This window comes from Mercenaria mercenaria, chromosome 9, assembly GCF_021730395.1.
Source record: "Mercenaria mercenaria strain notata chromosome 9, MADL_Memer_1, whole genome shotgun sequence".
Taxonomy (NCBI): Eukaryota; Metazoa; Mollusca; class Bivalvia; order Venerida; family Veneridae; genus Mercenaria; species Mercenaria mercenaria.
Genome location: NC_069369.1, coordinates 9,472,096 through 9,760,453, shown reverse-complemented (window position 1 = coordinate 9,760,453; position 288,358 = coordinate 9,472,096). Strand labels below are relative to the sequence as shown.

The following is a 288,358-nucleotide window of genomic DNA, read 5'->3' as shown; positions in this document are numbered from 1 at the left end:
TTATTTTCGTCTTTAACGATTTTATGTAGTGTTTTACTACTTTACATATCTTTTTCACAGCTGCTTCTACGATTTCACGCATACTTACGCAAAACAACAACAAAACCACTTTAATAATTATTTAAGTCAGGTCACTTGATAAGTAGTTCTTAAATCCCACCAGGACTGAGCTATTTTGATATCCGTCTTCGGACCCTTAAGGGTGTTTTCCTTGTTGCTGTCTTCTGCAAAGGCATTGAATACATGCGTTTTTGCAATTATACATATACAAGTGCATTTTTTGTGTTTTACATTACATACCTTCCGTTGCCTTTGCGTATGTTAGGGTTTCACCTGGCGGGGATAACTTTTATTTACACTGTCCTGTGTCTTTGGAAAATGGTGGAGGTAAGAGTAAGGTTAGGTGCACCATAAACCGTTTGCGTGCTGTGGGTTTCGTTTTGAGGAGGCTGCGTTTTTGGTGCGTGGCATTCCCTGTTTGATATTTGTCTTTGTTTTTTAAGCTCCTCTGTGGTGGTTTTGCCAGTGACCGTTCCAAGGCGGTGCCGCACTGTGTTCCTTTATTTGTTTGTTTTGTCCTTGTGTTTGTTTTGTAAGTGTGTGGTGTAGTGTGTGTGTTGATCGTGTTCGCGCCCGCGTGCTGAGTTTGCGTTTGGGGAGGCTGCGTTTGTAGAACGTGGCTTTCCCTGTTGGATATTGTTCCTTGTTTTTATGTATGAATAAAGTAAATACAGTACTCGTATAGGCATTTCCGTATCGATATTAGCATCATCCTGAATGTCTTTTACACGGGACTGTTCTGTTTTCATCTAAAACACATATTTATAATCTGTACAAATAACAGAAATAATACTTCTGCACTTAATTTTTGAAAATTCCTTTAAAGGTACAGATCCGTAGTAAAGTAAAAAACAAAGACAAATATCAAACAGGGAATGCCACGCACCAAAAACGCAGCCTCCTCAAAACGAAACCCACAGCACGCAGACGCGTGCACCACACACACACACACACAGAGCCAACACATCAGGACAAAACGAACAAACAAAGGAACACACACACACACACACACACACACACAAAGCCAACACATCAGGACAAAACGAACAAACAAAGGAACACACAAACACACACACACACACAAAGCCAACACATCAGGACAAAACGAACAAACAAAGGAACACAGTGGGGCACCGCCTTGGAACGGTCAATGGCAAAAACAACCGAGCCTGCAATATTTTCGTTTTTGTCATGTTGAGCGACCGTGGAGTTTCCACTTATTCTATTTTACTACATCTCGGTAAGTATTCTTTTCTCGCTAAATGATTCTAGCATTCTAATACATATACACAATCATGTATATTTAAGAGCACTCACACAGAATTTTATTAACAGAAGATAGCGTCTGTTATAGAATAAATCTACTAAGACTGTTTTTTTGCACGCATATCCCGCTTATGCCGAAGATTACAAATGACAAATATGTCAAAGTTTTCTGCGTGTATGTCACTCAAGACATAAGAGTAAAGCAAAAGTGGAATGTTATATGGAAGTATATTGTAAAAAGTGCTTATTCTTTGAAGACAGTACTATTAATTTGGATTACATGTAGAAATTCAGGAGAGTTGAAAACATGCGTTTCATTTTATCTTATTCCACCCTTTAAAGCGGTGCAAACTATCACGCACAAAAGCTTTATGTCCGTTCATGTATTTTTTTTTCGTTTTCCTAGCCGACGGCTGCGCCTTATGAGCTCTCGCAAATGTTTAAAACATGTTCAAAGGGTCATAGTATTGTCTTAATCACGCAATCTGACTCAACCTTGCAGGGTGGCATTTTCCTACAACAGTTAACATTTATACTGTGTTTTAAATAAATAGTCCATGTGGTTTCAGACGGACGGACGGACTAACAGATAACGCCAAACCTATACCCCTCCGCCTTCGTCGGGGAAAAATCTACATGCTACCCTATGAGTCTACAAAACCCCTGTAGCCTGTACCAGCAAGTATGGAAAAATGTTAATTTAGTTTGATTAGGGAACTAGAGTAAAGCATTATAACAATTGAGAGATTGCTTTCATAATTTCATTTAACAGATGCAGTTTAAGATGTTTTAAGTTGGCTTAAGATTTTGTATTTTGTTTTGTTTGGCTTTAACGCCATTTTTCAACAGCGGGCAGTTAACCTAACCAGTGTTCCTGGATTCTGTACCAGTACAAACCTATTCTCCGCAAGTAACTCCCAACTTCCCGACATGATTCAGAGGTGGGGGACGAATAATTTCAGACACAATGTCTATTATCAGATCGTCACGGAGAACATACGGCCGCCAGGAGATCGAACTCGCGACCCCGGGATCCGTAGATCTGAGCTCTCCCCATTGAGCTAAGCGGGCGGGTTTATTGTTGGCTTAAGAATTTCTTGATTTCTGATTTCGTAAGGGAGTTCATTCCACAACTTGAGCCCACAAACCGAGAATGACCTGTCATATAATTCTGATTTATCCAGGAATTTTGAGACGTTTATTTGTGAACAACTTGAGGCATCTATTGCTAGAATAATAAACGTTTGTTATCAATTATTCATGCTTTGCGGTGTCATATTATTATTAGTAATTTATAACTATTAAGTCACTCGTTTAGAGGTTGACAGCTACCCAAGTCCTTGAACATGTCCGCCGAGGGTGTCATTATATCAGCTTTAATGATTATCCTAACAGCATTATGTTTGAAGTTTAGACAATCCACCTGTTGTTTTTTCTTTTTTTTTTTTTTTTTGGCAGATGTACCCTCCAAAACAACAAAGCCATAACCAAATAGAGGAAGAATGTTTGAATTATAATATACAGGATTATTTTGGAAATATGATGAGTGAGTGAGTGAGTTAGGATTTACGGCGAATCGACATAAAATGGTCATATATAGCCGAGAAGAAGTCATATTGCAAATGCCAAATGTAAAGCATAAACATTGATGTAAAAATGTAAAGCATACCTAAATACATCCATGTAAAAATGTAAAGAACACTATGAATAATGTAAAACATGTCTAAAAACATCCTTGTAAAAATTTAAAGTATATCTAAAATCAGTTATGTAAAGATGTATATACGTATGTGTTAAAATATCAGCTGCAAACATAATAATATTGCAAGATGTAAATAAAAATATGAAATGTTAGATTTTTTTATATATTCCTATCTGCTTTAAAAACGATAAAATATTTCCGACTGAAACGTTTTCAAATAACTCTTTCAAAGATTGAACAATATGAGTAGTGTTATTTTATGTGAAAAACTGATACCCAGTTTATACATCTGTTTATTCGAAGAGTTTAGTGGTTATCAATATAGATTCCTAACGTTTGTTGAGTTTCTACTTGTAGTAGTGTTTTACCATCATATTAAATATCAATTTGTAGTGTTATTGCGTGTTTTTTTTTTTTTTTTTTTTTTTTTTTTTTTGGTACAGTACCTGAACTCATGACTTCTACATTAATCACCATACTGTTTTTACCACATTTTGTGAACTCATATGCACTTTTTTCGTGGGCGTATTTCGTTGTTATAAACACACCACTTTCTTAAATAAAAAATATAGCACCAGCTGTCTCTAAATTATATATATTTGTATGCCAATTATATTTAACTTGTAACCATTAAAACAGATTGTCTTGTTGTCTATACTTTCGTATAGAAATGTTTCACAGAGCCTTAAAACTGATGTTGAATTGTTAAGAATGGTATTTAACTAATTAACTTTTGAATTTCAGCGCATAATATTCAAGTTAGCTATACAGACCACGATGCTGATAATCTAATTTATATGATAATATAAAACCTCACGAACATACTCAAGATTGATTTAAAATTCGCTACATTCTGACCTAGCGAAAATACCGCTTATCTGCCACGAGGAATATATTTAATAATAGATAGGATTTATTTCACATGCTACTTACATTTTAAGAAATATCTTATGTTGAACATGTTCACATGAATGTACGTTTAAATGGGTTTTGTAGCGCTGTTAGTACAACTTTATTATGATTCAAACAACACATGGAAAATAGTTTAATGTAAAGCCGTTTTGCTTACAGAAATTTAGACAACTAAAAGTGTATAACAGGAACAGTAATTGAAACCACTTAAGGTTAATATTTTGATGGAAAGAAGATGCCTTTGGTTCTTTCAATCTGAGCTTTTGTGGCTTCAGACTTATTTTACAATGTATTAGAACTCTACGTTGTAGAGCTTGATTTACTTCGGCAAAGGAAAACTAGAAAACATGGCCTGTTTTCTATGCAAGGTACAACAGAGAGAAAGCTCTTATTTCTATTTTAGGCACTGAAGAGCGCAGTGACACAAGCATTTACAACATGCAAAAAAAAAAAAAATTGAGTTAGGTTAGTTACCCGTAAAATCGATTAGAAAAAGAAAATATTTCAAATTTTCGAGGATTGTGTTTTTTACTAATTACTTATCTGGTATTGTTTATTGTTTTGTATTGTTTTTATAGTAATGTGCCCGTAACCATCTACGTACAGTATTGGCGCTTGTCTGCCTTCCTGGCAGAGTAGCGGCAGTGACGCTGGCACATTGGAAACTGTTTTGAGGATCGTCACTCTAATGTAACAACTGTCGACGACTGTTATAACACGTGGGTGGTCCGAACGTGGTCAGTCTGACGTATTCCCAGTCTACTGTAAAGTTAACGTTGTTGCAATTTAGTGTTTGTTCTTCTCGTACAACTATAATTATGTCCGCACTACACGTGTAACGTTTTGTTTTTTTTTCATTGAAGCAATGCTACAGTTCGCACGCGCTAAATTTGACTCAGTCTCATTGTTTTGCCATTTAGATTTCACTACATTTGGCTTTATTCTATTTGTTTCCAATAACACTGTCACCAGAGGGCACGATTTGTTACAAATGTACGCGCAATTCACGTAGAACGGACAGTATAAGCGCTCTGGCTTAATAAACAGTTGAATGTCTTTGTGCTTTACAAACTTCGTAAGATCTTGGGTCATGGTAATTTTCCAACTGTATTTGGTAAAATTATAAAACGTTTTATAAAAAGAGGTTACGACCCAACTGTTTTGAGACAAACCGCATGTTTAGTGTTTAACCCGTTTACAGTTGGACACTACGCTTCCCTCTTTGATTGTGTCTGACGGAAGAGGCGGAGGACTCTATGATAAGCAGTTCTTAAATCCTACCAGGACTGAACTGTTTTGATATCTGTCGTAGGGTAAAATAACGGTACATGTGAATCTCTTTAAAGTTTTGGTTATTTTATTTCATTTTCCTGTTTTTGTCCCGTCTGGTGTTCCATACTTTTGCCAAAATGAATGGTCCAGGGGAAATAAATCATAACCTCCTATATTAATCTTCCCAATATTTTGGCATGTGATTTATTTTAACCAAGCACGATCTGGTCACTTCAAAGGTCAATCTTTTGAAACATAGATATTTTCATACTCTGCAAAATAAACCAAGTATCTTTGAATATATTACATATATATTCAGGTAAATACCATTTCTGTACTTTGCAAGTATATATCTTGTTGTGTCTAATATATTGTATTGATATGTAATGTATTTAATACATTATTACGAGTTTAAATGTACTGTGTCGAAAGCGGTCAGTTACGCGCCACCACACCTTTTGAAACACTCGTTTGTTTACATTTTTGACAGCTGTCATCTGTCAAATGACGTTTTACTATTTCTCGCTTATATTTACTATTTGTTGTTTTATATTTTCAGATTACAGTTAATTCTTGGTAATAAAACAACATCGTGTAATTATCACCAATAAACCCATTATTGAACTTATTAAATTGTTTTGTCATCCGACCCACCCTCAATGAAACTGCCACATCATGTAGCCGAGTCAACTATATAAGTGTATAGAAAGAAACTGAGCTGGTTGAGGCGAAGGGGTGACAAATGGCGCCCAACGTGTTATACTTATGGGTTGCCTTGGAATATAGCAAAACGAAGTTAATGTGAAAGCTATAGGAGATTTACCTCCTTAGTATTAATGACCTACTTATATAATGGATAGCACAGGCACTTTGGATTAACCGGAACATTATTCAACAGGGCCCTGCCTGTTACTTTATATGGAATTATCGGTGCACCGCGGATACATTACAACAGGATACCAGAACTTCAACAGGATGCGAGAACTTCAACAGGATACCAGAACTGAACTTCAGCAGGATACAAGAACTTCAACAGGATTCCGAGCACAGGATAGGATGGAATTCGTTTCGTGTTTGTGCACATAACATTAACTTAAACAAATTTGTGATATATACTGTGTGTATTGTTATTAGTGATATTGTGATAGACCTATAAGGATTTATATTGTGAAAGATGTACAAGGTGTGGTGAGTGACTTTATTATTTACCCATGTCTTTATTATGTTTATGTATTTTTCCAACAAGTTTATGGTGTAAAATTTCATAGACGTTGTCGTGCGACTTTCTGATACATTAGTTTTCATTGATATAGATTTTTTTCATCTGAGCACATTCACATTGTTTAAAGCCTTGTTGATTAATATCAAATTAATCAGTCCTATATCTATTGTACGATTTATATAATCAGTCCTATATCTAATATATGAATTATACCCTATAATATTGAAAAACTAGTTAGAAGCCAGACAAGTAAAGACCATAGTTGAACTTCTCTGTACAGCGCTGTATATTCATTTTTATATCAGTGTACAAACGGATTTTGTCTGTTTCTACAAAGATATAAATTTTTCCCCATATTAAAGTGTCCATTCTGTTGTGTATTCAGTAGTTAAAAACTGTTTGTTAATTACCGGTAATACATCGGTTTTGATCAGACAGTGACTTAGCCGTTCTGCGTTAAATTTTTGATCAGCCGTAAAATCAATATTCGCTGTTCCGATACACGGCTTAATTTTAATCCGGTCGATATTTGACACAGTATTAAATAACTGCCTCGGTTGCACAGTGCGTTAGGCAGCGGCCTTCCAATCTCGCGATCCCGAATCGATTCTTGACAGCGGAACATTTTTTTGCTCTTTTTTTTCTTTTATTTTTTTTTTCTCACCGAATACTATATTATATATACATACAATCAAATACATGCAGATATTTTACCACACACATAAAATAATACCAAAATGAAATAAACTATACATAAAAAAATATTACATACACATACAAAAGTGAAAGGCAGCTGAAGTACTTAGAGTTATAAAGAGATAGAATTTTTTTCTGAAATATACAATATTGAATTTCAAGAGCTTGAATCATTGAAATTTGAAATGATAAAATAGAAGTGTGGTTGAAACGTAAAAAATTTTGAGGAGAACTGAAAATAAGATAGTTGATACGTGTTGAGAACTGAAAATACGATAATTGATACGTATTGATAACTGAATATATTTGAAAGGGAAATAAATTGTAAAGGTTAACGTTTTGGAAGAAAAATGGAACTAAATTGAAGAATAACAGAAGTGAACAAGAATTGAAATAGAACTATAGTGAAGCAGGAGTGAAGTGAAATATACATATATTGTAGTAGAATTGAAGTGAAATAGAGGTGAAATGAAATAGAACTAAAAGTGAAGCATAATAGAAAACTGAAGTAAAAGATAAGTGAATAGAAGTAAATGTGAAGCACAAGAGAAAAGTGCAGCAGAGGTGAAATGAAATAGAACTAAAAGTCAAGCATAATATAGAAAAGTGAAGTAAAAGTGAAGTGAATAGAAGTAAATGCGAAGCACAAGAGAAAAGTGCAGCAGAGGTGAAATGAAATAGAACTAAAAGTGAAGCATAATAGAAAAGTGAAGTAAAGTTGAAGTAAAAGTGAAGCACAAGAGAAAAGTGCAGTAAAAGATAAGTGAAATAAAACTAGAAGTAAAGCACGATTGAAAAGTGAAGTAGAACTTAAGGTGAAGCAGAACTGATACGTGAAGTAAAGGCAAAGTGAAATAGAACTGAAGTGAAATAAAGGTGAAGTGAAGTATAACAGAAGTACTGAAAAACTGAAGTGAAGTACAGCAGATATGAAAGGAAGCTTAATGTGAAGTATTACTGAATATATGGTGTACATAAAGACACATAGTTCTTTGTGAATAAAGAATAAAGTATTTGTCTGTGGAAAATAGAAATTTAGGAAGTTATAGTTAGTGAAATGACACTGAAAATTAAAGGAGCAAATAAAAAAATTGAATACTATGGTGAATAATAGGAGCCATCTGTAGAGTTTATACATACTTGATATAAATCGTGATTACTGCATCGACTGAATAATAGAAATAAAGTGTTGCAACATTGTGATATTGTTTCAACTTCAAGTGCTGTATAGAATTATTTGAATTCGAAATGGCTGAATATTTATCAGAACGGGAAAGGAGAAAGATAGAAAGACAAAGAAGGAAAGAGGAGGAAGAAGAAAGAAAGTTGTTAGAAGAACTAGATAGAGAGTTGAAAGAAAATCAGGAGAAAGCAACAAGAGATTTAAAATTACAACAAGAGATGATAAGGAGAGAAAAACGTGAAAAGTTAGAATGGAGGAGAGAAATTTTACAAAAACAAAGTCAGTTGAAAGAATTGGAAGAAAAGAAAACACTGATTGAAGAGAGACTCACATTAATGGATGAACATCCAGTTATCAATGAGGATGTCGAAGGAAGCCATATTGATAATATATTACCACAAAGTATGGTGCATGATTATTCCCATAGGGATGAAGATTCAAGTGATGAAAGGAGTGAAGAAAGTAATCAAAGTGACTCTTCATATACTACCCTAGATGAATTAGATAATGAACAATTAGTTAACCTAGGTATTCCAAAAGACACCAGTTCCTTCATTGATAGTCACGAGACTAAATTAAGGACAATAGAAAGAGAAATACAGTGGTTAGAAAGCAAAGAAAAAGAATGTGAACAACAAAACATAGAACAAGTTCAACATACAGATAAAATCGCATCGGGTTACAGACAAAAAGATGAGAGTTTAGAAATGAGTCATAGAAACATAACACTCAGAAAACAGATTGAGGTCAGAGATAAACCGATAGAGAACAGCAAGCACCATATATATGATAAAGACTTAAAAAGAGAAGATGTTACATATAAAGAAGATATGGAGTTCAAGGAGAACCTAATTATGGTGAAAGACCCGAAGAACATAAACTGAAAGAACAGATTGAACAGCTACAAACACAGAAGATAAAGGTTGAAAATGAGATAAAGCAGAACAAATTATTAAAAGACAAACAAAGAAAGGAAATGGAAAGGAAAAGGTAAGAAGAGTTAAAGATAAAACAGGAGATGGAAAGGAAAAAGGAAGAAAGGTTAAGAAAACTGAAAGCTGAAAAGGATAGGTTAGCAAAGGAATTGAATCAACAAGAGAATACTCTACGTAGTCTGAAGGAAGAAACCGAGTATGAACGAAAGAGAAAAGCAGAAAGGCAAAGCAAAGATAAGACAGAAATTCGACAGGTTTTGAAAGAAAAAGATCATTGGAAAGGAAAATTACTGAAACCTACGATACCCAACCTTACAGAAGATACATTTGACGAGTGGAAAATTGAAGTAGAAGTGATCATGAATTCAGGCCTATATGAAGAAAGTATGTTACGACAAGCAGTAAGGAACTCCCTTTGTTGCCAAACAAGAAAGATTTTACTCACAATACCACCGTCAACTACTACAAAGGAAATCATGAACAAGTTGGAAAATGTTTATGGCAATGTAAGATCAGGTGAATCAGTGTTAGCAGAGTTTTATATGTCTAGACAAGGAAGAGATGAAGGAATAGCAGAATGGGGAATCAGGTTAGAAGGCATTATCCAAAAAGCAACAGAGAAAGGACACATAAAAGAAAGCCAAAAGGAAGAAATGCTAAAAACAAGATTTTGGAGACAGCTTTACAGTGAAGAACTTAAGAACGCAACAAGAACGTATTTTGAAACTGCACAAACATTTGAAGAATTGAGAAAGAAGGTGAGGGTAGAAGAGAATGAAATGAAAATTGCCCGAGATGAACCTATGATAAATCATACACCATTAAAGAACAAGCACAGACTAAGGAGCAGAGGGATATACTAGGGGACTTAGTTGATAGAATGAAACATCTGGAAACAGAAATAAGTAAGGCGAAAGTAACAGATAACGAGAATAGAAGTAGATACAGAGACTACCATAGAACAGACAAAGGATATAACAGAAAAGACGACACGTATGATAGAGAGAGGAGATATTATAGAAGGGATAGATATGACGACAGATATAATAAAGAATATGCAAGAGAAAGAAGAAGTGACGACACATACTACAGAGATAATAGAAGAAGAGACGACGATAGATATAACACAGGCAACGGAATAGATAGAAGACATGGCGACAGATAAAGTGATTATAAAGAAAGGAGAAGATACAGCCCACGAGATAGGAGAAATGATAGAACTGATTATTTGGACCAAGACAAAGAAAGAAGATACTACAGAGATTACAGGCAAACAAGTGAGAAAGAAAATAGAGATAGAAGACGACTTGACAATGAAAGAGAACACAAATATTATGAGGATAACAGATCACCAAGTCATCGAGATAGTGGATACAGGAGAGAACCAGGAGAAGAAGGAGGCTATAGATATAACAGAGAAGAAAGAAGACAAACTACAAACAATGAAGACAAAAGTAATAGTAATGTAAATGCTGAAAGGAAAGACAGGGATAATAGAGAAGAAAAACACAGGAATTATGAGAACCAGGATAAGAAGAGTTCTTTAAACTCTGTCGGGGAGCAGATAGGAAACAGTGCAAAGAATGAATGCTCCAGGAAAACATTATTATATGAAAGGATTGTTGGTAGCAACAACGCTGGAGAAATTGAAATAGAAGTAACATACACTAAAGGAATTGTAAATACAGGTTCCATGATAACGACAATGTCTATAGATTTTTACCATTCTTTAGAAGAAAAACCACCACTTCTTCCATTAGATCAGTTCAATCTCCAAATAAATGCTGCAAATGGTGAAACAGTGCCTTATTTAGGTTATGTAGAGGCTAGAATGACTGTGCCATTTTTAAAAGATAAACGGTTTGATGTACCAGTGCTAGTTGTTCCAATGACAGATAACAATAGAGATATACCGATAATTATTGGAACAAATTTTATTCGCCTATGTGGAAAAGAACTAGACAGTACAAACACAAATGCAGATCTTCCTGAGGCATGGAATATGGCAATACACAGTTTGACAGATGATTCAGCAGGCATTGTGAAATCCACTCAAAGATATACTCTACATCCGTATCAAACCAGAACCATTACTGGCATTATTCGGAAAACAAAAATAGTAGAGTCCGCTGTTACTGAACCATGTTCAGATGATCATTGCTCTAGCAGAGTCAGTGTTTGTCCTCGAGTAGTAACGTTAGCTAAGCCTGGTAAAACAGCGAGAATACCAGTGCGAGTATTTAACCTCTCTGCAAAACCAATATCCATAGCAGCGAAATCCAACATATGCCAGCTACATGAAGTAACAGGATTACGTGAAGCACCAATATTTAACAAGTCAGACGCTATAAATCCGGATAATGTTACTGCTTATCAGCAAAATGTCAATGAGAAAGACAAAGAAGAGCCATATGGAGTGAAACTGAGTAATACCAACCTATCTTCAGAAGAGAAAAACAGAGTATATGATATGTTTTCAAAATGGCAACACATCTTCTCAAAAGGTCCAACAGATTTAGGACATACTGATTTGATAGAACATGAACTCCATCTATCTGATGAAAAACCATTTAAACAACCACATAGAAACATCCCACCTGGTTTACTTGAAGAAGTTCGTGAACACCTAAAAGAAATGATAGAATGTGGGGCAATACGTCAATCCAGCAGTCCATTTTCATCCAATGTGGTTATTGTAAGGAAGAAGGACGGCAGCATTCGCTTTTGTATCGACTTTAGAAAATTAAATGAACGTACAATTAAAGATGCTTATTCCATTCCTAGGATCGAAAATACACTTCATCTTCTCTCTGGATCAAAATACTTCTCAAAACGTGATCTAAAGACAGGATATTGGCAAGTGTCCGTCAAAGAAGAAGACAAACCCAAGACTGCTTTCACGGTAGGACCGTTAGGTTTCTATGAGTGTAATAGAATGCCTTTCGGACTTACAAACGCACCAGCAACATTTCAGAGACTGATGGAAAGATGTATGGGTGATCTCATCTTACGTGATTGTTTGATTTATCTTGATGACGTCATTATCTTTTCTTCAACCATTGAACAACATCTTGAACGGATTGAAGCTGTTTTCTCTAGACTTGCTGAAAATAATCTGATGTTAAAACCAAGCAAATGTGAATTCTTCCAATCTTCCGTAACTAACCTCGGACATGTTGTCTCTAACCAAGGAATACATGCAGATCCTGAAAAGATTGAAGCAGTCAAATCATGGCCAAAACCAAAAACAACCAAAGATGTTAGAAAATTTCTTAGCTTCACGGGATACTACAGGCGATTCATTAAAGGATATGCCTCCATTGTTAGACCACTAAACGACCTTCTCATCGGACATTCTACCAAAAAGAAGGAAAAATCAGCAAAGAAAAGAGTACCTTTCCAATTGAATCAAGAACAAGAGGAAGCATTTCATACTATCATTCATAGACTTACTCACCCTCCCATACTTGCTTATGCCAATTACCAGTTACCGTTGATGGTACACACAGATGCTTCGTCTACAGGACTAGAAGCAGTATTATATCAGCGTCAAGGAGGAGTTGACAGAGTTGTTGCTTACGCGAGTAGAAGTCTGAAGCCATCAGAAAAACATTATCCGGCACACAAAATGGAATTTCTTGCTCTGAAATGGGCAGTGACGGAAAAGTTTAATGATTACCTCTACGGTAACGAATTCATTGTGCTGACGGATAACAATCCCCTCACATACGTCCAGACAACGGCCAAACTAGACGCCACAGGACATCGCTGGATGGCTGCTGTCGCAGGTTACAATTTCACAATAAAGTACAGATGTGGAACACAGAACGCAGATGCAGATGGTCTCTCTCGAAAGTATGAACATGAGCTTGATAGTTATAATACTACAATTGAAAAAGATGTTATAAATGCACTTACCTTTTCTGCAACCGTCAGTAGACAACAAGCTCCTCTTGCCTACAGTATTCTAACACCTGAAAAATTACATGAAGTAGAATCGACAACATCTGTTGAAATCCCTGAAGATTTGGTTTCGTCAGAATCTCTATCTTCTAAAGACTGGAGAAAAGCACAACATGACGACAAAATAATATCACAAGTATATACTCACCTGAAGGAAGGAACTAGGCCATTCGCTAAGCGAACCTAGTCAACAGATCCTGGTGTCATCAAATACTTACGTGATTGGGACAAAATAGTACTTCGAGACAATGTTCTTTATCGTCGTGGAATCCTCAACGGTCAGGAATACATGCAGCTCGTCTTACCTGCAAATCTTAAGGAAGAAATTTTCAAGGCACTCCATGATGACTTAGGTCATCAAGGTCGAGATCGGACGACTTCTTTATTTCGTCAACGGTTCTACTGGCCAGGAATGGAGACTTGGATTCAAGATAAAGTTAGCCAGTGCCCTAGATGCATAAGAAGAAAAACATTACCCAGTACAGCATCTCTTGTCAACATCAGGTCTTCTGCACCAATGGAAATACTCTGTGCCGACTTCCTTAGTTTGGAAAGGTCCAAAGGTGGGTTTGAGAATATCTTGGTCGTCACTGATCACTTCACCAGGTATGCTCAAGCCTACCCTACAAATAATCAGACAGCAAAAACAACGGCCAGAATCCTATTCGACCAGTTTGTTGTACACTACAGCTTTCCACTACGAATCCACAGCGACCAAGGAGCCAACTTCGAATCTTCTCTCATCAAAGATTTATGTGACCTAGCAGGAATAGCAAAGAGCCATACAACCCCGTACCACCCAGTCGGTAACGGAAAGGTTGAAAGATTTAATTCTACATTGCTAAAAATGCTAGGGACACTAGAAAACCACGGGAAAGCAGATTGGAAATCTCATGAAGCTCCACTTGTCCACGCCTACAACGTGACTATCCATGACAGCACTGGATACTCGCCATATTTTCTCATGTTTGGACGTCACCCAAAACTAGCTCTTAATGCCTTTCATGGATTATCTTCAGATGACGACAACAGAAAAACACAGAACGAGTACGTCAGGAAGCTTAAGGAACGTCTATCCAACGCATACAGAAAAGCAGAGGAAACTGCAAGGCATGCAGCAGAGAACAACAAACGACGGTATGATATGAGAGCCAGATCAAGTACCATAGTTCCAGGAGACCTCGTATTGGTACGAAATGTTAAACTTCGTGGCAAGAACAAACTCGCCGATAAATGGGAAGACCCACCATATATAGTGGTAGAACAGCCAAACCCATATATTCCGGTTTTTGTAGTTCGTAAAGATTGTCCACGAGCCAGGAAGACCAGGACACTTAATCGAACTCTGCTGCTACCTTTAACTAAGAAAGTAAATCATACTTACCTGCAACATGAAAATAACAAGAATCAACCTGAAAATATTACAAACGATACTTACCTGAGCAATACAACAGAAAATACTTACCTCAATGACAGCGGCAACGATACTCGTCCAGCTCAACTTCCAGTGAAGGACATAACTTCTCCAACTGCCATCAAAGGAGTTGAAAAATATATTATACCTGCTAGAAGGCACTCTCCGAAGGCTAATGAACATTCTGAAAGTCGTCATTCATCCGGTGACAAAACATACAGACGACCAATACGAGCGAGACAAATTCCAATATGGCAACGCTCGAACGACTGGGTTTTTAATTAAGTGAATCTAAGTGTGATATAGACAGTTGTTAATATGATAAACAGACATATAAGTTAGAAATATGAGTGTTTGACTAGATAAGCCTTGATAGAAGTAGAAGAGTTGTGTTTAAGAACATAATAAAGGACTTGATATTTTTATCAAGTATAAGCATGGGTGATTGAAATTGAATGTTGACTGAGCTGTGAACATGTACTTATAACTTGTGAAATATCTTACAAATATGGGATTACATTTGATGCGAGGATTGTATTAAAAAGTATCACGTTGGATTAAGTCCACTTGAAACACACATACTTACCTCAAACACACACTATGCCTCACACATGTAATTCATAATGATATATACATTTTCATTTATACACCATATAATATTATGTATTCTACATTTTTATCTTTTGTTATGTTATTTGATATTCCATATGATGTTATCCGTGAATTAATTTATTTAATTCATTTGGTTCATTTATTTAAATGCTTATACAAAATGGTACTTTTCATTTTGTATGTTAAATGTCGGGACGCCATTTTCGAAGCGGGGGGAGTATGTCGTAGGGTAAAATAACGGTTCATGTGAATCTCTTTAAAGTTTTTGTTATTTCATTTCATTTTCCTGTTTTTGTCCCGTCTGGTGTTCCATACTTTTGCCAAAATACTCCAATACTTATGAATGGTCCAGGGGAAATAAATCATAATCTCCTATATTAATCTTCCCAATATTTTGGCATGTGGCTTATTTTAACCAATCACGATCTGGTCACTTCAAAGGTCAATCTTTTGAAACATAGATATTTTCATACTCTGCAAAATAAACCAAGTATCTTTGGATATATTACATATATATTCAGGTAAATACCATTTTTGTACTGTGCAAGTATATTTCTTGTGTCTAATATATTGTATTGATATGTAATGTATTTAATACATTATTACGAGTTTAAATTTACTGTGTCGAAAGCGGTCAGTTACGCGCCACCACACCTTTTGAAACACTCGTTTGTTTACATTTTTGACAGCTGTCATCTGTCAAATGACGTTTTACTATTTCTCGCTTATGTTAACTATTTGTTGTTTTATATTTACAGATTACAGTTAATTCTTGGTAATAAAACAACATCATGTAATTATCACCAATAAACCCATTATTGAACTTATTTATTTTTTTGTCACCCGACCCACCCTCACTGAAACTGCAACATCATGTAGCCGAGTCAACTACATAAGTGTATAGAAAGAAACTGAGCTGGTTGAGGCGAAGGGGTGACATATCTGTCCTCTGGCCTGTTTCGTCGGGCCCTTAAGGGCGTTTCTCTTGTTGCTCTGTCTTCTGAAAAGACATTGAGTACAAACGTTTTTGGTTCCTAACGTTTGCTTTTTATTTATATATATATACACGAGCATTTTTGTGTTTTACATGTCATGCCTTTTTGTTTCCATTACATGTGTTAGAGATTCACCTGGCGGGGATTACTTTTATTTACACAGTCTCGTATCTTTGGAACATGGTGGGGGTAAGAGTGAGGGAGGGTGCGCACCATAAACCAGTTTAAGCTCCCCAGTGGTGCTTTTGCCACTGACTGTTCCAAGGCGGTGCCTCACTGTGTTCCTTTGTTTGTTCGTTTTGTCCTGTGTGCGAGTGTGTGTGTGTTTATGAGTGTTGTGCGCGTCTGCGTGCTGTGGGTTTCGTTTTGTTGAGGCTGCGTTTTTAATACGTGGTATTCCCTGGTTGATATTTGTCTTTGTTCTTTAAAATTTAACAGGTGGATTTTTTGTCATATTACATATTATGGGTGTATAACGAACCTGTCAAATAAAAATATACATTTACTTTATTTGAAAATATTGCCTTTTTTACATGTGTTTACTTTCGTTTGCTGTTCAGTGTGTTTTCTGTATTTCTTGGAACTTTTTATTATCCTCGGGAAATTATAGGACATGGCCAATAATTCAATAATCCATGAATGTGACAATATTCATAAAAATGCAGATTACCTAGTAACCAGGATAGATTCATATTTATTGAAACGCAACAATTCCGTCTATTTCGTGTAATTCAAATGTTACAGCTGTAAAAAATATCATACCTGTTTGTCTCTGTCTTCCAGGCTTGTAGAACATTAACCTCTTTTAAGTTATTTTAAGAAGAAAAATATGGACAGATACTAGTACTCAGATTGTTTTCTCGCTTATCCGTTAAAGTCTATGAAAAAGTACCTGAAAAAGAATAATCTCATACGTATATGTGTTAACTTTCTAATATAGGCTGAAAAGAAATATATCATTGAATTTCCGTTTCCATGGTGACTACTTTTCTCTGATCGTTAAGCAACTAAAGAACTGATAACGAGTTTTTCGATGTCTGTGGTGATATTCTCCGATTGACTTAAATGTACTATCAGGCCGATTTTGTCACTTAACTTGCTGTCATTTCATATCTTTAAGTTATAACGAAGAGTGTGCAACAGAGATGATTAAATGTTTGGATATCTTGCTTTTGTAATTTCTTGAAAAAAAATATTAAAAGGCCTATATATCTGTTTCAATACATTTATTTATGAAGTAAGTATTTAATATGGAAAAGTCATGTATGCTTGCAATTATTATTTCCAAGTACGAGTTTGAAATTAAGAAAAGCGTTGAAACTATGTTACTCTAAATGACCCATGCGAAAGCCACTGAAATATAAAGTTGGATGTATCGGTCGCATGGTTCGTTTCACCAGAAATATTAATTTAGTTTACAATATCACTATTTTCTACAGAAATCCGGACACCTTCAAAATTGTGATTTGTGTATAAACACTAAATTATCGATGGAAATTGAAATACTAGGTATTATTGTGCAATTTATTTGACCTGTCAAAACTTGTTCCCGGCTTTCATTATATTATGTCCACGCTTATATAAGATTAACACGAAAGCCAGAAACATGTTTTGACAGGTCAACAAAATAGTACAATACAATTTAAACTGCCCGGTTTATTTGAAAACAATTGTGATAACCTATCTTCCCAGTGAAACCAAGCATCAACAAACATTTTCTTACATTATGAAAAAAAGGCATTTCAATAAATATTGAACCCTATTCAAACGGACGATTTATAAAATTTCTTGGGTAAATAATAACTCATACAGAAATGCTCAAATATACCGTATTTTCAAGATTTTTTTTTTCAATTTTACACGATTACTGACAAGTAAAACGACGTCATTTAAACGCGAATCTGTGATAATGTATTCATTTTTTCGGCAGCATGAAACCATTCTAGCATCAAATAGGGATCAGGTTGATACAATTGTGTAGAGGACACTTAGTTTAAATTTGTCGTATTGTAGTCGTTAACTTGGTTATTTACCATTTGCCTTCGGTTAGACATGTGCAGATTCATTTTTTTTTTTGCATATTACTTCCTTCATTTTGCCGCCAGCACAACAGGAGAGGTAACTTTAATCTGATACATGTTCTATCATGACCCTTATTACTGCTGCTTACTGCCCCACATTAAACATCTAGGTTCATATATGTTGAACATTTAAGAAATTGTGCATCCAGGGTTGCCCTATTTATTGGTAGCTGCGATTGAATAACGGTAATAAGGAACCAGTTTTGATGTTGTTTCATGTACGTATAGCAAGAACAGCAAGAAATTGAGAATTCTACTTTTTGGTATCTCTTCTCACTTCCTTGTTTTAATATGAAAATATATTTTTGAGTGTAACATTCTATTGTAGTTACGGTTTTTTGACACATTACAGTTATTGATACGTTGTTTTATTGTTAAGCTGCTATAAATTCTCTTTTAATCATGAAGTATCAGGAAGTTGTCTGCAAATTTATGTATATTAAATGCTTTCACGTTAGTACCGTTTGTATGGCGATATTCATGCAAAGTAAAAGGTTTCTCAAACATAACTATCAGAAAAACGCCCACCAGCTTGCTTCGACGTCCTTGTAATAGTCTGAAAGAATTGCAGTGTAAAATCATCCGGCAAAAAGAAGTATTACAATCACGTTTTCCTGTCTGTATTTTATATACACATGTTATAATTATGTCTCTACCGGTTCTAAAGAATGAATAATAGTTCAATGACGTAAGTTCATATTTTGAAAATAAAATACATTAAGCTTGTATAAAATTCATTTTTTCTTAAATTCATAGTCGACTTAACATTTAATCGATACTGGTTTCCGGTATAAATTAAGACATCTTGCTATTATTGTTGACTATTCGAGAAACAATTGAGCAGAAAGTTTAATGATGACTATTTATACCTCAAACGTTTAAAAGCCTCTATCTTAAATGAACTTAACCAATACAAAACAATTTTCATTTTGTAGAAATGACATACGGTCATGTGCATTATTTGAACAATAGGACTTGAATGCTTATGATTCCAATCTGGTAGGCCTGCTGTATGTCCCAGCAATACTAGTAGCTCTGAACCACAGTGTAAATAAGGATGATACAATGTCTGTTGTAATAATGTAATCACATTCCGATAGTACAAACGTCCTCAGTTATTACATCCATGAATGCTGAAAAAAGGCTCTGCCGAGTTCTATTTTTTCACGTAATACTTGTGAATAATACTTTTACATAACAATTTGACAAACCAATAGTAAGATATATAATAACAGATATCTTTCAATACTTTGGGGAAAATAGAAGTAAGGTTTCTCAATGTCATATTTTATTATCAATATTAAAGGTTTTTCACAGCCGTTAGATTGTGTCATCAATTGTTCCTGACAGTATTATTATTTCCTGCTGTTGTAATGTTTTATATTTTATGCCTTTATAAAACTTTATACAACACTTTCACTGCGTGACCTGAAAGTAGATAGGTTTTAAGTAAATCATTCTATTAATCAATGTCATTACTTCAACAGATACGGTAATCAACGACGAGTAACGGGAACCCACCATACAGAGCAACCATAAACTGTTTAATATATGATTCAAACAAATAAAGTTGAAACATGTCTATTGTCTGCAGAAATACCGGGAAGAAAGCATAAGTTTGTCATTTAAAATCTAAATTCACTTGAAGAATGGTTTTTTATTTCAAATATTAAAGGAAGATAAAACCTGACAAAAAGGTGAACTTTCAAGAGCAACCCAGGTGTTTTATTTCTGTTGTCGTAATATGTTATGACACTGAAGTTCATAAAAATATAACTGGCGGACAGAAACAAGCTCACACAAATTTGAAATCAACAAGTTAATTGAACAATTTCTGTGTAGAAGGGTAGCCATTTTTACCGGTTTCATTACGTTTCCAAAATTCATATCTTTTTAAAGAAAAATTATATAATTTTCTACTAGCGTCATGGCAAGTTTTTTTTTTATTATTTTTGTTCAGTATGTTAAACATTGGAAACAGCCCTTTTTAATAGAATATCGTGTCCATTAACATAAAGTAGAATTGCTTTTCTTAGTACACAATGTATGTTCTAATTTAAAAAAGAGCATAATTCTTAACATTTTGTAACACTTGCAACACAATAACAAAATAATGTATTTCTCCATTCTAGCATAAAACTTCTGTTTTTGTCACATTTCGGGGGTGTTTTAACAGGAGAGAAAACGTGTGTTAACAGAGAGATTCTCGCGCTCACGTGCTGTTATAACACCTTTTCATATGTGCGAGTCCCGTGGCAAAGCGTAAACGTCATTCGGCCCCAAAACGGATAATTCAAAACGAAATGACGTCAACGTAAAAATCAGCTCAGACATTCCCGCGCATTTCATGGAAATTTAATGACGTTGAGGTAGGATGTATTCATTTATAAGTATTTTTCCGCGTTTTATGCTAGAAAAGCGTTAGCGCATGTTCATTATGTGTTATAACATCTGCAGAATCCCTCGGGATTCGTGTTATAACATCTGCAGAATCCCTACATAAAAATTGCTTATTGGTTTTAATAGGTGTAAGCGTGTTATATAACATGGCACTTGATATAATTAAAATGTAATTTTGCACACTTACAAAAAAAGTTCAATGCACGTTCAAATATATTGTTTGTTTTGGGTTTAACGCCGTTTTTCAACAGTATTTTAGTCATGTAACGGCGGGCAGTTAACCTAACTAGTATTCCTGGGTTCTGTACCAGTACAAACCTGTTCTCCGCAGGTAACTGCCAACTTACCTACATGAAACAGAGGTGGAGGACGAATGATTGCAGACACAATGTTTTGAACAAAATACTGGATAATTCATGTTGTATTGCTTTAAACTTGATATACGTTATATTTGATCAAAATAAGCCAAATATAACTGTGATATGGCTGTAAAGTTAGTTAACACGAATGCAAGATGTTACACTTGCAACGATTTATTTTCACTGTAATTGCAGTAATTTATAACTTGGTCCAGTGCAGCATTATTTAGACTTTAACTGATGATAATGAACAACAAAGAAGTCTCATGAACAAGATATGAACCGTAAAAAGACATGAACTATAAAACTGCAAACATACAGGAATGTTACTCAAATACTAACATGATCCGTTTAGTACAAAAGAGCAAACATGGCAAGCTGAATTAATCTGTAGAAAATAAACAATCAAGCACATTTGTGTAGCACATAATTTTATAATCTTTGTTTTATATACTGTAATTTATCTTACTGACTGAATTGAATTTCACTGTTTATAAATTTCATTTTAAGTCCCCTGCCAAGCAGAATTTCTGGTCGAGTTAGTTTTTTAAGAACATCCAGCAGTGGTTGCCAGGCGATGTTATCAGTTTCAGGCCATGTGTAGACACCAGCAGTTCTGGATGCTTGTAGAAATCGTAACATCACATCTTCGTCATCTATTTGAAGAACCTGTGTAAAAATTTTAATTTACTGTAGTTTTAAGTCTTTAAGGATAAAAAGGAATTAATATCAAAGATAGGGAGAACTTGCATAATTGATATTTATAGGCACCTCTAATTTTTTACAAAGTCATAAGCCTACGTTTCGATATAAATGCTTTATTACCACACAAAACAACAGCTACAACGTTTTCTGGTTCAAATCTGAAAAGAATCAACAGTTTGAAAAGTTTATAAGCTTGTGAAAGTCTTGTTAACGGATTTAAGAACAGTGATCCTCCATATCACAAAAACGACAAAAATGGATTGTGTTATGGTTACTTTTAGTAAATTTTGGTGCATATATAAACTGTAGTCGGCAAGTCACATTTTGTAACACTGATAATCTACCTGTGTAGTGGTTCTAGACTGACATAGTGCTGTAATTCTGGTATATATCCAAGGACTAGGGTGCTAGTACAGGTTCCTGTAGTGGGTTGATGTCCTCAGTCTCTGCATGGACAATCAACAATTCCAGACAACATTTTGCTTACATACTAGAGGCAAACATGGTCAGCATATATGCCAGAACATCTCATTCCTTGCAGATATGAATCAAGACTCTGATCCAAAAACTGGGACAGATTTTTGTCACTCTGAAATGAACAAATTAAACAATAATAAATATCCATGCTTTATCTAGATTTAGGTTTTGAAATATATGCATTCTAATGAATATTTTGAACCTTTTGGAGTTATTACATGATTGTGTAGTTTTGTGTAAGTGAATATAACCTAATGTTATATTACTAAATTGCCATACCTCAGTTACATCTTCAATGAATTTGACAACATTGAGCTGTGTATGTGTGTATGGATGACCAGTTCGTAATAATTGATCGCCGATTGCCCAAAAGGCACACTTACCATCTTGTGGGGGTCTCGTCCCGAATCTGCCATCCTTTAATCGCAATACCGTTTGAAAACATATGCATCTGGTTTACATTTGAACTGACATGCTCATAATGGTTGCTCCAAAACAGGATCATCACATTATCTAACAGAGCTACAAGAAACTAGTCCATCTATACTACCATTGGTTACATCTAAATATAAGCTATGGAACATGCAGGATACTGTTGTTAGTATAAAGCAAGCAAGCAAAGTACATTTGTTAGTATAAAGCAAGGAAACATGGAGGTTACAAATGTATTAGTGTAAAGAAAATCAGTGTGCAGTTTATGAAGCAGACAGGCATAAAGATGGATGAGGTTAACCTAAATGTGTTAGTATAACACAAACAAGGAAAGCTTGTAAAACTATCCTTGATGTACAGGTAAATTGCTAAGCTGTAATAGAAACTTTGGAAGATATTTGATATCAGTTGTATAAAGGATACCGCCACCATTGAACCTTGAGTTAAATGTTTTCAATGGTGAGCATTTGTTAATCTTCAATGATTTAGAAATTTAATGTTCCTTATACACCAGCCTTTTTAAATATACACTGAGTAGCAACATATATGCATTTTCTCTAAATTTGTAAACATTTTATTTGAGTACAATAAAAAAAGGATAATAGGTTAGTTCTTTGTAATAAAAATAATAGTGTTATAAAATGTTAATTGCTATGTAAAGTTGGTAATTTACTTAACTTTAGTGTTTACAGATTAATATGTAAATAGCAACATTTCTTACTATTATAAAGTTATAAAGACATACCTTCATTTTGAAAAGCAAGTCTTTTTACAAAATGTCCGAAAAACGTGTTACACTTGCAACAGTTTTAAGCACACTTTTGTTAATACCTTTTGAACAGAAAATGACAAGTTTATGATAATTGGCATTTATATATTGGCACTAAACCACATACAACAAAGTAAACTTTGTGCTTAAAATCTGTTGTTGTTTTTTTTTTTTTGTCAGAGCCAAAATTTAAGATTTGCCTCATTCTTTTGAAATCATCATATCATTTAGCATGAAAGCTATATTATTTACAGTACTCCATTTCTTGCATGATATTATATAAATATTGCATTCCTGAGAGGGTGATATGAAAAATATATGAATATTGACCGAGGCGCCAGCCGAGGTCTATATTCATATTTCGAGGGGTGGACATTTTTCATATCACCCTCTCAGGAATGCAATATTTATTTTATTATACCGAAAACGTATAAGGATCAAAGCATTTACTGGAAAATCAACATAATAATGTATTTAACATTAAAAAGTAATTACTAACCAAATAATGAAGACAGAATTAAAGAGTCTTTACTTTGCTGTGTAATAAGACTTATTTATTCTAATATTTCAACAGTGCGTCAATCAGTAGCATTCGAAATACGGCGATAACTTTCTGTTTTCTAAATAAAACATATAAGTGTGAGCACTCATTTTCTTAGTTAGATCATTTCCAAACTTATTGTGGTAGTTTCGATTCAATATTTGATGAAAAATTGTTTTCGAAATATTTTGTACGTAGCATAAAAAAAGAAAATTCGGCCGTGTTCGCATATGCAAGAGCACCAGAAAAGGGTAATTTAATCCTAACGTATAATTATATTAGCGCCTCGTCTGAAAATTTATCGATTCAGTCTTTTAATCAAAGCGAAAGTATTAATCACTCAACGGGTGATATAAAAATAATATCACATGCGCAGAAAAACAAAATAACGCTGTTGCGCATGTGATAAAAAATTATGAAAAAATGGATCATATCACCTGCGCAGAAATTAAAAATAACGATTTTGCGAATGTGATATAAAATCACTGGGGAATATGATATATTATTCAAGTTAAACTAATGGGAAATTTGTATTGGACATTTATGTGAGGTATAATAAAATAAAATGACGTCGCTTTAAATGATGCTTAATGTTACATTTGAAAGGTTTATATTGAATGTTTACGGGTTAATACATTGCTGAGTAGTGTGAGTTCTGAGTGGCGCAGCTTACATATTCCGGTTTGATTTCTGTTTTAAATTAAATTAACTACAATTCATATATGTTTATTAGAGCAATAATTACAGCATTTCATTTAATAGTTTATACTATGTTCTTAGTTTTAGCTTGTAGTTCCAGTCTGTCAAGTTTTAACTTCCAGCTTCTTTCGGTCAGTTGACAGTGGCATCATAAACTCAGTCAATTACACGGAGACGTTGTATTTCATAACATTTCAGCAAGTGAAAAATCTATATTTACTTATTTCAGCTCGATAAGAGGCATGTTTGTGGTCCCGTCATGCAGCTATGTGTTAAAAACATACTTTACTTTTAAAGAGGGAGTGCTATGTCTTGTTTCTGGTGCTATTTTAATGACCAGGCTGATAGTAAAGAAAATACAAATTATTGTGCCAATTCGTCAAACTGAAAACAGTATAATTGTGTTTGTTGTTTACGAGCATTACGCTTTACAGCTTATCGTTTTTGCTGTTTTATCAATAATAATGAATCATGAATGGATTGTTTGTTATTCGGCGAACGCCGTCTAAGAACGAATTCGTTACCTATGCCACGTGACTTCAGTTTGCAAATCAAACTACTTGATAACGCATTATAGATAATTTATCAAAAAGGAAAATTTATGCAACACTCTGCCTGATTGGACGAGAGTGTCAATTTCTTTCACTCTGTTGATTGTGCTACGCTGAGTGAAATGTAGACAAAGCGTTTATCCTAAACGACGCTGTTTACAGTTTTAAAGCTAACTTTGGCTCAGTATATTTAGCAAGAATATTGATATATCTCAAAATGATAAGTAAGTTTAATAAATATGATAAAAACATGTTCAAATACCAACATATATCAAATTAAAGAAAGAGCTGAATACGGTCTGCGTATCACATGAATAAGGGTGTGATAAGAGTGTTTTATGTAGAGAAGTGCTTTTTAAAAGATTTTCCTTGTTACAATTGTCGTCTGTATATGAAAAGGTTTCTTGCTTTTGTGACTTATTCAGATTGCATATTAAAATGAGTACTTGTTTGCTTTGGTATATTTGTTATGAATTATTTAACTGATTTATTATATATGAATATTTTTCTTTAGTATGGTATGCAAATATTGAACTCAGTTGAAATCTGTTTTATTATGTATATGCTATATATATATATATGTTTTGCTTGACCTTCACTTTTTTATAGGTGTGACGTCATTGTCCAAAGATTCATGAATAGCGAATATGCATTTGTTAAAGCGGGATCAGTTGGCCTATTTTAGAAATAAATAAAAATAATAAATAAAAAAATCATTTAACTGATTTTTTCTCATGTATTCTAATCAAACTTGATTTGTAGCATCTTTATTAGGCCTGCAGCCAACTTTGTTCAGCTGGGACATTTGACCCCTTTTAGGGGCTGCTAGAGCTAAAACTAGAAATGACTTTATACAGCGTCTCATGAACAGGTTGGTGGATCTTTGTCATAATTGGTCTGGAGCATCATTATAAGGTCCTCTTCCAAATTTGTTTATATAGGAACTTGGGCCCTATTAGGGACCACTATAGCTAAAAGTAGATGTGCCTTTCTTCGCATTAACCACTAAAATGTAATGGATTTTTATCAAACTCGATGTGTAACAATATCGTAAGGTCTCCTGCTATTTTGTTACAAATGGGAATAGGGACCAATTTAGCTAAAAATATAAACACGTTTAATGACCTCTTCTCATGAACCGCTTCATGAATCTTCATCAAACTACTGCTGTAATTATTCGTATAAGGATAAACGAAACAAAATTGCAACCCTACGAAACCTTTGCGAAAAATTAAAAGAGAACCATTTAAATTGTTAAAGTGCGGTGTTTAGTTTTGCAATTTGAAAAATGTTACATGAAAGATGAATGTTAAATGAAAAATTCATAAACTCCTTTCCTTATTACAATTCGCCGACCATCATTTTTAAAGATATTTCTTGTTTTTTGTTAATTTAGTTTTAACATATTTGTATTCAGAAAATCATGAAACATTTATAATGTTATTTTACGAGACAATGATATAATCAAAAGATAATACGTACGGGTAGATTTCTCGGATGCGCAGAGCACCATAAACACAGCCACGCTTGCAAAGTAGGCCCACAACAAAAAGAAGCTGTATCGAAAAAATATTACAGACGGGTTGCTTTAAAAATCCAGCTAGTACATTCTAATTTTATGCAAACCACAGAAAAGGGATGGGAAGGGGTAGAAAGGGGAAGGGGTTGAAGGGGAAAGTGAAACAAGGATGAATATTCAAAAGGGAATGCTACGTTGCTTAATCACAGTTACCCTACAACGTAAACCACAGCATCTCACTTATAAAACACACGCGCACACACACTCACGTACATAACTAACTACAGACAAGTAAGACATAAAAAGATAAAGCAACACTGTAGGGCACCGCCCAAGATACACAGACGCTCAAGCACAGACAAGCACACACATAAGCAGGAAAAAAAACAGGCACCGCCTAAGAATTCCGGCAGCCAAAATCAAAAATTATAAATATTTTGTCATGCATCACATAAAATAGTAACTAGGAAAATATCGAAATAAAAAAATCCTGTAAAAACATATTAGATTGTTTTTGTCGTCGTTTTCATATCTCCAAATATATTGTATACCGTTGGTTTGGTATTAGACGAAACACGATTGGTACGATCAAGGTCGTTGAACATTACATACAGTACAAATTAATAAATAGTGTGATAAACAGCCAATGGAATATTCTCCATTTCTAGCTAATAAGAAAATACATCACGAGAAGTATTGTGGTCTTTCAACGGATACAGTATCTTTAAATTGTTAGTTAGAAGTCATATTTTCGTACACGAATATACAAATGGGCCATATGTGTACGACTGACGAAGTTTAAATGAATACATAAACGATTTTCAGCCTTGATTTATCATACCTTGCACGTCCAAAAGTATTAACTCTCCAGTATATATTCATCTGTACAGTTATATATATATATATATATATAGGAGCTTGCGTTTGTCGACTTGATATGAAAACACCGCCATTACTATTTGTCGTACTGAGAAAATGCATGACTTACATTGTATAATGATACCATTTTATAGAGTATACATAATTCCATATGAAGTCTTTAGGATCTTGGGAGTCCATTCAATATCTGTGTAAAAGAACCCTACTTAAGCCGGTGCTAGGGGGAGTGTGGATTTTGCACTTTCCATTACCTATCATGAACAATCTCTATCAAACCGAGTCTGCTATAATTCACTTTTGTTGTGTTCTATTCTTCCAAAGGATCTTCTGCAAAGCTCATGCCTTACTTTTTGTCTGTCCCTGGACTTGTGTACATGTACAAGCATCGTTTGTTACTATTTCAAGTAGAAATAAGTTGACTTTAAACTGTATATGTACTTATTCACAATGATGAACAAGTAAAGTGTATACTCTTTTATGTCTATTCGCGCGTCTGTAGACAGACGTGAAAACGGGCGTGTGTGTGTTTGTGTGTTCGGGTTTAACGTCTTTTTCAACAATTTTTCAGTCATATAAACGACGGAAAAAAACTTTAACGCATCTATTAACCTGGTATTTATCTACGTTCTAGCTTCTTGTCCGTGCTTTTACAAAGACATCAATATACCTTATGCAGACAGGCTTTCGCAAAAGTAAAAACGATTTTATAATGAAGAGAATTCTTAAGTTTTTGTTATTCAATAACCGATCTACTTGCCAGAGTGTATACTCATGATTCTTTTTATATTAAACTTATTCCTGCATATCTCAGCATATCGCTAGGAACAAAATCGTCATACATGGACTACAAGCGTTAATGCTTCCACCCAATACCATCAACACTTTCACTATCCATAACAGCGGCGGGGGATATAGCTGTCTTTCAAACAGCCTGGTTTCTTATGTGGTAGCCACGAGAGATTATGAATAAGGCACAAGTAACACACTGCGATATGGGTTTCGGACGATTTTTGATCCATTTTCAATTAATAAGGCGAAATGCAACCTGACAACAATGTTTTGTGTAATTCATATCTATCTACGGATATGTGTGAAGGCTCAAAGCGGTATAAGTTTTACATATGAGCCGTGCCATGAGAAAACCAACATAGTGGGTATGCGACCAGCATGGATCCAGACCAGCCTGCGCATCCGCGCAGTCTGGTCAGGCTCCATGCTGTTCGCTTTTAAAGCCTATTGGAATTAGAGAAACTATTAGCGAACAGCATGGATCCTGACCAGACTGCGCGGATGCGCAGGCTGGTCTGGATCAATGCTGGTCGCATACCCACTATGTTGGTTTTCCCATGGCACGGCTCATATTAACACTATTTCTCTGCTGTCGGATGGCACCGTTAAATTACTGGTAATTGCCTGACGGAAAAGGTTCGGTGATAATAAATCTACGTGCTATGGAATACATTCCAGCTCATTCCTGAATATGAACGATATTTCAAAGGTTATTGAATCTTTACTTTGTAGAACATGGTTAAGTTTACAAGTGAAGTGCTAAGGAATGATCTGTCTTTGAACAGAGCGATTATACAATATTTCCTTGAGTCTTTCCATTGCAGGATTTGATTAACTTTATAAAGTCTTAACTTATCTAAGCATTTATCTATTTATCAGACGAGTATGATTTGTTTTTAATAACATCTTGGCTAATGCAACCACTGCATGTTGAAAATAATACAAATTAAATTTTGTATCTAATATTGAGTTCGCTTATTGCAAATACACAGTTTTATCTCCTCACACTATGCCATTATGAAAATAATCTAGACCAGGCTTCCTTTAGCTCTCGTGATTGCAACATTTTTCGTGCTTATCAATAACATTTCATATGATTTTTTTACCTTAGGTAATCATAAACTAATTTGTAACTAGGATGATTTATCAACAACAGCGGATTTCCTCTCTTTTACACATACGTTAATCTTTTCAGATATTCATATTGATACACTAATTTCAAGATGAGGAATTTTATCAGTTCTCATCAGTTTACTAAAATCTTTACGAATACTTAATTCCCACAGAGAAACCGAGCTTACAATATTCTGAGTTTCAGATTAGAATTACCTACTTCATGCTGTTTTGCGTCATGATATACATCCCATTTACCGGTGCTACTGGAGTAGAGGTCGTCGGCAATATCATTCAGGTGATGCGTAACTATTATTTCAGCTTACAGCTATCCATAATTGTATGACGTCTTTTTCAAACCATCGTTTTGTTTTCAAATGATATCCTTACTTGTTGTAAAGTTCTGATTCTTAGGTCTGAAAGGATAAACTTTTCGACACATCCGTTATTATCTGACTGTTACTTCTAAGTTACTTCGAGTTGCAATATCACTATGACGTTAAAACATTTAAAGGCACTGACCTCCAGATCTGGCTAAAAATAATTTTTCTTTCATATTGAAGTTTGGTCATATTATAAACATTATGTATTTTAAAAATTCCAAATCAAGAAAAAAAGATGACCGCGTTGGGAATCGAACCCCGGACCGCCGCGGCAATAAAGGCATTTTCCCGCCGTCGTAACCAGTAGCGCTAAAGTTGAAGTAGTGAATAATGACTTCAAAATATACATATTTATAATCGAGACGGTTTACCTGGAGCAAAAGGGTGACAAACGCTTTTCGATTTTCATCGTAAAAAGTAGTAAAAAACAGCACATTCTCGTGTTTCCATAACACAAAGTTTGTCAGTAATTAAGTTTTAAAGCCTTCTTAAGAAATATAGCATTTATTTTGTCGAACGATCTGGAGGCATGCCGCTTTAAGCGCACCTTAATAAGTATACGTATACAACAGGTGATTTTCCTGAACTTTTAGCTTAAACACCAGAAAATAATTATGTTGCAATTTTATCCTACCTCTTTGATTGCTCAGACGTTGTAAAATTTAATTTACGACCAATATGCTCGTATAAACAACGTGAAAAACCCAAGAAGTGTAAGTTATTGGCCTAGAAACATTTGTGAGTCTTAGTGTAACAGTTAAGTGGAATATATGATCTTTTGAAAATACCATGCCTTAATTTTATCCATCATGATATACAATCATTGCACTTAAAATGACCAAATAAGGATAAAACATTGTATGTTGTTATATACTAATTTTGTAAGTTTCAACAGAACCTTGAACGTCCATGTTGTCAATATTACCTTTTAAAGTTTATATATTATAATACTTAACGCTTGCCGTCGTATCTACAGATTTTTCATCTCCACTTAGGCTTAAAAAGAATTGAATATTTATCAGATATGTGAAACTATTTGATATTTATTATTAAAAGCTAGCTTTGAATCGAATCAAATACACATTTGTCCCTTCGCAGAGTGCCATTGCGCTGTTAAACTCGCTCAATAGTTCTGTTGCATATATTGTAAATATGTCCCTTTATCATATCTTTGATGTTTCTGCATGAAAAGCTAACTTCTAATAAAAAGAGTATTACCTTTGCGCCCTTCCACATTGAATTGTTTTAACTCGATGAATATAATTAATAAAATGCGCGATAAGGTCTCGTATTTTTTAATTCATTCAACCTGTTTAAATTTATAAATTCAATACTTAATCTCCTCTAATTGCAAGATATATGTCAGATAGTCCGACTTCATATTTAGCTATCTAAATAAATGTAACAACAAGAGCTGTCTCCATAGGATGACACATGCTCCCGATGGCACTTTGAATGAATAGTTATGGCCGATGTTAGAGTTTAGGACCTTTGACCTACGGACCTGGGTCTTGCGCGCGACACGTCGTCTTACTGTGGTACACATTCATGCCCAATAATTTTAAAATCCATGCACGAATGACAAAGATATGGACCGGCCACGCCCATCAATGCACTATCATGAAATATGACCTTTAACGTCTAAGTGTGACCTTGATCTTTGAGCTACGGACCTGGGTCTTGCGCGCGACACGCCGTCTTACTGTGGTACACATTCATGCCAAGTTATTTGAAAATCTATCCACGGATGACAAAGATATGGATAGGACAAGAATGCACTATCATGAAAAATGACCTTTAACGTCTAAGTGTGACCTTGACCTTCGAGCTACGGACCTGGGTCTTACGCGCGACATGTCGTCTTACTGTGGTACACATTCATGCCAAGTTATTTGAAAATCCATCCATGGATGACAAAGATATGGACCGGACACGAATGCACTATCATGAAAAATGACCTTTAACGTCTAAGTGTGACCTTGACCTTTGAGCTACGGACCTGGTTCTTGCGCGGGACACGTCGTCTTACTGTGGTACACATTCATGCCAAGTTATTTGAAAATCCATCCATGGATGACAAAGATATGGACCGGACACGAAAATTGCGGACAGACCGACAGACGGTTCAAAAACTACATGCCTCCCTTCGGGGGCATAAAAAGCTTAAAAGACGGTATAAAATATAACGAGCTCCTGGTTACACTGCTACTTCGAACTTACTATTTGTTGCAGGCGCAATTTTATGCTTTCAAGGTACGTATTTTAAATCCAAATTTCCTATTCAAAATATGACAATTACTTCATATGGTTTGTGAAAATATAAAATTAACAAGTTTACGTGTATTAACAGTACTACGCATTAGATTTAAAACATTACATACTGTATACATGTATAGATCAACACAGTATAAATTTGTACTACCACTAAAATACTGGCAGTTTTTAAGACTAAAATCTTACTACATGACATTTAATTATGAATGTAGCACTACATACACAATCAATTTATATATTTAGTAAAGTTAAATACACCCGTGAGGAAATCATGCTCAGAGGGGCACCACTGGTCGTCATCCACTATTACAAGCTGGAAAATTTGTTATATGACCTACATTATGTCGGTGTGATGTAAAACCCAATAAAACAAAACAAAATACGTTATAATGATAATGATAATAACTGAATGAAATGTATTAGTCAACCAACTGATTATTCTAACCCTTATCATGACATACTATTTCAATGTCAAGGACTACAAATATCCTGATTGCACGATTTATTGTACTATCAAACTACTTTCGGCTGTGTGTGCTTCTTTTTTTTTAGGCAATCGCTATCTGATTTGTAACTTGGAACATTTATCAAAAATAGGTTATTTCTTCTCTTAGTTTACAGTTAAACGTTATTGTTTAGAAATTCATATTTTATATCTAATCTAGATTACGGTTGTGTTGTTTATGGTTCAGCAAGAAAATCTTATTTACAAATGTTAGATACCATCCATAATCAAGATCTTCGTATTGCTCTCGGTGCATTCGGAACATCGCCAGTTGAAAAAGCTTGTATGCTGAAGCAAACGAACCCTCTCTTTAACACGCCGAGAAAAACTTTCATTGCAATATGCTTTGAGAGTGGCTGCAAACAAATCTTATCCTGCTCATAAAATCATTTTTAAACCCGAGTACTTTGATTCATATGAGAAAAAACCAAAACAAATCAAACCGTTTGGATTTCGCATAAAATCTTCTATGAATGAAACTGACTGAATTCGTTGGTATTAAAGAAAATTCAATTCCAGGTACACCTTGTCTAGTGTGCTGTTAGCAAAAAAAATAAAAGTTGACATTTAATAGATATACATTTTGAAATTAGAGACATTTCATATTTTACGGCAAATGAAATGCATAAATAAAACAATTTTCTTGAAAGGTGAGATTGAACACATTCAATTTTGATTAAAAGAAAGGAACAAGTACGTTAGCACCAATTCTGTTCCGGATTAACTTTGTAATCAGATTGTACGTAATTGTCTTTGTTCAAAATTATATTAACCTTTGGATGAGTATGTCCTGTGTCAAATAAGCAAATCGTGTCAATATTAGAAAGGGCAACGTTTCTTACGAATGCGTTTAATGTTAATATTACCAAGTCAAGCAAAGATCTGTGCTCGGGTGCGTGAAGGGTGTTTCATTAAACTCTTGTGAACACTGGATGTAAACCAGTTTTGCAATTATTTTGCTTGGTTGTTTTCGGTGCTTCAAAAAGAATCTTACTAACTTATACTAACAAACTGCTTAAATTAATTTTGTTCTTGCGGATTTTGAATAAAACAGCTCGATTCTGTCTCTTATTTTAGTCGCATATGATCAAAATTTTGATTTGTTTAATAGAACAGAACACCGTTATACGATAAAAGGATGGCCTATTGGTTAAAGTCTCTCACTTAAATTACTTGTACCTTATCTATTGCACTTGGGTTGTAGAATTCTTTACGTTGTACGTGCTTCTTTTTTTAGGCAATTGCTATCTGATTTGTAACTTGGAACATTTATCAAAAATAGGTTATTTTTTCTCTTAGTTTACAGTTAAACGTTATTGTTTAGAATGAATGAATGAATGAATGGGTTGGGTTTTACGGCGAATCGACACAAAATGGTCATATATCGCCGAGAAGAAGTCATATTGCAAACGCCAACTGTAAAGCATAAACATTGATGTAAAAATGTAAAGCATACCTAAAAACATCCATGTAAAAATGTAAAGAACACTATGAATAATGTAAAACATATCTAAAAACATCCATGTAAAAATGTAAAGCATATCTAAAATCAGTTATGTAAAAATGTATATACGTGTGTGTCAACATATCAGCTGCAAAGATAGTAATATTGCAAGATGTAAATAAAAATATGAAATGTTAGATTTTTTTATATATTCCTATCTGCTTTAAAAACGATAAAATATTTTCGACTGAAACGTTTTCAAATAACTCTTTCAAAGATTGAACGTCATAACATGTACTGCGTTGTGTAGCAAAGTCCACACAGTCGATTAAAATTTGTTTAATAGTTAGCGGTGTTTGACATGGTACACATTCGGGTTATTGTTTAGAAATTATTTTGTATCATTATTTTAACGTACATGGCACATCACCTTCTACTTGCAATAATGTACAAATACCTCTGCGAATACTAGACTGTTATCCCACAGAGGACATCTTGCAATTTCAATATTCGAAGTGAAACAAGTGAATGAAGTATTGCCATACAATACAAAGTCCCCTACTGGAAGGCACCTAATTTTCTCTACTGCAGTATAACATCATGAACTGATATCTGTCAATGATGTAGAAACAATATTGTACTATTATATACAATATGTTATAACACACCTGGATTAAAATGTGCATATATAAAAACCCATAGTTGTTTTCATATTGAAATGTTTTTGCCGATTATAAAAAAGTTATCATATAAGTTATTTATAGTACCAACAAAGGGAAATTAATTAAATTAAAAAAAAATCTATATAATATAAGTCCACAAGAAACTCTTGACCAGGTAGAGATTGGTCAAAATACACCTAAAAAATGGATGTAACATGCATGTTGTACCACAGAAAAGTGGTCTCGATTTTTCTCTACGGCCAATAATAAAAAGTTACAATAAAATCTATTTATAGTAACAACAAAGGGACGTAATTCTAAAAACAAGGGTGCCTCATGGTGGTGAACATTTGGTCCAAGTAACATCAAAATCCCTCAATGCATAAAGAAAAAATGCTCCGGACAAAGTCATTCTTGAATTTGACCTTTGACCTCTAAATATGACCTTGACCTAGGGACCTGGTTTTTGCGCATGGCAATCCGCCTTATGTTGGTGAACATTTGTGCCAAGTTACATCAAAATCCCTCCATGCATGAAGAAGAAATGCTCCAGACAAAGTCATTCTTTTGTCTGACCTTTTGTCTCTTAGTGTGACCTTGACATTAGACCCTGGGCTTGGGTTTTGCGCATAACATGTTGTCTCATCCAGGGGAATATTTGTGCCAACTGATATCTAAATCCTGTTTTGTATGACAAAGTTTTAGACTGGACAGGAAAAAAATCCTACTGACCTTTGATCTCAAAGTGTGACCTTGGCCTTTAAGCTAGGGTATGGGTGTTGCGCATGACATGTCATCTCATCATGGGGAACAATTATGCCAAGTGATATTGTAATCCCTTGACGGATGACAAAGTTCTGGATCGGACAGGAAAAAAAAAATTATTGACCTTTGACCTCCAATTGTGACATTGACCTTTGAGCTAAGGGTCCGGGATTTGCGCACGACACGTCGTCTCATCATGGGGAACATTTGTGCCAAGTAATATTAAAATCCCTTAATGAATGTTAGAGTTATGGACCGGACACGAAACAGACCCTGTTCATGCTATGTTAACATTTGACTGCTAAGTGTGACCTTGACCTTTGAGCTAGGGGTCTGAAAGTTGTGCATGACACATCGTCTTATTATGAGATACATTTGTGCCAAGTAATACTAAAATCCCTTCATGGACGGCAGAGTTATGGACCGGACAGGAAAAAAGCCCTGTTGACCTTTGACCTCAAATTGTGACCTTGACCTTTAAGCTAGGGGTCCGGGTTTTGCGCATGACACGTCGTCCCATCATGGGGAACATTTGTGCCAAGTAATATTAAAATCCCTTCATGGATGGGAGAGTTATGGACCGGACAGGAAAAAAGCCCTGTTGACCTTTGACCTCCAACTGTGACCTTGACCTTTGAGCTAGGGGTCCGGGTTTTGCATTCGACACGTCGTCTCATCATGGGGAACATTTGTGCCAAGTAATATTAAAATCCCTTCATGGATGGGAGAGTTATAGACCGGACAGGAAAAAAACCCTGTTGACCTTTGACCTCAAATTGTGACCTTGACCTTTGAGCTAGGGGTCCGGGTTTTGCGCATGACACGTCGTCTCATCATGGGGAACATTTGTGCCAAGTAATATTAAAATCCCTTCATGGATGACAGAGTTATGGACCGGACACGAAATTGCGGACGGACGGACGGACGGAATGACGGAAAAGCGCATTCCTATAGTCCCCGAAACTGGTTTTCAACCAGTAGGGGCCTTATAACTGTGTGAACATGTCAGCGTTTTACGTTATGAAAAGTGCCACTTTAGACGGCTCAAGATGTGAATATTTCCTCACATGAATATATATTACTATAAATAGGTACGTAATAAATTTCAATCCGAACCAATGGTTTTCAATGTATTTAATTTTGTATTTATAATATTATTTTGAAAGTCGTGAAACTACAGTGTAAAGCTGCAGGAGAAACGCATCCATATTTCCCCCTTAAAGGAAATACTTATTATATTAATAACAAATGAAATATTTGTTTCGGAGTTCATGCGAAACCTCATTTGCCGATCCTGTTCGGTCGTCATTTCGCATGAACTCCCAAAAAAATCATTTCTTATGTTGACCATTTTGTGTCGATTCGCCGTAAAACCCAACTCACTCACTATGTTTACATTATATTTCCTTTTTTGTTAACTTTATTATGTTATAAATTGCACACATTTTGTTGCATTTAACATTAAAATCAGCTTTCCGGCCATTCTGTACACCTGACGGAACAACTGCGACGTTATCTAAGGCACGTTCTCCATGAATATACGCGGACGTCATCAAAACAGCGACCTAATATCACTAAGCAGGCTTGTCGTAACTTTGCTGTTCATACAAAATGAACGTCATAAATTGCAATGTAAAAAATAGGGCGAATGTAAATACTACGAGATAAACGTATGCATATGTTCGCTTACAATGTAAACAGTAAGAGTAATGGGTAGTAATACCTATATTTCAAACAAAACTGTCTTTAAATGAAAAAAAATTACACAGTCATATAAATTAAAAAGGAAAAATTCGCATTAAAATGTCATTTATCCTGTTGTATTTTAGAGCTAACATCAGAATGAAATAAAATCTATTTTACAAATGCTTAATATGTGCATGTTTGTTCTTAATAAATATTGCTAACTAAATATGCACACACAAAACATAAGAATTGCAAAACATAATCATTATATATATAAATAAACCCAGTTGTTAAGTAAACACAGAATTGATGGTGATGCACGACACCATAGTTAAATTGGCGGTATGATAATTAAATATACTAAACATTCGTTCTTTTTGATTTATTCCATATATGCAAAATGACCAAGCACCGGTAAAATAGTACTTGCTTATTCAATTTCATTTGAATTCTGAATGAAAAGGAACATTCATCATCAACGTATTCAATTTGATGTCTAAAATTCACATATGACGTAATTTTAATGGTGTAAACGTCGCTGACTGCGGATCACTATTGTGCCGCTAGAATAGTTAAGACCTCGCTTGGGATGAAAATTCTTTTCACGAAATGAAAAAAATCCAGCTTCTTTGACATAATTTTCTATCTAGGTGCCAGCTCGTGCTTGAAAAAAAAACGTTAGACCCGACAAAGAAAGTTACATCATTTTCATATGTGTCGTCTCATTTTGTCGATGTTTCCATTGATATTCACGGACAACCTATGACAATGGATGATACTCGGGCCTGGCCAATAAGACGCTCGCAAATACGAGAAGTATTATGTAAAATAAACGGAAACAGATATTATAAAACAGTTATTCGATGACACCGTTTGTTACGTGATGCATAAATACATTAGCAAAAATGGCCTATTATCCATTGTTCTCCTCACACCAACTAATGGTTATATCAAGCTTTGTCGAACAAAGTGATATTACTGCTTTGAAATGACAAATATTCCATCAAACAATAAAAACAACACCACGAACGATTCCCGTGATGTTAACGAATTATTTCAAGCCAGAGGTACGTCAAAAACTCCATTAGCCTGCTTCGAATCACTGTGGTCGACTTACAGTTTGAGCAATTATTAGCTTCTTATAAGTCTATCAGAAATAAACTACTGTGGATATGATATAATTCCAAAAATAATTGTGCTATATACCTTATGAGCTTTTCACTACATGCAGCATCTAAGTAAAACTTACACTGAAAATATATCAGCGTTCCAAAGATACCAATTGTCATGAGAACAAGGTGCGGCAATTGCTTGACTTGCTGGTCCTGTAAAGATGCATTATAATGGCTGCCCCCTTAACCCTTACCCTGCTAAATTTCTAAAATGGACTGGTCCATTATTCAATTTGGGCAAAACCATTTATTATTTGAAAGGGTGTTCACTGAAAATTTACTGACTGAACAGCAAACAATGCAGACCATGATCAGCCTGCGTGTGTACGTGCTATCTGTACGTTTGTCATTGACAAAGTTTGGGTCATGTGGCAAGTTTTCAGCTTTACTGGCGTGTGTCCAGCTTGAAATTATTTCAGACAGACAAAAACTAAGGAAGAAATATTCCAACTGCATCAATCTAGTAGGAGAAAGTCCATAATTCTAAATCGAAAGCAGGCGTTCGAACCCGCAGTGGTGGTGGACGAGTTATTCTAAACACAGAGGACAAAAAAAAGGTTGTGACAAAGAATACAGTCGGTAATTAAATTGGTTGATGAAAATAGGTGACATTTGCATGTCGTCATTTACAGAATTAATAACAGATATTAAAGCTATCTATAACACTTTATTCCGTGACTGTTTTTTTTTTCTATCTCAGAAAGACGATACACGAAGGGGAAGGTTGATGCTATAAACTACAAAATAGCGTTTAATAAGATTTGTATTAAAGTTATTTAACATATGGATTTCTGACTAGTTTTGCTTTAAAGGCACTGGCCTTCAGATTTTGGCTAAAAATTACAATTATTTAAAAACAGTGGTTTGGCCATATTATGAATATCAGATTTTGTTTATTAACTATCTTAAAACGGCCAAATGAAAAGTCGGAAACCGAACCCGGCGCCGCGGCAATAAAAACTTTCCAGCAGTCTACCAATACACCACGAAGAAATATGTATTTCACGATCGTTAGATATAGAAATATATCATTTATGCACTAAAACTATAGTAAAGCGTTACACACGCTTTTCAATTTTCAGTTTAAAAATTAGTAAAACAAAAAAAACCCAACAAATTCTCATGTATATCCATAACTTTCAGTTTCAAAGCTTTCATAAGTAATATAGTATTAATTTCCTTTTATTTGTACGATTTCGAGGCCAGTGCCTTTACCACATTTGTTTTACTTTTATAGTTTCAGTTAGCTTTATATTTATATTAATTGTTTAGTATTTATAAGCCACCAGAATTACAAATGTGTAATATTTACGCATGTAGTGAACATATAAGGTTTACAACATCAAAACATGTTGAGTAGACACACAAATGAAATCGAATATCCGAATAATAAAGGCAAAAACGGTAAATTATATAGTAAAGCTTAAAGATTGAAATAAAACCAATACTTTCTGACAACATTCTAATGTAACATTACGCATCAGCTAAATAACCATGGACTTTGAAATGTTGAATATTGGCGATTTAGTTGCCTGATTTCAACACGTCATTGTTTTAGAGAGAAATAATATCGTTGCAATATATTCTATACATATACATGTATACGATTCACGGCTTATATATATCGACCATCGTAAAACAATTGAGGAATATCCGAAATATTTTATAAATCGAACTGTATGATTTATATGTGTCATATACATTGATTTAATAGAAAAAATGAGGAAAAACAGATCTCTTGAGCTGTATAGCAAAGTCTAAAGGGAATCACATTAATTCGCAAAAATGGGATAAAACAAAGGAAGCAAATTCATTAAATTGAGAAACTACTTCAAATGAAAAAAAAAACAAAAAAACAAGAGGGTCATGATTACCCTATATTGCCCATCTGTTAAATGTGCCTTTGATCATCAAAATGAACTCTGACCAAGTTTCAAGAAGATAAGTTCATAGATTTGGCGCTCACAGTGGACAAGCTTTTTCTGACAAGTTTTTTGACCCCAATGACCCGTTCGAACTTGGCATAGGGAATCATCAAGAAAAACATTCTTACAAGTTTCAATGAAGATAGGGTCAAAATATTTGCCCACAAGTGTTATGTAGGGATAATACACCTTTTGTGTATTAACGTCTGACAGAAGCCCGGGATTGTTTGTGACCAAGACCGAATTTTCGAGGTTACAAACATATCCCAAGGACTTTGCAGACGTTAATACACAAAACAAACGTGTATTGTCGCTATTCTTGCATAAAAAACATTACACGACGACTTTATATATTGTTTTCATATGTATGACTTGACGATTCTGGTACATTTTATTTACCATTCCTGTTGTTCTTGGAAACGATAACATGTTTTAAATATCCGACTGGGCCCAGAAATAAACAACACTATCAAAGCACATCCTGAATTTTAAGCGATTTTTTTTATCTCTGTTATTACAAACATAAAATTACCAATAATTGTTTCATATCATTTCACAATTTGGTGGACTCGATCACAATTCAAGAATAAAACTTTACATTCGAGTTATATTGATACGGACACAGTTGGAGTATGGATGAGTAAACGTGTGTCAAGCTTCCAACTGTTTATAAATTCTTCGAGAAATTAGATCAAACATACCGACTGAATACTTACCAAATCATAATATGAATCATAAATAGATTCTAAAAACAAAGAATCGCACAGGTAAACACGCGATTCTTTACATTCACGTTGTCATACAAAATCTGAATTGACGCCGAGTTCTAAAAGGGGAGTAAACAAGGGAAGAAACGAGTACAAACATTGTTGGGGGCAGCGCATTTGTCGTTAGTTACTGATACAGTAAAACATTCTATGGTTTAGATTGCATCTTTAATGCTTCAAGAAGAGGTTTTTATGAAAGAAACAAGACGCAGATACCAGATGTCAATCTGCGCAGCACGTGAATTGCCTTGTTTGCACACAATTTTTCTCCCTTTAATACATGGGCGGATCCAGTGAAAAAAGTAGTTTTTAAGCAAGAACAAGCTTTTCCTTGATTTGAGCGGTGACCTAGTTTTTGACCCCACATAACCAAGTTTCAGACTTGGCCAATCATTACGATAAACATTCTGTCCAAGTTTCATGAAGATAGAGTCATAGATGTGGCCTCTAGGTTGTTAACAAGCTTTTCCTTTGATCTGACCTGATGACCTAGTTTCTGACCCGACAAGACCCAGGCCTGGAGATCATCAAGATAAACATTCTGTGCAAGTTTGTGTCAAATCAAAGCATAAATGAAACCTCCATATGGCTGAAAGGGCCAAAATAGAAAATGTTGCCCCTTTCAGTGACAGTAACTCTAGAACTTATGATGGAATCTACCCTGTTTTCGAATGGAACCGAGATCTTATTGTGACTAAAGTTGTGTGCAAGTCTGGTTAAAATCAAACACAAAATGTCACATCTATCGTATTCACAAGGTAAAAATTAATAATTTTTGGCTCTTTCAGGGGCCGTAACTCAAGAACCTATGAATGGACCTGACAGATTTATCATGGAATCCAAAACTTACTGTTGTTCAAGATATTTTGCAAGTTTGTATCAAATCAAACTCATAAATGATCTCTATATGGCTGAAAAGCCAAAGTAGCAAATTTTGGCCCTTTAAGAGGCCGTAACTCTGAAACCCATCATGGGATCTGGTCAGTTTTCGAAAGGAATCGAGATATTGTGCTAATACAAGTTGTGTGCAAGTTTAATTTATATCAATTGCAAAATGTTGTCTCTATCGTGTTCACAAGCCAAAAATAGCAAATTTTGGCCCTTAAAGGGGCCATAACTCTAGAACCCATGAAGGGATCTGGCCAGTTTTCGAAAGGAACCGATATATTATGCCAATACAAGTTTGATTAAAATCCATTGCAGAATGTGGTCTCAATGCGATGCTCACAAACGCTCACCCTGTCACTACGTGACAGGTGAGCTAAAAACACGACAAAAATGCTAACATATAACATAATTGTAAGATGTTGTTTGGTGAATATGAACTAACATGCAAGTTCAATAATTCAACATCTCTAGAGTATAACAATTATATAGATTTCAAACTCGGGTATTGCTAGCCTGTCCTACACAAGACACAGGACTGACTGCTTGTACAAGTCTCGCGTATGGCTTTAATTCTAGAGTAGCCGTATGTTACCATAATACCTGGCCTCTGCTTTTCTGAATCATTACCGTCTTCATCGTATATAAATACATTCAGTTTATAATTACTTCATGTGAGTTCTGTTACAATAAGTGTCATCCACTGCCAAAGTGTATAAACAGTCAAAAGTTTTCTGAATAAATTAATCAAAGAACAATCTAAAAGGAGAGATTTTTCTCTGCAAAAAAATAAAAAAAAAGAAATCCTGGCACAGTGAATAAGATATCTCAAAGATATTTTCCAGAGTTACACCATATTGCTTAATATATGTTAAAAGTTTAAACTATATACCATGTTGACATTGTAACAAATGGTTTAATTTCATGGTTTTCATAGTGTATTGTTTTAAATCCTTTCGAATGAAAATCATAAACTTTCAAAGACATGAAATAATAGTTGGCAACCAGTTGAATAAACCATTGTCCGTGCTTTTACAAAAACGTTTTAATCTCTGATACTTTATTTTGAACTACAGCGTTTACAGACCTTAAGCGATATTGATGTAATAGGATCTAAATTATATATATGGATTTCCTTCACCCATAAAATTAAACCAATTAGGACTTTATGCTGAATGCCTCCGAAGTGGACTATTTGATAAGAAAACTGTTTCATCTAACAGGGGATGCACAGTGACACCCACCACTTCCTAACACTGTTATGTTGACTGTTGATCCATAAATGCCATTCTGTCTAACTGGTCGCACAAATGTTTTATACATTTTGTTTCCGTTTTTGGAAAACACGGTGATAAAATAAAGCACCACTATAATTAGGCAACAGATATAATGTGACGATTATCGATTTATAAAGTCCAATCTGTCAGTGGTAGGAAATAAAAGGGGGTAGGCATAGTTTCATTTGACTTAATATCCATCTCTTACAGTTAAACAGTTTACAACACAGAAAAACATCTAAATCAAATTAATTTTATTGTCTTACCTGTTCTCCAGTTAGTAATGGAATCTACATTGCACTAAACTGAAACGGCGAAATGAAAATATTTTAACGTTTGAAATCAAAATGTCGTTCCAACATAGGGAATCATTCGCGACTCGCAACCTCTGCCGACCAAAGACATAGGAGAGTGAATCAATGCATAGTACATCTAAGATATACAACCAATACTATTGCATCAGAAGGCAAAATGTGTTGCCACATTAGGAACATTCGGTATCAAATTGGATAGAAAATCATGCAAGGACACATTTTGACCAAGTATTGTGAGGATCCATCTTGTGGATCATGAAAAGAAGTTATTTAAAGTAAAACGCTAACCCCTAACTGTCACATAGTTCATTCTGTGGATCAATAATTAAAACCTGCAATTTTTAATATCTTTTATTATTTCTGCATTCTCCACCTGTTATGAAAACCGAAATATAAAAACAGTACTTAGTCTAGTATACAATGTACGAGAAATTGAAACCGCGCCGAAATTGTCATTATGAGTCCTATTAATTAAACCGGGCAAGCTCTGGACATTGTATTTTACCTGAATGATGCACTAACGAATGATGCTAATTGTAATGAAGGCCTTAATTAATTCAACTGAACAACATCGCAATATCTTAGTAGCATGCAAACTCAATCATACACTGTCATTTGGTTTTGCTGATATTATTCTTTGATCACATGGTTACAATTTTCAGTTTAGCCCACTAGTGATACATAAAAGTTTATAGTTCTTTTCTCCTGTCTCTGGTGTCTTCATGAAACCTGGTCCGAATGTTTATCTTGGTGATTTTAGGCAAAGTTTGAATCTGAGTCATATGGGGTCAAAAACTAGGTCACTAGGCCAGATCAAAGGAAATATTAACATTCTAGAGACCACATTTTAAGTTAGAAACTCGGGAATTGCTTTTGTCAGAAAGTTTGTCTAGATGACCTCTAGCTCAAGTTTGAAACCGGGTCATCTGGGGTCAAAAACGAGGTTACCCGATCAATTTAAAGGAAAAGCTCGTTAACACTCTGGAGGCTACATTTATGACCCTATCTTCCTAAAACTTGGTCAGGATGTTTATCTTGATGACCTTTAGGCCAAGTTTGAATCTGGTTCATGTGGGGTCAAAAACTAGTTCACTTGGCTAGATAAAAGGAAAATCTTGTTAACACTCTAGAGACCACATTTTAAGTTTGAAACTCAGGGGAATAGGTCAGAATGTTTGTCTTGATGAAATCTAGAAAAAATTTGATTATCGGTCATCTGGGGTCAAAAACTAGGTCACATGGTCAAATCAAAGATAATTCCTGTGTATGCAAGAGGGACTGCATTTCTCACCGTATGTGCATGAAACTTCGTCAGAATGTTTGTTTCCATGAAATCTTGGATAAGTTTTCATCTGGATTACGTGGGGTCAAAAATAAGGTCACCAGGCAAATCAAAGAAAAAGCTTATTTACACTCTATTGGCCACATTTTTTATTCAATCTTCATAAAACTTGTTCAGAATGTTTGGTATCATGAAGTATTTTATGATTTCGAATCTGGGTTATATAGGTTCAAAAACTAGGTCACGTGGTAAAATCAAAGGAAAAGCGTGTTTACATTCTAGAGGTCACTTGTTTGCTCCAATTTTCAAAAAACTTTGTCAGAATGTTAGTTTTTATGATATCATGAACGGGTTCTAATCAGGATCATGTTGGGTCAAAACTAGGTCACTAGGTCAAATCAAAGAAAATGCTTGTTTACACTCGGGCCACATTTTTGGCCCAATCTTAATGAAAATTGATCAGAATAGTTGTCTCCATGAAATTTTGGACGGGTTAAAAATTGGGTCCGGTTGGGTAAAAAACCAGGTCACTAGGCCAAATTGAAGAAAAATCTTGTTTACAATCTAAAGGCTACATTTTTATCGAAATCTTCATGAAACTTGGCCAGAATGTTTATCTCTTTGAAAACTCGGACGAATTTGAAACTGGGTCATGTTGTGTCAAAAACTGGGTCACTAGGACAAACATGTTTACACTGTTATGGTATGTTACTCTGGTGAGCGGGATCTTGGCCCTCTTGTTTTATAAATGTCCAAACAAGCTATGTTATACTCGAGAACACCAGATGTTACATTTTCACTTGTGGCGTAAATATTACAGATGGCGTTCACTCAATGAAAGAAAGTTCAGTCTTCCATTGCGATTATTAGAGATTCACCTGGCGGAATTACTTCTATTTACACTGTCCCGTGACTTTTTAACTTGGTGGGGGTAAAAATGAGGTTGGGTGCACAGTTGGGTCCCCAGTGGCGTTTTTGCCACTGACCGTTTCATGGTGATGCCCCTGTGTTCCTTTATTTGTTCGTTTTGTCCTAGTGCGCTGTGTTCCTTTTGTCCTCTGTATTTGCTTTGTGTGGGAGTGTGTGTGCTGCGGGTTTCGTTTTGAGGAGGCTGCGTTTTTGTTAAGTGGCATTCCCTGTGTGATACTTATCTTTGTTTGTTTGTTTACACAGAAACAATCAAATATCCTCTATAAGGTAAGGGGCAAAGACTATCTGATTACAAGTAACATTTTGTAAATATGAAAATATTACTCTTGCCTTGATTTATCACAGCGCTCTGTTTACTTTGCCTTGTGTCCGGAATGCTGGGACATAACACTTACTTAAATGATTTTAATTAAATCATATAATATTGAACAATTTAAGATTCTGTCTCGATCGAGAATACTTTACACGGTTGGTTATTTCATATCAAAGTTACGTGTTTCTCATGCATTTAGGATATTGTCTAAGCGTTTGAATCTAGTATTAGGGTTTATCGTTCATTTTAACCTTCTCCTATAAGCAAACGTTTGTTCACTATATCTGACTGTGGTCCCAGTGAGCTCATTAACCCGGCTTTGATATATTAAGTATGAAACTATGCATGGAACAGATACATAACAGCAGATTCAAAGTAAAGACAGTCCGTAGTGGCACACGTATGATTTATGGTATGACTTTACCAAGTCACATCAAATTACGCTTACACATTTAAAATGCAATAAAAAATTTAATGTGAAGAAATACTGTTTAAGAGAGAACGTGTGATAAAACTTTTTTGCAAATGTAATGTCACATACCTCTGTCTCTAATACAAAGTCACCAAGGTTATATGGAAGTGCACATTTTGATCTTTAACTATTAGAATGAAAAAAAAAATGTGGGTGCTATGGCGTTAACATTGTGAAAACATGTGTTGATAAAACTCAGTAATATGAAAGTAGTGAAAAGAAAAACAGTGATACATGATATTTGTGATAAATCCATGATACACAACTCTTAAGTTAACACCCTAAGCTGCAATCGAACATCCGACATGTATATGCTGCGTAAATATAAGTAACAAGTTGCTTGACTTCACTCTCCCTGCTATTTTGCTGTTTCTTCTGACAAATGTTGACGTATTAAAGAAAATGAAACAAATTATTAAATTATCATTTGAATACAAATGAACAAAGGTGAAAATCGGAAGTAAATTCACCGTGTCATACGAGTTACAATAAGGAAATCTTTGAATTAAATGTCACATAATTAGTGCCACAGGGCGCTGGCCTTGATGTGGAAAGTAGTGCCATCAGCTTCGTTAACTAATTCCGTGACCAGCCAAGAGCAAGGCTGAGCTGTCAGGATTTGAGGATGGTCGGTGCGATGCGTTACCAACGGTTATGGAGGTAGTGTGCACCATCTGACTATGGCTAGTCTTTACTTTGAAAACTAGTACTCTGTTTCTTATTTATCTTGTGTGTATATTTGTAGTTTTTTTTTTTTATTTTCACTGTATATACAATATATACTTAAGCATGGTCACGTACTATTTACACCTAGATCAAACACACACCACAAACATTCTTTCCTCAAACGTAACTAAATATGCGCCGCTTTTCGTCAAGCTTTATAACATATATACGCAGGTATATGCGATATACAAAATATCGCAAGTATTTCAATACTTATGCTCGGCCAGCACACCAGCACAAGTTTTCACCAAGAAACATTCAAAACCAAACAATTAATCTTTAAAACTAAGTGCAAAATATATATTCAAAACAGCACAGCCAAACTGAGGAAAATCAGTCTATACACCGCTAAAATAGAAAAAGTGGAAACTCCATAGGTCGCTCAACACGACAAAAATGAAAATGTTGCAGGCTCGGTTTGATTGAGCTTGTTCATGGACAGTAGTGGAAATGGATGCTACCGTCCACGCCCTCTAGCCCAGGGTTGAGCAGAACTCAACATTTACTCATGCTAAAAGTACACAATTTTTTTAGAGACATCTGAAACTCAAAAGATCCCATCAACACACAAATTCAAACAACCAACCAAATTATAGTCTTCAAATTCATAAAAGAACCAACAGTTCCTACCGCCAGCAAACAAAGTATCAACTTGAAATAAACCACAATTAAACAACCAAACAGCCAAAATATTCGTCGATTAAATTAACAATTATGCACAATAAAATGTACGCCAACAATCTCCAACAACCAAATAGAGAAAAGTGGAAACTTCACAGGTCGCCCAAGTCAAGAAACAAATCTTTCCTTCAAAAATCGAGTCACCAATTGACTAAATAAACAACATTAAACTGCATGTATAACATGCGACTTTCTCTCGCTAAAGCGCGACCAAAACTTATAAGCTCTCAAAATTGTGTAAAATTCCATTGTATCTGTCAACATCTCTCTTACTTGGCCCACTCTCTCTCTCTCTCTATACTGCAGTGATTACTTAACAAAAAATATATATAATCTGAAAGGTAGATCCCTCGGAAGCACCGAGAACAAGGCAAACAGTGAAAATTTCAGACTCGGTTTGCTTTAGTCTGTTCATGAGCAGTAATGGAAAATGCAACACTTTCCATGCCCCCTAGCACCGGCTTCAGCAGTATTCAATCTTCAAATCTAAATGAGTTGAAATCAATGATCCCAAAGGACCAGAACATATAACACTAAGACGAAGTCGGGGCGACTTTTTACGGCCGCCACAATATAGCGTAAAGATAAACTTGTTTTTTACTGCCGTTGCTAGCATACAGAATATATTTTATATGGTTTAATGCCGTTTTGCAACAAGCAACAAAGAATTATTCTGACAAAAATAAACAAAGACAAATATCAAACAGGGAATGCCACGTACCAAAAACGCAGCTTCCCCAAAACGAAACCCACAGCACGCAGACGTGCACACCACAAACACACACACGCGTACAAAGCCAACACATGAGGACAAAACGAACAAACAAAGGAACACAGTGGGGCACCGCCTTGGAACGGTCAGTGGCAAAAACACCACCGGGGAGCTTAAACCGGTTTATAGTGCGCACCCAACCTCACCCTTACCCCCACCATGTTCCAATAATACGGGACAGTGTAAATAAAAGTAATCCCCTCCAGGTGAATCTCTAACACACGTAATGGAAACAAAAAGGCATGGCATGGAAAACACAAAAATGCTCGTGTGTGAATATATAAAAAGCAAACCTTTTGAACCAAAAACGTATGTACTCAATGCCTTTTCAGAAGACAGAGCAACAAGAGAAAAACCCTTGAGGCCCGACGAAACAAGTCAGAAGACAGATATCAAAACAGGTTAGTCCTGGTAGGATTTAAAAACTGCTTATCATAGAGTCCTCCCCCTCTTCCGTCAGACGCAAGCAAAGAGGGAAGCTTAGTGTCCAACTGTAAACGGGTTGAACACTAAACATGCGGTATGTCTCAGAACAGTTGGGTCGTAACCTCTTTTAATAAAACGTTTTATAAAGACAAAGCGAATGTAAAATAAAATATGAAAAGTAGATTCCTCGGAAGCACCGAAAACAAGGCAAACAGTGAAAATTGCATACTCGGTTTGATTGAGTCTGTTCATGGGCAGTAATGGAAAATGCAACACTGCAGACGCCCCCTAGCATCGGCTTAAGCAGTATTCAATCTTCAAATAAATGAGTTGAAATCAATGATCCCGAAGGACCTGAAAATATAACAACACTGAGATGAAAAACAAAGACAAATATGAAGTCGGGGCGACGTTTTACGGCCACCACACAGCTCTTAACACCCGCTATTGTGAAGTAAATAAAATCTGAAAAGTAGATCCCTCAGAAGCACCGAAAACAAGGCAAACAGTGAAAATTGCAGACTCGGTTTGATTGAGTCTGTTCATGAGCAGTTAAAATATATGACTGAAAAAATGTTGGGAAAAAAAACGTTAAACCCGTTCAGTTAAAACTGTTGTTTGTCAAATATGTATCTAGAAAAAAACATGAGCTATGCAAGTGTCCATATTGCGCGACGTGAGGAGAGCAATTATGAATTCCTATTTTTCCATTCATAGGTAATGACAATTTTCTTTAAAATTCATTTTTTCTCATACTTGATACACATCTGTTATTCTGGCACACGGTGACGAAACAGCACTTTTGTGCGCCAAAAAAAACCAAAGACAAATATCAAACAGGGAATGCCACGTACCAAAAACGCAGCCTCCCCAAAACAAAACCCACAGCACGCAGACGCGCGCACACACAAAGCCAACACATTAGGACAAAACGAACAAACAAAGGAACACAGTGGGGCACCGCCTTGGAACGGTCAGTGGCAAAAACACCACTGGGGAGCTTAAACCGGTTTATGGTGCGCACCCAACCTCACTCTTACCCCCACCATGTTCCAAAGACACGGGACAGTGTAAGTAAAAGTAATCCCCTCCAGGTGAATCTCTAAAGAAACAAAGAAAAATATCAAACAGGGAATGCCACGCACCAAAAACGCAGCCTCCCGAAAACGAAACCCCCAGCACGCAGACGCGCGCACCACACACACATACACACACACACACACCCAAAGCCAACACATAAGGACAAAACGAACAACACACACGCGCACAAAGCCAACACATAAGACGAAACGAACAAACAAAGGAACACAGTGGGGCACCGCCTTGGAACGGTCAGTGGCAAAAACACCACTGGGGAGCTTAAACCGGTTTATGGTGCACCTAACCTCACTCTTACCCCCACCATGTTCCAAAGACATGGGACAGTGTAAATAAAAGTAATCCCCTCCAGGTGAATCTCTTACACACGTAATGGAAACAAAAAGGCATGGCATGTAAAACACAAAATTTCTCGTTTATAAATATATAAAAAACAAACCTTAAGAACCAAAAACGTATGTACTCAATGCCTTTTCAGAAGACAGAGCAACAAGAGAAACACCCTTAAGGGCCCGACGAAACAGGCCAGAAGACAAATATCAAAACAGTTCAGTCCTGGTAGGATTTAAAAACTGCTCATCATAGAGTCCTCCCCCTCTTCCGTCAGACGCAATCAAAGAGGGAAGCGTAGTGTCCAACTGTAAACGGATTGAACACTAAACATGCGGTATGTCTCAAAACAGTTGGGTCGTAACCTCTTTTAATAAAACGTTTGATAATCTTTCCAAATACATTTGGAAAATTACCGTGACCCAAGATCTTATGAAGTTTGTAAACCACATCCCCATAAAAAACGGGTTTAGAAATACCTTCTCGCAGAAGTGTCTTTAAATTACTATTGAATTTTAAAACTAAATCAGAATTACGATAATAAAATTTAGCAAAATATTTACGCAATTTGTAATAACGGTAGCCTTGCTGAAGAAGTTTACCTGTAATATATTGATTACGTTCATTGAAATGCTTGACATGACTACACGCTCTGGCAAACCGAATTAATTGAGAAATATATACCCCATAAGATGTAGCCCGAGGTACTTCCCCATCCAAATGGGAAAAATTTACAATACTAAAATTAAAATCATCCCTCTTGTAATAAATTTTGGTATGTATAAAATTGTCATAAATAGAGAGATGTAAATCTAAAAATGAAGCATCAGTATCCGAATTGTTAGTTTTAATTAACTGAAGCTCCCTAGGATAAATAGTACCCACCAATTGACCAAAAAACGGATTATCCATATTAAGAATATCATCTAGATAGCGTGATGTATTATTAAATGCCGTTATAATATCTGCCTGCGTATCTGGAGAGAGGCTGAACATAAAGTCTCCTTCATAACAATATGAAAAATCTGCGACAAGGGGTGCACAATTTGTTCCCATGGGAATACCAACACACGTAATGAAAACAAAAAGGTATGGCATGTAAAACATATATAATATGATGTCATTAGTGACGTCGCATACCCGATATGAAAATTTCAGGTCAATGATAATACTGACGTTATTTCATTCTTTTCCATGCGTTCAGTCTACACTGCAGGCAAAAGAGATTTACTACAAATTACCTGATTTATTTATTTTACGATCACATTAGGCTTACTGCCCACGAAGAGACTCGATCAAACCGAGTCTGCAGTCTTCGCTATTTGCCTTGTTCTCGGTGCTTCCGAGGGATCTACTTTCCAGATTTTATTTACTGTAAATGTTTGAGTAAAATGAATGCATGTGTGTGTTCGGGTTTAACGGGTTTTTTCCAACATTTTTTCAGTCATATATAAACGACGGTGTCTACTTCTAGCATTGAGCACAACGTTTAACTTTATAGTGCTGCCTCACTACACCGTAGACATGTGAGATAATATTCCATCTAGTCTAATTATATAGACACCGGGCTGGCTAAGCGCCAACCGAGGGAGCTACCAGTGCCATCTTTTAAGTATTTGGTATGACGCCGACAGTTACCGAACACACGATCTCCCGCACTCGAAGCGGGCACTCTACCACCAGGCTACCTAGGTGGTAAAATGAATGCAAGTCCAACTTTTATCATTGCTACGTTTTATAAAACAAAAGTGATAGGTTAAGGCTGTGTCCAAATTTATTTAAAATTTGTAATAATTTGGCAGGGAAAAGCGAAGAGATCAAAATATTAATGTAATATATGGATATACACATGTAATTGGTGACGGAATGAAGGAAGAAGTTTGTAAGCATTGTAAATAAAACATGAAAAGTAGATCCCTCGGAAGCACCGAGAACAAGGCAAACCAAACAGGGAAAACTGAAGACTCGTTTGATTGAGTCTGTTCCTGGGCAATAATGGAAAATGCAACACCCGCGCCCCCTAGCACCGGCTTAAGCAGTATTCAGTCTTCAAATCTAAATAAATTAAAATCAATCATCCCAAAGGACCAGAAAATATAATAATACTGAGATGAAAACTAAAAAAAACAAAGACAAATATCAAACAGGGAATGTCACGTACTAAAAACGCAGCCTCCCTAAAACGAAACCCACAGCACGCAGACGCGCACACCACATACACGCGCACACACACAAAGCCAACACATTAGGACAAAACGAACAAAGGAATAAAGTGGGGCACCGCCTTGGAACGGTCAGTGGCAAAGACACCACTGGGGAGCTTAAACAGGTTTATGGTGCGCACCCAACCTCACTCTTATCCCCACCATGTTCCAAAGACACGGGACAGTGTAAATAAAAGTAATCCCCTCCAGGTGAATCTCTAACACACGTAATGGAAACAAAAAGGCAAGGCATGTAAAACAAAAATGCTCGTGTATAAATATATAAAAAGCAAACCTTTAGAACCAAAAACGTATGTACTCAATGCCTTTTCAGAAGACAGAGCAACAAATGAAACACCCTTAAGGGCCCGACGAAACAGGCCAGAAGACAGATATCAAAACAGTTCAGTCCCTGGTAGGATTTAAAAAACTGTTTATCATAGAGTCCTCCCCCCTCTTCCGTCAGACACAATCAAAGAGGGAAGTGTAGTGTCCAACTGTAAATGGGTTGAACACTAAAGGTCAGAGACCACCAATTCAAAAAAGTACAGGGAACTTACTGGGAATGAGGTAAGCGTATACCTGGGAATAAGGTAGCATCTGTGCGTTCTGATTGGTCAGTCATGTAAACAAACCCAAGAAGTGATTATTTTTTTCAAAATGGAATATTTTTACTGCATTGACAGTATTTCATTATACATTTTGAAAAAATTTGCTACATTTTATGTGTATTGAAAAAAAGTTTCATCAAATGAATTTCTCCCGCCATGACAACGATGTAAACAGGGGGTCATCTCATTCACACGAAAATTGCTTAAATAAAGTATCACTATTCATATGTTTTTCGTCCGATATTTTGGTGGAACTAAGATAGTTCTTTACAAAAATGTGATTGGATATACATGTTTCGATATATGGAAGGCCGTACACGCCATAATGTTATAATGGAAGTCTATGGGAAAACAATTGGTGTTCTCTACCCTATATTAGAGCTAAAACGTGACTTTTGTCGATAACGATTACAGGTAATGTTAATGGTCACAAATCTGTTGCAGATGATGTAGAAAGACGTTTTCGTACAAAAGTAAGCGTGAATTTTGAATATTTTTAAATTTTGGCCTCTTTATTTGACAGGTGTGCCCATTTTTATCTGAGGTTTTGGGCCAGAAAGGCTCATTTTTATGTCTGTAATGTCGGAGAATGATCAAAATTGGTAGACTTTATTTCTATTTCTTACGGAATGAATCATATTTCAGCTTCCAAACAAAATTCTATGCCAATAACTTAAATTTTCGCGAAAAAATGCAATAAAATGACGACAGTGTCTGTATCTGGGCCTGTAAATCGACAGGGGGTGACCTTAGTAAACTGTCTATATCTTTCTTAAAACTGAACATTTCTTGATGAAACTTTGTGAAACAATTGGTATTGGATTGTACTTAAGAATAAAACTGTAAAATGGGAAAAAGTGAAACGAAACATTCATCTATAGGTCAGAGACCACCAATTCAAAAAAGTACAGGAAACTTACTGGGAATGAGGTAAGCGTATACCTGGGAATAAGGTAGCATCTGTGCGTTCTGATTGGTCAGTCATGTAAACAAACCCAAGAAGTGATTATTTTTTTCAAAATGGAATATTTTTACTGCATTTACAGTATTTCATTATACATTTTGACAAAATTTGCTACATTTTATGTGTATTGAAAAGAAGTTTCATCAAATGAATTTCTCCCGCCATGACAACGATGTAAACAGGGGGTCATCTCATTCATACGAAAATTGCTTAAATAAAGTATCACTATTCATATGTTTTTCGTCCGATATTTTGGTGGAACTAAGATAGTTCTTTACAAAAATGTGATTGGATATACATGTTTCGATATATGGAAGGCCGTACACGCCATAATGTTATAATGGAAGTCTATGGGAAAACAATTGGTGTTCTCTACCCTATACATGCGGTATGTCTCAAAACAGTTGGGTCGTAACCTCTTAATCAAACGTTTTATAATTTTACCAAATACATTTGGAAAATTACCATTACCCAAGATCTTACGAAGTTTGTAAACCACATCACCATAAAAAACGGGTTTAGAAATACCTTCTCACAGAAGTGTCCTTAGTTTACTTGTAATTTATGACTTGCATGAAGATCTCCACGCCCAACTGTTCGTTTTAATATCAAAAAAAGTTTTGATTATTTTTAAGTTATGAAAAAAATGACTTAAATGTACTGTATAAACTGATACAGTCTAGCTTGCTCATTGGCACCATACCAGAGTGAAAATTTCATTTAAATAGTCATACCATACTAGTATGTACAGTACAAACCATGGTTATGAACGGGAAAATCACTCTCACATTTCTCAGATTAAACGCGGAGTTCGGCAAAAGCGTGCAATGTATATATAACATATACGATAATAGTTCCGTAATCCAGGGAATCATAGACAGTCAAAGAAGTTATCATCAGTATCAGGTCTAGGTGAGTTCTTTGACACAGAATGGCTGAATCAAATATAACAATAAGAGTAAGAGAGATATTCACATTACATATACAATTCTATGATAAAAACGCGTGTTCAGAAAATAAGGGGTAATGTCTTTTGCCAATATCAATATAACATTATGTCTAACGGTCATCAACAGATGATTACAATCATCAGGCATTCCTTTTACAATTCTAAATTCCTTTGCACATACTTCAGTTTGATAACTCTCACAAACTTAAAGAATTAATACATAAAAGTCGATGAAAAACATCTACGTTCAAACTTTCTTTGGACTAACGGCTCACATTTGAAACTATTAAGGCTATTGATGTACAGCAATTACCAAGTATTCATAAAGAGTGACCAATGTGTTTTCTCTTTTATTATATTTAAGACTTTTACCTGTGATTATTAAAAAACAAAGAAAAATATCAAACAGGGAATGCCACGCACCAAAAACGTAGCCTCCTCAAAACGAAACCCCCAGCACGCAGACGCGTGCACCACACACACATACACACACACTCAAAGCCAACACGTAAGGACAAAACGAACAAACAAAGGAACACAGTGGGGCACCGCCTTGGAACGGTCAGTGGCAAAAACACCACTGGGGAGCTTAAACCGGTTTATGGTGCACCTAACCTCACTCTTAATCCCACCATGTTCCAAAGACATGGGACAGTGTAAATAAAAGTAATCCCCTCCAGGTGAATCTCTTACACACGTAATGGAAACAGAAAGGCATTGCATGTAAAACACAAAAATGCTCGTGTATAAATATATAAAAAACAAACCTTAAGAACCAAAAACGTACGTACTCAATGCATTTTCAGAAGACAGAGCAACAAGAGAAACACCCTTAAGGGCCCGACGAAACAGGCCAGAAGACAAATATCAAAACAATTCAGTCCTGGTAGGATTTAAAAACTGCTTATCATAGAGTCCTCCCCCTCTTCCGTCAGACGCAAGCAAAGAGGGAAGCGTAGTGTTTAACTGTAAACGGGTTGAACACTAAACATGCGGTATGTGTCAAAACAGTTGGGTCGTAACCTCTTTTAATAAAACGTTTGATAATCTTACCCAAGATCTTACGAAGTTTGTAAACCACATCCCCATAAAAAACGGGTTTAGAAATACCTTCTCGCAGAAGTGTCTTTAAATTACTATTGAATTTTAAAACTAAATCAGAATTACGATAATAAAATTTAGCAAAATATTTACGCAATTTGTAATAACGGTAGCCTTGCTGAAGAAGTTTACCTGCAATATATTGTTTTAAGTATATTTCCGTAGGTCTGGAACAAATCCGTTGGCGAGCATGAAAAGTGTACAGTAGATTTGTATAAAGAAAATAGAAAAAGTGGAAACTCCACAGGTTGCTCAACACAACAAAAATGAAAATGTTGCAGGCTCGGTTTAATTGAGCCTGTTCATGGGCGGTAGTGGAAATGCATGCTACCGTCCACGCCCTCTAGCCCCGGGTTGAGCAGAACTTAAAAGCGAACTATTACCGACTTGAAACACTAAACATGCGGTGTGTCAAAACAGTTGGGTCTTAACCTCTTTTAATAAAACGTTTTATAATTTTGCCAAATACAGTTGGAAAATTACCATGACCCAAAATCTGACGAAGTTTGTAAACCACATGCCCAGAAAGAACAGGTTTTAAAATACCTTCTCGCAGAAGTGTCTTTAAATTACTACTGAATTTAAAACCAAATCAGAATTACGATCGTAAAATTTAGCAAAATATTTACGCAGTTTGTAATAACGGTAGTTTATTTGTAATATATTGATTACGTTCATTTGAGTACACGCTCTGGCAGAACGAATTAATTGAGAAATATATACCCAATAAGATGTAGCCTGAGGTACATTTTCATCCAATTGGAGGAAATTAACAATCATCCCTCCTGTCATAAATTTTGGTAGGTATAATATTGCCATAAATAGAGATGTAAATCTAAAATATTTATATTTCAAGTGTTCACCTTCATAACAGTATGAAAAGGAGCAAGCAAGTGTTGGGCGCAGTTACGCACGTTTTGTATACCAATTATTTGTTCATTTTATTGCCAAATTTATTAAATATGATATCCAACAGAAACCGCAACATTTCGCGTACTAGATCAAAGGTCCACAATTTATTGGTGGATAAAATGCCCTTGTTTTATTACACGCCATTATCATTTCCTCCAACATATGGTTTCTCAAAAAGGTACCACCTTTTCTTTTATGCATTGTCCGTTGAAATACCTCTGCACATACTTGTTTTTACAGGTTAAATTTTTTGTTAGATTTAATGTCGCGCCGACACAATTCATGGCGACTTTCCAGCTTTGATAGTGGTGGGAGATCCCAGGTGCATTATTTCATCACGAGCAGGCACCTAAGTAGAATCACTGACCTTCCGTAAGCCAGCTGGATAAAATTTTGTATGATAAAGTTGAATTTGAAATGAACCGAGCTTTATATGGTGTTTTGGGTATTCATATACAGACTTTCTTCATTTCTGAACTGATACATTGACGCGTAAAAAATGATTCGTAATAATTGTCGCATCTGGTGGCTATCACTGATATTTAATAAGGTTACTTATTTTTTCAATTCATTTTAATGTATTTGTGTATTAAGTGCGTCATATAACGGTTATATTGTTTGATGCTTTTTCTGTAGGAGCTAAATCGAAATTTGCTTAGATCTTCGATATACCTTTCTTAGATTTTCAATTCTGGAGTTAACAAAGAAGGGTTTGCTTCATATAATTGTATTATAATTTGTAGAATTTTGAAAATATTCTTTTCCTATTCTGAGCGTTAGGTTCTGCATTTTCTGTCTAACACCATTTGCTAGCATGATATGCAGATGCTTTATTCAGACAGATATAATTTGATAAATATTCGTGAAAATGTAACCGTGTTTCCGCGTACTTTGCTTGCTAATATTAACATTTATGGAAGTGGCTTAACTTATTTTTTGTTTCAAAATATGGTCGGCGACGAGGTAAGTTAATAGATGAATGATGTTTATTTGCTTTGCAAACATCCAATCGGTGACAAGTGTGTTCCTGTGGTAAGAAATATTAAGCCTCAACGCATTTGTGGCGGTGAGCACATACAGGATGACCTGCTTTCCTACAAACTGTGCACGAGAAGCAGGTTTGACACCGTCGACCGACCCTGCGCCTCGAGCAAATGGTGCATTCTCGCTGTTTCCCTCTCTGGATGCGGTTCATCACCCCAGTATCAAAATGTCGTCTGGTTCCAAGATGTCCACAATCAAACGAATCGATCACCTCTTCCACGAACCTAAGCATACTTAATGGGCGTTCAGTATTCTGTTTTCATAAAATATAAGCGTTAATAGTAATATCTATGAAGCGGATTAAAAAAACAAATATTTTTCCACATGTTCAATGTTTTTTCTTTGATCAGAATAAAACATTGAAAGCATATCATTGAGATCCACAACCATCCATGTTTTTGGTTACGATCATAAGTTTCTGGTTATTACCTAACCTGGCAACGTTGAATGCACTCAACATTTTAACATATTTTGAAAGCCTGCAAAGAACGGCACCATTTCTCATAAATTTCGATCCGGCGGACTCTTTCCGAAATCTGCTATATCGGCGGTTTCTTTGCGTCGGCACCGGCTATTATTTGCTATAATAAACAATGTCCAGGTCGGTAGTGTTTTGTATTGTAGTGTTTACTTTTTAATTATCAGCGATTTTGCTCGCACACTCGATGAAATTAGTTGATGGTGTATTGACATGGAACACTAGCCCGACGTTTTCCACAGTCTTTAACAAGTTTTTGCTTTGATATCATACATATCAAGCGCACGCATTATATGTATTCATTTTTCAATATTCTTCCAAAACATACTGACATGTACACTTGAATAGCGACTGTGCGCCGTGGCCTGGGCATGTGTAAGAATGAAATGTGCCGCATATCTAAAATTAATAAATGACAATATTGGATCACATGCGATCAAAACGGGAGTTTTAATAGCTCAAATTACTAGAAATGTTTTCAGACTGTCTGCTATCTATAGTTTAAGGAGTTTTATTATCGTCGGAGTCCTTAAAATCCCGGAGTACCTTGGTTCGCGGCCATTCTTATTTGCTTACTGGTCACGCGAGATTTGCATTCACGCACCGGAAATTACGTCAGCATTTACTACGAATGTTACTCGACCATGACGATCTTTCTAATTATAAAAAAAAATGCGTTTTAAGAAGGCAAGTGCATTAAATATTAATCTGTCATGAAAATTTTACCTTTTACGCTAATCCCTAAATATAGCCACTAAAAAGACACATGTTTATACCCTAAAATGTTTTTTTTTAAAAGTCCAAATTTCCTTCGTCTGCTTTGTTTACATTTTGTCAATGGAGGTCACGTGGCACAAGTTGTGATGAATAACGGTTACGTAAAAGAAGTGTTTTTCATGTACCTATAACCTTTAGCAATTTTTTCCTTGCTTTTTCAAACTTTCTGAATAAACCTCAGCCTATCAGTAGTAAATAATAGGCCATTACAGTCTCTTATCACGTTCCCAAATTAAGATCAATGTAATGAGATGGGAAAAGAAAAATCCATGTAAACACTGGAATCGATCAGATTCACTGCACTGACTTAAGAGACTAAAAGAAGGGAATCTTTCCTATGTCCTCACTGTGTAAGTCTTGAAAAATAGAAACTATTTTGTTGGGAGATTTGAAATGTTGTTTTAATTTTTGTTACTGTAGTGAAACATTTTAAAAGCTAAAACATTGAAAATCATCGAAAACCACATGAATGACTATATTTGACCTTTGATGTCATATCCGCGAAATCAAGGTTTGCAGACGGCTGACATAATTTATTTGACATGACTGTTTCGGATGAATTCCAGTAGATAACTAAATCGAATAAAGTTAATTGGAATAATGTATGTGGTGGAGGATAAATGTATTTAATCAGGTATGTAAAGATTTTCACATGACAACTGTTATTTATTGAGTTTGCGCTGAATTAAAATTAACTCCGCGAACCATGGTACGCCGAGGATATAAATGTTTTAATCATTGTGCAAACTCACAACCATTTTTATCAAAATGAAATAGTGGAAAACCACAGGTCGCCCAACCCGACATAAACGAAACTGCTGCAGGCTCGGTTTGATTGAGCCTGTTCACGGACGGTAGTGGAAATGTAAGTTACCGTCCACGCCCTTAGAAGATTTTTATACACTACAAGTAAATGTGTGTGCAGGTGTGGCGCATTTATATGTGGTTCTAAAAATATCTGAAACAGCGTGTTTGCATACATTACAAAGATTTTTTTCCCCTCATACTCCTGTAATCATGATTGTTTTAATATTTCAATGTCATGGTCGACTGAACGCAAACAGAAACTGTACGTTAGAACTCATTACTTATCAGCTAACATTGACATTCGGCGATATATGACCATTTTGTGTCGATTCGCCGTAAAACCCAACTCACTCACTTGTTTAACGAGTTTTTCGATGTTACAAAATTAGTGTAATTATAAGTTAATGATGACCGCATTCGGGAAATGTCGTTTATAACCTGACAATAAACACCATTTTATTACACATCAAACAAAAGTATTCTAAAATAAGTATCTTGGACTCACAACAGTGCCACGGTCTGTAATTCTATGAACGAGTTACGTTACAAACATTATGTCGGTCAGTAACTATATATAAGGCTTACTGGTGCGAAGCTAATTTTTTTTATTTGTTGGGAAAGGAAAAACAATACACCTCGTGGAGTATTTCAACAATAGGGTTCGCCATTAAGCTGTATAAACAGTGTGAACTCATTTTGGACTAGACAGTTTGCCAAATTGAAGCTGATATCATAATGTTGAATTGACTTATATGGTGAATTCTTAATGCTGACTATCTGATATTGGGAAATAGGACTTCCGGCAAATCTAAAGAATTTTCTATTTCAGTATATGATTCACATACGAAAACAAACACATTTATGGTCTCTATAAAAATACTGTTTAAACGTTAAATCTGGGTTAGTGACCAGAACAAATACGCTAAATAGATAGAATTATTAAAAATGGATAAGCACCTCCAGGTGGGAGTTCATTTTCAGAGGCAACTGCCCGATACAGTGACAGAAACACAACTGACAACTAGCTGTCAAAAAATGTAAACAATGATCCGCAGTATAGCGCTGCCGCACGTGAATGCCAATATGACGTCACGTCCGGATAAACAAATGTGCAGAGGAATCGCGCGTAACAAAACCAACAACCCAGGTTGACAGCGAGAAATAAGCGTAAAAATAGCGATATAACTGGAGATTGAAAATGAATTCCCACGTGGTGCTTGCCCTTTTTTTGATGATTCTAATTTTTTTCTTTTTAGCATACGAAGCCTTTGGTCTGGTTGGAATTCTAATCATAGGGGCATGTTGATCAATAATTCGATCGTCCACATTTCTTATATTGGCCAGCAGAATCTTCTCTGCCTCCATCCATCTTGCACTAGATACTGTATGGTATCTTATAAAATCCTCTCTTGAGGTGTGACAATGCCTTCCCGGAGTATTTCTTAAGAAAATCTTTCCACAGTTTAGGTATTTATAACTTATTTGACTGTGTTGTTTAATGAGATGTGACCGACATTTCCCTCTTGTCGTAAAATGAATATCACCACAGATCTTGCAAGTGTATCTTTTCTGGAATAAAAAAAAATCGATTAAGTACAATTTCTCAATATGCTACCCCATATTGCATTACAGTGCATAATCATAATGTATTTTACTTCTAGCAATGTCATTTTCATTCTATAGGTGCGAACACAGAAAAGACTGGGGAACTTTGGACTGGTAGATGTACAGGATGGCTGTGAATTGAATGGTAATTTTACACATAATTCATGTTTTTCTGCATAATGTTGCAACTTCAAATTGATTCATGGGAACAAAAAAGGACAAGCTGTAATTTTACATTATCAGTTTGTTACATTTTCTGTACAACACAACCTTGCTATGCACTGCAGACATATGGTTTTAATTTGTCGTGATGTACTACACGGGGTTTCTGACGTAACCCTTGAATACTGACAGCGAGAAATAAGCGTAAAAATAACGATATAACTGGAGTCAATCTGGGTCGACAGACGCACATAAAAGGTATAGTAAGAAAGCGTCTCAAAAATGTCGGTTAAATGTCAAGCTTGGTAGGCTGTTCATAGCAATATGACAAACAGGTTAGGCAAAATATGGACTGGTATGAAATAAAAACTGATTTTCAAGTCCAAAAAAGGGTCAAAATGCAGCCAAAACAGTTGACAGGTGTACTCTTGCCTGCAGATGATCATGACAATAAACAAGTGTTCAAAGTTTCAAAGCCACATGTCAAATAGTTTTGACAACACGTTCACTTGTACGAAAACTGAAGCAATATCCAAGTCCAAAAAGGGCTATAAGTCAGCTAAAATAGTTGATAGAGTTACTCTTGCCTACAGGAAGGGACTGTTATAAGGTAGAGACTGTTATAATAAACAAATTTGAAGTTCGTAACATTAAATATGTGATGGAAATCGAAAGCACCTGTAGAAGGGTAGAGTATAAGGGTGCACTTATACTTCCTTACTATTGAGCTAGCTTTAATGTTGTACAGTGTCCGCCTTAGGTGTGAAAGGTCCCGGGTTCGATTCCCGGTCAGGCCTGAAATATTTTCAGCCTGTGAAAAGCCTAACTCCACAGACTACAATGATAAACATCTGAATAAAGTCATACGTACGGCGAAATCGAGTACGCCTGTTTGTGTAGTTGGGTAGAGTATGGATGTACTTATTTTGTAAATAGCTAGTCCTGAAATACTTTTAGAGTATTAGTTGAGCGTCTGTTTGTATAGTTGGGTAGAGTATATACATGCACGTATTTGGTAAATAGCTAGTCCTGTAAAACTAGTAGGGGATAAGTTTAGCGCCCGGTTGTCATCGCATATGTCGAACCACGAATTTACTTTTCGTGTATTTCCTTGCTTCTAAACAAAGCGTTATTTCTTTTGAATGTTTTCTTTTTAGATTTGTTAAAAAAATTATACAGTTGTATACATAACAGTTGTCAATATGCACAATTACCGTTTAACATCGCTAAATCCGTTAGTATATAATAGGGGAAGGCACTTTTGTGGTGGCGGATTTGTGCCATTGCGTTATTTCGTTCTGTCGCAGCAACACAGCGACAAACGTCGTTATGGCGCCCCGCCGAACGTTGCCCCGCTGAATGTCGCCTCATTAAATGTTGTCCCGTCGAATGAGTCGCCGCCGAACTTCCCCCGACGAATGTATCCCCGCTAAACGGGGCAATGTTTTTCGGGCGACATTTGACTGGGTAATGTTCGGCGAGGCGCCTTAACGACGTTCGTTGTGTCGCAGCGACAGAACGAAATAACAAAACGGCACAAATCAGCAACTACATATTATTCATGTATATCATTAAAAGATATAGTGATTTATTAATTGTGGTAAGGCTGAAAACATAATTAATGACATAATGAAGACTAATGAAGAAGGCAAAGGTAAACAAATGAAAAGGATATGTAAGTTTTCAATTTTCGGATAGTGAATGCAACGAAACAAGCATCCTTTTTGCCTCAATATCGTTTCATATCGGCCCAAGTGTAGTAATGAGTCGAAAGCGTATTAAATTTGGTACTCTGCTCCGCCAGCCTATGGTTTATACAGATTTTACAGACCGGTTGCCGACGTATCGATTGATAACATGGAAGGATAGGTATGTGCAACTTGTAAAGTTCAGTCGATTTGTGTTTCTAATTGTCTGTTTCGCTCTCGCCCATCTTCTAGTATTTAGAGCATTGATAGTAAAAAGTACATTTTATTAAAACATGCTGAAATTGTGATAAAACAAGTTCTGTGATCGCTACAAATATTTCGTTCGTGTTAAAATGCTGAAATATATTTGCTTACAGTTGATAGGGGCAGAGAAAGGGGGACCCAGACCCAAGTGTCTGTGGTCAGAAATACTGGACTAAGAAGATACTAGTGCATCGTCTCCATCAAAAAATGTAAACACGGTATGTGTAACGTACTGATTACGACATGTACGGTATCTTCCGTACTATTTTTAGTAACCCCAGAAAAGAAAGATTTAGCAGTAAATGGCTCAGATGTGGTAAAAGCGTTTAACCATAAAATTCTGTTGACAGTGAGACATGTCAGCAGTCAAATGAAAACCGTTATTTCATGCCAGGGTTCCGATAATGGATTGGAATATGAAGGAGGTTTTTGCAACAATTATCATTTCAATGGAAACAGCAGATGCAGGCAAAACAATGGCCTTCGGGGTTCTGGTAGTTTTGGATTTTCTATTACACGAAATGGTGAAATATATTAGATCGAAAGCATTTTGAATTTGAAATTTCGAGGTCTACTTATAGGCGAGCCAGTGTGATATCGGACTTGTGTCTATTTTAAAAACATTCCTTTTTAGTTGAGCTCTCATCGTAAAGTATCATTTCAAATTTATTTAAATGATAATTAGCCGCAACATCTAGGGGGCGGAGCTAGGGGTGTAGGAGGGTTCTGCCACACTTGTAATAGCAAATCTGTTATAACTAGTAGGATATAAATCTATACACTTATTTTATCTTTTTATGTACATTGTACATGTATAAATATACATGATGGACGTACACAGATTGGACTTTAATAAAGAAAGAACCATGCTAATGTTGTTTGTTTTGTGTAACAATCGATTTAAAATAAGTTTTGTATTATATTGTATTGTAAAAGTATTCCACAAAACAAATGCAAGGTTTGAACAAGGACCGTTAGTGTTTTTTTATACATGACAAAGATTAAAGTGTTATGTTAATTTTAGATTTATATGACACAACGGACAGGTATCACTTAATGGAAACTACTTCACCTCGCACTTTTTTTTGTTTCGTTTTCAGGTGTTTACAATTAATCAAAATTGTTTCAAGTAAGAATCATAAATCACGTGCGCATAATATGAACATAATACTTAACCTAAAATTGTAAACTCAGTGACCGAAATTAAAGCGAACAAATGCGTGAAAATGTACTTCTGAAATCAAATCATGAATAACTCAGGACTTGTCTTATAAATTATACGAAGCCTAATCAAATCTTTAGAAAGATTCTTAGAAGAATAGAGCATGAGTGCGCAACCAAGGAAATCACTTAAGCGGAGCTCTATGATAATATAATTGAAATGACTAGGTATAATATCAACACTCGTTCCATAAGGTCATGCTGGCAAAGCTTAAAACTAGACAATTCGGCATCAAATGTGTCGGCGTGAGGCCTATCTTTACTTCCCGCATATGTTATCTTTTCGTTCCATTAAGAGTCATTATCCTTTATTTTACTGTGCTTGTATTTGTGATCTGTCAGATACTAGACTTATTTTTTAAATCTTAAGGGGACGCATATTGCTACATTCACAGTTCATACAGCAATGCGGAAGGGGTGCATATTCAAGAAATTGATGGTGGGAAAATAAAAAACATATTCCTAAACTGATATAATACTGATGGACACCTTTAATATTAAGTATTTTGTGGATAAGGATGTGGTACTATGAATGTAATAGGAAAACAGAGGTGTTTGTGAAAGTACATTCAACACAAAATATTAAGCTTTTGTATTAGGAAAAAACAGGTTTTTTACAATAACAGTGTTCCAAATAATGTTGAAGGGATGAGATTTTCTTTCTAACACACCAGGTTTGCTTAAACATGTAAAAATTTAACGCCACGTCAGTTCATCTCGGGATGGACGCCATATTTCTCATTGATAAAAAATGTAAACAAAAAAATCAGAGTGGGATTAGCATTGCAAGGGCATAACATGTCATTCTACACAATGAATACCTTAGAACAGATATCTAAGATGCTACACAGGTCAGGCGGGTTAAATGCATAATGCCGATCACTTGAAATTCATCTTGAAAAGGTGGTTATTTTTAGTTTGTTTACATGGTTTTTAATTTTCCCACGACTTCTCGGCGATTCACTGCAAATGTATTACTGCGCCGGACGAAAGGTAACTCTAATAAACAACGGGAGACAACTTAGGTGTCAGCACGTGTACGCTTTTAAAAAAAAACATGTCGATGATTATAATTTCTTATCAAATAATGAATCCTATTCAGATATTCGTCTTTAATATTAGAAAATTATTAATTTCTGTGGACATTTGTCAAAAAATATTACCTACAGTGGACTACTTTGCGCATCAAACTGGTTTCCGCTTCAGTTGTGAGGCACTTCCGTTATACTTTTGACAACAATAACAAAACACAAAATGAATCGATAAAGTCACTTATAAACCGACTGCTACTTAAATTAGTGTAAGTAAAGTTGTTGTTACAACATTATACATGTTCGTTACGTTATGAGATAAAGTTTATCTTGAACTGCATAATCCATTAACTACGTTTACATGATATTGCATTTACAACTTATTTGACCCCATTTTTTTACGTGAATGACAGCATTCTCGTGCAACTCGTGCAAACAGAGTTATGAAAAGTATGGTGGAGAATTCAAGGACAAATTATAAATGACATTAAAATGAGGATAACTGTATATTCGTCCAGTTTTGATCATTGACATTCCTGCTGTGTATTAGTAACTTTTGTGAACAAGATTAGAATGTTGCTTTTGCACATATACACATTGATCGGACCTCTCAACAAAATTTCATACCTTATTTTAGGGATTTTTAAGACAGTACATTTTCAAAAGTTTGTTGAATGTGTTTTGATATTTAAGTGCATTGCAATTCATGAATACCAAGTTAAAAATTAATAATGGCAACATTTCTAGGCCTTTATTGTAAGCCACTAGACTTCTGTAATGATAAATGTTTAATGTATTAAGGGGAATATACTCTTTTAGTTTTGTAATGTGGCATTCCTTGACCACCGTATCTTTTCTTATGCACTACTTTGTAAACAAACTAAATAATGTGTTTTAGCTCACATATGCCAAATGAAAAGCAAGACAGTGAACTTATTTCACATTCTTTCTTTAAATTAGAATCTGTAGGACATTGATAAATGTTTGGACAAAGTGAAGCACTATTATTTTCGCACCAAAAAGTCTTAATTGTTGACTTTGAATGTACACAAGAAGTCTTATGTAATTCAACAATAACTTTCTTGTTTCAGTTTTTCTCATTTTTATTTTAGTGAGCAATCCTTTGTGTAGTTATAACAGTTGAAACAGTATTCATTTCATTTACCAAAACCTTGTACTTTTTTGCAGGTAAATTTTATAATACCCCACCCACTTTTTTCTAATTTCAAAGTATGCGTCCCCTTAATTTTGTATTATTTTTTTTTCAATGTAATTTTGTATTTATTTAAATTTATATGGTTGTGCCTGGATTTAAATCGTCATCTTTTCGGGAAAGGGAGTGGGCATCTTATCTTACCTTACTTTGCAGCACGCAATGTTTAGAAGGCGTAGTGCCATTATAAAATGAAAATTTTATCTCTTATTATATGAGCCGTGCCATGAGAAAACCAACATAGTGGCTTTGCGACCAGCATGAATCCAGACCAGCCTGCGCATCTGCGCAGTTTGGTCAGGATCCATGCTGTTCGCATTTCTCTAATTGCAATAGGCTTTGAAAGCGAACAGCATGGATCCTGACCAGACTGCGCGGATGCGCAGGCTGGTCTGGATCCATGCTGGTCGCAAAGCCACTATGTTGGTTTTCCCATGGCGCGGCTCATATGTTATTTTGGCGATAATATATCACAGTAATCTCCTTTGTAATAGTTTACTCTTCAAAACACTGAAACTTGGCATTACTCGACATTATTAGTTACATTGCTTGTTGGTGACAGGATACGGGATATACGCTGTCTCGAAAATCCATATCAGGCTCGAGCGAAGCTTAGGTAGCAAGGTACACTTCGGTTCGAACATTTTGGGCACGGACAGGGTTACATGTAGCGAATCGTAATATTGCACTTCCCTAAAGAGCTGGAGCAGGGTGGCCATTTTATAATTTTCCTGCATGTTTTGTGCTTTCAATCAATGACAAAATCAGTACTCCCATACAAGAATATAGAAACTTATCAAAACGAATGTTATACCCCACCCATTGAAAATAACACGCCAAAATCACAAAATTAGCACTTTTCAGACAGCCTGCCACGATCACGCTGCAAGAATTAAGTCCAATTCTTCTGCATTTATCAATCCAATAGGCCCTACTGAACTATAGGATATGAATGGAATGGGGGCCCATCCAGCTCGTTTTTTCACAAAACTGCAAAAATGTACCCGAGTGTCAATCAATAAGCATGAAACTCTTCAATGATTTGATTTCCCCCCACCGGAAATGACACATTAATCCATACAAAGCTAGCAGCTGTTAGTTTTACAACTGAATTCAGAATTTTACATGTATCGGCTATTTACATTTTCTAAAGAATTAACAATCATTATCTCTCACTGTAATTTACAGACATCCAAAATCACCATATTCTAATTAGTACAAATATTGACGGGGGTCAAAAATTCGAAGTGTACCCTGTTACCTTAAGACTTTTTTTTGAGGTTCTTGTTCATACCTATACCACTGTATTCTGGTAAAAGAATATGTTCTGAATAAAATAAAACTGACAGGAAACAATAAATCTTACTAATTTGTTGTGTATTTCATCTTATTTAAGTATACTGCAAATCAAGGGAAGTAACAAAAATGTGAGTTAAAGATACTTAGATACAGCTCCATTTCTTGAAATAAAAATGACTGAAAAGGAATAAATAGCCAAAATCTTTTTCTGTTTGTAAGCTGTTATACATCAGCCTTACAAAAATACCAGTCATTCATTAGAAACCTATATCAGAATGAAAAATGACTTTACATTGTCTGTTCAACACAGATGACTCTTCGAAAAGACACATGCCCTCTTAAAATGCTTTTATATACAAATATATTAGTAAGATCAAAATTACTTTGTATTACACGTGTAAACAAAAGCCTTATTACTCACTATAAATAATCCATATAAGTACAAACAATAATAAAGCAGAGAATTCAATCCCATTCTTTCACAGTAAACAAGTCTTTAGATCAAGGGAGGCAAATCCTTAAACCATGCTGAACTAAGATTTCCACCTGCAGAGACTATTAAAAAAACACAAAAAACACTGATTAATGAGCTCCACTGAAATATGACACTTTGTCCAGTTGATAAGCCCACACTTCATGATAACAACACATTTCTGTCCATTTCTTCATAGCTTTTGTTGAGTGCACAGTGAATTATGAAGGAATATCCTAAAAAATCTAGAAAAAGTTGTACAAGAGTAAAAGAAGTAGACAAAATTGGTTTAAAAAGGGCTATAATGGCAATGTTAGCAGACAGTTTGTTAGTGAGACATCAAATGCTTCAAGTGCTGAAGTTGAAACTCAAGATTTCCATGGCCTAGACCCACAAGTGAAGACTGTTACATGGCTGGAAAAGTCTGTGCTAATTGCCGCCAGCTGTACAACACCTGGTATCCTACCATACAAACTCAGGCCTGTACAAGACAGCAATCAAACTGCAAACAAGAGAGAAGAGGAAATAAACGAAGCACAGGATTCAAACGAAAACATAATCGTCAACATAAAAAAAACTTAAAAGTGCTTTCGAACTGGTATCTAAACATGTGTGTGAAAAGCCAAATATAATGACGTCTGTTGCAGACAGAAAAAGATTATGCATTTCTTTGGAGGTAAAATGCCAGAAGTGTGAATTTGCTTTCGGACATATACCTCTGTTTGATTCCATAAAAACAAAACAGGGCCAAGAATCTGGCACGATCAATAACACAGTACTCATGCCAGTGATGACGTCAAAACTTGGACTTACTGACATACAGCTTGTGCTCTCCTGCTTGAACAGCCGTGCTGCAAACAAGCGTGGAATGCAAAGAAAACTCAACAATGTCTCTGATCAAGTACAGTCACTAAACAAAGAACAACTGGTAAGAAACCAGAGGTATGTTAAAAAGGTACAGTACCTGGCACAGTCATCAGGCGGAACCGACATTGAATATGATGTCGTCCGAAAGCTGGCGAGACGACAGCTACACAGTGCTTTGCTCCTGTAATAGAAAAAAACTACAGTTATACACTTACCAGTTGACATCCAAATTGCAAATAAATTGTGCTCATTGAGGAACTGCTCCCACAATAACAAAAAAAAAAAAGCCAAAAGAACTATGCAACTGACACATCTATAAATCAAGCAGATACAACACTTTTGAAGGAATCAATAAAAAGCATATCCGACAAAAAGAATTTAAGTGTACAAACAATTACAACAGACGGAAGTTTCCAACTTGCTAAAGCGGTACGTGATATCAATGCCAAAACCTCAGCAAAGATTCTTCACTACAAGTGCTTTGTGCACAATTTGCGCAACTTGAACAAACACTTGAAAGCTGTCAACTTAAAGTCAGCTACTAGGAAAGATAAAACTGTGTATGTGTATACAAAGCAAGTAGCTACAAGTCTGCGCTCTAGAAATCGGGCTGAGCTGAAGAACATCAAGCTTGCTTGTAGAAATATGGACCAATATGTGCACCAGGCTCAAAAGTGTATGGCAAACATTCTTCGTTGTAGTACCAATGACCATTCCATGTGCAGAAGTGCTTCAATGATCTGTACAGCTCATCTGAAAAAAGTACATATTCATAAACACATGAGCTATTTACCAGAACAAAAGTACATGCAACTGTCACTGTCAGAGAAGAACTCTTTACAGAAAGTAATTGATAAATATTTTGGAAAGCAACAGCTTAAGGACACTTGTAGATTTTTTTCAACTAATGCTTGCGAGTCATTACACAGCCGCCTATTTCAGTACGCCCCTAAGAACACGGTCTGGAGTAGAAACTTCCCAGGTCTGTGTCACTCAGTAACTCTTGGAGCGAGCATAATCCGGGGAATGTCGCTACTCGAGATGGCACGATATATGGGCATAACGGTCATTACATAGTCGCCTATTTCAGTACGCCCCTAAGAACACGGTCTGGAGTAGAAACTTCCTAGGTCTGTGTCACTCGGTAACTCTTGGAGCGAGCATAGGCCGGGGAATGTCGCTACTCGAGATGGCACGATATATGGGCATAGCGGTGAATTACGATGATCCTTTTTACAAGTACATACAATCAGTGGATAAGACTGCACACTACCACGCCAGACGCCGACGCACATACAGGTACAAAAGTACAAGGTACCTTAATCGAAAGAAAAAGGCATACCGGTCTGTGCTTTCTGCCTCTGTGTATGGTAGTGAAACAGTTGCAAGTATAGATCATGCATATGGTCTAATTCTAAATTTGTAAAACAGGTAAACATTTAAATTTAAAAGCATGTTGTAAATGTAGCAAATCATGCAAAATAACAGAACTGAAACCTGGTACATTACAGTAGACAGCTGGGAAAAGCAAAATGGCCATAGCAAGCGACATCATTTTTACAAACACTTCTATTGTTATTAATGGTTTGAGGTTCATTGGACAAATGAGCTAAATTTACACATAACTTGTTATGGCACAAGTGCGAAACATGCATATCAGGGCTAAGTGGTATATTGTTTTACATGGGCGGATCCAGTGAAACACTTAAGTTAAGAAATAATACTTTTGCACACTTATCATTTTGTGATATTGGTTACTCTTTCTCCGAAACATGCAAAGAAAGCAATTTATTTAGAAATGTAACGGTGTATACAAATTATTGTGTTAACACAGCTGAATATATTTTATAGAAATATAATGGAGAAACAGTATTCTGAACGCATCTGTATATAAACATTGCAGCACTTGGAATTGGCAGTAGTTTGCAGCATGGATAACACATACATAGATAGATAGATATCTTTATTGCCTCCATAGATTGAAGAGTACATATTATAATATATAACATTTCAATTTACAAAGCATAATTACAAAACAATAGGTACAATATAAGTTCAATGTACAAATCACAATTGCATATTAAGATGAATATTGAATATCAATTCCAATTATAACTGAGATGCTAACACATATGTATATTATATCTACATATAGTAGTAACAGAAACCTGTGTACATATGTGTGGAATAATAATTGCATCAAACGAGTCGTAAAATCTGCGAATTTGTTAAGTTTTAAAAGCTTATCGAAACGAAATATAAGCATTTAGTTAACAAATATAAGCAGAAGAGATGTGTTAAATGAAAAATTGTAAATCATAGTGTACAGTGAAATCAACATTTAAACTTGGTTAATAACTTAACTTTATAGCTAAAGTTCTATTTCGGTCATTGAGCTGCCGTGACTGCCCTTTAACGTATGGAACTACGTCACGGTCCCATGTTCGAAATCCAGTAATAGTAGTCTATTTACAATAGTGTACATATCATTGATAACTAGTTGTAATCATATCCAGACATTACAGAATAGAGGCCACAAGCCATTTGATGATAGTGTTTGATTAACACTGCGAAATTTTGTGCATGTAATTAAGACATGATTTCATACATTTCACTCTTGTTGTATCAGTCAAGTCAAAGGCTGTAAAGCCCTTAAACATTTCTAACATTTGTTGCTCGGGGGCTACACTACAAAACTGGTCAAACGTTTCAATGCCTAAGTCATTGGATAATTTTGACCAAAGATTTGACCTACGAGTGTCATTGATTGGACAGAACATAACTGAGTGTAGAGAACTATTGTTCGTTACAATACGACACTTTGTGCACTCCGTCATAAATCTCTGTGAAAAATAATTGCACATTAATTTCATTGCGCTGACAGATTCATAGTGGTAGTTTCTGTAAATTTGACAGAATTTCCATAGATTACAAGGAATGCACTCGTAGTGTATTGTTAAAAAACTGTATAGTACATTATCACTACATATTCTTGATTTCCATTCGAATTCATTGTACATTTTAACTGCCTTTTTAACAGTTGTTTTCCATCTATTATTATTAGGAAAAGAGCCATCATGTACATAATTAGACAACACATTACATAAGCCATATTTCCCTAAGACTCTATATATGTCAGACATGAACCCTTTACTTTTTCTTGGGTTATTCATGTACGATATTAGTCTGTGGCTAAATACTTTTTTAATGTTAAACTTAGAATCAAGTAAGCATAACTGACCGGAAAGTAAAAGTTTGCGTTTGTCTATAAGAATTGTTATAGGTAAAATACCAAGACAGCTCAAAGCTATATCAGTGCGAATATATTTCGGTAATCCTTGTATGAATTTGACGCACTGCGCGTGGCTCTTTCAGCATTGTGATATGTGATTCTGTCAAAGTATTCCATACCTCGCTGCCGTAGAGAGCTTTGGGTAAGACAACTGATTCATATATTTTCTTTGACGTAATCGGGTTTAAGCCATTGCTATTAACTCCACAATCCACAAGACTAAAGAATGACTTTCGCAACTTCTTGCAGCATTCACGTACATTATGGTCTAATGACAAGTTCTTTTCACAGTTTATTCCAAGGTGGATATAGTTTTCTGTTTCTTCTATAACGTTTTTTCCAAGTTTCCAATTGCGGTTTCTTGATGTAGTTTCATTAAATACAACCACTTTACATTTAAGCGGGTTGTAAAGAAAACGTTCATTTAACGAATTTTGAAAACATTTCGAGAAGTTTATCTAATCCATTTTTGGTATTTGACAGGATCACCATGTCGTCTGCTGAAGTAGGACAACCACAATTTATTGTGTTCATTTTAAAACTGAAACCGCTAGAATCAATTTTGTTCATTAGTTCATTTATGAAAATCAAGTACATGTGTGGACTTAAACACTGGCCTTGTCTGGTGCCTTGTAAGACTGGGAACCAGTCAGATTGGTATCCGTTTGATCGTACACTGCTGTAGCTATTTTCATACAACGATAGTATAGACTTGTAGAGTGTTATGTCAATATCCATTTTATACAATTTTAACATGAGAAGATCAATCCAACAGCGATCAAATGCCTGTTTAGCGTCCAGAAAACAAGCATATAGTGTAGAGTGGTTCTCTGCAGCAAAACTAATATTTTCACGCAGCATTAGTGACGTCATCACACAGCTAACGTTACGCTGGAAACCCCCTTGTGAAGGATTAAGGTGAAGTTTATCGTCACTATTTAGGAGCAGGAGAACAACTTTTTCATATAGTTTGAGAAGTATAGAACACAATGTGATTGCCCTGTAGTTATTTGGGTCCGTCTTCTTCTTGTTCCCACCTTTAAATAATGTGATGATAATACCCCTTTTCATTTCCATAGGTGTATGCGAAGATTTAAGCATGCAATTATATAGTTTCACTATAACACTTAACAGGAGTTCTCCGCCGTGAATAACATTTTCATAGTATATTTTGTCGTTGCCGCAGGCTTTGCCTTTCTTGCACGAATTGAGTGAAATTATTCTCGTTTCGAAATTATCAGGTTGTACGGTAATTTATTGATCTTGTTTGGCGGGAATTTAGAACGGGGTTTTCGTGGTAATTCGGGGGTATTTAAGCGTTACACAGGTGTAGTCGTCACTTGAGGCTAGAATTTTGACAGCAATACACATCAGGATGACAGATGAATCGAGTGTTGAACTGAGGAAACAGGTTGTTTCAGATTTAGAGCAAATTTTCACAGCTCAAGAGGGATTTGACAGCAGATTCTGAGTGGATAGCAGAAAACACGAGAAAGAAGGCCTCTATAGTACTCAGAGATGGACAGATGTTAAAAATCATTGTTTTTTGATTTCGGACCAGCCTGAGGAATTGTTCTCAGAAGTAAAAAGTACTGTTTCAAGCGGAAAAGAACAATCTACTACACGTAACTATTTATCATATTACAATAAATTTGCAAAGTGGTGCGACGAAATGAGTTTAAATCACTTACCAGCTACGCCAGTGACAGTAGCATTATATTTAATATCAGTTATTCAAGCGGAAAGTGCTTGCGGAAAATCCAAACTGAACAATATTTTTTACGCATAAACTGGGCTCATATAATTTCTCATGTGGAAAATCCTTGTAAAGATGACTGGCTGAAATTATCTTTGTCCGGTTGTATCAGAAAGGTTTCAAGACCAGTTCATAAGAAAGAACCAATGACTTCAGATATAATTAAAACGCTTATTTTACGTTTTGCCTCTGAGAGCAGTTCTTTGGCAGATTTAAGAATTGTATCTTTGTTTGTTCTTATGTATGCTGGATTTTTTAGGATCAGTGAAGTTCTAAATTTAAGGAGATCTGACATTACATTTTTTGACACGTACTGTCAAATATTTGTTTCAAAATCTAAAACGGATGTCTTAAGAGACGGCAATACTGGTGTAATTGCCCGGACAGGTACATTTTCCTGCCCAGTTCGTTTACTCGAAAGATACTTGTCTGAAGCCGGCATAAATTCAAAGTCGTCAGAGTATGTTTTTTAGATCGGTTCAATACTGTAAACAGTCAAAAAAGTACGTTTTAAGGAAGAAAGATAAACCTCTCTCCTATACTGGAGAAAATGATTTTGTTCAAGTCTAAACTTGAAATATTAGGTTTGAATCCTGGCTCTTATGGTTTACACTCATTCAGATCCGGTGCAGCATCAGTAAGCGCTAACAATAAAACATGTGAAAGACTTTGGCAACGGCATGGCAGGTGGAAATCTGTCTCTGCTAGAGACGGGTATGTTAAAGACTCTTTACCGGATCGTTTGTCAGTCTCTTCAAATTTAGATTTATAATTTACTTACATGTATATATTTCAGTATTTGAAAATGTAACGTTGAAGTATTTTTAGTGATCTTGTATACAAATCTTTTTCAAATACTCGTTTTTGCATTATCAATATGATAGATTACAGCATTATATTTATTATTTATTAATGCAATATGTTTTAAGTTCTATCTAATGAACTAAGTGATATAGTTGTGTGACGTACTATCAGCTCAGATTCTTCTCTGCACATTATTTCCGAATATGAATAGAGACAGTTTTGGAACGTTAATATAATTTCACATGCTGTATATGTGGTTTATTATTATACTTATGCTTGTTTATCAAGAACTATTTTGTTGTCATTTACTGTTTGAATTATTAAAATGAGATTCAAGTTTAAGAAATTAGTTTTATTCAAACAGGACACAATTATGTGGCATAGTAAAACCTTCATTGCATTTGCATGATTTAAAGTGGTTTACCATCAAACATAATACATTGATGATAATTTATTGGTCACTTTATGCGCATACAATGTGATAACTTTTAATTTCTCAGGTCACTTATGCATACTACAGGGAGATAATGAAGTGTTATGTACACAGGTCGCTGTTTGCAGAATACTAGGCGATATTGCAGTCTTATATGAGAGGTCAGTTTATGCAGGATACAGAGTGATAATGCAATGTTATGTTCACAGGTCACTACACTTTATATAGAATACAGTGTGGAAACACAATGTTATGTTTACAGGTCACTTTATGTAGAATACAAGGTGATAGTGTTATGTTCACAGGTCATTTTTATGCAGAATACAGGGCGATATCTAATGTTCACAGGTTTTTTATGCAAAATACACGGTGATAATGAGATGTTTGGTACATACTTCCCTTAATGTAGAATACAAAGGGGGAAATGAAGTGTTATGTTCACAGGTCACTTAATGCGGAACAAATGAAATTTAGTATTGTGTACAAAAATTAGTATTTTTCGTATTACAGCGTGATATTTCAAATTATTACACGGGTCACGTTGTACAGAATGTATAATAAGAACATTATGCAGACTTGGGACACAGGTTCTTTTTGCAGAATATAAGCTAAAATTCTGCATTGACATATTCAGGTCATTTATAACGCGACGATATTGCCGTTATTCACACAGGTTATTTTATGAAAAGGTTATAATGTGGAGTTATGAGCTTGCAGATGATTGATGATAGCATTGACTTTTAAGTACAATCATTATGTGAATTTGTCAGTACGGGTGATAACTTGGAGTTATGTGCCTAGGTTACATTATATGATAACCAGGTTTATAAAGGAACGCGTACGAGTGATAACCGTTTTGGTTATGTCCCTAGATTTTATGTTGAATGCACGGGTGATATCCTTATGTACCCAGGTTGCTTTTTGTGGAACGTACGGATGATATCCTTCGGAGTTATGTGCCCAGTTTACTTTATGTTGTACGCCGGGTGATATCTTTCGGAGTTATGTGCCCAGGTTGCTCTATGTGGAACGCACGGGTGATATCTTTCGGAGTTATGTGCCCAGGCTGCGTTGTATTAAAACTTGTTGTACGCACGGGTGATATCCTTCGAGTTATGTGCCCAGGCTGCGTTGTATTAAAACTTGTTGTGCGCACGGGTGATATCCTTCGAGTTATGTGCCCAGGCTGCGTTATGTTTTACGCACGGGTGATTTCCTTATGGTAATGTGCCCAGGCTGCGTTATGTTTAATACACGGGTGATAACTTTTGGGTTATGTGCCCAGGTTGTATTAGTTGGTTCGCACGGGTGATAGCCATCTGGTTATGTGCCCAGGCTGCGTTATGTGGAACACACGGGTGATAGCCATCTGGTTATGTGCCCAGGCTTTGTTATATGGAAAAAATTGATGACATGTCCAGTTGACAAGATGGTTTTGGAGATGCATGGATCTGATGTTGTCGATAGAATAGTGATTGTGGCTTGGTTATGGTGTGATGTCATGTCCACTACTGACTGTTTGAGATAAGTATTGTTAACTTCTTGTTTGTGGCGAGAAAAGTATACCTGAATCGGTTGTCTTACAATTTTGCTTCTATTCATTCATATATTTCTATATTTTACTTAGACTGTTTAGTACACAGTTAGTTAGCTTCTTTTTGCTTTCACTGAACTGTTTTAGATTAAAATATCTAATTATTAATTTCTCTTCGGATATATTGTTCGTACGAATACTAGAAGTATCATGATACAACAATAAGAATACATTTGTTCCGATAGTAATATTAGTATGAAAGTGATGCTTTCTTTATAGCTTTTAGAATATACTGATGATTAATTTATTACACTCGTACTTTTTGATGACATCATACTGAATGACATTTGAATATTTTAGAACTGAATGGGCAGATTTGATATAAAATAGTACGAACCTGGATTGGATGCTGGATGTACAGGAGGGCACAATAACTGCAGTTGAGGTTAAGAATGTTATAGTTACAAGTCTTCAAATTAGCACCAGATGTTAAGATGGTATCGTATGTTATTTGGTATATCTTGGTAATTTTTCCCTCTTTGTTGAACTTGATATTTGCTGTCAAAATACATAGTCTAAACCTATACTGAATCTGTTTTTGTTCTGATAATTGAGATTAGAGAATGATTGATTTACTCACAGCTTTAGTGTGAGTAAGTGAAATTATTCTCGTTTCGAAATTATCAGGTTGTACGGTAATTTATTGATCTTGTTTGGCGGGACTTTAGAACGGGGTTTTCGTGGTAATTCGGGGGTATTTAAGCGTTACACAGGTGTAGTCGTCACTTGAGGCTAGAATTTTGACAGCAATACACATCAGGACCCACCCACCCTCCCTTATTTGAAGCTGAACTAAACTATTTATTGGACCATGGATATATCAGAGACTTATAGCTTTATCGCTTTATAAAATAAGAATTATTGTGATCCGACTTTAGAATAATTAATTACACTGTTCATTTGGATTCAAAAACATGAATAATATACATTTAGAATCATAATTTTAAATAATAGTTTCGGAAAGCTGAGTATTTTAGTTTTGAATAACACGTTTGTACGATTACTAAAAGTATGTGTTAGTTTCGTTTCAGAATATCTTAAAGAATCAAGCTTACAATCCATGCCAAAGCCTGATGGGTACAACAAGAGGAAATCCACACTATAGAAATGTTGTATTTACTCCGCGAAAAATGTAAAGATATTTGCTGTCAAAATACATAGTCTAAACCTATACTGAAGCTGTTTTTGTTCTGATAATTGAGATTAGAGAATAATTGATTTACTCACAGCTTTAGTGTGAGTAAGAGCCTTTAATACAATGTCTCTATCTATTATATAACGGTTACCGTATTTATTATTTAAGTTTTGGCGTAAAGAAGAGATTTCGCTGGTAATTGTCTGTCTGTACGTCTCGTTAAAACCTTCGCTTTCCGTAGGGGAATAAAGATCTGCAAAATAGTCTCTCCAGCATGAGTTAATTGCTTGCGGATCTGTATAGCGGACACCCTTGAAAACCATCTCAAGCGAAGAGATGCGTTTGGGTTTATTCCTGCGTTTATTAATTAATTTCCAAAACTCACAACTGTCAATTTCTGCAGCCACATCTATTTCATGTTCTTGCTCTTGCATATATTTCATAACACAGATTCTATGAGCAGACCTAAACTTGCTTTTGGAATCTTTATACGATTTGTAACTAGATGCTGTATTCCCTCTAGGCTGATTTTCTTTCATCCAGTTAGCACGTTTATATCATTGTGGAGCTCTGATAAGTTCCGGTTCCAGTACGGTTTAATGTACGGCTTATAACCTACTCGCGGGATACATGCCATTGTGACACTGGAATTAAAAAAGATTCTGGAAATGTTTCGATTAGAAATTTGTAAGAACAGACCAGTACTGACCTGAGACTTGAAATGAGTTTTAGTTAAGAACGTTTTTCAAAGGTCAGGTACACAGTTCCTTTGAAATAAAACATACGGCAGAATGTTTCACCCTACGGCCGTCCGAAGGACTGTGGTGAGCAGATGACCACCATTTTTTCATAAGGGACAATATTACCGTTTCCTTGAGCGTAAAATTGTTCCTGATCAATAACTCAAAAACACTGTCCTTCATCAGTTTAATTTCATAACATATAATATACCATTAGTGTGACTGTTTGTGGTTGCACAGTCTAAGCGAGCGCTGCCTTTATTAAAACGTTTACTTACATTTTGCGACCGCTTTCGAATGATTCTTATTCAGTACGTCATCAAGTTTATATTTAAATCGAAATGTTAAAACATGTGGCACATATAACATATGTGTATGTGCTATAAAAAGATAATTCTTATCCATCCTCTTGCTACATCAAAAGGCAACAGATGTCATTGGAAAATATTTAGATACGTCAAAACAAGATCAAATTTATTTAAACACAAATTCATACTAAAGGGAAACTTATTAAAAACTGTTAGAAGCAATATGCTTTCGATGATTAGCTCGTTTTGTTATTTATCTCGTGAAATTAAATAATATTATTGACAGCTGGATTGTAGCCATCTTCTGTATTTTGCATGGTTTTAAAATTGAATAATTAATAAACAGCATCTGGACAGTGTATCGCAAGACTTACTGAAACTCGAGCAGACAGGAACGAAAAATCATAGAAAGGTACGAATATCATACATGTAACATTTTTACTCCCCTTTAATGGTGAATTCGAGGCTTTAAGATATGACCCGTGTAATAGTGTACCTCCTTTTGAAGAGTATCCAATTCCTACAATAAACCTACTTTGACTTAAATTTTCCAGGGGGCAAGGTTCAAGCCCAACTTGGACCAAATTTCTTTTCCTTATTTTTCTTTTCTTTTAGTAAGTTTTTACCTTTTTCAAGACTTATTATTTATTTATTGTACAAAAGTGAAAAAAAATCGTTTTATAAGTGATTTTTTGCTGTTCAACGTGAATTTACCTCTGAAACAGAAGGGGGCATAGTTACAAATTTAAAAATACTGAATTACATGCGGTAATAGTTCTCTATTTGCCTTTACTCTTTAAAGTACATATAGTGGAAGAAATGTAGGTAGATTTTACTGCTTCCCCAAAGTTATCTTTGCATTAAGTGAGCAAAATTTAAAACAGTCCCACAGGACTCGACCATAATTGATCAAAGTTGGGAGTTAGAATTCTGTCTCATGAAATCCTTTTACTTGAGGTACCTTAGAAAAAAATGATATTCACAGTTTTATTTTGTGTTATATAATTGTTTATCAATAGTTTTAAGTTTCTTTTACCAAAATTGATGGTATAATGAATTCTCTGCAAACATTTTGGACAGTGGTCATCACTTTGAAATTTGTTTCGACTTGAGCTTGAGGAAATATTACGAATTATACAAAATTTACAAAAAACGGCACTGTAAAAGTTGTTTAGATTTTGCATACAAGTCTCTCACTGGATACGTTATATTGCTGTAACATTGTTTTGAACATTTGAAATATTCACCATTAGGTGGGTCATACTTTAACAAATCAGTATTTCCGTTTAATTTGCGAATTAGAAAAAACACAGTAGTATGTAGTATGTGAACAGTGGCTAGCAGGATGAAAACAAAAAAACATGAGTTAAAATAAAGAGTAAATTGAAGGCAGAGCAAGTCATTTGAACCGCGTAAAGCATGAAAGGTCCTTATCGTAATTGACACGTGTCCGAGATAAATGACATCAAAGTCAAATGACGTTTCTATATGGCGGCGCCCAGATGTTGACATGTATCAAGGTTAAATGGAAGGATAAACAGAATAATGGATACATTTGAGGCTATACTATATCATTAATATTCGTGGGGGACTAAGTTTCGTGATTGAGTCAATCCGCGACATTTAATACCAACGAACAAGTAAAATTCCAATTCATTTTATGTTAAAAAGTTTAAATCCACGAATTCATATCCCCACGAAATTGCTGTTTTGACCAAAACCACGAAATTTCATGCCCACGAAATTATATGACTTTACAGTATTTAAAAGTTTTATTTAAAAGTTGAAGCTATATTTAATATAAAATTCAATGCATACTTTACATATATTTCTTTCAATATGATGTCTTGCATATTATTCATTCTACTGTGTGTTTTCTGCCGGAACGGTACAAATAACCAGACTTTTCAATACACATTATACACGTGATATTGACACAGGTTTTGTTTAAAAATATGCCAATGGTTTACCAATTAGCATGGACTAATATAATATCTGTTAAGTATCTAAATTTTAGATAATGATGCCTATATGTTATGCACGTTATCTTTCAAAACTTTTTTTTGTAAAGATTGATATTTTGAAACATTATGTCATGCCTGAACAGTATATGCATCAACACGTATTTATTTAATAAAAGTCAACAGTATTTTAGTTTTATTTTCATCGAACAGAAACCGTTTTGATATTTTAAATTAAGGGGAAATGCCACAGTTGTGTGGGTTTTTGTATAGGCAAAGAAGGAAAATTTTAACTAGAGGAGAGAATTTTCTTAAACTTTGCATAATCATAGAGCATCATATTAGAAACAAATTTATGCAAAAAACTGGGGGTCCCGGGGCTATTTTTGAGTTAGCTGCACCTGAATGCGATATTTATGCTCTTCCAGTGTATCATTCATTTAAATCACATAAAATTACATTTACTTTTGTTTTGAAACATCTCTTCATATTATCAGATATTCAAGTAATTACACTTTTCCCGTGTAGTTACAGATGTTGTTGAATAATTTATGGAAAATGATGTGACTGCATATGTTTTCATCAAGATATTTTGTGCATTATGTCTCGTTTAGCATAGAACAGTGTCTACCAGCACCTGTGAAGCAAACTTTCGTCGTTTTATTTTTTTTTTGGAAGTCAACTGTTGTGGGCCATTTACCAAACTTATTCATAGATCATTTTCTAAAATTTGGTAGTATATTCCTTTCAGTCACCGAAACTAATTTTATGGCTACCGTAGTCTGTAATTAAGAAAAAAGAACATTGTTTCGGTCGAGGAGTTACCGTCTTTCATATACAATACAAGTCTGAAAATTGATACAGCACCAGATACAAATATAAGACTAGCTTGTATAATATCTACCTGATACTTAATTTCCAAGCATTTCTAATTTAGGAATTGCTACATTTTGTATGTTAGGTAACCAATTCGAAGTGTGGTTACTAGATATCGAAACGTGTCACAGTAGAAGTGTTGCATTAATATTGTTATAACGCCTTTCATATTGAGCGTTTTTACATTTGACTTTTGAAAATTCATGAATTGTGACATTTGACGACACTGGGGTCATAAAATGAATTTTGCCCTAATCACACAAATTTGACTATTAACGTTATAATCCTTTTAAGGTAGTTCTGCACATTTGATTAACCAGAAGTGACGGCGTAACGTCATTTATCCGGAAAAAAACTAGACGTTTGCTTGGTAGCCGTTATACAGGTAGCGTAAATGATGCAGAACAAGAACAACAAGAACAAGAACAAAGTTTATTTTGTAAATAAAGGCCTCCGGCCTATAATACAATATTACAATAAAACAAATATAATGATATGAGTTGTGCACAGAAATGTAACTATTCATTATCCTTTAGCTTCATAATAGCGTTAACATAAAAAGCAATGTATTTAATTCTATCATCATTTAAAGATTGCATGAGATTAATAAAATGAGGGAATTCATTTCCACCAGCATACCAGGAATATATAAAAATTTGTCTTCCTTGCCTATATATTGCAGATAATCTATTTTATCTCGTGTATTAAGTGTTAAACAGCCGGTGCTACTATCTTTCGTAAACCGCCTTGGTAGCTTAGTGGTAGAGCGTCCGCTTCGAGAGCGCTTCGATCCCTGGCCGCGTCATACCAAAGACGTAAAAAATGGTACTAATAGCTTCCTCGCTTGGCGCTCAGCATTAAGAGGATAGTGCTAGGACTGGTCAGCCCGGTGTCAGTATAATGTGACTGGGTGGGATATCATGCCACGTGTCTACGGCGTGATATTTCAGTGAGGCAACACTATAAAGTTGGGCATTGTGCTCACTGCTACAAGTAGACACCGACGTTTATATGACTGAAAAACTGTTGAAAAAGACGTTAAACCCGAACACACACACACACACACACACAAACACACACACACACACACACACACACACACACACATCTTTCGTAAGGTTAATTTTGTCAATATAATAGGACATGATTCAAATTAATAACAGGAAAGAAGTAGCAACGTAAAGATAGCCTGCACCTGTTAGAGTTTATCGTTCTTTATCTTGAATCCGCTATTACTTTACACAAGATGCAAAGGTCAGTGCGGTTTCTTTTTCGCTTTTAAGCTCAATCTGAAAAGGGAAAGCAAACATGAAGTAGGATGAAAATTGGGGACATTTTAAAATTAAGGAAAAGCATTTGTAGTAGACAGTGATAGAGACAAGCAAATGGCTATTCGTTTCTCCCGCTTTTTGTTTCGATTTAGAACATAACAAATACAATCAATAATTTTGTCGACTTTAAGTCTGATTCATGTTGAAACAATTACTTTAAACGAGGCGGTTTACTGTAACATTTTATAATCAGTATGTTAACGTCTGATAAACGTGCCAAATTTATTATTGAAACAAAATATAATGGTGAAACCATTATAGTCTACTTATTTGAAATATTCATAACATACAAAACAAATGAAATCTGGAAAGTAGATCCCTCGGAAGCACCGTGAACAAGGCAAACAGTGAAAATTGCATATTCGGTTTGATTGAGTAATTTCATGAGCAGTAACTGAAAATGCAACACTGTCCACGCCCCCTAACACCGGCTTAAGCAGTATTCAATCTTCGAATCTAAATGAGTTGAAATCAATGATCCCGAAGGACCAGAAAATATAACATCACAGATGACGTCGGGGCGACTTTTTACGGCCGCCACACAGCACTTAACACCCGCTGTTGTAAAGTAAATAAAATCTGGAAAGTAGATCCCTTGAAGCACCGCGATCAAGGCAAACAGCGAAAAATGCAGACTCGGTTTGATTGTGTCTGTTCATGAGCGGTAATGGAAAATGCAGCAATGCCCCCGCCCCCCTAACACCGGCTTAACACATGTCAACTGGTACAATTTAATTTAAGCTATTGCCTGATGAGCATGATCACCAGGAGGCATCGTAGTAGGACGATACTTTGACCAGTTTGTCTTATCCAAATCAGATCTATTTCTTATGGTTCAATACCCATTTTGTCTTCTCTCTTTTTCTTCTTCAAGTCATGTTACAATTCTTTTGTAGTAAATATGATGAATGCAGAATGCAGATGGAATAGATTTGCTCGAAAAGGGTAGAAATACCACTTACAACTTTTTTGCGGCAATGACTTACCCGCTTAAGGGGGAATGGTACTTTGTCAAAATTTAAGATTTGCTAATAGTCGTATATATCAAAATAAACTTGAAGATATTTCAAATTTGTATCATCATCTTTTAGAGCGATAAACATGCGTATGACGTTACCATGACGTCGCAAACATGACCCGTTTTCGCGCTTTTTACGTCCGTTAATGGTAGCACTAAAATGGTATAAAACTCGATACTACAAACGTATTGTTGGCGTCAATGCATTAGATTATATATCAAACGACAGAATAAAGCAATTTCTTAGTGATCATTAACATGAAAAGGTATTTTCTATCCGAATTTTCGAAGGAGGTGCGAAAACAGACTTTTGGTTGTTTAAGAAAATTCAGGGAAAAAATCGCTTCTGATCCATTTTGTCAAAGAATGGCCCGTGGAATTTTTGCCAAATTTTTGTATGTAAAAATTCATTATGTTGTTAATGGCTGTGCCAAAATAGAAAAAAGTTCACCGTAGAGTTTTTCTAGTACAACCGTTTAAATTAGAGTATTGTGACGCAATAAACAACGTCGCTTAAGACATGACGTAAGCACGTGAATATTTACATTATTAGCCTTATTTTTACACCAGTGGCTGCAAAGATGGTGCTCTCCATACATATGTGGAACGATGCTTTTCTAGCGCCTGTATTAATTCAGCTTCTCCTTTTTGTTTGTTTTGATTGACAGCGTATGTGAATTGTTTAATGAATGATGATTTCACTTTTCGGTTAATGATGGACAGGCTCGACTAATCTTTTCAAGTTTATTTCCTACGATCCGTTTTGTATGTGCTGGATCTGAAAATTTTACAATGTCAGAATTAACTTTCTCCTATGTTTATTTCGTTGCTGTAGAGTCATCGTCCTCTATAATATGTTTGTACATCAGTCCAGAATTGCATGCCTCTTTATGCAATTGAGCACGAATAACGGGCTCCATAGCTTTTACAGAATTGCTCCAATTTTTTGGCATCTGTGAAGTTGACCATATTTAATTGTTTTCGTGTAAACTTTGATAAGTTTTCACACAGTTATTGTTACTTTCAAACATTACATATATTGCAACAATATTTGTTACTTATTTATAACTGAACCCAAATAATAAAACAGTTATTGACTGTTAAGCCATCAGATATGATGTGATATTCAACGGAGGAGGACAATATTGACCTCTTCCAGTGAATACCATAGCATATCAATGGCTCAAGGGTCAATAATAATATAATTTTCAAAACGAAATTAACATAAATAATTGACAGAAAACTCATAAAAATATTGCTCTTTTTCACTCTAACTTTTAGAAAATTATTATATTTATATAGCAGTCATAGATAATTATCACTCACACGGGTTTTGTATAATTTGCATATATATTATTTTTGTATGTGTATTTATTTTATGTAATAAGTTGTTTTGAAACAAACATAATATTTTGATGGCAAATTTATATTTATAGATAGATTTATTGATAATATTTCTTTAGTACTAATATTTACGAGATTATCCCATTTTTGTTTTCATGCAAAAATATAGCCAAGGGAGACAAACAGATACCGATTAAGTACGGCTGTTATATACATTCTTATTACAGAAACACAACCTAAAGTATAGATTTGTACCAGCATCGTGTTGACTTGTCAGGAAATTATCAGTAGCGCGGTACGGTGACCTCGGAAAAGGGCGCATAACATGCGAGATTGTCGGCTTATATGGAAATTCCAAATGAATTCATATTATTGTTTGTTTTGATTGATAGAATCCTGTTTTACGGCCCTTTCAGTATTTCAGTTATGTCAGGCAGGTAGACAAGCTTACTGCCGCTCATTGGCTATTTTTTTATTAAAAATATAAGCATTCTTAATTTATTAAGACTTATTATACAGCCATTCTATTCAAACTTATTCTTTCTATAATACGTGTAAAATAAAAGCTCAGTACATAATCCAGGATCGGGAACGGATTTAGCATCTTTTTGAGTGACCGTTCTCTAGTGTATACTGCTAGTTTCTATTTGGACCAACATTGCAAACTTTAATATATTTTTTATTGAATTTTAGGAAAGACAATATTGTGAAACAAGCCGCGAAACAAACGGCTCTGGACGAACATTCGCCATTCTATATCGTTATGTCGTCATGTAAACGGAAGGGGAACCTGTACGTGATGGCATGTTTAAAATTCATAATTTAGTCGTTTCTATTCAGGCTTTTTCCCCGTCCTGTGCAACAAATAACAAATAACAGAAATATTTAAATGAAATGAGCCGCGCCTTGTGAAAACCAACATACGGTGGCTTTGCAGTCTGGTCAGGATCCATGCTGTTCGCTAACGGTTTCTTAAATTGCAATAGGCTTTAAAAGCGAACTACATAGATCCTGACAAGACTGCGCAAGCTGGTCTGGATCAAAGCTAGTCGCAAAGCCACTATGTTGGTTTCTTCATGGCGCGGCTCAAATAACATATGTTAAAACGGGTAGAACGGTAACCATTTATGTAAATGTTTTGACGTGTAATCTTTGCAAACAGTACACGGCGGAATCTTAAAATTCATACGTAACATTCGAATTTTAAAATTCCGTTGTACTGCTTGCAAAAGAAAAATAGCGTATATATATAAGCTGTCAACTTTTAGGACTGCCTACGTGGTCTGATTCACTGAGATATCTCACTGATGGAGGACTGTAAGTTCGAGCCCCGCTACCGAACATGTCTCTTTATGTGAGAACACTTGGTAGGTTGTGTCATAGGTTAGGGGTTTAGTACTGGTCGTTCCCAGGAACAATGTTTAAGGAAACTACCCGCCATACTGTTGAAACGAGCGTAAAAACTTGATTCAGAAAATTAATCAACTTTTTTAACAGTCTTATTACTGTAGTACTTACTTAAATTCTATAAATCTGCCTTTAATTGTATCATTAATACAATTTAAACGAAATTCACATTCGGATAAAACTGTGCGGAAATGTTTGTATTTTTAATTATCCCATGCTTACCTAATGCAGCTGTAACGTTTATTAAATAGGGGTTCCGTAAAATGCCATAGCATTTTAGATTTTACATTTTAAAATGTAGTACACTATATAGACCATACTTAGTTTCGGAAAATAGGTTTTTCCAGTAAAGTCTTTGTTTGAGTTTAACGCTTTTTTTCAACAATTTTTCAGTCATATAACGGCGGGCTGTTAACCTAACCAGTTTTCCTGGATTCTGTACCAGTACAAACCTGTTCTCCGCAAGTAACTGCCAACTTCCCCACATGAATCAGAGGTGGAGGACTAATGATATCAGACACAGTGTCGTTCATCAAATAGTCACGGAGAACATACGCCCCGTCCGAGGATCGAACTAGCGACCCCAAGATCCGTAGACCAACGCTCTTACCTATTGAGCTAAGCGGGCGGGCTTCAGTAAAGTCTTTTTCCGCATATTTTGCAACCATTGTCAAATACATTACCAAAATATGCATAATCGACGATTCTTCTTTTTTGCTTTTCTCCGAGTTTGAAAAAGGTTCATGAAGTGGCTATTGAAATGAACATCAAGAACTTCTAGTAACTTAAAAGATACGCACTTTTCAATGAAAATATTTTGAAATACTGCATGTTATAAAATGTGTAATATTTTTACGATTAGATTGAAATATTTAATTCATGTCTCATAACTGCTTGTTTATAGGTTTCCAGGTAGAATTATTACAAGCCATTTAAAATAAACACATGTAACGTTACATAACGATAACATGTCTTTTAACGACGCTGCAGTAGTCAAGTTCAAACGGTTTTACTACAAAAACGCTTCGGTGAACTTTTTTCTATTTTGGCATAGATATTAACAACATAATGAATTTTCACATACAAAAATTTGGCAAAAATTCCACGGGCCAATGTTTTGCAAAATGGATCAGAAGCGATTTTCTTCCTGAATTTTCTTAAACAACCAAATGTCTGTTTTCGAACCTCCTTCGAAAATTCAGATAGAAAATACCTGTTCATGTTAATAATCACTAAGAAATTGCTTTATTCTGTCGTTTGATATATAATCTAATGCATTGACGCCAACAATACGCTTGTAGTATCGAGTTTTATACTATTTTAGTGCTACCATTAACGGACGTAAAAAGCGCGAAAACGGGTCATGTTTGCGACGTCATGGTAACGTCATACGCATGTTTATCGCTCTAAAAGATGATGATATCAATTGGAAATATCTTCAAGATTATTTTGGTATATAAGACAATCAGCAAATCTTAAATTTTGACAAAGTACCATTCCCCCTTAAATTAAAAGTAAGTCAAAGTAGCTAAGGTAATACAACTATAACTCTAGTCATAGATGATGATTTGCAAAAGTCGTTTAATTTGTTCCTGCATCAGTCTAGGTTTTGCCGCAAAAGCTTTTTAGTCAGATAGGAAGATTTTTGTTTTTCCTGATTTGATTTCAGGAAAAGCAGTAACTGCAGTTTTGATGACAAAAAAGGAAGAATATCCAACAGGGAAAGCCGCGTTGTAAAAACGCAGCCTCCCCAAACGCGCACACGATCAACACACGCACACCACACACACAAAGCAAACACACAAGGACAAAACAAACAAAGGAACACAGTGGGGCACCGCCTTGGAACGGTCAGTGGCAAAACCACCACTTGGGAACTTAAACTGGTTTATGGTGCACCTAACCTCACTCATACCCCCACCATGATCCGAAGTCACAGGACAGTGTAAATAAAAGTTATCCCCGCCAGGTTATCATGTTCACCTTTATTTCTGGCTTATCTGTGTACACAGCATATTTGTTTAAAAGTTCAGTGTATAGGCATTCTAAAGAATAATGTTTCAAAATAAATATAGAATCTAACATAATAACACTTTGTTACAATGTGAAACAAGGTGTATTATTTCCTATCACGGATATATGAAACGTTGTAGATAACTGACAAACTTCTCAAGGAGTAGCGGTGCCCATTCTGTCCTGAGATGTCAGAGGATAAAATCATCAATATCGATTTTTTAAATATTGTAACTAGTCATGAAATTAGTTTCTTTTACGAATAATAGACGATTGTTTCAAATGATATGTCTCTATATGGTTTTATTACACATAATTGGTACTGAAATTTTCAAAATAAAAAGTTGTGGTGTGATTTAATGATGCTATAAAGAGGTATTAAAAAGAATTTCCTTGATACAGCTTTTTGACTAAAATTTGACCATAATTTCTTTAAAACATACAAAGAACTGCGAAGAAGATCTTTAGTACGGATTCGTTTGGTACCATTAGAAAATGATGCTTTCGTATGTCACAGTGTGAGCGTTTTATATCTCCGTGGGGATAGTAACAGGTGGTATTGCTTACCTACCTTTGCCTTACTCAAAAGTGTTAATATCTTAGATGTATATACTTTTATAAAGAATGTAAAATTTTAAATGTTAGAAACTTACATGAAATCTAACAACTTCTTAAGGATTGTGCTGACGTACGAATGGTATGTTTTGAACCTTTGACATGGTTTTGATGACATGTAATGACGAGTGTGTGATCGTAAAGCTTACTATAGAAATAATTGAAAGAAATGTAAACCTAGAGAGGTGTAGATTCCTTTTCTTTTTAAAGGGCACAAGCAAACTTGAAAAAGTATCGTTAAAATAATGTAGCTAAAATGTTTCTTTTATAATGATATTTTTGTTACTTTTTTTAATTGTTACAGTGATGAGGCTGTTGTAAAAATAAAGATTTTATAATTCTTAATGAATCAATGTTATTGGCTGTGAAATAATTGAAGCGTAATAAAACTTATTTTAGTGAATGTCTTTTGAACAGATAATTCATTTAAAGTGTAGATAAATTATCATCCTCTCCTTTAAATGATTTTTAAATTGTACTTTGAACTCGGGGTATTTCCCTTTAAGTGTACTGAATGTATCATAATGTAGTCAAAATGAGGTCAATGATAATGTTTCCTATTGTTATCAAAAACACAGACTACAAATTTGTTACGATTATCATACTATTTCAGAATCACAGGCGTAACGAAGAGGCGTCATTAGTTCAAATTTATGAAAATATAAGACTGTATGTTATTTTAGTTGATGTTTATTTGATGCCACTCACTTAATTTTACTTACTTCCATGTTAGTCTCTTCGTTTTTATTGATTTTTTTTCTCTATTACAACTTACGTACTTACATAATACACTTTTTCTTTGTATGTTTCTACAAATCTATCAAATAATAAAACAAAACAAAAATGTGCAAATATTTCCATTTCAATTATAAAGGTTTTATGTATGTCCAAAAAGTCTATCTACTTTGCATGATAAAAAACGCTAAAAGTGAGAACAAAATGTTACGTTAACACCATATAAAATACAAAAATAAAAAAAGACTTTACCAATGTGCGCTCATGATTGCTGCTAAAACATACGGTGTGATAATAAGGAAAACACCATTGTATTGTACATGTATAAAAACTGTAAAATTTTCTTTCGAATATTAGTGTTATTTTGACACACTACAAATTTGTCAGTACAAGTGAATGAGTGTTTTGCCACTCTGACTACCACGGAAACGTTTATGGGCCTTGCAATGTAATGTTGGGTAATGAGGCCCATAAACGTTTCCGTAGATTACAGACTGGAAGATATTATGGTAGAAATCGAATTCCTCGTGTGGAAAGATAATCCTTATGTTGAAGCATTTTAGATCTTGAAGGCAAATAAATTATCTGTGTGCATGTAGATTTTGCGCCGATATAAAACAGAAATAGTCAAAACTTAATTGCTTTATTTTCACGCTAAAATTATATTTGTGAAGAAAATGTATTGCAAAGAATAAACAAATCTCAATAAAATGTATTTTTGTTCTGTTCCTAAACTGGTTTTAACATTTGATATTGTAGAGAGAATTTATACGAACTAAATTACTACCACGATTACGGCAAAGCGCCTAGCAGTACAAAAGATTACCCCCACATGCCACAGAAAGTCCACTAACCTAATAAGATTAGTTTCGAAGCAGCTTTATATATGCGCCCGAACTGTACTACACTTCCGCACTTGTTCAACATTTGCATATATATACTCAAATCCCTGTTTTCATGTCTCACAAATCAGTAGTGATATTTCAGTCTTTTTAACTGACTGGGACCAGAAAAGCTATACATGTATTTTCTCTCTCTGAAAGTTAACTTAACAAAGGGCCATAAATCTCGTTCTCTTTAAGCAATCTGTCTGAAACTTGCAGAGCCGCATTTCCCTATAGCATATAACATTTCTACTATGTGTTATTAAAATCAATTTAACCATGTCTGAGATATGACTCCGAACAGACAGAAAATGAACTATTTATATACCATATATTTAGTACAAAGTGCCATAAATCTAGCTTTTCTCAAGCAATCCCACTTAAACTTGCAGGGCTACCTTTTGTAGCAGTTGCAGTTATTAAAATCCTACAAACCAATTCTACGATATAACTCGGGACGGACAAAATATCGAATATAACACTTATATATACTATACATGTAATTGCAAAGGGCAATAAGTCTTGTCTTGAACAACCAATCTGAATGAAACTTTCAGGACCGCATTGCCCTATAGCGGTTAAAATTTCTATTATGTTTTGTTGATGTCCTTCCAAACATGTCTGAGATAAGACTCGGGACGGACAGAAAAGGGAATAAAACATTATATATCTAAATAAAATATATTATTACGTGTACAAAGGGCCATAAAATATCGTCCTACTCATGCAGTCAATGTGGCATTCGCTACAGCAGTTACCATTTCTACCATGTTTTATATAAATACACCACACCATGATGTAGATACGGTTATGTTTCATACCATTAGCCACGCGATCTGTGCTATTTTTTCAGCTCCAATTTAGAGATGGTACCTAAAAAATTCAAATTCATCTTTACATATTTTTTTCAGAGTTAAATGATAGCTAAGCGCACCAAGTTACTAAATATATTTATGGTTTTCTTCCTCTCCATGTAAAAATAGAAATATTTGATATTTAAAAAAAATGACTTTCTCAAATTATCTGAAGCAAAATGGACAACTCTTGTATTGACCGTTTTTCAATCATTTTAGGATTTCCCAAATTATAGTGTTGTATCGAAAGTCTCCACAGCTAAATAAATTCAGTAGGGTAAAGTGTAAGCTTAGTCTACTTTCAACACTTTGAAAGAGCCTATACTGAACTTCCTTTTGTCTTTTAATAAAGTCAAAATCCAAGACTACCCAAGAGTCTAAAACTAATGAAAAGAATCTGAGTGAAAGAATATGACATGCTCTTTATTATAAGCTTACCAAAACCATACCAAAAATTTACCTGAAAGAAGTTATTAAAGATTTTATAATGTAAACAAACCCCTACACCATTTTACCATCAATATTTTTCATTCATGAATGCACTCAATTCAGGTGATAATTGTTGATATATTGTAAATGAGAGGCCCCAATAAAAGAAAAATTCAGGTTGTGTAAGCAGTTTAAGTTGTAATTTAATGTTGATATCTGAAGTTACCCGCTTACCTTGTTTACAACAATGAATAAACACCTTATAGTTTTTAGGGTAGTTGACCTATAACGAAAATCATCAAATAAAGTAATCTCCATAAAATTATGCCTTTTTAAGTATTTATTCGTTTTTCATGAATGTGAGAGTTCCATCCAGAAAATGTTTAATTGCTTAAAATACATTGCAGAGTTATTACCTATCGGCTACCTGAAAATGTTGTACTTACAACCACTACCTTAAAATGTTGTGATTTCATTTGATGACAATGACTTTTTGTGTTACATTATTTGTAGCAAAGTACACTTGAACAGTAAGAGAAATGCTTCAAAATGACTAAAGCATAAGAAACGCTTTCAAAATGATCCATTGAAATGACGAATATAACCAGTGTAGCTACGTTGTTACACAAACTTGATACCAGTTCAACTTTTTTTTTGTAATTTTTCATAGTTGGATAATATACATTTTATATTTTAGTATATAAATTTTGTGTAAGCCGATGTATCATCATTGAGAACAATAAGTAACTTTGGCTAAAAGATCAAAACTTAATAACGTTTCTTAATGTTGTAAAATTTCTTTAATGGAATTTATGCATTATTTTAGTTTATTTTCATGCACTACTAAACTTTCTATCAGGGCCTCACTACAACTTATAAAATAACTATCAGTGTAAGCCATGAGAAAAGTGTGCATGTTGTATATTGAAAACAAAGAGATTTAAACAAATGTAGGTCATATTTTGTCTGCCTGATCAGTTGTTGGTAAAAGGACCTATTTGATTTTTCTTTCACTTTTGACCAATGTTTTAAGTTGACTTCAGTTTATTGGTCAATTCAGAGTTATTCTCCTTAGATTTCCTTGGGTAGGTACCATCTCTATCCAATTAAGAATGTTTTTGTCTTCTACCAATATTCTGCTGCTCTGTGAAAGACAAGTCAAATGAACACTATTGTTACTCATTACATACAAAGGTGTGTCAAAATAAGTAACTGGATCACATTTGTGATTTCTTTTTTTTTTTTTTTTGGTAGTTAAATCACAGTCTCTTCCCTGCAACATTTTAAGTATAAATATTGATTAAAGGAGGTCCAGTTACCGTAGCTAAGTTACAAGAGGTCCAGTTACCGGACATCTAGCCCGTGATTGCAAAATCTACTTCCATTGATAATGAACGAGAAATGAATAAATGATTCATTTTCTTAAATTTACAAGTAGATCTATAAGCTAACCAAATATCAAAAATTATAATATGAACGCATTTTTCAGAATAATGAACAGCGTAAATAACGTTATAATAATTATAATAGACCAGAACCTTGTGTTAAGTAAATCCGTTCACCTGACGAGTAGACATTTCCATTATGCATTTTAATATTTCTTTTTAATGTGAATATTAACGGAATAAAACTGTTGCAATATTCAGATTAGGAAAATATTCACCTGAATTACAGAAATATGCCCTGAACAAAGGATCGCTGTATGTTGTCCCAGTTTCTTCGACGAAATTTTCTATCCTGGCTATTCTTAAGCGCTCGGTCTCTTGTAAATATGTTAAAATTCATGTTACTCCATCTCAAACTAATTATATACATCTTACTGTCTTAAAATGAAACAGCATGAAAGAAAAGTCTAAATGTTATAAAGGTATGATTTATGGCGGAATGTTTAAAATAATTCTCAACACATAAACACGAACTAAGACATGTTTTGAAAATTAAAACAACTTAATATTTACTTATTCAGCAAAACCATTATGTTAATTTAAAGATTTATGACAACACGGATAGTTTACATTTTAATCGCGAAAATATTTTTCAGGTGGCGGATACAATTAATCAAAATGGTTATAAGTAAGAATCATATTTTTCGACCGAATAGTTATAAAAATGTTAATTAACATAAGAATTTTGACCTGGTTACTGAGATGTTATGTGTCTTTATAAAAACGAAATTAAGTTGAAAAGTTTGCTTCTGTTAAAAGTAACAACATCATCACGCACACTTGATAGTGTCTTTTTATCACTCTTCAGCGCATGCCAGTAGTTTCATTCGCCGCCAAGGGTCAATACCGTTCGCCTTTCTCTTTTGCGATCTTTTATAAAGGTTTCAGAATTATCTATAATTATTTTACATTACTAGAGGAAGGAAGACTTAAAGATCAGATCCCACTTCTAAATTCCAGTTTGTTTAGTTCTGCCCATTGTTTTCTCGTTTGGGGCAAACCCATTATTTTATCTGGGGACCATACGCCGCTTTTCATGGAATTACACGCCACAACACGTGTATCATTGAAGGTTCCATGTGCAATGCCGTATGAATACATCTGCGGATGTCTCTAAATTGCTTTTTGTACTTTTAGCACGTGTAAATGTTGAGTTCTGGTCACCCCGGGGCTAGAGGGCGTGGACGGTAGCATGTATTTCCACTACCGTCCATGAACAGGCTCAATCAAACCGAGCCTGCAACATTTTCGTTTTTGTCGTGTTGAACGATCTATGAAGTTTCCACTTTTTTCTATTTTAAAGGATGCATTTTCAAATATACCAGTGTGAACGAGCACATCGTTTTGTAGTTTAATGTCTAGACATCTGGAGAAGGTGTTAAATTTGAGTGTCTACGAAGCATGTATGACATATTAAAGATACATATAAAATACCTTATTTTACGCACTTTTGGAAAATGTCTCATAATTCAAAGTATATTATATTTCCGCATTCACTCATTAGAATTATGACTAAATGCTAGGCACTTTCATTAATCTTGAGAAGGCAGTTATGGGACATCAGTAGTTGAAATATTGCGCGTAATGGTAATACTATACTGGATACAAAACGATCCGACGAAGTTTCGTAGCCAGAGATTTATTTTACTTATTTTATTGGGTTTAACGTCGCACCGACACAATTATTGGTCATATAGCGACTTTCCAGCTTTAATGGTGGAGGAAGACCACAGGCGCCCCTCTGTGCATTATTTCATCACGAGCGGGCACTTTGGTAGAACCACCGGCCTTCCGTAAGCCAGCTGGATGGCTTCCTCACATGGAGAATTCAACGCCCCGAGTGAGGCCCAAACCCACATCGATGAGGGGCAAGTGATTTGGAGTCGGCGACCTAAACCGCTTGGTCACGGAGGCCCCCGTAGCCAGAGAAACGTCAAAATTGAATTGTATTTCTTTTCGTCATCTAATTCTCCAAACCTCAAGCCATAATGACTATTCTAGCCAGCATCAGCGTAGCAATATCATTTTAATATTTTATGTTAAAACTCGACAGAGAGTCTATGTGCATGTGATAATGCCGCATAATGCTGACTTTGCTGTATTCGGTGATAACACGCATCTCATTTAGTTATCGGAAACTTTTACGGCAGTATCCGGAAAAGACTGGCAAGATAGTGTTGCATACTTATTAAAATACAATGCCTTTTCTTATATATTATACTATTGAATGTCATAGAATAATAATTCGATAGTCATAAAACAGTACGATTAAAGATTTGCACGGAGAACAATCAGTAATCGAAGTACAAATCTAGCTGCTTTAAGTAGTCAACTTGAACAGACGCTTACAGTTGTTATTCTAAATTTATTATTTAGCGTATACTTATTTGTTCCAGCTCAATATAATGGTGAAAGTTTGAAGCTTACTTGATCTTTTTCAAGTTCGTGGCCTATAAAAACCGTTAATGTTATTTGAGAACTCAGAGAAGGCTGGAAGCCATTACCTCCGTGTTGAGCGGCCGACACCTCAGCTACGTTTCCAGAACTGTGTTAAACTTATATCGTTCGAATTTCAAGCAAATACTGATATATATTTATGGATGTCATGTCTCTGTAAAAAGAGCACTTACATACAAAATAAAATAAAAAAGCTGTTTTAACTTTATAACAAACATTTCTGCTTATGAAGGCAAGGCCAGAAACTTCCAACCCCATTGCTACCTATTTCCTATTATGATTTCCTTAATTCATATCTATACCGTGAAGATATTACGTTTACTGTCTTTTGGGAGGGAATCAGTTTCCTGTGGAAACTCTATATTGTTAAGGGACGTATATAAAACGGCGCTGAACATATTAATACAGATGATTGAGGAAAATATAAACGTCTAATCTGCATTATTGTTGTGCTCTATTATTTTTGATCTAATATGGTGGATTGTTGTGCTGTTAAAGCGTAAACTTGCCTGTTTTCAGCATGTAACATTTCGTTACACGGGCTCGTGTCACTATGTTTCTTCTGTTATATATGCTTTTCTTTTTTTTTCTTCATTAACAGCAGCAGTAACTCCCGAAAGTTTTTTTTAAATTTTTTTCTGATTACGAATACTTTAGCCGTGAAATGAAAATATGCAAGTTAATTTGTTTACAAACTGTTTTCAGTATTCATTGAAAATAACCATTTAGGTTTGTTTGATTTTAGAAGTCTTCATTTAATTGTCCGATATTTCTGAAATTTGTCATATTTTTACATTCCTAACAAAATGTAAGCACTTTAACGTGACTGGAATAAAAAAAACAAGGACAACAGTGAATGCTACATTCAAAGAACAGAGCCACACATGTAGCAATTGCAGGTAAAACAGGGTCTGTGTAAATGTATATATCGACTGAGCACATGTAAACATGAAACACATTAAGGCCATAATAAAACCACGTAAAATAAAATATATACAATATACATAAAAAAATGAAAGGAAGCAGCGCACCGACTTTTAACGGTCAGCTACAAAACCACCATATGGAATTAAATTCTAGTTTACTGCCGACAAACCTCACCCTTTAAATATCATCATGTTTCTAGCATAAATAAAATAGCTCCCCTCCAGCTGAATCCCTTACTCACGTACCTGTACCCACACACCATTTAGATACGTTAGTTTCCGAACGTATATCAGACATCACTCAAATGTCTTCATTATCTACGTAAATGTTTTTAACGTTAAAACCTATTCATAACGTCGTCACTATTTCTACGGATATTCGTTATAGACAAATTACATCTGATATCCAAATAAAACCAACCCGAGTACGAGCTTTACGTGCTGCAATCATGCTACAAGGAAATTAGCCGTCTTGATATTGGTATTGAGTTGCATATGTACTAGATATCAGATAAATATAAACTAAGCAAATTCTTCCAAAAAAAAAACTTCTTTAAAAATACTAGATGCGACGTTCTTAAATTACTGAAGTGTATATAACAGGTGAGGTCTGTCATGTCTTGGCGGTATGATAATATTTTATGCTGCGTTGTAATACCTTGTTGGATAATATATCGCCAGGCCTTATAACTTGTCAAAAACATGGTCGAAGAATGTGTCGAGATATTATAAGCTAGTTTTCCTTTGCTGTAAGGACTAGTTGGTGCTACAGTAAGAATTACTTTGCTTTCACTTGGAAATTTACATGATTTATTTGGTGTAATTTATCATAACATTTTTTTAATTTTTTTTTTCTGGATACCGAAATTAAAAGATATTGAAGATAATCCTGAAATTTAGTTCAATATGATAACTTGTGTTTATTAGGAAGTATACCATAAGGAATAAATGCAATTGCTCTAGAATGTATTTTAAAATACAATGTCTGTCACAAAGTATATTAAGCTCAAAGTGGGGTCAACAACATCAAAGCCTTCTACAGATTTCTATTGTCAAACGTTATCTGAGTATAATGACACTTGAAGGTATGAAACGTATTATGTGACCGAATTTTGAATAAAATTGATATTCATTTCAACATTACTGTCACCCTAGACGATGTCTTCCGGTAAACTGAATCTCTGTCGAATTCATTTTATGTTATGATAAACGAAAGAACGTATGCCACTGTTCAAACACACAGTTTTTCAAAAAGCTATTCAATTTTGTAAAATGCTGTAATTAAGTTACTCCTAGCATCGGGATAGTCCTTCCGTTTCTACATAGTTATAACTGAGATGACTTAACACCGTTGAAATTCATAAACTTAACATTAAAAGTTCAAAGTCATTAATGAAACGTCTATTAACATTTCAAGAAATCTAAAGATTTGATGAGGTGTCATAATAAGAACACAACGTTCTTCAAATTAAATGATTTATATTCTGCTCAACATATAAGTTTAAGGGTTCAACAATGGATGTTAATGTTAATTAAACCGTTCACAGGTTCAATATGCAAATAGTGTTAAACATGACAGTTTATCAGTACCTGAAATGTAAAGTTGACATGAATGTTTTTAGATTTATATCCGTTTACCCTTATTTGGATGGCGTTTGAATGAATTTTAGCAGATGAAAAAAAATCAATATATTCACAAAATGACAGCAAAATGTTGAAATTCTGGCTTGTTTACCGTTTTATGAAAATTAAAGTACCGTTTTTATTTAGCTTGTAGTTTCCGGCTCATGTGAGACAAAAACGTACACTCAGTGTTTTTTTGTTACTGCGTAACTGATATCTGTTGAGAGAGCTTTCACCTGTATAATTTGAAGATAAAAGTTACAACTGTTTCTGCACTATTTCCAAAGAACAGTCAGACAGTTAAAAGATCAAAAGAGATGTGTTATAAGTGAAAAGAACATTGTCAGAAATACTCTGAACTAGACATCCAGTCTAGGTAACAATATGTCTATTAGGGTTAGCTTTCGTCATGAGACAATCAGTATCTTAGAAACATTGAACACGCTACATGATAGTAAATACAATATTCTGTTAACAAAGCATCTACAAGTGTTGTTTTTCGCTTTGCAACAGTGTTTGGTATGGAAATTATGAAAATCATTTATCTTATACTATTTTTAATACTTTGTTCCACAAACGGAAGCATTTATATATAAAAAGCGTTGAAGTTTCTTTAGACCATAATTCTCTAGACTTCAGCTAGCCTGGGAACTCGTTTGTAATTTGTGTTTTGTCAAAACAAATCATACCGTGTATCAATGCGTTAACGATCCCACTAAGTTTGAGCTAATCAGCGTTAATTGGCATTCACTAAGTTTCTGATTTTTTTGGTTTTAAGGTCAGTGGGTCAAAGGCTAAGGTCACACTTACCGGGAGCCTTAAAATGATCACCGGACTATATAACAACTATAACTACACAAGCTGTCTATGCACCACATGAGAAAGATCCCTGTTGATTTTATGGTCACTGGCACACAGGTAAAGTTCACAGGGATATATGCCTTCCCTAATCTGCATACTGTATCACTGTGTCCATCATTCACAGTCTGCAACCCACAGTCCCCGCCTCTCTGCCTATGTATGTTTTCTTCTTTCTAAGTTTCTTGATATTGTATCATACTATCCCTCATCCACGCGGCACTTCCCCGCTCTCCCCGCTCTCCCCTCCTTACCTCACTCAATTTTAATGCCTATTTCTACTGTTCTACTTGCGAAAGGGCATATCATATTCCTTTGTTGATACATAAATTAAATGGATATATCGGTAAACTGTGGCAGTAAAGATACTTTATCAATACCATCTTGGTACTGGTCATATTGTACTGTATAATTGCTTGAAGCAGTTAAGTAAGTATATTATAACAATGTGTCACACCATTGTAATTAATATTATAAAAACTTCCGATATATACTTGACAGATGTTATTCCTGAGCCAGTTAATATTCAATTAAGACTAAAACAGTGACAGAAATATATCTGTTATTTGGTCATCAGCTTATTGGAACGTGAAAAGAACTTTTAATTTGTTCAGTTAATGTGTTACAGAGATTAAATATACTAATTTTACATATTAAATTTCTGTGCCTACTTTCATTATATATATATATATATGTAAATATTATCGCAACCACGGAGAAATGGCTGAAAGAATGCTAGGAAAACTGTCTCTAAACTGTCGTGTATTTAATTCCTTTGTAATTGATCACAAAATAAATTGTTAAATAGAGTTAGTCATTCGATAGGTTTCACACCTAAGTGATATATCTTATTTGCAGACACCGAATTAGGCTGTGTTTGACAAACTAGACAAATATATGCAAAGAAATGGCATTAATATTGGCTTTAGGTAATGAAGTATATTTCTGTCATGTAATCTAGAAAAAAGAAAACCATATTAAATGTAGCGAAGTTTGATAACGAAGCTTTCAAGCCTTGCTGGGTTAACTGCTATAACTTTTTAAATGGTGTTTCTCATGTTGCTCTCTACTAGTATGTATCTATTCTAATTTCATGTATGTTATGCATTTGAAACTTTTTTCTTGAATAGTTTAATGGCCAAAAGCAAATTGTTTCGCGATATTGCCTAATATAAAACTTGAAACATTGAATCTAGATAAGATATTAATCAGAGATAGACCGTTAATTACTTTGGATGCAATCTTATGGTAATATCGGAAAGCAGAGCATGTTATTGCCGTGGGCTTGAACCCACAGCACCTGATGCTAGTCTCTGCTGATTTGACTAGGACTAAATAATTAAATTCGGCGCGTCTGGAAACTGGATAAATGCGATAAAATCTGAAAGATATCAAAGTCAACATGTATGTCAAGCCAGTCAGCACTCCAAGTCAGATACAGCATGACTGGCATGAATGTTATGTCATTAATCAATTGTGAAACTGTTTGTAGGTTTATTCATTATTATTGTTATTATAACAATAATCAACAGTTTTATGAACATTAGTACCTAACGAATACTTTTGTTTAATCTTTTGTGACATTATCTGTATTTATGTATGTTTTTATTTATTTATTAATTCATTTATTTACGTCTCATCACTGTACATCAATGTCATATACATAATTAAACAATGTTAAGTGCACATTAACATTCAGTTTTGAATTTCATTAGACAACTTTTAAGATAACCTATCATCTTTTAAAACATTCTTGTTGCAATAATGTTAACATTTGGTATTTGAAGGAAATATGAAATGTCTCCTGTTAGAATTTGAAATATTCACATTCGGTTAAGAAAGACCGTATGCATTTTGGCCTAACGTGGGCATGACCTTATTTTGAATAATTACCAACTTGCCAGACCAACAATATTAACCATACAGGGAGTAATTATTAGATGTTCTGAAGAAAGCAATTATACTTGTCTGTTGAATCCAATTAAAACAGGGAGTGTAAGATCTAATCATGAAAGTTTAAGCAATAAGTGTTATAATTAAACATTTTATTAAAACACTTACCATTTCATATCAGAAATGAAAAGATCTGATTAACATTCTCTGTGTATGCATTTATGTAAGACTTATACGATTAGGACGGTTTCGTAAATTTCTAATACAAACACTTAACTAAATCTACAAATAAAAACAATCAGATAGCACATACAAGGAACAGTTGTATGAAATATATACAAATTATCTAAATAAATATGAATTATAACCCACAGTCAGTATTTGATAATACATAATACATAATACAACAATTGTATTCGTGTTAATTAAGAATTTCTGCACGTTCGAATGGAAACAATTTTACAATGTAGAACTTAAGAATATATTTAGAAAATCCGACCAATAAACAAGATATTCTCGTGTACTTGCTGTTTGAACAATACATCTCGCTATCTGGATGGATAATCCGTTCTTTTTTCTCTCAATTGATGGATACTATTTATACGCGGGAGCTCCATTAAAAAAAAACACTAACAATTCGGATACTGCTTCATTTCTAGATTTACATCTCTCAATTTTCCAATTGAATAGTTTTATTAAAAGATGCTATGACCCAACTGTTTTGAGGGTGATCAGCCCTTTTCTAGTTGGACGCTTGGTTTTCCTCTATGATTCTGTCTGACGGAACAGGTGGAGGACTATGATAGGTAGTTCTTATATCCCACCGGATCTGAGCTCTTCTGGCCTATTTCGTCGCGCCTTTAAGGTTGATTACCTTGTAGCTCTGTCTTCTTCTAAGACTTTGAGTACATGCGTTTTGGGTTCTTCAAGATTGTTTTTTTTATAAATGTACAAGAGCATTTTTGTGTTTTACATAGTATGCCTTCTGCACTCGTTGTGTCTGTTAAACGTCTTTTTCAACACTTTTTTCAGTCATATAAACGACGGTGGTGTCTACTTGTAGCAGTGAGCACAATGCCCAACTTACAGGGCTGCCTCACTGGAATATCACACCGTAGACACGTGACATGATACCCGACCCAGTTACAATATAGTGACACAGGGCTGAAAAGTCCTAGCACTATTCTCTTAATGCATTCTGTTGTCATTGCGACTGTTAGGGTTTCACCTGGCGGGAAAAACTTTTATTGGAACATGGTGGAGGTAAGAGTGAGGTTAGGTTACCATAAACCGATTTAAGCTCCCCAGTGGTGGTTTTGCCGCTGACCGTTTAAAGGCGGTGCCCAATTGTCTTCCTTTGTGTTCGTTTTGTCCTAGTATTTGCTTTGAGTGAAGGTGTGTGTGTTTTGGTCGTGTGCAAGTCCGCGTGCTTGATTAACGTTTGGGGAAGTTTCGTTTTTTGGTACATGGCTTTCCCTGTTGGATTTTATCATTGTTTTTCATAATGGGCGTCTATGGGTAAATCACAGATTTGATAACATTTTCGCTGTAGATTTTAAAGAAACCTCTCACAGTCGTAAACTAATATAATTTGGTGAAATAAAATGTTTTTTATAGATATTAATTTTGCTCATGATTAAAGAGATCATTTGGAATTATCAAACGCGTCAAATGTTTTATATCTTATTTTATCCTAAGAAAGATAGTTACACTGCTGGTTTTAATTAATTAATTTATTCACTTGTTTCCATTAATTCATTTTAACAATTTTCATTTCCGTAAACCGACTACAGGATTTTTTCAACGTTATCCGGATAAATGACGTTACGCCATTACTTCCGTTTATCAAACCGTGCACAACTATCTTACGTTACTTGTCTTTACGATTATTTCTCCTGAGATATTTACATCAGAAAGGTTTCAGAACTAACGCTATATGATAAAACATTTTTATAAGCCTTAACATTTACTAAACGTTGACGCTAAAAGATTTTATTTAGGGATATTTTGTTATTTTGTACGTTTGTTGACCACTTCACGAATTTACAATATCCTTTTAGGGACGACTTGGCACACGAAAATTTAAACATAATTTTGGTTGTTCCTTGTTAAATAAATATGTACATGGTAACAAGTGTATTGTAAATGAGTGTTCGCCACTAACCAGTGTACACTCGCAATATTCATAAAAAAGATAAATAAACATAAGAAATGAAAACCGGCATATTATATTTCGTCCTCCTCCGTTGGTTAACTGTCTTGCGACAAGAGAGGCTAGGTAAACTAAGTGCCCGTACATAATAATTTAGAAACGGTAGTAAGATAATTCTTTAAAATACATTTGCGATAATATGCTATAAAAGACCGTGCGTGCATAATATAAATTCTCGAATATATGGAGATCAAAAGGCCGATTTGAAACAGCATCTGTCCGCGACTGACTAAAACGCTCTTAATACAAGCATATTTATATTTATGAGAAATCATATAAGAAATCAACAAATATTTTTTCTTTATACAGAAAAACCAAGGAATTTTTGCGAGGCTGTATATTGAAACTTAATATGTACAAGTGTTCATCATACTGTCAATTTATTGCTTTTTAGCGAGTGTAAATATCTCAAAATGACATTTCCTGACGTCCTAATTCATATTTATTTGAAATTTAATGTCATCCGTTCAAAAGTTGAGAAATCAATTAGTTGATCCCGTTAGAGTTATTAGTAAGATTTGACGAACGCAATAAAATGTTCTTTCTGGAATTGACGAAAACTTGTGCAGTTATAAGCTTTATTGTAAAATTAAATACAGAGATAGTACCTAAGTTTTTCAAATCATAGTTATGAAGTTAAAAAACTTTGAATGAAGGCAAATGTCCATATACTTCTCAAAAATAGATATATAGACAATATTTTAACCAGAAACGTATAGTTATGAGCATTTAATATTTTCATTGAAAAGAAAATTTTGTGATCAAGGAAATGTAACTCTTCTTGAACATGGAGAGCAAAATCGTCAAACGGACATAGTATAGTGAATATTTTCTAACTGGGTGCATTTGATTTAACATTCAGTAACTGTTGTGATCTGGATTGCTAAATCATGATACATGATACTCTGTGCTAAAAATTCAGAACATCTGGAACAGTCTGTTAACAGAAAAAAAAACATGCTGTAACAGAATGCAAATATATAAGCTCTAACCGGGACTCGAACCCAGGACCTCTCACACCTAAGGCTGACACTCTACCACTTCCCTATAACAGCAGTAGCAATAGCTAGGCAGTTTAAGTGCACCGATTACATTACGTGAACTGGAACAATTTTGTTAAAATAACATCATTATCGGTGAAATCGGCGTATTCGCTTTTTTACCTAACGGCAGTTTTCATGTAAAGAAAAAATATAATCTAATGATGCCAGCGTTTTGATCGGTCAAAACTGCCCAAATTTCTCTGACGTGTTTTTTTGAGTATAAACTTATTAACTGGCAGTACCAGCGAAGTGAAACGTACACTGAATCTTATATATTTGCCCTTTTAGCAGCCGGCAAACGGCAAAAACAGTGATCTTTGTCAAAATATAATAAATTACTTTACCAGTTTTGAGAGGATTTCAATTGAAAGGAAATTACAGTTACAAACTAAATACCTTTCTGCAACACATTGAGTCATTAGCATTCACTGTCAATCAGTATTATGTCTAAGATGACTGTCATTCATTTATTCCAATGATTCATAGACGGACTCCGTTGTTTACATTTTTAATCGTAACCGGTGCACTTGTAAAAACCACTTTATTTTGAAAAATCGAAGTACGCGAAGAGCTATGGTACGGTCTCTATTAAATATTTAACATGATCCTCGACACATACATTGTTTGCAAGTGTTGGCAGTTTCTAAATGACACAAGAGACTTTCCGACGGGCGGGACCGACAATAGGCTGTTGTAAGCTCTGGAATTGTCAAGTCAAAGAGATTGCCAGACGTGTTGCTTAGAGTAGCCGCCAAACCGTTATATAAACCGTTTTAATTATTAAAAAAAAAATAATATATCTCATTAGTGATTTGTCGCTGAATGAATCATTGTTTGGAGTTCAGATGCGAAGAAATTATATCACGAAGGCGCAGCCCGAGTGATATAATAATACGCATCTGAACGACAAACAATGCTTTTATCCAAGAGCAAATCACTAAATGAGATATCTTATTCCGATTCTAATACGTTACCAAGATTTTAAAGTACATCCTTGACGACATTCGTTAAATATTTCCCGTTTTCAATTGGTTTCTTTTCCAGCGCGCCGCTATGCCGTTTGACGCTATGACGTAATAATTGTGACGTCAGAAAAATGAATTATTGTATTATAATTCACTGTTTTCAGCCTTCTTTGTTTAATAGAAAAATGAATCGGATCGTGTTAGAATGAATTGTAAAAGCAAAATCTAATTATGAAATGTATTTGGCTTGTCTGCCGTGTCAACAAACGACGTTCTTAAGTAGCCAGTCTCCCACACATAAATTCCCCCTTACAGTAAATGTAAATGTTTGTTTGTTTGTTTGTTTTGGGTTTAACGCCGTTTTTCAACAGTATTTCAGTCATGTAACGGTGGGCAGTTAACCTAACCAGTGTTTCTGGATTCTGTACCAGTACAAACCTGTTCTCCGCAAGTAACTGCCAACTTCCCCACATGAATCAGAGGTGGAGGACTAATGATTTCACACAAAATGTCGTTTATCAAATAGTCACGGAGAACATGCGCCCCGCCCGACGATCGAACTCGCGACCCCGCGATCCGTAGACCGACGCTCTTACCTACTGAGCTAAGCGACCGGGTTTGTAAATGATTGGCACAGTAACTTATGTGTAAATAGTATAATGGTATAATGTAGTCAAGTGTTCCAAAAGTCTCTTATAACTCATTACATGAGCGGTGATGTACTTTTATATTGTTTTCTTGTTTATAACTTTGTATAATATAATGTATGTACATTGATGAGACTAAAATAAAGATTGGATTATTATGTGTCTCGATCACTGATAATTGTCAGTTGTCCACATGTGGTATGGTTTTTTATGTCATGATATGTAATATTAAAAATTTTGTACAAGTATTTTTTTCACAGTCGTAATTATTTATACTAGTTTGGGTATATTTTCCAGGAACGACAATTAATAGTCACGGTAATCCTAATGACTAGCTGTGAACGATATTTTGTTGACGTCACGTCGACGTGATATTTAGCGCCGTGTATGCATCTAGAAATAGCGCTTTAAAGTTCGATCAAATATTTTACATAATAGCCTGTCACACAGCAAAACTCTCTTGATTAATTTACACGCACACACTGAGTTTGTTATTCGCTTTGCAGAATATGTCGCCATCGTTTGCACCTTAATGGATCTTATCCGCAAGACGTATTACAGGGTTTCAGAAATCTGCAAATTTATTGGTAACCAAAATTTTAATCTGGTAGCCCGAACATTTAAGTTTATTTGGCAATGGCCATTTCGGTTTATTTACTATGTGCTTCTATACTACAGTGGATGGAATAATTAAATTATTAGAGGTTTCATAGTTTTAGCCATACGCACATTGTTATAAATTTTGTTCTCTTAAATAGCAATTATCATTACCCCTTTTTCTCATTTTAAAAGATAAAACTACATGTTTTTAAATTTCTGGTTCTGGCGTGCATAAACAAAGGAGCGTGGCGGCCTACCATTTGGCGCCACACATGCGCGAAGAAACATTTCTATAATATTTGATATAAAATTTGCAATAAAACATATTAGAATTGAAATAAGTAATAGCAAAACCGTGTTTGAACACTATTTATACACTCCGGCGGTTATACGTCGTGCGAAGTTATTACGCCTGACGTATAACCGCCCATCGTGCATAAATAGTGTTTAAACACGGTTTTGCTAGGAATTATTTCTTAATTGTATCCTTCAACGAAGCTGTATCATTAAGCGTTCCCACACCGGCATTGTAATACATATAAACACATGATATGTAACCTTGTAACACAATATGGAGCTTTTCCTAATGTCGCGACCTTTAAAGGTTTTTAATTAATTTGAAACTTACAATATCATACCAAAATCAGGTAGCACCTCCAACCGTTGAATACCACGCAATATAACAGATAACCCTAGTACATAATGTAAATTTATGTTAATTAGTAGCGGATATAGTCCAGTCAACAATATACGCCGTAACTAAAGTTATACGTACAATTTGCTACAGGTAAACTATGACAATTAAATATAGGTTAATATGAAATGTCCTTTTATAACATGCGTTAAAAGTCATCTTTAAATTACATACAGTAGTTAAGCGGTGGTAAAGCAGATGAAAAGTTTACTGTAAAGATTGGCAACTATTTCGCAAATGATCGATGGGATTTTAAATGTAATTAATTAACAAAGGACGATTGCGTGCACATATATTATGAGAAAGCTGTTAGGTATGACATAAAGTAAAATAAATTTTTCGTTAACTTGTCAGTGTTTAGGCGTAAGTGATTGTTAATAGGACTGTGTTAAATATGTCTTATTTGTCTTCCAGGGCTACAGAACAATACAAAGTAGTATCGGATATAAATTGAACTATTCCTGTAAGAATTTCCAATGATATAACTCTGAGGAGGAACAACACGCCATTTTTCAAGTGCATCAAACTAATATTGTATTGGATCTGGGCCGAACGGATGAATTACTTCTGACCTCAGCGGAACTGAATTACTTCCACTGCATTAAACTGTGTTTATATTCGATTAAGGATTTGTGGTTGTAATTAGAAGAACGCAGACTTTGTTTACTGTGCATATTGTGGTAAATTTCATTTATTTGTGTTAATATTTAGTGAAAAATCCTAATAGTGATTATGGATATTATGCGCCACGTGTATGTTCTGCTTTTTATTATTGTGCATGCAGGACACGTGCATTGTGATCATGAAAACATAACTACAGATATACCGGATGAAACACTTATCTATGCCAGGTGTCTGGCCCGATGCTACGATCTGGTAAGTTCAATTTTTGATTTTGTGTATCGTCACGCATGAACCATCATGCAAACTAATATATTTTGTATTTTTTCTGTCATCAGTTACATTCAGTAAGTGTTTTATTACATGACAAACATAACTTTTCGGCATATTTATTTAAGGTTTGACATGTGTTAAGTGTAGACCTGGCATAAAGCGATAAACTGACGATTTATATAAGGGATCATGTAACAATTTCAACTGTTGACTGACATAAAGTTCAAAACTTATTACACGCCATCAAAAATAAAGTTTACGTATATTTTACTCGATTAAATTTGGTCCAGCAAATATGTGTCGCCCGATCACACAGCTCAAACTATGGACCGATGATTGAATATACAGTCCTTTAATAATATATTATTTTCATCAAACGTATAAAAAGTGGATCGTCGTTTTCTTTTTATTGAGACAATTAATCAACATAAAAAGATTTTCGACGTAACTTCTGTAATTATGTACCATGTCGGCGAGTAATGACAAGTTTATGTAAATAATATGCTTTTTATCTTCGCCTGAAATACTACCATTAATAATTCTTTAAAAATCAGCTTTAAAGGCACGGACCTCCAGATATCTTACTTTATAATTTTAATGTTTCTAAACTTTCTTAAAAATGCAAGTCAAGAAAACAAAACATGCCTGTGTTGGATATCAAACTTGGGTCGCCGCGCCAATAAACATTTTCCTGCCTTCTTGACCAATATACCAACGAACAGTCGTTAAATATATAGCTTAATAATTAAGGCAGTTTACCTCCGATACCCCGTTATAAACGCTTTTCAAATAAATAGTAAGAAACGAATCCTTATATATTTCCATAGCTTATAATCTTTCGGTAATTTAGTTCCAGCGCCTTCTTAGGCCATACCAAATTGATTTGTCGTTCGTCGGAAATACCGCTTCAATAATTTCATTCCCGAAAAAAAAAATCACCCGCCCGCACGTACATAAAAATCTCCGAAAATTTTTTTTTCTGATTACGCGGTCCGGAATGATAACGGAAAAACAGGTTTTATCGCTGTTTTAATGCGTCAGAGTGATATTGATCGGAATTCATGCGTCCGTAATACATGTAGTTGATGACCCAAACTCAAAAGGAATTATGGTGTTGTTCATCATTTGTTTTAAATCTGGAGTGTCTGTGCTAGTGCCACACATGGCCTTCGATGTGCCGGTAGGTGATGTAGTAGGCACGTTCTACGATTGTTCAATACAGTGAAAAGAACAAAGCCCGACTTGTGAGACGTGCACGGGGATTCAATTAAAAATATTTGGATAAAACAAAGAAATATTGTTCAGAAGTTTTCAAACCATTTGCTATCAGTTGTTTAGTTCAATATGTTAGATCTAGAGCCAAAGCCAAGTGCTATCTTAAAGAAAAACGTTTGTTCTCAGATCCTGACCGATCCGTCAAATTAATTGTCTCGGGGCCCAAATCTTTTTTAACGTAACTTCTTTAGTACGGCAGTCAGATATTCTATCAAAATGCATATATTCAATTAAAAAAAAAGTTTAGCTTTTCAAATAAGTAGATAATCTAGTGTAGATATAAAAATAATTGTTGTCCTATTGTAACCCAAATTTTCCCTGTTTGTATATTAATTGGCTGTGAATTGATTGAAAGAAAGAAACTGAAAAAAAAACAGACCTTCCCAACTCAAAATTTCTCGGTCAATCAAAGCACAACAAATAACACTTTTAAGAGTGGCCATATTGGGATCATTCTTTGTCCGTCTTTTATCATTTTTGACTGAAATGAACCTCTACAACAAAAACTTTAGCTAGCCTGATCTGTTAAGAAATTATTCCAATGGGATTCGAGCAATGTCGAAGCATTTGTGTGCCCAACTCCGTTTGGTCTCATTGGTCAAGTAATTTATTACTTTCCCCTCACCTCTACCGTTTGGAGTTTCACTAGGGGCACAAAAATGCTCATGTGTCGAAGCCATCTAACTGGGTTTCAGAAGATATGTTATTCCACTCGGGTGCCTGTTTTGTCTTAAATATTCCTCATCCTCTGCCGTTAAATGAGCACGCCTTCAGATTAATGTAGAACAATCAAAATTAAAAATAAGACAATTATAAATATAAAATAAAAACAAAGTGATTCAGTGAGTTTTGGCAAGAATTTATTTGCAAAATCATTCATGTAGTCTTTTAAACATATAGAAATGCTATCTACTGTGTTAGTCACACTGTAAATGTTTGATTTCTGTGTTAATCTTAAAGAAATGTTAACTTCATGTATAATTATAACCGCCTCCTCTAGGGTCCAAGCTGTGAAAAAACAATACCCGCTCGCTCCATGTAAAATCTACCCGCCTCTGAAAAAAGCCAAAATTGAGAAAAAAAAATTTCGCTCGCTCGCTCGCTCGCTCCCATTTTTTTTATTGAAAATTTTCCGAAGAACTATTAATCAATTTGGTATGGCCTTAAGAAATTTTGCAATAATCTTCTGATATCTAGAAAAAAATGTTGTCATACGATATTGAGGTCAGTGCCTTTAAGGTAACAGCATCAGATTAAATACAATACGGTTGAACAAAAGGTGACCTGATCAATGTCATCTCTAATTTGATTGACCTATTCACGTTTTAGAACGATTAGCGTAAGGTCAACAGTTATAAATACCGCAGACTAAAATGATATATCAGATGCCTACTTCTAGCCTCTGTTTATAAATTAACACTTAAACAAGAACATATATTCTGATATTGGATACTGGTTTACTAAACCTGATACGGTTAGTACCACGCCAACTCCTCTCCAGTTTTAATGTACATATACTATACATAACAGCAAATATATTGTTGGAAACGGCAAATAATCAAACTAGAAGAAGAAGTAAAAAAACACACACACAACATAGTGTTCAATTTGGTCTTGAATATATCATTAATTGAATATTTTTGATAACTGAAAAATAAATGAATACTTAAAGAAGTTTTGCACTACTTTATAGTTTTTACAACATGTTTATAGTACGACAGAGCATCGAGCCATACTATGATAGGTTTCAAACATCGGAGTATGGCATGCTTTGAGTCTTTACATCATTTTGTAAAGGTAATTTGCATATTTAATTATCGTCTTAAGCATGATGATTATCAGCTCTAGAGGACAATCGGTATCGTTATTATTTATTCAATATTCGTGTCTTTTAATCTTTTAAACTCGTTGCTTTATCGAACGGAACCCTGAAAACCACCACTTATTTCACAGCAGTCATTTTCAGCTTCGTCTACGATTATGAAATAAATCAGAAATAAAAGTAATGAACGTAATATTACCGTCTGAGAGATATACTTCATATTTCTGACATATCGTTAATCGCCTAAAGGCTCAAAAATAAGTGGTTGGTGGGAAATTTCATTTTCGTATTACGTATATGAATATATCGAAAGTTCAAGAAGAAAATCAATTTATTGTTATATATTGTTCGTTGAAGCTCATTTTACCATTTATCATTCACGTTTCGTGATTAACAATTATCAGTTTCCGTTTAAGCAATGTTCAGTTCCGGTATACATGTGAAGCCTATGTCCTTATCGGAACATATCTGATAAGCGTACGTGTTATCAAATACAAGTTATAACAAGCTAAAGCATAGCAAAAGTCCCTTCTAGGGCACAACCATATAAATATATAATGATCATCTTGTAAAATTTTGGTTGCAATGTCTGTTTTAAATATTGGTCATCAGTGTGTGGAGCCCCAGGATCGGACACAAGGACAAGATCATTCTACCTTATTGACATTCCGTATCCCCCCGTTTAAGCGACCCCGGGGGCGTTACATTTTGTACCAAAATACAAAAAAAAAACCTAAATTTGAAAAAGAACTATGTTGTTTTCTACTGCCTAAAATGTCAAGTCATATTAAGATGTTTGGCATTGTTTCAACAAAGCCACTTTTCCATCCTCGGGTATAGTAATATGTAATCCGCGGAGCGAGTTCAGTCAGAGAGTCGCCTCAATTGGGAAAGAATAATTTTAACGTCAGAGGTTATTTCTAAGGTCACGGAGTTTGATTTGCCAGCTTGTATGACAATAGCTTTCGAGGTCAGTTGCTCAGTCAAGTGTGACTTACCGATTCAAAGTGTTCCTTCTCAACTGATCATTATATTACCATTGTATCTAAGTGTGTAGTAATAACATCGCAAAACAAGCAGGTTGCAGTAAATGTTTGTTAACCGTTAGCCTGCTGGTGGCAATTGATTCTGCCTTTGCGACCAGTGCAGACCAAGATCATGGTCTGCACTGTTCGCCATTCAATCAGTATTTTTTGGTAAGCACCCCTTTTAACAGTTAATGGTACTTTCCAAATTGAAAGATGGACCAGTCCATTTTAGAAATTTAGCAGGCTAAGGGTTAAGAAACTATGTCTGCATAGTTCTCGTCACAACCTTAAAAATCAGATTTATAAAGCCTAACGTGGCTTTCAGTCGTAAATATATACGTTACAAACTCGATAATTTACGTCTTTTTTTAACTGAACTGAAGTTGATAGTCAGTTTAGAAGAAAAAGAAAAAATATCTGAAATATGTATATTCAAGAGAGTAACCATGACGGCGTCGTGTGCTGAAAAGTATGAAATGATGTTATCCTCGACAGTGTATAAAGATGATTATCAAAAAGTACATTATTGTCAATTATGATTAAGCAGAAATTGCACAATGCATCATATACACTAGACTGATTGTTGACTGGCGCAATTAAAGTGACACAAATGGGATTTCTAAGCTTTCTGCAATTCAGTTTCAGCGTTTATGTTACCTACAACGTCAAGATGGCTCACAAATGTTTCTAACTCTTTGTGCAGATTCATAGTGACCTCAAGTGGTGTTAAAGTCTTCGTTTGAACCGTCATATGCTCGAATATAACATTTACTTGCGATATAAAAACATTTTTCCTTATTTTTTTCTTTAAATATATAAGCCTCTTCTATTTATGTTACAAAAAGAATTTAGAGTGTGTTAATATGAATTTTATAGATGTTTAAAATATCTTGATCAGATATTAATGTATAATCAAAACATTATTTTGGTATTTTGTTCAGCCATTTAGGACATGAAACAGTTTTAAAAGTTCACTTTTGACTTTCTTTAATAATGGAATTTGATAAAACTCTCATGATATCTTAGTCAGCAAAAAAAAAACAACATCTCCAAGTATGAAAAATAAGCTTACAAAAATTAAAACTTTCCAAGTTATTCATGGGTCAGATTTTTATACTGTGAAAAATGCACTTTTGTCCATCAATATCTCAAAACTTCAGAATATCCTACTGCCACCTACGGATGCCTTTACGATGATATACATGTAGATCTCCTTTTGGAATCTTGCATAATAACAGCGCAATATCGGAAAAAAAATTATCAAGGATAGTAGGTATCCAACAGCAATTTCTTCAGAATATTTGGCGTACGTGATAGCTAGCATACAAGGATAAGTATAAATCCTCTTATAAAGCTGGAATACTTTGTTTATTTGATTATAAAGAATGATTACACGGCATGTCTTCTGACTGGCAGAGGGTTTTCTTTTCTAGCTGTTCTGGATAACACCTACATGTATAGGTGATCATCATGCTCTAATCTGTAATATTTGGACGCATAGAAAGCAACTAAGCAATTTATTAGCAGAATAGTTTTACTGAGCATAAGTTTCTTTTACTAAATCATTTTAATATTGATTAATCACATCTTATCCTATCTTCCGTAACAGAAAATCATAACGGCCAAAGATATTAATATGACATTACCTGTAGTTAAAACTAAATGAACACCGTCACTTGATATCACGTTGACAGCCATTTATTGCGGTCTGATACCTGATACTTAGTTGTAGGTAAGTCGGTATGCAAATATCATATACTACATATGTTTTACAAATCAATAATTCTCGAAACATGCGAAATACTCACGTTTGTGGAATTTAGGCGAACGCTTAAATTACTAGAATGAATTGTAAAAAGAGCATACCTTCAACTTTCTACAGGTACCTGAATGCTAGAGTAGTACACAGACCACACTTTACTTACATACAAGATAAATGTATATAAATCATCTTAATATAAAAGAGCTAAATTTGAAATTCATAAAAGTATAATGTAGATGGCATATACTAAATATTTGCAGTTGTAATTTCTATAGTCATAAATGTCAAGCTTGTCTTAATATCGCTTTGAGAACCATCAGACTATGGCTTATGGCTTATGGCTTGCACTTTATCAACAATGAGCAGTGTTTAGGCTCTTCTTTATTTTTAAAAAGAAGTGTTCAGTTTTATAAATGTCTGTCTATAAACCAAGATGTCGCTTACAGACTCATTATAAAAACATGTAAATTAGCTAGTCTGTTTAGCAGTAAAATCAAAATGCAGTAATATTAATGCAGATATTTTATGAGCATGTAGTATATACGTTGGGAAGCTGTCAAATGTGTTAGTAAAGCGGTGAAATTGATGAAATTTAGCTGGAAATGAGCTGTACTTTACATATTGATTAATGTATTTTGTCTAGACCACTTGACTTATGTTCATTTGATATATATTTATATTCCCTTTTTGTTTTGTTTTTTAAAAAAAGGATTATATTTGAAGTGAAATACCTGTCGATTCAAAACCGGATGCTGAAAACAAAACGACATTGTTTAGGACGACTAAAATAACCAAATAAAATATGTAGAAAAGTACATTGCAGTCACCGAAATAACGATTGAGTTAACGGTAGGTGCAACACCTCTTGTGGCACATAGCGCCACCTTAATTGGAAAAAAGTCTCATAGTTCGTGCTAGAGTGCTACATCATGATATCGTATTATGATTTATATCATATATATCTACACAACAAATGGTATATAGAACTTGTGTAGTATTTTTGCTGCCTATAATAGGTAAATATTGTAATCTTTGTTAGACTAAAATATTGTGAATCTTCCAGCTATCAAACTGCATACTTTAGCTCTATTTGGATAGTATGGTATCATATGTTTTCGGTTTTACAACTAAGAAATCAAATTTATAGAAACATGTACAATCAAAAGCCCACAATTGAATGAACAAAATTAGCCGAACAGCAGTTGGCATCATTGAGGCAGCAGAACTATTTTGACAATGATCCTCTTTAAAGCTCTTTTTTATCACAGACATCTACCTTCCACGCAAGTCACATATATTTGTCATTTCTGTATAAAATAACACCACTTGTGTACGTAATTAAATAAATATTCTAAGATGGCTTGATTTGAAAAATATATTGCCCTGTTTATTCTGCGATAAACTACGGTCGAAGCGAGAATCTGTACGAGAGCTCTAGGTATTATGACGACAACTTGTCGGATGACATCCGGTTTATTGCTACTAGGATGAATGAAGTCAAACATAAGTTTCTTTCAGAAATCAAAAGCACACCCTTGTGACCTACATTTTCCTACCACATAAACTTCGTGAAAATCACTTGAATACTGGAATATAATACAGCGATGCTTCAAGACGACATGTGGACATTTTAGACCCTCTCTGAATTATTGTCTTCGCAACACTATCTGCAAATCTGCTCAGTCTATCTCTTTCCGGTATAGTTTATAAAAACATAGATAAATAAATATCTTACAAAGGTGGTCTAAACTCAACATAAAATACTTCAAATGCTATGCCTTTTCTACATTCATTTAATAATAAAATACTTAGACATTAAACACATTGCCTTGGCCTAATCTATATCACTTTCAGTTTGTAACTAGAATCTTGTATTTTCTCAACTTTTTCATGCAAATTATGTATAACTACCATCATAAAAAATACAGTTATTATGTGGAGCATCTTTAAAAGGACTTTTTTTGTGGTTTATTTTCTAATTTACCACGTTTCATCGTTCCGATGCTAAGATATTTAAACACTCGGGCGTTTACAATTCCAGCAGTGCTGAACTCTCAACCGTGATAATTCAGTCGACAAACCAACCGCAGATCTTGATAATTTGTTAAAACAAGTACTTATGAAATGGCATGATGCAGGACGGGTGTTCTGGCAGTTGTGATGTAAGCTTTATAACTTTATCATAACTGATCGGAGTTATGCAGGGATACATTAGTAAAAACGTCTTTTTCAACATTTGAAATGAAAAAAAATGCAGATGGGTATCTCTGTTATCGAGGTTCAAAGTTTAGCATGGTACTATCGAATCCACTGACCCTTTATTTTCACTGTACAGCTGTGAAAGGCGCATATGTGGCTATCCGGTACGTAGCTCCACATTTTGGTAACTTATTTTGAAAATTTACATGCACTGCATTTGAAATAATTATCAGAATGTTAAATGTCACTTTTTTTTTATCTTAAATCTTATAAAACATCAAATTGATAAAAAATCAACTTAGAAAGAGATGTATTATAAAATGTTCAATGTGAAATACACTAATTTAACAGATATAAGTTACAATCTTACAACAGTAATTCAGGCCATCAAAATTAATTTTAAGCGGCCCAGAACTTAGAGTTCAAAGATTTTACGTGAAAAAAAGAAGTTTTGAGCAATTCGATGCGTTAATCTGGCATAGCGCATGATTGTGCTAATGATAATCTCTTTTACAAACTATAGCATTACGCTATGTGTAATATATTTTAACTGAAAGATTATCAAACCACTTTAACATTCACAGTGAATTCGGCTGTATCTAGTTTGTACGCCCTATAAGTTTATACAGTATATAGATAATCTGAAAGTCTAACTGAAGTAAGTAGTGTGTTCTACAGGCAGAAATTTATAATATTTATGAGTTTTCAATGATACTCAATATGTTACGCAGATACTAAAACCTAAGAATATACTAACTCAATATAGATATGTGAGGGTTAGTATGGAAATCGCCATTAAAAGCTACAAAATGTAGATGCAAATGTTTCCATTGAACATTTCTATTATACCTGTATATGATATTGTTTAAACCTTTCTATTGATGTTTTAATCAGTTATAAAGTTATATATGTTACAAGGTTAGTATTATAACTTTCGGAACATCCCTAGTATGTGTTAATGTTTTACTGTAATTATTTAACAGTAGTGTTAAAATCTATTCAAGTTACTTAGTACATTTGAGTTTATACATATTTGTATGTGTATCAATTGTGTTTCGTTCCTATTCTTGTAAAGTGTAATTATATTCAGTTAAATGAAACAAGCGTAGCATATCTATATACATATATGCTGATAATGATCAGTCAAATGCAAAGTGTAAAAATAAGTTTCAGATAAAACTAGTTGTATATATGGGTTACAAACATCATTTGTAGGACCTCGAAGACTCAGAAATGAGTATGGCTTAATACTAAACGTGCAGTGCAATAAAACACAATATAATATAAACATATAACAAACAGTTATAATCAATTAAAACAAGAAAATACCTCGAAACATAGTCCTGTTTTTTCTGCTGAATTGCACTTTTACAATTAAGCTGAAATAGGTATGTATAGTTTCCTGTTTAACGCTAGCACAGGAGTATGTAAGATGTTGGATACATGCATTTTATCCTTGAAAAGACATTTACATATTTACATGTCATTTGCCCAAAATCCACATCATTATTAAAAAGTGTTTTTAAATTACACGATAAACAGTGCAGACATTTATCATCAAAGCAACATTTGTACAAAGATCTGGCAAAGTTGTCATAAAATTGAACGCAGTTTTACAGTTTATAAATCTTAACAATGATATATCTGCTTTGCAAATGATTTATTGTACAAACAAATATCGTTTTGCTTGAAGAAAATTTGTATTGTTTTTAGATATGTAAATATATATTAAGATGTATTATTTTAATTATCAAAATATCCACAGTTTACTTCGCAAAATTAATTAAGATCTCGCTTATTATTAACTTCCGTCTTGATATCTATATCGAAATTAAACTACTGTTTTTTTTTTTATCTGTTACAAAAAAAAAAAACGAATAAAGGCACTTTCCCACTTATTTGTCGACAACTTTTAATATATGCCTGTGATTTAATTTTGCAGTTCATACACATTAGAACAAATAAACATTGCATACTTCATTATGTATAAATCCCATAACAGGTTTATAGTGCGCAGGGCAGTGTAAACCGGGTTAAAATGGGAACCGTGATGTAGATATTCTGTAAACAATATTCAGTCGAATTTTTTAAACAGGAAAGCTATTTATTTGATACAAATGGTTGGATTGCATTATGGTACATTTAATTAGAAATGATATCAATAAACCTTCTCTAATATTTCTGTAATACTAGTACGCTTACTTCAGTCTTGTTAACCAACTGTTTAATTATTCATATGACCGCATGACTGAACTTTATTAATTGTTATTTTAGTACATGTACGACGTACCAGTACAAGATTAACAACTTTATTGTATTATGCCGAGAGCGCAGATTTTTCCATTGTGGGTGGGAACCTCCTACGTATAATAATATAACAGCATTATGGTCATAAATAAAAACTGTCCAGATTGATAAATTATTGCCTACCCAGCGGGGAAAATATACAATACTCCGATGACGTGCTTTCAAAATAGTTTAGTGACGTCACATTTGTACTATTCATGTTATGGAGTTATAAAAATATACATAATGCTGGATATTTGTCATTTTATAATATCATTTAAAATGAGAAGAAATAAAAAGGATCTTACATGCCTGCCTGACAAGGACATGTGCTTTTGCAACGCATGTGTAAGACACCACGCTAAAGCTGGGTTTCTCGTCGTTCCACGCTGTCCCGCGGGTAGGTATAACCCTGTCTTACACAGGCAGGCATGTGAGATCTTTATAAGCGAACAGAACACGAGAGGAACATGTTAGGGAAAATTACTTCCTAATATTTATTGTATACACTAGTCAAAAACTTACAAAGTGTTTTAAAATCAATTTTATGCACAAGTAGGTGATTACGATCCGCTGTAGAGCACATTCGCCATCATTCTTGGTACCTTCATATGGTGTCTTGTAATCACGTTACACTTCTTCACCTAATGGGATTCTTCACCTAGATTTCTGATGTCTACTGTTCATTTGTGACAAGCCTAAGATTAGGAAGTAATACAGAAATAATTTTGTTTAAGAAGCGTCATATTTCTACAAGATTTATTTGATATTTTATTACATACTCCTTTTTTAAGTCCGTTAAGTTAAAACGAAATCACAAAAGTCAATATGTATCCTTTTTGAATTTTAATTCAAATTTCGCTTTGGGTGCTTGACTTTATTTGTGACGTCATTATCACGTGTGGTCATGTTGAAATGTTGATTAACGACGGTTCCCATCGAGTCGAACAGTATTATCGTTGCGCACATATTTCTCGACCAACAAATATTGCTTATTGTTTGAATGGGCCTTCAGAAATTCACTTATCCTTTAATGTATGTCTTCTCGAAATGTAATCTCAAGGATATATCCAACGAACTAGTATCTTTGTCAGTTTGGCATTCATTGAAGCTTAATCATCCAGTAGAGTAATTACAATTTTACTAATATAAAAATCGATACTCATTGAGATAGTGTGTCATTTGTCGTTGTTTAATGACCTATTATTTGCAGGAACTCTGAATAGTTCTCGTCTGGGCAAATGTCCCTTCCAGGTTACGTTATCAGAGAATCTGCTGGTTCATGACCGAAATACAATTAAGGACTTACTATTAACTTAGCATTTAACTGTTCATATTACCTAAATGTGTAATAATAACACCATAAAACAAGTGCATCTCATTAAACTAATGTTCTTTTATAAACTCCAAAAGTATTCTCTCTAAAGTGTTCAAAAGTAGGTATTTCTTACGTTTGTTTTACAATGTTACTGGTATTCCATTGAGAAATACATAAATGTTAAAATGTTACTCTGATGTTACCGTCAGCAGTATACATGAATTGTCAATCAGTACTACATGTTCAAAACCGTATCTTGTACGCTAGTAAAGTGTTTATTTGTCACATTTCTATGAAACAAATGCCTTTTCTAAGATTTCTGCAATGCATCTTCTGTGTTTATGTTACTTGTAACCCCAAATGATGTTTGCTTTTGTCATAAAGATTCAGAACAATCTCAATTGTTTATGGTATTTCATGTTTTTAAAAATGCAAAATAAAGATCTTTCTTTGAAGCACGTTTTCTTATAGTAGCGTACTTAGACGAAACATTCCGATCGTAATATGTTGACGCATAACATCAAAGTTCCTACAGAATGTATTGAAACGAAGCGCGGGAATTACCACACGTAAACGGAAGTTACGTCATGACGTTAATTGTAACTTTTGTAGCGTAACGTCTTGTATTTTCCATAAAATGTCATATTTAGGAAAACTAATCTCCTGAAATAAACAAATGTTCCATTTACAAAGCTTGAGGCCATCAAGTGTATTTCTTTACTAATTTCGTGCACGAACAAAGTTAAAATTTAAATAATTGTATCTGAAAGTGTCTTAATTCAAACTTCTATAATTATTTCGTCGATACCACTGGGTACATCTACATGAAACGGTAAGTTATAGATGGTCATTGAGCAGACATTAACATAGCATATTATTTGCCCTAAACCGCATATCCATTATTTAAATCATACGATAAACAGTGTATACCTAGTGCAACTTTTGTACAAAGGTCATGCTGTGTTAACGCTTTTTACCATTAACAATTCTATCAGAATAATATTTCTGCATTACAGATCTATTTGACAAACAAATATCGTTATGCCTGCAGCAATACTTTTTAAGGGTTGTCAGTGACATTTAAGCAATATTTTATGACATTTTTCAGTTTTCATATGTTCAGTTATAGGTTTATTTAATGAACAAAAATACCAGATCCCTATTAAAAATATATATCTTATTACTTTTTATAAATGTACTCTATGTAAATCTTTGACAACTTTAATACAATAGTGCTTTTATCCATATTATTCCTTTCGGCAAAATATGTTTATTTAATTTATACTTTTGCTAAAATAACTCTATCTTGGTTGGGCAACCAGGATAGGAAAATGTTAGATTTTAAAACTTAAATACTCGCATTTTCAGTGGAAATCTGATGTGTATTAAGGTATTAGGCCCATAATAGAGTACCTTCTTTTTGAAGAGTATTCAATTCCTACCATTAACCTACTTTGACTGCAATTTTCAGGGGTGCGTAGGTTCAAGTCCCACTGGGACCAACTTTTTTCCCCTTATTTTCCTTTTTTCTAGTAAGTTTTCACTTCTTTCAAGACTTGTTATTGATTTATTGCATAAAAGTGGAAAAAAAAACATTTGATAAGCGATTTCTTGCTGTTCAAAGTGAATTTACCTCTGAAACAAAAGGGGTAGAGTTAGACATCTTTAAAAATACTGAGTTACATACGGTAAAAGTTCTTTATTTTGCCTTCATTCTTTAGATTACATATTGTGGTAGGTTTTACTTCTGCCCCAAGGTTATTTTTGAATGAAGTGAGCAAAATTCAAAACAGACCCACAGCATTGGACCTTAATTTTTCAATGTTGGAGTTAGAATTCTGTCTCATTAGATCCGTTTACTTGAGGCACCCTAGAAAAAATGACATTGACAGTTTTATTTTAAGTTTTATAATTGTTTACCAATAGTTTGATGTTTCTTTCATAAAAAATAATGGTATAATGAATTCTCTGCAAGCGTTTTAGATAAAGGCCATCACTTTGAAATTTGTCTCTACTTGAGCGTGAGGAAATACCATGAATTACACAAAATTTATAAAAAAACGGCACGGTAAAAGTTTTTAAAAATTTGCAACACAATGTAAAGCACGGTCAACTGTAAGAATATACCAAGCAAATGCCATTTTTTAAACATTACTATTAGGGACCTAATACCTTAAGAACAAGGTGAACACATATTAGAATAAATGGCCAGTTAATTAAGTTTAAAACAATTTTATTTGCAGACAAAAATCTGATTAATCACCTTTATGGCACAAAATATCCATGATAGCTGTTATTGTAAAAATTAATTTAGATCTCGTGCCCTCCGTTACCTAATGGTACATATCAGTGACCTGTCATCGATGTGGGTTTGCAATCTCACTTTGGTTCCAAGGTGAGATAGTCATCCCGCAGGCTTGTGGTAGGTCGGTGGTTCTACCCAAGTGTCTGCCCATGCCTTTTACAATGTCCGCCAACACCAAGAGGTAGAAACGTCCCCTACAACGTGTCGGGAGTGACTCTGAACGCATGAAAATTAGTTCTATTCTACCAATATGTAGACAGAAAGTTTTTATTTGATGATGTTTAGCAGTATGCAAATTGATGACTATGAGTGCATCTTAATTTGTACAGCAATAAAAAAAAACAAGAAATGACGCTCTTTCTCTCTTTCCCCCCCCCCCCCCCCCCCCCCCACACACACACCTTTGGTTAGTTTTTCCTTTACCCCTGTAGCTTTTGTACACAAGCCAAATAAAAAAGTGTTGTTTTTTTCTTTCCGTAGCTCGAAGGTCAAGGTCACATTTAGAAGTCGAAAGTTAACAAGTGTCCGGTTCATAACTCTACCATTCATCAAGGGATTTTGAAATAACTTGGCATAAATGTTCCCCATAATGATAGGATATGCCTTGCGCACGATCCAGACCCCTAGCCCTAAGGTCAAGGTCACACTTAGAGGTTACAGGTTAACATTGTTTGTTTCTTGTCCGATCCATAACTATAATAAGATGACATGTCATGTCATGCACTAGACCCAAGCCCTATTGTTCCAAGGTCAAGGTCACACTGAGAAGTCAAAGGTTAACATGGTCTTTTTCTTGTCTGGTCTATAACGGCCATTTATCAAAGGATTTGAAATAATTTGACACAGATGTTAACCATATAGAGAAGGCGTGTCGCGCTTATGACCCGGGTCTCTCAGGTCAAGGTCACAAAAGGATTCATACCTAAATTATTCTGGCATATTTTGCGCAGACAACTGTAGCATTCTTGGGCACAGCTCTTGTTTCTTATCTTTAAAAGCATTTCAAAGCATTCAACAGATATTTTAAAATACTTAACCTCTTCATGAACTATATGATATTTAGTTATGATTTGTAAACAGTGTTAGTATGTTGCCCAATTGCTTAAAATATGTTGTATTGGCATGCAATATGTTTTTGTGAAAAATGTCCCTATGCGAGTGGCTTTGGTAGGTCTGTCTCAGATTCTTGTTCTAAAGTAACTAGCTATTTCCCTGTACATTCAAATTGTTCCCTTTGAAACTCTAGTTACAATAGATTTCAGATTAATTGCCCCTCAACTTCGTTTCATTGTGTGTTTTTTACAACTACTCATTGTGTATGAACGCAACTTACAAACTGGATCGTGGTATAAAGGCCGGGTATACTGATCTGTTAATTGACTAACGTTACATAACTGAATTACTATTTGATAAATAAGGCTTGAAATTCCACACAACACAACCGCAATTGCCAATTATCTAGCACGGACAAAATATACATAATAACAATCTATCACAAACCGTGCCTTGTTAGCGTGTTCCCAGATCAGTCTAAGATAATATATTAAGTTAATTTCCCGAAGTGGAAACAAAACCTAATAGAGCTTGACCTGTAAGCTGACAATTCGTAAGGCAAAGACTGACATATTTATGGACAAAAATGACATAAGAGCTCTATTTGGTAATTACATGATACTTTCTTGATGGTATCTGCAGACAACAATCTATCAACGACAACTTAAAGAGTGAAAATTAGGCCAGCAGCCCTATCGAGTTGATATTCTGTAAGCGTAAAATTAGTTTATGCTCCATTTCAATGAAATGGACACGCTGTTTAAAAAGATGCCGTGGTAATTCGCTTGCTGAATATCTATTGTTGCGCGAAAGAACCTTGTGTACTTGAGCCTTGTTTGTATCATAAAATGTCCCCTCTGCTTCTTTGATAAAATGTCCCCTCTGCTTCATTAGCCTGGTAGTTAAACGCTCACTTCGAGAGCGATAGGTCAGGTGTTCGCTCCCTGACCACGTCAAAACAAAGACGTGAACAACGGCACTAGTAGCTTCCCCGTTTTTGTCTCAGTGTTAAGAGGATTGGTTGTTCTAGGACCGATCAGCCAAGTGTCAGTATAATGTGACTGGGTGGGCTATCATGTCATTTTTCTGTGAGGCAGAACGATAAAGTTGGGCATTTTGCTTAATGATACATGTTAACACCAAGTGACTAAAACTGTTGAACAGTCACACATTTTAACATAACCTCAGAAAAAGACATTTGATTTTTCGTCTATATTCTGTACGTAGCTTGTGCTATTGTTTAACTTTAGGAATGATATAACCAGTGCTTGGAAGCATTAACTGATATGTTTTATTAAATTTCTCACAAAACATATCAATCTTGGAAGCAATTCAACTCATTTCTATTAAATTTAAATGTTCTCACTCAACATAATTCGTATGTAATATTATTATTCTTGAAATTGTATTCCTGAAACGATACGCAAAAGTTTATTTCGTGTCAAGTTCGCATTTACATTTAGCCTGCTAAATTTCTAAAATGGACCAGTCTATCATTCATTTTGGGCAATACCATTTATTATTTGAAGGGGTGTTCACCGAAAATGTATAGAATGAATAGCGAACAGGTTAAAGAGAAACAGAAAATTTGAGTTTAAAAACAGAACGTATTATCCGTTTCCAGGAACAATAGACTGGTAATAAAGGTTGTACCGGAAGTACTTGTGTAATGTATTTTTAATACAGCAGTTCGCTCTGTATGTTCATTTGGTCTCGGCTACCAGCATACATAACGTGTTTCTGTAGATGTTAATACACAGTAAACGTGTATTATCCCTATAACGAAGAGAAATTTGTAACGACCTGAATGGCTATCCGAAATGGCACGCATTCCATCATATACAATGGTTTATTAGTACTTCACGTGACAACTGCCAAACGTGTTTCTGAAAACAAAAGTACAATTGATGGTCATCTTCGGGTTATACGTCTATTTCTGTTAGATCTCTATCACTGGTTTCGTTAGTCCATTTTGCCATTCCCAGAACAGTACAAACATTGATGTAGATTTCCTACGAGTTCTTGGAAAAGAAATATTAATGTATATTATTTGTCACAAAGCTTGATGAAAAAGATTCTGTCATTACTGTAGGCAAACTTTATGTTATTTTTTCCTGAGCAATCGGTTCGTGAATGATTGTTTGTGTCTGTGAGATAAAGTGTAGTTATTTGAGCGATGCAGTAGTCTTCCATTATTTATGATTGGTAGGAGATTATTAAAACCTCTACAGAAGTAAGTCAAATGAACAAACACGGTTTTCGCTGATCTTTAAGTAAGGCTGTTTTGTAGACAGATAGCACAATCATACTATGAAAGCATGCTTAGACTGACGATATAATTGGGTAAAAGATATAGCAAGAAGCAGAATACGACATTCTGTCATAGAAATAGGACACAGACTAAATACCAAGGGAAAACCTCTTTCAGAATAATTCAAACATTAACGCATATTAACTGTCTGAATCTCCTGTATCAGTTATGTCCACAAGGCACAACTGCCAGACATATTACAAAGCACTTTGTATAATTATACTGCTTTATTGTTATTAACATCATACACAATATGGTATGCTAACAAAACAATGTCATAACATCCTATTAATCACAACTGGCAATTATCTCAATTACTTCCTGTTACATAAATGGAATTAGAATTATTTTTAAAAATTCTTTCAAATCCTTAACTTTTAAAAGCGCTGTAATTATCGAGAATCAAATTCCGGTGATACCAGTGTAAGGGAATGTCGTCTGTGACACCGACAAAAACGTTTTTAGACATTCAAAGTCTGAAAAACTTATAGAATATCCAGTTAATAAACGTGTGTCAAATTCGTAGTATGAAAAAGTGATAGAATATCAATTTAATTAACTTGTATCAAATGCGAAGTAAGCAGACTGTAATATTAGATCATTCAACCACAAATTGAAATGCCATATGCCAATTGTTAACGTTGGATTTTATATATTTACACTGCCCTTTTGATAACAACGAGTCTGTAAAGGGCATTTTGGAAGACTATCAGCCTGTATGGTATCGTAGGTCAATATGTAAATACGCTTTGAAAACACAATAGTTGGGTAGGAAGTTTTCTTTACCAGGAACTTGTGTTAAACCAGTTTGAACGTCCAACCTACCGACAGCCAGGAATGTGCCGTTGATTTTATCCAGATTGTGTGCGATTTGTTTAATGCAAAGAAACCCATCTTTAGTTAAGTTAAACGGTAAATATTTTAGTTAACAGTGTCACACCTATCCGTGCAGAAAAATCCACCTTTGTGCTAATTAGTCTCTGAATGCAACTGCACTGGCATTCTAAACGTGCCTTCAAAAAACACGAGGAACTGTAGCCGACTGTACAAACAAACTTAACGTGATTTACCTCTTTTTGAGAAACCATTATTTAGTGCATATAGTACTACATGGTGTTGTGCAATAATCATATTTTGTGATTACGCAGTGTCCACTGAATGGATTTTGAAGAAACTTGGTCTGCTGTCTTCTACCAAGGCGGTCCCGCTTGGTTGCACATAGGGACCGTCAGACCTAAAAATTGAAAAGTCTTAAACCGCTGGTCTGATTTTGAATTCATTTCAAATATATGATCCTTATGTAACCTTCCACCAGGATTTTTCAAATTATTACACTTCGCCAAAAAACATGGCCGCCAGCGGCAGTCACCTTTCTCTGTATGTATAAAGTAGCAACTTAACAATCTTGTGCTTGAAGCTGATGGCCCAATTTTAAAATAATTTTACACAACTTGTCCTTGTGTGACCAGCTACCAAGTGTGTTCAAATTATTCCGATTCTTTTAAAACCGTTGCCGCCAGAGGGCGTTGTCACCTTCCCTATATGTATATAGTGGACAGCTAATCTACCTATTGAAAGCAGTACAGTAAAACAAATAGTACCTTGTTATTTAACCACATAAGAGATTTACAGATCAGTGCTGTGATTCTACTGGCCGCTGACCGCGTTAGACGGGGTTACGCTATATATATATATATATATATAGGGTCATAAAAAGAATTCCAATGGTCGTACTAGAAGCATGGTAACGTTAAATACAGGTGACCGCTAATGCATGTTAAACTGTATATATAATTTACAATTTTAATCTGTATATCGTATTATTTTTCAAATATTTTCCTCCCTATATTGTTGACATCTTTATTATTTCAAAATGAGAATGATCGGGTGGACATTTATACCAATATAAATGGATTTTACCTGTTAGTTAATGATTTGCAAACAAAATGCTATGCACATATCCTTAAATATTTGCATCTTATGTATATTCATGTCCTTACCAAAATTCTTATTGCGTCCATTAAAAATATCTATCCGATTATGAAGAACGCTTATTGAAATCATAAATCATCTCCATGACCTTTGTACGAATACTGGTTAATGATTTATCAGTTTAATAATAACCTGCTTCTAGTAAATTCACGTGTTTCCTAAACCGCGGTATGCGATTTATTTCTATAATTGCAGAAAAAAAAAGTTGGAGATATTTAACAGGACACGTAGTTTAGGGAAAATAGTATGAAAAATCGCCAAAAGTTAAAAAGGGTATTGTAATCAACAAAATAAAAATTTAAAGCTGAAATGGAAAACACTAGTGATGGGTAGATCAATCCAAAATGTATATTATTATTATTATTATACCAGATTTATATAGCGCCCTTTTCATGATAAACACGTTCAAAGGCGCTTTAAATATAGCAAACGCAGCCACACAGGGCACGAAATTCATCCTCTATTAGTACAGACACAGAGCGATTTGACCAAAGGGACAGAGTAAGATAAAGCCCCCAGAACAGATAGAGTAACCCTTTTTAGATACAGACTTATCCGGCTAACTAATCTGGCTCTTTGCGAATAGACAGTCTGGTTCTTTAACGTGCCCGGTGTATAGCACCGAAACACGCGAAGCCGTCTTTCCTTGGAAGAACCAGTACAGGCCTCTAAGTTAGGTGGGAGACACTCAAGAGCATCTCAGAAATTTCCAGTGTCTGAACCGGGATTCGAACCCCGGACCTCTGGATTGACAGTCAAGCGTGCTACCACTAGACCACCGACCCACCAATATACTAATATGGCTGAAGTCAAACCAAGACTTTGAGACAAAGAAGATCATCAACAGCGAAATACTGATAATGTATTTAGTTAGGCTTGATATTGAATCATTATTAAAGACCTGCTCCAGGCCTACCTTTTAATCTTAAATTGACACTGAAAAAGCATGAAAATTCTGACTTTGAACAGTGACGCCTGTCAAAATAGAGTCTATTTTATATAAAATTCTATATAAAATACCTGTGGTTTTGCGTGCTAAAGTGTGGCGCGCTGCCACTTAACTATTACCTATTGTAATCTTGGGTTGCATACACACAATAGAATTTGAATAGCCGCGGAGTAGGGCTTTAAGAGTTAGTTGAATACTGTTCATTAGTTTTAGCAAAATAGTCACAACGCCACAAAACTGTCAACCGTAAAACCTGTAAAATCTGCGCAACTATACAGGTTTAGTACTGATCACTTTCATTTAAACGAAGAATAAGTATAGAAAAGGTAGTACAGACACACTTAGGCTGTTTTCTTAAATGTGTTAAAACTCCACTAAAAATAATTTATACTAAAACCAAATAGACTTGATACTGGCCTTTCCAAAGCAGTTGTATTCAGATGCGACCGACTGCATCAATTAATTTGTCTTGGTAAATGTTCAAATTAAGCTTAATAATATGGGCTATTAGTGTTTGAAAAAAATGCTTGTTTTTCAAAAAGCGCAATATTATTCTCAATTTAAAAAACAACAGAACTGCAATACGATATTAAGTCCTGGTATTCTTCTCATAGACAGGTACTAAATTCATAAAAAATAATTCGAGAAGTTGTTTAAGAGAAAAGTTCTAAGCTCCAATAAACTTTTTTGACTCGGAGACAAAGAGACAGGTTACAATAAGTTATTCACAATTTTTAACAATTGTCAAATGAGCCGTGCCATGAGAAAACCAACATAGTGGGTGTGCGACCAGCATGGATCCAGACCAGCCTGCGCATCCGCGCAGTCTGGTCAGGATCCATGCTGTTCGCTTTTAAAGCCTACTGCAATTAGAGAAACCATTAGCGAACAGCATGGATCCTGACCAGACTGCGCGGATGCGCAGGCTGGTCTGGATCCATGCTGGTCGCAAACCCACTATGTTGATTTTCGCATGGCGCGGCTCAAATGTGTATGTGAATTTGATCTAATCCGTGGTAGATGTCAGTAAAATAAGGCTCTTTGATGAGTAGCTATGTACACCTTGTTCAGCAAACACTTTCATGTAATTATTGAGCTATAATTCCTATATTTATAACACATACATATATAAAATTGGGTATGTAAAATCAGACCCAGCGGGTAAAGTGTAGTGTACCAAAGAGGAGTCTCTGAACCCTTTACATTGCACATATGATATCATTAATAGCAAAAGTATTCCAAAAGACCCTTCTAGATTTCCAAATTCTTAGGTCTATCAGAGTATTGGTCAAGAGTTATCTCAAAGAAATAGCATAATCGTTTTACTGACGGTATGTTTGTTAAAAATTTCTGTTTGTTGCTTTTGATTTCAAATATAACAAAGTATAATAAAAATTGGTTTGGGTATCTAACCTGTGTTATAGTTGACAGTTTCAAGATTTCTTTTGGCAGAAGTGGAATATATATATGGCAACAATGAACACTGAATCTTAAAACAATGAACAAATAACCGTATACAAGAATGTATCCACAGGTTTGTCTGTAGAATAGCTGGCTGTCTTTATGTTTAAATATTATTTATATTATCTTAAGCTTCTTTTGCACATTCATATTTGTCGGTGAAAATCTATGCTCCTACAGTTCATAAAACTGACAATTGACAAATTGTTTAAACTTGGTATCAAATCAAACGAAATATGTTGTGTTATATAATTTCAAACCTCAGACGGAATAGGCTTAACAATTTCCGATAACATGAATTGCTTTTCTAAACGTATTTGTAAATTTCCTAACTTTCCTTCTATGGATACCAATTCCATAGAATAATTTATAGAATGACAGGCAATAACCATTGATAAGACCGGCGAGACAGAGTCACATGACGTGGTAACGTAGGCGTAGTATTGTTTCATTCTCTAGATTCATTCCCTTAGTGAATGGTGATTTAAGAAATTTGATATTGCTACTAGAATTGACTTCTTAAACCATTCGGATAAAATTCATTATGCCGCTGTTTGATGTCCGAAACTGAAATTTTCCTTTTAACGTGGATTACTAGAGAGGCGGTTTACTAGTCTAAGAGAGGCGCACAATTAACCGGTTCAAACTCCCAAACTGAATAATCCATTGTGGGTACAAAACGTATTTTTCCTGTTGTGCCTTTGTAGACTAATTGCAATGTTTTGCATAACTCCTAATACAGATATGAGAAATATGCTACGATTTTGACATGATTCACATGTTTGGTCGAGAAATTTGTAGGTTGGCCGGGAGCCCACTCGGTGGAGCATCGAAACAGTTTTCCGAGGCCATGGATAGCACCGCGAGAATATACTTACTGGTTTAATATATGAAATAATTTTATGTATCATTATTACTGAATAAACTTTTACTGCGGTGAACATAGTTTCTGTATTCACTGTTTTCTACGATTAATGACATTTCTTTGTCATTTATAAGCCAATGTTGCTCTTATTAATTGTTCCAAGGTCAACTTCAAAGACATCATGCCAATCTCATATTTGTAAATAAATAAATTTCTGTAAAGTTTCTTTACGGGGTGCCTGCGAACTTTGCCCTGAATCTATGTCAATATTATTTGGACATTGCAGTTCTTCTTGTAAACAAATCTTATATACTATACAGGCTATAGGTCTTGAACAAATTGGAATGTAAATCACTTTTTGATAGCATTTGTTTCCCAGCATTTATCATTCCTGTTACTGTGTCTTTCAGGTATGTGACGGTAAGGGAATATATATTTTCCTTTCTTTATTAACTGACTGGAAGAAAAATTGCTGCATATTAACAAAACATTGTCTTAAACTTTATAACTACTTAAAGTTACACAAGGTTAATTAATGTTTACCTAACGTCTTAAAAGGTTTTAAAGTATAAGGTGAATATAGTTAATCTCGACACTAAGACAGATCTTATAAAACGCTGCCTATACTTTTCTTGTAATTCAAAGTTGTTTACATGTAACAGACAAACAAAAAATACAGAGGGAACATTTAAAAAATGAATCTGTCAAAAAACTTTGAAGTATGTCTCCATTTCGCCTTTCCACACTACTTTGCCACAAGGGGTAATTGCCATTTACATTTATATTGCAATTTAATAATTGTAAACATGGTCTGCCTTTTATTTTGAGCTCCATGCATAGTTTCATAATTTATTTATTTAATTCCATTAGGCTTATCAGCCCGTGGGAATAACAGTTCAATACATTTATGATAGTAAACAATGTAAATTGCATAATCGTAACTCATCTTTCCCAAACATTTGCATATCCGTTAAGGTTATAACTTTTTTTCAGCAAAATATTATGAAATAATTCTATAAGTGGGAATTAGAAAACGTTGATATGAGATGTGAAATTATTTAAATGCCATTTTTTTCGTGTTACTGATATTTAAAAGCACATAATGCCTATGTTCATGAAGTGGCTACCACTCTTTTCATTAAAAGCATAAAATGATATAATTTCTTGTTAAATCCTATCTCCAATAATTGTTTTCTCTAATATTTGTCAAAGGTCTGAATATTGATTAACAAGGTGTAACGTTTTATTGAACACATTTTTGATTACCTCCTTTTTCAGCTTTAACTGTGTAAATTCATATGCAGTATACCAGGTAGTGCTTTTCTTATCATGTAATTATGCATAATATCTTTTTGGACAGCTATATCATCTGTTTATAATATAATATTTAAAGTGTAATGGGACTTTAAGCAAATGTTCAATATAGAATACAATCTTTCTTTGTTTTCTTTCCCTATTATGGGGTGCCGTTTTATAATGTAGCGTAGTCGCTATCACTTTTTCAAGGTCAACACATCCTCGTATCGACTTTACTAAAGGGCAATAATTTAGTACCGTGCCATTGAAAACAACATAGTGGTTGCGACCACTGATCCAACCACTGCGCATCGCGCAGTCTGGTCAGATCATGCTGTTCGCAGATTTCTCCAATTCCAAAGGCTTAAAAGCGACGCATGGACCTGACAGACTCGCGGATGCCAGTGTCTGATCATGCAGGTAAACCACTATTTGTTTTCATGCAAGCTATACCTTTGTGAATCTCTCAATGCATTGAATATCTATGATAATTAGTTATAAGAAAAAGATTTAAAATGAATTAATGATATCACTACATGGTGAATAGATAGAAAACCAGCATCTATAACATGACTACACTTTTCGTTTTTAATCATTAGTGATAATTATAGAATAGCTAGCACGTTCTATTCTCGTGTTTCTAGGAGGGAAGTTTATTGACATCATTACACTAATGACTAGGTAATGGCAATAGGGAGAGCGCAAATCTTCGAACCGCGGGGTCTTGAATTCGACGCGTATGTTCTCCGTGACGGTTTGATAAAAGAGATAGTGTCTGAAATCATTCGCCTTCACCTCTGACTTATTAGGTTAAGTTGGCAGTTACTGAAGGGGAAATGCCACAGTTGCCTATCTGTACATGTATATAGAGCAAAAAATTTCCTACGGGCAGAATTTCTTTAAACTTTTTGTACTGACTGGGAAACAAGTTTAAAACAGAAATATATATCAAATAGCATAGGTACCCAGGCTTGATCTTTAATTATCTGCCCTTGAAAGTAGATTGTTTCAGTATTTTCCGACTTTCAAGGGCAGATAATTCATGACCAAGGCTGGGTTCCTATGGTTTGTTTAATTTCATATTTCTGTTTCTTTTTTATTTAATTCTCTGTCAGTTTAAAGAAGAAATTCCCTCTGTACGAAAATTTTTGCCCCATGTCAATATAGAGACTGATGCAAATGTCCTTAACTATGAACATGACAAAATGATACCGCAAAGTCCTAGATAATCTAGTCTTTCCCATGAACCGAATTTCTTTAAACTTTGTATACTGACTACAAATGAAGTCTGAAACAGAAACAAAATTTAAAATACACAGTTCTCTTGCCTTAATCTTGAATTATCTGCCCTTGAAAATTGGATTCTTTAGTATTTTCTGATTTTCTAGGGCAGATAATTCAAGATCAAGCCTGGGTACCTATGATTTTTAATTAAAATTTCCGTTTTAAACTTGATTGTCAGTCAGTACACAAAGTTTAAAGAAATTCTGCCCGACGGAAAATTTTTGCCTTTATACATGTAGGCAACTGTCCCATTTCCCCTTAATACGGAGAACAGGTGTGTACTGGTACAGAATCCAGAAACCTTGTCAGGTTAACTGCTTGCTGTACTGTTGAACAACGGCGTTCAATCCATCAAGATCAAAGAAACATTACAATAATTGTGCTTCATTTGTACAACATTGTGATGACTGACGACAAATACATTTTTACTTTGAGACCCGCCCGCTTAGCTCAGTAGGGAGAGCGTTAGTCTACGGATCGCGGGAGTCGCGAGTTCGATCCCCGGGCGGGGCGTATGTTGATAAGATACATTGTATCTGAAATCGTTCGTCCTCCACCTCTGATAATTCATGTGGGGAAGTTGGCAGTTACTTGCGGAGAACAGGTTTGTACCGGTACAGAATCCAGGAACACTGGTTAGGTTAACTGCCCGCCGTTACAAGACTGAAATACTGTTGAAAAACAGTGTTAAACCCTAGACAAAAACAACAAAAAACCAGCAACTTTGTATTGGTAAAGTCAATACCATATGCATACGACTTGATTTGTTCTGTTCTGTTCTGTATCATTTTACTGTATTTAACTATTCAAGATGATTTGAGTGCTAGTCGGCTTTCAAAAATGACATTTGATCCATCAGTGCATTTAGAAATAAAAGGCATGTTCCTAATAGTACGGTATATATACAATATTACTTTTAGTGATTTTGATATAGTATTTTTTTTTTTGTTATACTTAGATGCCCTAAATGTTAATGAATTGGCAAATCTGAAACAACAATTGAAAATGAGTATTATATCAAACAAAACAATTAGGTTACCACAATTGTCAAGTACCAGTCTCCGAGAGAATGGACTTTTAATGATATTCGTTTATCGTGGCGAATGTCGCCTAAACTTGTTTGATAAATTACCAATTTGTTCTAAAATGGAAACCAAATTTAATATAAGGTTCTAGGAAATGGCACACACGGCGATTATAAATATAACAGGCGTCATAACAGTGTACAGAAAGAGTGGGCTATAGTGTGTTTCTATATTCATTCCCCAGTCGGATGGTTATTACTTCAATATACTAGTAAACAATAATTTAGTAAACAGTCAATACTGGAGGCGTGTATATTAGTTTCTAGGGAAATACTAATATTTTTATGACAAAAGCGGCATTTATTATTATAGTAAGGCTCTCAAACTGAATGATTACTGCCACGAGGACTCCAGTAATTAAAATCATTTCAATATTGACACCACTGTTTTGAATATGAACGATAATTATCTTAAGTAGAAAATACAATTTATCGCAAGTGTTAAATGTCTAATATCATTTTATTCGGTTAGTCTTGGAATATATGTCTGATTCATACAAGAAAAACAATTAAATTATATATGTAGAATTAATTAAGAACTGAAAGATTTGTGTTCGTTATATCACACTTTAGGTGATTAGTGTCTTCTTTCAGCTGCGAGATGCCATAATTAAGGGTAGATTATGATAAATATTGCAAGGTATTTTCTTAATGCAATATCATTTGGAAATCTCTGATCCAAATGAATATCTTCAAACATAATTCTCGTATTTGTTTGGTTTGTAATAAGTACTACGTGTTACTTCTTATAGAGCTTAATTTAGATTTTACTATATTGCAGGAAAAGATTATATAAAATACCTTTGCTGTATTAAAAGGTAATACAATATTATGTTTTAATGTGAAATTAAAAATTGTCAGAAAAAAGAGGAAACATGTCCGCCTCCACCATTCCTCCTCCGCTTATGTGAAGCTACTTCTGTGAGCCTTCTAAAAAGTTAATATACTGTTAAGTTAAGATAATGTAATACGCACATTATATTTCATATTTAATCATGTTGAAATACAATATTTATAGGTTATTAGCTTTGTATCGGGAAATATGCACGAGTTCTTCAGCGGAAATATTGCGCGACTTAGGACCGCAATATTTTTCCGCTGAAGAACGAGTGCATATTCCCCGATGCAAAGATAATAACCTTTTAATTACATATGCATCTACACGTAAAATATAATGTAAATATCATAAATTTGTTCAATGTCCTGAATAGGATTGACAATACTGAACTAAATAGAAAAAAGTGCAACAACACGAACTAAATTACGTCATGCACCCGATATGAAATTCAGGGCGTCAGTGTATGGAAAACTATTGACGTTTCCGGTACCAGTGTAACTTAACGGGGAATAGAAACGAGTAGGAAATAAGTTTGCAAATGATACACGAGAAAAAAACATGTAAAATGTTTCTACAAGACCATTATATCAACATAATGGACAATAGTGCACTCATGGAAAAAAGATAAGGGTGATGATTTTTGTTTTTAATTTTGTCTGTTTTCTTTATGTAAGTGTCAAATATGTTCCCCAAACGCATTTAATTACATAGAATATTCTTTTAATTATAAGTCTAAATATGATAGGCAAAACCAGTTCAGATTTTTTTTATATATTTTATATTACATTTCATACAGCGTCAGTGGCCGGAAGTTTAAAGTAACTGATGTCAAATTCGCGTCGTATAGTAATGTTTTATTTTTAAAGAATATTAATTACTATTCCATATATGATATTTCATCGTGAAAAGATTTACTTAATACGACCACGCGCTACATGAAGGGAAATATTGCGTTTATTAATGTTATGATTACAAAATGACTACGTAAATGCAGTATATTTATTTCAAGCAACACTAGTTTGTGAATGATCTTTGCGCAGAAAAGAAAGAAAATCACCGCATTTTTATAATAAGATTGAGACATGACCTATGAAAGAAGTAATCCCCATGTGCATCTTATTTTGTAAGTAACATTTACCTAGGCGGTTCTTCTGTCAGTCAATGCCTTCGGATATCAACAAATGTAACACATCATAATTATTATATGTCATTTTTTCCGCCTGGCAGTGTTTAATTTGACCATTTTAGAGAAATACTCGGAAACATTTATCAGTTTATATATGTAACCAGGACCGCGGCAGGTGTTTAGGATTTCAATGGTATATACTATCTTTTTTTCTCTTTGCTTTGGCTTTTATTCCCCTCTTTTCGTTTGACATAATTATTTATCCATGCCAAAGAAAGATATGAAGGTGCTGATTCCTCCAATGTTACAGAGAATAAAGTATCCACAGTAGTACAGCTTAAGCACTATAATAAAAGCATTATTTATGTAATTTTGTTCTTATAATTCAGCACGTTGCAACGATTTTTGTTTTTAGACTTTGTTCATAAATATTCTCTCTTCCTTTTCAAAACGCCAAGTGTAACGAAATGAAATATTTAACTAGTCCAAGATGTAAAGTGATTTCAAGTAGAGTTTCGATATCTTCATAAATACTGCCATAGAACTTGCCAACTAAAATGAGGAAATGCTAAGGTGTAATAGTATATATTGGATATCACATGCGTGAAAACAAAAAAAAGTTAAGGCTTCAAAAGCAGGAAAAAGTGGTTTGAAATTCAAAACATGAATCACAAAAATAAACGGACACAAGTCAGAATGTCAAACTAAGACGTAAATAATTTGTTTTGCTGTTTTGTAATGGATTATTTTTTCATTTCTAATATTATGCATGAACTTAATGCGCAGTAAAGCAATTTATCTCATCTAATGTCAAAAAGATGATAATAAAATGTGTTATATTTTACAATTCACAGTTATTTGAATTATAACATCCTTAGAACACGTTTGTACATAGATTATAAATTGTTAGCCGTTACCAGTGTATACAGATGCCAGCCTAAGATACCAATAATTTGAAAACTGATTCGTGGTGCTATATTAATTTTATGAAGCTAAAAAGGATTCAAAGTCCTGGAAGTAGCCACGTTTATGTTACTTCTTTCAAAATTGTTTTCAGTATTGGGAAAGGATTCACCTCGCCAGCCCACCCCAACTTCCAGCAAAACACTGCCAGCCCAACCTCAATCCTAATGCGTGACACGACTACAAAATGATCGCACAAATTGATGTGTCATTGCAAATTTATGTGAATCATTGTGGAAAACATGCCCCTTCGACTTCTTATTAAGCAAGGACTGAAGAATTCTTGGAGTACTTCTGACAGTGCCATTGAATTAGCACCAGGCGAAAAGTTATTAAGCCCAAAAACTATCGATTTGTTGGCTGACCGACCATGCAGTAACACAGACAATGTGTCATTGTTGGCAGTATTGCATATTTGAAAGTACATGGACGTCAAATTTGATATAAAGACGTTTCTTTTTAGCTCACCTGTCACGTAGTGACAATGTGAGCTTTTGTGATCACCCTTCGTCTGTCGTCCGTCCGTCGTCTGTCCAAAATTTTTTGTGAACACGATAGAGACCATATTGCAATTTTAATCAGACTTGCATACAACTTGTATTTGCATTATATACCGGCTCCTTTCGAACACTGGCCAGATCCCATTATGGGTTCCAAAGTTACAGCACCTAAAAGGGCCAAAATTTGCTATTTTTGACCTGTGAACACGATAGAGACCACACCTTGCAATCAGTTTTAATCAAACTTGCATGCAACTTGTATTGGCATAATATCTCAGTTCCTTTCAAAAACTGGCCAGATTCCATCATGGGTTCCAGAGTTATGGTCCCTGAATGGGCCAAAATTTGCTATATTTAGCTTCTGAACACAATAGAGACCACATTTTGCAATCAGTTTTATTCAAACTTGCACACAACTTATATTGACATAATATCTCGGTTCCTTTCGAAAACTGGTCAGATCCTATCATGGGTTCCAAAGTTATAGCCCTTTAAAGGGTCAAAATTTGCTATTTTGGCTTTTGCAGCCGTATAGAGACTTCATGTATGGTTTGATTTGATACAAACTTGCAAAATATCTTTAACAACAGTAGATTTTGGATTCCATGGTGAATCCGTCAGATCCAATAATAGTTTCCGGTGTTATAGCCCCTGATTGACCCCTGAAAGAGACAAAATTTGTTAATTTTTACCTTGTGAACACGATACAAGTGTAACTTACACGTGGTTTCTAGAGTTACTGCCCCTGAATAGGGAAACATTTTCTGTTCTAACCCTTTCAGTCATATAGGGGTTTCATTTATGCATTCATTTGATACAAACTTGCACAGAATGTTTATCTTGATGATCTCTAGTTCGAAACTGGGTCATGTGGGGTCAAAAACTATTTCACCACGCAAATCAAAGGAAAAACTTGTTAACAATGTAGAGGCCACATTTATGTCCCTATCTTCATGAAACTTGGTTAGAATGTTTATATTGATGATTCATATGCCATATTTAACAGGTGATCGATATAGGGTCATCATGACCCTCTTGTTTTATCAAAAGCGGACATTAATTATGTCATGTAATTAATAGAAGCTATTCACTCACACATAATTTTGTAATCAAATTAAATAGCGATATACTATGCACCAATCTTTCTGAAGTTGTGCACCAGTAGTGCAAAATCATTGCTTCATATTACAAAACTGAATTGTTACAATGTTTCAACAATAATAACAAAGATTGTACGCATGTTGAAACTGCATGGATTTTTTCCTTAAGCAGTTGAATCAGTAGACTGGTCTCAGTCCTTACATTTGCCAGTCATAGTCTCTTCTCATATTGTATGTTAAATTACTTCCCTTCATAGTTATAACATGGTTACCTTTTCTTGCTGCCGAGTGATACTACAGCCAGATATTCAAAAGGGAGCAATCTATAAACACGGAGCTATCTATAAATGAAAGATATCTGACAAGGAAATACATTAGTGTATAAAAAACTTATGATCAGACTAGTAGCTAGTCTATTGAATCAGTATCATCTTTATCATGCACACAGGTCTTATTTTGAAAAAAGTGTCATTAAGATAAATTGGAAAAAAGTAGAAAACAAAAATGCCACGCACTTCATTGAAAATGTACCCGCCTCTCAAAGGATGCACTAGCCATTAGCTATACACTGATAACAAAGAATTGTCAAAACATTTCAGATTTTTGTGATTATTTTTGTTTTGTTTTATGTTATAGTGACAATTCCAGACTTTCTCTGAGAGCAGATTCTAATATGATATTGGACCTACCTATTGGTATCGTGTCTCGGCGTATGTTCGGTGGTGACGACAGCCTGAATAAAAATTATGACGGCATGGTGAATTTCATATTTATGAAATCCATCTAATTTTCGAGATATAATTTTTGTTCAATACATTTATTTTGATGAGAAATGTATTGCTTACGTAAATTTTATTAGTTTGATTAATTCTGACGTTAAGGCCGTTCTATTATGATCTGTCTGTCGTTCGTCCGATTGTACGTCTACACCTTTCGTCAGATGACATCTTTTCTGAAACTATTACACCAAACTTGGCCAGTAACAACCGGGCCTAAAACTCTACTAAAATTGTTCAAATATTTCAGTTTTGCCACTTAAAGGAGCCAGCTAAAAACAGGAAAAACCTTTAAATAACGTCCTTTCTTGAGCCGCGTTGTGGATTCTTATCAGACTTGGTCTGTAGCGTCCAAAATTTACTCAATTGTTGGTACCCTGAGACCACAACTAGAAATATTTGTAAACGACATCTTCTTATGAACCGTTTCTACTTGTTTTTTTTTAGCATCATTTAATGGTCTTCTCTCGAACTTGTTCAAATACTGGCACTCAGCTCCCTTGAGAGCCGGGCCACTAGAGTTAATACCTCTTAACAACTTCTTCTCATAAACCACTGGACATATGTGATAGTTTTTGAACATATGATTGTAACACAAAGGTAACCGAACAGCTATGCTATTTTTTCTTTTTAGTTAATACCATTGAAGGAATTGAGAAAGGGCCTTTGCAACATTTATGCTGACCAGCTTGACTGAAAACTCTTTTAGGTATGGTAACTGAAGTGAGGCGGAAGCACCCTAACAAACGTGCGAACCAATGTTACACTGTACATTAAAGTCAACCTACAGTATTTTAATCTTTAGATATATTAGATTAATGCCCCGAACAACGCACTACTGCTTAAGGTATTCATTCAACACTTAAGAAATAATGGACTTAAAACAGTTTAAATTAACACCAAACTGACGGAAAGTTTTAAATCGTCATGGTTCCCTTAACACTTGTGACTAAAATCATTAAAACTAGGTCACGTATAAGATATTAAAAACATTGTGTTTAAGAAACATATGTTAATAACAAAACAGAAACCTTTTGGGTCTCGTCCTATGTTGCTTTGACATTCTTATTGCCTCGTATACTGTTAAATTTTCATCCTGGGAAATCAAACGATTTGCATGAGATGCTTATTTCCAAAGTAGAAGAGAATGATTTTACAACTATGTCTCATATAAATAAGAGAAGTGTTAACAAAAAGAAAATCACGAAGCCTATACAAATTGTATGTTGTCGAATAGATATATAATTTTATTTAACGGCATGAAGAATGCTTCAATAGCAGTTTGCTGTTACGGTAGATATCTTTTTAAATCGATAGTATGTTTACAATTGCTCAGAAGTTCATAAGGGAAAGTCTCATACAAAGAATGCAGTCCCCATACAGCACTCCAAAATGGAAATATGGGTACATTCAAATGCTTGCAAGCGCACACAGGCAGAGCCCATGTATATATAAATACTTAAATGCAAAAGTAAAACCATACATGCGTAAAACCATTCTTGTTCAAAAATCAGTACTGAATATAAATGCGTCAATACATAAATGACAGAAAGTCAAATTCGGATATGGAAAATCGGCTTTCCTCAACAATGCAATTCCTCAGAGCTAAAGCTTTCAACTAGCAAGTGTGATACTTCACTTCCAAATAACTATCGTCCTATTTCTCTTCTAAATACACTTGAAAAGGTTTTTGAATGACTGATCTTCAAATATATCTTCAACCACCTGAGAGACATTGACTTTTTGACCCCAGTCCAATCTTTATTCCAGACTTTCTATGAGAGCAGATTCCAGGAGATTCAACAGTGAATCAACTTACATACATATATGATATCTTGTGCAAATCACTGGACCAGGCCCTGGAAGTTTGAGCAGTCTTTTCTGACATCAGTAAGGCCTTTGACAAAGTCTTGCATAAAGGCCTATTAGCAAAACTCAAGTTTGCGGGCATATCAGGTTCCCTTCTAGCTTGGATCTCTGACTACCTTTGTGACCGACGTCTACGTGTTGTTCTTCCTGTCACTAAGTCATCATGGACTACAATAAAAGCAGGAGTCCCGCAGGGCTCGATTCTCGGACCTATGCTATTTCTAGCTTTTATAAATGACATAGTCATGGACATTCAGTCTTCCATCAACCTATTTGCCGATGACACTAGTCTTTATGTTATCGTTGAACAGCCCCGTGAGGCATTTGAACTCCTTCAGAGTGATATTCTTAAAATTTCTGCCTGGACCGACAGATGGCTTGTTACATTTAATCCTTCCAAATCGGAATCACTTTGTCTGCAGAAAACTAAATACATTTCCTCATCCTGTACTCTCTATGTTTGTGCAACTAATACCCGAAGTAACTGAACACAACTGGTGTCTTTCTTTCCAGCGATTGCAGCTGGCACTCACACATTGACTATATTTTAGACAAAGCATGGAAAAGAGTCAATGTCATGCGTAAAATCAAGTTTTCCATCGATCGGAGATCTCTGGAAACTATTTACACTTCCTTCGTCCGGCCTATTCTCGAATACGCCGATGTTGTTTGGAGTAATTGTACAATTATTAAGTAGATCAACTTGACAAAATTCAACAGGAATGTGCTCGTATAGCTACTGGTGCAACAAAACTAGTTTCCCTTGAAAAACTCCATGAAGAATCTCCATGGGAAAGTCTGTCAGAGCGCAGATATAAGCATAGACTCATTCTTTTCTTTAAAATGTACACAAATAAGACACATGAATATCTCTCAACTCTAATACCTCATCCAGCTGAGCATCGCTATGATTTAAGAAATCCCAACAATGTACGTGGTATACCGTCCAGGACCACTTTATACTTTAATACTTTTCTGCCTTCAGTGATACGTGACTGGAACCTCTTACCAGATAGTGTTCGTAATGTAACAACATTATCTTATTTCAAAGATTATTTGAATAAAGATATTCGCCGCATACCCAAATACTATTATGTCGGAAAAAGGAAGCTCCACGTTCTTCACACAAGATTACGGACTAAATGCAGTGCTTTCAATCATCATCTATTTCTTAGAAATATATCACCCACGCCTCTTGGTCAATGCGGCCAAATGGAGACGAATGCCCATTATCTATTAGAATGTACCTTATGACCAAACAGACTGTCGCCAAAAACTTTTCAATAACCTTCGGAACTACGATATCGGCGAAAACCTTCTTCTTTATGGAAACACTTCTTTACCGGACGAGGGTAATGTCAATATTTTCACAAATGTACACTGTTACATAGCTGAAAGTAAGAAATTCCTGTAAATATTTCTGAACCTCAACGAGACACCATTTTACCCCCTTGTTATATTTCATGTTCTGTAACTCTAGAAACTTTAATGAACTACTTCTAACTTCTCTACTCTCATTAGCGCTCATATTGTTGTTCCAGAACCATTATTTTTTTATATACAGTCAAACCTGTGTTAAAGCCCACCCCTGAACAGAGACCACCTGGCTGTAAAGACCACAATTGTTTCCCATTTTAAAATTTACAGTGTATTTCTACCTGTGAATAAAGACCACCTCCCATTAAAGACCACATTTTGGCTGTCCCAAGTGTGGTCTTTGTAGACAAGTTTGACTGTACTAGACTACATTCCCATAGATATTATATTCAAAGCTTCACTGTACTTTTGCGAAACAATTATTTAGCTGTCTATTCTATGAGAAGAACTCTATAAGACTTGTCTTTCGTTCTAATCCTTTCCATCTACTGTACATGTAATGTTTGTATTTCAATATAATTTTGCATATTTTTGGGAATAAGATATGTTTAAACCAACTAGCAAGTAGTTTCTCCAGAATCCGTAGATATTTCTTGGACTTACCTTTCATTCTAGCATAAAACTTCTGTTCTTGTCATTTTTCGGGGGTGTTTTATCAAGAGAGAAAACGTGTGTTAAGAGAGAGATTCTCGCGCTCACGTGCTGTTATAACATCTTTTTATAAATGCGCGTTCCGTGGCAAATCGTAAACGCATTACGGCCCCAATACGGATAATTAAAACGGAAATGACGTCATTGTGAAAAAAACGCAGATGTTCCCGCGCGTTTCATGGAATAACGACGTTAAGGGAGAATGTATTCATTTATTAGTTTTTTTTCGCGTTTTATTCTAGAAAAGCGTTAGCGCATGTTCATTTCGTGTTATAACATCGGGATACGTTGTAAATTACCATCAGCAATGATACGACAAATAAGGATCCACATTGAACAGATTGAAGCTGTATGACAAAAACATGGCAATGACATAATAAGTATGAACGACACGTTAGAATTTTGCTTGTTTAGCAAATATGATGTATACGCCTGAATGGGCTGTTAACATTAGTTCCCAACTTTCTGCTCATCGTCTTTGACAGATAATGTTATATCTTCCCTCTTTCAACCGTTTAACATTTGCGGGGACGAAGACAGAAATAACTGTAGAGTTTTGTAGATTGAATCAAGGTAATGGTCTTGTAAATTTGTAAACAGGAAATGTCTAATTATTTCTGGAGCAGTTTGACACAAAGAAGCGAGTAAATACAATTGTTGGGCGCAATATTTGAATCGTTTCATCGTGCATGTGAAATTTCAGTTAAGTGCCATTTAATCTTAAAGTTATGTTTCCAACAAAATAAATGCTGGAATAGCACAGTTTGTCTGCAGAGTACCGAAAAATGACTGAATTGCATCATAAGTTGTTGATTTTGATTATCACTGATTAATATTATCATATTGGTATAATGCTACTTCTAATACAATATAAGTTTGTCTCTTCTATTTATCACAAAGTTCAAAATAGATAAAAATAACCTGTGTACATCTCTTTCTGTACAGTGTTAGTAGACAATCATCCTGGCTTGGGATTTAGACACAGCTTGAAAGATACTGAACCTATGATGGAGAAACAAACCAAAAAAAAACAACAGCAAGCTAGAAAAGCCTCTCCTGCAGACAAATCACCAAGGGGAAAAGTAGGAAACAAATTACATTTAAGCAATTTAGTCTCCTAATTTCTCTGCAGCACTCCCACGAGAATTATTCAGTTTGTTGGTTGTTGAGATGTTTCTTTTTTGAAAATAAAGTTTAAAATATTGAACGACGTGTGGATATAATTACAGTTCGATCTATCCAACAAACGTTATGATGTCTTGTATCGTATAACACCAGACCATAGATATAGGATTTCTAAGTATACAAGTAGTACAAAAATATGTTGTTAACATTTTCTAACAACAAACACAATGATTTGCTATATTTTATCACTTTTGAAGTTCTTACTGAAGACGAAAACACTTCAACATTTAACGTGAAATAGTGTTTTGAGTATTCGACACTAGTGACTAGAAACTATATGGGCATGATATTATGTGGAGAAAAATCAACATGTTAGATTTTACAACTCTTTTAAATAATCGCTATCGATATCTATAAGTTATTTGTTTTAATTAAGGCATAGTGGGGCTCAATCCATGCAGGGTATATAAACGTGACTCTTCATATATCAGAATAATATAGTCGAATTTCCTTTGATAAAATAATCATAATGCATACATGTATTACATAATGCTAAGAAGTAATTGAAATGAGTGCATTGCCGTTTGATTACCATAATATACCGCTAAGTAATGCTTGGTTTAAAACCCATCATTATGCATTTTAAGTTTTTCAAATGTAAGTACGTTCCGTCTGTAGGAATTCCAAACATTCGGAATGCATATACCAGACTGTCGTAAATTATCAGATGCAAGGAATGGAGTGTTTCAACTCTTAAGTACGTAAAGATCAAGTTTGTAAGAAGGTATCACAGCTAAAAACACTTCTGTTTTGAATTGACAAGCAAGTTCCTTGTTGGTCCAAAAGGACATTTAAATGTTATAGATGTTTTGTCCGTCTGGTTGAGTATAAATTTGGTACTGAACTTTCTAAGACACACAATGGCAATGTTCAAAACAGATCATGGCTCTCCCTGTAGTGTTAAGCTGAGTACTTAATGATACACCAGACTAGATATAATAACTTAAAGTATAAATAAATAATGACAGCAACTGATTGATAACTTCACCTCAGACAGTTATGTTTGAGAAGTATGTAATCATAGCTGACTAAACACATTAAACAGCCAAACTCAACGAGCATAGACACATGAAAGTAGTCAGAACTACAAGTAACATAGTAACAATATATAAATGTAACTGTGATGGAGCATTGGCTATTGTTAACCTGAGAAATATAATAATGCCTTCGGTTTTATTAGTTTTGAATGTATTACTGGGGCAGGGCTGTGACTTGTACTGTTATACCAACATTCACATTTTGCGATATGTACCCGAGGACAAAAATAACAAAGCAAAATCGTTTGTTTTCGTCGAAATAGGAAGCACTCCTTAGTTTAACTGTGATGCTTATAAGCGTTTCAGACGCTTCATCAATTCATTGGAACGCTTACCAGAATAGGAATTTTGAGAACAAACAACACCATCGGTGTAAAAGCGCCTTCTCAGTCACTTGACGATGTTATGGAAACAAATAACCCCCGGCTTGGTGTTTAAAACAATCATAACTCCTAATACTAAATGAATACAAAATCAACCACTTTAACTGACGTACTTTGAAGTTACATTACGTCATAGGAAGATATGATACATTGTAGTATCAAATATTTTCTGTAAGATAGTCACATTAAGTATTGGCATAATCTCAAAAACTGTGCGTTTCCAAATTGAGATGTTTATTTCATTGTCTTATGTTTTCCTGTTCCTTTATGTGAAGCTCTTAAAATTAGTACATTTTATACATGTACAATATAGTTCTTTGTGGGTGAAAAATCGAAGACTTTTGATACTATTCATTATATATAAACATTAAATTGAAAAAATATCTCTTACTCTTTTTTGAGTTATCCTGTCCAAGCCTTGAGGTTCATGCTGGATATTTGTAAATCTTTAAAGAAAAGATTTTATCATAGAATATAGGTGACATTTGGGACAGATAACGTTCTGCTGTGTAATAATCTATGAAGTCTTTTAGGACTTTTATCATAGAATAGAGGTGACATCTGGGACCATAAAGTTCTGCTGTGTAATAATCTATGATGTTTAAAACACACTTATTTTCGTTCTTACTTAAATGCTGTCATTTTAGCGTGATTCCTCTGAGACAACTGGGGCGAACTGTCCCTGCCTTTGTTGATAAAGGAAGCGGAAATTCGTAAACTGCCAATCCAATCTTTGATTAGTCTGAACGACAAAAACCATGATGTTTTGAATTTTTGCCTTGGGAAATCAATTGTTTAATGAACGATACTTTGTTTTAAAATTGCAGTTGTAATGAAAGAGGTTTTTAAAAGCGTTATTTTCAATATTACATAACGGTTAATATCCGTCATTATATTGAAAGCGTGGGTTTTGGACTTATCACTTATATCTGATTAATAATGTTGGTATGCATGGGTCGAAGTTAAGAAAACTTTGTACAGGTATAGAAAGATTATGCGGTAATGTGTTACGAGCAATACACAGATTCCTCTAGCCCAAATGACACTGTCACACTTAGAGGTTTTCTTACTTAAATTTTCTTTCCCGTGTTAAGTCTATAGGATTGCTGATAAAATTCCTTTGCACATCATTCACAATGAAAGTACGACCTCTCATTAATAACATATTATTGGATGGTTCTTAAATATCAAACTATTTTCCTATTTGGATCCTTTCCCTGTTAATCAGCAGCTGACTATATATTTCTTGGCAGAACACTTCTATGTCCACAGATTGCTTGGGATTGGGACACATAAACATGTTGAAGTCTTGACATTTAAAGATGTTGAAGAATATATCATTGTGTCCTATTTCTTACACTTATTATCTATTTTGTATTCAAAATAAAGAACATGAAGATTTAATGACTTATGCGCACGGTATATGTTCAATCTTACATTGAGAAATACTACTACACTTATATGATTCGCAGACACTCAAAAAGCATCTCAAATATTTAGAATCCGCACAGTTTCAAGCATGATGCATTAGATATCCAGATAAAATACTTATAAATGTAATATATGAATGTTATATTGTCTTCTGTACTCATTTGTATTATTCCCGTTTTAATCATTTTGAATGGCAAATTATTTTGTAGATTCAAGACACAATGTTTATTTCAATTCTACCTTTCTATAGAGATTGATATGAAATGAATAATTGTTTTATCATCCACAATGGCACGTTGTTAATCAGTTATAAAAGAATTCATTATTTAAAGTCTTGAAATGCGTGCACCTTTCTGGTTGCTTTATTATATATATTTTTTGATACAAAAGACAGCGTAGTTGGCAAACGATATAAACAAGATGCACATCATTAAGTTCAAGTGATAGTAAAATTAATCAGTCTGCACACTCTTCTGGCGTTGTCCATCATATTATTGTGGTTGTGCTCTTTTTTGTTTTATTTATGAACTTCAAGAGATTCGTCTTCTGCCTTTTACCAGTTTTGAAACTTTTATCCCATAAATGTTCCTTGTAACCTTTCCAGTTTCAAGCGAGTTTTTAGTCAATGCTATATCCCAAGATAATTACAAAGCTTCAAGCCATCCGGTTCTCATTTGCAAACAGTCTACTTGGTTGTTTTAACTTGGTTGTACTTAGACTTCAAAAATTTAAAGACACTGTGATATCTAAAACCCACAAGCGATCACAAGAAACAAAACAAATACTCACAAACTTTTGTTCCTGTTCTATTGTGTTACAGCTATAGCTTTTAAACGCAGAAAGTTAAATCTTTTAGATTCTTTCCGATAACTAAATCAAATAGAAATAATAAGATTTGTGGGGTAAATATTTTTTAATTACATCTGTTCTTATGTTAATAATGAAATGGCATGAAAATAAAACAAATACAAAAATGCTCAAAATACCTTTGCAGGTGGACACAGTGATAAGTTATTAAATAATCATAAACCATTTGTTTAAGTAATGTTTACACGCGCTTCATATGTTCTCCGTGACTATTTGATAAACGACATTGTGTCTGAAATCATTAGTCCTCCACCTCTGTTTCATGTGGGAAAGTTGGCAGTTACTTGCGGAGAACAGGTTTGTACTGGTACAGAATCCAGGAAACACTGGTTAGGTTAACTGCCCGCCGTTACATGACTGAAATTCTGTTGAAAAACGGCGTAAAACCCAAAACAAACAAACAAACAAATCATACACCACAGCTTGTTAGAAATTAATCTTCGTAAGTAGGAAATACTCTGATTAATCTGATTGTTTGACCCCAGATGAAAACATAAACTAATGTCTCACCATTTATTATCAATAATCGTTTATTATTGATAAGTTACTGTCTGCATCAGATAATGTTTATTTCATGTCGAAAGTATGTGATGCGGTGTCAAATTATTATTATTTAATAAGTCTCCACAGTGCTGATAACATGTTGAAATAATTTGATATAAACGTATTGCTAAAATTCACCTTAGGCAAATACTGATTAACTATTATCACAAAAAATAATTTGATGATTTTTTTAACTGTTTTAGATTCATGTATCCCGCAATAGTTTCTTTCTACGACTTTCCGAAACAACCTTTTGACGTTGTAAAGTTCCTCAAGGAACAACGCTAATTTCAAAATGCTATAAACTTTAGTTAACTAATTTTAAATAAACTAAATTATCTGTTTTCAAACCATTTTCAATGTCTTTATTTACATCACCATAGAGACAGAACTAAAGATCAGCATCTTGTTAACTATATTCTAACGCAAAGTGTAGTACTTGCAAACTCACATATTGAATTGTGCGGGTTATTATGAAACTATGTCGCAGTTGTAACTTAAACACCCAATTAATGACAGTCTTTAGCATATTTCACCACTGCATACTCTGATACAGGGAGAACATCTTTGGTTATTGTAATCTTAAATTTTTACATTAGAGTCATACCGACACAATATTGTCATTTGTCGATTTTTTCTGCTTTTGATGCTGTAGAACGGCACTGTGTTCCTCTCAAGGTATTGTGTAGGCGTGGACTGGCAGCATCCTTCTGTAAGCCAGCTGAATGGCTTCAACGACCATAAGCGTTGCTTACCCACATCGATAATAGACAGGTTATTCAAAGCATGCAATCTGAACTATTCGGCCACGAAGGCCCCTTATCATGCCGTTTAATACACATATATTTTCCTTGAACCGCTTCAGTAGCCTAGTGGTAGAACGCCCGCTTCAAGTGCGGGAGATGTTAGGCTCTCTCCACGGCTGCGTAATACCAAAGTTGTCAAAAAGTGTTCTAGGCGCTTTCTCGCTTGGCGTTCAGCAATATGGTGGCTACGCTAGTACTATTCAGCCTGGTGTCTGTATAATGTGACTTACACGGGGTACTTATGTCAGTTTTCTGAGGCGTGATATTCCGGTGAGGAAGCGTTATAAAGTTAGGCATTGTTCTTATTGCCACACGCAAACACCGTCATTAATACGACTAAAATTGTTAAAGAGGGTGCTAAACCCAAGTGAACACACGCACACAAACGCACAAGCACACGCACGCACGCATTCTTCTTTCCACAGAAATACATGATGTAGTATTTCAGCTTTTTATATTGTTTTAATTTTGTGTTCTAATATATTGTAAAGTCATATAGAAAGTCAAGAAGAACAAGTTAGCAAACGTGTCACGACTGATTATACATACCGTTTCCAAAAGCATAATCAAGTGTTATGCGTGGTAGTCAAAAAAGTATATACATCCGCTACAATTTCAAGATCACTGATGACTGCTAATGACATGAAGTGTACAAATACAACTCTTAGGTGTTAGCTTTCAATCCATTGGGATGATGAAATCAAATTATTACATGAACCTATTAGTAGTACTGATTTTAAATTATCCTAAATAAAGTACGAACGGTTCGCTTCTTATAATTCGCTTTATTCAATGTGTAAAATAAAAGTTAGGTTGTGTAACAAGATGGCATGTTTTATTGCCACGGCTTGATATTATAAGTCATTAATGTACTAGTACTTAAAATCCTTGCCGCGGTGCAGGTTGCAGCATGCCATGACATATGAAACCAATAAATCGTGAACTTTATATAAACTTGTAATGAAACAGCTCAGATATAAGGTGTTGATGTTTGAATTAGCGCTGCCTATGGTTAGCTTTTCAGAGAATTATCTCTGGTTTATGACGCTGACACATTTGACGATTTGTCAGCGGTGGTAGCGCTGTCTTCGGTAGGTTTCAATCGTGATCCTACAGGATATATCTGAAATCAGAAAAAGCAAAGTACGCAGAATCATACAAGTAACAAGTATGGGTTTGGGCTGGGATTAAAAACTTGATACATATAGACAAATTCTTGTTTTGGTTTAACAATATAAAACACTACATGTTCTATCATGTGTGATGAGAGGAAGGCCATTTCCAGAAAATTAATTCTTTATATAGTATATAGGTTGTCTCACTTTAAAACTCTTTATGTGGCCCTGTTCGAGGTTGACAATAATGAATGATTTCCCGTTAACTGTTCGAACAAGTATTATAATTTACTATGCAAGTGATTTATGTATAATCCAAAAAAATCGAAGAAATGAAAATGGTTATATAAAATGGAAAAATTGGAAACTCCACACGTCGCCCAACACGACAAAAACGAAAATGTTACAGGCTCGGTTTGATTGAGTCTGTTCATGCACGGTAGTGGAAATGCATGCTACCGTCCACGCCCTCTAGCCCCGGGTTGAGCAGAACTCAACATTTACACATGCTACAAGTACAAAGATCAATTAGAAACATCCACAGATGTATTCATATGGCGGTGCACATAGATCCGTCAATGATGCACTAGCGTGTAATTCCATGAAAAGCGGCGTATCGTACCAATTTTGAGGTACTGTGAAATCATTAATATTCGTGGGGGATTAATGTTCGTGGATTTCGTGGTTGAGTCAATCCACGAAATTTAATCCCAACGAACAAGTGAAATTTCCATTCATTTTATGTTGAAAACGTGAAATCCACGAATTCATATCCCCACGAAATTGCCATTTTGACCAAAACCACGAAATTTCATGCCCACGAAATTAAATGATTAAACTAGTATTTAGTTAAATTAACATCAGTACAATCGCAAACGGTTTTAGAAAGTGTAATTCACTTTTACCTAGTATTATTGTAACTGTTGCACAGTACAAACATGATTAGTGATTGTTAATAACGTTTTAGATTTTTCCTTCACGAAAAGTCTAAATAATAATATTTATGTTTCATAAATAAAATTTTGTCACATTGACGTCCTTCATTTATTTATAATGTTTAAAGTTGGATTTTAATTTGGTCCTAAAAATCCGAATTGCGGAAATGTTTGAGTTACGCTGTTATTTTGGGATATTGTTAAGTTAAACGTTTTATTACGGAAAGATAATTGACTTTTAAAGAAGAATAGATGGGAATATCCAGAAATTTATTCGACTTTTAATTGCAATTATAATTATGTTGTTGTTTTTTTGTAAATAAATAAACGTTGGACTGGAAGCTCAGACTCATTCTAGGCAGTTGTTATTACAGCCCTACATGGCCTTTTTTTCTCAATACTTTTACATAGAACGTATTTAGTTTTAAAACTTATAAATAGCCAGGTTATTCTGGCAAAATTTGGACGAATCTCAAAAAATTCAAGAAATATATCCCAAATATACACTGTATTCATCTTTTCACGAGTAGGACAATTTGTCTTGTTCATTTTCTTCAAGGTCAATGTTTGCCAAAACCAGATAGGAAATTACGATTCCAAATGATATCCATTCCAGTTTCCTATGACGTTTTAAATTAGTCTTACAGACTATTGTAGCAAATAATTACATATTACGCTATGCGACAATATCACAATAAAGTGCGCACATTGGCGGCTGAGCTTGTGATATGGTATTTCTGATGAACAGTACGAAGTAAGGTTCCTTTTGTGGTGATTTGTTACAGCTTTCTGCAATTCCTTAACCAAACACAACAAAACGGGGAGTGAATCGGTCAACATTCAGGCATTTTATGATGTGTTCTAAAAATGGCCAAAAAATGTGTTATGCAGGGACTTTTTATAAATGACGCCGAACTTGTAAATCTTGGTCAAAACAACACTAATTTTGGGCCTTGGTTATTCTGTTACTGTCACGGGAATACCAGAAATTGAAAAACCTGGGAAACCCGCAAAATCAGATTTTTCAAAATGTTAGCCATTTCATCTTAAAATGTCATAAATTTTGTTTTGGTAAAATATAGCATAGACATTAAAGATTGTTACCTAATCAGTATTACATAAAATTGTTTGTTTTATTCAAAATATACTGTAAATTGAATATTGTAGACAGAACTGCAATTATAAAAGCATAAATATCATACATACATTACAAAGAAATATACAGTTACTAATTATAAAAGCAAAATAAACGAAAATACTCCAGTGCCTTTTGATGACATTAGTGTGTAGGACCCTTGTGGTAGTAGGTATAGTATAAAACTTTGGTACTTTGTTGATACATTTGTGCTATTCCAACTACATGCTCTGGTGCATAAGACATTATAGAGTATAAAAGTTATAAATAATTTTCTTTTCCTACTACTTTATAAAATGGCACTTTGTTGTGATTGTGTCGTATTTGTTTGTTTTGGGTTTAACACCGTTTTTCTAAAGTATTTCAGTCATGTAATGGCGGGCAGTTAACCTAACCAGTGTTCCTGGATTCTGTACCTGTACAAACCTTTTCTCCGCAAGTAACTGCCAACTTCACAACATGATTTATCAGAGGTGGAGGACGAATGATTTTATTTACTTCACAACAGCGGGTGTTAAGTGCTGTGTGGCGGCCGTAAAAAGTCGCCCCGACTTCATCTCAGTGATGTTATATTTTCTGGTCCTTCGGGATCATTGATTTCAACTCATTTAGATTTGAAGATTGAATACTGCTTAAGCCGGTGCTAGGGGGCGTGGGCAGTGTTGCTTTTTCCATTACTGCCCATGAACAGACTCAATCAAACCGAGTCTGCAATTTTCACTATTTGCCTTGTTCTCGGTGCTTCCGAGGGATCTACTTTCCAGATTTTATTTTCTTCACAACAGCGGGTGTTAAGTGCTGTGTAGCGGCCGTAAAAAGTCGCCCCGACTTCATCTCAGTGTTGTTATATTTTCTGGTCCTTCGGGATCATTGATTTCAACTCATTTAGATTTGAAGATTGAATACTGCTTAAGCCGGTGCTAGGGGGCGTGGGCAGTGTTGCTTTTTCCATTACTGCCCATGAACAGACTCAATCAAACCGAGTCTGCAATTTTCACTATTTGCCTTGTTCTCGGTGCTTCCGAGGGATCTATTTTCCAGATTTTATTCTATCAAATGGTCACGGAGAACATACGCCCCGCCCGGGGATCGAACTCGCGACCCTGCGATCCGTAGACCAACGCTTTCCCTACTGAGCTAAGCGGGCGGGCTTGATTGTGCCGTAATATTGGAAATCTATCAGTTAGCAATTCATTTGTATGGTAGTTCTCTGTCATGTACTTTTACTAAGACTACACGAATAATTTATGTATGAATGTATTTTCCGCAGGTATTATCGTATTACATATATCTGGTTTCATTTCCTGTTTTAAATGAAAAGTATATTAATAAATTTGAAAATATGTTGTGTCATCAGGATTTTTTGTTCATATTAAATTAAGTGAATTTATACTGGATGTAGTATTAATATCGTTTCATCTTTTTATTTACGCATTCATAAAGTTTCATCTATTTACAAATAACTTACTTTAAAATACATCACTTCTTAAAAATGGTCATTCTTTAAAATGATTATATGATCTTATTGATAAAACGATACTGTTATGATATACGTAAAACGCACAGTTTATAAGCAGCAGTAATGAAAGGAGAAAAGATCTGAGTCCTATGTTAAAATAAATGACGTCTTACAAATTCATCATATGAATTTGAATCACACAGTTTATAAATGTTTATTTTAAACTTTTTGACTAGGTAAGTAATAAGTAGTTTTTATAAAACTTACTATTCATGTACACATATAATAAAAAAGTACCAACTGGCATGCTAAAAGTTAAAATATGTAACTCCGATTAAAATGCTAAGATGCCATATTTATACATATAAACAGGTACATCAAGATGTATTTTATGGCAAAATAAAGTATTTAATATCTTCTAATAAAGGTGAAAGCATTAAACATTACTACATTTACATTCTTACTTGTTATACAAAAGGATATTGCTTTACTTTAAAATACCATGGCAGGGTCTGGCAGATTTTGGCAATTGATCTCGAAAGTTCTCATTTGTGAAAGGAAATCTCAACATTTCTATACTTTTGTAGAGAAAATCTCTGGTAAAGGCTTCCAGTCCTTTTGAAAAACTGTTTGATGTTTGTTTTCATCGGGCAATTAAATAAGACATGCAACTCATTTGCCACTAAATTTTTTACAAAAGACAGATTCCCTCTTGTGCGGACAAATTTTCATATCTACCTGTGTGCAATATCAAATCTAAATTGCAAGTGCAGATTAATTTTGCGAGGATAGGGCATACAAATTTTATAATAAATCTCTATCATATATTCTGTTTAAAATAGCTTCGACTTATTACTTCCTACTCCATTTGATTCAAGTTATTAGTCTGTATATGTATATGTTCGTCCATGAGAGTAGATGTAACACTCTGCTAAAAGTGTATTCCAGACGAGTGTGGATTGAACCAATCTTTGTAAATATAAGCTCTTGAGTTTTTCTTCAGTTTACGAAATAAGGCCTGTTCTTGCATTTGTCAGCCTGTTGGAAGATGAGTTAAAAATAACATTAAATTGGGTATGCAAACACTCTTCCATTGCTATTTTATAAACTGGTAACCAACCCATTTTTACAGCAAATTTGGCAATAGGTGTATATTATACTGTGCCAAGCTTAAATAACAGAAACATAACTGACAGCATAGGCAATGTTGTTTTTGATCGCATGTAAAGATAAAGTCAGACCTGCAGAAATTTGCCGAAAGTGCACATCACTGCACTTTGGTTTACCACCATTTCATCTTTAAGCTTTGACAAAATTTGTTGTTTGTGTACCTCACTGTCTGCAATGAGAACAATATCGTCTGCGTACAGCAAATACTAATGCTTTCGGATTATATACAAATACCTTTGTCTAATTGTTTTGTTAACTCATGTATAGAGATGTAAGAGAACATGCAGATAAAAGGGAACACCCTTGTCTTAAATCTGAATTTTTCAGAAACTGGACACATTATCAAATCGAATTAAACAGTGGCTTAACTGCTGATTTCATGTTACTAATTAATATGCTTATAACACTGATGTTTTGGCTCTAACGGAAATCTGAAAGCACGAACTGTTGAACTCATTTGTTCTTCTGTTAAAAAGGTGCTTTAAATCAAACCCGTGGAGTATTCTTTCATTTAGAATGAAGGTGTATATTTCGTACACACTAGTTGCTAATGCTATACTTCTACACGACGTAGGGTCCGTAGGGTCTGCAACTTGGGTATAGGACTTAAATTAGTTTTAGTGTATAAATACGTCATTCTACCATTTTAAAAAAACATATAATAGAGCAACTGGTGTATCATTTTTTAAAGACTTCGCTTTGTACTTTATCAGTACCTGATGACGTGTCTTTTAGCCTTGTCGACAGCTGTCTTAATTTCTAAAACGTAAATATTTCAATCTAGAAAAGCATTCATAGAAGTGTTTAATTTGCCAACTTCTAAGTTTTCAGAAATGTTATCATTATTTAGTAATTTACTAAACTATTTATTCCAGCGTTCCAGTGCATCAGTAATATCAGACAAAATAGATCTTTCATCAAGTTTAAAGTACAGCTGAATGTCGTGTAGCAGTTCAGTTTTTTCTGTCATAACTAATAAGACTATTCTACAAAGTTTCCTGTTTCTTAGTGTACCAGTAAGAACGTTAACAATGCTGAACCCTTATCAAATTTCTTTCTGTTAACTACGTAGACGGACTTGAGATGGAATTTTACACCTAGACCAATTTAAAAAATTTATACTCAGACTTGATGAATTGTCCAAAAATCTGTTAGATGCGAGTTACATCATGGTTTACCGGCAAGATGTTTTCTTGTACAGTGATTAAATGGGAATGCTTCATTGAAACTAAAAAACATTTCTGTTCTTACAACTTTACACTAGTTAGTTATCGTACGTCAGTTTTGGATTGTAATATCATACCCTGCTCTTACTCAAAGTTATATGTATTAATGTCAGAATTACACTTATTATGATTATGAATGAAATGTTTGTTGGGAATTTATCAGGATAAAAGTTCTCATATCCAGGTAATGCAGTCCGATCTCAATTTTGATAATCCATGATAATATAGAATGATCTGAAAAAGTTCCAAGCTTTATTTTGAATACCTACACTATTTGCTATATCAGAAATACGTATCACATTAAAACATGTAAAACTATGGAGATTTTTCGTAAATGACGAAAATGATCCGGAGCATCCAAAATGTATTGCTCACGCTTCTGTTTCTACAGAAAGTTATATTTAAAATCCATGACAGTTGCTTCTGTGATGCAAGGTGTGAATACGAATACTATCCTGAGTAACTAAAGAAAATGGTATAGCTGGGTAAGTAGATTGAAATGTAATGTTAAAAAGTAAACAAGTCTACAACTGGATGATTATTATGATTGATTTACTTATAAAAAAATGTTGGTCTCCTGAATAATGATAAAGTTGTCTGGTATTTAGTATTTTATCTCAGTGATTTGAGACCTATAACTTCGACTCAACATAAGGGAATTTTCACTATGAACTACTATAATAAAATAAAAGACGAACCATATCATTGATTTGAATATTCCTTACAGTTGTTTTGTATACCAAGAATGCTTGCAAAGTCAGTGAAGGGAATTCTATCAAACTTGACTATTAAATGATGTGAAAAACTGAACAAAAATGAATGAACATATAACCATTTAAAGATATACACTGAGTTTATTCAGAACCATTATAAATGTAGGACTGTAGACTCTGTAATGTATATTGCATACAATTAAGTAATACAATTTTGCTGTTGTATGAAAAGAACGGTTCGTACTTACTTTTAAACATTGTATGTTGACCTTTAAATTCTGTTAAGGGAATCAAGTGTATCTTGAAACAACTGAAAAATACAGGTATCATTACTCTTTTTCGAATACAATAATCTCCCATATTAAACATTAAATGTTCAGTGATAAGTATTCAAACAGATACGACATCAGAGACCTCAAACAAGGCAGTTAGTTGTAGTATAAATGACATTTGTTAACAGCTCTAGTTTGCCCTCTTCAAGTCCGGACTACTAATTCCGTTACTGCACAGGGACTTTGAGTTAGTGCAAGCATGATCAGCACCAGACAACTTGGAACAAGCAGCAGGAAAGCAGAACTTTTCATCAGAGGTTATGCACACTGCAGTATCCCTCATATCCGCGGGAAGGAAATGTTACAAGACTCTGTTATAAATAAATATTGAACTGACAGCAAGATACCGCTGGATGAATCCAATTACGAGGCAACATTTTACGGTCGTCACAGGACACCTTTAACAGCTGTAGTGAACATTTTATGATTGAATGTGTGGAAGGGTTGTTAGTCTTCTAAATACTAATGAGGAAGTCTTGTCAATATTCGTTCTCTGAATTGTTCAGACTACAATGAAACTGCTAGATGCATAATTGGTTAAGGTTTTAGAAAGGATAAGTACTAACGTTTCAGTTTTCACAGGTCGAATGTTTTGAAGTAGTTATGGTACCGTTTGCTTACAGAAACTTGATTTCTGTAAAACTACGCGTGGGTACGGAATAAAAAAGGCATAAGGATGTTAAGTACAATTCTACCTTTGCAATGTTAGTAGACTTTATCACGGAATAATTATAGCGGATTTACTGACCACTGATATATGTTTGTGCTGGGCCAGGATGTATCATACTAGTAGCCATACACTTTTTAATTAAACTGAAGCTGTGCGAGAGGTGTTTCCCTATTCTAGAAATAACCGTGTCTTATTAAAATTGACCCATTAAAGTCATGCGTTTTTCCTCTCCCGACATTTTGATTCGTGTGAGTATCGGTTATTCAGATTAGGATTAGGAAGTGAATTCGTATTTTACAGAAAACGTAATACTCTGGCGCCTTTATGTATTGCAAACATACTTTGGTTTAAAATCATTTCAATGTATATTCTAACTGGACTCTATTCACTTATTATTTATCCTACTGTATGAGGGAAGGAAAAAATGAATAGAATTGAAGAACATTTGAAAACAATAAGGGTGTGTTAAATCAGATAACGTTTGTTATCAGCTTAGTTAAATTGAAATTCATACAGCTTAATTGTAGTTACATAGCTTAAGGAAATGTAATTAAAATAGTTAAGATATTGTGCACACGAAACCTCACATTTTTCTGCGGGAACCTTTAACTTAGAAACTTTTATAGAATAAAAAAAACCGAAGGAGAGAAACCAATAAAATGTGATTACATTTACAGGCATTCATTCTACAGAAATAATTTATTTTAAGTGCCCACGAGAGGTCTTTCCAATGCGCTCTTTAACAATAATGATCACTTGTTTTATAAAGTTTGCATTTTTTTTTCAAAATTTAGCAAAGGTGAAGGAGCGCTGTACAGTCATAGACTCTATGGTGTTATCAAATCTTGCGATCAAAGAGTCCGTTTAAATTTATCGTTTATTTATAACAAAGTTTCGCTTATGGTCGCGCTTGAGGGTGTCATGTGTGCTTGCACTTTTCCCAACTTTCCCGAACATACTTTAAACTGATTCTACAATTATTTCGCTTGGTTGCGTTACAGCTGTTAATGGGTCAGTCACACTACATCGTATATAACGGACATCAAACGTATAACAAAATTTTCAATCCGTTCGCATGCGTTTCTTTTCCGTTTCTCATGCGGCGCCTGCGCTCCTTGTCCGGCGATGTTCAAGGTTTTTAGCATGTTCAAAAATTGGAACGTACACCACCGGACAAAGCTGCCTGTTAGATGTACGGTAGCAATGCGCTGGTATGCGTTTTATTCGTTACTCGTGCGTTCCATATGCTGTACTTGTCTGGTTCGTATTCGCTATTGTCCGGTGGACCTGATTCACGGCCGGACTACTACCGGACATGGAACGGATGTAACGTATGTTCAACGAACGATTACTGACAATGCAAACGTCAAAACGTTCGAAGAACGTTTCTTCAGTTTCGCATGCGTTGCGCTTACGTTTTACGCGATACAAGTCCGTTACTAGTACGGCGATGTCCGTTAACTGAACGTTGATCGTCCTGTATATTATATTATATTTTTTCTTCTAAAATTGGATGTATTGCACAAGAAATATTATTTTTTTTTGAAATTCAAGCCGTGTTTTTGGTGTATATTTTATAATAGAAGATTGACTTTATAAGTACAATGTGCTTTCGTCAGTATTCATTGCATGCAAAGTGGTTATTGTATTATTGTTATTTGTTGAATTCATGCAATAAATATGTTTAATCGTCCTGTATAAGTGCGTTGATCTTGCGGCCATTTTGCGTTTTATGCGCCGCATACACCGATCGCGAGAGCACCGAGCAGCATCGGGGAATTCCTTTCGAAACCGGATAACTTTCGGCCGCAATTTTTCTATATGTTGGGCGTCCGTTAACGCTATACGGTGTAGTGTGACTGACGCATAACGTATTAATATACCCTGGTAATATTTCAAAATGAATTATACTCTACGTTATCTTAACTGTTGAAATACTCACGCTGTGTGAATGTGTTCTTATCAAAAGAGAGTCATTGATCTTACAATCTGTCTATCTTCATCCTAATATTTTCATTGTTAATGTTTGGGATATCCATAGCAGTTTCAACTAATAAAAACTCGTATTACTCCTCAAACATTCAAATGATCGGGAAAGCAATTTTTGTCTAAAATAGGATAATAATAGACCTGCCTGTCAGACGGAATCAGCGTGCCGTTTAAATGATTTATTTGAACGCTAAAACGTTACTGTAAATCCTGTATTAGACAAAACTACCAGTAATCCTTTAACGCTTTGTCACTACCATTTTCTGGTACATAGGTTGTAAAAATCTAATTCTTTGTAAATAGAAAACAGAATAAAAAGACGTTGATATTTCAATCGTCTATAAAGACTATGGATATGTATATTTTCAAATAGTTACAGACTGGCTCACCGCACGCGACTATACGTTTTATTTGACATCATCAATGCACTTTTGACTGACCATAATACCAGTTTTACTTTCGTTATATTTTTTATAAAGCTTGTCTTTCCTGTGCTAATTCAAATACAGGGAAACAAAGCAGCTCACATGATACTAATTTCATTAAGTCTGATTATGAAAAAAAAAAATCTATAACTATTATTAATCTCTCTGGACACCTCGTTCCTGATAGAATCCATCGCCGTGAGTGACGCAACAAGGGATCGAACCAATGCTCCCCCACCCCACTGCACACGTAGAGGACAAGTCGGTGTGTCCAACATTTATCGAGACGCGTATGTCTTATTTCCTTTAATTTTGTTCTCCACGTTTGGGTTATACGCAAAAACCCAAATGTCAACTTTAAAACATTTAATTACAATACTAGAAAATATGAATAAATAAACTTTTATCTTTTAATCTTCTTCAAAGTAAATGATGTTAATAAAGTCTTTGTAAATGACATAATTTATCTCCTTGATTAATTGAATATGTGTGTATGAATGTTCTAGTAGTGTTGTATTAATGAAAAGGATATATAGTAAGCAGCAAAAATGAACTGAAATGTGCTCCGGCAAAAATTGATAAATGATATTGATAGGTCTACTGACGTTTTGATCATGTTTCTATGTTACATAGAAGGCATTAGTCTGGCTACTGACTAGATAATCCTTTTTTTAAAGAAGAATTCTGTTATATATTCTGACTTTATCAGTCTGATTGTGTGTTTGAGAAGACAATGTACATAATTATACAAAATTTGAATAGCCTCAGGAGTTATCTCCTGTGAACAAAACACAGGTTCTGAACACAGACTAAGAAGGCACGAATCGTACTCTTCCAGGCTAGTGAAACAATCTGTAAGATGTCTGTTTGAAGCATAGGAAGCAACCAAGCAAAATAATAGCGGACTTTGTTTCATTGAGTCTACTCATGAGACGTAATGAAACAGCTCACGACTTACTTAAATAAAAACACAAACAGATACCATCTTCTTAGCCAGGCTAACTTTGATGTCACAAACTAATTGATACATTTGAGAGTTCAAACATGTATAGTAAATGTATATCCTGACTAAAGTCCTCCCACAAGTTAGAGCAATAAAAACCCGATGTTAAACTTTTATGCCAGAGTCGTTTTCTGAGTTGTCATATGTTTTGTCCCGTTCTGTGGCGCTTTCTTTGTATTTCTCTGCTTCATGGTGCGGCTCAAATTATCACAAAATGGTATAATCACTCACCCACTAAGATAATTCTTACTCATAAAAATAAAGAAAGGAATCTTTTACTACCACACAAACCTACGTAATATGTAAAATCAAAGCGCTCAAAGCGCTGATGGTGGCTGCTAATCGATGTTTAAAATATTACAAAGAAAGCGACAACTGAGGAATTGTTAATATAAACCATAAGAACTTTGTTTTGCATTTTTTTTTTTTAATATTCGGCTTTGGTTTCAAAATTAATCCGTTTTCATTGCCAGCCATTGTTTACATACACACTGATTCAGTCTTTAACGAATAGTTTTGATCCTTTTTGATTATTTGTGACGAAAACTACAACATAAATTACATCGAAGATGTTTTAAAATGAATAAATAATATAAGCTTTTTCTCCAAATCATTCAGCTTTTAAGATTTCTTTTTAAAACTTTTGGGCAGTGTCTGTCATGTTTTATACACACTGATTTAGTCCGTATCAGATAGCTGTGGTTTTCATGAGACTTTTGTGAAAGAAAACAACACAAACATGCACCACAAATGCACCTCAGAATGTGAGTTCTGCAGCCAATGTATTTTAGAGGTGCATTAATTATCACTCCATCTGTTATAGGTCGCTAGACATAACAGCAAGCTTCGCAAAAATGCTGGACATTAAGTCAGACAAACTTACAACTTTAGTCAGACCGAGAAAAAAGTCGAAAATATGTAGCTGGCGAAACGAAACCGTTTATATTTTTATACATATATTTGTATCCAGATATACTGAGACGCACCATGAGAAAACCAGCATAGTGCATTTTCGACCAGCATGGATCCAGACCAGCTTGTGCATCCGCGCATTCTGGTCAGAATCCATGCTGTTAGCTTTCAAAGCCTATTGCAACTAGAGAAACTGTTAGCGAACAGCAAGGATCCTGACCAGAGTGGTGTGCGGATCCGCAGTTTGAGGTCAATGCTGGTCACAAATGCCCTCTGTTGTTTTTCTCATGGTGCGACTCGAATGAATTTAGCTGAAGTGAGCAGAATCTGTCTTGAAACAATTCAATTTTTAAGTTGGTTGAATCTGTTATCCGACGACTTGCTACAGTCTGACAGATTGCCGTTTCAAAAAGGCGAGTATTAGTATTATCGCTGCGCCCATTTTCATGGGCTTACAAGTTGACGAAATCGTGATACAATAGCACCACTTAGTCAAAGCGAGCTTGCAACACTTCTCAGCTTGGGCGACCTGTGGGTTTCCACTTTGATAATTCGTGTTTTGTCAGACGAATTTATACCGAATACATGTGTATCTATGCATACATATAGTATCTTATATTGTACATTTGTTGAAGGAAGATTATCCGTGAGGGAATATTATTTAGAAAACATACATGTCTTTGATTCTCACGGCAGGTCACATTGCAAACAATATCGAATGAATTTTAACTGAATGTTCTTTTATTTTTGTTCACTCTCGTATTGCTAAGCATGTTTTAGTATATTTTGTTCTTGATATAACGATAAACTGTACATGTTCAAGTTATATCAATAAAGTACTGTCCTGTTCATAAATCATCTCACTAAATTTGCGCTAATTAGTGTTAATTGGCAGTATCAACGCCTGAGGAAATCCATATCACTGCTGATTATCGATTTTCTATAAATAGCCTAATTAACATGTGGTCATATTTTTGCGTACTTGAAACGAAACCGAGACAATGCAGTCGAAAATTCAGTAACATTCTTAGATCACTAGGGCTGCATTAATATAATATCTTACAATTTGATAGCTATGACGAACATTTAAGTTTGTTCTGACATATTTGAAAAGTGTTACAACTTGCTGGAAAAGCTATCAGAGGTACAAACTAGTATTGTCTATGGACCAGAAATGTTTGGAAACTCCGTTTCTATTTTTAGCCGCGGATTATTGCTAGCAGAAGTCATTGTTCTTTATCAAATAAAGCCTTACATTTCGGGAGTTATACATGTGACACTGCGGTTATTTGTCAGTCTGGATTCCCAGGCTTAGTTTCTATATATATAAACTACCTTTTCTACGTTATAAGCTACGTGACAATATTTCTAATGTTGGTAAAACTTGTGGTCCAACCCTTTTGTATTATCGCACATTCGCAAAGTTACTGAATACTTCCTAATGTACAGTAGTAATATATATGTTTTGTATAATGATAGTTGGCTATTGTATATATATATTTACATATGTATCTGTATAATAGTGTCTTGATGTACATTACCATAATGTCTTGTGTGATGATTACAATAAAATATGATTAAACTGGAAAACTGAACGTGACAATAGCTAATCAATATCATCGCTCCAGTTCAGGTGACATGAGGTCATCGTTTATTCACGTGACCATAAATTTGCATATTTGTATTCATACACGTGGTTGTTTTAATTAAAACGTTGACTTCAGTTTGTATTGATTTTAGTCGCCGAATTTACATTAAAAATGGTATTAAGGCATATATTGTAGCTTTGCATATTCTGCACGTTGTGTAGATAATTGTTTACCTGGAAGGCTGGGAACTATTTTTGGTTGTGTTGTTAGGATGGTCTTAAGAACTGACAAGATTTCTCAAACGGAGTATTCTTTTTGACACTGGTGGCAGCAGCCACCAATCAGAAAATAGCAGGAACATTAAAACACGCTAAAGCTAATTTCTCGAATTTTATCTTAGTTTGTTTATAGAACTTAATTCTAGTCTGATTTATAAGATTGCTTGACCTCAGATAAACAAATAAACACATGTCTCCCAATCTATTGCTAATAATTTACTGTATGCATCAGATAACACGTACTTCCTATCCGCTAATAGAGCACGGTTAACCATAATACCAGACAGGATTATTTACTCTGTTGGTGGTGGTAGTAGATTAATAAGAACTTGACGTCCTGTACCTAGAAATATTCGGTTCTGAAAGTTCCTGTTAGTATTTAGTATACTGTTGCTGATTTGAAACTTTCGATTTTCTCTATATGTTCTTTTTCGGGGGTTATAATTTTGAAAGAATTTTCTGAAAGTCGCGAAAGGGCAAACGTTTTTGAAACAGTTGTACGTTTACGATCCTAATTGCTTCACTGAGTAGTCTACAATAAATATGATTCAACATATATGTTACTATTATCAATTATGCAGATATATAAAAAATACAGTGCTGTCATGTGCTTTATTGAAAAGATATTGAAAACTGTTAAGTAAATTAAGCAGTGGCATTGATATTAACTTAAAACTATTACAATCTCTACACGTAGAACGAACTATACACTGACAGATTCGTTTTATTTTTCAGGCATTTTTGTATATTATCCTATCTTGTTTCTGATGCCCATCGAGCAATAAATTGTAACAAAGTGTGAAGTTTGTTATGTGAATAAAGTAGTTAATTCGTAAAATCAAAGAAATGTGTTTTTACTTTTTGTTTATTGTTTTTATTTATTTTACTCTGTAACAGTTCTATACATATCATACAATCATAGTTTTCAGTTATTAAAAGTCCAAGTTGTATTATTTCTAGATTAGGTTTTTATTTCATTGACGTCACTTAACCATACATTACGCATCATTTGGCCAAAAGTTAAAGTTTAGATATTATTTAGAGTTAGAGTTACATATAGGAGATTGGTTAACGTAATGTAAAACGAGAAAATTATTTCAGTTCTCTGTAATATAGTACTGTTTATAACAAAAATGACTCCTTTTTCTTTGAAGGACACCAGATTCCTTTAACTGATCTTCGGTTGAATTTTAAAGAGCTTTTAATATACAGATTAAATTTGGGAATGGAATTTCTAGTATGTAGGTAGTAGGAGAGAGAGAGAGAGACTGGAAGGAAGCGTACAAACAAATACAATTCAATAAATTATTTAATGTCCTGATTTAACATTTGTCAAAATATGCAAGTGGTTTTTCTTATTCTTTATCCTACCCTCATACAAGATATAGCACAAAATCGGACTGCCTAATAAACTTTGCTTCATCTAGTCAGTGTCAAGATATCACTTTTGCGGGAACTTTTGAAATCACATATTTTTATTTTATCAAAATGTTTGCATTGAAACCGTCACCACTGTATTAGAAATGTTTGAACTTAGAAAATGAGTGGTCAGATCATAGGTTTTTATCCAGAAACAAAAAAGTTATTGCTATTTTTCACTTTTACAGCACTTCAGCCGGAAATTTTGAAAACACTTTTTTTTCCGAATTTTTCATTGAAACCGTTATCATTGTATTGGAAATGTTCTAACTAAGAAAAGAAGTGGTAATATCAAAAGTTTTTATCCAGAAACAAAAAAAAAAGTTATTGCAATTTTTCGATTTTATCCACAAATTGAATTGCACTTACAAACGTCATTTATGACGTCAAGTCTGCACACTGTTGCTCTTTCCAACGACTTTTTCCGCAATTTTCTGAGCAGGTAGGATAAATAGAATATTAGATTACTGTCTGATAAATCTAAATTTATTAGGCTCGTCTACGAAAAAAATATATTAGGCGAGAAGGAAACATTTACAAAATTCATATTGTTAACATCAACAGCTATCAATTTCAATGGTTTGATCGCGGCCGATGAGACCGTGATCATTTTGAATAGGACAAGTATATACGCGCTGGGGAAAATATTTCATGATGGACCTGTGAATTCTTTACTTATGGGTGAAACAGGTCTCATAAGCGTAAGTACGACTAGCTTCTACTGATTATAAAACATACCGTACGATTTGTTGTGAATTAACTGTTGTTGTACTTTTAGTAGTTCAACCGCCACCCTTGTTTAAGAGCAACATTTAAAAACCACGTTTTTTTCATCCTCAAGTAATATATAAGTAAGTAGTAATGCCATAGCATTTAGAAGTGCCTATTTATCAAAAAGAAACTAAGAATTTTACCTTCAAGAAAGCTTGATTTTATCATTTTCCCAAACTTAACAGGTTAGTCAATAAAACTGTCCCAGAATGCAAAAAATGAAGTGCTAAATTTCAAAATTTCCAGGGGGGGGGGGGGGGTGGAGGGCAGGGGATCGGACTCCCTCTGAGAAAATTGGCTGTGTCCGTGCATGGTCACTATACCTGTCCAGTACTGAACATTATGGTAAACGCTTCTTTCCTGCACAAATGACAATTTCGCAACTTCTGTCCGGTTTCTACAAATTTCTGGCCGCGATAAACCATTTGACTTGTATTGTCTATGACTGCTGTCTGGCAAACAGCTTTACATGAAATAAAATCTGATTTGTTTAGGGGTTATTTCACTATGCAAAATACGTATATATGAGACAAAAAATGTTCTTTTACATTCAGGGAAATATGTCAGTCATGGCGTAAAACGTATGTAACATACTCTATTCGGCTTCACTCAATACATTTTTGGGAAGCGTAGCCTCCCAAAGTCGCCAAACTACGTATACCGACATTGGTGAAATTGTAGTTACAAATACCTTTCTCCATACATACGCTATAAAAGTAGTTCAGTACTTCTATGAAATTCAAGGGTCTGAGAGTAAACAGATCGGTACCATTTATTTAGCATATGCAATAAATGTGAAAACTTATGGTAAGTGAATCAGTTGGAATTCTTGACATGTAGAAAATATTGGGCTTTCAACATACTGAATTTTTAATCTCACTTTGTTCTTTTTGTATGATTTTTAAAAAATTTGTTACATAGTTTTGTAAGATCTTTAAACATTTGTTACACAGGTTTTTAAAAATTTGTTACACTGTTTAGAAAATAAATATTTTAACATTTTCTCTGTTTTTATGCACTGACATCTCACTTTGGAAGATCCTGCATTGATTGTCTGTCGAACCTGTTTTCTGTCTAGTCCGTTTGGTTTTCTTGCCAAAGACATAAACAACCCCTATTGATTTTGGTGTCGAGGTCAAAGCGACCTTTAAAACCTTCGTCTGCTTTTACTGATGATCAGACTTCATACATGCAGGTATTGGTTCCCTATTAGATCTAGAGTGAAGTCAAAGATTATAAATTGAATAACCTTTACTGACTTTGGTCTGGATGTGGGTTACTTTTTGGGTTCAGTGAGTTAAAATAACTGGAAGCATTTAGTGAAATATTGCAAAATGATGGAATCTTTTCTTTCATGGCTTCTCGATTAAAATGCATACCGGTTCAGCTACGCTGAGCTGGGCATCTTGTCTTTTGTTAAAACCACACATTTAACACCATTGCCTGACACAATTGAGGATTCACAGGTAGAAGGAAGTTCTGACCTGAACTGGTAACAGACTAACTAAAACTGAGACACCGTCAAACAAGACAGCTATGGCTGATCTCGAGAATGTGTTGTGAAAGAGACATGTGAAGTCAAATTTATTCCGGCAGTGACATCTATTGCGTAACAGAGTATATAAATGTAGTGTAGTACGAACTCTTTATTCTTCACACATTTGCATAATACAGGTTTTTAGACAGTACCTTGGGTGATCTGTAAATTGTATAAAGACTGTCAGATTAGCGTCTTCCCTTGAGATAACGGAGAGATATTTTCGTCGCGAAATTTCTACGCATTTTTCCCAGAAATGATCGGAGCGATTTCTGTCAATAAATCAAATAACATTTAGCAAGCAGTGTTCACCCACATGATCAGTATAATTTCCTTAGTCTGATTGACAGCGTGATATCTTTAATTTCCGCCCAAGAGGTCAATAGCTTACATTCTACTGTACGATATATTTTGCATTATTTACATGATGCCATAGCATTTAGAAGTGCCTATAGGATCCAATTTAAAAACAGTTTTGCTGATAATTAGAGTTCATAATGTCCGTCCGTCAGTCCGTTCGTCCATCTGTCCTATTGTTTCCATCAGAAATATTGAGATGCAAAGGCGGATTGCCTCACAACTAGGCGCAGGGATTTCATTTACAAAATGACGTGCTCTTATTCCTATGACGTCAGACTAGTTATTTAACATATCATTTACTGAAACCTCGAGTAGACCTGTTTAGATGGTATTACAGCTTATCAAGACTTAGATATATTTAGTTTACATAGCCTTGTCTAATTAGGCGAAAATATGGTAAATTGGAGGTTTTGTTTAGCAACACACTCCTACCTGGTTTTCTATCAATAGATTACTTTTCATTTTAGGGCGGTACGCATTTAGCTTGCTTATATGACATTTTCGTTTTATAATTATTTGCATTGTGTGTTGGTGGTGTAACGTCCTTTCACCTACCCTCTGCTCCCCTCCCTGTATGCCCCCACCTTTATATGCCACTTTTTGACTTTCCACTTCCTTTCTTCTTAACCCCCCTTTTCCCCAATCCCCCATTTTTAAATCACCATATAAAAGAAATGTGTAAGGATACAACTCTTAGACACACTTGTTAAGTTAAATAAACAATAGTATTGACAGTAAGTTTCAATAGATTCAGGTAAATTCTACTTTTCTGTACAAATAATACAGTCTACAAAAAGATAAGTATCGTTTTTATTAGATTGTCTGTTGTTGTTGTTTTTGTGTTTTTTTTTATTTAAAAAGAAAAATCTACGCAGTAGTGTCGTAACTTCATCCTTGGCGTAGGTTTAAATTTTTCTATAGGTCCATTTTGTTTTCAAAAACTATTACAACTATAACTTTGAAACGTTTACACCTGTTTATCATCAGAAGATAGTTATGTAGATCAAGAACCTTAGATGTGATAAGCATTTTATTATATTTATTGCCCTTTTTGTTTTTAGAAAATATGATTTTATTTATTTATTTTTTTTTTTGTTTAGGTCCATTTTTTTCCCAAACACTATAACAGCTATATATAGCTTTGAAACTTTGCACACTTGTTTATCATCATGAGATGAGTTGACCAAGAACCATAACTCTAACAATGTCATGATTTTGTCAGAATTATGGCCCTTTTTGTAATTAGAAAATTTGAATGTTTTCTTATTTATTTTTGTTTTGGTCAGCCCTCTTTACATAAATACCATAGGAAGTATAGCTTTGAAACTTTGCACAATTATTTACCATTATTACATTAGTAAGCAGGTCGGTCAAGAACTATAACTTTCTTTTGAATTTTGTCAGAATTATGGTCCGTTCTAACTTCGAATATTAGTACTGTTTTTTTTCTTTGTTTAAGTTCACTTGTCTTGAATACCTACTACAGCTTGTAAACTTTATACATTTTTGTTCTCGATTTAGATGAGCTAAGAAGGCCAAGGACCATAACCTTGGTCAGCACTTGCAGACGAGCGATGGTGCCCACAGGCGCTGCTTTTATATATACATTGCTTTTACAGTTAGGTCTGTTACTAATGTCAGTTGAGAGATAGAAAAGTTACGTTTATTATATAAACGAAATGCTTACATCAGTAGTATCAAAGAAAAGTGTTTTGACTTTGATATTTGCTTTTATGTAATTTTTATCGAAGCTGTAAGATAATACAATTAATATGTTTTAGGTTTCAGTTATAAGAAGTTTAATTTATATCATATCTAGATTAGGTTTTGTCAGATAGGCGTCATTTAAGCATTCATTATGCATTGTGTCGCCAAAACTAGATTTTAAATGTGATTTTATTGTTAGGCAATCATGTTTATCCGGAAAAGGAAATTAACTAACGGTAAAACATTAAGAGAAAACTAATCATGACAATTGCCATTAATGTGCTAAAATACACAAAGTTTTAACGAGGAAAGATCGGGTGGGAATATCAAATAATCGGCTTTCATTTTCATTTTTCCAGTCATTTGCTACATTAGCTTACGAGCAGTGTGTGTGTTCGGGTTTAACGTTTTTTTTCAACATTTTGTCAGTCATATAAACTGCTGTGTCTCTCATGCATCTTTTTCCATCAAAAGCTTTAAGCATTAGTAGTTTCTGTTTTCTCCCTATTAATCACGTAACGTCGTCTTAAATTCTGTCATACAGAGAGCTTTACATGGTTTACGTTAAATTTCATGGTCTTGTAAAATTCTCTATTGAGCTTCATTAAGTACATCTTTCAATCAATTGAATTCTGTATTTAATTAGAATTTTCCTGCTAAGTTCAAAAAAAGTATGTTAAGCTTTATCAACATGTACAGATATCTGTAAGTTCTCTGAAATAGAATGGTTGACGTTAAATATTGATTCGTCACAATTTAGTATCCGATTTAATGAACTAAACATCGTTATTATTTATTGATCATTACCGTAAGATAAAACTCGGCTAGAATTTCTTAAGTTATATTTCATCCGGAAAGAACGGTAGTTTAAGTCTCTTATAATTAAACACATTTACACATTGAATACAACATAAATCCTTAAAATTGTAGACTCGTAAGGAGAGAGATTTTATTTTTTTATTTTCAGAAGTAACCTTTTTGACTTTAATTGTAAACTCTCCGGGCAGATGCTAAAAAGAATTTCTAGAAAACGTAAAGAATGGAAAAATATTGCAATTAACTTAATTGGGCGTTACTGTAATGTATAATATCGAGGTATGCTGTCGAGAATATTTATTTTAAGATTGCAAATAATACTTTGATAATGATTGCAAATTACGAAATATCTATACCATCGATTTGTATCAGTAAAAAGAACGTATTGGCTTTGTTTAATGTATATAATAAGTTTTAGTTTGACAGCTGTAAGAAACATTCTTGAGTAGCTCTTTGCTTCGAGAAAAGAAGAAAATGGTATTGTAATGTTTAGGTTATACGGATTAACTTGTTTCCATAGCATTTTCGTTGGTAGTTGAAATCCACAATTTTTGTAAAAACAAGCGTTTAGACGCATTTGTGCATGCATGGTATATCCAGTAATACAATCCCTTCCTTTTACATATACACAGATCAAACGCATTCATTTTATCGACTTGAGCTCAATGCAAGCTCCATGCAATAAGTTGGATGTTATCTGATATTGCATCATGACAAATTGATTAAAAAGTAAATCAGAATTTGCTTTCTAATTATCAGACGGTCTTTGATATCACTGACAAAGTCCTACGTTGATACACAATTGATTTTAAGGCCATGCAACATTTTAAAAGTCCTCGTTGTTGTTCTATTACGTTCGTTAAAAAAGCTGACTGTTTGATACCAAATACCATACACATCATTTACATATGTTTATACATTTAATTGATCAATTGTTTCTGCTTTGTTATTATTGTTGCATTCATTGTGTTTATGTATACATGTGCTCCGTCAGTGTACACAATCATGTATATATTTACACATGCACATATTTCAGTTTGTAATTAGGCTATTTCTTATGAACTTTTGTCTTTATTTCTGTTGTCTTTTTTTTCAGTTTTTTTTATGTAATGCTGATGCTACAAAGACTTGCTAATAATATACAATACTAAAACAGTACTCAATCACTTTTGTTAACAATTATACGCCTCTACACTACGAAGTCTCGTATACAGAACTATCTAAAATGATAACCTTACATTCGGCATTCATTAATAGCCAATGAAACTGAATAACCACAGACTAACATATGAGCCGCGCCATGAGAAAACCAACATAGTGCATTTGCGACCAGCATGGATCCAGACCAGCCTGCGGATCCATGTTGTTCGCTTTAAAAGCCTATTGCATTTAGAGAAACCATTAGCAAACTGCGTGGATCCTGACCAGACTGCGCGGATGCAAATGCACTATGCTGTTTTTTTCATGGTGCGGCTCATTTGTGTACATTTGTAAAGCACGCGTAATTTCTAGTGGAACTTATTCGCAACTCTTTACATAAATGTCATAACAACCCTTCATGTTACTTCGGGTATATTCTGTACGCATATTTATTTACATTTTTTAAAAGGCTACAGGCAAAGAATGTTCGAAACGTCAATATTAAGCTGAAAGCTTCCTACTCAATCATGTATGTTGATATTTGTAACATAGCAACAATTACAATTATGTCGATAAATATAGTTCAAACCAAAGGTCAATCTTCCAAATAATTTTGTAAAGCTGCAGTATGCCATAGAACTCTTTACTTCACAAGTTTGCTTAAGTAAACAGGCTCAGTTGCAAAATGTATACAACAGCGCAACACGCCATACTTTGTCGGACTGTTTCAAATAGGTTACAAATGGAATTTTTCTTTCCTAAATCTCTGATGTACACTAGCGACAGTGATCAAAAAGGACATTGCATATTTGTAGGTCTATTTCCAGACATTGGTAAAACTAATGTAAGTTTAATAATGGAATGGAATGGTTGCAGACGAGCAGGTATTTACAACAAAACAAAACTTCAGAAATATTTTATTGAGAGAAGGAGCGGTGAAGCCGCTGCATTTACATACCTGCGTGGCACGACATGAATTCACGTAATTGCTGATGTTTTTTTATCTTCTGGCTATAAAACAAAAGATTGTTATCAACGCAATGTTAACATTTAGAGAATCGCATTTAATAATATTTTAGAACTTTGATAAATGTTTAGAAAGGTACAGAAACCCTTTTCCAATGTATTTTTAACAACTGATTATATTTGTCCGTTGAGGATTGATATCTTGGGTTTGCAAGCTGTCAGTAAGATAGAGAACTCTAAACTACAAAAGATCACACACAAAATAGTTCGCGCAGTAAATAGTTGTGCATAAGTATTCAATATTACAAAATTCCTTCGGGTCCATTTTCTTTATAGTTTTATTTTATTTGTTCGCCAATAAAGATTCAGTGTCTTACAGACATAAAACGATAATTCTGATAAGTTTCATTTTGACTCAATAGTTGGTTGATATAATTTATAAATCAGTTCTCCTTCCCGGGAAAGAATTCAAAAATAATAGCACGAATGGAGGGTCACGTTTGTAAACGTTGTATAGACCTTTTTTCTTGGTACGGCTTTCGTTATTGTGTCCCTTCTCCCTGTAATTTGGTAAGGCTACTGTGCGATACTTAGAAGCACACACGCGAAGATACAATGCCACAGCGATAATGCGATGAAATCACGCGACAACACAATGTGATGTCTATAATGTAAAATTTATGATATTACGTTCCTTACATCGCATTACTGTACTTTCGTTAGTCAAAGAGATAATACGAGTGAAAGTGCGAAATTAACATAGCACTATTATACTTTCGCAGTTTTGCCCCAAAGTTAAATGGAAGATTGTACGATAATATGAAGGAAAAACTAGATGCTTACATGTGATGTTGATATCGAGTGTTCGCATCGTTATTTTCGAAACATCGCTTCATATCTTCTACACCGAATTCCCAAATCTACAGGGTAAGGAGCGAACCAGCAATGACACTAACTGTAACCGTAGTTAACATACTGTTTCCAGGTCGATTTGCGCACGTGTTTTTGTATGCTGATTTTTTTCTTTGATTATGAAATATATGATATATATCGCAATGCCACTGGGGTGCTATCCAATATCTGTAAGTCGCCTCGTTAGAATAATCAAAGAGTATTGGCTTCAAGTACTCTGTTATCAAGGGAAATCGCTATATTACTGGAAGAAACGCAAGCAGTCTTATATTAAATCAAATTCATACGTATTTCGATAAAAGTTGGATTAGCCTACACTTTAAGAATGTTTTTCTTACATAAACTGGTTTAAAATAAATTGATATACAAATAAATTGATGCTTAGATAGGTTTAATGCCTCAATAAAATGGCAGGGTAAGTAGAATCTCAAGAAAATGTTGTTGCATAGTTTAATGCGTTTAAGCTTCAGAAACATATTAAGTATATACTATAAATGTATGACAAATACTGCACATACTACTTTGTATAAGAGATTGAAGCGTTTTCTTAGTATACACTGTTCACATAAGAAAGCTATATTTTTATTAAACATATGTGCACTAGCTGCATTATTATATATATATTAATGCAGCTAGTTATTATAATCGATGAGAAAATTCCACAGGGCTAAGAAACACTGTATTGGGTCTGTTATCTATAATCAATAATGTAGTCATTTTTACAACTCGCTATTCGATGGTAGATATTGCGACGATATTTCCCGTATAAATGTTATATACTTGCGTAATAACGATCACCTCAGTAAATCGGTTACCTTTCGCCGTATGATTTGCTTGATACCAATTTTGTTATTACATATATTTTGAATATTGTTAGCAGGTATGCCCAGCTTTTATCTAAACACTGTAAAATGCCGAGCAGTGCAACAGACTGATGTGAACTTGACTGAAGTCTATAGTATTATTTTTGACTGCTTAAATACTACATTTAAAGAAGAGAACAATATGTTTTTACAAATGACAAATACGCCCAAAATATATAACAAAAATGTATTTCATTGAATGTGTAATGTCTATGATGTTTTACGTCAATATCTTAATTTTACTTTGTACTCGTGAAACTATCAATAACTTTTATCAAAAAGATGTTTCTGATGCGTTAACTCATATTGGAATCAGATCACGTTGGTTACTGTATGTTGAATGTTATTCTACATATCACCCTTAACATTCGTATTAGAGAAAATTGTTATATGAAGAATCTTATTATTTGAAAACGAGTCACATGTGGGAGGTTAAAATATTAATGGTACTATCTTATTACGGTTGATAAATTCACTTTTTCTGTTCCGTTTTTCTGATCTTTACTAGTTTGAAACGAACCTGATTTACAAACAAAAGTAAATTCGAATCATGATCATAATAATGACTTGATGGCATAGTTGGCAAGTTTTCATAAAGATATGGAGTGCTTTAACAACATACATATTTTACTAATCCTACTTAAATATTTTTTCAAAACTTGATTCTCTGCATTTTCTTTATTTTTATGCCCCCAGTTTTTTTTTGTTGTTTTTTTTTTTTTTGGGGGGGGGGGGCATATAGGTTTGCCCTTGTCCGTCCGTCCGTCCGAGAATGTTGTGCCGCGCCTAGCTCCAAAAGTATTTGACGTAGAGTCAGAAAACTTTACAGGAATGTTGGTCAGCATGTGTAGTTGTGCACCTGGGGTTTCGCGTCCGGATTCATTCAGGCGTGTAGGAGTTTTGGCCCCTGACTTTGAAAAAAATGGTCATTTTAGTGTTGTGTCGCGCCTAGCTCCAAAAGTATGTGACGTAGAGTCACAAAACTTTACAGGAATGTTGGTCAGCATGTGTAGTTGTGCACCTGGGGTTTCGCGTCCGGATTCATTCAGTCTTGTAGGAGTTCTGGCCCCTGACTTAATTAAAAATTGGTCATTTTAATGTTGTGTCGCGCGTAGCTCCAAAAGTATTTGACCTAGAGTCACCAAAGTTTACAGGAATGTTGGTCAGCATGTGCAGTTGTGCACCTGGGGTTTCACGTCCGGATGTATTCAGTCTTGTAGGAGTTATAGCCCCAGTTAGATAAAAATTGGTCATTTTAATGTTGTGTCACCCTAGAGTCACCAAAGTTTACAGGAATGTTAGTCAGCATGTGCAGTTGTGCACCTGGGGTTTCGCGTTCGGATTCATTCAGTATTGTAGGAGTTATGGCCCCTGACCTAGGAAAAAATTTGTGTCCTTTGTCATGTAGTGGGGGCACCTGTGTCCCATGGACACATTTCTAGTTTTAATTTTTGGGTGGGGGTGGGTGTGTGTGTGGGGGTGGAGAGATGTTTATTTGATAAACCTTTTATTAAAGGTACCACGGCTGTGGTAAGAATGCGACCGTTGTATTCTGGAAACGTTCAGAGAAAAGCTGGTGCATTGACAAATACACTGATGCTAATACAATAATGCTGCCAAATTATCTGCCGCCTGGAAATACAACGCCTAAGAGCTCGTTAATAATTTATCTGAAGTACCTGGTCTGTAAATGATTTTAATGTACGAGCAATGAATTGTAAATACCAAGCACTTAAAGACATTCAATGCGCATCTTTCACTAGACTGTTATAGTTTTAGATACTAACTATAAATGTAGAAAATCTTCAACAAATAAAATGAATTAAACTTGAATAAATATATAAACTAAATGTTTGAAGAGCTACATTCACTGTTTGTTTAGAGGAATTACACATTTATATAGTACTGTTGATACCATACTTTTTTGTTTACATGTGTACTATAAACTAATTGTACATATTTTCACATATATATTTTGGTCTAATGTATCTTTAAAAAGCACTATACGCATTACATACACAAAGTAACACTCACTTCTAAAGGGAGTTCATTTAGTCTCATTCCTGACAATCTGTTAATCAAATTTGCTTAAATAAAGGTACCCCTACTGTGTTATAGTCTACTATATTACTTTTGCATATACAAATATTAAAGATGTATTAAGATCCTTTGCAGGCTTAGAACGCATTCAAGCAATATTATAGCAAATCCGGTTTGATTAAGTCGTGACCTTGTGTCCTCTAGCACCGCCTTAATACGTAATATTTGCCAGCTCAATAGGGAGAGCGTATATCTGCGGATCGTGGGGATGTGAATTTGATTCCCTAAGTAAACGTGACGATTTGATAAAAGAACACTGGTTAGGTTTACTGCCCGCCGTTACATAACTGAAATACTTTTAAAAAATGGCGTTAAACCCAAAACAAACAAATGTAGTATTTGCCAATATGTGGAGGGCTTTGCTTTGAGGTGCTCATGTTAAGCCACATTGTTAAAAACAACATTTTTTGACGTAAAATCGTTTATCATATCTAACGAAATGATAAACTGAAAGATCCTTTAAACAAAATTTCGTAAATGACCTTTTCATGCGAAGGTTACGTTTGCCCAGGCGTTCTGGCACAGCATTGATAGCTACAGGGCATGACATCACAGTGAAATGGTATATCTATACAACTATATTAATGTTTATACTAGAGGTGTTTCGAGCGAAGATTCGGGATCGTTAGATATATGCATGCTAAAATTCTTTTCATAGTAACAATATATGACTATTTGTATTGATTTTGATTCTGAAGAACTTTGCACACTGAGGTTCTAAAAGTAATGACATTGACAAGATTGCCCGAAAAAAATGTTTGGTTACTTTTTTATCTTGTCTTTAGGATACAGAATCTTTTAACAAATTTATAAGGTAATAAAGAAAAGAAGCTGAACCCAGTTGTGGTTTTATTTATCGTTCTAAGAGAACCTCGTATGTTTACACTGGGTACAAAGGTACACAATGTAAAAACAATAATAAAACACGTTTTCATTAGAACTTAAGGAAACGCGTTTTGCTCAGACATATCATAAAATCATATGCTTTGTGAGTATAGATTGTCACAAATCGTTAAGGGACTGTCACCCCAGTGACGGGAAAGCTGCAGTTCTGCCGAAATGGGTGTGTCAAATATTGAAGATGATGTTTTTAGTATAATTTCTCCTTCTAGTTTTTTTATCTTTATGACCTAAGAACCTTTATTAATATGAGCTCTTATCTTTACGACTTAGCAATTCAATTTAAATCGATTTGAGCCGTGCCATGGGAAAACCAACATAGTGGGTATGCGACCAGCATGGATCCAGACCAGCCTGCGCATCCGCGCAATCTGGTCAGGATCCATGCTGTTCGCTAATAGTTTCTCCAATTCCAATAGGCTTTAAAAGCGAACAGCATGGAGCCTGACCAGACTGCGCGGATGCGCAGGCTGGTCTGGATCCATGCTGGTCGCATACCCACTATGTTGGTTTTCCCATGGCACGGCTTATTTATCTTATGATTTAGCAGTACCTTGCTGGAAGATGTTACCTTTATACATGTATTTGCAACACTTATATTCTGACGTATTTACACGTAATGTCAAACAACATTTTAAAATGACACACAGGAACATAATTTGTGTCTTTTGTTCTGTTATTTTTTGTGCGTAATTATATCAAAACAGAAAAAAAATGATATATGATTCACAGCTTTCTCAAAATAAACAGATGACGATAAAAGAAATGCATGCCGGACTATTTTCATACATTTTCTCATGCATCAAGGTTGTCAGGCATCCTGGTTGTGTTGCATGATAGGTTTAGTATTTGTTAGAGGCAAGTCTGTATAAATGTTGATTTTATTAGCAGATTTAATCTAATTTATGCATAATTGTCAGCGGATTAGGCCACGTAACAAACATGTTCCTTGTCTGAATTTAACTATTAACCCTTACCCTGCTGAATTTCTAAAATGGACTGGTCCATCATCAATTTGGGCAATACCATTTATTATTACTAGGGGTGTTCACTGAAAATTTACTGACTGAATAGCGAACAGTGCAGACCATGATCAGACTGCACGGATGTGCAGGCTGATCTTGGTCTGCACTGGTCGCAAAGGCAGAATCATACGTTCACGCTGACTATTTTATTTCAAGTGTTCAAATTAAGAGCAATTGAATGTTCTTACTGTTAAACAGAACACGTTTAAACCTTACTTGTAAACCTAATATGGCAAACAAATAAGATGCTGTCGGAAGTAGTTATTAGATATAGCAGAGGGGATGTAGGTTTTTGCTAATATATGCGTCTCGAAGTATATAACATATACCAGAAATATGAGAAAATCAAACATGTACAAATAAAGTATAACTGTGCTCTCACCTATTGATGGTAGAGATGAATGACCTCCTAGTAGCTTCAAAATAGGTAACACCTGCGATAAAAGTGACAGGTTTAAAAGAACAGAAGCAAGATGTTGTTTTGAACTAAGATGAATCTCATTATCATATTGTCACAAAAAACTGGATGCTTTGTCTAAGAAGTTATTAGTTATTTGAAACAGTACATACAGGTCACGACCACGCTTAATGCGTGCTGTGAGGAAACGATACCGAGATAGATAATGCAATAAACGCATTCCTTCAAAGAGACGTACATAAAAAGCAACAGTCGTGTTCCTGTGGCATCTTTTTTCACCTAGATAAAATGCACATGATATTTATGAATTTCTTAATGGTAAACAGATAAGTATTTATACATCAAAACTTAATTCCATAGTATGTTCGTTATTAGATACATAAACCTGGAGTTCCATAGACATCTACAGCAAATGAAATCTTTTGAAGCACTTCAAACTGACAGCTTAAATTTTAGATTAACTATGGCTTTAAGTCTGGCAGTTTCAATACCGCCATTCCCGCACGAAATTTATAATTATGGTTTTTAACGGAAGTGTTCAGACGACTTATCATGAGGGCCCAGATTTACCGCTTTTAGTTGCAGTCTTCTTACAGACGATCTAAAATAGAAATGTTTAGGAGAAATGTTAGCAATCCCAAACTTCCATCAATTTAGAGAAATTAGTGTAAAACACATTCAAGTTTCAGTGAAAACACAGTTGGAAACATATCTTAATTATTTAAAAATATGCGTTGGACACATCGCATTCTAGAACTGAAGTCAGGATGTGTTGCAAAGGCAACCGTATACTTTTTACGTACAATGGTATTATTTATAATTTTATGCTTGATATATAAAAAACAGGAGTGTTTGAACATTCGGAATCCGTACTATATTACCTGAACACGGAATGATTCCCTCAAGCTTTCCTACAACGTCTTTCCGCGCACGTTATATTTTTCTTGAAAATACGTTTCTAGGAAAAAACTCCTTTCTATGCTGAATTCTGAATCACTTTGCAACGAAGTAGGAGCTTTTGTCAAGAAAAGTCTTAGGGGGCTTTTGGTTGGCGTCTTTTTATGGCGAAATTGCGAATGCCAATAGTAAATGCTCTGGTTAACATCATATACCAAAATTTGTTTAGTTCCATCTTTCTTGAAAAATCGTTAGCAACTTTGCAACGCATTGTTGTGACAACCAAAAACTCGGCCAAGGCTGAAAAAACGTTAGAGTAACTTTTTGGTGTAGCAGTTGTTTTTGTACGACTTTTGCTGCTATCTTGTATGTACAAGAGAACGTAGAAAGACCACCAACATTTTAAATAAATGTAAAACAATTAAATTATCGTTTATTTTGACAAAAATACGGCACACATTAAATCATCAGCTTGTTTCAGTGTTTCACTTATGAATTTAATTGGCCATTTACCAGATTAATTTCATTTTAAAATTAGTTTATAAGACATATGAAAACAACGCGTGGCATATAAATAACACAGACCAGCACTGGTGATATGAAATATTGTTTGCGTGTGAACAGAAGCGCCTCGGGTGTTATTACATGTTGTTTTCAAAGGTTGACGGTATTCCGCATCATCCAGGAAGGCCTGTATTATATGATATAATTTACCAAAACCTTTTTCCTGAGATGTTTTACAGACGTAACTCTTTGACCTTAAAGTTTTTCATTTGAAACATTTCCGCTTCATTTTTGTGAGTTCGATCCCCGGACGGGGCTTTTGTTCTCCGTGACGATTTGATAGATTTGTTTTGTTTTTGTTGGGTTTAACGTCGCATCGACACAATTATAGGTCATTTGGCGACTTTCCAGCTTTGATGGCGGAGGAAGACCCCAGATGCCCCTCCGTGCATTATTTCACCACGAGCGGGTGCCTGGGTAGAACCATCAACCTTCCGTAAGCCAGCTAGATGTCTTCCTCACATGAACAATTCAACGCCCCGAGTGAGGCTCGAACCCACATCGATGATTGGCAAGTGATTTGATGTCAGCAACCTTAACCATTCGACCACAGAGGCTCCAATTTGATAGAAGACAATCTGTTTAAAATCATTCGCCCTCCAACTTTGATTCTTGTGGGGCAGTTGGCAGTTACTTGCGGAGAACAGGTTTGTACTGGTGCAGAATCAAGTAACTCTGGTTAGGTTAACTGCCAGCTGTTACATAACTGATAAAAAAAACTTTTTATAAGTAACAAACACAACGTTTTCTGATCAGAAAAGAGGATTGTTTTCTCATCAGTAACATATACAACGTTTTCTGATCATTAAAAAAAACAACTTTTCTGATCAGTAACAAACAATGTTTTCTGATCAGTAACAATCAAAACGTTTTCTGATATGTATCAAACAATGTTTTCCTGATCAGTAATATGTACGACTTTTTCCAATCATTCACAAACACAACGTTTTCTGATCAGTAACAAACACGACATTTTCCGATCAAACACAAACTCGACGTTTTCTGATCAGTAACAAACACAACGTTTTCTAATCAGTCACAAACACAACGTTTTCTGATCTGTAACATTGTCTGATCGGTGACAAAAATAACATCTTCTGAACAGTAACAAACGCAACATTTTCTGATCAGTAACAACCACAACGTTTCCTGATCAGTACCAAACACAAAGCTTTTTATAAGTAACAAACAACGTTTTCTGAACAGTTATAAACACAACATTTTCCAATCGGTAACAAATACGTCGTTTACACTTTCTGATCAGTAACAATACAATATTTTCTGATGAGTAACAAGATCAGTAAAAGATCAGTTACAAACACAACGTTTTCTGATCAGTCACCAACACGACGTTTTCTGATCAGTAACCGTCACACAACAATTTATGATCAGTAACAAACACGACGTTTTCCGATCAGTCATAAACACTACGTTTTCTTATCAGTAAAAAACAAAACCTTTTTTTCTGATCAGTAACAATTGCAACGTATTCTGATCAGTAACAATCACAACGTTTTCTGATTAGTATAAAATCAGTAACGAACAGATCGTTTTCTGATAGGTAACAAACGACGTTTTCTAATCAATAACAAACACGCCGTTTTCTGATAAGTAACAAACAACGTGTTCCGATCAGTCACAAACACATCGTTTTCTGATCAGTAACAAACACAACGTTTTCTTATCAGTAACAGACATAACGCTTTAATACAGTCAATTATCATGGGTTTGTTAGTTTCTATAAATAGCTTCCTTTAACTTAATATCTAATGTGGTCTACATTCTTATTGTTGCCCTCATATTTGCTGTTTTCTTTAACTGTCTAATGTTTTTGTTTGTATATATGGAAACAGAGAATATATGTTTAATAAACTTGTAATGGTCTATAGAAATTTTACATAGGCGTTTTCCTGTGGTAATCTATGAATTTTGACTTTGGCATTTGATATTAAGGGCATTAGTGTTATTTAGAAATCATTCGTTGAAAGACAAGTTAAACGAACTTACTTTAATAATATAATAAAATCAATTTTTGGAACTGAAAATTAATCAAAGTTTTTGTAAGCCCCATCAATATCAGTGCCAATAAAGAAACGCCTGAAGATCGAAATGCTAAGCACGGAAAATACTTCATATTATACAGTTATAGGACAAGGGGTAGCTGGAGAATCAATTTTGATTTGGAACTTTCAGGCTTGTTGTCTTGTCAGCATGATGTCCCATTAAGAATCAGATAATGTGAATTAATGGCACTGACCAATTTGATAAGCTTGAAATCTGTTCTAGTGGTGGTTTGAGAATTTTAGAACATGTTTAATGATTCTAAAACTTTAGTCAATGTTAAATTTTGTGTCTCACAACAAGAATGAATGTGATAACTCAATAGTTGTTTTATTTTGAGATGTGTTTTATTAAAAATCTGTATTGAAACTGTTTTAACGAAATTAAGAATAAACAATGTAATCATTTTATATTGTAGCGTGTGATAAAATATAATTTACATTGTAAATGGCACTGTTTTATAATACTATAATATGAATGCAACTTTGAATCACAAGACCTAAAGCTTGAAATTTATAATTCAGGTGTGTAGTTCGGCTAAAATGGAATTGTAGGCCACTGCCAAAGGAGGGTATGGCATGCTTCCACAGAAATGTTCACATTATAGATGCAAAATGGTGCTTTTTGGTTTATATCTGGACTTTTATGTTTTTCATTTTTCAAAATGAAGCGTAGACCCGGGATAGCTATTGTACAATTTAGAATGTACACCAGTGTCAAAGGCGTAGCTTGACCGTTATGGAAGTAAAAGTCACTGTTCTAAGGGTGATAGGGGGATGTTTTCCCAGAAAAAAAAATGCATTCCAGATAAAACATGATGTGTTCATAATTCAAGGGCTTTGCTAGGCTAAACTGGAAGTATATGCCTCTTGGGCATGCTCCCCCATAAAAATTGCACAAATTAGATGCAAAATGGTGTATTTTAGCAAAATTCATAACTCCGGATTTTAGCAAGGCCAAAATGGAAGTGTAGGCCACTGTCCTAGAGGGTGACCGGGTCAGGAAAAAATGCACATTAAAGATACAAATTGGTGCGTTTTTCGTGTATATCTGGACCTTTAAACTTTTTCACGAAGTGTAGGCCCGGGGGAACTACTGTACCATATAGAAAGTACACCAGTTTCAAGTGGGTAGCAGGGCCAAAATGGAAGTGTAAGCCACTGTTTTAGGGTGTTTAGGGGGGGGGGGGGGGGAGTGGGCAGTCATGCTCCCCCGGAAGATTTTTACATCCTAAATGCAAAATATGGTGCTTTCTGCCGAAATTCATAATTCAGGAGCGTAGCTAGGCCAAAATGGAAGTGTAAGCCACTGTAAAAGGAGTGCTTGGAAGCATGCTCCCTGTAGAATTCTTACATTATACATACAAAGTGGTGCAGGTTTGGTGTATATCTGGACTTCAACATTTTTCCTAATGAAGTGTAGGTCGGGGGGCAACTACTGTACCTTAAAGAAAGTACACCCGTGTCAGTGTAGCTGGGCCAAAATAGAAGTGTAAGCAATTGTTCTAGGGGTTAGGGGGCATGCTCCCCTGGAAAATCTTTGCATTCTTAGTTAATTTCTAAATGCAAAATGATGCGCTTTGGCGCATTTTGTAACCTTTCCGGTGTTTAAATCATCGATGCTGCAGACTAAAACACTGGAAAGGGAATGCACGGCCAGTGTATAATATTGATATATTTTTTGCACTGCCTCTTTCCAAAATTAAACACACCAATGTTTATTTAGAACACACATATATTTCCAGTTTTTTTCTATAAAACTGTGTGTACATTCAATGAAGAAATACCATATTTATTTATTTATTTTGTTGGGTTTAACGTCGCACTGACACAATTATAGGTCATATGGCGACTTTCCAGCTTTGATGGTGGAGGAAGACCCCAGGTGCCCCTCCGTGCATTACTTCATCACGAGCGGGCACCTGGGTAGAACCACCGACCTTCCGTAAGCCAGCTGGATGGCTTCCTTACATGAAGAATTCAACGCCCCGAGTGAGGCTTGAACCCACATCGATGAGGGGCAAGTGATTTGAAGTCAGCGACCTTAACCACTTGGCCACGAAGGCCCCAGAAATACCATAAGTACTTTAATATTCAATTTATATTTTAACATTATGTACAATAAGTAAATATTTAAAGGTCTTTCAAATTTACTTACAGAATATTACTTTTTATTGACTCTACCTGACAATAATTCATAATACCTATGCTCTTAAGTCAATGATTACGATCTTAAGTCAGAATACCTGAAAGTCCTTCAGTCAGATTGTCTGACGTTTATTCAGAATAACTGGGACTAATAATTTCAGAATGCCTATGCCCTTAAGTTAAAATGATGCGATCACAAGTCAGAATGACTGTGACCTTTATTCAGAATGTCTTAGTCAAGTTGAGAATGCCTATGCCCTTAAGTCAAAATGACTGCAATCACAAGTGAGAATGACTGTGACCTTTATTCAGAATGTCTTTGAATCAAGTTCAGAATGCTTATGCCCTTAAGCAAAAATGACTGCGATCACAAGTCAGAATAACTGTGACCTTTATTCAGAATGTATTTGAATCAATTTCAGAATGCCTATGCCCTTTATTCAGAATGACTTTGAATCAAGTTCAGAATGCCTAAGTCTTAAGTCAAAATGACAGCGATCACAAGTCAGAATAACTGTGACCTTTATTCAGAATGACTTTGAATCAAGTTCAGAATGCCTATGCCCTTAAGTCAAAATGACTGCGATCACAACTCAGAATAACTGTGACCTTTATTCAGAATGTATTTGAATCAATTTCAGAATGCCTATGCCCTTAAGTCAAAATGACTGTGATTACAAGTCAGAATAACTGTGACCTTTATTCAGAATGACTTTGAATCAAGTTCAGAATACATATGCTCTTAGGTCAAAATGACTGCGATCGCAAGTCAGAATAACTGTGACTTTTATTCAGAATGTCTTTAAATCACGTTCGGAATGCCTATGCCCTTAAGTCAAATGACTGCGATCACAAGTCAGAATGACTGTGGCCTTTATTCAGAATGTCTTTGAATCAAGTTCGGAATGCCTATGCCCTTAAGTCAAATGACTGCGATCACAAGTCAGAATGACTGTGACCTTTATTCAGAATGTCTTTAAATCACGTTCAGGAACGTTCAGGATGCCTACGCCCTTAAGTCAAAATGACTGTGATCACAAGTCAGAATAACTGTGACCTTTATTCAGAATGACTTTGAATCAAGTTCAGAATACCTATGCTCTTAGGTCAAAATGACTGCGATCGCAAGTCAGAATAACTGTGACCTTTATTCAGAATGTCTTTGAATCAAGTTCGGAATGCCTATGCCCTTAAGTCAAATGACTGCGATCACAAGTCAGAATGACTGTGACCTTTATTCAGAATGTCTTTAAATCACGTTCAGGAACGTTCAGGATGCCTACGCCCTTAAGTCAAAATGACTGTGATCACAAGTCAGAATAACTGTGACCTTTATTCAGAATGACTTTGAATCAAGTTCAGAATGCCTATGCCGTTAAGTCAAAATGACTGCGATCACAAGTCAGAATAACTGTGACCTTTATTCAGAATGACTTTGAATCATGTTCAGAATGCCTATGCCCTTAGGTCAAAATGACTGCGATCACAAGTCAAAATAACTGTGACCTTTATTCAGAATGACTTTGAATCAAGTTCAGAATGCCTATGCCGTTAAGTCAAAATGACTGCGATCACAAGTCAGAATAACTGTGACCTTTATTCAGAATGACTTTGAATCATGTTCAGAATGCCTATGCCCTTAGGTCAAAATGACTGCGATCACAAGTCAAAATAACTGTGACCTTTATTCAGAATGACTTTAAATCAACTTTGAAGTAACTACAATGATAGTGACATTAATTCAGAATTAATCCAGAATGACTATGACAGTAATGCAGAAAAACATACCTTAACTCACAATGACTTTCATGGATGACTGATAAAAATGAGACTACTTTTCAGTGCAAAAAATAACTCTTATGTGAAGTTTGGTAAATAAAATTCTGTTGACCATACAACGACCAAGTGTGTAGCAGTTGTCCATCTAAAGATGAGAAGACTGCTTTCAGTGCAAGGAATAACTCTCAGCTAAGTGTAGTAAATGATATTTACCTCCGCAAACATGTAAATTCAAAGGAATAATTCAGGAAATCAGACACTGAACTTGTTGAAAAAGAGCCATGTGATTTTCATTAATAATCAAAACAATCAATGCTTTTGTTGTATATAGTTACATTGTGAACATAGCTGAGATGAGCACACATTTCTGATAGAAAAATGTATCTCACTGCATTTTATACATTAATAAAATTATGCAACATTGAAACATTGAGACTAGAAATAGAAAACTAAGCCATCAAAACTGTGGACTTAAAGAGTCGGTGCTGTTGCCATATACATGTAGTTTTTGTTTTACACATTCCTTCTTATCATTTCACACATTGTCCAGAATTGACCACTGTTGTAATTTATAGCCCCACTGCTGAGTGTTAATGTCCATTTTATTGACTTGGGGGTTAATATTAATTACATGCCTCATCTTAGCAATCTAGGAGAAATTCCCTCTCTACCCTTGTCCTATAACTGTATAGGCTTATTATGTATCTTTGAAGTCAGTTCATGAATTACACTTAATGTGTAGGGAGACCCGAGATACAGGAAATAACGATGATTAAATTGTGTAATGAACCTAAGAGCATTACATTATTTAATCACATTGTGCGATAAGTATATTTTCAAACAACACGCTTTTCACAAATGACCTTGTGAAAGTAACATCATTTAGAATAACATTGATTGAAATGGCATCCTCGTAGTTATCGGAAAGTTATTGGCCGCGTAAAATTAATTAAATGATTCTGTATATAACATTTGCGCAAATATTGACTGAGCAAATGCAGGTAACTTTGCATTTTTACATCAAATTTTTTTCAGTGTAGAATTTATTAAACCACAGTTTTGCACATCAAGATATACTTAAAAGCCGATTTATGATAAAAAAAGTCACATGGCAAAGTGTTTGTTCAATCTTAGAAAGGTTGATACGTTGCCAAATTTATCAATTATCACAATAATGCCATTGATGTGTGGCCGTCTCTACGCTGCCGTATGCTAGACTGCTACAACAGATAGAAATACTTCCCTACATTACGGTAAATAAGAGAACGAGGTTTGAAATGAAATTTCGTTTGGCATCTGATTCCTTTAAGTTTGTATTCTATTTATGGGATAAAACAGATTCTCATTATGTTCTATATGTATTTTTGAAAACAGAAATAACTTCATCAACTGGTGAAGTCCTGGAGAAATAACTGGCTTTTATAATTCTTGTCACTTCTTCCAAGATCTCCAAAGAATAAATTGTTTGATACAAAAAAAAATGAGCGTATTCTATCTGAACTTGTTTCATCAGAAACAGGTGGTGTGTGGAAACCCTTTGTCTTTTAATGGATCATTATTTTTGGTCTTAAGTTTAAAAGAACCCAATAGAGCTTTACAATTCAAATAAACGTGATCCGACACCGTAGTTTTTCACTTACTGTTTGCGTAAATATAATGCAATTACGCACAATGACCCACAATTTTTAACTGTTTGTGATAATAATCTACATGTAATGCAAAAATACGAGTAGCTGTTTGTGTAGATTGAAGAAATGACAGTCAAATATATAGTTAATAGTATGTGTCAGAAATTATATTGTTCGTGTTTTTTTGTTTCTTTCTGAAGTCATATATGAAGTCAGAAAAAGAAAACCTACATTTTTATTACAAACCAGGTAATTATGTTAAACATTATTTATCATTTTGTCCTGAAAATTGGTTAATTAAAATCAGTTAAATTTTTTAAGAGATTTGCATTTTTTATTAATGTTAAGTGAATTAAAAGCTTCTCACAAGTCATATAAATAGAAACAGACAGGGAAATGTAGGTTTTGTATTGCATATTAGACAGACGGGCAACAAATTGCTATGACATTGTCGATTAATTGGATGAGTTACAAAGTATAACTTTCTTCAACTTTCTTTGACGTTTATTGCGAAGAAAAAAGCCTTCTTTTCTCCAAAAAAAAAACCCCATTGCTTATCACTGTGAATGAACACAAACCATATATGGTAAGGTATTTATGACAACCGAACTGTGAACATTCTCAATATATGACAGGTTTCTTCTACAAGGCAGTCGTGACTCAGTTAAACGACAAATGTTTTGTTAAAATCATGACAAAGAAATAAGAACACATTTTCAACATGTAACTAAATATAATATGAAAACATATTTAAATAGAGCAGACGAGCAAAATGTATACATCGGAATCTGCAATGAGAAAATGGAAACAATTTCGTAAGAATTCAGTCGCAAAACAAAAATTGTTCAAACGTCTCAAAGTAAAATTTACTATTAAAACTTGTATTGATTACACTTTAACATATAGATTATGATAATTAAGTTCAATATATTATAATTGAAATAAAGAACGCCGGAGAGGTTAGTCTTGTGGAACTGAAAAATACAAACTTCAAGCAGGCACTACATGGTTTAAATATATTTGTCGTTAACTGCATCAAAGTGCATAGTTTGAAAAAAGAAAAAGAAAAAATGTATCATTTTCTGAAAAAAAAACTTAATTGAGCTTAAAAACAATGATCCTGTGTAAAACATTTGATAAAAAAAATATGAAGTCAACTGCGCTTCAAGCATATGTGATTTTTTAAGGGAAAGTATGCACTTTTTACATGTAAGAATGAAAAAAACATGCGTAATTACTACAGTGGCCGGTGATTTAAAAATAATGAAAATATAAAATCAAAAAATACCCTGGGGAAAGTGCGACATTTTTGGAGTGAAATGTGTCAATAAACGGACGATGTTTTTAAAGAAAAAGCCTAAGGTAAAACCAAAAGAATCTCACATTGTAAATATGTTAAGAATGCTACTGCTGGAACGAGAGCAATACCTGCTACCTATATATATGCGTCAAAGTATCAAATGAGCCGCACCATGAGAAAACCAACATAGTGTATTTGCGACCAGCATGGATCCAGACCAGCCTGCGCATCCGCAATTGCAATAGACTTTGATGTGCAGGCTGGTCAGGATCCATGCTGGTCGCAAATGCACTATGCTGGTTTTCTTATGGTGCGGCTCAAAATTTTATCTAGCAGTATGAGAAAATCGAAGAATACAGGTTCAAAACTGTATAGCGCGTAACATAGATAAATGAGCCGTGCCATGGGAAAACCAACATAGTGGCTTTGCGACCAGCATAGATCCAGACCAGCCTGCGCATCCGCGCAGTCTGGTTAGGCTCCATGCTGTTCGCTTTTAAAGCCTGTTGGAATTGGAGAAACTGTTAGCGAACAGCATGGATCCTGACCAGACTGCGCGGATGCGCAGGCTGGTCTGGATCCATGTTGGTCGCAAAGCCACTATGTTGGTTTTCTCATGGCACGGCTCAAATTACTTTTCTATGGTAACGAAACAACATGGACAGGACAAATAAGCTTTAAGCTTCCTACTCAATCCTGCATGCCTTTTTGATATATGTACATGTTGTAAATTAATTGTGGTTAATGAACTATTGTTTAAATCAACATGGATAGGAGTAGGATTGACAGACAGATACCACTTATTAACAGATTATTTCTCGTGAGTAAAGAGTGTTTAGGGTAAGTTTCAAGAGGCTACAGAAACCCAAACCGAACTGATACTCCAGAAAGTCACTCAAACTTCGTGTAAAATTGAAACATTAATAAATTCATGATAATTTGTATTTTAGGTGACCTATCTGAACGTTCAATAACATAGAAAAAAGGCATGATGTTATTTTCTAAAACACTATAATTTTATATAGGCTTATCCAATCCAGTTCTTTAACAATATTCCTTTGACCACACCTACACCCTTTATCGAATGGCATTTAGTGGCAACATGCCAACTTAGACACCTACCATTCAAAATATATCATTAAAACATCCAGCCGATGGAGGAACCAGTTCTGAAGCTCGGTAGCCCGCCATCCAATAATAACACTTTAAGTTACATGAACAAAAGTAGAGTAAAAGAGAACACGAAGATGTAGTGGGGTGGGGGAGAAAATATTAGGACTTTTTGTAGTTGGACTGCTTGTGACAAGCTCTACGTAAGCTTACATTAAACAAATGTTTAAATTTTTTGTAAAGCTGTTTATATACGATATTATTCAATGTGGTATTTTCATGGTTACATGTTTTTACCAAAAGCCTACTAGAATCCTTTAGCTGTAGCTGGTTCCGTGGGAAAACAAATTTAAGTATATATTATGGTTGGAGCTGTTATATCAAACTCTATTAATGTAATAAATGTTTCTTAAAGTCCAAATTCGCAGGTAGATAAGATTGATAAAAACGTTAGTATAACTTTAAGAAACAAGCGAACGTTAGTATGAGCAAAATAACATTTCAAAATGCGCCAGGACAGAACTTTAAAAAATCAACTATTATTTCAGACAATGACATTCAAAACAATTCTTATTATTAATAAGCGTTTCATAAAAATTGTGTCAGTATATCAAAATGTGTCTGTAATATATGACACAATGTAACACATTTTTGTCAAGGTTTATATGTTAATTAATGTATTACGACATACGCAATAATGGCTGTTTTCATCAAAGTTACGGCTTGTAGTCAGCATGACAGATAATACTTTGTCACTTTCAGTGGGAATATGAGGAAATAATGAAACCAAATGATATATTTTAATTTTATTTATAACTTGCGCGCTGTTTGGTCGCGTGTTTTTATTATCTGTTATCTTGATTTCGTTAAATAGTACGGTTTGCCGCTGGAAAAAAAATACTTGCATTTTTGCTCGACTATGGCATGTCAAACGTTGCTAAATTATATATGTATGTTATTATTATTGTATGTTTGTTATTGTTATTCACTGTCTTGTCATTCATATTCTAAAAGTTATTATTGTTATTCTATATTTCGTTATTCTTATTGTATGTTCGATATTCTTATGGTAAACGTCATTATTGTTATTCTATATTTCGTTATTCTTATTGTATCTTTGATATTGTTATTCAATGTCGTGTCATTCTTACTCTAAGTGTTATCATTGTTATTGTATATGTCGTTATTCTTATTGTATGTTCAATATTCTTATGGTAAAAGCCATCATTGTTGTTCAATATCTGACGATTCTATTTACAAAACGTGTCATTCTTATTCTATATTGTGATTGTATTTGTATAGCGTCGCTGTGCTATTTATATCGCGGGAAATCGCACATGTATACAATGAGAATATCAAGCTTACAAAAACAATAATGAATGTACAACAACAATAACGTCTTTTACAGTAAGAATATCGAACATACAATAAGAATAACGACATATAGAATAACAATGGTAACACTTAGAATATGAATGACACGACACTGAATAACAATATCAAAGATACAATAAGAATAACGAAATATGGAATATTAATAATGACTTTTACCATAAGAATATCGAACATACAATAAGAATGACGACATATACAGTCAATAACAATGGTAAGATTTAGAAAATGAATGACACTACATTGAATAACAATATCAAAGATACAATAACAATAACGAAACATAGAATAACAATAATGACTTTTACCATAAGAATATCGAACATACCATAAGAATAACGACATGTACAATAACAATAGCAAATTTTAGAATATGAATGACACGACATTGAATAACAATAACAAACATACAATAATAATAACATATATAATTTAGCAACGTTTGACATGCCATACTCGACCTCGGAAATAAAGTTTTTTTACCATTTCATATTAAATGCCAGTGTATTAGATAATGTTTCGTGAATAATAATACCGTGTTATATACGCACAGTTGAACCTGCTTAAGCAGCCATCTTTATTAAGCAGTCATATGCTTTAAGCAGACAGTCGGCTAACTTCTAAAATTGAATCTTTGGTCTGATATAGCCTGTTGTATGCAGCCATCTTCTTTAACCAGTCAGATTAAGTAACTAAAATGACTGGCTGCTTTATACAGGTTTTTTGACTGTGTAACTCTAAACTGTCAGTCTATAAAAAAAAGATCTATGTTTTCTAGTATTAACAAAATGTTGTTTCATTAATTAAGTCTTACCAAACAACTGTTTTTTTTTTTTGTTTTTTTTTGTGCTGTTAGCGTAACTCTGTGTGATTTTTATGACACATATTCATAAGGAAACGTAACAATGTAAACCTTGTCGCAATTTTTCAATCTGGTGACCTGGAAGGTTGTACAAGGAAGATGATTCGTTACACGTGTATTATCGACCAAATGTGTTTAGCAATCTAGCGCTATTCTGTTTTTGTATATACATGTTCATCATATTGCGACTTCCCAGTTTGACGGTGGAGGAAGTCCCGAACGCTATTCCATGTCCATGAAATTATCTAGATATGGTAACATAATAAAGAAATAATTTATAGCAAAACCGTGTTTTGACACTAGTTATAGAAGATAGGCGGTTATACGCCGGGCGTAATAATTTCACGAGGGTGCTGCTTGGGAGTGAAATAGCGTTTTGTTTTGATTTCTTAAAAGTAACATTTTTTTCGTTTCTCATCAAATCTCTTCCTGCCGACGTCTATTGAGTTTCTATATCTACCTGCTGATCAACGTTCTTAACAAATCCTAATGTTTAACAACGGCCTAAAACAAGAAAATAATGTAGAAGAATATTATCGAACGCGGTTTACATATTTCTTTCATTTACTTGAATTATTTCAGTTTTAACTTAAGACACAACCAAGTTGTTGATATGACGTCAAAGATATTCTTATTCAAACTCAACACGATTTTCAGCCAGAAAATGAAAGAACTTTCGCATTGCTCGCAATGAGGGCCATTGAGGGGTTACTTGCTATGGTGTATTTAGGACTGGAGTATTTTATCCAGTAAAACAGTCTTTGACTCGGACTATACACAAAGACACTTTAAGGCATGCACTATTATTTACATCTGAAACTGAAAACTGAAACTGCTTTATTTGATTAAACGCCTAATTTTACACATAGTATATTCACTAACATCACTTAAAGTGCGTACATTTTGCAAATCATGGCTTAAACAACCTGTTTGAGCATTGTTGAGCATTGTTGGGACCATACGTTCTGTAAGGAATAACTGCTAAACAACCTGTTTGAACATTGTTGGGGTTATACGTTCTGTAAGGAATAACTGCTAAACAACCTGTTTGAACATTGTTGGGGTCATACGTTCTGTAAGGAATAACTGCTAAACAACCTGTTTTAGCATTGTTGGGGTCATACGTTCTGTAAGGAATAACTGCTAAACAACCTGTTTGAACATTGTTGGGGTCATACGTTCTGTAAGGAATAACTGCTAAACAACCTGTTTGAGCATTGTTGAGCATTCTTGGGGTCATACGTTCTGTAAGGAATAACTGCTAAACAACCTGTTTGAACATTGTTAAGGTCATACGTTCTGTAAGGAATAACTGCCAAACAACCTGTTTGAACATTGTTGAGCATTGTTGGGGCCATACGTTCTGTAAGGAATAACTGCTAAACTACCTGTTTGAACATTGTTGGGGTCATACGTTCTGTAAGGAATAACTGCTAAACAACCTGTTTGAACATTGTTGGGGTCATACGTTCTGTAAGGAAAAACTGCTAAACAACCTGTTTGAACATTGTTGAGCATTGTTGGGGCCATACGTTCTGTAAGGAATAACTGCTAAACAACCTGTTTGAACATTGCTGGGGTCATACATTCTGTAAGGAATAACTGCTAAACAACCTGTTTGAGCATTGTTGAGCATTGTTGGGGCCATACGTTCTTTAAGGAATAACTGCTAAACAACCTGTTTGAACATTGTTGGGGTCATTCCTTCTGTAAGGAATAACTGCTAAACAACCTGTTTGAGCATTGTTGAGCATTGTTGGGGCCATACGTTCTGTAAGGAATAACTGCTAAACAACCTGTTTGAACATTGTTGGGGTCATACGTTCTGTAAAGAATAACTGCTTAACAACCTGTTTGTGCATTGTTGAGCATTGTTGGGGCCATACGTTCTGTAAGGAATAACTGCTAAACAACCTGTTTGAACATTGTTGGGGCCATACGTTCTGTAAGGAACAACTGCTCATACCTTTCTCCTACAATCTTCTCTGTTGCAACTTAATTATGAAATTGAGCCGCACTATCAGAAAACCAACATAGTGCATTTGCGATCAGCATGGATCCAGATCAGCCTGCGCATCCGCGCAGTCTGGTCAGGATCAATGTTGTTCGCTAACGGTTTCTCTAATTGCAATATGCTTTGAATGCGAACAGCATGGATCCTGACAAGACTGCGCGGATGCACTATATTGGTTTTCTCATGATGCGGCTCAAATTCTTCTTTCATGTTTTAATAATCTTGTTTTTCATATCAACATTATAATATGAGCTGACCACAATTTAAGTCTTTTTCATATGTCAAGGAAAGAACTCTATTTAACGAAAGATTAAACAACCAATTTCCATAAATATTAAACTGACAGTCTTTTCATAAAAACAATTGATAAGTTAATGAAGACATTTTATGGTCACTGCTCTTTATTAAATTAAGTTTTGTCACTTTGATCTTAACATTTAATAATGCAAAGAATTAAAGAATTGTCTGTGTTGTAAAAGTATATGCCTGTGATAAAACGATTATGTCAAGCGACTGCAAATAAGGCATTTAAAAGTTATTGTAAATCAAATAAATTCTTGTGTAGTCACTTGTAAGGATACTTATTTGATTCAGTGTATTTATAACGTCGATTTTGTATACCTTCCAATGAGTCCATTTAGACTGTTTGTAAATTGCAGTATCCCAATACATACTGATTGTACAGATTTAACTTTTTTTCATTCCACAAGAACATAATAGAAAAATACTAGATAACGCCTTTCTCAAGTTTCTTGTGTATTTCCAAACAGAACAAACGGGCCATTTGAACATCCTTTAGAAAAAAAATAAATATTTTCCATGATAATGAATATCACATTATACCAATTTTGACTTGTTTTATTTCCGAAGAAGGAAACGGGGGATAAACGTAGAGCGTTTGTCATCAATGCAGTGTTTATTTTGAAGGGTCAAAATACATAGAATAGAAACAGTGAAACTTTGTAAAATATTATTGATCATTTCAAACTTATATTCTTTACCGAAAAAGCAGTTGAATATAATCTCCCAGTTTGTCAACACATTATCAGTTTCAATAAGCCATAAAAAACTAGAAATAAATGTAATTGTGTCACTTTGTGAGTAAACGAAACATATATTTTTTCCATTAACAAATAAGTAGATGTAACGTTTATTAACATTGAACATAGCAAAAATATTGGGATTTTACATTTCAAAATGATTGTGTAAAAACACACGAGAGAAACTAAGTAAATGTTAGAACTTAGACTGGCATCAGTCGTTAGAGTCCTTTAGAATAAATGTCTCTGCCATTCAACTCCCTTTAATAGCACTTTGGTGTCTGTAAGAAATAAACATTATTACAGATTTCACAGTCTCAACAGACTTTGTCAGTCTAGGAAGAACTGTAATTAAATATTAACTATAATAAAGTCAGATTTTCAACACAAAATGTTTGTACCTGTTTATTAAGATATAAAGAGAACTAAAAAAATAAAGCTGAGTAAAACAAGTAAAACATTAATTTTTTAAAACTGGCCGTCTTGATTTAAGGTTTCGACAGATAACAGGTAACTATGAAACCTTAGAAAAATGTTAACTTATTACTTTAACGCCCATGTGGTTCTGGAACGATCTATATATGAACAGAATTGGAACCACTGCCTTACCTTTGCATGATCGTAAGAGGCGAGTAATAGGGTCTTAACACTTGGTTTTGCTATAACTCTGTGATTCCAGCAGGTATGCAAATTTTGATTCCATACCTCATGCTTTTATTTCGATGTAAATGAGATGTGAAACCAAAATTTGTAGTCCTGTTTGGCGCCATATAACCTATACTGTGTTGGTGCGCCGTAAAACCCAAATAAATAAATAAATAAATAACTATTACTTTAACGTAAGGCTTCACAGCTGATCCACAACCATTAACACAGAAGCTATCCTAAAAAATAACGTAATCGGGTCCTTTCGAATTCTAGTATATGTTTTTATGTAGATTTTACGAAAAACAATAGTCTTACGGTGGAACTATATATATAGAAAACTATATCGCATATGATACCAACCTGCGCGGCAAACCATTCAACATCATGATATCCAGGGTATAAAAGAATACAATCATCATTGAACTAAGCAATGAAAAATATTACACGTGCACTTGAAATAATGAAGCTAACTCTTGGAACTTATTAGCAAATAATGAATAGTATATAGAATTCTTGTGTACAGTTTTTCTATGTTGAATGTCTATATTCTAGCAAGAATGTTCATATAGTTTTGTAAGCGTTTTTAGTAGTCATCACTGTATCATTCATCCCCTGTATATTTCAGTATGGACAAGCAACAGACAGAAGTGGGGAACAGTACGCTTCCAAAGTCTGTGACAGTCCGGCGTGTCTGCAGGTAAGATCTTGTTTTCAACTGTGACAGTCCGGAATGTCTGCAGGTAAGATTTTGTGTTCAGCTGTGACAGTCTGGCGTGACTGCGGGTAAGATTTTATGCTCAGCTGTGACAGTTAGGCGTGTCTGCAGGTAAGATTTTGTGTCCAGCTGTGACAGTCCGGCGTGTCTGCAGGTAAGATCTTGTGTTCAGCTGTGACAGTCCGGCGTGTCTGCAGGTAAGATTTTGTGTTCAGCTGTGACAGTCCGGCGTGTCTGCAGGTAAGATTTTGTGTTCAGCTGTGACAGTCCGGCGTGTCTGCAGGTAAGATTTTGTGTTCAGCTGTGACAGTCCGGCGTGTCTGCAGGTAAGTGTTTGTATTCAGCTGTGACAGCCCCGCGTTTCTGCAGGTAAGTTTTTGTATTCAGCTGTGACAGCCCGGCGTGTCTGCAGTTAAGATTTTGTCTTCAGCTGTGACAGTCCGGCGTGTCTGCAGGTAAGATTTTGTCTTCAGCTGTGACAGTCGGGCATGTCTGCAGGTAAGATTTTGTGTTCAGCTGTGACAGTCCGGCGTGTCAGCAGGTAAGATTTTGTTTAAAGCTGTAACAGTCCGGCGTTTCTGCAGGTAAGATCTTGTTTTCATCTGTGACTGTCCGGCGTGTCTGCAGGTAAGATCTTGTGTTCAGCTGTGACAGTCCGAAATGTCTGCAGGTAAGATTTTGTGTACAGCTGTGACAGTCCGGCGTGCATGCAGGTAAGATTTTGTGTTCAGCTTTGATAGCCCGGAAAATCTTCAGGTAAGATTTTGTGTTCAGCTGTGACAGTCGGGAATATCTGCAGGTAAGATTTTGTGTTCAGCTGTGACAGTCCGGTGTGTCTGCAGGTAAGGTCTTGCGCTCAGCTATGACAGACCGGCGTGTCTGCAGGTAAGATCATATGTTTTCAGAGATTTAGATTAACTCACAAATCTTCAGACTGTCTTTAAACAATGTTACTCTATTTTTGAAAGTAGTTACGAAATAGTTTGTTGTCATTTTGGTCAACAGGAAGTCTGTGAAGCCTCCGTTATCTGTATTATACTCATGAGACAATCTAGTCTAGAGACAATCCTAAATAATCCGGTAAACAGAAATGATATATGCTTTATTCGTCCACTGCGAATGTTTGAAAGTACGCCACTTAAAATGTTAATATATTATTATACGGCTTCTGTTTTGAAATAACCTTGGAATACTGCTGTAAAATATTTACAATATTTGCGACAGTTTGCCACTCCTGTTGCCATTTGTTGCCAAACGGATATTGTCTGGGTTTGATGACTCATGTATTTGTGTGTGACTTATCCCGTTTATGTTAACAAGGTGAAATATTATAAAAGTTGATAATTGTAAATAATAAATGACAGCCATCTTATATTTAATTTACATTTGCCCAAGTTTTCTGTATCGATAACAGCCTATTTCTAGCAGTAAGTATACACTATGTAATGTGGATAAGTAAACGCAGGTCTGAGTTTCATTCATTCAAGTACTAAATTATAAATGGTTTGTAATAACTGAAAGACTCGGCATTGCCAACGAACTGGACAAATAACCAAACTGGTATACTGAATGTGTAGAAACCCGCAATTATCAAGTTTGACAACACTGTAATTAAATATTGAAGGGATCAAATGTTTTAGAAGAATAGAATATCGATACATTCTACATGTACATTGTTTCAGTGCTTACTGCCATGTAACGTTTCAACAGTGATGCTGGACAAGTGCGGAAACGATCTTTGTGGAGTAAGTTATCTTTCATTTCTTTTATGTGTAATCTAGCCAGAGAGGTTCTTTGAGTGAAAGGCTTGATCTTACAGCTTGTATACGGACCCGTCTATAAAGATGATACACAGGATATAAGCACCGTTGTTTATAGCCTTACTCATTTGGCTTATCGGGATGACTTATTTTATGATCTGATATTTTTGGTTGTCATCCCTCTAAGCCTTTCCCGTATCTGCATTTTACTGTTAGGAAAACGAAGACATTAAAAAATCCAACTGGTCAGACTTACTTGCTCTCATAAATTAGACATTAATATTCACGTAGAAACTTCAAAATAGTTGAATATAACTCATAATTTGAAATAAGAGACTTAAATCTTCGAAAATATGAAGTGACAGGTGCGAGGAGATATCTACCCTGACACCGGTTTCAGTACATAGTAGACTGCCGATAATACTAAATTGCAGAAACAAAACACAAAATATACATTCATAAAATGTCAGCAAGGTAAGTTTATGCTTTAATGTTAACATAAATACATTATCAGAGATGTAATCATTACAGACTTTGTACATGTACCAGAAAATGTTCCCAACGGATTTCTATTGGGGATTTCCTAACAGAAATATGCAGAATAAGTGACAACGACAGTCAAAAGTTATCACATCACGCTGTCCCGAAAAGTCCTATTATTTGGACTACGTTGTTTATTATGTTACGAATTATTAGATATGGTAATTATTGAAAGTAATAGTAAAACCGATGAATACAAGACAAGGCTGCCAAATGTATTAAACACTTGCACCAGATCTAACGCATAAAATAACAGTGGGAAATAATATGTGTGAGCTTCTGTGTGTGATTTATGAATTTAATGAAAAACGAATTAAGCTTATACAGAAAGAACAGTTTTTAATGCCACATTTTGCGAATGTAATTAATGCTGATCTGAAGCTTTCATGAATATGAAGAATGCATTTCCCCAATATGATGTTTCTACATTTGGAAAACACGTGCAATTATAACTTTCAAGCACGTGCTGATTTCAAAATACGCACGTGTTCATAATGATACTAGTATGCGTGCTTTTATTTTATGCTCTTCTGTGAAATACTGAAATTTATCAGTGAAATAAAATTGATATTTTCACTGTTTCAAACAGTGAAAATATCATTTTTATTTTTCACTGGTACGGAACTACATTTGAATTCGCAATGATATGAATTATAAATGATAGGAATTTCCTTGCAAAATATTTTTAGTAAAGGTAAAGATGTGTAGAAATAATAAAAGGATCATAAATATTTAAATTTTATCATGATGAAATGTAAAAGAAATCAAGAAAACGTAATAGAACTATTTATAGTTTTTTCTACAAAGAAATATTGACGTCACGACATTATGGCGTTATGATGCGATGCACGTGACGTTGTGCGGACAAACTGAAAATAATTTGGTTAAAAACATTAAAAATTCATAAAATAAACAGAAAATTTGTTTGTTTCAGTGTAAGATCGAAATATATTTCACTCGTGAACACCATAATTTACATTTTCACTCGTGGCTGCGCCACTCGTGAAAATATTGCATTATAATGTTCACTCGGTGAAATATATTTCGATCTTACACTGAAACAAACAAATACCCTCTATATATTTGATATACCTTGAAGGGTCACAATATGATTACAGGGAATTTGTATAAATTTACTGTCAATAGGACATGATGGTATTGTGCACAACGCTGCAATTAGACAATGAGCGAATATATATATTCACGGAACGAGGCATTGCTTTCGCTCATTGTCTAATTGCAGCGTTGCATCGTTGCACATTATTCTGTAAGAATATTAGAAAGTTTCATTTTGCTTGTTTGTTTTAATGGCAATATGGTAACATACAAACAGACATAATGTATGTGAAGGCCAAGGCGCGTTTATGTGTGGGGAAACTTCATCCACAACCCGTTATATGCATAAACAGTGTTTATTAAAGAAGAGAATACTCGGCATATATAATGTTTATGTAATATTTTTCCGTTACAGCTTCTTTTTTGTTGTGGGTCTCCTTTGCAAATGCGTGGCTCTAAGGCTGTGTTTGTGGTACTCTGTGCTTCCGAGACGTCTACCCTTACCTATTACCTTTTGAAGTCTATTCAAAAATTTATAAAGTGTTACCGTGTCTAATCAGTTGCTTTGCATCATAGCCCACTCCGAAGAATCATAAAACATCGCCGATGAAGTCATAACACCCAATAAACTACAGCATTATTTGTCGTAAACTATGCTCTGACAAGTTTTGTTGGGAATATTTTGAATCGTTCGTGTATCACTAATCGGTTGACGCCGACTATTGACCAAGAAAACATATTTGTTCGAAAATACTAGCCGATAGCGGGGTTGCATAGAACCGCTTAAATTTCAGTATTTGAACAATTTTAGAAGTTAACATATAGTTGATCCCTGAACGGAAGATCTTTTTTGCATACAAGACTTTTTTCACCGGTGCTGGAAAACTCCATCTTACACCCGGGATGTAAGATGACTCTCGCGCTTTGAATGACGTATTAAGATCTACAGCTACGTAGAAAATTTAAGAAGTGATTTATATCTTATTGCACAAAACGAAAAACAATCAAATTCCTTGATAGTTCGTCTTTGTTCCTTTTATTATATTTCTTTTTTTTTAAAAAAAAAAAACAACGTTAGTTTATAAACAGTTCATAACGTTACGCTGCAAATGATAAAACAAAATCGTATTCGTCTGTGAAACGTCATGACTTCTTTCCCCTTTACGGGCGTCGGTTTCCTACGCTTTATTTAAATACGTTGCTGTAAGAAAAAAGTGCTATACAGAAAGCCATTCGTTTGAATTTATTTTTACTATCGTTTCTTAAGCAGAGTCTCGATAGCCAAGTGGTAGAGCGTCCGCTTCTGGGAGGTCGTGGGTTCGACCCCCGGTCGCGTCATACCAAAGACGTGAAAAATGGTACTAGTAGCTCCCTTGCTTGGCGCTCAGCATTAGAAGGGAGAAACTGGCCTCTTCTCTCATACCTTCGTGGCGGTGGAATGAGGTGCCGAGAGATTAATATAAGTTGTAGAACTTCCTTCACAATCAACCTAAAATAAATTATGTATAAACTAAGCAGAGTCTCGTTACGGCCTAAATAGTTACCCTCGAGCCAGATAGTCCCATCTGCACCTACAGCCAGTGAAAGATTCTTAAAGTATATATTAAGTAATCATTGTTTTATCGAGAATCGAATAACATTCGCAGATTTTTCATTTGCGGTAATGATATAAGAGTCTTGCGGCAGTTTTACAGTAGAACATAAAGTAGACAAATCTATGGCGTATTAAAGAAACTCTAATGCACTTAAAGTACTGTAACAGTACAATTTGTTCCAAATGTCTCCGCACAAGAGACAGGGAAATGAAATCCACCCATTTACTATTTATTTTGAGACATCATCCGTGCGACAGACAGAATTCCATCACTAATGATATAGATAATTTAGTTGCCATTTCTTTGTTCTTATTTCATTTAGATTTACTGCTATTATTGCGTGACCATCTTTATCTTGCGTGATTGTCTCGCATTCTTACTTGGTAAGTAGACATCCTATATGTTAAAACTGGTTAGAAAAAATATTCATCTTTAGCACTTTGGTGAATAATGAATTTGTCTCCATATAAGAGATTTTCCTTTGACACCAGTTTTACCCCTAATGATTGTCCTTAGCAATCAAATTGTCGTTTTTAATGTTAAATATCGTTATGACTTATATTTTAGATAAGGCATAAGAAAGGTACATGTTAAATGCAAAATGTAGTGGCAACAAGGTTTTTCGTTGGTTTCTCTTAAAACGTATAAGACAATATCATTGATATTTTAAATCATTTTTAAGGAACTCTAAATTTTCAAAACACCTTGAATGGTTTTAAATTTATTATCGAAAAGGATTTTGATGGGGTATTTTCCATTGTAAATTACAGCCATTTTTGACACTGTTTTAAAATTAATAAATGTGACTTTGTTAGTCATTGAATTGTTTTAGGGATCTCAGTTATGTATCAACAACATTTCTATTAAATATATTGTAAAATTTCTAAAAATAAATATTTTTTAAAATTTGTGATTTTGTGGGAAGATACTTTATTGGTCATAAATTTGACATTATTAACGGTATTATAATATTTCAAAAAGATGATGCTACCACACTCAGAGACCTTTAGAATGATCTATTTATAACTGTATTTTTCACAATAAAGTCGGCATTCACGAAACTCCCCGTTACTGATTATGTAGACCTAACAGTTAAATAAAATGATCTCATTTGTGAAAAACTGAAAATAAGTTAAGATTTATTATCTATCAAAACACCATTTAACTGGTCTTGACTTCTGACGACGACAATACATCGTAAACAAATTATAGTTCAAGTCGGCAAAGGTAAAAAAAAGAAAGTTAATGATTTTTGTTATTTACACCGACAACTTAATTTTATATCCTGTATTTTTGTGGGATGTTTTTGTTTCTTTTCCGAGACCTTTACGTATGGGTAAGTTAGACATGACATTAATGGTTATTAATCGTTAATAATGTATTTCCTAAGATTCTGCAGTGAAAACATATAAATGTAATTTTACATATACAAGTACATCGATTAAAACAAAAACCAACGAAATAAAATGATTATTCCTGAATGAAGCACAGTAAACATGTTTCAAATCAGCTGATTATTAGATAGTGAAAATCAGAAAGAGGTCATGTATTATTTATGTAGATCACACATCTTTAAGAGTTAGGTCCATGTTTTGGAGAAAAAAGTTCGAACATCACCAATTATAGAAAGAAAGAGTTGTTTTACATGAAAATTAAACAGCAAATAAAGCATTTCGAGGGCTCAGAGCGAAACTAGTCCATCTGCTTCTATTTCTGTATATACACTTAGACTAGTTTCGCTCTGAGCTCTCGATTTATATTATTCTACAAAACTATTGTCAGTTTACTCATATATGTTTTGAATTCTGGAAAGGGACTGCATGAAGGAGCCACACATCTGGACAGTTCAGCGTAAAAACTCATCATATTTAAAAAGCTGTTACAAGTCTTCGTTTTGATGCGTTTGCAACAGTGTCTTAATGCTTAAACCTTACATAACAAGGTTAAACCTCGGTTTTGACAGCTGTTTACTAATGGCATTCTTAAGTTTTTAAAGGGGGGCAACTCTTTTAGAATATTGTAAGTATCCAGTTCTACGGGACAAAACGGTAAAAATGTATTAGAATTCGGTGGTTTTGTAATATACTGCTAAACCTTAAGACTATAATAGATATATAAATAGCACATCTTTAAAGCTTAACGCGACATGAACAAATATTAGGCCGAAATTAAGAGATTTTTTTCAACAATCAGCCGTGGTGAAACAGAGGACAACAACCTTCGAACAAGATAGGCTGAGAAACAAGCTTAGCTTTGTAAAAAGCTAGTATGGGACCCGTTGTTGTTTTAATTTCGTTAAAATTGTTACTTTAACATGTTTAAAACTTTTAGAAAGTTCGTTCAGATGTAATTAATCCCCCGCCGTGGCGGAGGGATTATAGGAATGGTCTGCGTCCGTCCTTCCGTCCGTCCTTCCGTCCGTAACAAAATCGTGTCCGGTCCATATCTCCTAAACCCCTTGAAGGATTTTCATGAAACTTGGGTCAAATGATCACCTCATCAAGACGATGTGCAGAACCCATGAGTCAGCCTTGTCGGTTCAAGGTCAAGGTCACAACACAAGGTCAAAGGTTTGAGCCTGCCATTTTGTGTCCACTCTATATCTCCTAAACCCCTTGAAGGAATTTTATAAAACTTGGGTCAAATGATCACCTGATCAAGACGATGTGCAGAACCCATGAGTCAGCCATGCCAGCTCAAGGTCAAGGTCACAACTCCAGGTCAAAGGTTTGAGCCTTCCATTTTGTGTCCGCTCTATATCTCTTAAACCCCTTGAAGGAATTTTATAAAACTTGGGTCAAATGATCACCTCATCAAGACGATGTGCAGAACCCATGAGTCAGTCATGCCCGCTCAAGGTCAAGGTCACAACTTAGGGTCAAAGGTTTGAGCCTTCCATTTTTAGTCCGCTCTATATCTCCTAAACCCCTTGAAGGATTTTCATCAAACTTGGGTCAAACAATCACCTCATCAAGGCGATGTGCAGAACTTATGAGTCAACCATATTGGCTCAAGGTCAAGGTCACAACTGAAGGTCAAATGTTTGAGCCTTCCATTTCGTGTCCGCTCTATATCTCCTAAACCCTTGAAGGAATTTTATAAAACTTGGGTCAAATGATTACCTCATCAGAACGATGTGCAGAAATTATGAGTCAACCATGCCAGCTCAAGGTCAAGGTCACAACTAAGGGTCGAAGGTTTGAGCCTTCCATTTGGTGTCCACTCTGTATCTCCTTAACCCCTTGAAGGATTTTCATCAAACTTGGGTCAAATGATCACCTCATCAAGAACTCATGAGTCAGCCATGTCAACTCAAGGTCAAGGTCACAACTGAAGGTCAAAGATTTCAGCTCTGTATCTCCTAAACCCCTTGAAGGATTTTCATGAAACTTTGGTCAAATGGTCACCTCATCAAGACGTTGTGCAGAATTCATGAGTCAGCCATGTCAGTTCAAGGTCAAGGTCACAGCTAAAATCAAAGGTTTACCCTTTCACTATCCATAGCAGTGGCGGGGGATTTAGCTGTCTTTCAGACTGCCTTGTTTTAATTTTATGATATCAGGATTTGCTTCATTTTACCAGAAATAGTCAGACGGTTGCTCCCCTTTACATGTATAATCAGCACGAAAACAGTATATCAGATCCTATATCTGATTTAAAATTACTATGTCTTACACTAATCAATTAAATTGTGAATCCTGAAACAAATTCTACCAATTTAGACATTAGTCTCCGCACCTCGTTCATGAGATATTGCGAGTTTGGGAGAAGAGCCTGTTCTATCCGCATAATGCTGAGCATATTATGGGAACGGCTGGTACCAGTTTTCACATCCTTGGTACGCGACCGGGGATCGAATCCACGACCTTCCGCACTGGAGGCGGACGCTCTACCATTAGACAAAATTATTTCATTTAAAGATGATAGCTCAGTGGTAAAGCGGCCGACTCCGAGCCCCACCAGAGTGAGAGACAGAGAGAGAAAGAGGCAGAGACAGATGTCACAGTAAGGCAGAGTGGCTGGTCCGGCGGAGGACTTTATTCCTGAAAGATAGATCTTCAGATGACGATAAAGCAGTGCATTTGGTCCGTCGCAGAGAATTTATTCTTGAAAGAGTGTCTTTATATTACAATATTAAGCACAGCCGCTGGTCCGATGAAAAAAAATATTCCTTGGCGGGAACCTTTTAATCAAGTTTTTTTTCCTCCATAACCTCAATTTCAGGATTATATCGTAGATTTTCATATAAAACTCCTATCGTAATATTGTTCCACAGAGGCGGGCCGAAATAAAACAGGAAAATTATTGATTTTGATTATAACGCACGTTATTATTCGTTATGGTAATTGTCCATTATTTGCAATTCTAACACGATCCGCAGCAACTGCTATATAAACATATAGCGAAATCGCCTATACATGAATCTACGATAAAATATGGTTGGCTGTTACATTTCACCCCCCTATGATTGTAACATAAGAGCTTCTACTTTAGTTCCATTACATACGAATTATTTAAGGGCCAAACGGTTGAAAACAGCATTTCAAAAACATAAATATAATATAAAACTCATACTGACCTATGTGTAGGTCCGTAAAACACACTCTGATTTCTACGAGCGAATTCAATTAGCTTAATTATGATTCAGCGGTGACGTCATAAATGTATGACATAAAGTATGACGTCATAATGATGTGACGTCATATAAAAGTTAATCTCGTCACTCGTAATACAGGGTCAACTCGCTTATTTTGATGATTCTGTTCATATTTAGTTTGCGAGCTGTTAGATTACTAAATTATATATACTTCTCAAAATTCTGACAAAAAATAAACAAATATATATACGTTCCATTGGCTATGCAACACTTTCTAACCATAGGGGGTAAATTGTAACAGCATATGACCCGAATGACGTATTACGCTGAAAATGTAGTACTGTAAAATGCGAATTATTTGCATTGTTAGAATCGAAATAATAAATATGTTCCAATAATTTTATCAATTAATAAAACATGGGCAGTCGTTTGGATGCGAATAATTAAATCACTCGTGCTGCGCATTCGTGATTTAATTATTACGCATACAAACTCCTGCCCATATTTTATTAACTGACAAAATATAGGAACAGATTTATTATTTCTTAAGCAAGAGATATATCAAGTACTTAATCTAAGAAAAAGTTGAAAGATTGAAACAATGAAATTAAAATAATCCTTGTATATTTTAAATACTCATTTATATGATTTCTGTTGGACTAGGGTATGCATTTTGTAATCTCATTTTCTGTTATGGATGAATTAAAAATCCGTTCGATTCTTGAAAGAGAGGAATTAAATTTTCGTTAAAAAGATTATCTGGTTCTTGATCAGTGTCAGATTTTTTTTGAAAAGATTATACAGCTGTGTAATGTTGGCTGTTGGCTTTAGTTTCGCTAGGAACTTTCAGTACTTTTTATTCTTTTGTAGTGTCCTTGATGAATTTGCATTTGTTTGTTAGTATGAGAGTTCATTGTTTTCATAGTTACTTAATTTCCAGAGTTCTGTGTTTGTCGATATTTCTCTTTTGTGTTGTCGTAATGTTTTAGATTGATTTTCGATGACATAATAATATGTTGCGTTACTTACTCTGTTACTGTTTAAGCATTTGAATAACATCATATTATTTAAATTATGGTATCTGGTAAAAAGTATCAAATACCTGATAATATAACTAAAGGTTCAATATGCTGATGCGAAACTCCTAGATTACTTCGATACACGCACTGCTCTTATAATCTCATAACTCAGGGGTTTTATTTTCTTTTTGGAAACATGGTGTATTTTCATATAATTGTGTTCAAAATTACAGAAATTATCTAGAATTATGTAAATTTCCTCTAATTGACTGTCCCTGCTCCCATTATTTAGGTCATATTTTGTATTTCTGGTTTCCATCATAATAATTCAACTATCAGACACCTTTTGTGCAGAAATCTGATAATTACCAGCACTACAAGCTTTCCTGTGAAATTGATTTTTCTTATATATCGCACGCCATATCAATGGCTTAGAGCGAAACTAGTTTATCTATATATAGAAATAGAAGCAGATAGACTAGTTTCGCTCTAAGCCCTCGAATTATGTAAAATTTGGCTACCAAAGCATTTCCTGCTGTTATGGGGACAAACATTCCCGGATTTCAGACTTCTAAGACTGAATCAGTGAAATAATATTTGTTCATTGGGAATATGTTTCACTTGGATGTTGTGTACATCCATGAAATAATATCCATATGAGCAGATAAAATACAAAAGTTTGTTATTCTCTGCATGTAGTTTTATTTTTAACTTTTCAATCTGCAGGAGGACGACCGGTGTCTATCCAGCTGTGCCTTTTTACAGAATGTTCATGAAGAGTTCAAATCACTCCAAGGTAATGTTAGAACACGTTTCATGTTACACCAAGATAGTGTTTGTTAAACACGTTTCATGTTACACCAAGATAGTGTTTGTTAAACACGTTTCATGTCACTCATAAGAAATGTTTGAATACGTCTTGGGTAGCTCAAGTTAGAATATATTATATTATTATGTTATATTAGAATACTTTAAATGTCACTCATTTGCAATGTTAGAAGACGTCTGCTGCTACTTCAAGAGTATTAGGACACGTTTCATGTCACTCAAATGTAATGTTAGAACACGAATTTGTCACTGAAACGAAATGTCACAATACGTCATATGTATAGATCGGTTTCGTTTTACGTAATTGAAAAGAAATGTTGCAATACGTCTTATGTCAGTGAAAGGTAATATTAGAATACACCTCGTGTCACTCCAAGATAATTTCAGACACGTCTCGTGTCAATCAAAGGTAATGTCAGAAACGTCTCATATCACTCCTAGGTAATGTCAGAAACGTCTCATGTCAATCCAAGGTAATGTCAGAAACTTCTCGTTAGACTGCAAGGTAATGTCACATGCCACTCAAAGGTAATGTCTGTATTCAACACATGTTTACTGGACTCGTAAGAACAAAAATAAAGAAAAAACTGTAATATTAATGTCATGTAATAGAATAAACTACAACAGAGCTACCAATGTTAACCGCCTATGGACAGTTTTCGCAAAACATATTGCCAATTCAAATTCATTTTCAAAGTAAGGAGCTACATACTAAAACAGTTGATTAATTTTATAGATGAATGGAAATGTTATAGAGCAGACAAGAGACTGATCCTGTTAACGTTTGACCTCAGTGTGCAACCCTGACCTTTGAGAAAGAGCCCTTAATCTTAACTTAAATGCCAAAAGTCGTCTCGTTATAGGAGTATTTGTCGCAAGTGATTTTGAAATCCCTTGGTGAATAGTAGAGTTATGGACAGGACACGAATTAAACATTGTTAGCCTTTGATCTCCAAGTGTTACTAAGATCTTTGAGCTAGGGGCCTAAGTCTTCCCTTGGTCTTCGGGCAATAGTTTTGACTATTGACTGGCATGCCATTTAATAAATGTAAATTAGTACTCGTCTTCGAAATCTATTGTACTCTATATTAACCGGCGAATTCAGTAATTTTTAGCTATGTTAGGTTATGCATCTGTATATACCTATTAAATGGAGGAAAATAGTTTGTCCCTCATTTTGTTGGCTTTCTGAAAGCTGGTAACATCTCTAAGACTTATCAGATAAACAAATTTGAAAGAAACATTGTTGTATGTCTTTCCTAACAATTTATTTCATTTATTTTATTTGACGTATAAGGTTATTTAGATACTGTTAATATATGCAATTTGCATATTCTAGAAACACTAAAAGCCCTGTCGTCAAGTCTGTCAGCACGACTTGGTCATTTTGGCAGTGTATCACTTTGATCATGATCATGCAACAGAAGCTATTCACCAAGCCAGACTCGATGCAGTATTACCTTTTTGCGTGCTAGACTCATAATAATCATATTGCTAAGACTGTTTTTAAAGTTGCGTGTTATAGTCCTATTTAACGTTTCGGCGTCTGAATTCTGGAGGAATTCAGGAGTTTCAGGCATAGTGAATGCATTATGAGCTACATGTGTTGTGGCACATCTATGAATGCTCTTGTGCTCGGTAACAAGTCGTATTTGGAAACAAGCTGGAATTTGTTAAGGTATCCGTAAACGAGTAAGAAATGGTTAGTGTCCGTGAACGAGTGGGAAATGGTTAAAATGTCCGTAATTGAGTTGGAATTTTTCAAAGTACCCTAGAGCGCGTAGGAAATTGATAATGTGCCATTGAACGAGTAGAAAATGGTTAAAGTATCTGTGCACGAGTAATGAGGTCAGTAAGTATCAAAGTATCATGGTAAAAAACAAAGAAAAATATCAAACAGGGAATGCCACGCACCAAAAACGTAGCATCCATCTTTGTTCGGGTACGGATATAAATTTACACTATGGCTTAGGTTAATCTTCTACAAATGTAACAGCGACATGTCGGAAACAAGTAAACATATGGAAATATTAAAATTTCTCTGTGGATTGATACATGCAACTGTTAGAGCATGAAAACGAGTTTCAATTTTTAGCTCATGTGATTTTTTGAAAAAAAAAAAAAAAAGATGAGTTATTGTCATCACTTGATCGGCGTCGGGTCTGCGTCTGCGTCGGCATTGGCGTCGTCGTTGCCTGGTTAATTTTGGGTTTAGGTCAGCTTTTCTCCTAAACTGTCAAAACTATTGCTTTGAAACTTGCAGCACTTGTTAACCATCATAAGCTGACTCTGTACAAAAAGAAACATAACTCCATCCTGCTTTTTGCAAGACTTATGGCCCCTTTTGGACTTAGAAAATCAAATTTCTTGGTTAAGTTTTGTGTTTAGGTCAGCTTTTCTCCTAAACTATCAAAGCTATTGCTTTAAAACTTGCAACACTTGTTCATTATCAAAAGCTGACTCTGTACAGCAAGAAACATAACTCCATCCCGCTTTTTGCAATAAATATGGCCCCTTTTGGACTTAGAAAATATCAGATTTCTTGGTTAAGTTTTGCGTTTAGGTCAACTTTATTCCTTAACCGTCAAAGCTATTGCTTTAAAACTTGGAGCAGTTATTCGCCGTTAAAAACTGACACTTCACAGCAAGTACCATAACTCTGCATTGCTTTTTGCAAGAATTATGACCCCTCATGGGTAGGTCAATATTTTTATTATACAGAGGCAAACACATCAGATGAGCGGTGCTCCTGTTAGCTGTGTTATCATTCATTAACATTCTGAAGCGTCAGTTGAGGTGAAAACTTTAGTTTTCTTTACAGGACGCCCGTAATCAAACTGACGTTCACGTTTTGATTAACGTTTGTCTTGCGTTCCTTTTACAGATACGAAGCAAAGGGATTCCTTGACTGATTTAAAACCACCAGAAATTGTTTGTAAAAATGTACCATATGGTAGAAATAACTGTCCAGACCCGATTGCTACCATGTACCTCAAGTTAAACGATAGACCTGCGCTTGATAAAACTGCACCAGTCTTTATAATAAGTGCACGTTACATACACGAATGGAATGAGATAAGTAACTGGACAAAAATTGAAACAGTAAGTACAATACTGTGCTATACAGAGAGTTAGGGAATAAAAACATTTCTATTAATAACAAATGTACATGCATGATTTTATATCAAATTTATATTTTCTAGAGTCTAGAGTTCAGCATGTTTATACCTCTACTTTTGCAGGGATAAGCAAATATAAAAAATTACGCTACCCACGTGAATCAAAATTGCACAGACTAGGCTACCGCTCATAGCAGTAACAAATCATTAGGTATTGCATTAATAGCTGTTATAATGGACACTTCTATTTCTGTTAATGTTTTAATTTCACTTATAATAAAAGTTCTGTTATTTAAGGAACAAAAACACGATGAACGGTTTTCTTTTTTTTATCTTAGACCACCGAAACGTTTGTGAAGATTAAAAACCTACGTTGTAGCACAGCATATCAGTTCAGGGTAACTGCCGTACTGTCCAACGGTATGTACGGTCAGAGCAGACCGTCAGCGTGGAGTAAAACTCCCGGCTGTAAGTACTCCTGTTTCAATGCTTACCATCTTAAAATAGTAGAGCTACCATGAATTCGTCAGCAACATTCAATTTATCCATAAGTTCTTGATGTTGTCATTGATACACGTGCCGTCATTTATATTACAGTATTAACAGATAATAAATATCTGATATTTGTGACATTTGTAAAGAGAATGTATTCATCTAGGCAAATATCTTCTTATTTGCATATAACCAATTGCCTAGTTAGAGATATGTTGGGCACAAATGTAAAATTTGCATTTATATGAGCCGTGCCATGGGAAAATCAACGTAGTGGGTTTGCGACCAGCATGGATCCAGACCAGCCTGCGCATCCGCGCAGTCTGGTCAGGATCCATGCTGTTTGCATTCAAAGCCTATTGCAATTAGAGAAACTGTGAGCGAACAGCATGAATCCTGACCAGACTGCGCGGATGCGCAGGCTGGTCTGGATCCATGCTGGTCGCAAAGCCACTGTGTTGGTTTTTCCCATGGCACGGCTCATATAATCTACTTTAGCATTTACATGATCTTGACGTAGTGAAATATTTAGATCATATGGCTAAGGGAAATTACAGCGTCTATATGTTCAAAATGGTGGACTAAATGACGCTTTAATCCACTTTGTCATTATCATCACAGACCCGTTATATTTCAGTCAATTCACTTTATGTTTTGAGGGTTTTTTTGGATGAGAGTTTGTCAGGGGTTAAGTATTTCGAACAGAATTTACAATACCAGATGGAATGTAATTCAAAGATTGTCTGTTATACTAAACATAAATGGTTTGAATCCATACTCGTACGACTGGGGAATTTTTCAGGTTTATTCAGAATGGTATCCGGTCAAATTATCAAGACTGTCCATTGCGACTTTCTTGGAACTATACTTAAAACACTTTTAAGCTTGACAAATGTTCTTGTCAGAATACTCGCCGATTATACTAAACGGTATTTGTATTTGTCCTACTCTTACATGATTATTTCACATGGCTTCATTCTTACCTCTCTGAGGTTTTTCACGAATATGAAAATCTTACATTCTGTGAAACTATGCTACCACCGCCTACATCCCACTTTCCCCTCCATCTGTTTATGAATCATTGTCACACAGCCTCACACATCTCCACAGCCCGCATTTTCCCATCTTATATCCCAATTACAACATCTTCGTTGTCATCTACACACGCCTTTACAGACCCAAATTGTACTATCACCTACATGTTACTTACACGCCAATATTTCTGCACTATCTAGAATTCCACAGACACTCCAGCTTACACCATAGACTACAGCTACATACCCTCCACCGCTGCATGCTTTAACCACAACTTTCTGCCTTTGTTACAGATAATTACACGCCTGAACCACCTAAATCACTAACTGTTTCCGAACCAAGTCTTGTTAATCTGAAACCTAGTGTGACGGTGACCTGGGACCCAGGAACAGGTAAAATAGATGGATTCGTTGACAGGACGATGTAAAATCACACTGAGAAACTACTGATGAGTAATACACAGCCTAGAAACAATTAAGATTGCTCAGAACGCATTATAAAATTTAATTCACTAAAATATTTATATAGTTTAATCGTTTAAGCATGTTTAGAAAGTTTATTCAGAAAACGTATTTTAAATCTCTGATGAGATAACCCCGATAAAATAAAACTGGTCGTATAACTTATAAGACTGTATAAAGATATATATCACTAAAGGGACAAAATCTCTGATGTGCGTGCGCCAATACGCGCTTGCGTGTCTGTGTTTTGGTTAAACCGACAGTGACTACATGTAGCATTGAACACATTGCCCAACTTCCAGTGCTAACGCACTAGAATATCACGCCCGTAGGCAAGTGACATGGTACCCCGCCCAGTGACATTATGCTTACGCCGGGTCCTAGAACTATTCTTTTAATACATAGTGAGAAGCAAGGAAGCAATTCATTTAACGTCTTTGGTATGACGTGACCATGGAGTGAACTCACGATCTCCCACTGCCGAAGTGGGCATTTTACCACCAGGCTACCAAGGCGGTTACCTGTGGCTGTTCGCCTTGTTCAAACGATTTTGATAGGCAAACCTTTTTGTTCCTTTAGTGGCCTATATCATTTTATGGTATTACGCTACCAGTACGTGATCAGAATTGTTCTATTTCTCTAGAGATATAAAAGACCTTTTCCAAATATATATGTTTATTTACTTTCTAAATAGATCTATAATAAAAATAATGAAAACCTCTGACAATTGTAGCGAATAAAATTTCATAAAGAGTCTTATTCTAGAGAGTTATATAATGCAATATGAAAACATTTACCTATTTACAAGGCAATGTAAAATGTTTTTACATAATATTATATGAGCCGTGCCATGGGAAAACCAACATAGTGGGTTTGCGACCATCATGGATCCACCAGCCTGGCATCCCCGCAGTCTGGTCATGTCTCTATGCTGTTCGCTAAGGTTTCTTCATTCCAATAGGCTTTAAAAGGAACCAGCATGGAGCCTGACCAGACTGCGCGATTTCTGCAGGTGGTATGGATCCATGCTGTTCGCATTACCCACTATGTTGGTTTTCCCATGGCACGGCTCATATTTCAAATACAGTGCATTTTTGTTAAACTCAGTACAGTTCAGATATGACATGTGTAACATGTAACACGTTAAGTCGGCTGTAATAATGCTAGGGAATATTATTGGTGATTTTATCAAATAAATGCAGTTTATATAAGGCATAAATATAGATAACTATTGTTGGCAGTTCCGGTTGCTGGTTAGACCTTGTGCATCCTCTATTTTCAGAGACTCCATGTTATTACAAGATATTTTGGTTTGATCAAACAGTGTATATGCAAGCCGAAATTAAGGTAAGTAATCAGTTTCAATGACCACGAAATTAGCTATATTAGTAGTAGAGTTTACATAAATAGTCAACATTGCAGATAATGCTTACTTTTTATCACATATTTTAATTGATATTCGTTAAATGCTGCCTCTGTCGTCGCCGGTGGATATCTCCTCAATAGGAAACCATAGTTTGATAAACGAAAATTGTTCAATAAAGTCGTCATTATAAAAGACGTAGAGAAGAAATAGTCGGGAACTAAATGATAAAATGCCAGTTTCTATTTATTACGTTTCATTATGTTTTCGCGGTGGGATCACAGGCGACAGGATTTATTGATTTGAGATTGATATAAGAATTATTCTATAAGACACCCAGGCATGTAGTTGTCAGCAATACGATGTGTTTGTATCAGTAGTGCCGTCTATTATAATCATGATATACTCCTTTATAATCTGTTCGTGACAATTAATCTTTGTAATTATCATCACTGATCTGATTATATTGCAATGGAGCACTTTAAAGACTTGGACACATACTATTGACTCGGTCAAGCATTTCTAGTATGTTAGAATACATTCTGATAAGAGATAATAAATACTTAATACTATTTTGAAGAATATAATGAATATAAGTTGTCATATTTCGAAGGAAATATATTTCTTGCTAATGATTCAGTTTAGCATTGCTAGACTGTCTTTTTCAACCCTTTCTGCCGCACACGTATCGCGTTCATCAACTATGCGCTTTCATATATTGCATACAGACGTGTAGATAAAGAAATTGTGTAGTATGTTCACTTATTCTGAAAAAACTTTAATTATTTTGTTTTTGTGTCGTCTCTTGTCCCCCAGACAATATTTACGGGGGTTGGGGGCACTTTGATTTACCCACAATGAAAATAGTTATGTTAACGAAATATGATGTAAGTGAAAATATGTTTGGAATATTCATGTTGAATATACCTTTCTGCATTTAATGTAAGCCACATTAAAACCGACATATAATATCTTTTTATACATGCATCAAACTCTTGACGAAAAATGGTATATATACATTACCCATATGTCTGTTTTTAAACGTTGCATCAGCCGTAAAGTGTCGGCTTAAACTGAACTCTGATATTATTATTGCATTGATTTCCGTTAGAAAATGATAAAAATAACTCTGATTACAAGTACGAGACGTCGTTTTACGGCCACCCCATGGCGTTTAAAGACCGTTTTCGTGAGGTTAATGAACCCGATAAGAACACTCTTTGGAAGCATACAATGTAAACTAGAAAAATCATTGTAAACTCTGACATCTGCTAGACAGACATAGCTGTAATTAACATCAACTTCACAAACAATGCATTTTCATACTTTAATAGCCTACATTACTTTGTAGAAAAACAGACAATTTGTCAAAGGAGCAGACAATTATGTTGTTTAAATAGTTAACAAGACGGAACAAGCTGCCCAAGCGAGAGCTCCGAGACTTGTCCTCATATATTACCAGACAAATAAACGCCAGTCTGTTAAGACTACTTGCCAATGCAATTGTCCTAGATACAGTGCAGTTAGGTGAATAGGTCAAACACAGTTTTTCATCTGTTCTTACTTTATGTTTTACTTTGAGCTTATTCAAAATGCTTGTACTTGTTTTTCCCTTGAGAAATGTGTTTTAGGAACGTGCTGTGCTGATATACTGACCATTTTCGGTTGTAAATATGTCTTAAATAGTTTAATAATGTCATTTCCTTCCATAATGACTGATAGGTACTAACTGGCAAACATGAGTTGGGGAAGATATCGACTTTTGAAAGAATTAAAAAAAAACAGAAAAAAACACAATATGTAGAAAAAAAAAGACTTAAATATTGAAATACTTACAGTTAGTTCATAACCAAATATTGTATGTTACAATAGGTTATAATAGGTTTGCGTGAAGTCGAGATTAGTTTCAAATAACCATGCCTAAAAGCCTTGTACATTTTCCCGAATAAACAGTATAAAACTAAAACATTTTTTCTTAACTGTGTTTACTTAATTGCTGTCTGCACATAAAATATATTTAACTACTGACTTCAGTGTCATTTGCCCCCATGAAATGCAACAATACCGGTTCTAACCAAAAAAACTGTTGTATTTGTCGTTATCCGTGGGTGTTTAACATGATAGTAAATGCGTGTTAACAGAGAGATTTTTGCACTTCATGGACATTTACATTGGGGGACAATATATTCATTTATCGTTTACAAATGTATGCTGTGAATGCATATTCGTTTTGTATTTATTACAGCTGCAGAATTCCTTTGAATACGTTGGTTCCCTCACCCTACCGGACGCGGGAACCATACAGTCCCTGGGGATTCTGCAGATGTCACATCAGGAAACAACATGCACTATTTCTTCATTTTAATCAAAACTCTTACATGATTGAATAGTTGCAAGTTTTCTTTTAATATCATTTCATAACTGATTCAACATTTGCAGCAACGTCATGTGTCTGCTATTTAAATGTAAAATACTATCTGGGATTGTATAAAAACTGTTTAAACTTCTAGAAATATTCTTTTTCTTTTGCTTATTGATGTTTTTTACTGTTTTGTGTGTGTGTGTGTGTTTTTTTTTTTTTTGTTTGTTTGGGTTTTTTTTCGGTGGTGGGGAGGCGGGGGGTGGGGTGTAAATATAACTGAAGTGATATAAAGATTCAGTTGGAAGCACATGAAGACAAAAGACCTGATAATTATAATGATTACAATGATATAAACATTACTTAAATATACCACACATACAGATTTTAAACATCGTACCTGCTGTAACTGTTGTTATTCAGTAGATACAATTATTGAATTTTTAATCTTAATACTATTTCATTTAAGGTACCTCGACAATTCAGTTACCAGATTGACAACCTAAAATTTTCAAAAAACTATACTATCAGACTGTACAGTATAGACGATGCTTTCCAGCACACGAGCGAGGACAAACGAGTGTATGCTATAACCCCGGACTGCTTGGAAGCCACTGGATACAACCATTCAGTCTGCGGTAAATAAGGGCAATAGTCCTTTTATATATAGGAATATTTATAAATCCAGTTCGAAACCTTTCCGTTTATTTGTGGTAAACACTAAGCTTAACTCAAATATTACGAAGTAACTTAAGTGTTGAATTTTGACTTTGAAGCTTAGCATATATTATTAACATTAATTGTGATTGTATGAGTTATACGTTACAATTTATTTGTTAAAAAAGTATTTAGATAACTGTTATGCCCTTTTGCGAAAGCGTAAGAAATCCATTGTTTTTGTTTTCAAGTGAAAGTGATTCTAGTATTAATAATCAAAACTTCTTTAAAACATTCTAACGTTGCAATGAATGTAATAAGGGAAGTTAACGCATGAATAAAATTAGAAATAACTTCAGAGTTTACAGGTATTCAAACGGAAATTTGTTCGGTATGTGTCTTAATAAATGCTTTGCTTAGACGTTATAAATGTACAAAATATGCATATTATCTATATTTACATTGTATTTATGCGATGACAAGGTATAATTTTTCCATTTAAACTACTGTTCCAAAATCTCCTATAGCACTTACTACCTCAGCAAATCGTTCTGCTGCAAAAAAATAGTAAATTACTACAATGTGTGACGTTTATGTCATATTTGATGCAAATACCTAGAAACATTCTTTGAAAAAGAACTTCGTTTTCATCTAATCTGTGATTGAAGATGAGGATCATACAAGGCTAATGCAACAAAACATACATAAAATGTCAGGTTACTTACATTTTGGAAAAAGATAAAATTCCACAGGGCTTATCTGCGTTGGCTAAAGTTGTGTAATCTCACAGAACGTTGACCTAATTCAGCTTATATTAAGGTCTACATCAGGGAAAAACATGTTACAGTTAACAAGAACAAGAGATTACCCTTAACGATAAAAATATAAAAGTAGTTTTAAGTAACGTTGCGTATATTCTTCTACAAATAACAAAAATATAAGGGTTAAAAAGTTCATTTATTGCCTAGTTGTAGGATGATAATAACTAAAAGGCAGTAAGTAAAGTGCTACATACAGCTGTAAGTTAACAGGACTTAATGATTTCACAAGCAGAAATAACTAAATATAGAACTGAAGTAAAAATTACTAGTACTGTTTCAATAACAGAAAGTCAATATACAAAGTACCGTCATGGCCATCACTGTATTTTTATTTGCGAAGAATGCAGTAAAGTTTAATCATAAACATAAATAGTTTGCAAGTAGTTACTGCCATTAAAAACATAAAACTGCATAATGTATTTACCCAATGTCGCTCAGCATATAGGGAAAATCATTCATAATTTGTAGGTATGCTGGACAGATAACTGTTTTGACACTTAGAAAAACAACATGTTTCTATCAATATATTTAATGTTTTAAACAAACTGCTGTTTGTTTGCAGCTCCCGAAAAACCTCACAATCTGACGCTTGATGTTCTAACTCCCTCTCACAAAGATGTGAATGTAAGATACGTCAATGTAACACTTTCATGGGAAGCACCGACACAAACACATAACGGAGATGACGTACTACGTTACATTTTAGTGTACCGGAAGGAACCCCCGTATGATGTAGCGAAACATCTTGAACCTCATAAAGCTGAAGTGTACTTAAACGGCGTAAGTTAAGATTCTTTATTCAATAAAGCAGAACATTTTGTAATATATGTATATTTCTTAAATGAAATATGAAGGGTAAAGTAAATTTAACTCGTACACACTGTATAGTACACAAAGTTAATATTCATATCAATCTTTCACTCAAATAATCTTTAGACATTTGCTTCTATGTAGAAAATCCTTATCAAATATATTTAACTTCACTAAATATAAAAATTTAATGTATATGTACAGCTACATTATGCAGTAACAGTCGATTGTTTAAAAACTACCAGCTTTCAGTGGTCATACACATTTATACTGCGTTTAGCTAACACATGTATTACGTGTGTACTTTTTAAAAACTAATGTATACCTTCCAACCTTCCATTTAGTACACTCACACCTGTTCATTTAAGGTCTGAATAAACCGTATGTAGTAGTCTAGAATACATCTACAAACGTTAAAACGCTTTTATGAATAATAGAAATGTAAGAGTTCATAAAATTTTATATACTACCGAGATATAAGATAACTAGAGATTGTTTTTCACGAAAAACGTATGACCCCTACCACTTACAATGCAGAAATTGCAAAATGCAACGAATAAAGGGCCATAACTGCTGAAAAATCACGGAACCATAACATTCCAACTTGGCTCACGTGGTAATTCCTGTGAAGTTTGATTCAATTCCAACCAGTGATATAGGAGAAGAAACATAGATCAAAGAATCTGACAACTCGATAGAAAATCATTTAATCCGAACACGACGATAATATGCTCAAGTACGCTTCACAGTAATAACTTGTTCAGTTCGGTGAAATTGAGCATAATTGTATACAGCAAGTAGTGTAAATATTGTAAGTATGACAAATCAAGGGCCATAACTCTACTGAAACACAATGAACCAGAACATACCGATGACATATATAACTTACAGCCTGGCACTGGTTTGTTCGAAATATGCCCAGTGGTGTAAGTGAAGTTGTCAAAATATCATACTATATGTATGTGACAAATAAAGGGACATAGCTCCACAAAACATCACTGAACCAGTACATGCCAATAATATGCATAAGACCTGGCGTTGATCACTTCTCTAAGGTTTTGAGGAAATCCCCCACTATTATATAAGAGAAGCGTCTAAAACATCAAGAAAAATTGACGACTCAAGGGCCATAACTCTGCTGAGAAACACTGAACCGGAACAACGTCCATGATATGCATAACTACGCTTGACAATGATCACTGTTATGAAGTTTGGCATAATTCCTTTTGACTTTGTCGGAAAAGTTGCCCGCAGAGACAAATCAAGGGCCATAACTCGGCTGATAATTACTGAACCGGAACATGCTGACGATATGTATAAATAAGCTTTGCCCTGATAACTCAACTATGGTTTGGTGGAAATCCACCTAAAGATAGAAGAGAAGTGGCCAAACTATCATAAATCTTATGAATCAAGGGCCATAACTCTACTGATAATCATCGAACCGGAAAATGCCAGGAATATGCACAATGCACTGTTTACTCCTCTAAGGTTTGTTGGAAATCTGCTCAAAAATATAAGAGAAATGCCCAAAAATCACAAATTTTTTTAATCAAGGGCCATTACGCGTCTGAAAATCATAGAATCAAACAATGCTAACGATATGCACAACTAGTCTTGGCAATGATCACCCATATGAAGTTAGGTGTAAATCCAGACATCATGAATGTCTGAAGAGTTTTGTGGACAAACTTTGTCATATACAGACGGACGGACGGACTGACACACTGAATTAATATATAGCCCACTACTTGTGGGAGACATACTTATCCTTAAATATGATGTACGTGACAGGGATGTCCGAATCTACGACACTACCAAAAGCATGCATTTAATGTATTAAACGATCATTTTTATTTCTCTTTATCACAAACTTGGTATTAATCGTACTTTTTCATATGGTTTAAAAACAATATAGAAATCATGCATTAACAACACATGCATTACTGTGTTTTGTTCTTTCTCTCGTTAATACATGCCCGGATCCAGGGAAAAGGTTAGACTCAAGAATTGTCCAGAAGTGATGTTACAAACACAGGAATACTGTAGCAGCGGTGTAATAATTTTGAAATAAGTGTCATTTTCTTGCGAGTAATTAAGGTTTCCGTAGTCGGCTATCATCCGATGACAAACATTTTAAGTTTTTGTTTATTATCTATTGATGTTTTCTTTTATTTCCAAAAACAAAAAGAAGTATATAACCGGAATTTTCTATTGTAAGCGTTCACGCCCGATTTGTTTCTTTATGTATCCATGCTTCTTTTTCAGTCGAAAACGTCCGTGACACTTGTTAACTTGCACAACCACAATCTTTATAGCTTCGAATTATCTGCAGTAACAACAGGGGGCAAGGGAGATAGTGAGTTCATCAAAGTCTATATCGGTATGTTAGAGTTACTTCTCTGCTACAGTTTCATTGCATTTTATTTGAGTATATTAGATTTCTACGGTTGTGATCTTGTTTTGAAATTTCGAAATGATTACATCAACACTTCCTTGTCTTGAACAGAGTCGGGCAACTATCGAAATGATACTATGTAAACATATCACAATACTCGCCAAAACTTCAAAATAACTAAGTGTTACATTTTGCACGACATTGGACTTTCTCATATTCCAAAAGGGATCAACTTTTTTGATAGTACAAATGTTTAGTTAATCAGATCGGTTACCAAACTTTTTGTCAAGTATTGCGCCATAATTTTGCGGTTATATTTATTTGTCTGAATTTTTTTAATGATTGTGATATATGTAATATATATAAATGCAGAAAAAGCTGTCTTAAGCAGCCAGTCAAAGGAGTGGCAAAATGTGGCTGTTTAAAACAGGTGGCAGTTTAAGACAGGTGGAAATTAGAACAAAATTTCAATCTGGAGAGTTTTCCAGCTGACTGCTTCTGGCAGGTTGTTGCTTAATACAGGTGACTGATAACACAGGTTATACTGTAATATGATTTTTATAATAAGATGATTAGTAGTTCTTAATTTAATATAAATATAACATAATACGGGAAAAAGAACGAGTTAGATACAAGATATGTTATCATAATGTTACTCATTGGCTAAAGACTATTAAAATCTGTCACTGCTTGAAGGTTATGAATAAAATCTGGCTCTAGGGTTACTGTTTAGATGGTAACGAGGCTTTGCCGAGTCACAAAGAAACAGTTTCCCGAGAGCCAAATAGTTCCATCTGAACCTTCACCTAGTGATAATTATATTCTTTTTCTCGCATACCGTATTCTTCAACAAATAGAAGATATAAAATTAAACAAATGCTTATAGTTTAAGCACTGTTTTATTATAAAAGCGTACCCCTTGGTGTAAGGTGAGTTTTTCCAGCACCGGCAAAAACCCGAGAAAATCCTGTCTGGAATACAAGAAAGGCCATTCATTAGGTCTTATGAAATTACCGGGTTTTGGTGATAAGTATGAAAACCGATAACACTGTAATATGCCGATACATTAGCGAATATTACATGCAATAAAATGATTCACTTTGCTCAATTTAAAAATCGTTTTCTACAGCGTTAATTTTAAATTTACAAGCAGCATTTGAACCAAAACAATTCGAATATATAAAAACGAAACGAAAGAACTGCTTTAACGTGATATTGTTCAAAGTTTCTTTCCATGGATGCTTTCTATCTAAAGATATTAAATCTACTAACTTACGTTTGCTCTTGTTTTGTCTTTGCACGAAACTATGATGATACGAACTACAAAAAATGTGTATATCCGCACCATTATAAGTTTCTTTGCTTTAAAAGTTCCGCTTCTTCATTTTTGTCGAACAGCACAAAATGTTGACTCTTGCATTTTTGGAACTCTACACACGCACTCTAACATGTTACTCAGATTTAGAACGTCTCGAGGATTATCATCAAGTCGTCAACTGTTGTAGATAACGCATGGTTTACTTTGTCTTCTTCTAACACATCTTATCAATATCTTTGCTTGAGGCACGAGTTTGGTTTATCCAAAAATACACGTGTCATTTTCAAATTTGCATTGAAATACACTAAATACATTTAGATGACTAATGTGAATCCATCGTTTTTGACATATTGAAGCAGTTTAAGCAAGACCAATATAGACTTTGATCTCATATGTATTTTTATACCTGGTGTCATTCGTGATACCGTTATGGTCTCTCCGTACAGGCACTCAATGAAATAATATTTCTGGTGACTTCTTTCAACTTTCAATGTATCTTAATAACACATTTCCACTTAAACATACCCAACCAAACCCAGTCTACTACACTACATCTACACTACATCTCTTTGCATTTTTCTGTTTCCATGCTTCCAAAGGATCTTCTTAGATATTATTTGCAATTAATTGATCCAATGCACTTATTGTATAATACGACTTCTTTAGAAACTTTAGAATTTTTTTCATGGAAAACGTTTGTCTCCCACAACTTACTACGCAGAAATGGTAAAATGCCACAAAATAAGGACCATAACTCCCAGAGAAATTCTCTGAACCGTAACATTTAAATGATGTGTACAACTAGGCTTAGCAGTGTTAATTCCGGTGAAGTTTGATGGAATTCCAACCAGTGGTATAGAAGAAGTAGCACAGATCAAAGAATCTGACAAAGCAAGGGACATGCTGTGGCAACGTTAAATGTCGCAACCACCGTTCGATGTCGCAAGGTTGACGTTAAATGTCGCAACCACCGCTAAATGTCGCAAAATCGTCTGCCGCTAAATGTCGCACCTTTAACGTTAAATGTCGCAAAAATCTGCCCATCGTTATATGTCGCAACACCAACGCTAAATGTCGCACAGCAAAATAAGGTTAGTTAAACATTCTTTACAACTTAGAGATAAGATTGGGTAATACATGCTTGCATGGATGAGTATGCAATGTGTTGATTTGGGAAAGGCTGAAATGACCTTCCACTCTAATCTGCACGTTTGCTTTTCAGTGGTCCCGCAACATTCATACGTTATATATTTTATATCTAAAGGTTTGAGCACTAACGTGGTACTCGCCACAGTACTAGATTTATTTTAGGTCTGAACTATGTAATTCTGTGGAGTCATGTTTAGCTCATGAGACATTAAGCTCGCGCTTCGTATTGTCGCGCGTTGTATCGCATGTCTTGAGTCGACCTTAATTTCGTTACACAACAGGCCGGGAGCCAGAAATTGTTGATGGAGTGGGGGAGTGGGGGGGGGGGGGGACACCAGTTTAAAACAAAAGCGTCACCGGCGACGTGCGGTAGGTACGGGGTGCCTCTATCCGTATTTGTTGGAAAGTTTTTTATGTACAGGTATGAAATGTTGGCCTGTGATGCATATTTTATCTAATTTTTAGGTACGTACTAGAGGGACACTCCCCTTAATTTAGGTGGTTAGAGGGCTTTTCCCCTTGACAATTTTGAAATACAGGTATGGAATGCTGGACTTTTATTGCCTTCTTTTGTTCTAAATTTCGGTGTATGGGAGGGGTTACTCCTGTCATTTTCGAGGGCTCAGGGGCTCCTCTCCCCGGGAAAGTTTGAAAAACAGGTATAAAATGGTTGCTTCTTGTGCATTTTTTGTCTTAATCTCAATGTACTGGAGAGGTACTCCCCTTATTTTAAGGGGTCATGGGTTCTTCCCCTTGGAGAATATTGAAATACAGGTATAAAATGGTCACATCTGGGGCGTTTTGGGTGTTAATTTTTATGCCACCGAAGGGAGGCATATAGTTTTTGAACCGTCTGTCCGTCTGTCCGCAATTTTCGTGTCCGGTCCATATCTTTGTCATCCATGGATGGATTTTCAAATAACTTGGCATGAATGTGTACCACAGTAAGACGACGTGTCGCGCGCAAGACCCAGGTCCGTAGCTCAAGGGTCAAGGTCACACTTAGACGTTAAAGGTCATTTTTCATGATAGTGCATTGATGGGCGTGTCCGGTCCATATCTTTGTCATCCATGGATGGATTTTCAAGTAACTACGCATAAATGTGTGGCACAGTAAGACGACGTGTCGCGCGCAAGACCCAGGTCTGTAGCTCAACGGTCAAGGTCACACTTAGACGTTAAAGGTCATAATTCATGATAGTGCATTGATGGGCGTGTCCGGTCCATATCTTTGTCATTCATGCATGGATTTTAAAATTATTGGGCATGAATGTGTACCACAGTAAGACGAAGTGTCGCGCGCAAGACCCAGGTCCGTAGCTCAAGGGTCAAGGTCACACTTAGACGTTAAAGGTCATTTTTCATGATAGTGCATTGATGGGCGTGTCCGGTCCATATCTTTGTCATCCATGGATGGATTTTCAAGTAACTACGCATAAATGTGTGGCACAGTAAGACGACGTGTCGCGCGCAAGACCCAGGTCTGTAGCTCAAAGGTCAAGGTCACACTTAGACGTTAAAGGTCATAATTCATGATAGTGCATTGATGGGCGTGTCCGGTCCATATCTTTGTCATTCATGCATGGATTTTAAAATTATTGGGCATGAATGTGTACCACAGTAAGACGAAGTGTCGCGCGCAAGACCCAGGTCGTAGCTCAAAAGTCAAGGTCACACTTAGACGTTAAAGGTCATATTTCATGATTGTGCAATGATGGGCGTGTCCGGTCCATATCTTTGTCATTCATGCATGGATTTTAAAATAACTACGCACGAATGTGTGGCACAGTAAGACAACGTGTCGCGCGCAAGACCCAGGTCCGTAGGTCAAAGGTCCTAAACTCTAACATCGGCCATAACTATGGAGACAGCTCTTGTTAGAAAATATTATTTCTAAAATAACTGGGTGCAACTTTGATGAGTATAAGTCACTACTAAGCCAACAAGGGTAGGGTTGGGGTGGAGGGATCGACTCGGGCCACGATCCGGGCCTGTTACACAACAGGATGTTCAACTACGCGACACGAATATACTGTGACTAAAACAGATCTGGTGCGCTTGTCATGGGGTGCTTTGTTTCTTATTGTCGTGCGTCATATCGCATTTCGTGCGTCGACCTAGGAGAGTAGACGGTCGACATGCAACACGACTCGCAAGTTACATTACGACACGAAAGTTATGTCGCGTGTCGTGTGGAAATACCGTGAGTGGCCATGTCGCGTGTCGTGCGTTTTGATCAAAGCATACTGTATGTACTGTTCCTATAGATATACCTGCCAACCTGCCCATATAAAGCTGAATATAACGGCCCAAAATTATGACGTAATTTAATCATCGAGAAACTTATATTTGTCTCCCTTCTAGTCCTTGGAATCAACAGCCTTAACCATTTATGTTAGGAAAGTCATTTCTTTGAGCAAGTGTCTGTTGTCATGAATAATGAAATATACTTTAATATAAACTTAAAAGTTAAGGTATCCTTTCCAAAAAAAATGTCACGGTTGCCTGACGTAGCGAATCATGTGTTCAATCAAATTTCATTAAAATCTGAAGTATTGCTAAAATCAACAAATACGACTTTTAACAATATTTAGTTTAATTCTTAAGTTTTGAATTTCACATGTAGATAAACTTTGCTCCTGAACAATTCTACAAGACAAAAATCAGTTACATGTCTTCAATATGGCGGTATGTTTAGGACACATACTTTTTTTGTTTTAGATTGAATTATCTCGAATGCTCGACATAAATGTCATGCGCTCGAGATAAGATATTGAGTACACGGGGTACATTGACGTGCCATCATAACTCGCGTGTTCAAAAAAACTATCATGAGCGCTTGACATATTTCCTAGAGCACACGACATCTCACCTCCATAGTATTATTATCTCTGACGCTCTGTATCTTATCTCGAGCACACGATGTCTTATTTCGAACACGCGACATTTTGTTTTGAGAGCATGAGATCACGAGTTCACGACATCAAATCTTGCTTGCACGCGACTATTTTCGATAGCACGACTTCTTATCTCGAGTTCACGACTTCTTATCTCGATCGCACGTTATCTTATTTCGATTGCTCGTCATAAGTGAAAAACCAACGTGAGCGTGCGTCCTATACATACCACAATTTTACTACTTTACTAAAATATAACATTTGTTATTAGATAGTTGCCAACAATACCAAATATAACAAGAGCACCGCAATGCGGAACGATATACGCACGAAGGCATGACCTTTGACTCTTAAGTGTGACATTAACCTTGAAGCGAGCCATCCTAAACAGGCGCTCTACACGCATTCTTGATATATTGAACATTTGTACCAAGTTTCTAAAAACATTTCGAGCAGTTCAGAGTTACAGAGCGGATACAAGACAAACGGTCATATGACCTTAAACCCCTAACTGTGAACTTGGCCTTTAAGCAAGTCGTCCAAACACATGCGAATGAAGAATTCTATATATTCATTCTTATCCTTTCCTTATATAATGTTAAATTTTTGTTGTAATTGTACAAATCTGTAATATACTCTTGGGAATAAATATGTTTAAACTAAACACATGCGTTCTGTGCGTCGTCTCGGTGCGGTGAACATTTATGTTAAGTTTCATTGAAATCCTTCAAGGGGTTCAAGAGTTAAAGAGCGGACACGAAATTGCTTGCGGACGGACGGAAAGACAGACGTACTTCGGGTTCATAACAACATAAGTCCCTTCAGGCGTATATAAAGCGAATAGCTTCTATCAAATATATAGGCTAAACCAGCCCAGTCCAGCCCATTCTGTTTCATTTCAGTAAAAGCTGCTAAAAACATAGTTTTGTAATGGAAAAATTTAAGATATATACGACATTAAAATGACTTGCCACCAAAGGATCGAACCCCGATATGTTAAAACACATTCAATCGCAATTTGATACACATGCGAACCGCACCGGTCTTATAAGACTTGAACCTGTCCGTGTAACTTATTATATACCCGTACCCAGTTAACCTAAACAGTGTAACTGTGTTTTGTACCAGCTGAAGAAAACGAAGATTTTCTATTAATCAGCCATGGGTTCATTCCTTGGTTGGGGAGGTTTAAAGTCATAAGGCGACTATCCGGCTTCAACGGCGGAGAAAGATCCATATGTGGCACTCTGTACATTCTTTCAGGTAAAGCGGGAATTTTGATATTATTTTACTTTTAGTCTCTTAAAATTGTTTGGTTTAGTCTCATTCCCCCTGTCCTCATTATCCTCCTTTTCCGCCTACCCACACATAACCCCACCCTCTCTCCCCTTTCAAAAGTGTAAATAGTTATATTTTCTATTAATTGTCTTGGTGCTGTGTGTTTGTGTCTTAGATTTCTGTGTCGTTATTCACCTCGTTCTCCACCCATACCCAACCCCCACAAACATACAACACCATTACCAAATCGTATTTAGTTAGAAGAAACCTCAGAATATTTCTGTCCTAAAACACTGGCCCTATTACAAAATAATTTCACAAATATTTTTCTTGCGTGACTGTTTAAGCAAGGTGTGGAACTCAGTTGAGCGATCTAGGGCCAACAAGGCCCTCTTGTTGCCATACGCAACAGCACTTATCATTAGTATAATTATTTGTATTACATAAACCTGTCATTTTTTCCCTCAAAAAAGTAAATATACACATGGAATTGTTAGTCATAGGGTCAAATAGGAAGTGCGACATTTAGCGTTGGTGTTGCGACATATAACGGTGGGCAGATTTTTGCGACATTTAACGTTAAAGGTGCGACATTTAGCGGCAGACGATTTTGCGACATTTAGCGGTGGTTGCGACAATTAACGGTGGTTGCGACATTTAGCGGCGTTGCGACATTTAACGTTGCCACACATGCCTCTGTTGAAAGTCATTTAACAACTACACTTCACATTAATCCCCCAAGAGAGATGGCGAAATTCAACCTTTTGTATACAGCAAGTAGTGTAAACATTGTTAATTATGATAAATCAAGGACCATAGCACTGCTGAAAACTACTTAACCAGAACATGCCAATGTCATGTAAAACTAGTATTGACATTGACATCTTCTGTAAGGCTTGCTGGAAATTTGCCCAATGATGTAAGAGAAGTTGCCAAATATTTTAAAATTTGACGAATTGAGGGCCATAACTTCCCTGAGAATCACTGATCCAGAACATGCCGATAACATGCATAGTAACTCTTGGCACTGATCACTCTTGTAGGATTTTGTAGAAATAAGAGAAGCGTCTTAAGTACCATAGAATTTAACGAACCAAGGGACATAACCCGGCAGAAAAACATGCCGACAAGATGCACAACTAGCCTTGGCAATGATCACTTTCATGAAATTGGTGTAACTTCTTTTGGTTGTTTCGGAGCAGTTGCACAAACAAGGTAAAAAGGTAAAAAAAACAGACAAATCATTGACCATAACCTCACTAAAAATAACTGAACCGGCACATGCCAACAATATGTCAATTGGTGCTTGGCACTTACCACTCCGTAAGGTTTTGCTGGTACAAATCTGTTGCCAGAACATCATAAAATTTGATGAATCAAAGGCCATTACTCCGCTAAATATCATCAAACTGGACAGTGCTGACGATACATAAATCCGTCCAGTGGTGTCGGAAGAGTTGCGTGAAGAAACTTTGTTACAGACAGACAGACGGACAGACCGTCTCCCCGCTACATGTTGGAGATATCATAATAAATCTTTGCAGAAAAAAGATACTAGAAATCAAGGAAATATGATGCTAAGATTTTGGAAGTCTACAATCATGATGAAATCAAAATTCTGTGATAACATCAAACATGATGATTTTTCGATGTGCAGTAAAACATTTTCCTTCAAGCTTTCTTTTTCTAAACTTGGCTTACTTTTTGTCTTATTGTCAACGGTTTATGTTTTATTTCATAGCTTAAGGATATATGCTCTGTTGAAAAAAAAAGATCGCTTTAGAGTTTGCAGACAATCTCATGTGTTAAACATTACAGTACATGTGTATATCATGTTTTGCACAGATGCTTAAACATTTTCTAGAGGCAAATGCGGATGTAATCATTTGCTTAAATATCCTTGGGTTAATATCAGTAAAAGAGATGTTTGTTTCCAACATCGTGACTCGCCGACGCCGATCTAAGCTACCACTGTAGAACAGCGCCGGGTATATCCCATTTATTGCAATTGTTTTACGCATATATCTCACAGCCTTTGTGTAACAGATTTGCTCTTTTGTAAAAACCTTTGACTATTGTTATATGTTTTTGCAAAATACATATCAAATTCATTCTTAAATATTTTGCGGCTATATTGCAGAAACGGCTACAAAGAACAACTCGAATTATGGTGAGACAGTCATCCCTTCTGTGACTTTACCGTATTTATCTTGTAATGGGTACATGCTCTTATACGGATGTACTATGATTAACAGTCATGTAATCTAAATTTTACAAAGAAGCGCAGCGTCAGTGCTTATAAAAATTGTTTTCAAAATATTATTATTTAACAAACGATTTTGTCCACGAATAATTCAGCAACATTTATTTTGAATATAGGGCGTACCTGCAGGTACCCTTAATATGATATATTCGAAATGGTTGCGTCTTATAAAGATTCCTGGAACCATTTTATGTATAAATTGTAAATTGTAACTTTATTTGGTAAGCGTACAAAATGATGTTGGTCAAACTATATCCTGGAAAAATGATAGGAGAAGAGCATGCATAAATAGACCCTTTTGTGTTTTGGTTTCTTTTGTCGTATGTATTCTATACTTTACAGTCGTACATTTTATAAATTCACCTAAGACTGTGTCGGATAAACTCGAAAAATATTGCACCCAAGAGGTTACTGCGAACGGAAATTTTACCAGCTGTCAAAATATGGATACGAATATGCTGGATAGTACTCAACATGTTGTTGTTTTTTCTTCACTCGGTTGAACGTACTTGCTAATACAATGTAGATAAAATTTTGGGTTTTTTTCTTTAACTGAATCTGTTATACCTAAACATCATGGATGTGTTTTTCTTTATTTTATTTTTTTTTGTCCGGCGGGTGCCTGGATAGAACCACCGACCTAGCCAAATTGATCGCCTCCTTATATGAAAGAATTTTACAACGGTAGCGAGGTTTTGAATCCATCGTGTGTGCCTTTAAAATAAACTTAGATGTATGATTTACCTATAGAATGTGGAGCCACATTTTATTATATTTCGGAAGTACATCTGTGTGCCTAATGGAGGTTGCTTATAAACGATGTGGAGACATAGAAATGGAAAGGGGAATGAGCATGAAAAATGTAAGAATGTTACAATGAAACATACACATGTGATAAATCAATTTTATGTGTGGTATATGATAATTATAACAAGAATCAATTATTTGGTCACAATATTATACTAGACTGAAACGTAGATACTTTTCTTTCGAATTGCTTAGATTTTATTCTTTGCCGGTTATTTTTTTTTCTTAATGAAATAATATGAACGGAACAAGATACTGCTTGCCATTTGCAAACTATTCAGTAATACCCTCCTAACTACCGGTTGGCATTTCATTCACAAATATGCGCAACAAGATATTGCAAAACATGGCATCTGTCGATTGTACTTTTTATGCCCCCAAAGGGAGGCATATAGTTTTTGAACCGTCTGTCCGTCTGTCGGTTTGTCAGTCTGTCAGTCTGTCCGCAATTTTCGTGTCCGGTCCATATCTTTGTCATCGATGGATGGATTTTCAAATAACTTGGCATGAATGTGTACCACAGTAAGACGACGTGTCGCGCGCAAGACCCAGGTCCGTAGCTCAAAGGTCAAGGTCACACTTAGACATTAAAGGATAGTGCATTGATGGGCGTGTCCGGTCCATATCTTTGTCATCGATGGATGGATTTTCAAATAACTTGGCATGAATGTGTACCACAGTAAGACGACGTGTCGCGCGCAAGACCCAGGTCCGTAGCTCAAAGGTCAAGGTCACACTTAGACATTAAAGGATAGTGCATTGATGGGCGTGTCCGGTCCATATCTTTGTCATCGATGGATAGATTTTCAAATAACTTGGCATGAATGTGTACCACAGTAAGACGACGTGTCGCGCGCAAGACCCAGGTCCGAAGCTCAAAGGTCAAGGTCACACTTAGACGTTAAAGGTCATTTTTCATGATAGTGCATTGATGGGCGTGTCCGGTCCATATCTTTGTCATTCATGCATGGATTTTAAAATAACTACGGATGAATGTGTGACACAGTAAGACGACGTGTCGCGCGCAAGACCAAGCTCCGTAGGTCAAAGGTCCTAAACTCTAACATCGGCCATAACTACTCATTCAAAGTGCCATCGGGGGCATATGTCATCCTATGGAGACAGCTCTTGTTATAACATATAACATATAATTTCACAAAGATTACTCCGAAATAATATGTTTTTTTCATATTTTTTGCTACATTTCTCATTTCATCAGACTGGATGGTTCAAATGTAGGGAAAACGCATGTTTTTTGATGTTATAACATCTGCAGAATGCCGAGGTATTAATCGTTGCCTGAGCCCGGTAGGGCTAGGTTACCAAGGTATCCCGAGGTATTTCGCCATTAAACTTCCTTAAAATGCGCTGAAATGTATGCGTCTTATATGATACGTTGACGTCATTTAAGAAATAATAAATCTGTTCCTATATTTTATCAGTTAATAAAACATGGGCAGATTAATTAATTGATAAAATTATTGGAACATATTTATTATTTCGATTCTAACAACGCAAATAATTCGCATTTTACAGTACTACATTTTCAGCGTAATACGTCATTCGGGTCATATGCTGTTACAATTTACCCCCTATGGTTAGAAAGAGTTGCATAGCCAATGGAACGTATAGATATTTGTTTCTTTTTATCAGAATTTTGAGAAGTATTTAGAATAGAAAATAGAATCTCTTATGCCACAATCATAGGGAGTGAAATGTAACAGCCAACCATATTTTATCGTAGATTCATGTATAGGCGATTTCGCTATATGTTTATATAGCAATTGCTGCAGATCGTGTTAGAATAAGAAATAATTTATAGCAAAAGAGTGCTTTAACACCATTTATGCACGATGGGCAGTTATACGTCAGGCGTAATAATTTTACGAGGGCGCATAAGCAATGACAGGATGGTTTACTAATACCTTTCATATGTTAGCTGCGTCCATCTGTTCTAATACCATTCACAGGTAAAACCTGTAAGAGGCATGCATTAGTACAACTTTAACTATAAATGTATTTTCTCCAAAAATTGATACCAAACTACATTTAACTGAGTGAAAGAAGTATACAGAGGTTTAAGTATTTTTTGTCATGAACATTTTCGAATTGGTAATAAAGTTTGCCTTCCATATTTCGCGATTACCTCTTGGGTGAGTCTAATTCCTTTAATAGTTCATTCTGCAGTGCTTCATAAATATATATATACAGAGCGTATCGGCATAGGAAGCTTGCTTTACCGCGGCAGTATATTTGACAATGAGCATGATTATTAATTTAAAAATGTATTCATAATATTGCAGAGCATATCGAGAGTTGAATGCAATACCGTTGTAAGTCATTTTCATGAAAACGGCCTAGGAAATACACAATTTTTCACGTTTCAGAGAAAACAAGAACATTTCACGTTGAATTAGAATCCAACCTTCGTATAATACTGCAAATCATTTTCAGTATATGGTGATACGAATTTTAAAAAGTTTACCATGGTTATATCGAAAATGCATTATAAAACTGTGTTTGTTCATACGTTTGTTCACAAATGAAAAATAAATATTTAAATAAAAATTAGAATAAATCGCAAGCTTATTTTTGCATATTTCTATGCCATTAGAAATATGCTCTTGAACTGTGTATGAATCACTCAAAAGGTAACAAGACAAGAGTAAAAATGATAAGGACAACAAACAAACTATTTGCAGATTTTTTTAAACAAAATGTCCTGTGTTTCTACTACAGTAGATAGCTAATTTGTATCAAACACAGAGCATTTCGTCGAGAGAGATGCAACACAGTTTTATTATTTAGAAAAAAAACTGATCAGTACTAAAACGCATTTTAAACTTTTGAATTACATTACACTTTTGTACGAAAAAAGCTGTTTTGTTGGAGACAAACAATCCATAGAGATGAAAACTTCATCTTGATCCTACTACTTCTTACACCCCGGCTTATCAAGTAAACTGACTGAAAGTATTGCCATGAATGACAAAATAATGGGTATTATTATTAAAGTCTAAAATACTTATCAATCCAATAGAAAAAATCCTCCTTTCCTTTCTAGCTCGTACCTTACTACAGTGTTGAAGGAACATTTTATGTTACTACTTTATGTTGCCCGACTTTGCGAACAACTTCACTTGGAATTTTACGATTTAATGTTTGCTTCAAAAAGAAGAAAAAGTAGTTTTCTAATAAAAATGACTTACTACATTATTGGGTTTGAATTTCGATATGCACAGTAAGACACGACAAGCTTGTAACTTGGACTGCATTTCTTTTTACCATTTTAGATAAAGCAAAGTATTTTAAAGCAATCCATTCATAATATTTGCTTTCTTTTGATACAAGAAACGATAAAAACTCTGCTTTTCTCTGTATGAGAATTATTTTTTGACTATGTATTTATTTCACGTTTATTTTTTCCTAAACAACATTTGTGAAATAATATCAAGTGTTGCCCTTACCGCGAGATCGAAAGTGTGATTTGATGTCATTCGCAAGAAGACAAGTTTAAAAAAAGCGTCTGTTGAAATTTCAAAATTGGGGACAAAAGTTCACAAAGAACGTGAAATAATAGGTAACCTAATTTTTTGGAAGATAAGAGTCTAGATTAAACCGACACGACTGTATGAATTTTTCTTTGATTTAAGGATATATCTTTAATAAATGGGGATCTGTTTTAATCGGAAGGCGATATACAATTTTATGCGGGCCAGCTTTTTGGATGTTCTTTTATCAACATTCTGTCATCTGTTTGAATTTTTTGATAGTCATAAACGCAAACCACTTATTTTTGCAGCAGGCTACTATAAAGATGTACATATAAGCACTTAAGGCTATTTTTTGTGCGTTTAGACAGATTTATCTGCATTCGGGCCTCTCGTAAATATCGCAAGAATCGCGAATTTTAAGAAGTTTTCCAGAGTAGCATTTAATTATTGAATGGCTTCTTTCTTACAGTTGTGTTTTATTCGTATTATGATTGTTGACTTGTTTACATATTGTATCTTATGCTTCGAGCTGATACAACATTGCCATATCTTCCTACAACATAAATTTTCACAAAATACTTAGACTTGTCCCTCACATGAATACAATTTGTACTTTAATTTTCTTTTGGGGATATAATGTTAACTTAGGTTCGAGTAATTGGTGGATGTTAACCTTAAAACAGTGACAGTTTCAGACACTTGCTAATTTTAATATTACACAAATGGTCAAATAAGATTTTTGCCATTATTATTACTGTCGAAAACGCTATATGCCGCCTTTTATTATTGTTATTCCAGCACCATTTTCGTTACTCCGTGCATGTGTTATGTTTGTATAACCTGTAACACATATCATATGTTAAATGTATCTCATATGTTAAATGTATCTCACATGGTCAATGTATTTCATATGTTATGGTTGTGGTAATTATGTCACGAATATAGTTATTTTCTATATTTGCTTTTCATCATATCTCATAGAAGGGACGACGTCTGTGTTCCGAGTGGGGTAAAATGACCCTTGTTGCTTGACTTACCACTCAACGCTAAGTGCTCGAGTTCCATTATTTGAACCCAGCCGGCTTGCAACTGTCGGTGATTCCACCCTGATACCCGTAATTCACTAAGATAATGCCTTGAGGTGCACTAAGGGTCGTCTCCAGGATCCAATGACAGGAAAGAGGTCATACTAATTTATCTGTGTTGGGAAGAAACAGAAACAAATAAAAAAACATATCCTTACACATTGTACTAACCTTGTATTTGCATCTATTTTAATACCAAGCATTTACATGACATCATACAAACGTTGGAGACATCATACCTTCAAAGCTTTGCATTTGCTCAGGACTTTTCTCAAATATAACAAAATTGTAGTGCATGTTAACATGACACTTATGTTACGAGATGAATATATATAAAAGTTGCAAGAAATCATAATCGCCAGGAAAAAGAAAACTCAATGAAATTTTTTTATCGATTAGTAACGTACGTTTTGAGAGGTGTTCAAAAAGAAAGATATTAGATTATAATTATAAAACTGTGTTCTTTTCATTAAAAAGATCCTGTTTACCCTGACTAAATTTACTTCCGTTTAAAAGGGGCATTCAAGTATGACCCTCATTTTCTGAACCGAAAGGGCATAGATATTCAGAAAAAAGGTCCAAAATATTTCGTTCAGTAAAATAAAAACCGTTGTAGAATTGTGTATTTCTTTTACCAAATTAATGTTAAAACCTCATTATTGTTTTGAATATGTTGACTTTTGTGGTGTTTCATATACTATTTCCTGCACTGATATGTACTTCGGTACTGTCAGAATATATATTAATATATTCTAACTTTCTACTGCTTACAGTACTTCAGTCTTAATTAATAGAGTTTCTAAAAGTCAAAATGAATTAGTTTTCTTTTCACATCATGTGACCGTTTTACATTTCATTGTTTTCTTCTACGAATAATCATGTTCGGGTTTTCATATCTTTCTAGAAATAGCTACATTAAGAGTCAATGTCAATTTTGTGCCTCGAACATACGAACAGTTCGAAAAATTTAAACCCCCGGACATTTACTTCTTAAGATTTAGACGCATTTACTAGTGATTCTAACACGATCCGATTCATTTTCCTATTAAAGAAGGCAGGAAACAGTGAATTATTATACAACAAGTCACTGTTCTGACGTCACAATTATTACGTCATGGCGTCAAACGGCATAGCGGCGCGCTGGAAAAGAATCCAATTGAAAACGGGCTAATATTTAATGAGTGTCATCAAGGTGTACTTAAAAATCCTTAGTAACGTGTTAGAATCGAAATAATATATCTCATTTAGTGATATGCTCTTGAATAAATCATTGTTTGCCGTTCAGATGCGTATTATTATATCACTCGGGCTGCGCCCTCGTGATATAATTCCTTCGCATCTGAACTCCAAACAATGATTTATTCAACGACAAATCACTGGATGAGATATATTATTTCCTAAATATTTTCACTTTTGGCTGTTAGATCATGAAACGCAATTACATGCAGATCAGACTACGATTTACTGCAAGTGGAAATCAATCTTACGTAGCAAAGATATTTATTATTTGATTCCGGTGATTTGCCATTCCCGTTTGCGAAGATTGATTGCATTTCTTTTCGAAAATCCTTGTAACACTGTAAAGGTGACATCTTTGATATAAATAGATTGAATACAAACACGCTTTTCAAAATTAAGTCGGTAAAGCTTGATATACAAAGTGAAAGTTTTGAATTCATTTAATTTTATCCTGTAGCACAATTTCAAAATATGTTTGTTTTGAAAAATATTAACTTCAGAATCATAATGTCTTATAATGTTACAACATAACATTGTTGACTTACACTTTCAGATATCGATATTTTTGTCTATATTTCCAGGTCTTTATACTCCAGAGGAAACTGGTACTGAAGAGCCAGGCATCCCTCAGCAAACTGAACAAGGTGATAAGACATAAGTAATACCGCGTTTTGGAATATCTGCCATAAAAAATGAACGAAATATTATAAACCAGCTGATATCGTGTACATGTAATATTGGATATTTGCCACAGATATGGCCATTACATCGAGTCCCATATTAGCATATGCATCGGAACTTGTGATACATAAATGCATGTGTAACGCAGCATAATATTACCCAATGGTGACTTTCGTACTATTGTCATATACTTCTATCATCATATTACATATTTTGTCATAAGTAAATCCTTTCAGAAGACTGATAACATCAACGACAAGCTGAGAATGAAGAAAAGTGCATAGATGTATCCGTACATCAAACTACTAGTACTATCTCATGCATGAATCTTTTAGTCGGAACTGCAGGTTACGGTCATCCTTCATATGAAAGGCAACACTACATAACTATACTGCAGAATATCGACATTCTGCGAGTTCATTTGAGAACATTTGTAACAGATAATTCGACGTCACATATGATGTCAGCATACAAAAGTCAAAACTAGAGTGTTTGTAACTGGAAACTGTTATTGTCTATTGTAGAACTGCGTACAGTAAACTGTTGCCATTCACACAATCTTATATACGAGAACATAAGTAATAGATAAATAGGGACGGCAGATGTAAAAGAAATAGGGCGTTTTGCAGATTCGGAGTAAATAGACAAACCATTGTGTCATAACAATATAGTTCAAACATCTTGACTTATATTTATTTTCTTCTTTATATTTGTTTTTTTCTAGTAAATGCGAATGGATATTTATGGATATCTACCATTTAATATACACTCGTTGAATGACTGGCCGGTCAAAGACACCAAGTCATTCAATTAGTGTCTTATTACATAGATTCAGAGTTCGCAATTTTTCTTCATGTGTTTACTTGCTTGTTTAGTGTTGAATTACAAATCGGACAATAGCACAAGCTATGGACCGGTGACATACATAATGAGTCATCAGATATCGCGTTTCTTCTTTATAGCTGCAGATTATCTATTACCCAGTCATGTCAATGGATATTATTTATCCTTATAATTTGTCATGATTTTAGATTCTTCGAGCGGTCTGAGTGTAACGGAGATTCTGTCTGTGGTACTGGTACCTGTAGTCCTGTTTGTCATCCTCATCTTTGCCATTGGGTTTATCATCGCCAAGCGGAGAAGAAAGTACAAGAAATATCCTTCACAGAGACGGTTTGGTCCTGTTGAGGTACAGTACGCTGACTGGCAGACGTGATAAAAGCCAACGCTTTTTGTAATTAAGAAATAATAAGTTCCCAAACGCGGTTTATCGTAGAATAACCCGAGTTTTGAGTTCGGCCTTCGTGATATATTGTTTCGCATAAAAACTCAAAACTCGGGTTATTCTACGATAGATCACACTTGGGAACTTATTATTTCGATTCTAACACGACATACTAGCATCAAAAATGGTAACTACTTTTTACGACCGTGCTACGCACATGGATCGGATGACGTCATTGCACGCGAGTGGTATATTGCAAATAACCCGAGATAGATTTTGCTCTACATGTATGTAGGTTATTTGCTGGTCGAGTTAGAATATTATTTATATTTAGATCTTACAAAATAACGAAATAACGGTGCTGCAGATTTGTTTTCTGTAACTGACATCTTCCATACATGTATCAAATAAGGATAGCGAAATACATTTTAAGACGTGTTGTCTGAAGTCATTACATCAAGGAGTGTATTTGCATAGCCCGAGCATCCAACCTGCTACCTACCTATGTATAGCTGCGACTTGTCGATATTATTAGGTTATTTAACATTGTTCTGTACAATACGGAGATATATTTGGACGAGTACCCAGCTGAGAAAACCATGTTGGACGATCCGCTAGGCGAGTCCAATATGGTTTTCCCAGCTGGGTTCGAGTCCAAATATATCTCGTATTGTACAGTTCAATGTTAAATAACCTTTTTATTCTATATCAGTTTTATTTTAGTTTAAATTAAAGATGATTCACTGAATATTGTACATGTATTTCTGCCCTCCTGATTTCAAGACGCATAATCAAACTCTGTACATAGAGCGTCCAAATACGGAAAAGCACAGTTTTTTTGTTCGCACGTGCGTCCAATAAGGTAATATATTGTACGGTCACGTGTTGCAAATGAACGTTCACGATTGGATAGAAATAGAATGAATATTAGTATATGTTCTTCCTACTGGCTAACCTGGCTGCTGCTCAAATACAACAATACAGCATATTAAGAAGATGATGACTTTCCTAGACAATTCATAGTTTTTTTAATTTACCGACATTAAAACAAAGGTCAATAGGTTGTACATTGTACTAAAATAAAAACTTTATCAGTTTTATACGTATTGGATTTACTGATTACATGCTACTCGGTTTCCACATGTATGTATGTAACATACGTCATTATCATATACGAACAGCACCTTTAAAGAAAATATATATATCTTTGTTACTCAGGAAATGAATCCTATATATGACGGAATGGCTTTGAACATTGATAGTACAAAGGCAGCACAATTTGCAATGGATGGCTATGAGATAGATTACTCCTGCCTGGATTTTATCTCTGTCATCGGGGAAGGAGCTTTTGGTAAGGTCGTCAAAGCAGAATATTACCCAAATCCAAGTGACAGGGGAAATCAGCAGGGCAAGATTGTTGCTGTGAAAATGCTTAGAGGTAAAATCATTTCTGCATTCATTAGCATGAAATTTGGCGAGAACAAAAAGTATATAATTCTAATACACGATTAGTCATATTTTGACATGACCCAGGATTGCGGCTGTTTAAATGATTAGAGCTAAAAATCAGTACTACTTTCAGTTCTGTGATTTTTGGCGTGTACAAAATGTATTTATTTCGAATACAGTTATATTCCAACAAGGTTCTAAGATTTTAAAATTGTTATTGCACTGGCAGAAATTAACTTTGCTTCATGTTAACATAATATTTATGGAATCGTAAAACAGGATTCAAATTGAAACCTGATTGAAATTTATTTACGCCGTTATTTGCATACATGTTTGTGTTGCTTGTACGCTTGTCCTGACTAATATACACGTTTATTTCTGCAATAGACATGATTACATTCTATGCTTATGCCTACATGAAAGTTTGAAATATTTCATAAAATGGAGTCTTTCAAGGTGAGGCATAGCATATACCTGTATATAAAGCACATTACCTAAGGGTGAATAAACTTAGTTTAAGGACAGATAAAGTCAGTATAAGTTTCTTTATCATAAACTAGCTTAAATGAAACTGCTACTTACATTTTAGATTTTTATACCGGTGATGAGTCCAGAAATTTTCTGCTAGAGATACAGGCTATGAAGAATCTAGGACATTATCCCTACATTGTAAGCATTATTGGATGTTGCCTAACAGGACCGAAATTGTGCCTCATTATGGATTACTGTGCCTTAGGGGACCTCAGAAACTATCTCAGGAAATACAGAGAAAAGGTGAGTTGTTTCCCTTACATTGTACAGTCTTTGTGATGTACTATCGTTTAAAAATAAACTGAGCTACTAGCTCAATATTTTGAAAAGAAAAATGAAACGACATCAAATCATAGAAAGAAAGAGGTGTTTTACATGAAAACTGTGCAGAATATAAAACATGTATATTACGCTACAAAACAATTGTCAGTTTACTAATATATGAACTGAATTCCGGGAAGCGATGTCCTAATATTTTCAAAGTATGAGAACTCGTTAGTTTTGAAGCACATGCTTTATTAACGTCACAATTGGTGCTCTATTTACCCTTTTTGATTATATTCTGTGAACAAGGAATAAATTTTTGCCCCTGAATGTATGTAGAGTAAGCTATCGTATATTTTCTCAGCTGATGTACTCTATGTCCTCACCATATGGCCTGATGACAAAAGCGCCGAACTGCTATATGCAAGACCAAATGTTTCGGCCAGAGAAGCAGACCAGTGACGGTAGTGGAAATTCAGGTAGTGATACATACATTTATGTTATCATTTCACAATTTTTTTGTCATTCATTTCGTTGGCTAAAGATCATGATAAAATATAATATTGTATACAATGATTGTCTTATACATATACTTCCAATGCGTAATATTGAGTTAGTTTGGAGTTGTCTGGAAAAACACAAATGTTTTCATGATGTGCTTTCATTTGATATCAGGTTAAAACTGCTCATTACACAGGACATGAGTTATTATAATTAGATACATTTCCTGGTAAAGAAATACACAAGCTTGCAGCGTGCACGTATATTAATCATGGTTACAGAAATGGCGAAATAAGACAAAAGAAATTGTTTATTATTGGTAATTAAAGCTATAATGGCATTTTCCTTTAAGATCTGAGCGAAGCTGCTGACGTTTCAGAAGCACAGTTGCTTTCGTATGCAAGACAGGTTACAATGGGAATGGTATGTTTAAAACAATTAATATAGAACAGTTGCTAGTATCATTATTCAACAAGGATTCAGTTTCTAGTACTTTTGATAATCTATACATTTTATAGAAGAATAATATTAGCTGTTTCATTTTTTGTTGATCTGCACGAGTTTTAACTACATATCATTCTGACAGCCGATTGAGTTTACGAAAAGAATTATAAGAGTGTTGTGTTAATATTTATTTTCTTGAATAAAAGAATACGGCAAGCTGTTAGTAACAAAGAGTAACTGTATCATTCACTGAAAAAAAAGTTAAAAAGCGAGTAAAGTCTGACACTTATAAACGGTTTTCCCTAACATGATGTCATTTGCATATTTCAGGAATTTCTTGAACAGAGGAAGTTTGTTCACCGCGACCTAGCTGCAAGAAATATATTACTGTATGACCACCGGCATGCAAAAATCTCTGATTTTGGTCTGACACGCGACGTGTATGAAACCAATGTATATCAACCCACATCAGCCAGAAAATTGCCTTATAAATGGATGGCAATTGAGTCTTTATTTAGTCAAAGGTTTACTGTAAAGAGTGATGTGTGAGTACTGATAATATATCTTTTTCGTTTTTAGTAAATGAAATGGAACTTAAAGCTTTTGCAGACCTTTTGATAACAACGGATAACAGTATAATTTCTTTGATATTGTAATGCAGTATACACTTTCTCTCTTCAATTATTTAAAGAAAACTTGAATGAATTCCTGGAAAGTTAACTGAAAATATATAACAGATATGTCATGTGAACCAAACATTATGTATAACACAAAAGTATCATGTTAATGTAAGCTAATAACACGTTCATCTTTATATTAACTTAAGTATTACATGAATAATTAGTTATGATAATGATTTAGTCAAACACTTATGTTTCTATTTCAGCTGGTCATTTGGAATCGTGTTGTGGGAGATCGTTACCCTTGGTGGGTCTCCGTATCCCAGCATTCCTCTCAAAGACTTGTACGGACTACTCAACGATGGTTACAGGATGGAGAAGCCCGAAAATTGTAGTACTAAAATGTAAGAAACGGGATTTCCATTACGTGCATCAATAATAATTGTATATAATGCATGATAAGAATGGGATAAAAATTGCCTTATGCTATTTATTTTTTAACTTTGCAGGTTTGTCCAGGCTCGAATATACCTTTTTCAATAAACTGTTCCTCACAGTCTTCATCAGTATATCACATGGAATGGAATGCAGAAATAACCCAGACTTTAAAATAATGCAAACAACCTTTTGACGGAACCTTCTAGAAAACCGCAAGCTATAAATAAAGTATGACATACATGATGTCTCAACACTAGAACAGTCTTTACAGTAAACAGATAGTCATCAATATAAAAGAAATGATAATAAATAGAAGCATAATGGGGAATGACATGTACATAACACACTGCACATAACACACTGTACATAACACACTGTACATAATACATTACATTAATTATGCTAATTTGGGTGGGGAAGGGAGGGGCGTTTTGTTTTTAATATCATGACCAAGGAAACATTATAATTATGTTGTATTATATAATTCAATTTGTTCTGTAGATATCAAATCATGCTATCATGCTGGCACCCCAATCCGCATAGCAGACCAACTTTTAGTCAGTTGAGGCAAGAATTGGAGAAATTGTTAGAAGAAACCATGTCCTATATCGATCTGTCGGTAGAAGTTAGTGAAGATTATTTCAATGAGTCGACAAATGAGTATGTCCTGTTTCACAAATTCTTTATAATTCTGTAAAGGAAAAAATAAAGTTAAAAATCTGGATTAAGTTTAATAGTGAATACGTGGGAGGTAGTCAGTCACTAAGCAACTCTGTATCCCTTTTAGGGGATCAAAAAGCAACACAATTGGAAAAAGGATAATTATATTATTTTCGAAGTTTTTAGAGCGCTGAGTACATTCATTTTTATTCTGTTCAGAAATCTGCTGTGTTGTTGCAGTTATGCAGACGATATCAACCATAGGCTATTTTATTCGTATTCATGTAATGTTATTATTTGTACACAGGTCAAATGTTGTTGGATATCAAACGTCAGATTCTAAAGATACAGTGTTGGAGATGGATGCTGATAAAAGTCCTGAGTTCACGGAAAACCAGAAACTTTTCGTAGATATACATAAACAACCGAAATCTATTGATACACTTCATGAAAGTAATGCTGGAAACGACATGTCAGAGGAAAGGATGCTATACAATGATTCAGATTATCTAGAAAGCACGCTAAATAGAACATGTGATTTTTGTGGCGAAGAAAGACCGCTTCTTAGTGGAAATCAGCCAAACAAAATTGTGGATTGTAAAAAGTGCATATTGTGCTCTAATGATAATATGACAACGTCTGTTGATTCATTGAAAGGGAAGCCATGCCATTTGGTGAAGTCAGTTTTCCAAGACAGTTTACGAAGCTTGCTTGACAATGTTGCTAATGAAAGCACATTTTCAAAACCCTCATCAAAGAAGCTATGTGTAAGTCTGACAGACATAAATGATGACAAAGACATACACTCGACATCTTTGTAACGCTCATATAATAAATCATTCCACGACAAAAAATAAACATAATTTATTTCTTATATTTTGGACATTGCATGAGCATGCAAATGATTGACGGTCCGGACGAAATGGCCCATTGGAAAGTCATTCATATTGTGTACCAAAAATTATTTTCTTTATTTCCTTTCAGATTACACAGATAAACTCAAGAATTCGTTATTGCATATACAATAATACAACATTCAGTATTAACACATCCATAAAGACAGAAGTTCATAAACAGCAGAGTAATACAGGATGTAGATTATTTTTAGAATAGCCGTAGTAATAAAATAGGTTACCATGATTTACAGACATCCATATATGAGCCGTGCCATGGGAAAACCAACATAGTGGGTATGCGACCAGCATGGATCCAGACCAGCCTGCGCATTCGCGCAGTCTGGTCAGGATCCATGCTGTTCGCTAATAGTTTCTCCAATTTCAATAGGCTTTAAAAGCGAACCTGACCAGACTGCGCGGATGCGCAGTCTGGTCTGGATCCATGCTGGTCGCAAACCCACTATGTTGGTTTTCTCATGGCACGGCTCATATATTTATCCTGATTATGAATATTGTAACATGTTTCCTTCGGTCTTTAGCTCGACTATTCAAAGGATATGCAGAGCTATTGCACCAATCTTTTCGTTGGCGTCTGCCTCGGCGTTTGCATCATTAATTTCATCGATTCTGGTGTCACAATTTGGTAATGTTTTTGTATATAAGCTGGTAACTCAGAAACCGCTACTGAAAACTGATTATATTTTTGCATACTTTTTCATTGTGTAAATTCGATATGCAGTGCACAGTTTGCTATTTTATGCATTTTGGTCAAGTAATGTCATGCACAGGTTCTCTGACTATACTTGCATTCCTTGCGGCTTTTCAGACATAGAAATGTTATGTAAAGAATCTGTACGTAAGCTGGTATCTCTGTAAAACCACCAGTGAGAATAGATTAAAACTTCAAAAATGAAATGATATGACATGCAGAATAACTTATTTGCCTTTATAGAAAGTTTTGTCCAATTTTCAAGAGTTTTATGTTGATAGAATAATTATCTGATTTTGCATCATAATAGAGAAACTTTTGATACGCTTTTTAATGCTCTTTATGTCTATGTTTTATTGTCTTAATTGCCTACGATTTGAATAGTCGAACATTGCTGCCGTCAAACAATATCTTGCTCATGTATACTAGTGCTGCTGTACTTGTTATATATTTCTTGTATTCTTTGCCGAACAATTGTTTCAAGGTGCCTTGGTATTTGTTCTACTGCTCAATTTACGATTGCAAAATTTTAAAGTTAACAAAGTTTTAAATCATAACGGAATGCATATATATGTGTGAATTAATTCAAGCATCAATGTCATATATGTATCAGATTATAATAACAAAGCAAGTAAATAATTGTCCCGGGACTACGGTAGATTACTTGTGTTCGTATTTCTATAATGTTAAGTTTCTGGAACCGACTTGAGAAATTTTGTTTACGACAATACAACCGTATTAAAGATTGCTTTAGTACCAATTAATGTTTTTCAACGCATTCTATAAATCCGTTCTACATGCAACATGTAGCAATATAAAATGAGCTTATAATAGACATTCTGTAGAATGTACTTGTTAAGTAATGCATTGTGAACAATTGTAAAAGTTCTGTTCTTGCATTCATCGAGGGACATAGTTTATTTTTTACAGATATGTTTTGATATTATGTATTTCATCCCTTATTCTCAAGTGTTGCTTCATAATTTTGTGCGTACTGATTAAGATGATAAGGTCATCTTATTCAGACTCCCATACAGAGTTGTCGTTCTTCCACTTCCGGTCTGAAGCGTTCACCTCAGTGAACATCTAAGCCTGGTTTAGATCCTGAATAAAACTGAAATTCTTAGGGACACATCAATATACTTGCGTCTGTCAAATAAGACATTACTTTAGTCCTAGCAACATGTAATATGCCGAGAAAATCGTAAATCTATGAAAATCTTAAATATATCTTCCGAACACTTTTCAGTGAGGTCATCTTTGGCAGCTCCAGTTTTGTAGAGAACTGCTAGTTTTGATATTTTTCATCCTGCAGTCTGTATAATATTCGCCACTTATAATATATAATGTATAGAAGAACCATGTTTAAATACATGTATAACGAAACAATACCAAAGATTATACGCCTGTGGAAAAATTTCACGAGGGCGTATAACTGATTCGTGTTGTTAAGGTATATCAAAACATGGTTCTGCAATATATCATTTCGATTCTGATATGTTTTACGTAATAAGGAAGCACTTTGTATTGCGCAAAATGTATTGGGTCGACGTAAAGTTGACGCCTAGCCATATTTTACAGTGTTAAAATATAGGATATAACACGTCACTTGGAATAACGTAGGAGTTCGTAGACCACTAGTGAGTTATTCTGCCTAATAACATATATCAAGGGTAAAACTCGGTCATGAACGACAACTCTTGTGAAATATATCGCTTATGATTTGTGCTGACCGGTGTAAAACATAGTCCTGCTTGGTCGTTGCCAATTTAACGCTTGCTAAATTATTGCCCTCCTTTGAACGGAATGTAGAAATAAAGAATTTATATTTGTAAAGCTCTATCACTTAAATGTTTTATAGTTTGATATTGCGTTGTTTATTATTTATCCAATTAAAACCGGTGATTCCTATATACATATGAATAAATAAGTTATTTATAGATTTTGCCTGTCGCATTGTGCTCATGTTATACATACTTAGTTTCCCATTCAGTGACTAGACTAGAGGTGGTATCATTGAAGAGATTACGTAGTTGGACAAACAGCTTGTCAAGACATTTATCTAGTAGTGCTTTTTAGAATCACTGCAATGAGTTCTTAATTTTCAGCAAAAGGGAAGTGAAGATTATTGTCTGAATCCCAAATGTGGTCTGAAATATCAAAACCGGTGTATAATGCTTTATTTACATTCAAATTAAATTGAAATACCATGCTGATTAAGCAGATAATTGCAGATATATTCATTAGTTTTAAATTTTTGCATTCATAAATTTAAGTTTTTCAAAGTCTTCATTATTACATATCAGTATTATATATTGTTTAATTCTTTAATTTGAAATTGTTAAATGACTGTTAAGAATGAAATGAAACGCTCATATTATGTATATAAAATATTTATAAAATAAAGAGAAAAAGCTGTATGTTTTATCTGTATTATATCATCTGGTAAGTATGGAAATCGAATCTGTATTATTGAGTCAGTGCACTTACGTTTAAAACAACGACGTGGAAATACAGCACGGCTATGGAGTATGTGCACATTTTGGAAACAGTTTCATTCATCATACTTAATATATTATACAAAAATAGTTTAAAATACACAATGCTAGTAAATAGCCCTTGTTCATCAACAATTTCAGTTACGATATATGAAAAACTGTCAAATTGTGCACCATTAGCCTGAACATGATGACAGGCTATATATGTCAGCTGTACTTTAAAAATGAGGGCATATTCCACAAAGGGTATTACATTCAACAAATGGAACCTGTTTATTGTATCAGAAAATTGCCGTTCTGTTTATCTGAGCCAGTCGTGAAATAGATAGTAGCAGCACTGTTCCCTTGGTGATGTACATAGGCACAAGATCACAGTTATTTGCCATTGGTTGACAATAAGGAAGTGGTTACGCGGAAAATAGTTCCTCTGTTTGATGGTGAATATTGATTTTTGTAGTAAAAGACCTGCAATAAATTGCATAATTGAATAGAAGAGATATGAAGTAGTAGGCACAAGTACAATTTGACAAAATGGGAATGTCAGAATATGCATCACATGACTTTTTGATAGGGCCTGTTTTGCCTGTTTGCGGCCATCTAGAGAGTATTCTTCATACGCATGTGATTTGGGTCAAAATGGTGGGAAAATTAAGAGCCCGTCAACCCCATGTTTATTGTGGCTGGAATTGTTTCTCTTGAATAATTCTGTTAAGTTCAGGTATTTTTAGGGATTTGGAATGCATGCAAAATTGCAATAGTGTCCAGTGTCTTTATAGAGCATATAGTAAAAATAACTGTGGTCTTGAGTCTGATCTACTGATATATAACAGAAAGTCAATTGTCAATATTTATTTTATTTTTCATTCTACATGGCTGTAATTTTGACAGTGAATAGGTGGTAAGCATAGGAATCTGGTAAATATTTGGATTAATCATTATTTGTGCTGAAATTGCTTCAGTCTGGGTAAAAAGTATACATGCACTTGAAAAAGTGAAACATCCTACTATTAGTTTACATATTTCTGGAAAGTTTCTATTTGCAAGTTTTCATACATGAAATCCATTTTTATAAGTTCTATGTTTGAAACCGGTATGCAGAAATCAAAATGGTGTATTACTAATGCTTCGATGTGATATTTTCTTGATTTTGTTTAGAAATTTAAGTCTGTCGAGGAAATCTGACCTAGAGTCGGATTTGTATTTTTTTCTCTTCTTGTTTACATGAAACTGCTCTTTTGGTTACTTGAATTCACATAGTACACACTGACTGAATAGACATAATCTGTGTAAAAAAATCAGTTCAGTGACTTGAAAAATGAACAGATTGGGCCTGAATTTGGCATATTTTAATTGACTCTGAGGGGAAAACAGGCAGGTTTTCACACTCTAGACTTGCATATTGGCTGCCTTAACCCTTAATTGAGTATAAATCATCATATCTGAGGTCCTGAATTGTATTATTACTTATTCCGTTGGATTTCTTACATTTTTAGTATCCGAAAACCTGAAATGAGAGCGCTCGGACAATGAGAAGTTTGAGGCACAGTTGTGGATTGGCCGCCTTTGTATACGTAAGTCTACAACTTCTCAGATTTGACCGAAGACAATTGTTCTGTGTTGTGTATAGGTAAATAATTCCTTTGTAGATGTTTTAATCAAAATCAGATGCTTTTCTGTGATATTGTAAAATTTAATAGACTTCGTTAAATGGCAATGCCAAGCGAAAAAAAGCTAGACATTAGAATTATAGTAGAATAACATTTTTTTTCAGCCAGTTTTGCCATAATTTCTACTTTCTGAAGCAAGTTTGGAAGTGAAATTACATTTATAATCAGTTCCCATAACATTTGACAGAATTTTGTTCGTAATAGTTGGTTCAGTAAGCTGTATTTCCAGTGAAAATATTCAGCTCAGATTTTTAGCTAATTTTACCTGATAACAGTAACATTTCTTCAGATCTAGAAGTCAGTAAGGCAAGGATGCTTTGTGATTGATAGTTTTATTTTTTAACCTGTATGTTATGGCACAGTTTACATATGTAAGACTTGGTTTTGAGGTTTTATATTACATTTTGGCAGCTTCAGTGTGGGGACAGGAGATTTTGATATAAATTTTCATGCAAATGATGCTATGAAGGGCACTTTTTTTACATTTTACATTTTGTTTGCAGTCGGATTGTTTTGAGACTCATTTTGTAGATACAGGCAATCATTTAAACTGATCAAGTATTCAATCTGAGATAGTACGACCAGCTTGAATCCTTTTTCAGATATTGTTCGGCCGCAGGCCGTCGGCCTCAGACAAATGGCTGGACCAATGGCACAGATGGTATAAGGACATGACACTAGTCACTGAAAAAACAAGATCACAGTTATTTGCCCTTGGTTGACCACAATAAGGAAGTGGTTACGCGGAAAATAGTTCCTCTGTTTGATGGTGAATATTGATGAATTTATAAGTGAAATACCTGCAATAAATGGCATAATTGAATAGAAGAGATATGAAATAGTAGGTACATGTACAATTTGACAGAATGAGAATGTCAGAATATGCATAACATGACTTTTTGATAGGGCCTGTTTTGCCTGTTTGTGGCCATCTAGACAGAAATTCTTCATAGTTACGCATGTGCTTTGGTTCAAAATGGTGGAAAACCCCATGTTTATTGTGGCTGGAATATTTTCTCTTGAATAGTTCTGTTGAGTTCAGGTATTTCAAGGGGGTTTGGAATGCATGCAAAATTGCAATAGTATACAGTATCTATAGAGAACATATAGTAAAAATAACTGTGGTCTTATGCCAGATCTTGCTCAGTGTCTAGGGTATAATAGATGTTAATTACACCGGCTGGCGGGAGTGATACCGGATATTATCAACGTGAGGAAAATAGCGTAGTAGCGCGGTATCACTTTTCGAAATCTGACAATATCACATATCACGCGAGTAGGCCTGCGTTAATTGCTATATTTTACCAAAAATTAAATCTTGAGACAAATATCAAGCGAAAAAGCAGCAAGAATCTTCCATTGCGACTTCGTTTTCTTCGAAATGGAAGATCTCATTAGTTTATAAGCGTCTCAGTTGCCTTAATAACTCACTTGAACGCTTGTGAGCATGGGATTTTGGGAACGAATGGGTGTTATTAAAACAAGAGCACAGCCTTGCGGGTGCTGACGCTCATCTGATTTTTTGTAGAATAGAAATATTGTCCTACCCATGATTTTCTAAGTCTAAAAAGGGCCATCATTCTTGCAAAAAGCAGAATAGAGTTACGTTTCTTGAAGTACAGCGTCCGCTTATGATGATGAAAAACTGTTGCAAGTTATAAAGTAATAGCTTTTATAGTTTATGAGAAAAGCTGACTTAAACATAATACTCAACCAAGAAAACTGATTTTCTAAGTTCAAAAGGGGCAATAATTATTGCAAAAAGCAGGATGGACTTATGTTTCTTGATGTACAGTGTCAACTTATGATGGTGAACAAGTGTTGCAAGTTTCAATGCAATAGCTTTGATAGTTAAAAAGAAAAAGTTGACCTAAACATAAAACTTAACCAAGAAATCTGATATTTTCTAAGACCAAAAGGGGCCATAAATCTTGCAAAAAGCAGGATGGAGTTATGTTTCTTGATGAACATGGTCAGCTTATGAGGGTCAACAAGTGTTGCAAGTTTTAAAGCAATACCTTTGATAGTTTAGGAGAAAAGCTGACCTAAACATAAAAAACAAGGAAGAATATCCAACAGGGAAAGCTACGTTCAAAAAACGCAGCCTCCCCAAAGATACACACGAACAACTCTTGCACACCGTACACAAACATGAACACAAAAGGACAAAACAAACAAATACAGGAACACAGTGGGACACCGCTTTGGAACGGTCAGTGGCAAAACCACCACTGGGGAGCTTAAACCGGTTTATGGTGCACCTAACATCACTCTTACCCCCACCATGTTCCAAATTCACAAACAGTGTAAATAAAAGTAATCCCCTCCAGTTGAAACCCTAACATTCGTAAAGGCAACAGAAGGTATGTAATGTAAAACACAAAGATGCCTTTGTAGCTATAATTATAAAAATGCAATCCTTAAGAACCTAAAACGCATGTACTTAATGCCTTTGCAGAAGACAGAGTCACGGGACAGTATAAATAAAAGTAATCCCCGCCAGGTGAATCTCTTAACATCAAATGGAAACAAAAGTCATAGCATGTAAAACACAAAAAAAAAATGCTCGTGTATGATTTTACTAAAGCAACCTTAAGAACCAAAAACGAATGTACTCAATGCCTTTATAGAAGACAGAGCATCAAGAGAAACACCCCTAAGGGCCCGACGAAACAGGCCAGAAGACAAAAATCAGAACAGTTTAGTCCTGGTGGGATTTAAAAACTGCTTATCACAGTCCTCCCCCTCTACCGTCAGACACAGTCAGAGGGAAGTTTAGTGTCTAACTGTAAACGGGTTAACACTAAACATGTGGTGTCTCAAAACAGTTGGGTCAAATCTTTTAATAAAACGTTTTATAATTTTAAGGTCAGATTACAGATAAAATACCTTCGGCTAATATTTTGCTATTTCAACTTCTACCTGTAACTATTGCTTTTTCTTTGGATTGAGACTATCCATAAAACTTTTCTGAAAATTAGTTAGAAAAAATTATTACATAGTTGTCAATATATTAAAGAAACATTATTACAGACTAGTTATTAAATGTTTATTTTCGATATTACAGTTTTCAGGAAAAGCCTACCATCTTCGAATTATACGTTGGGCGGTCGTGTTAATTATTAGGTTGCATTCTACGCTTCCAAAGGATCTTTTTACAGATTTTATTATGTTTATACATGTAGAAAGGTCCTCTGACATTTTATAATAACAAATAATATATGACTATATTTAGGTGGTTCCACGTTTTGAATTTCCGGTGAATGACAAAAAACACAGAATATTCAGTTCTTTCAAAAAATAGTTATGTTATGTTTCAACAAAATGGTTTCCTTTTCCCACCAGACAGGAACAATTCTTGTATCTTAATATCAAGGTTTGTTACCTTTATTACAATGCGCTAAAACAATAGAAATTCCGTGACTTAAGTGAGCTCAACAAAGCAATTTCAAGCACAAATATTGATGTTGAATGTAAAGAGTTACACACTACAATGTCCTACCAAGATACAAAAACAATGCATATGCAGAATGTAGAGATAAAAATAATTTTGACAGATCGTGAAAACTAATGACTCATTACCTAATTAAAAGTTTGCTGTTATTTCTACCTTCCAAATAGATTTTCTTGAAATGGTTTTTCTATATTGTAGCTTTCAACTCAAATTTAAACAATAAAATAATATATTGTTACCTATCTGTCGTTTTGTATATCCAAATCACGTAAGAAAAACAACAAGTAAGAATATCCAACAGGGAAAGGCACGTTCAAAAAACGCAGCCTCCATAAAGACACACACGAACAACTCTTGCACACCATACACAAATATGAACACAAAAGGACAAAAAAAAACAAATACAGGAACACAGTGGGACACCGCCTTGGAACGGTCAGTGGCAATCCCACCACTTGGGAGCTTAAACCGGTTTATGGTGCACCTAACCTCACTTTTACCCTCACCATAAAACTTATCCAAGAAAACTGATTTTCTAAGTCCAAAAGGGGCAATGATTATTGCAAAAAGCAGGATGGATTTACGCTTCTTGCTGTACAGGGTCAGCTTATGATGGTGAACAAGTGTTCCAAGTTTCAAAGCAATAGCTTTCATAGTTTAGGAGAAAAGCTGACCTAAACATAAAACTTAACCAAGAAATCTGATTTTCTAAGTCCAAAAGGGACAATAATTCTTGCAAATAGCAGGATAGAGTTACAATTCTTGATGTACAGGGTCAGCTTATGATGGTTAACAAGTGTTGCAGGTTTCAAAGCAATACCTTTGATAGTTTAGGAGAAAAGTTGACCTAAACATAAAACTTAACCAAGAAATCTGATATTTTCTAAGTCCAAAAGGGGCCATAATTCTTGCAAAAAGCAGGATGGAGTTATGTATCTTGCTGTACAGGGTCAGCTATTGATGGTGAACAAGTGTTCCAAGTTTCAAAGCAATACCTTTGATAGTTTAGGAGAAAAGCTGACCTAAACATAAAACTTAACCAGGCAACGCCGACGCCGACACCGACCAAGTGATAACAATATTCCGCTATATAAACTAGCCGCAAACAATGTGAATCATTTCGAACCTTTCGTGATGCTACATGTTTTCAAAATAGTTTATTGTATGTTGATCTTTGTGTTATCTGCATATCTCATAAACATGGCTTTCTAGGATGTCATATCTGTCTTAAACAGCCAGTCACGAATACTTTAGAGGCACGCCGAAAGCAGATGATTGATCCCGTCCGTTACTTCTGTATTCAGACAGTGCGCAATTCGGATGACCATTGCATATAAGTCAATATAGTATCTTTGTAGCTTTTATACAACTAGATATATTTTCATTTGTAATTTAATCAAAGAAGGCACTGTGGTGTACAAGGAGAGCTGTGGACTCCTAACCCGGAGTTGCGGATTTCGTATCCCGCCAGTGATTTTGAGCGTAATTTCCAATTTCCGTATTACAGTAAAGTCTGTCAGATTATTGTTAAATGGTGACATTTCGAAACAAGTTTATAGCTGTGGTCTTTAGGTGGTTTTTAGCACAGGTTGATTATAAATCGCTATATTTCTTTGTTTTTAGCGCGATTAATGGTTTTTATTTTTATTGTAAAATTAAAATAAACATAATTGATTCATTTAATATACTATTCAATTATTTCCATTTCTGTTTAATGAGGAACGATGCCTGCAAAAAGAAAGAATACATCTTTGTCACACCAAGTTGCTCAAAAACGGAAAGGAAACACTCAAGGCGGAGGAGATGTTCAACCCGTCAACCTGAAAGATGCAGGGATGACGGGTGTAACTGGAGGAGTTGTTCAGCCGGTCAACCAGGAAGGTGCAGGGACGAGCGGATTACCAGGTGTCCAAGCGGCAATCCCGCTACCTTCACAGAATCATCAAGGCGACTTATTTTGTAATTCAGATGGCCTATTATTAGCACATGTGTCAATAACAATTAAACAAAAAATTTGGGATAATCAATATATTGATTTACAAGTTTTGATTAAAAAAGACCCAGGCAATTCTGGAAGTAAGCAAAAAGTACAAGTATTAAATGGGGAAGTGTTTTTGACGACTGTCGAAAATAAGTCTGTTACAAATTTAGAGAAAATAGAGAATTGGTCAGACGCATTTATTGTTTTTATGTCAATTTATATTCAAAAATATCCACATCAGGTTCAAAATCTTTTCCAATATTTAGTAAATATCAGGTATGCAGCATCAAAGCACATAGGTTGGTCAACTTATGATTCAGTATTTAGGTTGAAAATGTCAATTGATATAAATTTAAGATGGGAGACTATTGATCCAGTTCTATGGATGTTACACGTGCAGCCTATACAGAATGTACAAGCACAGTTCAGTCAGAGGAAGTGCTTTAATTTCAATAATAATGGTTTTTGTTCAGACAAGCCATGCCTGTACACTCAAATGCCTCAAATGTTTTGGTGATCATCCTGCGCTATACTGTCAGCATCAGATATCGTCACAATTTTGGGAATGTCCGTTCTCCCAGGCAAGTAGTCCCATTTAGATTTGCACAAGCCCGAAATTCACCAATGAATGGTCTTCTTTTCAGGCCCGACTCACGACATTCGTTCCCACGTCATCAAGGCCCAAGATTTATGGGACCTAGCCAGAACCCCAATTAAAACAACTGTATTAGAAGAAAAATTGGCAAGTTATCAACTTACTAAAGATGCAGTATTTTTATTGGAGGGTTTTTGTTTAGGTTTTAAACTTAATTACGCTGGTCCAAGAATTCCCGTACGTTCAGAGAATTTGTCGTCTGCAGTACAACACAAATCTATATTATCATGTAAATTGTTCGAAGAAAAAGAAGCTGGTAGAATCATAGGCCCGTTTCCTATTCTTCCCCTATCTAACTTGCGCGTCAATCCTGTAGGATTGGTTCCCAAAAGATTAGGTGGCTGGAGATTGATTACAAATCTTTCCCATCCGGAGGGTCTAAGCGTCAATGAATTTATGCACAATGACTTTTGTGAAGTACAATATTCACAGTTCGATAATGCTGTGAATATGCTACAAATAGATTCTAAAAATCAGGTTATTAGGGTACCGCAAGATAAGATAAAAAAAGGCAATTGATCAACTACAGCCATTAATAAGAAATAAAAATAAAATAACATTGAAACAGCTACAATCAGTTGTTGGACTACTGAATTTTATTTGCAAGGTCATACCTACAGGTCATGCATTTTTACGTCGTTTTTATGACGCCATGTCATATGCAAGAAAAAACGTACCATTTTGTAAGAATAACGCAAAATATGAGAGATGATGCTTTGACTTGGCTAATTTTTCTTCAAAAATGCAATGGCACCCGCATATTTAGCGATTTAGACTGGCAAGATGACGATACACTTGAACTATTTACTGATGCTTCGGGCAATAGAAACCTCGGCTGTGGTTGCTATTTCAAAGGTTCATTGGCCGTTTTCAAATGACCATGTCATTGGGAAAGTCACACATATAAGGATATAACTTACCTCGAATTAGTTCCAATTTTGATATCTTTCTTCATTTGGGGCGAAGTTATGCAGAACAAAAAAATTCTTTTGAGATCGGACAACCTTGCCCTTGTTGAGATTATTAATAGGAAATCTTCAAAAAACAAGAATGTTATGCATTTAGTACGAAAACTTATGCTGATGCTCTTGCAAAACAACATTCAAGTTAAATGTAAACATATTGCCGGTAAAAGCAATACAATTGCTGATTCTATTAGTCGATTTCAGTGGGAAAAGCTAAAGGCCTCACTTCCGCAAGACGCGGCTCAAGAGCCATGTCCGATTCCAACTATATGCCTGGAGATCTCCAATCCGAAATAGTACTCTTCTATCAGCATCTCTGTCTGAAAACACCAAAAAGAACTACAATCACTACTTAAATTTCTTCACTGCATTTGCTGCTGAATTTGGGTCAGAAATTTCATTTCCGCCATCAGCCGAAATCTTATCAGAATATATCGCTTACCTATCTCTGCATCAATACTCTTATTCAACAGTTAGCGGTCACATAGCGGCAATAAGCTATGTTAACAAAATTAATGGATATACTGATAACACAAAGAACTTCATGATCATGGCCATGCTTGAAGGTCTACATAGAAAAAGGAAGAGGTGGGATTGTAGACAACCCATCACTCATTCTGTCCTAGAAAAACTTATTAGTGCCCTAAAATTCGTGTGTCGATCTCAGTATGAAGCAATGCTATTTTCCGCCTGCTTTTCGTTGGCATTTATAGCACTTCTTCGCTTAAGTGAATTTGCTCTGCCAAATAAAAACTCAAAAAAATTGTCCTCAGACGCCAAGATATCGTTATTGGCAATGAGATGATAAGACTATATCTAAAGGCAACGAAAACTAATCAAAGGTGTTCGGGTACAGTTTTAGACATTGCGATTGATTCTAAAACCAGTACATACTACGAATATATATCTGTATTTTTATCACATAGAAATAACTGAACCCCTTTTCTGTCATTTCGATGGGGCTCCTTTGACAACATTTCAATTTAATGCTGTGCTAAGAAAAGCTCTTAGACACACTGGTCTAGAAAAAGTTCAAGGCACATTCATTTAGGATAGGGGGTGCTTCGTCAATGTTTATGTCCGATGTGACAATTTCGGAAATAAAATATCGTGGAAGATGGCAATCTAACGCGTATAAATCGTATATCCGATAAGCAGAGCTGGAGTTAGTTGATTTGTAATTTGAATAAAGATTATACTGGACATCAGTTATAAGATATGCCTTATTTTAGTTTAACTGCTTGTGAATGTCCAAGCTTTTGAAAGTTACATTTGAACTGCTGAATTAAGAATTAAGGAGGCGAAAGACAGTTTATGATGCAAAACAAAGTTTGTTTTTTGTTGTTGCTCTTTTTCAAATCTAATTTTTTAAGTTGTCGTATGCTGTAATGTGAAGGCCGGCAACAATTTTTGGCTCTCAAGCTCTCTCTACAAAATTAAATTTCTAGACCTATAGAGCATTCAATGGAGACAGGAATTTCCCTTTATAGTTTCAATATTGTCTTTCAAATTATAATGTATGATTTAGTTGCCATATACTGTAATGTGAATGCCGCAACAAATATTTGGCTTTCAGTTTCTTATGTCTATTAGATTAAAGACATTATGTTAATACTGTTGACAGATTGAAATACCCCGAAACAATATCTTCAGTACATTGATTACAAACGATCTCTCGTCCATTCTTGTTATAAGTACTATGTGTTTTGGCGCTGCATCCTAATGAATATAATTTATGGATAACATTTTATACATGTGCACTATTTTTATCATAAAAGTTACTTTTCAGTGAGATATCCCGAGATCTGGATAGTGGGTGATACGCTCGTCAGAGGGGCACACCAGCAATCCCTATTTCGGCCTGAGGGTCCAAACTTAGGACTCGATAGGTTAGGATACAGAATAAATTGGGAATACATTAGCGGAATGAAGATTTCCGAATTAAGAGAGCCAATAGAATACCTTCTCAATTTTCATGCTCCACCGGTAATGTTGATTATCCACTGTGGTGGGAATGATTTAGGATTAATTGCTACTTTAGAATTGACTTGGAGCCTCAAATATTTTTTTACAAGATTATATTAAAAGCGCATTACCAAACACAAAGATTGTTTGGTCACAAATACTTCCACGTCGAACTTGGAGATATATAGACGACAATTTAATTGCTAAAAGAATGTGTACCAGAATTAACAGTTGTTTAGGAAAATATTTCATAAAGTGTGGAGGTGCATATATTAAATACCCAGATATAACTTGTGAATCTATATACTTCTCAGCAGACGATTGCCATCTGTCAAATTTAGGATATAATGTTATGGTAAGCACTCTATCTGGTGCTATCTATTCGTTTTTGTTCGCAGGTCAGGCTGTTTTCCCTTACTTGTCATTGCTGGATTACTGATTAATTGTTTCATGATAGTCCGCTTTGGCGGAAGGCTCGATTTCATCTCACCTTTTGGCGATTTAACTATCATAAAACACTTTCTGCCGTAGACGGGGAAGTTGATTTGCAAAAATTTTCATTATCTTGTATGACAGTAATCCAGCCATGACAAATATATGCCAAACCATTAATTAATAAATTAGAGTTTTAAACAGTTACTGTTGTTGTAGTCATTTTTTGCAGGATAATAACTCATCATTATTTTTTCAAAAAATCAGATGAGCTAAAAACGTCTTGAACGCTTGTCTTTGCGGGGATTTGGAAAGGAATACCTTGCGGTGAGGTGATATTGAAAACAACTATCACACCTTGACAGTGTTATGAATGTAGTGATCAAAATTCTTTCCTCACATTTAGTTTTCCTCCCTCGTTTTCTCAGAGTTTGAATTTCACCGCATAATTTGATTTAATAAATAAAATATCCCAAATAGTGATTTGTCGTTGAATAAAATCATTGTTTAGAGTAATGCGAAGGAATTGTATCACGAGTGCACAACCTGAGAGATATAATAATACGCATCTAATACCACAGTCACACATACGGCGCGGATAGCTACGTCTAGTTACGGACAGAAACGCAGTAATCCGTATCGGTCCGTACCTGAGCCGTACCTCAGAGTAGTAATTCGTATTAATCCGTACCAAAACGTGGTCAAAACGTATTTAAAACTTATTCCAAACTTGCAAGTTTCTCCAACTTTTGAACATGCACAGAAGTTTGAGCGAACCGTAGCCATTTGAGCGTGACTTTAGTCCAACTTGGCTGAAAATTATTCATCCGTAGCTAAACGTACTTAAACGTAGTTATCCGTACTGTTACGTACCTCGCCGTAGCCGAACGTCGTTATCCGAGGCCGCTCGTACTTAAGTATAGTTAAACGTAGTTTACCGCAGACCCGTCCGTGCGTTTGGCAAGTTGCAAGGCGCAGTAAAACGTAATTCAACGTAGTACCTCGTACCTATCCGTACTTATTCGCGTCCTGTATTATTTTGTTTGTTTCCTGTTTCTCAACATTTTTCCCGTACTAAGACGTACTTCTCCGTAGTTATACATCCACAGACTAATCCTATCCGCACCGTACCTCAACGCACGGACATATCCGTATATGTGACTGTAGCTTAAACGAATATGATTTTATAAAAAGGGAAAAGTCACTGTTTAAGATCATTTTAATTCTGACATGAAATCGGGAATAATTATGTATGTCCTTGAGGACAACTACCAATATTTGCCTGCTTTCTTGTGTTTTCTTCTGCAGGTCGCCACTATGACATTTGACAATATGTGTAATAAATGTGACGTACACATAGGGAATTGTTGCAAAATAACACAGTTTTCAGCCATCTTTTTTTTTACAGGAAAACAAACTGGATCGTGAAAGAAATTTATAAACGCCGACTTAGACTTATAGTTGCGGTCTTCACATGTTGTCATCTATTTCATATCTTGTAAGCGATTTGCAAGAAAGTAGCAAAAATTAGTGCCGCTCTATATCAATATTTAACTGCTTGATTGAAGGATATTTTTGATCTAGCAGCCTGTATGGAGCGGATTTGAACTTGAAAAGTGTAGTCTGACATAACTGCTTCGTATGAAAAGTACCGAACCGAGTCCAGCGAAATATTAATTAAACTAAATTAATTAAATTATTTCAGAAGCACTAAAACCAATTAAATAGCACACCAATATCTAGGCAGAATACATTTTAGTGTACTTTTCAATAAAATGTCACTTTGCATCAAGAAAATGTTTATAAAACTTTTCTGTTTTCATGAAAGCCTAGAAATGGTCTGTTGATCAATACGCAAATGATGTAAGGATTCCGTGTTGTCAGATGATAGAAACTGAGACTCCTTAAAATGTCGAATTCAGTCAGGGATGTTCTAATTTACAAATAAGACATGGTGTTTCACATATTCCGCTTATGGAAGGAAAAACATAAAAATTAACTTGATGTCCTTGAATGAAAATGAAGAATTGAGTTAAGATTGGCAGACAAAAAGCTTTAATCCTATTTCTTCTGCTTTCATTTCTAATGAGTGCAAGTTTAATAGCAAACGCAAGAGATTGACAACAGGTTCTAGCTTAACAACAAAATATGCTGGTGTAATGACAATCAAGATGATTGGATAGAATCTTGTTGATTTTGAAGTTACTCCTATACATTAAAGTATATTCAGATGAAAGATGAAAAACGTTTTTAGGTCAAGCTACGTGTGTTAGAGTTCGAGTTTTAACGTTGCAGTGAAAACAGTTCACTGTTTCTTCTAGGACTCGGACAGTATTTCTTGATCTATCTTTAACAAATCGTAAACTGGTGGCTGATTTCTGACGTTTCGTTCTGGCGTGATAGCGCGCATAAATTAAAAAACTCTGAGTCAGTGTGCATACATATCATAAACAAGAAACGAAATGTTGCGAAACTATATAAACTTATCATCAACACGAAGATAATGCAGAGAAACTATAAAATGAGCAAGAAAGTAATATTGAGAAACTATATATACATATAATAGACAATAAAAAGCTGAGAAACTATGTTTGTACAAAGCACACTCAAGAAATAATGCTGACAAGCAGTATATTAATACGAAAGGCATTCTGAAAGACTTCTTTTGCTTTTCACGGTAATTTCTTGTACATATATTAACAAACCATACACGTGAGAATATGAAAATCTTCCCTACACCAATTTATATACAATTTCATTTGGAGAACATGATACTACGATGTAATAATGAATTAAATAAGGCATGGTTTTGGAAATTTGGTAGATTTCTTATGAACTAACTTTTCATGACTGTTGAACAGCAAATAGCTTAATTTTCACACATAACTTAATTAATCTTCAACCATAACGATTTAACAAGGGTAGATCATCGCTTGAATATAGCCCAAGATCAGGCTTTAAATGAAAAAACACGTCACTGCCGTCAAAGGTTATTGACGAGGATGTCTGATAAAATGTGCAGGAGATTTCAGGAAGATGTGGAATTAATTCGGGAGCAGGTTTTAGTATTGCAAATTCTTAGACTTCATAAGATATACGCACATTAGGCACCCCATTTATTCAGACAGGGTGAAAAAGACAAATATTTAAAATTTGCCCAAGATCTCCTACGCATATACGATCACTGCCGTAATAACTAGTGGATATTTACAATCATAATAAGTGATAAAACATGGATTTCATTCTGCGAGACTTCTGGTTAAAAAGAATAAAAAAGTATTGGGGGATAAAAACGGCGACAGGCCTCAAATTGCTCCGAGGTCCAGGTCTGTGAAACGCGATGTATGTACTTGATTTTCATGCCATGATAACCCTAGTACCCGTCCCAGAACACAAGACTCATTTTACGATGAAACTGTTCTTCCAGCAGTGTTGCGCCACACCACAGAGACTCGTCCAAAGACCGAAGTGCGTGGACTGAGGCTGCTCAACGACAGCGTCCTTGCTCATGTTGTTACAGTCATTCAAGAATACCTGACATATCGGGAATTTGAAACCTCGCCACACCAACATTATAGCCCATACCTGGCCCAATGTGATTACTTGATGAATCCTCTACTTAAACTATGCCTAAGGGGACGGAAATTTAGCCCCATATGACCACAGTTAGAGCTAGTTATTAATACATTTATTAGTCTAACAGTATACCTAAAAGTGAATACCGTGAGGAATAGACGGCTGAACCACTGTTTCGAACTCAAGGGAGAATACTTTGAAGGAGGCCTGCACTAGTTGCATATGTACTAGCATATTCAGTTTTCTCCTAGCATCACAAGTTGCAAAACCTTCAGAATGCCCTGGTATCACAGACAAGAAATACAAATGAGTAATTGTGTATATAAAATAAAGCTCTGAAAGCATGTATTCATAGCCAGCGTCTCAACTACTTTGAGATTAGATAGAATTTTTTATGAAAACAAAACTGTACTGAGAAATGTCTGAGAGATTTATCTTGGGCAGCAGACAAAAATGAAGAATTGCATGTCTTTGTCAAGATTTATATGGCAACATGTATTCCCCTGTGACGTATGCCATAATTTTGTATTCTGAACGTCATGGGGTATAACGTCTGAAACTTCCTAATAAAACATTTCCAATGTGTTGATCTAAACGTGTCGTGTTTGAACAGTAGGTTACTGAAAGTGATTTTCATGGATTTTATTTATACATTGTATCAGGATTAACCAAATTGATGCATTTGCTTCACGGTGAGTGTCTGCTATTTCAAATTTTGTAGCCAAGTCTAAATGTATTCGGCTATTGTATTTTGTTTTGAGTTTGAAATATATTTTCTGGGTTATTGTTCGGTGTCTTTGTTACTGGCTGTTCCATTCATGATCGATATCAGACAAAATAAAATTGAGACGTCTTATTGTTGTATGGTGTAATAGTTTAATGTTTTTTTTTTTGTTTTTTTTTGTTAACATATAAACTATCTATATCAATTTATTTCATTCGTTGCTGTATCGTGATTTCAAACGAACACACCAATATGTTAATATCCTGTCTGTTTATCATATTTATGTGTCATTGTTTTAATCACCGGGTATGTCCTGTTCGCTTTGCTAGTACATGGTCTCGGTAAGAAGGAACAATTTATCAACGACAAAAATATACTTCACTAGGTTATACAATTGAACCCGGGCTGTGGAAACGTTACATTTCATGTAAGACCAGTACAAACAACCGAAAGTGACCCTAAATATAAATCATTAAAATTACCGTTTTATATTTATAATGATAAAACATAATATTTGGTAGAACTCTATATAACAGTAAATGTAAGGAAAGTAAATATTTGTTTCATGAGAATTGTGCTTCAAAAATGCACCGAGAATATGAAACAGTGTTGGAAGTCTTGAGCAGCTTATTTCTTGTTTGTGTAGAAATCAAAGTTTGGCCAACGCCAAGGTCACTTGGCCAACGCTAAGGTCACTGTAAAATGGACGCATGAACGAAGATGAGAGTTTCATTTGTTTGTGATTAATTTCTCTTCAAACTGCAATGTTTATCAAGAGGAAGTAAGTATCAAAAGCTATCGCCTCAAGTAAACGAATAGCCCTTTATATTTTACATCTGAATTGATATAATAGATAAACGTCTGGTTACTAAGTGTCCGAAGTTCAAAGACAGACAGCGTCTGTACTATTACACCCTTGTTACCCGGATAATACAAAATGATATGATAATTCCAAAATACTACAAACTGGATGAACTGTCAAACTTGGTAAGGACATTGTTTATTTCAATATTTTCTAATTACTCATTCTGACCGTTTAAAGTGTTATAACTGATTCAAAATAGTTTACAAGCTGTACCATTTGCACTAAACAATTTGCATATGGAACATATTATTCACTTTGGAAACCCTTTAACAATGTTTACATTTTGCTTTTGAGAACGAGTTTGGCGATTCAAACCGTTGTCAACCTCATTTAATGGACTTTTGGTAATGAATGTTATTTTGTAATTTTCAGTTATTATATAAACAATGATATGAACATGTTAGGAAGTTTTTATCTTAGATCAAATAACCCAAATTTACAAATATATAAGCATATGTATTAGTCGATGGATACTGCCCAAAGCGTTCACAGAAATTTCGAAGATAAAGCCCAAAATGTTATATGGATAATAGTCAACATTGTAAACTGACACGAAAAAGAAACGCAACAAGTATTGTAATAGTCAATATTTATAACCTACTGATGTTTAGCCATACAAATTTATATGTGTAATCAAAGTAAACATAACAGAAAAAAATTTTATCATCAAAAATGAATATCGTCTGAGATCATATTTCTTTCCATGCTTCAACGTCAGTGCAGTCAAAACCGCGTATAGCCACCATTGCTCTGTATGACAGCCTATACAAGGGTGGACTTAAAGGTGGAATTTATTGTTGCCCATACTATGACTCTGCCACCATTGTACGGATAAACCTCACGCACACAGTTATTTGCGAAACGTTCGTTGCGGCGTCTGTATATTCTGACCTATCCGTCAGCGTGATGGAGATTAAATCTTGATTCGTCGCTAAATACAATAGTTCCCCACTGACGTCGTCGGTTATTTAGAGCCCAGCGTTGCTTTTCTTGACGATGACAAGAGCCTGATATCGAGCTGGACGACGGAAATGAATCCCGCGTTTACGCAAACAATTTATGACTGTGTCACGGTGAATTGGTCGTCCGGGATTTCTAATTACAATATGTGACGTGGATTGCGTGTGCGTGTGCGTGTGCGTGTGCGTGTGCGTGTGCGTGTGCGTGTGCATGTGCGTGTGCGTGTAAGAGAGATCTTGGTGTACCAATATGTACACCTAGGTATTCAGAATGTGAACAGGGTTTGTGCTATTAGTGATTATAAAAGGTAGTTGACAATCAAATACATGTATGTATTTTATATGGAATATGGATACCGTAGGGTAAAAAGGGACAGCGGGGGGTGGGGGGGGCATAATACTTAAGTCCATATGTACTTGATACCAGGAAGGTGCAAGTTGTACACTGTGCCTGTTACAAGCATAAAAATGTTAACAGGCTCATATCATCATGTTGTTACAAAGTTATTTATCAAAACATGTCCATGCACAAAAAACTGGTCAATCTGTAATGGGATGTCAATGAAAAAAACACAATTTTGGCTATTATCCACTTTCAAAGACAACGCATGTAGGACATTATCCATGGTAATTTTTGGCTATTATCCATTTTTCATACACAGATCAATATAAATGGTTTTGACATTAAAACGGTAAAAGTAAACAACTTACTGTAAACTATGTCAGATAGTGAAATGGTAGAGTCGTATATACAGTGAATTACAAGCATGAAAAACAATTCTAAATATTTTTTTTATGATTTTTCAGACTAAACTTACATGGTTTTTGTAAACTATTTAACATATTGTGTATTGTATTCACAAAAATACAGTAAAATAGTTTGAGTTCCTTGGAAACAAATCGCCATTCGTTCTTTTTGCAACACCTGGGGGGTTAAAATCTCTTATCAAGCCACAGCAACTTACCAAAAAACGTGAAATTTTCAAAATCGTTGATCGGCCATTTTATAGCATGTTGGAGTTATCACATCATTTTGTATTATCCGGGTAACAAGGGTGTATTAGATATAATTCATGGTGTATAATAAACATTTCTGGGAGGACACGCTCTAGAAAAGTTTAACTGTATTTGCCGCGTTGATAACTCATTCGTCAGAAATTATTTCAAGAGCACTGGACGTTTATCATACTGCATACACTTAATTTTTATAACATATTACATACGGACAACCTGGAACAATAGTTTAATATATGGAGTATAATAAAGACACGTAACGCTATTTGAAATAAAATATTAATTTTGCAGTCTTCCTATTCGTTCCGTTGAAAAATACGGAGTTCATTTCGTATGAACCATAAAGGAAAACTCGCCGAAATTTACGATAAACACGTGCCGCTGTTTTGTGGTCAATGAGAACGTTCCATAGATGACGAGATAGGGAAGCAGACTGTAGTGTAAGTACAACAAAATCTGTGCAATTTAAAAAAACATGTTATCAAATGAAAAGGAAATATATTGTTAAAATACGAAATCAAACTTTACTTTCTATTATGTCAGAACATGATTAGTGAATTAATCATAAACAAATGTACCGATCATATTCCATCAATTAGTTTGCATGAACTGATAGCAAAAGATGAAAATGACTTCTGGCGTGACATTATTTTTCAAACTAGATAGTACAGTTAGAGTAACAGATTGCATAACTGCCCCATTCGTCTTTTCCGCATGTCATACAATATGTTATTTCAGTATTAAGTTCTGATATATTACTCCTCGTTAACGAGACTACAATCATATGACATAAAATTCCTAATTATGAAGACAAATCATTTACGATGCCCTAGGAGGCAATTCGAGGTATTTACAATTGTTCGGAGAAAGTTTTGTTCTGCCATTATCTATGCTAGTTTGCAATAACGTCATGCAATATGATAATTTATCAAGAACTAAAAGATTCGTATCTTGCAAAATTGGAAAATGATTGCTATAAAGTGATGTTTTGACTGCAATTGTTATCTTAAATCCAGCCCGATAAAATTTTACGCAGTAGTTCGCAAATCGGTAGATTGCCAGAGCAGAAATTAAAATGATTCAGAACCTATCACTCTTCCCTATTTTACACATCATATCTTTCTACTTTCAAACAACATTGGACTTTAAATGATAAAAAAGTTCTTTTGTTATGAGTTTAATTTTTTATTTTATTTTATTTTTTTTATTTATTTATTTTTTTTTGTAAAACAGAACTTGAAATTTATGGCAGTTGAGTTCCATTATTAACTTTGGAGCAAGAATCATCTGCGGGATAAAAATTTATATGTCGTTATATAGAGTTTGTTGATCTCATTATAAAATACAGAATTTGTCGGGTAAAAAATCAAGAAATAATAGTACTTTTGAGCCAACATATGTTCTTAAATTTATATTGTTACGTGCATGTCATTCCCCTTTATGCTTTATTTTATTATTATTTTGTATTGGTGACTCATTGTTTACTGTAAAGCCAGCCTGACCTAGTTTTGAGACATTATGTCAATAATAAATTCAATAAGAAAATCCTTTGGAAGCAAAGAATGCAACCAAGCAAAATAATAGCAGACGCGGTTTGATTGTGTCTGTTCTTGAGAGGTAACGAAAGATGCAACACCTCTCACGCCCCCTAACACCGGCTTTTAAAGCGGAATACTTATATATTGAATGTATTTAATAGTAATTTATAATCTTTGGAATATTCTATAATAAATACTGATAAACAGGGTGTTCCAATTATCTTAAGAATGTTGATTTTTCTGTATTTTTCTCCCACAATCTTCTTATATACTTCATGATACATGAAAGTTCTGGAATCGTCCATGACGCTTTTAATAAAAAGATGTCCGAGTACAGAGCATAACCTTAAGCAAGATCTCATTGAAATTATGTGTTTCTTAAGAATAAGATATTACCAGTTTGGGCGTTTGCCATTTGATGTAGATATCTACTGGTTCGAGTCGTAAATTCGGCCACTTTTTGCGGTTTTTCGTAAGAAGTTCTTTCTTTATACAATTGATTTGTACAAAATTTCTACCATGTGTGCTTTAATACAAGCAACATTGATTGTTATCATTAACGGTCATTTACAGTATGGTAAACAATAAAAACGCTCTTAAAATAACCTTCTAGAGGTTGTAAATATTCGGCCACTTTTTAAACATAAATTTGGTTATATTTTCAACATTGTCTTGGAAATAAATCGATGTTACATACATAATCGCTCTTTTCTCAACAAAATGCAATCAATTTTCAATAGCATACCTTGTGGGAAATATTTGCCAACAGAGTTTTAAAAGGCGCCTGTCATCCTTCTGACACCAGTATGACGTAGTTTAAATTTTACGTCACTGTAGATTACATATTTTAGCATAAAACTGCTGTTCTTGTCATTTTTGGGGGTATCTAACAGTAGAGTAAACGTGTGTTAACAGAGAGATTCTCGCGCTCACGTGCTGTTATAACACGTTTTTATATATGCGAGCAGAAACGTATTACAGCCCCAAAACAGATAATTCAAAAAGAAAAGACGCCGACGTGGAAAAACAACGTAGACATGGAAATTTAATGACGTTGAGGGACAATATATCCATAAACTTGGTTTTAACGAGATTTATGCTAGTTAGCCCATGCTCTTTTCGTGTTATAAAGTTTAGATTTAAATTAACCCTTGCCGGGCCTCAGCATAAACGAGCGTGTGCAATAATCGGATTTTATGGGTAGTTTACATTTTCAAGGTATCTCAAATTTTGTTATTTTTTCAAAATATATTTTGTTACAGTTAATAGTTGTCGGTTTGTATTTCTGTTACCCTTAGTATTTTAAGTAGAGCTGTAATAAAGTTTATTTCTTTCTTCATAATGACACTTATAATGTCTTAGAAAGTGTTACAGGAGAGGATTTTATAGTAGAGATATTTACTTTAAAAGATTCTAACGACTGATTCCAGTCTATGTTTTAAAAAGCATGCAATTGTTATCATTAGACGTAACAATATAAACAATTGAATTCATTCATAAACAAACGGCGGTACTTTTATCATTACTGCAAATAGTCGTATGGTCTGGTTTTGGTAAAAATCTGTACTATAAACGTGTGTACGCTTAAACAGTATTGTTCTGGAACGATTTTTATAAGTCTACAGGTCATAAATGAAATATCTACATGTAACTCGCGTTTAAAATATACATTGAAAACAAAATGTGTTAACGTTTATTTCCCAGATCTTTTTGAGTCCCGTATATTTATCTTTCCAGCTATCAACTAACTATTGCGTTTTATAATTTGTCTACCATTTTACATTTTATAGGCTCTCCTTTCAGCAAAACATTAATTCATCCAGCGTCTGGTTACTTCCAGAAACAATACTGTGCTCTCTGTGGCCGGGTGGTTAAGGTCGCTGACTTCGAATCACTTGCCTCTCACCTATGTGAGTTCAAAATTATCATGGAGTCTAGATTTGTTTGTATGAGGAAGCCACCAAGTAGGGGTTATGGAAGGCAGATGGTTCTACCCAGTTTTCCCTAATATCTTAATAACTGATTATGTATTCCACGCATACCGTACATGACTAACATTTTTCAGTGATATGTGTAAGTTTCGCCATAGTGTAATTGGCATGTATATGTTTTTTACTCGAGCTGAAAAATTGTGTTATAAATTCTCAACATCTGCTTTTGATTAGACACGTGCACATTCAAATTGTACAGTATATTCCATCCTCGAGTAAAACAAGATGGTTAAAGAGCATTCACGTCATATATACAGACGACCATAACCTAATGACATTTTGCGCAATAACTCTACAAGTAATGTTTATTTTTGCACAATATATTTATCTTTGAAATGATAAATTTTCATTATTTTCTATAATTGTTGATAGAATGATATTTGTTCAAAGAATGATATTCGTTCAAAGGATTAAATTATTCGAATTCCTGGGTCATATCTTAATAGAAGAAAAAAATAACAATTATTTTGCCGGTACAAAAGTTTACACCTGCTTATCGTTTAGATAGTTCCCAACTGAACAACGTAATTATTACATTTTCTGTGCATTGTCCAAGATAAAACTTCAATTCCAGTTAACACACAACTATCAATGAGTTAATGCTTTTGAATGGATTTATCCCAGTATATCTTTTGGAGATATGGAACCGCTTATCAAAACAAATGGGTATTTTTTGCTTAAAATGTGTGGAATGTTTCCTAGATAAGTGAAATTCAGCGATAAAACGGGGAAAACATGTCCAATGTAATGAAATGAAACTCCGTTAATAAAGTTTAACCGTTTCGCATAATCAAAACAATTTTTTAAAAATGGATAAATTACATAAAGCAAAATTCAGACTTTAATTATAGTCTCGTAAAAGAAATTCAATTTTCTTTGAAGTTGTGTTTTATATCATATGTATATTTTAGGCAAAACCAAGGCAACAAACAAACGAAAATCCAAGGAATGGTTCTGTTTTCTGTCCCTGTCAGAGTTATTCACGAGTGCGAAGATAACTGAAGAATTGGATAACATGTAGATACCGTACTAAGATTTCTTCGCGTGTCTCGATTTTGATAACATACTGTCATTTTATTAACGAACACTGGTAACAAGTATAACCTTAGGACGGCCAGCACATATTTATGCAATCTCGCCAGGCATATGTATGTTTTTGACAACACAGAAAATGACGTCACTCGACCTTCAGCTATTTCCGGAAGTAAATAAAATGAAAGTAGAAATGCTAAACTTGAAAACGAAGTCCGCATTTTGATTCGCAGATAGTCAGGGGTCACGCGCAGGGGTCACCCCGTCTAAATGTTTGCGCGTGGACTTCTTTTTTTTCCATTGGGAAGCCGATTTTCAGCACTTTATTACGAATTGAAATTACCTGGGCTTTAGTACAGCATGTCAGCTTATATTTGAGCTCTGGATAGAAATCCGACAGGGGTCCTTAACGGACCAAGGGTACATTGATAATTTTGAAACTTCATCAAATCGCTCAAAATGTCATTTTTGATGTTGTCTGAGAGTGTCAGTATATGCCTCAAATGTAAGATATAACCGTATTTGAGAGCTGCAGACCTAGACATTTCAGAAATATTTTCAAAATAAGTTTCGTGTAATAAATGTTATTTCTACGGAAGCGTGAAAGGGCCATCAGACGCAAATACGTTTTAGTACGTTAAGGCTGCGGAAAGGATATGTAAACATTAACCTGTCTGTGTTGGAATGAATGAATGAGTCAATTTTAGTCATAATACTGACGGACAGCGAAATGCTTGTGTTTTTTCTGATGCAGAGAGGACTTTTAATTTAGCCTTTCGGTATCGAACTCGGAGAAATCGCTAGATTTAGGTAACATTGTTATTTCCTCATTACTTGAGTGATTTTGATAATATATAAACGTCGAAGATAGGAAAACGAGTGCTTTCCTCGGCACAGAACACCTGCCAGATATTTTCGATACTTTTGTCAAGCACTCCGCCCGAGCGTTTTTCCCACGGACCAAAAGTTTGGGTATCGTGTAGACTGGGATTTGGGCGAAGTATTTGAAGAACTTATTGACAACGTGTGGCTTTTTATCTAATCAAAATCCGCTAAGTATTAACAGATATAAGCAAAAAATATTACATAAATCGATTTAATTTTTCCTGTCTGTACGATACCTAAAAGTCACGTGGGCTGAAAACACTAATATTATCTAACAAAGAAAGTATATATTCCGTTCAGAATTAAGAAATTTACCGCCCGGCATTGACGCAACGGTGACACATAAGTAAATATGTCACGTAATAAACTCCGGTGACAAAGGAATAGTAAACAACACTTTGAAAGTCAACAGTTTTTATTTAAAGTTCAATCCAAGTTCTTAAGGAAAAGTGAGACGCACTGACAATGATAGCTAACCCAAGGTGTTTTAGCCCAAATAACTAAAAGAGTCTAATCTATTCGGTTCCCCGTGCCGTTCTAAGCTTTCTCCCGCTTATCAGAGTTATATAGGAAATATAGCCAAGAGCATTGTTGGTAATTAGCTATCATGTCCGAGCGTTATTACAAATATGGTGATAAGACATTCTGCGGACTGCTGAATCTGCATGAATCTGCAATGTATAATGGAAATATGCCAGCGTCCAGTTGTCTACCTGTATGCCTGGTACAGAGAAGAACTGTACTTTGTTAACCTCAACAGTAGGGTTAATTTAGTGACCACTTGCAATCATGCAGACAAAACCTTTCATACGTTAATGGGCGGAAACACTTTTCAGTCCAAATATCACTGTGACCTTGGCTTGGGACCTACTAATCCCAAAACAATTTGGAGCGTCATCTACTGATCACAGGAAATTATATATAGAAATTTGATGCTTGTATGCAAAGGCATTCTTTAGTAATTGAGCGGAAACCGGTTCCAGTCTAAAGGTCATTGTGTCCTTAATCTTTAACCTGTTGGCCCCAAACAGTTGGGTCATATACTGACCACAATTATGTATCTATAAAATTGAAGACTATAGGGCAACGTGTTTTTTAAATATTGAACGAAAATCATTTCCAGCCTAAAGGTCATTACGACCTTGCCCTATGACCTAGTGACTCCCGTTATAAATGTCACGTAATAAACTCCGGTGACAAGGGAATAGTAAACAACACTTTGAAAGTCAACAGTTTTTATTTAAAGTTCAACCCAGGTTCTTAAGGAAAAGTGAGACGCACTGACGATGATAGCTAACCCATAACTAATAGAGTCTATTCAGTTCGGTTCCCCGTGCCCTTCTAAACTTTCTCCCGCTAATCAGAGTTATATAGGAAATATAGCCAAGAGCATTGTTGGTAATTAGTCCGAGCGTTATTACAAATATGGTGATAAGACATTTTGCGGACTGCTGAATCTGCATGAATCTGCAATTTATAATGGAAATATGCCAGCGTCCAGTTGGCTACCTGTATGCCTGGTACAGAGAAGAACTGTACTTTGTTAACCTTAGGATAGCAATATACAAGTATATATGTGTATGAAACAGAGAGAACAATATTTCGGAGAAGCAATATTTTAGAATACTGAACTGTTTCTATATTACTTTATAACTATGTCCTGAACGGCCATTATATTACAATTTCCTTTCTTTCTTCTCTTTAAAATAAAATAATAATTTAAGTATGAACATGTCATAATAATAAAGTAACGCTTAACTGGCCATTACATTACAATTTCATTTCTTTCTTTTCTTTAACACAAAATAATAATTTAAGTATGAACATGTCATAATAATAAAGTAACAGGCCTACAATAATCAAATAATAGGTCATTACATTACAATTGCCTTTCTTTCTTCCGAAAAAAAATTCGAAAGGGTCCTGTAACGATTGCAATTTAGACTACGTACTTACGATGTATAAAAAAATACTTATAGAGAATATGATCAGGTTTACCAAAAAAAAAAAAAAAATCACTTATGGTATTTTGTACAAAAATACTTCTTTATTATATCCTAATTTCTTAATCTATTCTCTTATCTTGATTCCTTTCTTTCTTCTACATTTAACACAGCAGAAAAAGATGGTATCAGCAATATTATGTCTGAAATATCACACCATGATCGTATAGGAATTGTGATTACGCATATTTGTAAGCATAATGAAGAAAATACATAGATAATAACACTTCTAAAGATAATATCCGGATGAACGTCTGTGAATTAATGCGAAATGCTTACCTGGTAATTGCAGTTAATTAATGACAGAATACGTTATGATAACATGAAAAAATAATGTCTTTATTCATTCGGTATCTTTGATGTTGTTAGTTTTTTATACACAACATCTCCTGCATGGAGAAATCAAAGTCACTAGTTCAAGAAAAAAAATATATGTAGGTGTTTGTCACAATTAAAACGCACTTCTAAAAAAATAAATGTAATTTCGTTTACACAACGACTGCATGAAAAAAACATGTCACTATGCTACTGGAGAATAAATATATATGACATCAAACGCACTTCTAAACAGTAAATGTTAATTCCACGATGATTCCAGGATTGTAAGGCAATGCACTTCTAATAATTAAATGCTAATTTCGTTTACACAACGACTGCATGTTTGTGTGAAGAAAAAAACAAAAACTGTCAACTGTCACTATGCCTGGAGAATGAATATATATCAAACGCACTTCTAAAAACTAAATGTTAATCCCGCGTTCACGATGATTTTAGGATTGTACAACTCACTTGTAATAATTAAATGTAAATTTTGTTTACTCAACATCTCCCGTATTTTATGTAATGAAGGTACGATTCAATATAAAAAATGTGTATATATAAGTATGTCACATGTTATGTAAATGAATTTAATCCAACGCGTTTAAATCAGGACATCATCCTGGAGGTCCATGCGCATAGTTCAAAGGATTGACAGTACAGTCATGTAGTTCCCGCACGCTCCCTTGGCGAGTTATCCAGGGGTGTAGTTCACATGTACTGGATGTATGCATGTTGCTGGCTTCAGCTGCCAGCTGTTTTTTAAAAAAAACTTTCTTCTGTGTTAGGGTTGTTCAATATTACTTGTGTAACGTCGAGGTTGGTTGTAGCATACAGAGTGCGTAGGTCTACGCCCCTGCCTTCTCCATATCACATATTTGTACTCTTTGTATGAAGTGGTAAACACACTATGTATCATAAAACAAAGAGTCAATTGCCTCCAGATAGAAGTCATAAAAGGTCTGCATGATTAGTGTACGTAATTTATGTAATATGATTGCACAAAAGTTCTGTAGGATTTACATATGTATGTATGAAAAGTTCTATATATGCAGGCTTCTTCTACCTTTTTTGCTTTTAACTGTGCGATTTCCACGGTATCAAAGTATACATTTTGCTTGGAACTGTCCGATTTCCACAGTATCAAAGTATACATACTGGCAGGATTTGTATCAATATCATCGGAGAAATAAAACGTTTGATGTCCATACTATTCAAGTTTGGATGCAATAAGTTAAAAAAGTTCCAAGATGTCACTTTCATTAAAACAGTTTTTAAAAGAGGTTATTGTCACTGAGGAACAGATAATTTCTCATCTCATTCGTTTTCGAACTTATGAAGTTATCATCTGTAAAAATTGTATCACTGGAGCTAAAAATTTATATAATGTCCAAAACATCGTATTTAGCAAGTTATTTCTTCTTCACTGTGTTTCACCAGAATATTACAATATATGTAGTCTTATGTTGTATCATTAGGGTAAACTATGACTGTCACAATATATATATCTTGCGAGTTTACATGTAATATCTCATTTGGCAACATTCTGACAACAGTTTATAATACACACTATCTCAGTTCTTAGAGTGTACTGCTTACGTTACCTAGCCTAAATCTTCATGTATTTTGCAAGCATGTCTTACTTAAAGTTTCAACTTTTCCAAAAAGAAATGAAAGAAAGGATGTACCTAGCATAAATATGTGTACTGTATATATCAAAATACAAGACGTGAGACAATTAACATTTAGATAGGAAAACAATCTTACATCCAATACTTACAAATGATGGTTAACCAAAAGTAATTGAAAAATGACAAGCCTGGATGAGTTGACAAGGTGCCTATGGCGTAACTTGAGAAACGAAAACAGATCTATTTTGCTCAAATACAACATATACTAGTCTAAGAGTATACCTCTATGCCTCTATATTCACAACGCTATCTGCGTCTATTTCTCTGATTGAGTGCCGACGTAACACTGTCGGATGCGTCACTCGCGCACACCTTGGTCACTATACATGGCCGATTTGCCATTCTACTACACTGGAGTCCCCTATTCCAGAATTCATCAGTCATAAAAAAAAATAAATATACTGCGGGAGTAAAACAATTTGTTTACTCCACACCCCTGTATGGGTGTCCTCATATTTTCAGCAAAATAGACCGTCCTGCCTCAGGAAGCCTTCAGACTGGATACTAATGTAACCCTTTATCTACTGATGGTCAAAATCGACAAGCTGTCATTTTTTCACATTGACAAACCAAGAGAATGCACAAAATGATATTATGCATAATTCCAAAACCCAGTGCACCAAAAACACAACATTTCTACGAAGATAACCAGCTGTCCTAAAAATAGACAATAAACTTCGTTTTCCAGTTTACAATTCAAATATTTTACCAAGTATCCTTATTTTCATTACAACAGACAACCGTATGTACATTTGACCTCTGACGAAATGAAACTTTGTTCACGAATGACCAAAAAAAAAAAAAATGAAATGACATGCGGTAAAACCGTTACATATATTAACAAATACATTTCTTGCACTGAATCCAATAAAACCATATCAAGTTTACCAATGCCCAAACCAAGATTTCTTCATAAATAAGAGATAGCCCTTATCATTCTAAATCAATGCTACAGACAGGAGATAACCCTAATAATTCCAATACTATAGCCATACAGAACATACGGTACACAATTCCATTTATTTATGTTCTTTTAGTTTTACTATTTTCTAACTTATTCATTTTTATTTCTTTTTCTCTCTTATTTTTTACTATCTTTCTATTTTCTGACCATAGATATAAAAAGAATGTTTGAAAATATTTTTTTATGTTTTGCCGATGAAAAAATATCCAAAAAGTAATTTTGTTCTTGTTAATCTGCACATTATAGAAATAGGAAAACGTTTCCAGCTTACAAAATTGTCTGAGAAGTCCATGTGATCGTAGTGGCAGTATTCACAGATCATTATAGCGACAATCCATTTTAAAAAGTTCATTTTGGTCCCACTTATCCTGGTCACGGGACCAAACAATTGTCACGTAATAAACTCCGGTGACAAAGGAATAGTAAACAACACTTTGAAAGTCAACAGTTTTAATTTAAAGTTTAACCCAAGTTCTTAAGGAAAAGTGAGACGCACTGACAATGATAGCTAACCCAAGGTGTTTAGCCCAAATAACAAAAACAGTCTAATCTATTCGGTTCCCCGTGCCGTTCTAAGCTTTCTCCCGCTTATCAGAGTTATATAGGAAATATAGCCAAGAGCATTGTTGGTAATTAGCTATCATGTCCGAGCGTTATTACAAATATGGTGATAAGACATTCTGCGGACTGCTGAATCTGCATGAATCTGCAATGTATAATGGAAACATGCCAGCGTCCAGTTGTCTACCTGTATGCCTGGTATAGAGAAGAACTGTACTTTGTTAACCTTAGGAAAGCAATATACAATTATACATGTGTATGAAACAGAGAGAACAATATTTCGGAGAAGCAATATTTTAGAATACTGAACTGTTTCTATATTATTTTATAACTATGTCCTGAACGGCCATTACATTACAAATAAATATGATCAAGGGTCTCGCGGATGTGTGAATTATCAAACTGTTTGAATTAATAGAATTAAGAGACACTGAAAGAACTGAATATGAATATCTAAAAACTGATTAGCTTAAACGATATTTCATATTAATAGAAAGAACTGATAATGTCAGTTAGTAGTTTAAAGTGTTCTGAGTACTGTCTTACAAAAACCAAAGAAAACCTTTGATGGGTGTTTATATTTGCACCATCGATATGATATAAAAGTGTATAGGTAAGTAAATATTTTATTATTGTGACATGGGTAAAACGTTTCAAAAACATATAAATAATAATCAATCTAACACAACGCCTGGCCCAATGGACCTATAAATCACAAAGTATTCAAATGCTAAAAATATTATATCAAATGAAATTAAAACTATATTATACACAAAATTAAATCTGCTCATGTTATATAATCCGTATTTCCACTCTTGGTTAATATACCATATTTGACAACTATAGATGTACATGAGAAATAAAGAAACAACATTAGTATATACTCATGGGAAACAGTTAACACGTAGGTGGTGGTATGTTACACTGAATAAAGTGCAAATTTTCAAAACAGTGATTGCAGGTATTCTGAAAGAGTGGGACCACCATTTATGAGATTTTTATCCAAAATGAGATCAAAAGCTAGTGCTCTCTGTGTTTTCAGACACTAACTGCAGAATATCTACTTGTTGTTTCTGCATATATACAGCAAAAGGAGTATTGATAAAGCATTTTTCGTACTATTTCAATACCATTTATACGGTCATGATTTATGCCCTAAATTATGATTTATTAAGAATGCCAATGCTATATTATAAAGGATAACAGCGCCTCCATTACCATAACGAAATGGATTATAATCTTTTGTACATGTAATACAACATGCAGACTATTCATGAAACCTATGGCAGGGTTTTTAAGTCAATTGCTTAAATAGACATTCACAAGATATTTAGCTACTTTTCTTGGAAAATTAGTACCAAATTATTTCAGTTTATCAATATTATTTATGTCAGTAAACTGTATAACAGGCAATATTATAAACCCTTCTGAAATGCGCTCATTTGATTGGCCTAAAGGAGTGCACGGGCGGGTCCGCAAAACCCGATATTGACCCGCAAAAGTGATAATGACTTTTGTGATCATATCACTTTTCTTATGTGTATGAAATATGGGCCAGTCAAATGAGTGCATTTGAGAAAGGCATATAATATAACAATTATAGACTTATGTTTCGTTCAATATGTGTTTTACGGACCTGTAAAGATGATATTGAACTCGGACTGCGTCCTCAGTCAATATCATTTTTTACAGGTCCGTAAAAAGACATATTGACCGAAATAAGTCAATAACTGTATAATTAATCATGGAAAGTGTATACTCTGATCTACTCTGATCTGATAAAACGGACACTGAATTAGGATATACATTGTATGTTTACAATGTGTCATGAGACTAAAAAGAACTACAGTAATCAGTGACGGCGGCCCACACTGACCACGAATGGCCTTTTTAAGGCTCTAGGTTGGCTAAACAGGATTCTAACAGTTCTTATCAGTTTTGCAACGATGTTTTCTACTTTAATAATCATTAACATTCCATTTGAATGGTAATGATTAAGATCCGCATCATTACGATTCGAGTTTTAAAAATCTGAAATCTATTGCATATTATTGAGCAATTGTCAAAGGAATTTATGTCGGTCTGTCAGTATTTAATCTCGAAGATTGAGAACATTTTGTAATAATTGCAGTTATTCTATCAGTCCGTAGGCGGCAGATAACTGAATTTTGGTGGCTGATACTTAACAGAGGTATCTAAACGATATTTAGCTTTGACATTTAATGTTGTTCCTACACAAAAGTAATTAAACACACCATCCTCAACAAAGAAAGAGATCACTATCTCCCATAAAATACTTGTCAATAGATGTTCGGTATTTATATACGTACTAAGACCATAGCACAGATCAGTCTAGAGAAAGTGGATTGTTCGGCAGAATATCAGCACTGGCATGAGTGCTATCTAACTGTGGTAATAACACAAATTTTTATGATGATTTTATCATAATGCTAATTATCCACGTAAGTAGGCATAATACGTGTGAAGTGTAGGTGTCAATTATTCAGAGAAAAGATAATTGTTAAGGATAACATGGTGTAATAGCCACATTTCATATCTTGTGACTGGATAGTAATATTTAAATGAAATTTGGTCACTTTAAAGACATTCAAAATTAAAGACATTTCACCGAGAGATTTATCGAAGTTTATCATTTTTGGGGGAGATAATCGGTATTGAAGTTAACATTGATGCCTATGGGAAATATATAATTTCTTTGATTATGAGAATCTGAGCTTGAGTTTCGAGAAAATTTTGCGGTAGAAAGCTGTATTATATGGTTCTAATACAAATATCAAAAAGAAATCTAAAGTTCCCCGTAGGGAAAAGGAGAAATTAATTTGTTTCTAGTTTTCAGGGGAGATAACTCATTAAAAACCAAAATTATCAAGGGAGGTAATCTAAAGGAAATTTTTGAGAACTTCTGTCTCTATATAACTTGTCAATATGCACCTTATTTTTGTCGTTTGGCATTTTCAGTCTTACATCATCCAGTTGTAATTACACTTTAGGTGAAATTGAGGCCTATTACGGGTAGTCATCCTTAAAATGTTTAAGGTAATTCTTGAAGACTTCAGAGTTTCATGTTTTGCTGCATCGGCATATTCAACGAATCCCTTAGGATATTGTATATAGCAAAATCTCACTAGACATGTTGAATACAATCTATAAATCTATAAATGAGCCGCACCATGAGAAAACCAACATAGTTCGTTTGCAACCAGCATGGATCCAGACCAGGATCTATGCTGTTCGCTTTCAAAGCCTATTGCAGTTAGAGAAACCGTTAGCGAACAGCATGGATCCAGACCAGCCTGCGCGGTCTGGATCCATGCTGGTCGCAAAAGCACTATGTTGGTTTTCTCATGGTGCCGCTCAAATCATATTTTCACGTTTTCTTCAATGGAAGTGATAATAACGGTATTTTATTATGATGTAATGATGGAGTTTTATTGATGAGATGGCAGGCAAAATGACTTTTAAAATTTGTAACTGGTTCCTAAAACATACAGCAAACACATTCATTAAAAGTTCACACACGAATGACAACAAGAGAATGATGCGAGCAAGATCTAGAAATCCAAATTATTTCTCAATGATGCGACATAACTAGCTATAGTAACTATACTTTACACATTGCATATAGCTATTAGTTTGCTTTTCTATGTTGCTGATTTCTGCAATTTTGTTTTGGCGGAATAAGGTATATGTGTAATTGGTGCGCTAATTTTTCGTTCTGGGTGTTGGCGGGAGCTATTTAAATGCATTAAGACGCCTGAAAAATGTACAAATCAGCTGCCATAGTTACTGCCCAGTGGTTGGGTAAATTGTTTATTGCATCCAGTGTCAATGTTAATTTCAGTTTACCTCTAAAGACAAATGTCTTATTGATAGCTTCTTTGAGGGAAGTTTGCTTGCATTAGACTAAGCATGTTAATCGAATGTTTGTTTCTTGGCAGAATTCTTTTCTATTTCATTGAAGTTTAAACAATTCCAAGAGTTTAGAGTTTTTATATAATGACTTAATACACTTTAGTCTGTATTTCAATTTAAACTTCAGTTGAATGTTTTAATTGAAGATTTTCGAACATAACTGTTGTTTGTCGGCATGAGTAAATAAGACTGTCTGAGGGGCTGACTGTTTAGATGGAATAATTATGGTGTTTAAGAGATGAAAATTCTGGGTTATTCTCGAATAATGATGATGTTTGTAGCGTAATGATATTTATAAGATTTTGTTTGGCCCTCGACTTCCACCAAGAGCTCCACTCACTCGTAACGTGGATGCTGACGTTACCTCTGTGAAATAAATATTGGAACCAAAATTTAGCAAGATTCTGGGCTAGGACCTTGAGCAGATGCCACTGGAACCTGGGGTGAACACGTCTCCACGATGATAATGATAATAATTAGAGCAAAACACGCATTGAATACAACCATCTTCTTGAATACGGAACGAGACCAGTATTTCTGTATGGGTTTTGGCACCGCCCTGTTATAGTAATATATGTTTGGTATACAAGTATAGAATTGTAGTTATCCAGTTATATTTTCAAACCAGTTTTGCCATGGACGTGTCCCGAGTTGGAATCAAATCTACGATCATCCAATCTCAACTTCCTAACCACCGGTCAAGCCATGTTGAGTGACGAGCAAGTTTGAAATTATGCAGTTGCAGTTCAGACCCAAAGTCCTAATACTGTACCACCATATCACACTGGTTGTAAATTACAATTTATTTTGGAACTAGGCATCTATACGGCGACAGCACCCAGCAACAACAAATTGGATAAACTGAGATATAGAAACAACTCCGGACATCTACGAGTATTAGTTTTTAACGGTAATTATTTTCGTAAATGAAAATTAATGGAAATACAGCATGCGGAATTAAGAAATTTTAACGATTTGTTAATTCCGTACACAGACATTGAACGGACTACATTTGTGAAAACTATTTCATTTCATTAACATACAATTTTTTGTTCTCCTTCTTTTTACATGGTAAGCGCCAGTAACAGCCGTCCTTTCGTAACATATGGCTGTTAGAAATTAACAGGATATCTGTTTTGCAAATAGAGTACGTAAAGGAAAATCCTTGATGACCTGTTTATCCCCAAACACCATTAAAGTTATGAAGGGGTTCATACAGTGTTAATTGTAAGCATGCGTTTGACCGATAACTACTTTGAAATGTTGGGTTTTAGAAGAAACTAAGACAAATAACCACCCTAACAAGATGACTGATGTCTTGCTTGCAATTCTAGAACGCCTAGCTCAGCGGTCAAGGTCACAATTAGAGGTCAAAAACTTAAGGTCATTTTTCGTGTCCGCTCTTCTTTTTTCATCATGGGTATACAACTAAACTAAAACAAATAGCCACAAAACAAGACGATGTGTCACGTGCAACGTACACATATACCCATAGCTTTACGGTCAAGGTCACACTTAGAGGTCAAAGATTTAAGGTCACTTTTATTGTCAGATCTATAACTTTTATATTCAAATATCGTGAAACAAACATTCAAATGCCATACTTCTACCTTAATTGTCAAGGTAACACTTAAAATTACCGTTTTGTGTCTGATCTATTTCTTTTGTACGAGTGAATGGTTAGTCATATAACTACCGTTATAAGATGATGTGTTGCGTTTAAGATCTAGAACCCTAGCTTAATAATTGCCAAGGCCACAGAGATCAAAGGTTTGTTTTCTTGCTCAGTCTATAACTTTTAAAGAGATTGATATTGAAATAACTTAACACACGGATTTGTAATAATAATACGATGTGCCACGTGCAAGTCATACAACCTTATGTATTACAGGTCAAGATATCTCTTAGGGGTCAAAAGTTATTGTGATGCTGGTCTGTAACTTTTATATACGTAAATGGATATTCAATAACGTAGTACAAGCTTTCACCATAACGGAACGATGTTTTATCTAAATATGCACAGTCATATTTCTTGTTCAGTCAATAACTTAGTATACATATTCTATTGTCACAGTACCACCACTTATAGGACTCACACTTCCGTGTTCTAACATCGCATAGCGGGGATATCCGCGCCCTGGTGAAATATTGTTTCAACCTATATATTTAGAGGATTTTAGTTGATGTAGTTTTGTCAGTAAGCATCAAAGTTGATGTTAGCCTTTGGGATTGAACAAACTGAATAACTGAAGAAACCAATGGACGTATTTTCAAAAGATAACTTATATTTCTTATTTGAGTGATTAGATGCTGGTAATCTTGTTTCACCGTTTCTACCATGTATATAATCAGTGTCGTGATGTAAGTCAAATGTCGATTGAAGCGTTTACTAAGCACTGTACTAATATTTTAATCAAAATATTTTCAAAACATGCATAACGATATGTAGAAGGGAAATTATAAGATAATGTTTCGAAAAGATACACAAATTACTTGCATATACAGTTGTTTCTAGCGGGCTTACTTTCTGCGGTAGCTTTTCATTTGTATCGTAATAATAACTACTTTCTTAAAATATGTAGCTTCTTAATGGGTGTCTCTTTTATAATTGCATTACAGTTAAATAAATTGGAGCGGAGTAAGAATTCGTCCTATATAACATTTAATAAAGACGTCCTCCACTAAAATGCTGTTTTCAACAATAGCTGATACCAGCCTATTGTTGTGCGAAGTTGTAATTTGACAACCTGAATGGTATTTTGCATAAATAATAAACAGTCTATATCACACTTTGATTAATTTGATACCTTTGTAAGACAACTAAAAGACATTTTTGAGGAAAAATTGATATAAAGACTGAAATGTTGAAACGTTGTCTTTTCTTTCCACTTTGACTTGTGAACTTCCAGTGTACTAAGGGAGAAAACGTGTTACACGTTTTCATAAGAAGAAACGTTCAAAATTTTAAAGAATTATCAAACTACAGTGTTTTATCTGTACACTTTCTGGTGAAAAAAACGGAACTATAAAAATAATTCTATAAGATATTTTGGGAACATAGACAATAACGAAGCAAAATGAGCGCTGGCACTCAGTCTATTAACGAGTCTGTTACAGTAGTGTAGGGAAAAGTGCTGCACTTTCCAGCCTCTAACTTTTCTCAAGCTCTTCGGCTTGTCTGTTTATTTGACATCACTTTTTGTCAAAACATATTACATTAACAGCAATTTCTTTACGATAAAAGCATGTCTGCTTGTAGAATCGTTAAATGCCAACACCAGATTGGAATGTCAAATCTAATCTGTCATTCTAAAGTACCATAAATGTTTTACAGAGACATTCCTATATATTATGCCTTTTATAAGACAGATACTTGCAGGTACAGCTAATTTAATTTGTGTCCATCTTATAGATGTTGAATGGTACAGAACAATTACTTGGTTAATATTAACAGACACACAGTTAGACTTACAAAATAGAAAAAGTGGAAACGAAAATGTTGCAGGCTTGGTTTGATTAAACTTATCTTAATGAAATAGCGTACCGTTTGGCTATTCTATAAATGTGACAGCATGCGCTATCGCAGTTGATCGCTTGATGCATGTGAGTAAAGCAGAATACAAGAAGGTCTGATTATGTTGAATTCTACTTATCTATTTATATACATAATAAAACACATTGCACAATGGACTAATGTTTTAACTGTAACTACTTCAGCAAAATAACAACTTGATTTCATTCAGAAATCTTAAAATACAGAGATAAACAATTACACAATGAAAATAAATTACGATTTATTTTGACATTAGCGCCAATAAAAGCGGCGGGTAAAAAGAATCTTAAAATTCCATTAGTACGCGTCAATTGGAAAATCACAATTGCTTTACTCAAGTGTAGACGGAGATTCATAGACACTAAACTAATAGTTTTGATGTTTAATGTTGATTCCGCTTCG

The 288,358-nt window shown here is 34.8% G+C and overlaps 2 protein-coding genes across 5 annotated transcripts; both read left to right on the top strand.

Moving 5' to 3' along the window:
- Window positions 1–8,378: 8,378 nt before the first annotated feature.
- LOC128559677 (trichohyalin-like) lies at window positions 8,379–9,197 on the top strand. Its single transcript, XM_053552007.1, has one exon. The coding sequence runs from the start codon at window positions 8,379–8,381 to the stop codon at window positions 9,195–9,197; it is 819 nt and encodes a 272-aa protein (XP_053407982.1).
- A 90,113-nt stretch (window positions 9,198–99,310) lies between these two features.
- LOC123546441 (tyrosine-protein kinase receptor torso-like) lies at window positions 99,311–248,384 on the top strand. 4 transcript variants are annotated; one of them, XM_053550796.1, is made up of 23 exons: window positions 99,311–99,432; window positions 109,611–110,072; window positions 199,785–199,856; window positions 201,557–201,619; window positions 211,168–211,237; window positions 214,154–214,371; window positions 214,727–214,856; window positions 216,209–216,307; window positions 217,659–217,723; window positions 220,568–220,736; window positions 222,139–222,356; window positions 224,655–224,769; window positions 233,567–233,596; window positions 240,896–240,958; window positions 242,027–242,184; window positions 243,439–243,658; window positions 244,259–244,443; window positions 244,829–244,943; window positions 245,318–245,388; window positions 245,740–245,954; window positions 246,296–246,433; window positions 246,969–247,127; window positions 247,435–248,384. In XM_053550796.1, the coding sequence occupies exons 2-23, from the start codon at window positions 109,929–109,931 to the stop codon at window positions 247,946–247,948; spliced, it is 3,231 nt and encodes a 1,076-aa protein (XP_053406771.1). In that variant the 5' UTR covers window positions 99,311–99,432; window positions 109,611–109,928; the 3' UTR covers window positions 247,949–248,384. The 4 variants fall into 4 exon arrangements, with proteins under 4 accessions (XP_053406771.1, XP_045188634.2, XP_053406770.1 ...); XM_045332699.2 differs by lacking the exon at window positions 99,311–99,432 and adding an exon at window positions 109,349–109,509; XM_053550795.1 differs by lacking the exon at window positions 99,311–99,432 and having other exon boundaries at window positions 109,349–110,072.
- Window positions 248,385–288,358: the final 39,974 nt, after the last annotated feature.

What these genes read in the sequence shown, in the direction of transcription:
- LOC123546441 (XM_053550796.1), top strand. Translation starts at nt 109,929, where the DNA reads ATGGATATTATGCGCCACGTGTATGTTCTGCTTTTTATTATTGTGCAT. An exon ending in GTGGAGTAAAACTCCCGGCT is followed by an intron (nt 214,857 to 216,208) that starts GTAAGTACTCCT and finishes CCTTTGTTACAG; the next exon opens with ATAATTACACGCCTGAACCA. An exon ending in CCCTCAGCAAACTGAACAAG is followed by an intron (nt 240,959 to 242,026) that starts GTGATAAGACAT and finishes TCATGATTTTAG; the next exon opens with ATTCTTCGAGCGGTCTGAGT.
- LOC128559677 (XM_053552007.1), top strand. Translation starts at nt 8,379, where the DNA reads ATGGCTGAATATTTATCAGAACGGGAAAGGAGAAAGATAGAAAGACAA.